The 288,358-nt window shown below is 40.6% G+C and overlaps 3 protein-coding genes, 1 non-coding gene and 2 pseudogenes across 7 annotated transcripts in view; 4 read left to right on the top strand and 2 right to left on the bottom strand.

Annotated features, from left to right (window-relative positions):
• Window positions 1–27,198: 27,198 nt before the first annotated feature.
• LOC125406799 (small Cajal body-specific RNA 24) lies at window positions 27,199–27,326 on the top strand. Its single transcript, XR_007234019.1, has one exon.
• Window positions 27,327–29,595: 2,269 nt separating this feature from the next.
• Zranb3 (zinc finger RANBP2-type containing 3) lies at window positions 29,596–178,037 on the top strand. 2 transcript variants are annotated; one of them, XM_087906571.1, is made up of 21 exons: window positions 29,596–30,373; window positions 39,295–39,476; window positions 79,241–79,259; window positions 94,703–94,881; window positions 97,191–97,422; window positions 103,569–103,654; window positions 116,767–116,938; window positions 118,326–118,442; window positions 135,878–135,997; window positions 139,172–139,291; window positions 143,042–143,221; window positions 145,781–145,933; window positions 153,939–154,329; window positions 157,153–157,350; window positions 159,848–159,939; window positions 161,395–161,496; window positions 162,719–162,861; window positions 168,905–169,015; window positions 169,817–170,201; window positions 173,893–174,024; window positions 175,050–178,037. In XM_087906571.1, exons 2-21 carry the CDS (start codon window positions 39,316–39,318, stop codon window positions 175,146–175,148), a joined length of 3,192 nt encoding a protein of 1,063 aa, XP_087762697.1. In that variant the 5' UTR covers window positions 29,596–30,373; window positions 39,295–39,315; the 3' UTR covers window positions 175,149–178,037. The 2 variants fall into 2 exon arrangements, with proteins under 2 accessions (XP_087762697.1, XP_087762698.1); XM_087906572.1 differs by having other exon boundaries at window positions 29,596–30,253.
• LOC125406664 (COX assembly mitochondrial protein homolog pseudogene) lies at window positions 108,779–109,063 on the bottom strand (annotated as a pseudogene).
• Window positions 178,038–192,748: 14,711 nt separating the features above from the next.
• Rab3gap1 (RAB3 GTPase activating protein catalytic subunit 1) lies at window positions 192,749–254,395 on the bottom strand. Of its 3 annotated transcripts, XM_048443764.3 has the most exons (25): window positions 254,323–254,395; window positions 254,172–254,227; window positions 248,515–248,590; window positions 240,642–240,774; window positions 237,734–237,812; window positions 230,693–230,812; window positions 228,725–228,890; window positions 224,988–225,087; window positions 222,125–222,206; window positions 219,988–220,056; window positions 217,678–217,751; window positions 212,955–213,047; window positions 212,023–212,189; window positions 209,819–209,908; window positions 209,088–209,260; window positions 207,360–207,414; window positions 206,754–207,125; window positions 202,883–203,020; window positions 199,931–200,158; window positions 198,838–198,934; window positions 198,642–198,745; window positions 198,228–198,343; window positions 197,731–197,833; window positions 195,030–195,050; window positions 192,749–194,296 (listed from the first exon to the last, which is right to left on the bottom strand). In XM_048443764.3, exons 1-25 carry the CDS (start codon window positions 254,338–254,340, stop codon window positions 194,060–194,062), a joined length of 2,967 nt encoding a protein of 988 aa, XP_048299721.3. In that variant the 5' UTR covers window positions 254,341–254,395; the 3' UTR covers window positions 192,749–194,059. The 3 variants fall into 3 exon arrangements, with proteins under 3 accessions (XP_048299721.3, XP_048299724.3, XP_048299723.3); XM_048443767.3 differs by lacking the exon at window positions 212,955–213,047; XM_048443766.3 differs by lacking the exon at window positions 195,030–195,050.
• A 14,421-nt stretch (window positions 254,396–268,816) lies between these two features.
• The window catches only part of Map3k19 (mitogen-activated protein kinase kinase kinase 19), a 39,633-nt gene continuing 20,091 nt past the window's right edge, over window positions 268,817–288,358 (top strand). Inside the window, exons 1-7 of the mRNA XM_087906574.1 lie at window positions 268,817–269,079; window positions 271,816–272,011; window positions 274,669–274,857; window positions 279,138–279,292; window positions 280,298–280,413; window positions 282,508–282,620; window positions 286,877–286,967. Of these exons, the coding sequence (XP_087762700.1) occupies window positions 269,015–269,079; window positions 271,816–272,011; window positions 274,669–274,857; window positions 279,138–279,292; window positions 280,298–280,413; window positions 282,508–282,620; window positions 286,877–286,967 (925 nt within the window). The 5' untranslated portion in view covers window positions 268,817–269,014. The remainder of the gene's footprint in view (window positions 269,080–271,815; window positions 272,012–274,668; window positions 274,858–279,137; window positions 279,293–280,297; window positions 280,414–282,507; window positions 282,621–286,876; window positions 286,968–288,358) is intronic.
• On the top strand, window positions 278,577–278,929 carry LOC148122160 (small ribosomal subunit protein uS8 pseudogene; annotated as a pseudogene).

The following is a 288,358-nucleotide window of genomic DNA, read 5'->3' on the forward strand; positions in this document are numbered from 1 at the left end:
AAATTGCTACATCCACATGATATAAAAATATTTTTAAAAAACTGAGATACAGAGAGAAATTGGCATTCCTGTAGAGAAGTACATGACTCTTACCCATCTAAATGTACACATATCTTTGTAAAAAATAAGTATTTTTAAACGCCCTAATTTTGAATTTTATTGCATATATCCACTAATAAAAATGATGGTACTAAGTAAACAAACATAATTTATCTTTTCAATTACATTTCATATGCATTTAACAAATGAGTTCAGAATCACATACCTTCATTGCCCTGGTATTTGCTTCATCATACAGAGTTACTGAAGGTTCACATTCCATAGTGTCTACACACTGTCGCTCTGCATTGCTCCTATACAGAGTCAAAAACACATGTACGAGCGCGAACGAACACACACACACACACACACACACACACACACACACACACACTCAGATTAGTCAGGCACCAGAAGCAGAATAAAGCACTTACTTTAAGACTAAGAGACAATAGAAATCAACAACTGTATGTTGTGATGTCAGTAATTCTCTAGCCAGTCACCATCCAGAGTATCTGGAATGCATCAGAAGCTATATTGAGCTTCTTCATTAGCAAGTCAGAAGCAAAAATATAAAAGCCAAGAATCTCAATGTACAAAGACTGTCAGGATTTTGGAGACTTCTTGCTATTAAAATATCTTTGCACCAGGATACCAATCTCATCGTGATGCAAAAAGGCAAGATGATCATACTTTCTAAAGAATAAAATAAGAATCTGGTATGATTTTTATATAATTTTAGGGTTTAGTTTTCCTCAAGTCAGGATCTCACTATGTAGCTCTCTGGCTGTCCTGGAACTTACTACCAGCCTGGCTTTGAGCTCACACAAATCTGTCTGACTCTGCCTCCTGAGTACTAGAATTAAAGGTGTGTACCACAGTACTCACCTACAATATATATATAAATTTTAAGCAACTCTCTAATTTAATCATTAAGAGCCCCCCCAAACACACACACACACACACACACACACACACACACACACACATACAAACCCTATCTCCGAAAGCTAAAAATTACATGACAAGTTAGCATCTTCAAACTGAAATAAAATGCATTTAGAGCACAATTCATTGTTGTTTAAATTATTTTTGCTAGAATAAAACAATCAGCATATCCAGGCAGGAGCATTACTTCTTCACACCAATAGATGGAGACAGAGACAAAGCTATGGCACAGGATGGCTCAGTCAGTTGTCAGTGTCAACCCTTAGTCCAAGGATGACTTGGACTAAGAAAAGGAAATAAAAAGAAACTTGGTGTTCATTAAGCATGAGAAGACAAAATAAAAGGAAAAAAACCATTTTCATCTCTTTGGTAAAACACTGAATAACCGGGTCATGTCTTTTCATTCTTGTCTGCCTTAGTTTCCTATTCTGTTTCACAAAGACTCCACAAGCATGCAGAAATGTTCTAAGAGAAAAATAAATAAATAAATAAAATTAAAAAAGAAATGCTCTAAGGTTCCTATCTGACAATGTTCACATAATACTTGCACTAACTGAAGAAAAATATGCATACCATTAGCTAGAAATCATAAGACTAAAATGTCTTATATGAAGTGTACAATCCAACAATCTGAGATCAGCTAGCTGGGCTCATTTTAGAAGTGGGACAAACACTAAGAGAAAAGCTACCGACTTTAGAGTGCCTAAATACTATTATACTCCTCTCCAAAGCAAACAAACAAACACCCCCCCCCCATAAAAAAACACAAATAACAAGCTCTGGTTCAGGCTCACAGACTTACATATATATAAATCCACAAACTTTTCTTTGACTATTCAACAAAGATGACCTAAGAATTCATAAAAGAAATGAAGAGAGGGAGAAAAGAAGTCCTCATGAAGTATCTACAGAAATCTTTTTCAGGTCCACAATTGAATTCAGGGTCTTGTGTAGGCTAAACATGCACATACATATTCTACTAAGCTAAACTATCAGGATCTCAGTGTTTCCTCTTTGTTGAATATATAGTTAGCTTGTACCTACATTAAAAATATTTTAGTGTCTGATAACTCATTACCTGAAATTAATTAATAATGCTTGTCTTATTTTTGCTATTAAATAAAAAATGTATAGTACTGTAGCACAAATTCTAATTGGTTTTAATAATAGAAACTTTGAGTCAGATATAGAGGTAAATGCTGAAAGATCAGAGAAGCCAGAGCAGCCAGTCACTAGTTCTTACCTCTACCAAATCCTCAGACCAAAGTGGCGATCCTGTCTCTAGGTATCCTCAGTATGAATGCCCTGAGCTCCTGTCTCCTCCCACCCAGTCATATCCCTTCCTGTTCCCACCTTCCTAGTACTGGGATTTAAGGTATGTGACTACCAAGTAACTGCTCTGGTATGTATGTGTAGGCAAGTAGTAAGCAGTCAGTTACCTACACTGGTGTACATCATGAGAATACTCAGGGACTATGTGCGATTATACCAGACAGTAATCGTGGAACTTAACCATCATTTTACTTTCACAGGATCCCATAGAAAGAACATCGCCCCCATGACAGCTGGAAGTAATTCTAGAAGACAACATACCCTCACCCAACAAAGTTTGCCCTCAGGGTTAGGGACATCATTTAGGGGTCGATTATAATTGGTATAGGGTTGGGGGGGGGATTATGTAGGCTCAGGAATCTCTTTGGGAAAAAAAAGGGGGGGGTGCTGTGGAACAATGGTCTTTCATCCTGTCACTTGCATTATTTTTAATAAAATCCTGATTGACCAAAAGCCAGGCAGGAAGTATTGGTGGGGTGACCAGGCAGGAAGTAGAGGTGGGGCAACAAGAATTCTGGGAAGAGGGAAGTTTCAGTCTGCAGTCGTGACCCAGATGCAGAGGAAGCAAGATGCTACTGCCTTGCAGAATAAGGTAGCGAGAAATATGGCTAACACAGACAAGAATAATGGGCTAATATAAGTTATAGGAGTTAATAAGAAGCCTGAGCTAATAGGCCAATCAGTTTATAATTAATGTGTGATTTCTTTGGGACTGAATGGCTGAAGGACTGGATGGGACAGAAACCTAGGTCAACATCATGCTTTGGAGGTAGAAAGTAAGGCTTACATTATCTATGTGCACAATGTAATCATCTATGTTTGGGAACAAATCATAGTACTGCCCAACAATATTCAAAGTGCTTGGGTGTATAATACTCAGGAGGGAGTACAAGTTAATTATACTGGGTCCTAAGAGAAAAAAGTCTATAAAGAGAAATAACAGGGATTTTTCCAGCTTGTGTGCTGTATAGTCTAGTATCTTGTAGAGTTACTGCAAGATACACACAGTCACCAGCACTACAGGCACTACTCCTGATCCTGTTAAAATTACAAAGACATTCTTTCACGCTTGATTTTTATCAAGGTACAAAGCATTTGGTGTTTTTTCTCCCTCTAGGACAAACATATTTCTATCAGATTATTCAACCAATTATTTTTCCTCCGGCTGCAGTTCTTCCTATTCACCAAACATACTTCTAACTATAATCCAACTTCCAACTAAAATCTAACTTGAAGGAGAGTACACTGGTATGATAGTTAGGTTCTTTTGTTTTTTAAATCAACTTCACACAAGTTAGGGCCACCTGAGAAGAGAGAACCTCTTTAGGGTAAGCTAGCTGGCCTGTGAATTCCTGTGATCCACTACCTCTACCTCTTAAAGCTGGTGTTACAGGTACCAACAACCATGCCCAGCTTTTTGTATGTGTGCTGGGAATGTGAAACCAGGCTGGATTGCTTTCATAGTTAGCACCCTTACCCACTGAGCCATCTTTAAAACTCCACACCAAGCATTAAACAATTGGTGCACACCTTTAATCACAGCACTCAAAAGATAGAGGCAGGAGGATCTTTGTGAGTTCAAGGACAACAGCCTGGTCTACACTGAGAGATCTTGTCTCAAAAGTAATAATAAAATCTTTACCAAATATCCTTACAAGTTTTGGGGATGATGTGCAAAAGCACTAAAAGATGATAGCAAATATCTAACAATCAATTTTGGAATAAGTCTTAGTCTTTGTTAAAGTTCATAAACTGAAAAGTTCTACTGGTAACATTCAAAGCCTGAGTGGCCTACACACCTCATCACAACAAACAGCTATCAGCCAGTTATGGTGAAGATCAGAGGAACTTGGTTTTAACCACCTTAGCATCAGTTTTGTCCTGTTTCTCTTAAAAAAAAATTTCATAATTCCTTTTAGTAATTCCTTCTATGATATGGCTTCCAGACTTTCTGCCTAGCCATTCTGGTGACCAATTCTGCAGGCCAAGTTTGTTAGTTTGTCCTTACACAATTCTACTAATACTTAGTGCTGTCCTAAACAATAACAAACCCAAACAAACTACAATTCAATATTATAAATGTGATCTTATGACTTTATACTGAATTGATAGCTTCGCATGAATTGGGAATCAAGTATTTTTATCACTAGTGTAATTGTTTTTCTAAACTTAAATGCTTGTTGTTTTATTATATTCTAGCTAATAACTAATTTTGAGCCTAGTGTTTTGTAGGAGCAATGATAATACATAATTTTTCCTAGACTGACAGATTAAGGGAGATTTGAAAAGTGTCTTAGGATAGTGAAGCTTCTAGGACATGCAATTTCCACCCAGAAGCATAAGTACAAAACCATAGGTCAAATGGGACCAAGACTTGAGCTACTAGAAAGGATTTTTATAAACGGAGTCTCCAACAACAGGCTATCTTACAGGATGCAGTTTGGACATATGAGAGCCATGAGTTAGCTGAGATCAGCCATGAGCTAGTTAGGTTATGCTCTGAGCTAGTTAGGTTATGCTCTGATGATCAACACCTAACCTTTACCAGATTAACATACAGACTTCCATTTTGCCTATACTACAGATCTGGTATCATTCTAGTGACTCTCTACAAAAGATATTAATGAAGGTCCATGGCCACTTTCTCTATGTTCCTTACACTACGGAGGACTTTTAGATTTTTTTTTTTTTTAAATTTGTGAGTACAACATAAAACAATTACAGGAAGAAGAACATGGCCCAGAAATGGAACATGGTTTACAGGTCTTGAAATATTTACTCTGTGACGTCCACATGGTGACTCAGATGCAGGCTGATTCTACCTTCTGATTCCGGTGTCTTTCTCTTAAGTGCCCCAGTTTCTATGCAGCTTCTATGCTCACAATCAGAACAAGTTACAGGCTTCTGCCAAGCTGCAGTAGGGATGGCTGTGTCTGATTCCATATGCCCATAAAGCAGAAGAGTAATGAGTGTGGCTAAGTACTGCATGTCTCACCATGATTTATATATTTTTTTATCTGTACTCAAATATTGTACAATTATAAAGATCTCAACTATAATGTTCATTTTTGGCAGAAAACTTAAAAACATGGTTTTAAAAATAAAATGGATTCAGAAAGCAATATATCAGATTATTAGTTGGAAGATGCCGCGCTCAGCATTAACGCAGTGGGGAGGCCCTTGGTCCTGCCCCAACTTAATGTGTTGACTTCCCAAGGGAACACCATTGAGATGAATGGATGGGGTTTGGGCTGGGGAAGGTGGGAGGAGGGAGTAGAACTGTGGACGCAACGTTAAAATGACATTTAAAAAATAAATTAAAAAAGACAAAACTTAAAATATTAGCTGGCAGTAAAGCAAAAATAAAAGCTTTGTCTGAGTTAGAACTAAAACAAAGGAATCTAATTATTTTGTATAGTATATTTAAATTCTTTCATTTATAGACGTCCATATTGAGTATGTTACTACTGAATCAAAGGGGTTGAAATTTTAAACATTCTGTAATTTATAACTGAAAGTTCTTCAAGTCTTGAAGAGAAGTATGCCTGTGTGCTGACTTTGTAAATAAAAGTTAAAATAATTTATGTTATCACTACAGAGAAAAACAGCTATTTAAGAAATCCCAACTATCTCATTGAACTGACATAGTAAATTATGGAAGATATGCAAGCTGAATTATACATGATAGTGAAGTATTTCCTACACTTTTCATCTATATCTAATGTGTATACTAAAACAGTATCTTTTCCTTTTAATTTAATGTATCTGTTTTATACCTTGGTCAGAAGATTTCACTTACAAAAACATCAAGCATTAAACAATTAGTTCACAATTCAAGACGGATTAAAACCAAGAATTTAAAAACCACAGGTCAGCATACTGACCCAAATACTAACTTCTTTGCAAACCAGTAAACTATATACATATGACAAGAAGTATTTTGAAACCCAAAAATGTTAACTCACACAGAGAATGTTACTTGTAACAGATAAGAAAGACTAAAAAACAATTTTTAAAAGCCCATATCTCAAAATCAAACTAAAAAAAAAGTCTTGTTTATCCTAAGATTACAGGTATATCTTAGGAAATAACCCAAATGGAAAAAGACATAAAATTCAAAGAAGTTTGATGGACTTCAATATATGGTAACTAGCTTGTTACCGAAAAGCCTAAGATCAGGGTCTCGCAGCACATACTTCAAATATGCCTGAGAATAACAGATTCTACAGCTAAACAGTAATGAGAGACAACCAACCCCTATACAACTATCTGAAAATTACAGTAAATTATGGTGTAGGAGGCAGAGAAATGAAAAGGCCTAAGGAGTTCAGTACTGCTGGTAATTTAGCAATTTAACTTTACAAATCTCCTTTCAGGCAGGTGTAGGAACAAGTCTATAATTCAAGCTTGTCAGCAGGCTGAGGCAGGACGATTACAGGTCTAAGACCCACCTGGGATATACAGCAACTTCAAGGCCAATGTATGGGACTTAGATTTTGTCTCTAAGCTGAAGTGGCCATCCAGCAAACTACAGATCTGCCTGCAGAAAACGGAGAGACTGAAAACCAGAGTCCAGCCTCTGAAGTAGAAGAGAAGAAGCCAAGTCCGACTAACCATCCATCATGTCAGTGTCCCTGCCTCCCTTCTTGTATAATCCAGAGGAATATTTTTATCAACTAATGTGAGTTTTTTAGTAGCTCTAGAAACATTTTTTTTTATTATGTATACAACATTCTGCCTCCATATATGCCTGCAGGCCAGAAGAGGGCACCAGATTTTGTTACAGATGGCTGTGAGCCTCCATGTGGTTGCTGGGAAATGAACTCAGGACCTCTGGAAGAGCAGCCGGTGCTGTTAACCTCTGAGCCATCTCTCCAGCCCCCTAGAAACATTTTTAAAACATGGGAAGTAATCCCACCTCATCCCATTTTTTAAGTGTAAATGGTTTTTTGTTTTTTTTTTTTTTTTAAAAAAAGAGGTTAAATTACTTGCTGGTTGTTTATTTTTGGGTAAAACCAGAAAATAGCAGGATACTGAATCAGGAGAAGCTGTGACTGTTTTGGGGGTCACCATAACATTCTGTAGAGGGGGCTACTCATGTCCTACAACACAAAGCATACTAAACGGTAATTTGACATCTCAGTCGTGCATTTGTGTCTGGAATATTTTCAGTTATATCCGGTTTCGTGTTTCTAGTAGAACTGTTGGCTAAAAACCCAATCCTCAGTCCTTGCCCTGTCAGGATTGTCTCTGATCATGGTGGTCTATTTTCCTAACAAGTGTAATAATGTGCTGTGAAAAATTGAACTTTTGAGTGTGTACTGTGTGTGGCAAAAAATGATGAGTCAGTGGAGTTGAGGATTGTGAGCATTTGTTTGTTATGTGAGGTCTTAGAGAAGACTTGCCAAGTTTGGGGATGGAACATCACTTGGAGTAAGTTTAAAGAGAAACAACACATGGCTCTTGGGTAAGTGAACACAATGTATGATTTCTCAGAGCTTGGGTACATGTTTTAAGAATTAAAATGTCTGTGTACTTTACTCCTCAACCAATAAAATCTTCGTTATGAAAAAGTAAGAAAAAAAAGATTTTGCCTCAAAATGAAACTTTAAGAAAGGTTGGTTGGGGATGTGGTTTAGTGGTATATAAGTGGTACTTATATAGTAGTACACGCAAGACTTGGGGGTCAACCCTAGCACTACATATACAACATATAAAGAAGTGAATTAGTAAAATAAACTGGTATTGCAAGCAAACAACTTTAAAATATTTTTTAAAAATGGTACTGTTTTAAAGGGCTTAGTATACATCAAGTCATGCCCAAACTTTGGTTTGATAAAAATTTCATTCTCTCTTTTGGCAACAATTTTTACATACTGTTATTACCAAGTATTTTAACTGTGTTTTCTATATTTATGATGTGTACACAGAAAATAAATGGACCAAGTACCATACGCCAAAAACTGTCCAATAAAATTCTTTAGTGGTTGAATTGTTGACCCTGTTTCTTTAGCTTCTTTTCTAACAGTGAAAATAAGAACAATGACTAATATCTAAATGCCATATACCAGAGAAATGTCAATCACATTTACATGAATTAAGTCATTAGGTCTTCAAAATATCTGAGATACATAAAACATTAATCTTTATCTAACACGTGCAGAAATTAAGGGCAAGGAAAGTTTAGTAAGCTACCTAGCATATCACAAGCACTAAATTACAGGGGAAGGAGAGAAAGAAGTGCAAGTCAGAACTTTCTACTGAGGTACATATTTAGCCACAAGTGGCTATTAAAAATTTTACTAATATTAAATAGAAATGTAAAGTCAATTCTTTAGTAATGTTAGGTACATTTCAAGTGCTCAGGACCAATGTGCTAATAATGTTGTGTTGGGACATTCTGACATAGAATGTTTCTATTATTTTGGAAAGATACAGATGGACAACACTGCTTTATGATATTAACCACCATGTAGTATACCTTAAGGTGAAAACAAACACATATTTACAAATGAAGAGTATACTTTAACTTCAATATTTACAAATGAAGAGTATACTTTAACTTCAATATTTCCAATGGTTTATCCCTCCCCCTACTCACTGCTATTTACTATCCACAATATGTCTTCTAAAAATCAATCCCTCTCTCTCCTTTTTTACCTCCTTCCACTCTATAGCTTAGGTAGACCTTCATTCTCCTAACTTGGTTAGGGGCATCTGCCACCAACTCAGCTAAAATGTGTACTTCTCTAATACTGTGGATTCCTTATCCCAGTTTCAAAAATTATATATATATATGAGTTGATGTCAAAAATTTATCTTGTACACAGGTTCATGTATTTTGTTCAATGAATCCTCACTATATATATATATATATATATATACTGACCCTTGTTACCTTTGGGTCCTTAGTGCTCAGTTCCTTTTCATCTGAGAATAGATCACTCTTTGCCTGGCACTGAACACAACCTCCGCTTCTAGATAAGGAATGAATGTATGATTTAGAAATGAATCATACTAGAGTTTCTGGCCATAGTTCAGAACTGAACATGTGTCTTAAGTTGGGTTACTCAATGTATCTTATGATATTTGCTGTCATCAGATCATTTCTACTAAGTCAGAGCCATAAAGTCTAGATAGGAGCAGATATTTGTCCAGACAACAAACACGAAGCTGTACTACACCTGCAGAGAAGAGATAAAAGTAAGAGTAAGCCCCTAGCTTACCGTTAAGGGCCTAGCCATAGCTTAAACTTTGGGAGCTAGCATTCAGACGAATTAATAAATTAATCCTTTGTTGAGTTAGGATGTTTTGGATTTCTTTTGCATACAATTAAAAAGAACAAGGGTAGAATCGTCAGCTATAGGAGCTCTGAATCTTATACTATTTGAAAAAGAAAGTATGACTATACCTATATTATTAGCTATATGTGGTAAAGGGGGATAACCACTAAAAAAAAAGGTAAATAACCTACAAATTACACAGAGAGAAAAAGAGACAGAAGTAAGTCAACAGCAAACAACTACTTCCTTCAGGGTTACTTTATTCGCTAATTATCCCTAAAAAACAAGAGAAATCAAGCAATGTTCTGGATCTTTCATTAGAGCCAAGTAGACGTTTGAAAGTCATTTAGGGAAGGGGTTAGCTGTGTGGTCTTAGGCTGAAGTCTGCTTTATGGTTTTCAATAATTAAGCAATGCCCTTTTCTGGAAGAAAGGATAAATACATCGTTAAAACTAGAGTAACATGAATTGGTTTATAGGTAGCTGTAAACATTTAAAAGATATATTACAATTTTAATAAGCTTTAAAAATATAAATTGTTTCAAAATAACAATATTTTATTTTATAAGTTTTCTTTCTAAGTCAGAACCTAAGTCTCTCAATCTCTGTAAATTAGAAATTCACAAATAACCTGAGATACAGCACATGCCTGGGATCTTTACTAATATTTAGCATGTCTTTCAAGATGCAACCATATTGTAGAATAAAACACTATTTTACTAATTTCTGTAGCCATACACTATTCCAATGCACACGTGTAGCCATATTTTATGCATCAGTTAGTAGACACTGAGTTGGTTTTACTTTCCTCAATATCGCCAATAAGGCAATTTCATTATGAACATTTATATACCAGTTCTTGACATATTTTAATTTCTACTTAGGAATATGGAATTCTTTAGTTATAAGGGAACTCCCATTCAATCATTTAAGTGTTTAGTTAAGATACTGGCAGACATCACTATCGTGGATATGCTGATGACAAAGGTCTCTGACTTGTCTACTTGATTTTTAACTGTTTTCCCTTAGCAGGAATGGTCATCGGCATAAAGGAGAAAGTTTATTTCTAAGACAAAAGGGGCAGGGACTAATAAATAAACCCTTCTATTAGTCTATTAAGGTTACAGTAACAAAGTATAACAAACCGCAAAAATGTAATATCCATAGTTCATAAGACCAAAAGTCCAAAAGTAAGATGGTAGGAGGGTTGGTCCTTTTTTAGGGCTCTGAATGATCTGTTTCGGGCCTCTCTGCTTGCTTTACCAACAGCTGTTTTCATATTCATATGATGTTTTACTGAATGAACACTTGTCTCTAAATTTCCATTTTAGAGTTATCAGTTATACTGGACAGGTGACTTAAAATACTCTACTACAACCTCATCTTAACTAATTAATGACTATTTACAAGTAAAATTACATTTGGAGGTAGTGAGACTTGAACTGTCAGCATATCAATTTTAGACAGTTCAGTACACCAGTGTTATAAACATTGTAATTTAAAAATGGTGATGGTAGAAAAATAACAGTCTTCTTCTTCTTCTTCTTTTGGAGACAGGGTTTCTCTGTAGCTTTGGAGCCTGTCCTGGAACTAGCTCTTGTAGACCAGGCTAGCCTCGAAATCACAGAGATCCGCTTACCTCTGCCTCTGAGTGCTGGGATTAAAGGCGTGCGTCACCACTGCCCAGCAATAGTCCTCTTATATACCTTTAAAAATGCCTTTTCACATGCCAAGTCCTTTGGTACTGCCATGAATATATTCAAGGTGTAAGAAAGCATCGTATTTGCACTGTAATAGGTATCATAAATGATGTAGAGATGGTTTAAAATATATGGAAGAATGTGCATAATTTATATACAAACATAAGAGACTTCAGGGCAACTGTAGATTTGGGTATAGAGGGGTACTTTTGTAATCAATCTCCAACACATGCTGAAGGACAAAGGTACACACAAACATAAAAAGGAATCCTGAACTGGGCATTAGTGGTATGTGTCTTTAATACCAAGAACTCGGAGGCAGAGGTAGGCGGATCTCTGTGAGTCTGAGGTCAGCCTGGGTTGGCCTGATCTACAGAGTAAGTTCCAAGACAGCCAAAGCTACACAGAGAAACCAATCTCAAAAACAAACAAAAAAAAATTAAAAAAAAAAAGGGAGGAGGAAAAGGAAATCCTGACTAGACCATGGTGGCACACGTCTTTAATCCCAGCACTTGGGAGGCAGAGGCAGGAGGATCTCTGAGAAACCCTGTCTTGAAAGACCAAAACAAATAAATAGAAACAACGACAACAAAATAAAACTTGCATGGTCATGAATATATCTAAGCTACAAAAATCAAATTCATAAAAGTACAACAGAATGGTGATTACAGAAGGGAAAGAGGCCAAAAGTCAGGTAGATGGGGAGATACTTGTCTAAGGACATAAAATTTCAGCTGCACAAATATGATGATGTTCTACATAACTAAAATACAGCATGATGGTACAGTTAATAAACTATCTGAGTTAATATACTGAACCACAAAAAGTAACTGTGGCTGGGTTGTGGTGGCAAATGCCTTTGATACTAGCACTCAGAGACAGAGGCAGGCAGGTCTCTGTGAGTTCCAGAACTGGCTCCATAGCTACTAAGAAACCCTGTCTCAAAAAAATAAACAAAAAAGGAGTAACTGTGAAGAGATGGATATATGAACTGAACTGTAGCAGTCAATTTGATACATATATCAAGGTATACTTTTCTTCAACTTAAATCTATACAAGTTTATACAAAAATGGCTATATAACGGTTATAATGGTTAAGGTGGTAATTTTCATTACATGTGTTTTATCACATTAAAAAATAAAAACTTGGCAACCACTCACAGTATCAAATGTTCTTTAAGATTTAGGGTTGTGTACATTATATGTATATATACATGTACTCATCTACCCACCCACCCTAACCCATAACTATATTACTAAAGAACAGCTCAGATTAATTCTATTTAACACTGTGTTACAAGATACTAGACTAGTCTATATGAGAAAGGAATGATGTTTATATAACACACACAAAAAAGTTGAAATTTTATTCAAGGCTAGGATTAATACAAAAGACCACAGAGTCCTTCATCTCTTTGGTCTTCTTACTACCACACAAAACATTTTCTTATCAGAAATCTCCAAGGGAAAGATTAAGATGGTACAATGTGAAGGATGGTGGAGCTTCAGAGATGGCTGAGCAGTAGCTAAGTGATTTGCTGCTCTTGCAGAGAACACAAATCCCAGCATCCACATGGTGGTTCACAACCACCTGTGACTCCAGTTCCCAGGCATCTGATACCCAAAGTCGTCTTCTGTGGACTCCATGGCATGCAGAAAAACACCAGACACATTTTTTTTAAAATAAAAAAGAAAGATATTTCTTCCTTTTATCTCCTTGAAGGAATGTTGGCGGAGGCTGTTCATTTGTTCCTGCTGCCCTAACCCAAAATAATCACACAGAAACTATATTATTTGCAATACTGTTTGGCCAATAGCTTAATTATATTTCTAGCTAGCTCTTACATCTTAAATCAACCATCTCTATTAATCTATGCATCACCATGAGGTCATGGCCTACGGGTAAGGTTCCAAAGTCTCTCTCACTGACAGACCTATTCTCTATATGTATCTTTTCCAACCTGGCTATATTCTGTTAAGGCATTGGCTGAAAGCAGCTTCTTTACTAACCAATGGCAATAAAATATATTCACAGCATACAGAGGGGAATCCTATATTAAGGGAAAACAATCTTTCTTCCCACTTAAAATTTGGTTTTATAAAGAAAAAGTAAAAATATATCACTAAGGATGAGAATAGATGGATGGAATCACAAGTACAGTGCTGTGGGCAAGCATTTTCTATTGTCCATCATGCTCTGACATGTATGTGGTCAGGAATTGACAAATTCTAGGGAAAGTTGGGAAGTTTGAGAAACAGAGAATATAGTCACCTGAAATTAGGAACCAACACCCTCCTTCAATAGGTATTTAGACAGTTATTTAAAACACACATGGCCAAATATCACTGGTATCCCAGAAGAAGCACGTTACGGGTACCATGAGAGAGCTATAAATTAAGGTCAAGGCAATGAATTCAATCAACTCTGAAGAGAAAAATGAGGCAAATCTCTTATTTGAAAACATTCTTATTAAGGAAAATTTTATGTATGGCTTAACAAAGCAACATTTGTTTTCATGTTAGTATTCCTTACCCTTAACAATGATCACTCCTCAGTCTTCTAAGATCAAGAGCAGTATCCTTAGTAATTACACTGTACTTCCCCTACACCTGAATCCAAAACTTTAACTGGGCAGAAACATGAGTTTTTCAGGTATCCCTGATGATCTATCTACTGTAGTCACCCTAAGAACCTTTTCAGGAAACTCACTAAAGTTTGATCCCCCAAGAAACACTGGTAACACTGACAGGGATAAACCACTCAACTCACTAAGACACAAACAGAGGTGGAATTCATCTGTCAGTGCTACAATCTTGGGGATCTTAACAGTTTCTTTGTATTCTGCCTAACAAAGGTGTCACTCCAAGGAAACTAATCAAAGCATTAGGTAGCAATAAAGTCCATGATCTTCTAGATCAGAGGTCACAGGCCTCAAGCTAGTAGTACTAGACAGAATCCCTGCCTGGGTACTATTGTTAAGTTTCCAAGTTAAGACAGCTCTAGGTCAGCAGTTAACCTATAGATAAGTATGCAACCATAACATGCTAGCTGCAAAGTGTTGACTCAAAGGTGGGTGCTCTGCTACACCTGCCTCAGAACAGCTTCCGTATACAGATATCTATGGAGCATGCTTTTGATGTGGCCCATTGCAAGTAGCAAAGCTGTAAACCCAGAGACCGTAGCTAAGGTCAGAACTCACTAAACTAGTGTAACCATCTACATCGTCCAAAACAACCCAACTCAACTCAAACCAAAAATAGTTCCAGAGGGACAGAGAAGACAACCAGTAATCCTGCTTGCTCAGAGATGATTAAAGAAGCTCCCCAGCATCCCTATCCAACAGAGTGCAGTCAGTGTGATCTCATGGGACTACAGAGTACAGTTAGCAGAACACTTTAACCTCAGAATACAGAACATAACCTACCAGGCGCCACGAAGATCTTCCTGCCTAGTGATAATACTAGGTGGTGGTGGTTCATGCAGACTCTCAGGCAAAATAGTACAAATCTGCCACTAACAAGGAATACTAGGAAAAACAGAAAGAGATGGCTATTTTCCCAAATGAGTTGCTTGCAAAATAAAGACCCAAAGAAATGAAAATAATCCCTATCAAAATTCTAATGCTGTTCAGGCAAGATGGCACACACCAATAATTCCAGCACTTGTGGGGTCAAGGCAGAAGAATCACGAATTCAAGACCTGCCTAGAGTACATAGTGGGACACTGTCTCATAAGTCCTTAATACATACTCAAAAAAAACCTATGAATGAAAAAATAAAACTAGATGGAGATCTTTTCTGATTTTATCTTCTTCTTCCTTCCTTCATTGGTTTTTTGAGACAGGTTTTTCTGTAGCTTTGGAGCCTGTCCTGGAACTCACTCTGTAGACCAGGTTGGCCTCAAACTCAAGCCTGCCTCTGCCTTCTGAGTGTTGGGATTAAAGGCATGCGCCACTACTGCCCAGTCCTTTTCTGATTTTAAAGCAATATGGGTGGTAATAATCTACTGTCTCTTTTAAATTTTAAAATAAAGATTGAAGAAATAAGGAAATGGCATATTACATTTTTGGAGGTCCAATATCACTGATTTTTCCAGACTTGATTGCCTAGAATGTATTTTGTTTGAAGTTGGAATGTTTTCTAATTTAAGATAAACTTTAACAACAGTATTAATAATATCTCTTTCTTATAAAACTACTAATAAAAAGTCAAGAGGTTGGATAATACTGAGAAAAATAGGGAGGTTATAAACTGAGTAAAAAAAAATAACCTTTTTTTTTCTTTTTTTTCCCCCCAAGACTGGGTTTCTCTGCAACTTTAGAGCCTGTCCTGGAACTAGCTCTGATAGACCAGGCTGGCCTTGAACTCACAGAGATCCACCTGTTTCTGCCTCCAGAGAGCTGGGATTAAAGGCGTGCACCACCACTGTCCGGCTAAAATAACATTTTTAAAAAACGAACTTCCTGATCACCACAACCAGTTATGGAAGGATAATGATTCACAATATAGAGTTAGAGGTGACATCACAAATGTTTAAAGAGAAATGAAGGCTGAGAAACATGATGAAATCTATTACTATCACATTATTCCAAAGTACCCTCATCAGTTTCCCTTGAGGCCAAAGAAAGAAATCAAGATATTTAGGAATAGGAATCCACTATAATCATGCCAACACCTAACTTTTCATTTTGATTATTTCTCATTTGTCCTGAACTGCAGCCACACTTAGAGCACTTACTTTGTGTGCCATATGACTGCTATCTAGATCCCTTTCCAGCCATAGCCCCCTCAAGTCACATCTCTTCTCTAGGCTCTTGGCTCCAAAGCACTGTTGCTTCTACCAGTCTTTTTGTTTCATGATCTACTGTATGTCTCACAACACCCCCAATCCTCCAGTCTAGCCACCATTTGCTTTTTGAGCATTTACTATTTCATGTGGTCAATATGACATGTACTTATTGTTATAATTTATTTAAAAACGTCACAAAGAGAAGTCACACCACGCAAGGAGGCTCACATAGGTTTAATGGAAGAGGAGAGAGAAGGGGCAGACAGGGGGGGACAAGATTGGCAGAAGAGAAAGAGAGAAGGGTGGGGGGTAAGGCCTACCTTTTAAAAGGAAACACAGCAAATGTGCACAGGAGATAATCTTAGTGACTGCAGCTGAGGATATATCCTATTAGGACCCTAAGGGCAGGCGAAGACAGAACCTGCATACTAACACTTATTCACGTTCTCTCATTTAAAGATGTATGCATTAAAAGACAATACGTAGAAAGGGAACGACTCCATAAAAATGGACAAATCTTAAAAATAACATGAAGTAAAATATCATTTAGTGGACAACTCGTGACTTTTTTCTCAGATTAACAGCTGGGTAGTCAGAATCTCTATCACTGTAACAAATACCTAAGAAAAATAGCTTGAAAGAAGATTTATTTGGCTCAGGGTTTCAGATCCCTCAGCCTGAGGTCAGTTGGCTCTATTTTTCGGCCTGTGGTGAAGCAGAGCATGATGGAGGAAGACTCAACAGTTTCAGCATTCCACAAAAGCCCTAAACCTCTTCTGAGTCAGGCAAACTGTTAGCTGTGAGCCTGTATGAAATTACAAAATAAGTTATATACTCCCAAGAAAAATGGAACAGAGTAAACATTTCTATTTCAAAATGGAGGAACGAGGGCACAGAAAGGTGGGATGGAACCAAAGCAAGAACAAATCCCAGGAAGACAAACATACTCAGCAGTACACAATGTCTGGGAGCCTGGGCACACAGAAGTGGGACATAAGCCCCAGAAGTTGTGGCCAGCATTACCCCTATGGCTTTCTAGATGTAGCCAATATGGCATCTTTTGCGGTTCTGCTCATGTCCTATGGTTTTCCTCAGCAACTGTTTGACTTCCTGAGGTCTCTCTCTTATTTATTTTTTGGTTTTGTCCTCAGTTTCCTGCAAGGCCTTCTCAGGGATTGCCTGTAGGAGTCTTTTGACTCTTTGGTACACTGCCTATCCACCAAAACCTTCATTTGAGATGTAGGTGAAGGCCTCCATGACACATTATTTTGTATCCTGTATACCTGTAAAATCAGTATCATTTAGATGATGCTAATGGGGGGCTGGAGAGATGGCTCAAAGGTTAAGAGCATTGCCTGTTCTTCCAAAGGTCCTGAGTTCAATTCCCAGCAACCACATGGTGGCTCACAACCATCTGTAATAGGGTCTGGTGCCCTCTTCTGGCCTGCAGGCATACACACAGATAGAATATTATATATGTAATAAATAAAAGTTAAAAAAATAGATGATGCTAATGTCTGCTGTAAATTCAAGTAGTAGTCAAGCCCCCTTGGACCAGAGTAGACCTTCTTTCTGTCTGTATGGCTGAACACCAATAAATACTTTCATAGGTGGCACTGTGCCAGCAGATAGCCCTGGAACTCTCTCTTCAGAGCAGTCTTTTTATTAAATGAGTTAAAATCTTTACTTCCTTGCTTACCATGAGTGGAGTACGGCCAACTTCCAAGATGCTTTCAATGAAATTTCCTATTGTACCAAAGTCAAATACTTGGCTTCTCCCTGCCATTCTCCCACTCCCACCCCTTGGTTCCTGAAACCCACCCTGTAGACCAGATTGGCCTCAAACTCAGAGATCCATCTGCCTCTGCCTCCTGAGTGCTGGGATTAAAAGTGTGTGCCACCAGTGCACAGCTTACTTGGCTTCTTTTAATGACTTTGATCTCTCTAACAACTAAGTTCTCCTTGTTCACAACTTTAACCACACTTCTTTCTGAGTCAAACTCCCAAGTTTTCCAAATTATTTGGGTCTGCTTTTGCTTCTAAATTCAGACTATAAATAATGCGTAAAAGCAGCCAGCACTAACCATAGAGCAGCCTAAATATTATTAGACCACTCTGAAATTTCCTCACTGAATTTTCCATCATCTTTAAACTTAATTTCATATAAAGATTAAGGGCACAAAGGAAAGGAAATAACATGAACTCCCTCTTGTACAATTTCTAATAGAAGAAGCCTTTATTCTCATCTTAAACCTTAGGAGAAGTCTTCACTCTTGACATTCAAATCCATATCCTGATCCTCTGAACCCTGATCAGAATCACTCACTAAGCTTCGCTTATAGCATCCTAGAGCTTTTTTAGACTCAATGTCCCAAAGACTTATGAACATACTGTAAGTTAATGACAGCAACTTCACCTCTTTGATATTGATTTTCTGTTGTTAGTCAACCATTGTGCTGCTGAGAAAAATATCCAAGAAAACAACTTGAGCAAAGAGATTTAGTTTGGCTCACAGTTTCCTAAATTTTAGTACACCTTTGTGAGGAAAGCATGGCAGAAGACAGTCCATCATAGATGGATGGATGGATGGATGAGAGGAAGGAAAGGAAGGAAGGAAGAATGGGGAAGGAAGAAAAGAGGAAAGGAAGGAAGGGAAAGAAAGAAGGAAGGAAGGAAGGAAGGAAGGAAGGAAGGAAGGAAGGAAGGAAGGAAGGAAAGAAGGAGAGTCATTGTGATGAATATACCTGTCTGTGGGCTGTTTCCTTCTTTCCCTTTTAATTCTATCTGAGTCCCTAGCTTACTAGACAGTGCCACCCTGCTGTGGAAGCTCCTTCTGCTCCTTCAGCCAATAGCCTTTAAGATACCAGCCCACTTGGGCATGGTCTCTTTGGCTTGAAAAAGCAGCAGTAGCTGTGAGCTCCCTCTCTTGCTTCTGACTCCACTTCTGTCTACCAGACTCTTTACCTGGTTGTGCAGAGGGCTGTTGTCTAGGACGGTGATTTGTAAGTTTTTCTTTTAAATAAATAACCCTTTTATTAATCATAATTCCAAACTGGTGTGGGATTGTTTTGTGACTTACTCCTTTACCACCCACATTCACTAATGATCTTCCCCTCTTCATTCTTTCTGGAAATGTCTACACAGACATACTCAGAAGTATGACTTACTAGGCATATCTTAACCAAGATGACAAGCAGAGTTAGCATAGGAGATATTTTATCTCTCTATCTAGATCCTACATGCACAGGAGACAAACTATAATCTACATCTTGACCATGCTATTAATTAGAAGAAATCTTTTTAAGGGCTAGAAAGATGCCTCAGTGCTGTGGGACAATGATCTTTTATCCTGTCACTTGTATTATTTTTAACAAAATGCTGATTGGACAGTAGCCAGGCAGGAAGTATAGGCAGGGTGACAATGACCAGGCAGAAGTAGAGGTGTGGCAACGAGAATTATGGAAAGAGGAAAGTTTCAGTCTGCAGTCATCACCCAGACAGAGAGGAAGCCAGACACAAAGTAAGCAAGATGTGACTGCCTCGCCAAAAAAGGTACCAAGCCACGTGGCTAACACAGACAAGAATTATGGGCTAATATAAGTTATAAGAGTTAATAAGAAGCCTGAGATACTAGGCCAATCAGTTTATAATTAATGTAGACCTCTGTGTGATTTCTTCGGGACTTAACGACTGCAGGAACCAGGCAGGACAGAAACCTTAGTCAACACCTCAGTGCTTCTCTTCCTGGTTTAATTCAGCTCATGACCATCTGGAACTTCAGTTCCAGGGTCCAGGGAATCCAGTAAGTGGTGCACAGACATATATGCAGGTAAAACACTTATGCATATAAAGTAAAATTTTAAAAGTATTTCTTTGCGACTGGAGAGATGAATCAGCAGTTAATTCCAGAGGACCCAGTTCAATTCCTAGCACCCACATGGCTGGCTGTTCCCACCTGTCTATAACTCCAGTTCCAGGGCTTCTGACACCCTCATACAGATATACATGCAGGCAAAACACCAATGAACATAAAATAAAAATAAGCAATATATTAAAAAATATTTTCAAGCCAGGCAGTGGTATATGCCTTTAATCCCAGCACTTGGGAGGCAGAGAGAGGCAGATCTCTGTGAGTTCCAGGATAGCCCTGTCTCGAAAAATCAAAAGCAAAACAAAACAAAACAAAATTTCAACTGGGAGGTTGTGGTTTTTAATCCCAGCACTCAGGAGGTAGAGGCAGGCAGATCTCTGAATTTGAAGTCAGCCTGGTCTACACAGCAAGTTCCAGGACAGTTAGGATTACACAGGGAAACAGTCTTACAAAACAAAAAACAACAATTAAAAAAAATCCAAAGTATACATTTTGAATATAGTTTATTGTATGCTAATTATACCATAGTTGGTAACAGATTTTTCATTAGTCTTGTTGGACCCTAGAATCCAAACACTGAGGAGGAGTCGCCACCCCCCCCAACCCCCCCACCCCCTGCGACTGTCTCTCACCACCACAGCTGATGTAAAAGCATGAGGATTTTATTAATTCTGTCATGACAGGGTCTTCCAGCATTCGGGAGACTAGGAAAGACCCTGAATAGCTGGTACAGGCTATTTTTAAAGGGAAAAACCACAGAACGAAGGGTGGGTGTCTGGGGGTTGTTCTTTAACTATTATGATTGGCTTATTCAAAAGGGCTACTACCAATAATTGGCTGGAGAGTGGTTGCCAGATCAGATGAGGTAAGGGGAAACTTCTGAGGGTCATTTTGCCCCTTTCCCAGGGACTAAGTCAAAACATCAGTAACTGAGTCAACACCTAAGGGTTATCTTGCCCCTATTCAGGGAGATGGAAAGTTCCCAACATCTCAGTACGTGCATGTATAGCTGTTATGTCCTTGGTTCCCAGGGGAGGAGGGGAAGTACTGAGAGTTGTCAGAAATGGCTTCAGAATTGTCTTAAAGTTTTACAGTCTAAAGAATTTTTGGATAAAATATGCTGTGTAAGTAATTATACTGAAGACAGTATAAGTTAGTGTTATGGCCTAAAAAGAACACTCTCAAATTCCTACCTAATGCATAATCACAAACCAGTAACAATTCTGAGATACAGATAACTGTTCTTAAGTATGTGCCATTATTTCTAATCATTCAAATAGGAAAGTGTTAATGGCTCAAAACAAATCTTTCCACATAATCAGTGTATCTACAATTTTTAGTGTATTCATACTAAGTTAAAGTATTCTTTATCAACAATAATTATATAATTATAAGAAGAAAAGAAACATACATCTGAAAACCCAGACAGGTATCAGATAGGTCTATGCAAGTACAACCATCTTAAAAAGGGCTGGGCTTAGCTGGGAGGTGGTGACACATGCCTTAATCTCAGCCTGCTTGAGGCAGAAGCAGGAGGCTTTCTGTGAGTTCAAGGCCAGCCTGGTTCACACAGAGAAAGCCTGACTCAAAGATACAAAAACAAAAACAACAATAACAACAACAACCATAATGTTGGTCATCTGGGCTCACAGATGACCTATGCCTAAATATTATGAAACTCTACTGACTTCCATATTAAAAAAAAACAAAACAGTGATACCACCCTATATTCATTCTCTGATGGTTCAGAATCTGAAATTGCATGTCTACCTATTTCTTGTTCCCTACTAATTCTTATTTCTTGCATATATATGAGAAACATCCTCTACACTCATGAGACTAGATGGAAAACATTGCTGAGCTCAGCTTTGTTCATGCCTTCTTATACGACTCCAATCTAAGACCATTACACTTAGCCAAACATATTCTACTTTCTTTTGCATATAACACATGCCCATTAAAAAAATGTTCTTCCTAACAAGAACTAGCTAATTCTTTGTTTTGGCTTAGAACTAGGCTTTTGATATGTTCACACCCATACCTGTATTTTTACCTGGAATACACATTCAAAATCCTGAGTAAATAGGAAAGAGTCATACAACTAATATCTAAATATCAAAGTCTACAAAAATTAACAGTGGCCAATAAGCATATACAAAGCTATTGGCTATCTTTACCCTGTAGACTAATGTAAATCAAAAAATGAAGATACCACTAAATATCTACTATCACGATTATATGTAAAGTTAAGACAGACACCAAGTAATTGACCAATGCTCAACATGGGTGAACCTTGAAAACACACCAAGTGAAAGATGTCCACATGTTGCACAATGCTACCTACATATGACTAGAACAGACAAATGTGAGAAAGATTTCTGTTTATTGCTGATTGAAGTGGGGTGTATGTGTGGTGGTAGGAGGACCTCTGATGGGTACAGGGTTTCTATCTGGACAATGAAGAGGCTACAGTTGGATTATGCCTATCGTATCATAACCTATGAATGCATGAAAACTGGTGAGCTGTATACTTCAAATTCATAACTCTTAAGGTATGTGGATTATCCCCAAAGCTATCTAAAACAAAGTAGCACAAGAAATTCTACACTGGCTAAATCTAAGATTATTTATATGTTGCATTATTTTAACTTGCTATGTACCTACCCTTGGCTGGCCTGGTACTCAGTATATAGCCTTGGTTGGCCTTAATATTTTCATCAATCTTCCTGTTTCATAAGGAACATACTTTATGAAAAGGGAATCAAGTACTGTGCTTCAATGAGTTTCTTCCAGCTCGAGTATATTTTACTTCACAAAGACTTTCAAACACAAAAATCATTTAGATAACCAAGAAAGTATTCATGGAAGGGATGAGAACACTGGCTACAATAAACTAGTTATTAAAATGTTCTATTTCAGCCAGGTACAATAGCATGACCCTGGAGTTCCAGCTACTTGGATGAGGGGGTGGGGGGAGTTCCAAGGATTGTTTGCACTCAGTAGCTCCAGATCAGCCTGGGTAACAGGGCAACCTCATCTTAAAATATAAACAAATAACAAACAATGCTAGGGACCTAGCTCAGCAGTAGAGTACTTGACACCATATGGATAGCTCTGAGTTTGATCTCCAGCGCTACCAAAAGTAAATAATATCAAAACTCAAAAAGCCTTACTTCTCAAAACTTAAATTTTTTACCCTTTTAATATTTTTATTTGTCAAAGTTTTTTGGAGACAGGGTTTCTCTGTGTTAACAGCCTTGGCTGTCTTGGAACTCTCTATGATGGCCAGGCCTCAAACTCAAAGAGATCCACCTGCCTTTGCCTCCCAAATGCTGGATTAAAGGTGTGCACCACAATAATAGGTGCAAATTCTTAAAAGCCTTTTAAATAGCACAGCTTAGTTCACAACTTTATTTATTTGTTTGTTTGTTTGAGACAGGGTTTCTCTGTAGCTTTGGAGCCTGTCCTGGAACTCACTCTGTAGATCAGGCTGGTCTCGAACTCACAGAGATCTGCCTGCCACTGCCTCCAGAGTGCTGGAATTAAAGGTGTGCACCACCACCGCCCGAGTGTGTTTTAAGTTTTAAATAACTGTGGGTTCACAGGAAATTGAAAACAAACAAAAATAGTATAGTAAAATCTAAAATGTACCATTCATTTAGCTTCCCCTAATACCATAATGAGAATACCTTTTACTAACAAAGCTACTTTTTTAGCGACTTATTTAGTTTAAAACCTTACTCAGTTGAGGCTAGCTTGGCCTACACAGTGAGTGTCAGGCCAGCCAAGGGCTACAAAGGGAAACCCTGTTTCAAAACCACAACCCCAAACCAAAAAACAAAGCAAAACCACACTCAAGACTTATCTGAGAGTGTGGTGCAATTCTATGAAATGTATAGGTTAATTTACCAACAACCACCACAATCGAGATACAGAGCTGTTTCACCACTACACCCTTCCCCATCATCATCCATCACCATCCCAACTTTATCCTTTCAAGTATGTTATATAACGGAACCATATGGCATTCAACCTTCTAAGATTTTTTTTAAGTTATCATATTTTTCCAAGATGCTGCTGTACCAATAACTTGCCCCCTTTATTGCTGCACAGTATTCCATGCATAGAATGCTATAGATATATCAGTTTAACTTAGCCAGTGAACATCATTGGAGTTATTTCCAGAAAACAACCACCCAATTACTTTTTTTAAACAACAATGGAAGTTCCTTTTTCAAGACTAAAAAAAAAAAATGGGGGGAGGCTAACACTCATTTAAGCTATTTCTTGCAGAATATTTTAATTTCACATTAAAACTTTTTATTTAAATTTTTTATATTCTAGATCTTCCCTTAGTATGATAACCAATGCATCAAGAAGAACCCACAGTTGATTAAATTTCTACCTCAAATTGCAAGGTGACACCTGAGTGTAGTTATGGAACCCCTTTCATGTAGAAGACAGGTTAGTAAAGCTACCTGCACAACTAGTCTGCAAAGGCAGCTTCGCTCTGTCACTCGGTAAACTAAAACCAGCAGAAGTCAAATGGTTGAACTTTCCCTGCACCAGACATCAGATAACTGCCTCTTAAGGTCAGGAATACAAACAATTTCTCAATTTAATTTCTTTTGGAAGGAAATTATAGCAAGTTGTGGATGACATAAGTTAAGAAGGCCAAAGAAGCACCCTTTAAAAATGCTAAGTGACCTAGTATTTACAGAGTAAGAGGCTCAAAACATACAATTTGTCTGGAGAAGTGAGCTTACAGTCAAAATTAAGAAAAGAGGTCACAGAGGCTGGAGAGATGGCCCAGTGGGTTAGGAGCACTGGCTGCTCTTTCAGAGAAACTAGATTCAAATCCCAGCACCACATGGCAGCTCACAAAAGTCTATAATTCAAGTTCCAGATGATCTCTTTGAAAGTCTGAGGGCACCAGGCATACAAGAGGTACACAGACAAATGCAGGCAAAATATTCACACACCTAAAGTAATAATAAATAATTTTTTAAAAGGCAGTCACCTGCCAACTAATAAAGTGAAGAACAAAATAAAATGTAAGGAAACATTTAATGTAACATATGTGAAGACTAACCACAGCAAAATACTAAAAACCTGAAAAAAAAATCAAATTGCTGTAAAAACCTGAAAAAAAATCAAATTACTGGGAAAGCCAGACAAGAATTAGCTCTGAACCAGGGCTTAGTATCTTGTCACTTGTCCGTTGGTGACTAATTAAACCACATTTTGGAGATTACACATATTCATATGTAGGTTAACATCAAATACAAGCAAATTTGTTTAATTTTGTTTAATTTGTACCTTATATGAGAACCAAAGTTAATTTGATAGAAATTTCATTTATGTTATTTGATGCATGACATGTATTACTGATAAAAGATTACAGCAAACCTCAAGAATTATATGAAAGACAATTTAATATTTTTTAAGTTTAGTATTATACTAGGAAAAACGAACTCATTTCCTTTTCTTTCATCTGCATGTCAATTTAGTTACCTAAAGCTGTAAGTACATCATTCTTCCTATAGGCAAGAGTGACTATAGAAACATCACTGGTTCTGTGGTTTGTAACAGGAGCAAAATTTTCATTCTCACTCATAACCACACCTCTGTGACATATGACTGCTGGACACTGTACAATAGTTCAATAGTGTTAATAAGAAAGTTTTCTATTCAAGTAGGTACAGTATATTACAGACTCATTGAGTCTTTAGCATGATTTGTGTAACACTTAAAAAAACTTTATCAACCCTTATTAAACTTCCTTACTTCTGAGAATTAAAGCTTAATATTAACCCAAATGACTATAACTGGATTCTTTTCCCCCTTGAGACAGGGTTTCTCTGTATATCCTTGGCTGTCCTGGGACTTGATCTGTAGACCAGGCTGGCCTCAAATTCAGATATTCATTTGTCTCTGCCTCCCAAGGGCTGGGATAAGGGTGTGCACTACCATTGGTCAGTTATAGCTCTATAGTTTAAAACATCAATCGAAAAGAAAATTTCTTTTGTTACTTGGTAAGTCCCCTTAGAGAAGAACCCAAGTACCATTTGGCTGTTGAGATGCTGTCAACCTTGGCTATCACTGCCATCAACACTTCACAGCACAACTGTTTGCTTGCTAATCTAAAGTTGCCTCAACTGCACAAACCCCAAGGACACCTTTATTGTGTGAAAACGGACTCTATTTTCAAAACAGCTGGGGAACAGAAAGAAACATGTTATTTCAAAGAAAAGAAACATTCAAGGACTGCTAAACTAGGGGTTGAAACTAAAGAGCAAGGATTTAGCTTATTAGGAAAGAACGTGCTAGAATGTGTGAGGTTAGATGTTCAATCCCCAGCACTGAGGAAAACAACAAAAAGCCAAAACCGAACCAACAAATATGAAGAGCACAAAGCAACAGTCTGGTATGGTCACATAAATTCAAATAACTTGCTCAATCTTAACTGCGTATCAAAGAGGCACTTGCCTTCCCTGGCAGCACAATGACTGGGACAGCAACTGTAAACTAGATCTTGAAACATATTAACTATTTAGACAACATTGTAACACCTAACTACTACAACACAAAAGAAATTGTTATTATGGGTAATCTATTTGAAATACATTTCAAATACGCAAATTTTAAACAAAAGGAAAAAAAATCTTGTAAAAATTCTCTTAGGTACCCAATGACCAATTTCTCATGTAGTTTCTGCTTAAAAAAAAAAAACTAGCTAGAGGCCAGCAAGATGGCTAAGTGCATAAAGGCACTCCGCTTTCAAATCTGATTGCCTGAGTTCAATCCCAGGGGCCAACATGATACAAGGGCAGAACTGACTTCTGCAGATTGTACCACTGTTTTCTAACCTCCCAAAATGTGCTATGGCAGTTGTGTGCGCCACCAACTAAGTAAATGTAATAAAACAAACAAAAATGGCTATAAGCTATTATTTTAGGTCATTGTGTATATTAACACTCCTACAATACTCAACAGCAGAAGAAATTTTGAGACTGCAGCAATACCCTGTGCACATGAACAACACTAAATATGAAAATAAATGAGAAAACAAAAATTAAATTTAATGTAATAAAATAACTATGTATGAGATACAATCCTAGTAGCTTTACATATTCTCTATCTAGGCCTCTCAACTCCATAGATTAAGCATTATCCTCCCCATTATACAGATGAGGACACCTAACAGAGACTCACAAAAGGATCCTACAACTAGTAAAAGAATGTAGTCTCGTCAATTTCTTCTCAAGGTGAAGATAACTTTTTATAAATGTCCTGGAGAAATATAGTAGCTTTCTGTTCATCCTTTACAAGAAGAAAAGGTGGATCGTTCCACTACTGATGTTTATGAAAAAAAAAAATGTAGTCTCCTGTATTTTCATCAGTTCTTCCCTGCAAAGAATTCATGAGACCTAAAAATATCATTGCATAAATTACCTGTTATTATCAAGTTCTCAGAAATATGCTAGGCAATGTATAAGAACTTCACAGAAGAGCTAAGGGAACTTACCTTCCAAAGCTATGTACCACATTTTAAAAAATAATAACACACAAGCAGATTACTTCTTGATCCAAATTAATGGATCTATTTCACTTCGGTATCTACTTACATTATTTTGAGAATATGGCAGATTCCTAAGGTACTATAGATTTCTCCAACCCTGAAGAAATAGTCTATCAAAAGAGTAGACTTCTCAGTTTACTCTAGAAACTAGTAAATCTTAGAAATGGGGTGGTCTGTAATCATTATATTATAGATTACCAGATTCATTAAGTCATACTTTCCTAAGCCAAAAACAGTGGAACTTGAAAAGATGAGCACACTATCAAAGCCTGATGGAATTATAAGAAAATTCCCTAAAATATAGCTAAAGACGAAAAATTTTAATAATGTTTGTTCAGTTAAATGTGTAGCTACATGAACCTTACTGATGCAAGTATTACAAAAAGGGACTTACAGTTTGATTTGAACAATCTTTTTAATGACACAGTGCTCTTGAAATCAAAGACATTTAAATTTAAGGAGTTTCTTTAGCTGGGTGGTAGTTTCTCTCCTCTATAATCCCAGCACTTGGGAGGCAGAAGGTTGATTTCTATGAGACCAGCCTGGTCTACATAGGGAGTTCTAGGACAGCAAAGGCTACAGAGACCCTGTCTCGAACACCATGCCCCCAAAGGCGAGTGTGTGTGTGTGTGTTGGGGGTGGATTCTTTAAACTCACCCATGCCAACTATAACTTTAGTGTTGGGGTATCCGTGTCTCTGCATATTCATTCATGCTGAAAATTCATTTTTTCTTCTACAGAAATTCAACTTATTTAATTAAACTTTACTGTTTTGGAAGATACCTCTTCACCTCTAGCTAGTTTAGAAGGCTTGCTATCTCAGGGCCCAAATCATAGGTCACAACAGCCAGGCCCAATTTGTTTATCTATAAAAGCAAGTTCCAACAACAGTGACACCCTCTCGCACGTAATCAGCACAACAAAACAAAAACAAACAAACAAAGCAGAAATGAGAAAAAAACTTCCAACACACAGGGTTGGATGGGGGGGAGGGGAGTGAACAACATCATAGCCAGCGTCCTGTAGGACCATCAGCAACCAAGGCTCTGACAGTCATTTAACTTTCTTGCTAATTTCTCCACTATGTTTTTTTTCTCGCAGCACAGGCTCAACGAGCTGTTTCCTTATCGGCGAGGGTGACAAATCCCCGGAGCGGGGCTACTAGCCCTGGGTATCTGCGCCGGGCCCGGGAAAACAGCTCCGAGAACGGCCCCAGCTCCAGCTCGGCCTGGCTGTGGCTGCTTCACCCCTCGGTCCTTCCCGGATCTCCGGGGCTCACGAAAGCAGCAGCTGCATCAGGGACGCTCGGGGAACCTGTCCCCAGTTCCCCCGCTAGGCCTCAAGGGGTTGGCGCTGCACATGGCCCCCGGAGGGCCGGCGGGCACGGCGCGGCGGGAGCAGCGGGCGGGCTCGCCACCGAAACCCACGACCCCTGACGGGGTGGCGGGAGTGACGCTGTCGCTCGCTGGCTGCCTGACTCTCCCGCTCCGTTAGCGCTACCGGTCGGCGGGCGGGCGGGGGAGGGGAGCAAGCGCGTTATTCCCGGGACGGGGCGGGGGAGGGGACGACATCGCTTACCCGCGTTACTGAGGAGAAGGAGAAGGAGGAGGCGGCGTGAGCGCGGCGTGGCGGGGCGACGGCGGGGCCGGCTGGTTGCAAGGAAGAGTCTCACGGAAGGGAATTAACCCCATCACCAGCCCGGACACCGGCTCCAGCGGCAGCCGCGGCGGCAGGATCCCGCCCCTTCCCACCACGCACTAGCCCCGCCTCCCCGTTCGCGTTGATGGGTAGCCGGGTCCCTCATACGCTAGGTGAACACTGAGTGACATAACGCGTATCCAATCGTAGTTTGAAAAACCACTTTGGCTCCACCCCATTATCACTGCGAGGCCGCGGGAGAACTGGGCTAAGTCTATCTCCAGCCCCCAAAAGAGAAAGAACCAATCCTTGGCAAATGATCGTTCTTGAAGGACGCAATAGACAACCAATGATGAAGCTGGGAGGTCAGCCATTTTGCCCACTTGTGAAAGAACCACCTTTTCCCACGAGTAAGGACCGTGAGGTAGTCTAGTTCCGGGAGATTTTAGTCACTGGATATATGGAAGGCAGCTATATTTCTTCAGGGAATGTTTGTAGACCTTCTGAGGAGAAAAGGAGAATTTTGTCCGTCATGTGGGAGATGTGGGGAAGGTGTTAGGGATGTGGCTCCTCCCCTTAGCGGTAACGGGTTCCAAGCGGAACACCTGGTTTCTCCAGTCTTAGTGGTGGAGAGCAGGACTGCGGAGTGCTTTGGCTTGTGGAACTACAGTTCCCAAGATGCTTTGCGACCCCCGTGCAGTTTCCTCCACTTGCTTCCTGTCTCGTCTCATGGGAATTGTAGTTCTTGAGAGGTTACCATGCGCCCTTCTTGTTCAGATGGCTAGGGGTAAAGTTTTGAATAATTTGGACTTTCGAATGAGGTCGCAAGGTTCTCGTCAGGTTTTTTCGCCTCACTGAAGGAGGAGAGAAAATATAAAAGAAGGGTGGACAGTTTTCTCGGAACACCACAACAGGGTTTTAGAGTGCTGGTATTTGAACTCACCCACTGTCAGGTCATCCTAACGTCACTTCCGCCTAGGCGAGTACACTTGCAAAAACCTTGGCGGGAGTTGCGGATTCTCAAATTAGCATACCAGTATTGGCGGTCTGGGAGTGCTGTGTGGGGCAAGAGGTGGGAATATACTTTAGTTGCGTTTTAAGAAAAGAGTGGGTAAGAGTCGGGCATCCTGGCTCATGCCAATCACAGCAAGAAGCCGAAAGATCGACGCGAGTTCACAAGCTGCGCTACAAAGTGAGTGTTAGAATAGCTGGGACTGCAGAATTGACCTTGTCTAAAATAAACACACACACACACACACACACAGAGAGAGAGAGAGAGAGAGAGAGAGAGAGAGAGAGCGAGAGAGAGAGAGAGAGAGAGAGAGAGAGAAAGGTGAGATGACATGAGTATAATTTCCGAGCCCCTAATGTAATTTCTTATCCTGATTTTTCTTTCTGCGGACCCAGTGTTTATCAGTTTCGCTCACTAGTAGATTGCACCTCTTTTGAGTTTGTAGAGGGCCCTTTAATTTGCTTTTATCCACTGAACCTGAAGCAGCGTGGGTTTGTATCCTCAGTTTGACTGGAAGGGCTTCAAAGTCCTGAGCTAATTCCTCCTATTTATACAAACACTCTCCAGAAGTTGCCTTTAAAGGAAGAAAGCTCAGGGTTGTTAGACTAATGGAATGGTCCTGTTGCCATTCTGTTTTTGAATAACTCATTCATAATATTAAGTGGTGATCAGGTGACACTTGTATTACTCAAGTGACCAAAAGACATCATCAAAAAGGCTTCAGAATTCACAGCCTAGTAAACTTAGCAAATGAGGCATGCCAGACTGATCATCTCAGGTGTGATGTCCTTCAGAGTCTCTCCCATCATTTTAATGGAGACTTTGTCTTACAACTTTTCTTGTAAATATTTATTGAACACTTAAACTAGTAGTGAGTGTACCAGACTTAAAGGGTTCAACAATAGTACACAGAAAGATAAGGCTTTTAAAAAAATTTTTTGTTGTTGTTGTTGTTTAAAAAGCGTGAGGAAGAGAAAGATTAAACAAAATTAATGTCTTCTAATATCTCCCTAAGCCCAGCATCTTCATAGTCCTGTTTTGTGTGTTGATTTGGTTTCTTCTTTGCTTTCTACTTTTAAATTTAAAAACTGTGATTGTCTATTTTCATTATTTTTATTGAAGTTTTATCAAGTTTGTGTCCTGGTACTCATAAGAGGTGTTTATACACACGAATGAAACTCTTAACTAGTGCAATCCTAGATACAGAAATATATCTGTAACTTGCAGACAGCCAAAGCCGTCTTACTTCCTGTTTTGTTTTGTTTTGTTTTTCAGGACAGGGTTTCTCTCTGTAACAGCTCTAGCTGTACTTTCTCTTTGTTAAGGGGGGAAAAGTCTTTGTTTTTTAATGTGATACTTTTGCATGTGTGAGTGCATATGTGTGTATTAATGAACTCATTGCTGTCGACAGGGGTTTCATCCCTCTATGTTAGCCACACCACTCACAGCTGTTTAGTCCCAAATAAACACACAGGGGTCTACATTTATTATAAACTGACTGGTCTATTAGATCAGGCTTCTTATTAACTCTTATAACTTATATTAGCCCATAATTCTTGTCTGTGTTAGCTACGTGGCTTGGTACCCTTTTTGGCGAGGCAGTCACATCTTGTGTTCTCTGCCTCAGGGTGATGACTGCAGCCTCAAACTTTCCTCTTCCCAGAATTCTCATTGCCCTACTTCTACTTCATGCCCAACTATTGGACAATCAGCTTTTATTTAAAATACCAGTGACAGGGTGCAGACCGTTGTCCCACAGCACATAACCTCCTGTACAATATGCATATAAAGCAGAAGGCGCTATTGAGCTGCATCGCCCCATTGTGGAGTTGGAATTTCTCATGGTGCTTAGCATTATGATCCCTAACTGCTTAGTTGGGTTTTTTTTCATAAACTCTTCCAGAGTAAATCAATAAGTAGTAATAATGATTGAGTCTTTTATCTGAACCAATAATGGGTTAAGTGGGTTTACATATTTCCTGTGCTGCATCTCTGGTGTATTTTGTTGTTGTTACTTTTGTTTTGGTTTTGAGACAGGGTTTCTCTGTATAATAGTCCTGGCTGTCCTGGAACTCACTTTGTATACCAGTCTGGCTTTGAAATCACAGAGACTTCTGCGTCTGCCTCCAGAGTGCTGGAATTAAAGGCATGCGCCAGCAAAGCTCCACTCTGAGTCTTATTTCTGAGTGCTGAAGACAGACTAAGGGCCTTGCACTTGGTGGGTATGTGCTCTACCACTGTTATATGCTCAGTCTTGGTATTGTTTAATAATTGAAGGAATTGGGACTCAACAAGTGCAGTAAGATTTTAAAGTCTCACCCCTTAGTCAAGACGGCCTGAGGCTGAGATATGAACCCAGGTCTGCCGCTCTAAACCATTGCTTCTCAAATGTTTGTGAGTCGTAGAGTTCTGCCTTCCTGTGTCACTGGAGTGCTCCAATTAAAGGCATTCACCACCATGCTCAGCAGAAAGATACTATTTTTTGTTTTGTTTTATTTTTTTAAAGATTTATTTATTTTACCTATATGAGTGTATGTATGTATGTACACCATGTACGTGTCTGTAAGAAGGCATTGGATCTCCTGAAACTGAAGTTCCAAATGGTTTGTGAGCTGGGAATCCAACCTGGGTCCTCTGCAAAAGTGCTTGTTTTTTTAAACTACTGACCCATCGCTCCAGCATCTCAGCAGGAAGACCTGTTTTAATGAAGTGCCTTATTTAAAGCTCAGTGAGTCAACTGTGACAGTAACACTTTCACTTTTTATGGCTACCTGTATTCCATGGTGTAGTTCAAATATAACCTGTTTCTTGCTAATGGCTATTTACAGTTTCCAGTTAGTAAATTTCTTTTTGTTACCATAGTGAAAGCGTATAGCAAAATCTATCATCTTAAGCATTTTTGTCTGTTTGTTTGATTTTGTTTTTTCAATACAGGGTTTCTCTGTGTAACAGTCCTAGCTGTCTTGGAACCAGCTCTTGTAGTCCAGGCTGGCCTCAAACTCACAGAGATCCTCCTGCCTCTGTCTCGTGAGTGCTGGGATTAAAGGCATGCACCACTACCCCCTGGCAATCTTAAGTATTCTTGTTTTGTTTTTGTTTTTCGAGACAGGGTTTCTCTGTAGCTTTGGAGCCTGTCCTGGAACTAGCTCTTGTAGACCAGGCTGGTCTTAAACTCACAGAGATCTGCCTGCTTCTGCCTCCCGAGTGGAGTGCTGGGCCACCACCGCCCAGCAATCTTAAGTATTAAGTGTGGCCTTTCAGTGTATTAACCATTTGTACCTTGTTATACAATACAACTGTAAAATGTTTCTGTCTTACACAGCTAAAATTCTGTTTTCTGTCTTCCCTGACCCCTTGCTTTCTGTTCTAAGAGCTTGTCTTATACCTCATACAAAGTTAACAGGATACTGCATTGTTGTACATTTTGTGGCTAGCTTATTGAACTTAATGTCTCCAGAGTTCATCATGTAGGATATGGTAGGATCTCCTGAATCTCTGGTACTAACACTATGTAAATGAATTCATCTGTTGGTAGGCATTTAGGTTGCTCTTTACTCTTGGCTTTTGTGGCCAGTGCTGCAACTAACATGGGAATGCAAATTCTTTGTCTGTGTGTGTGTGCGCACAAACTGAACTGTAGACTGTGTGTGGAGCTGTGGTAGTCAGTTCTCTCTTACTGTGTGGGGCTTGAGAGCAAATGTGGGTCATTGGGCTTGGCGGCAGTAATGTTTACCTTCTGAACCGTCTCACCTACCCAACTTTTTAAAAGTCGGTTCAGCTGCAGAGCTTCTGTGGTTCCTAGATTGTTCTCCAGAGGAACTATTTCCATTTTCTTTGCTATAGGACTCTTGGAGAGAACCTGTTTCCCACGTATGTGTGTGATTGTGTATCTGTGGTATGCAGCTGCACTCACTTGTGTGCGTGCTTGTGGAGACTAGACTTTCACTCTGGGGTGTCTCCTCAATCTCTTCTCTACCATACTTTTTGAGACAGTGTCTCTTACCCAACCTGAAGCTTCCCATATCATCCTGGCTGCCTTAGGAACTGCCAGGACCCTGTTGTGTTTGATTACCCCACCCACCTCAGTGCCTGGGTTATAGTTTAATTTTATATGGGTTCTGGAGGTCTGAATTCAGGACCTCAGACTTGTCCAGCAAACATGTTACCCACTGAGCCATTTCCTCAGCCCCCATTTCCTGTCTCTTTACTCTGTCGAGGCTGATTGTAAAGTGATGACTCATTAATACAATTTGTATCAATTTGAATCCCCTTGATGCTGAATATGTTTTATATGTATATTGCCTGTTGATGTCTAGTTTTTTTTTTAAGTAGCCTATTACTGTCCTAGCATCATGATAATTTTAAAGAAATACTTCAGGTTTTTTTTCAGTTTTTCACATATTTGGGGAATCTTTTACTCACATTTAAAATTTTCTTTTTAACCTTTAAATGCAATTTTTCCCCTGAAATGAGTTTAAATTACTTTAGTGTTCAAATCTAACAGCCTTATTTATTTATTTATTTATTTATTTATTTATTTATTTATTTATTTTCCGAGACAAGTTTCTTTGTGTTGCTTTGGCGCCTGACCTGGAACTCGTTCTATAGACCAGGCTGGCTATAGACCACCTGCCTCTACTCCCAAGTACCATCACTGCCCGGTTTCATTCTTTTATAGTGTCTATCTGTGATATCAAAGTAATTTTCTCTCTTCACTGTACAAAAAAAAGTATCGTTAATTTTATTCCCATTTTTTTCTAGTTACTTATATTTTTTTTGGTTTAAAGAACACACTTGGGATTGTTTTGTAAGGTGCTGAGAATTTAACATAGGTCTTCAGCTTTCTGTGTCTAAACTAGCTTTTGGTCTTGTTTTTAGATCATCCTCAAGTAGCCTTAAACTCTCTACGTAGCTGATGTTGACCTTGAACTCCTGATCCTCCTATCTCTACCTCCCCAGTGCTAGGGTTACAGGTATGCACTATTCCCTCCTTAAATATTGTCAGATGAGTGTTGATCTGGAAGCAATGCTGTAGAATGGAGAAGTTCAGACTTTTGCATCAGACCAGTCTAAGTCCTGGACTCGGTGTCATCACCAGTCAGTTCTAAGACTTGTGTAAATTACTTATTAGTCCAGAATCTCAATTTTAACATGCAGGTAACAGTAATTTGTCGGTCAGTGATATGGCACAGTGGATAAAGGCACTTACTGCCGAGGCTGAGGACCAGGAAAGTCCCCAGAATTTACATGGTAGAAAGACAATTGGCTCCCAAATGTTCTCTGATCCCTACACAGATGTTGCAGCGCTCTCAAGGGCACACACACCACGGGATAAATAAATGTTAAAAATAAATGCTTTGTAAGTTGTTTTGAGAATTGCAGAGATTTTATAAAATGTCTCAGCATAGTGCCTCCAAGGAAGAGATTAATTATCCAGTAAGTGGGAGTTGATGTGTTACTGGTATATTGGTGAGCATAGCTACCTTCCAATAAATGGTAGTTGTTTTATCTTTCTTCTGAAAACAGTTGCCTATGGAATGGAAGGTGTCTTTGCTTTTAAAGTAATTGACATTTGATATAGCAGCTTAGGAAGCCTTGTGATAAACAAGTCAGAAAATATTATGTAATTCTATTGCAATTGATATGCTATTATATAATGTTAAATTTTGCCAATTAAACATCCCAATTTATTAGATTTAGGATTTAGTTTACTGATGACCTATAAATATAGTTGTATCAGGGCTGGAGGGTAGTTTAGCTGTTAAGAGTACTGGTTCTAATCTTAATCCCTCCGCAAAATGCACTCATATATTATAATTGAATTTAGTGTATATTTGTATATACTACAGTGACTTCTACTTGTAAGCATGCAGAGCACTGTACTAGTCTCTTAATTCCCCCCCCCCCGCTGCTTCTCTCATGAACTCCAGTTGCACACTAGTTGCACACTAGCACTGTGCATGCCTATGGCCACAATTTATATTTTCTCATCCCTTGACCCTCTCCTACCTCTGGACCCAGTATGGTCCTCCTAACCTTTGTTGTTGTTGTTGGGTTTTGTGTGTGTGTGTGTGTGTGTGTTTCAAGTCAGGGTTTCTCTGTAGCCCTGGCTGTCCTTGAATTCACTCTGTAGACTAGACTGACCTTGACCTCAGAGATCTGTCTCTGCCTCTCCGGTGCTGGGATTAAAGCCTGTCCTTTAAAACTCTAAAGAGACAAATAATAGTGAGTACTTAGTGCCAGGAACTTCTGGGTTTTTAACATTAGTAAACAAAACAGAAAGAAATCTTGAGTTGCTGGGTTCACCTACTTCAGAGGCTGCTGTGTCAGCCTGGATGACTTAGTCAGACCCTGTCTAGAAATAAAAAGTAAAAAACTGGAGATACAGCTCAGCAGTAGAGTGCCTGTTTAGCATGCACAAGGAAGAGAATTAATTAAAAGAATTCTACTAAATCTTTCTTTCCCCAAATTTTCCTAGACAATAACTGTTGTTTTATTTTATGTATTGAGACACACACAAAATTCAAAGCAAACTTAGGCCCTACATTCAATCCTTATTACAAAAAAAGCAGAAAAAGCAAAAATACCAATAAACCCCTGCCCTTATGAAGCTATGTCCAAACTAAGAGAAATAAAATAAACAACAAAAGATGTAAACTGTGTAATACTTTGTAAACTCATAGCGGCTATCGAGGAGAAAAAAGGTGGGCCGGGCCAGAGCTATGAGGAGTTAAGATCTAAGTAGAGTGGTTGAGTTATTTATTGATAAATGATCATTTAGAGGAGTGTGACAGATGCTAGGAAATGGTGGCTCAGATCAGACGCGCAGGTATCGGGCAGATCAGCGAGTGCAAAGTTCTGAGACCGGAAAGAACAAGAACAATTAGCATGGTAAAAGCAGGTAAGGCATGGAGAGGTCATGGCAGGGAGTGGGGAGAACACAACACCTTTAATCCCAGTACTTGGGAGGCAGAGGCAAGTGGATTTCTGCCAGGCTGGTCTACAAGAGCTAGTTCCAGGACAGGTTCCAAAGCAACCCAAAGAAACCCTGTCTTGAAAAACCAAAAAGAAAAAAAAAAAGAAAAGAAAAGAAAAGCCTGTGGTGGGACTGGTGGGACTGAAATCTGACTCAAGGCAAGAACTATTCTGAGAAATAACATGATCAGATGGCCTCTTTCAGAGTACCCCACTATCTGTTGTATCGCAAAAAGTTTTAAGGAAAGATGGACACAGGTAATACCAGCTGAATTTTCCTAGAAATTCTGACTAGAGCCAGTGGTGGCTCAGATCAGACAAGTAGATTTGTAAATGATTAGAAGTGGTGAGATTCTGGATATAATTAGAATGTAGAATCAACAGGAGTTGCTGATAGATTGGTGTGGAGTTTGAGACAGAACTCTGAGTACCTGAATGGATGCAATGAATGAAGCAAAGAGAGTTGGAATTCTACTTTTGGAACCTTACAGATGCCTTTTAGCCAGGTAGACATGTCTAGTCAGATATGTGAATCTGAAGTTAAGAAGAGTTCCCCGTGTATAAATGTGTAAATTGTTGTCTGAGAAATAATATTTAAAATCTTGTGTAAGATAACACTCAAGAATAAAGAAAGCTACTAGGAACTTAGCTCTGGTCCAGGAGTGAAATTTAGATGAGAATAATTAACCAGTGAGGCGGGATGAGAACTGTGAGGAAAGAACTCATCACTCTTTCTCAAGATGTGTCTTCCTTTTCTCCCTAAGCCAGGGTTTTTGTATATGCTATACCTCTTCCAAGAACTCTTTTTGATCCTGTCTGCTTTGGTTACTAAGTTTATTATTCAGGCTTTAATTTTAAACTATATTCATATTAAAATTACATAAAGGATATATATGTATGTGTGTTCTCTTCTAAACCCCCAGAGAAAAACAAACAACCAAACAAACAAACACAAAAAACAAGTCCCTATTCTGTCCCAGCTCAATACAAATACCTTCCTACAGACGGTTTTTCAGAGCATCTGTATTTACTACTAGATAGCCAGAGTCCAGCACAGAGTCTACTCTGTGTGTTTACTGAGACTCGTGTTTCTGAATGCACAGTGCTATGGAGTTCAAGAGGTTGGGTGCTAAGCATTTTAAACTATGACTTTCTTTAGGGAAAATATTCTACCTATTAAAAACAGGTATTTTTACTATGATTTAGCCACAAAGCAGAATGTATAACTCTGGCACATTTCCAATGATGAATAGAGGAAATACCTACAACTTTGTCTCACTTTTGCCTTATTTTGGCAATATGGTCTGAGAATTTTGCTATTCTGGATTTTATCATTCTAAACACATCATTTTCTCCTCACCCTCTTTTTGAGACTAATTCACACCATGTAGCCCTAGCTGAGCTGGTGTGTAGACCAGACTGGCTCCCTGCGTGCCGGCACCACTGTGCACAGTGCGAGTGTTACTTTTTAAGAGAATTATTTAAAAGTGAACTCTACTATATCTTTCATTCTCCAAATGTTCTTAGACAAGAACTGTTGCCTCATTTTATATGTTGGGGCACAGGCAAAGCTCAAAGCAAAACTTTGTGCCGTAGTCGGTTCTTTTTTACATGGGGCCTGGAGATCAAACAGGTCCTCAGGCTCGTGGGGTAAAGAATTTTTAAATCACCTGAGACATGCATTCACTGTTGTTGTCATTGTTTTGCTTTATTTTTCTTTCTTTGTTTATTTTTTTGAGACAGAGTTTCTTTGTAGCTATGGAAACTGTCCTGGAACTTGCTGTGTAGACCAGGCTGGCCTCGAACTCACAGAGCCTGCCTCTGCCTCCCAAATGCCAATTAAAGGCATGTGCGTACCACCTCCGCCTGGCGCATTCTTTTTTTTTTTTTTTTAAAGAATTATCCGAGCTGGAATTTTAGCTCAGTAGTAGAGCATTTGTTTAGCTTTAGCAAGTCCTGGGTTTCGTCCACAGCACCATAACAAACAGAAAATAAAAATAATTTGGAAAGCTTAAATGTTATTAGTTTTGTAAAAATCCAGTTGATATATGACTCTTTTTCAGTGTTACGTGTGGGGTTCTGCAATGTGGTTAATAATGACTTCCCCACCCCTTTGTTTGTTGTAGCTCCTTGTATCCAGGCTCACCATGCTGACGGCTGGTAACAAAAACAAGGCTCCTACACCTCAGATTTCATCTTTAACAAGCGAATCATATACGCAGCTGGATTTTTTACCTGATAAACTTAGAGAAAAGCTGCTTCCATTCCAGAAAGATGGCATCATTTTTGCCCTCAGAAGAGATGGCAGGTAAAGTACTTTGATAAGGCATGCTAAGAATACTTTTTTAAAAAAGCACTAAAAAGCCAACCTCTGTTTAATCCATTCTTTCCAAATATCTCAAATCTTTGTATAGTCAAAGTGATTGTAATGAAATAGACTTTATCCATAAGCTGTAATTGACCTATACTTGAGGAGGAAATACATTGAACAATACTGTGCTTCAATTGCATTTGGTTTATTTATGCTTGCTGTACAGATATAGCAATGTGTACTTGTTGAGGTCAGCTTGCCAGAATCACCATGTGAGTTCTGGGGATCAAACTCAGGTATTCTTGTATCTTTTTAAAATTGTTTTGTTTTTTTGAGCTGGTGTCTCTCTATATAGCCCTGGATGTCCTGGAACTTACTATGTAGAATAAGATGACCTCAAACTTAGAGATCCGCCTGCCTCTGCCTCCCAAGTGCTGGAATTAAAGGCGTGAACATATTAGTTTAGTTCCAGCTAGGCGGTGGTGGCACACACCTTTTAATCCCAGCACTCGGGAGGCAGAGGCAGGTGGATCTCTCTGAGTTCGGGGCCAGCCTGGTCTGCAAGAGCTAGTTCCAGGACAGGCACCAAAGCTACAGAGAAACCTGATCTGAGAAAAAAAAAAAGATACTGGTGTTTTTCCTATTATGTGCATTTGTATTCATGGCTATAAATGGTACCTAAGATTCTTAGACTCTTTTCACCTTATCCCTATCTCTTTCCAGTCTTTCCTAGCTAAGCATCTCCTTTGCAGATTTACTTTGGTAAGGGTTAGATCACTCTATATCCACGATGTCTGTGTTCAGGTTTCAGTTGCAAATGCCATCCAAAATTGGCACTTGATAGCCTTTAGCTTCTTTAGTTAGTTAGCCGTTGTTTCTTTGTGCTTGTCCCTGAAAACTGGGTAGGAAGCGCATGTTTAAGTCTGAGCCACTTACTCTCTGTGGTCTTGGCGTGCTTCTTTAACAGCTCACCCTTTGGCTTTACCAGCTAGAACGTGCCTTTGTATTCCCATTACTGCAGCTGGGACAAATGATTCCCTTGCAGTGCTCAGCCAGGGCCTGCTTCCTTTAGTGAGCTAATCTTAGGAATTTCCAAACACTTGTCCTAAGACTGTTAACCATTCCTAGAAAAATATAAGTCTGCAATACAGTGAGAAAACTAAGAAGTGAGCAGTTTACAAAGCTAAATTCATTCATTTTGAAGGTGTGGTGGCATGTACCTAAAATTCCAGCACCTAGGAGACATGTGAGTCAGCCCTACAGACCCTTTCTCAAAAGAAAAGAAAACCAAATAAAAAGCGGGTCAAACATGCATTTTTAAGGTAGAGATTTTTACCTTTCTTGTAATTAGAATTGTCCTTTTTTTGTTTGAGTAGCTAAAATTTGGATTGTATTATTTAGCAAATGAAAGATGAACAGTGTTGTGTTGGTTTCCTGTGAACTTTTTGTTTATTGGACCTCGAAATATTTTTTTAAATGAATAAGAAAATAGAATCTATTCAACAACAAAAGAGAGCTTTGGGGTGAAGAACTATGCTACCGGTGGCTCACATCCCACAAACACATGAGCATGTATGTGTTTAAAGGAGCTTCGAGTGGCTAGGCCAAAATGTTACTAGTGTAAATATTGTGATTGTATTAATGGGTGAGCGATGAATTCTGGTAAGTGTAGTTTTTATTGGCGGCTATTCTAAGCATTTGAAAATTTTTGTTAAGTGAATAATATTAAGTCATTCCAAATCTTATTTGTGCAATATCTTCTAATTTGAAGTGTTTGTCTCTGGAATTTTGCATTCTCAGAATAATTCATTTTCATCATGCTTTCCTTTTATTTATCCCATTTTGGGTTTTTGAACATAGAAAATTTGTGTTTAGTGTTTGTTGATTCTAGCAGGTTCTCAGGCAGTACCTCATCATTTCCCTCCCATCCTCTCTTTTTCTATAATTCCAGCTAGCCTTTTACTTCAAAATCTTTACTCTATTTTTAGTAATGTTTTTATACTCTCTGTGTGCTAGATAATACCTTTGCTTTGTTCGTTTGTTTGTTTTGTTTTGTTTTGAGACAGGGTCTCTCTACGTAGCCCTGGATTTCCTAGCGCTCACTATGTAGATCAGGCTGGCCTTAAACTCACAGATGTTCACCTGCCTCTTCTCCTGAGCGCTGGGGTTAAAGGCATATACAACCGTGCCTGGCTAATTAATGTCAATTTTTAGTTTTTTTTCAAATTTATTTATTTATTATATATACAATATCCTGTCTACATGCATCTCTGTGGGCCAGAAAGGACACCAGATCTCATTACAGATGGTTGTGAGCCACCATGTGGTTGCTGGGAATTGAACTCAGGGCCTCTGGAAGAGCAGCCAGTGTTAACAAACTTATTTAATTTTTTAAAAGTCGTTTTTCTTATTGATCTATAGTGTACATGTAGAAAGGTATACAGATTATTTACGCAAAGTTTGTGAGATTTTTCAGTGTAGTCATCTCACAGATAAAAAAGAGAGCATGATCCCAGAGTGGTGGCACATTTGTGTAATCCCAGAACTCTGGAGACTCAAGTATAAGAATTGTGAACTCCAGGCCATCCTGGGATGTATATTGTACCATCTTTCAATAAAGACAAAACTAATAGCAAGAACCAGATGGTGGTGGTGCACGCCTTAAATCCCAACACAGAGGCTGGTGAATCTCTGAGTTTGAGGCCAGTTTGGTATATAGAGTGAGTTCTGGGACAGCTCCAGCTATACAGGGAAACACTGTCTCAAAAAAACCAAACCAAACCAACCAACCGACCACCAAACAAACAAAAACAACAATAATAGCAAGAAACTGTCCTCTTGCCTCATGATTCCTACTCCCCCTTCATCTTCAAAGGAACACTGTCCTGACTTCTAACACTGTGGATTGCTATCTCCCCATTCATCTACAATTAGGTGTATTGAGCTTTTTAAATTAAAAAAGTAATGATTTATTTGTTTGTTTCATTTAATTGATGTATATGAGTGTATTGACATCACTGTCGTAAATCAGGTTCCTTTTTCTAGGTGCGTGCTGCCTAACAGAATATTCTGCCAGGATGGAAATGTCCTGCACATAGACCATTCCAATCAATACCCATTTAGCAACCCGTGGCTATTGGATCTAAAAATGTAGCTAATGCAAGTAAAATGTACATTTTAAATTTTGGCTGGCTTGAATTAATTCAAATTTAAATCTGAAGAGTCATGCGTATCATCTGGCTATGATGTGTTATAATGCAGTTGTACATTTATTCTATGTATCTGTTAGGAACCTTCTTTTTTAAATTTATTTTTTAGTGTGTGTGTGTGTGTGTGTGTGTGTGTGTGTGTGTGCAACTGCATATGCCCACGCATGCCTGGAGGTGAGAGGAGACTATTAGATATCCTGCTTTATCATAGTCCTTAGAGACACTGCCTCTCAATGAACCTGGAGCTAGACTGGGAGATAGTAAATCCAGGCAATCCTCCTGTCTCTGTCCCCAATATCTCTGAATTTACTAATGCACAGTCATTCTTGGTCTTTTATGTACTTCTGGGCATTTGAACCCAGGTCCTAATGCTTATAGAGCAAGTTCTCTTATCCATTTAGCTATCTCTTTAGCCCACCAATTTTAATTTTAATTGTTTTATTTTTATTTATGTATATGCTTGCATGTTTGTGTATATAACATGTGTGCAGGTGCCCATGGTGGCCAGAAGAGAGTATCAGATTTCTTGGAGCTGTAGTTAAAAACAGTTGTTAGCTGCTTGGGTGGAGGGAACCAAATTCAGGTCCTTTGCAAGAATGGGAAGTACTCCCAACTGCTGAGCTCTCTCTCTAGACTTTATTTTTAATATTAATATTAATTTCATTTATTTTAATTTTTATTAATCATTACTTTTTTTTTTGGTTTTTCGAGACAGGGTTTCTCTGTGGCTTTGGAGCCTGTCCTGGAACTAGCTCTTGTAGACCAGGCTGGCCTCGAACTCACAAAGATCCGCCTGCCTCTGCCTCCCGAGTGCTGGGGTTAAAGGGGTGTGTCACCACCACCCGGCCCATTTATTTTAATTATTAAGGAAGGCACATGTGCTATTACATGAGTGTAGCGGTCAGAGAGCAACTCTGTGGAATTGGTTCTTTCCTTCCACCTTTGTGTATAGATGGGTTCGAGGGATTGAACTCAGGCCACTAAGTTTGCATGGCAAACACTTTTGCCTGCCCTAGTCCCCAGTTTGGTATCCTTCCACTTCCCAAACAGTTTCCTTTTTACTTTTCATGTAGAGTCTACATATGATCTTTATCTTTTTCAGTTTTGCTTACTTTGTTTAACATGGCAATACCCAGTTTCATCCATTTTCCTACAAATGACATATTTTTGGTGTTTGTGATTTAATAAAATGTGCTTAGTATTACATATTAATAATAATAATATTTTTATAGACCTCACTTATTTTACCATTTCATTTGTTTCTGGGCATTTGGGCTGATTTTGTGGCTTGCTCTTGTGAGTAGTGTTTCAGTAAGTGTGAATGTGTGTATATCTGTCCTGTCTGCTGTCTTTGACTTTTAGTTCTGTACCCAGATGTGGTCGGTCTGGATCATATGGGCTTGGAGTTTTAGTTCTGTAGAATTTTATTTAATTGACTGATTTTGAGAGAAGATCGCACTATGTCTGTCACCCAAGCTGGCCTGGAACTTGCTGTGTAGCCATGACTGAACTCAATCTCACATCCTCCTGCCCTGCCTCTGGTGTGCTAGGATTGCCGATATGCACTGACTGTCTTTTAGTACATTGAGGAGCCTCCATAGTCATTTCCACAGTATCTGCACGAATTATATTCCTACTAACCTCGTGTAGCTCTTCCACGCCCTGCAAGTCCTCGACACCTCGACAGCCTTTGATTGCTTGATGACAGACAGTCTGTCTGTCTGGTGCTTTTCTTTTCATTTCTTTTTTTTTCTTTTCTTTTCTTTCTTTTTTTCTGGCTTTGGAGTAATCTGATTGTGTGTGTGTGTGTGTGTGTGTGTGTGTGTGTGTGTTTCCATCTTTCATTCACAGTCCCACAAAGGAAACTTTAATTCTTGCCTCTTTTCCCACAAGCCCATAATTTCTGTAGTCTACAATGACTAGATCTTCTATATCAACTACCACAGGTAATCCTAGGATTGTTTTAAATTATCTTTCTGTTGTAATTTTTCCTATATTCCCACTCTCCAGAAGTTTTAATTGGTATGGTTTTCTTTGTTCTACTTTTTGACTTTGCATTCACACTAAAGATTCTACAGTTGTTACCTGTATCAGTATCTTTTTAAAGAATCACATTCATATATTTATTTTGTTTGTGTGTTTGCATGTACATGCACCACAATGTACTAACCAGGTCAGAGGACAACTTTTGGGACTTTTGTTCTCTCCTACCACTATGTGGCATCTCCGGGATCAAACTAGGACCATCAGGCTTGGCAGCAAGTGACTTTACTCACCGAGCCGTCTGGCCAGCTCCCAGTGATGTCCTTGTCCCATGCTTTACTCCTCGGACTCTGTTTACATCTATGTTAGACCTTCTGTCAGTATCCTTTATATCCCCTACTCTGTTTTATTTTTAGATTTTGCTTTCTACATATATAAACATATGAATGTAGTTGTGCCCCTATATTTACTTGCTTGTGTACATTTCACATGACGAGGCCTCCATAGACCTAGTCTCTGTGCTAGAGACTAGCATGCGTGTGTGCTTACCTTCTCTCTAGTTTGCTACCTTTTAAATACTCTTGTCCTGAGAAAGAAACTGTTGGTGTTTGTGAAACTAAAACCACTTGGTTTTTGTTGCTCACATGGGAGAACTGTATTATTAAATATTCTCTACACAGAGCAGTTGCCATCACACCAGGCTTTGGGAAGTGTGATGGAGACATTCAGAAAAGGAATGTTTTAGGATTGGCTGGGTTTCTGTGTCCAGCTCAGGGATTAGCTGACTAATGTCAGGGAACAGTTAGTCCTTTCCTTTCTTGCAATTAGAGAATAGGAGCATTGTGAACCTTGCTCTTAATTTCAGCAGTATATTTTTAAATCTAGCATATCCAGTACAAGTCTGCTGTATCTTGTTACATGCCATGTTTTAGTTCTGTCTTTATTTCTGTATATATTTAGAATTTTATTTATATATTGGGGGCTATTTTGTTTTTTTGTTGTTCTATATGTTTTATTTCCTAGTGTTCTAGTTTCCTTTGTGTTGCTATGATGAAGCAGTTTGACTGAAAGCAATTTACAGAAGGAAAAGGTTTATTTGAGTTATATTTCCAGATCACTCACAGTGGGCTGGGCTCTCCTGCATAATTAGTAATCTCTCTTTCTCTCTCTCTCTCTCTCTCTCTTTCTCACACACACACACACACACACACACACACACACACACACACACATATGCACACATGCACAGACCAATCTAATCGGATAATCCTTCGATTATAACCCTTCTTAGGCAACTTAAGGATGTATCAGCTTGACAGTGAAAACTGACTAGGAAACCTAATGTTTTTTCTGGTGTCATAACTTTTCTCAGTAGTTAAGAATCTTAATGTGTAGAAAATTCAATGATTAGTAAGTTCTTTTTTTGTTTTATTTTTTGAACAGGATTTCTCTGTGTAGTCCTGGCTGTCCTGGAACTTGCTTTGTAGACCAGGCTGACCTTGAACTCACAGAGATCAATGCACCTGTGTCCCAGGTGCTGGAATTAAAGACCTGTGCCACCACCACCTGGCTTGGTTACTAAATTCTCAGAATGATGATTAGCAAAACTTAGTTCTTCCCTTCTTTCCCAGGTCAGCTATGTAACGTAAATATCAAATTCATTTTCAGGGAAACTTGGGGCTGTGATTTTGATTTTTGTTTGCTAGCCTTGAACTTTCTATGTGGGTAAGGGCAGGTCTTGTCTTTCTGACCTGCCAACTCTCTCCTAAGTGCTAGTCTGTCATAAGTTCACTACTTTATCTAGCATTTTACAATTCTGAATTTTGATTACCAAATCATGCCAGATGTATTTGGTTTTTTTCAGGTAATGTTCAATTTAATAAAATGCTCAGGCTTTCTGTGTGTACTTATTAAGGTTCTGATAGGTTTTGTAACCACAGAATGTGTCCATTAAACACATTATGCCTGTTCCTAATCAACTCTTCTAAATTTGACAACCCTGTTCTGACTTCTTTCACCACAGTGCTTTTCTTTTTAATTTCATTTTTGTTTAGTGTATACAGTGTTTTGAGAAAAGCCCCCATAGGCTAATATTTTTGAAGACTGTGTTCCCAGTAGGTGGAGTGTTTAGAAATGATTGGAAGGTGTGGCCTTGTTGGAGAAGGTGTGTTACTAGGGGTGGGCTTCGGTGTTCCTGAAGTCCACGCCAGCCCCCGCCCCCGTGCACGTTTTATGCTTATAAATCAGATGTAAGCTCTCAGTTACTGTCCCATGCCTCTGTGCCATCATGCTTCTCAACGTGATGATCACGGCTTAACCCTCTGAAACTGTAAGGAAGACCCCAGTTAAATGCTTTCTTTTATAACATTGGTCCTGGTGTCTCTTCATAGTAATAGAAAAATAAGACAGCTAGCTCCCTAGCTTTTCCTCCATAGTGATCAGTGTTTCTTTCTCACTTCCCGTTTTGGCAGTTCAAGAGCATAGTGTGCCTTAGTGGTAATCCTTATGCCTCTCTTTTTCTTGATTTTCTATTGCCTAACATTTTCTTTATTTCTGTAAATTTCAGCTTATTTATTTCTTTTTTTTAATATTTATTTATTATGTATACAGCATTCCTTCTATGGCCAGAAGAGGACACCAGACCTCATTACAGATGGTTGTGAGCCACCATATGGTTGCTGGGAATTGAACTCAGGACCTTTGGAAGAGCAGGCAAAGCTCTTAGCCTCTGAGCCATCTCTCCAGCCCCCGTGCTTATTTATTTCTTTTGCTTGAAGCAGTGTCTTATGTAGCTCAGGCTGGCCCCAAACTTGTTGTGGATAAATTCTAATCCTTTTGCCTTGTCTTCCAAAATCTTGAGATTATAGGAAGCTGTGATTCGAATGCCTGTAAGCTGCTGTTTGAGTTGGTCACACCCTTTTTCCAAGAAAAAGAAACTAAGACACCCTTCACACTTGAAGGTGGCAGCCTTCTATCTGCTTTCAAAACTTTGCTGAAATGAAGACCAGTGTTAACAAAGTCAGTTACTTGATGATACTGATTATTAGCAATTTGTTTTACCCCCAGTCATTTTTTCCCAATTATGCCCCTAGCCAATGTATCAATTACATCACAAATAAGATCATCCACTTGGTTGAAAAATCAGTGCTGAGTCCTGCACAGATTATTGGCTGAGATCCTCACTTCATGTCAGTCTGTTCTGCACTAAGACTTTTAGCTCGTTTTCTGCTCCAGGTCCTCGCTCTGTAACGTTCTAGACCCGAGAGGATGTACTACCTCAGACCCCCACCTGTCCTTTCCTGTTCGGAGGGTCCACTCCTGCTCTAGGAGTGGTCTCCACTGGACCAGCCGCTGCTGCCAGCTCTCCAGTGCTCCATTTGGTTCTGCCTTGGGAGCTGCACTGATCAGAGCAGGCACCAGGAGACTGGGCTGAATTGCATTTCAGATATTTATGTTTATCTGTTCTGTCTGCTGACATTTCATTTATCAATTTTTCCGATAGTCACCTGAGCTTCTGCTTTATCTCTCTTTGGTTATAGAGGCACATGCTTCTCTATGTGTAAATTCATGACTAAGTTTTTAATTAAATCTTTATCTCTCTCCAGGCAGTGGTGGCACATGGCTTTAATTCCAGCACTTGGGAGGCATAGGCTGACAGATCTCTGTGAGTTTGAAGCCAGCTGGTGTATAGAGTGAATTCTAGGACAGCCAGGGCTACACAGAGAAACCCTGTCTTTAAAATATATATATCCATGCTAACATTTTCTTAAAGTTATTATTTTATTTTAAAATATTTTATTTAAAAAAGAGGAAGAAAAAATAAAAAGAGGAAGAAAAAAATAAAGTAATAGAACATGAAAACAAAAATTAAAAACTTATTATTTTTAATTTTTTCAAGACAGGGTCTCACTGTATTATAGTTCTGGTTGTTCTGGAACTCATTGTATAGACCAGGTCAGACTGACTTTGAACTCAGAGAGATCTGCCTGCCTCTGCCTCTCAAGTGCTATTAAAGGTGGGTGCCATCATACCAGCCTGAATTTTTTTTTTTTTTTTTTGAGAAAGGGTTTCTCTGTAGCTTTGGAGCCTGACCTGGAACTAGCTCTTGTAGAAGAAGCTGGCCTTGAACTCACAGAGATCCACCTGCCTCTGCTGGGATTAAAGGCATGTGCCACCACCGCCTGGCTTCTATTACTTTATTTTATTTTTGGTTAACTTTCCTCCCAACACCATTTAAGGAGAAATATACTTTTCCTGATCCTATAGCTACAAGAGCATCTTGCAGAGGGCACAGCTGTGGTCTATACTGACTCCTCTTCAGTATATTACTTTTCTGAATGTTTAGATCCATTAACTATATTCCTCCTGAGTCGAAAGAAATGGATGCTTCTAGAGCAACTAGGTCAATAAGATTCCTCTTATTTGTGTCATTGAACTTTGCACCTCTTCTTTAGCCAGATTTGGTCTAGGCACATTCTGGCTTCCAGTCCTGCAGTCCTCTGTTATTGTGAAGTCTCTGAACTTGGTAATGGTGGAGACTCTAGCTTTAAGACGTTTTTAAGTTTTTATAATAAATAACACCTATTTTTTCCATTATGTGGGTGTGTGTATGTGTGTCTATGTACATGTGTGCATGAAAGCATACAGTGGCATTTGTGTGTAAGTCAGAGGATAGCTTGTGGGGATTGGTTCTCTCCTTCCGCTGTATACATCTTAAGAATTGTACTTACATCACCAAGCATGGCTGCAAGTACTTTTATATTGAACCAACTTGCAGGCCATATTTAATATTGTTCTAACTTATCTTCCTGTTTTGTCATTTTCAAAGATAATGTGTAACTGCTTCAGATCTTTCCTCCTCTGCTCCACCATGCTCAGTATGAAATGAACTATGGAATTATTGAACAGCTACTTCTGTGTACATATTTAGGCTTATATGTGTGTACTTGTGAGTATATGTGATTGAGAAGCAATGTTTGAAGTTTTTAGCATACAGTTGAACAAAGTTTCGTAGCTATTGTTTACTTACATCTGAGGCAATAGATGAAGCCTGCTTGTCCTGAAAGTTGATACAAGGTTTGATGGCGTATCTTGTGATTGTTGCCTTCATTCTTAGCTGTTGTGTGTAGATATCATCTGACATAAAATATATTTTCATTTTTCTGCAAATACTGGTAGGATAATTTATTTTTATTTCTCTGTTTACATGGAAAAGACTAACTCTTGTTCAAAAATGTAAGTGAACCATTTGTAGTAACTTAGTGTCCTGGAATGGACCACTGATGATAATCTAATTTCTATCATTGTTCTCCTTTTTTCCTAAAACTGAAGTTTTCTGCTATATTTAGCTGTAGTGCTATAATCCTAATTTGTTTGGTGTAAGACATATTCAGTTTTGAAGCATGTGGTGATTTTGTTACAAAAAAAGATTCTTTGTTAAATTATTTTAATATCAAGGCATTAATTTTCCTACTTATCATTTGAATTTAATAATCTAAGGATAATTAGGTAAATATGAGTGGCATTCAAGTATGACTCTTAATTTGTGGAAGAAGTAAGTTTTTAAAAAATGTACTAGTTGATTACATACAGTCTAACCGTGTCATTGATAAGAAGCCAAATCTTGGCACTCTAAACAATTTGTTTTGTAGAGTGAATTCATTATTTTCCCAGGTCCCTAAGCAGAATAGAACTTTATAGAGTATCTGTTGAGAGATTTGGATCCCAGTGTCAGAAAGTATTATTGATGCATATGTCAAAAATTGTGTGTGTGTTATATGCATATATATACACATGTTTGAGGGTGCTGTACCCGCATTGTGGAGTCCAAGCATCAGCACTGGGTGTCTTTCTCATCACTCGCCATCTTGTGTTTTGATACCGTTTCTCATTAAACCGGGAATTCACCATTTCTGCTAAAGTGGATGGCCTGTAGCCTCCTGCTCCCACCTTTCCGGTACTGGGATTATAGACATGCTCTGCTCGACTTGTTTTTTTATATCAGTACTGGGGTTCCAAAATTAGATCGTTATTCTTTTAGAGCAAGCACTTTACTTACTGAAATCTCCTTAATTCCTATAATTCTCCATTTTTGTTTGTTTGTTTGTTTGTTTGTTTGTTTATTGAGACAGGGTTTCTCTCTGTAGCTTTGGTACCTGTCCTGGAATGTGCTCTGTAGACCAGGCTGGCCTCAAACTCACAAAGATCTGCCTACCCCTGCCTCCCAAGTGCTGGAATTAAAGGCATGTACCATCACTGCCCAGCTAATTCTACTTATTAATAAATTAACTTAATAATGTTTTTAAATCTCCATTAGATTTTTTCTTTTACATCTAGTTAGGAAATAGTCTTCTTTAACTCTGTAGCCTATAAATTTAAGGAATAATATTAAATTATATTGAACATAACATAGTTTTTGTTGAAAATACATATAAGAGCAAAATTAGAAAATTACACATTCGCCCAAATGGCTCAAATGTCTATATATAGAGATATAGATGTATTGTTCCAGTAAAGATGTGAAAGTATAGCTATTTTGCACTGTGGTTAGAAAGGGAAATTGTGCCAACTACTTTGGAAAGCAGTTTGACTATTTCTACTGTATATCAGCCAGTATATTCTGCAATCCAGTAGTTCATCTCTGAGTTTATGGGAATATATATGTTTACCAAAAACTTATTCATAATAGCTACCTAAACTGTCCATTAGCAGAAAGTAGGGCAGAACTGTGATATGTTTCATAGTGAAAAACTTACATCAATGAGAATGAATAGTTATATGGATCCTCAACACCACAAAAGTGTGGGAGTGCTGGAGGGTTCGTTGCTGTTTTAAGGTATGGTCTTTCTGTGTAGCCCTAGCTGTCCTGGAGCTCACAGTGAACTGGCCTTGAGCTCATTGAGATCCTATTGCCTCTACCTTCCAAGTTCTATGAAAGACAGATGCCATGATATCTCACGCACACATACACACACACACACACACACATAGATACACATGTACACAGATACACACACATGCGCACACACACACAAACATGCACAGGTGCATGTCTTTATAGAGGAAAAATACTGAGTTTCCTGTCTTCATGTAAAGGTATAGGCAGAAGTCTGCCAGTGCCCTACTCGGGGTCATAATGGGTGAATAGGTGTGTGTAGGTGGTGTGTTTTGGGAACAAAGCAATGGTCGTCCCTGGCATCATGAATACAGCCTCCTTCTTTCGTTTTTTATTTGTAACTTAGAGCAAAAAAGCTCCTGACACATGAATATGTGATACTTTATTGTTCTAGCAAATGTGTGATTAAAACTAAAACTGATTTCTTAAAGATTTATTTGTTTTTACTTTATTGTATGGGTGCTTGCCTGCATGTTTGCATGTATACCACATGCATGCCTGGTGCCTATGGAAGTGGAGGGCTTCAGATCCCCTGCAACTGGAATTGTGAGTGGTTGTGAGCACCACGTAGGTACTAGGAATCAAAGTCCTTTGAAAGAACAAGTGCTTTAACCTGCTGAGCCAGTCCTCTATTCCTAAACCATAGATCTCTTTAAAAAGTTACTAGTATTCTCATCATTTTTGCCCCACTTTCCCTCTCTTGCTTCTGCTGATCTCCTCTTCCCAACCAGCCCCGTCTGCTTTTATGTCTCTCTGTGTGGGTGTTCCAGTGGATTTATTTAGGGTTTCTTAGAGGATCATATATTTCCTAAAGTCCTTGTGGGATAGGGGAAAACTATGTTGGGGTCTATTCTAACAGCTTCAGGCTCATAATATGGTCAAACATGGCAGAATCTGGTGAATTCATATTGTTTACTTAAACTTAGATGAACCCATAGGAACTGTTCTAGATTTGAACATCCTCCAGTAGCTCTTTCAGATATTACTTTCCTGTCAGGTGACTGAGGTTCATGTATAAGAGGGGATGTTTTTGTGTTGTGAGGTCAGTAGCTCTGGGCCACGTTGCTGGGGTAGGCAGCAGTAGAAAGACTGCCGTGGTACCAGAATCTCTGACACTGACCGTGATACTAAGACAAATGTGAAGACAATGTGTGTGATCTTGTAGTTACCAGAATAATCTTCAATTAAAGTAGAAATGATGCAGTATTATTTTAAAAAATTAAAAACAATGTATTGTAGCTCAATTTCTAATTGGTCTTAATAATAAAAACGCAGAGTCAGATACAGGGGTAAATGCTGAAATATCAGAGCAGCCAGCCACTAGTTCTTACCTTTATGAAATCCTCAGACCGAATGAATAATCCTGTCTCTATGAGTCCTCAGACTGAATGCAATGCTCTCTTGTCTCCTCCCATCTTGTACTCCTCTCTCCGCCCAGCCATATCCCTTCTTGCCTCCACCCTCTTAGTGCTGGGATTAAAGGCCTGTGACTCCCAAGATTTGGGATTAAAGCTGTGAGCTATCAAAACTTGGCTCTGTTTTTCTTTTAGACTGGATTAATTTGTGTATCACAGAGATGACCTGCCTCTGCTGGGATTAAAGCTGTGTGCCACCACTGCCTGGCCTGTGTGGCTGACTAGTGTGGCTAGCTCCACACTCTGATCTTCAGGCAAGTTTTTATTCCTTACAGTACTAACAAAATCTCACCACAATGTGTTTCTCATATTATTTTCTCTCTCTTTCTTTTTTCTTTTTCTTCTCTTTTCTTTTTTTTTCTTTTCTCTTTTTCTTTTGAAATAAATATGGCTTCTCTGTGTAGCCCTGGCTGTCCTGGAACTGACTCTGTCGACCACGCTGACTTTGGACACATGGGGTACCATCTGCCTCTGCCACCCAAGTGCTGAGATTAAAGGTATGCACCACTGCCCAGCTCTTTTTTTCTTTAAAAGAAAAAAGAATATTACAATCTTGAAACAAAGGTAATATGTATTACATGAGTTTTATGGAATAGTGCTACTTACTATTTTTTTTCCAGAAGAGAGATCAGATCCCGCTATAGATGGTTGTGAGCCACTATGTGGTTGCTGGGAATTAAACTCAGAACCTCTAGTGCTCTTAACCACTGAGCCATCTCACTAGCCCCAACTTTCAATTTCTTTTTTTTTTTTTAATTTTTATTTTTGGTGGCTGGAGAGACAGCTGTGGGTGCTGGGAACCAAACTCTTACATTTTTGGTTGTGAGCCTAGCCTTTAACAGCTGAACCATCTCTCCAGCCCAACTTTCAATTTCTTAACTCTCAGGATAGTATGTTTTAAGGACTCATAAGCTCACACACATACACATACAAAAACATCTTAGATTTAGACCCACTTCTTTTTTCCCTTGTTACTAACATGTACTTGATTTCCCCGTTTTCTCTCCCTTTCTCCTATTCCTGCTTCCTTGGCTCTTCCAGTCTGCCTTCCATGGGAGAATTGCAACTGTAGATTTTAATGGAGTACGTGTCATGGTTCTTCACTAGGAAGGGGGAATAAAATCTGCTCTTGACAGATTGATCACCCTGAGATAATCCCAGCCTCTACTGCCTTCCGGCAAGTCATAGCTGCTTTGTGTAGGATGAGTAAGATGAGAAGACTTCATGTGCTGCGATGCCATCTGCTGCAGCAGTTTGTTCTTGTTTGATTGTCCGTTTCCCATCCGATGTGGTTGATTCCTGTGATGGTCAGCGTTAATTGTAAGCCTAGAAGACGAGCTTCCAACCTTTTCTTTTCTTTTCTCTGTTGGTTTTTCAAAACAGAGTTTCTCTGTGTAGCCTGGCTGGCCTTGAATGCTGTCCATGGACCAGGATGGCCTTGAACTCACAGAGGTCCGCTTCCTCTGCCTCCCGAGTTCTGGGAGGCGCATGCTACCACCACCTGGCTCCAGGCATACTTTTGAGGGATAATTAGTTTACAGGGTTGCCTGTAAGGGATTGTTGATTGGGTTAATTGAAGTGAGAAGACACCTAATTGTGGAAAGTATCATCCAATGACTTGGGGTCTTGGATTGAAGAAAAAGGAAAAAGTTAGCTGAATATCACCAAATCTCTGCTTCCTGACTGCAGATGCAATGTAGGCAGCTGCATCGTGTTCCTACCTCACGTCCTCTCCAAATGATGGGCATGCCATCTAAGTAAACCCTTCCTCCCGTAAATTGCTTCTGTCGGGGATTTTGTCACAGCAGTAAGAAACCAAGGCAAGATCTTTCTTCCCAATGCCCTGGGTCTCTGCCATCTGTGAGGGATGAAGGCCGTTCTTAAACCTATCTGCAGTTCTCTGACAGTTTTGCTTGTTTTTCATGAAGGGGTTTCCCAGTAGCTATGGAGCCAGTCCTGGAACTCGCTCTGTAGACCAGGCTACCCTCGAACTCTCAGAGATCCACCTACCTTTGCCTCCTGAATGCTGAGATTAAAGGCTGTGCCACCACGGCCTGGCTCTATCTGATGTTTTAAGTACCTTCCTTCATTTATACATGTTCTCTTCTTTCTCCTACTTCTTCCTTCTCCTTCCTTCCTTCTTTCCTTCTTTCTTCTTTTTGGAATATTCTTTCATTCTAATACTAGAAAATTGAAAAGTTTTCCACCATGACAAATAATTAAATGAGAAAGGTCTTATTATAGTCATAATTTCCAAAGTTTTGTCAAGGAATGAAATTCTAGTAATACTATGAGTATAAGAGTTTTAGCATAAACAACAAATTGATCTAGATATTCAATTATTATTTGTGGTAAACACCACACATTTATCTTTGCCCTTCAGAAAAGGAATATAAATACTGTGGAGAAAACCAAGTCCATCCTGCCCTTCTCCCCAGCCTTACTTTTCTGTAACCATATTACGTACCTTTAGTAGGTATATATGGAAACAATTCTCCATTTAATATATAATTGTTAAATTGCTGTCTATTTTCCTGATTTTTCTATGACCAAAAATGACCAATTTTACCTAGATTTTTAAAAAAAAGTTATAGGAATTAGGGAGATGGCTCAGTAAAGAGTTCTTGCTGCTCTTCAGGAGGGCCCAAGTTTATTTCCCAGAGCCCACATCTGCCACAACTGCCTGTTCTTCCTGCTCTAGGGATCTAACCCTGTCCACAGGCACCATATGCACATACACCACATGGACACACATGCATACATAGAATCAAATAGAAAAAAAACTCTAACAACGTTTTTATTTTGTTACAATTTATATATTTTCCAAATGCCTTTTTCTAAATCATCATAGCATTAAAATACACTGGAATGCTTCTTTGAAGCCAAAGAACTTTGTTACTGACACGATAATAATTTGGTTGTTTATACGTTTTGCAAAATATTAAAATGTTCCAAATTACCATATTCTTTAAATAACACAGGGTAAAATGTTATCTCCGAAGTGGTGGCTTGTGAGTAGGAGGGAAATTATACATTACTGTGTTATGTAAAACTGACTCATGAGTGGGTGAAGATCCTGAGGATACCAGGACACCCACACCAGAGAAAGTCAATATGTGCTGTTCTTCTTTATACCATGTTCCGGAAGTCTGCTTAATGGAGCAATATTCATTAAACAAATTTCAGTAATTTCTTCATTACCTTGGTGAATATCTGTTTTTAAAGGTTAAAATCTTTTAAATCTTGAACATTTTTAATAAGACAAAGGGCCTATTCTAAATTTGAAGCAATTTGCTATGCTTCAGGTTTTTTTTAACTTAAAATCCACAGAATAAAGCAAACTAAAATTGAGAGTATTTTAGGCTATCTTTAAAATAAAATATCAGTACAATTAAATAATGTCTTAGCAAGTCACATCCACAGTCTGGTGAACAGACCAAGCTATTTTACTGACAGTGTATTATATAGTGTTCACTTCTCAGAGCCAGGCTTTTGGGGACTTTAATTTTAATAAAGGCACACTTTTGCATGGTAACATTACATAATCTTAATTATATTTCTTCTGTTGCTCAAAATATGTTTAAGTTGAATATTACAAATAAGGTTTTATTTATATGGAGAGTTTTCTAGTGTTTTTCTTTGGTTGGTTTTTGGTTTGGGACTATTGTTATTTTCAAGTGAAAGTTTATTATAGAAAAGAAACATAGCAGGTTCCATCAGAGGCAGAGCCAACTGTAGGGGGAGGGGCACAGCTGATAGGGTAGCTAAACAGCAAAGATGTGCATTTCATTTTGTGGGCAAGAGTTTGAATGGCCCTTTCAGGAAAGATTTTGAGTACTGCTGGTTTTCTTGGTAAGGAGGGGACTCTTATTGTGGATGCTTCATTTACACAGAGCTCAAAACTAACAGAATTACAAAGTGGTCTTAATGAAGCTAAGGACAGTTCTCAGTCACTTAGTATCCATCTTGACAGCACTGGTCTGAACCAGTTTGCCCATGGCTCCCTTCTTTCTCTATCCACTTACCTACCCAAGAAGTATTGTTGCCTGCCTATTGCCTAGGGATACTAAGCCTGCTTGCTTTGTTTGTTCTCACATTGTAGTTACTGCTGTAGCCCCAGCTACTGGCTTTTTATACAGTGCCCCCCCCCAAGGATTTCTTCCTTCTTCACCTTGAGGAGAGCCAATGGATATGTGTTCACTTGTGGATACGTTGAAAGCTTGTGTGGGTCTGTTGCCCCTGCTGTTGGGGGAATACAGCTCCTTGGATGCCTAAGGCCCCACTGACAGGTCTTAGATTGTCACATTTCTCATTGGTATGGGCTAGAAATTGCACATGCTCATTAACTTGAGATGAAATTATTTGCATCCTAAGAGAACACAAACTTGATCAAAAGTTTAAAGTATTGGTAACACTATTATACCTATTAAAAATCCTTACTAGGCATCCAAACCATCTGTAGGGCAGCTTTTGCTGTTACAAACCTTTTGTTTGGATATGGGTAATAGAATGTTTTTGGTGGTTTTTGTTTTAAAGATATTAACTATTTGAGTATATGGTTTGTGTGTGTGTGTGTGTGTGTGTGAGAGAGAGAGAGAGAGAGAGAGAGAGAGAGAGAGAGAGAGAGAGAGAGAGAAAGATTTTAAAATTGGATGTGTTGTTTTTTTCCGCCTCTGGTTTTTCGAGACAGGGTTTCACTGTGTAGCCCTGGCTGTCCTGGAACTCACTCTGTAGACCATGATGGCCTCAGACTCACAGAGATCCGCCTGCCTCTGCCTCCTGAGTGCTGGGATTAAAGGTGTGTGCCACTGCCACCTGGAAAGGATGGATGTGGTTCTTAAACCTGCATTCTCAAATTAGGGTTGAAATACCTTGCTTTCTTCCTGAGATGACTTCAAATAAATGTATGGCTCTCTGGGTATTGGCCACAAAGAGGCTGTTGGGATGTAGAATTGAATGACAGTGCCTTATATTCAAGAAGTTCATTGTCCAGCAGCAGAACATACACAAAAGTACTGTTATGCTGTAAGAGATGCCACAATGGAAGTGTGTTGATAGCGTACAGGGCATTCTAACTACAGTTGGAAGCCAGAAACACATGTGATCTGGAACTAATTCTCAGAGGATTGCTACAAACTGGATTTTTAAGGTCAAATGTGCATTTACTTACTGAATAAGATAGGCTATAGGAAGGGAGCGTTCATGAAATCATTTTAAGCAAAAGGAATATATAGCACATAGGGAGATTTGTTAACGAGAAATGCGTGTGTTATTTTAGAAGGTTTTTCTTATTTTTGTAGAATATCCTTTTGTACATTTATTTATTTACTTACTTTCTTACTTACTTGTTTATTTTTTTAATTTGGATTTTTGAGACGGGGTATCTTTGTAGCTTTGGAGCCTGTCCTGGAACTTGCTCTGTAGACCAGGCTGGCCTCAAACTCACAGAGATCCACCTGCTTCTGCCTCCTGAGTGCTGGGATTAAAGGTGTGTGCCACCACCACGTGGCTTTTCACTTTATTTATTTGTTGTTTGTTTGTTTATTGCTTGTTTAGTGTGTGTGTCCTATAGGGGATGTGTGGAGTTTCAAGATCAGCTCTGTGGAGTTGAGTCTCTTTCCACCCTGTAGGTTCCAAGGATTGAAATCCACATGTCATCAAAGTTAATGGCTAGCACCATTATCCAGAGTCATCACCAGCCCTCAGATGTTAAAAATATTGCAATTTTTTTGTTGTTTACTTTTCAAGAAAGACTTTGTTCAACCTTAACCACATTGCATTTGCACTGATTTCTTTTCTAGCCACGTCTGATCAATGTTAAGCATTAATGATGGCACTAACAAATGATATTAGTGAATAACAGACATAGAATTATGAGATGCGTCATTTTCTTTCCTTCTTCTTCTTCTTCTTCTTCTTCTTCTTCTTCTTCTTCTTCTTCTTCTTCTTCTTCTTCTTCTTCTTCTTCTTCTCCTTCTCCTTCTCCTCCTCCTCCTCCTCCTCCTCCTCCTCCTCCTCTCCCTCCTCCTCCTCCTCCTCCTCCTTCTTCTTCATTTATTTATTTATTTTTCAAGACAGCATTTCTCTGTAGCTTGGGAGCCTGTCCTGGAACTAGCTCTTGTAGACTAGGCTGGCCTCGAACTCACAGAGATCCGCTTGCCTCTGCCTTCCGAGTGTTGGGATTAAAGGCATGCACCACCGCTGCCCGATTTGAGATGCCTAATTTTCTACTAAGTTTATATTGAAGCATTAGTGCTCTCTCTCTCTCTCTCTCTCTCTCTCTCTCTCTGTGTGTGTGTGTGTGTGTGTGTGTGTGTGTGTGTGTGTGTACCTGAGACAGGGTTTCCCTATGTTGCTTAGGCCAGCTTTCAACTTATGTAGTCCGGCTGCCCTTGAGTTTGCAATCATTCTGTCTCAGTTACATTAGTGCTTATATTACTCTTACTGCATATTTTTAAAATATAAGTTAGGCACAGATTCATTTATCAATATATAATCTGTTAAGTTGGTAGCCCCACTTCATGTACTCTGAACTAAGGCACAGAGGTGAGCTGATCCAGCTATGCTTACCAACAGAAATGCTGGAAGGTGCATTCATTTGCTTGCAGAGTCTGAGCTTAAAAAACTTATTGTAGCTCATTGGATCTGAGAATGGGACTCAGAAAAACAAACAATGACGCTAGGGGCTTGGTTGTGAGGAACTGGAGGAAAGCAGCTGGGAGCTGGAGAGGCAAAGTAAGGAGCAGGGGAGAATTCTTTTTATTTACAGTGGTAATGCTTTGCATGTGTGAATGCCAATAAAATCTGTTCAGCGAAGAGAAGGAGAAATGGGCCAAAGAAGAGATAATCAATACCAAACTATTATGAGAATGTAAGAAGAGAGATCTGGAGTTTGGTAGTGCCTGAAGGAATACTACCTAAGATAGAAAGACGTGAGTGCAGTGTAGATAAGAGCTAAGGTTGGCATTGCCACATTAACTGTGGTTAGTTTATCTCTGGGTCAGCTTTTTGAACTATGTTGCTTGTACATAGAGTACTTTAAGTAGTCACTGACAAGGAAATCCTCCCTCATCACAGCTTTCCTTTCCATACCTTCAATTGCATTAATTATATTTTTAAAATATTAAAGGAAAAATCCCAAATGTAAATAATTTGTAAGTATCAAACTATATGACTTTCTGAAATAATATATATGACTATATATTATTTCTGAAATAATATGGTGAAGACTTGCAGCATGCTACCCTAACCCATCTAGGATGTGAAAGATCTTTTGTTAGTGTGTCTACACAATATACACTACCTACCTGTTAGCCATGTTGGTTATCAGATCCATTGTCACAGAATTACCGTGTCTGTGTTTAAGTAACTCCTTTGAGAGAGTATATGAGAGAACACATTCATGTTGTTTTCACTATCTCATATTGTTATAATTGCTTTGTTTTCTATTAGTTGTTAATGTCTTACTGTGTCTATCATGTAAGTTAAGCTTTATTGTAGGTATGTATGTATAGGAGAAACATCATTTATCTAGTATTTAGAACATTTGAGGTTGCAGGCATCCACTGGGTTCCTGGAATGTATCTCTGGAGATGAGAGAGTCTTCTGCACCCGTATGTGCTCACACTAGTGGAAAGTGCTCTTCAAACTCGTTTGGGGATCTTCACAGCTGGATGGAGAGTTGGTTTCTGAGTGTTTTAATGAAGAAAGCTGTGACTACGTAGTATACAGAAAGGGGCTGACACTCTGCTGAAGTGTTTACATGGAAGTAGATAATGAAACCTGCAAAGCTTCAGGCTAGGAAAAATGAAGCAAGAGTGTAAACAACCACAAGAAGAATTGTGTTGAGACATAAAGCCACAGCTCATGTCCATCAAGGAAATGAAGTCCTGACACCCAAATAAATAGTAATGGCATTAACCTAAAAAGAACGTCAACTTGTTCTGTTTTTTCTTTTTTTCTTTCTTCTTCTTCTTCTTCTTCTTCTTCTTCTTCTTCTTCTTCTTCTTCTTCTTCTCTTCTTCTCTTCTTCCTTCTTCTTCTTCTTCTTCTTCTTCTTCTTCTCTTCTCTTCTTCCTTCTTCTTCTTCTCCTTCTCCTTCTCCTTCTCCTTCTCCTTCTCCTTCTCCTTCTCCTTCTCCTTCTCCTTCTCCTTCTTCTTCTTCTTCTTCTTCTTCTTCTTCTTCTTCTCCTTCTTCTCCTTCTTCTCCTTCTTCTCCTTCTTCTCCTTCTTCTCCTTCTTCTCCTTCTCCTTCTCCTTCTCCTTCTCCTTCCTCCTCCTCCTCCTCCTCCTCCTCCTCCTCCTCCTCCTCCTCCTCTTTCTTCTTCTTCTTCTTCTTCTTCTTCTTCTTCTTCTTCTTTTTTAGATACGCTTTCTCTGTAGCTTTTGGAGCCTGTCCTGGAACTAGCTCTTGTAGACCAGGCTGGCCTCGAAATCACAGAGATCCGCCTGCCTCTGCCTCCCGAGTGCTGGGATTAAAGGGGTGCACCATCACCGCCCAGCATTGTAAACTTGTTCTAAGTACTTATATTGGCATTCATTTTTCCAATAACAGGATTATAGAATTCCAAAGCTTTCATAATATTATGGACCTTTCAATAGAAAAGAATATTGGTGCCTATAGTTATTACTTGATCCCCAAACATAGATTTTGGTAGAACTGCAAGTTCTTTTCATTAAAAAAATATTATTTTATTTTTATCTGAGTGTACATAGTTATGTTTATATGTCCATATTCATACAAGTATGCACATATACATGTGGAGACCAGCAATTAATGCAGGATGTCTTCCTTTTGACTCTCCTTCATACTATTTGAGATAGGGTCTATAGTGGTATATTAATTCTATTTTGATAAATAAAGCTTGCCTGAAGATAGTGCAAAGAAGCCAGACTAGTCAGCCATACAGGGTAGGCAGTGGTGGCACACCCTTTAATCTCAGCAGCCACACTAGTTAGCCATAGAGGCGGGGGGGGGAAGTGCCCTAGAGATGTAAGACATAAAATGGGAGGGACAGGTCTCAGCTCAGTCTCAGGATTTGTGGAGGCAGGATCACCCATTTTTGGGCTGAGAAAGAGGTAACAGCTAGTGGCTGGCTGCTTTGCTTTTCTTGTCTTCAGGTTGAACCTCATTATTTGTCTCTGTTTTTGTTTGTTTGTTTGTTTGTTTGTTTTGTGTGTGTGTGTGTGTGCACGCGTGCACGCGCGGCAAGGGTCTCTTGTAACATGAAGGCAGGCTTATTGAGGTATCTGTCCCACCTGGTACCCCACAGCCGGCAAGTCCCAAAGAAAATCGCAGAGTCTACATTAGGTTATAAACTGATTGGTCCATTAGATCAGGCCACTTATTAGCTCTTATAACTTGTGTTATTCCATTATCCTTATCTATGTTAGCCACACGGCTCAGTACCTTTCTCAGCTGGGCAGGTTACATCCTGCCTCTTTGGTGGTCTGCACAGGAGAATTCTTCTGTTCTCATTGCATCACCTCTACTTCCTGTCTGGTTTTCCCGCCTATACTTCCTGCCTGGACAATCAGCATTTATTTAAAATATAATTGACGGATTACAGACAATTCTCCCGCACCAGTCTCTCTCACTGAACCTTGCCAATTCGGCTAGAGTGTCTGACTGTTGAATCCCAGTGATCCTTTGTTTTTGCCTCCCTAGTGCTGAGATTATAGACATGCACAGCTATAGCTATTTTGTTTTGTTTTGTTTCATTTTGTTTCATGAATTCTGGGGCATCAGACTCAGGTCTTCAGGCTTGTGGGGAGAGCACTTGCCTCACTGACCATCCTCATCCCTAACTACATATTCTTAACTCACAGTTCCCTGTTACTTCACCCACACTACACTGCCTCTATTTTAGTAAGTCTCTAAAACTGCTGCTGCAGAGCCTTTGCATATGAATTTAGGATTGCTGTCACGCCTGACGCACATCTAAAGCATTTTTACTCATAATGCTTATTCATTTCTTCATGTCCTGGTTTTCAGTTTCTTCACCTGATTCTTCTTAGTCCTCAGCATTTAACTGATGTCCCTCTTCAAATATCTAATTTAGATGATCAGTTATATTTGCAGGATATCTCTTGTATAACTCTAAGTTATTTTTCATGTCAGTTATTATTTTGGTGCAATAGAATACATATTCTTATATGATTATTTCCTTACTAACGTCTTGATTGTGTTTGCTTAAAATTGCACCAGGGGGCTGATAAGATGGCTCTACAGCTAAAAATGCTGACTATCAAGCCTAACGAACCTGAGTTCAGTCCCTAGGACCCACATGAGGGAAAAGAAAATCTACTCTATGAAGTTGTTCTGTGACCTCTACATGTGTGTTGTGGTACATCTGCCTCCTGTCCTCATGTATGTGTATCATACACAGATTCTTTTTTCAATTTATGTTTTTCTTCATATAGGAATTTCTTTTTAGGATGAGATCATCCAAACTGTAACTTTTATTTTATTTATTCGAGGGAGGGTATACATGTGCCAAAGTGTGCTTGTGGAGGTCAGAGGACAACTTGTAAGTCAGTTCTCTTCTATTATGTAGATGCTGGGCTTAATGACAAACATGTTTACCCACTGAGCCATTTTGCAGGGTTTTTTTTGTTTTGTTTTGTTTTGTTTTGTCAACTTGACACAAGCTGGGAAGAGGGAACCTCAAGTGAGAAAATGTTTCATCACTGGCCTGTATATAGGTCTGTGAGGCATTTTCTTGAATAATAATTGATGTGAGATAGCCTTGCCCATTGTGGGTATTGATGCTCCTCTGCAGTTGGTCCTGAGCAAGCCATGGGGAACAAGCTGGTGAGAAACATTCCTCCACAGCCTCAGCTTCTTACTACCAAATTCTTTCCCTCATTTCCCTTAGCAATGGACTGTGACCTGGAAGTGGACGATGAAATAAATTCTTTCCTCCCCAGATTTCTTTTGACTGTAGTGATTCTTTTTTTTTTCTTTTTTTGGTTTTTTTTTTTTTCGGTTTTTTGTTGTTGTTGTTGTTTGTTTTGTTTTGTTTTGTTTTTTCAAGACAGGGTTCTCTGTGGCTTTGGAGCCTGTCCTGGAACTAGCTCTTGTAGACCAGGCTGGCTTCGAACTCACAGAGATTCGCCTGCCTCTGTCTCCCAAGTGCTGGGGCTAAAGGTGTGCGCCACCACCGCCCGGCTGACTGTAGTGTTTCTAACAGCAGTAAAGCAAACTAGGACAGCCATCGTGCTATGCCTAGGAATGTTTGGATGAGAACCTTTTAAAGGTCCAAGCTTTCAGGTTTATACACAGTTATCATCATTATCATTATTGTTAGGTAATCAAATTGAAGATTTCAGAAAGAGTTTAGCAACAAATACTGTGAGGACATTTAGCATTTCTAGCATTTTTTACTGTCGGTGGAATGGGCAGTTTTCAGAATATGAAGCTAAATATGTATTTGAAGCTGACTGCCCTTGTGTATGACTCAGACTTACAGTCCTGGATGCATGTTTTGTTAACTTGTCGTAAGAACCAGTGGCAGAAATATGTGAACTTGAAGGTGACCCTGGAACCAACGAGTTTTGTATCTAAGGTGTTTTGCCTGGGTGTCCTTCTTTCAAAGATTTGACCATTTTTGCAGTTATAGACTCTCTGCCATACCTTAGGAACTAGTTTCCCATTACAATTCTTAACAAATTCAGTTCCATACTCGTGCTTTTCTGTGAACTAAAATTCTTTCTTCCACTCTGAGTTTTGTTTTTCTTGGAGATAGTATGTGCCCTAGACTGAGACTATTTTTAGTTCTCGATATCTGCTCAAACTCCAAGTGCTTCTAAATAGCAGAGAGAAGCTTTGTATGCCATCGATCTCACATACGTGTTTGTGTGTGTATGCACACAGGGCCAATGGCCCAACACGTCAAGACAGGTTCCCGTTTGACAACTTTGTTTGTCCTCTAAAATATTAATTAAAAGAAAGGCCCTGGTAACTGATAAGTACATATTAGGCTTTCAGTGTTGTGTCGAGTCACCCTTGATACGCGTATGCTCTTTAGAAGGACTGGTCAACATTTCTTGAAACAAATTCATGTAAACTAGGCAGGTGACCCATTCCAATGTCAAGAGTTGATTCAGAGGTAACATATGCCTTGTAACTTAGAGCGAAGCTGCTTTTTGGTTTCATCCAGTTATTGCCAAGTCATATGATCCTTCCATCTTTGCTAGGTTTCTCGGGTTCTTTTTCCTAAGAATTTTCATGACATGTTCTGATTTCTTTTTTATATTTAGATTTTTAAATCTTAATTCCAGAATCACACTAGGATCTAAGCAACCCCCATTGCAAGACATATGACCTTTTGCACACTCTGTTTTCAGGAAAGCAACATGGCTTGTATCTCTAGCTTCATCAGCCACTCTAGTTGCTATAGCCGGGCTCTGAAGTTACTCAAGGGCTTCTGGGCTGTTCAGTAGCAGGTAGGGAGTCAACTCTCAGCATTCTCTCAGCTTTTTGGAGGCATAAAGCCTTTCTTTACAATTAAAAACTGTTTTTGAAAAACCCTGTTTTGGATAAATTCATGTAAACTAACAAAAACTCAATTTTAAGAACTGACCCTATCTGTCAGTTGGAAATGACTGTAGCTCATCCTGGAGACTATGATTCAGCCGTGTGTGTGTGTGTGTGTGTGTGTGTGTGTGTGTGTGTGTGCGCGCGCGCAAGCACGCAGGAGTCCTTTTCACTTTTTGAAATTATGATCATTGCATATGTTTACATCTCATCGCTTCTATTTTTCAAGGCAGGTTCTCTGTAGCTCTGGCTGTCCTTGAACTCACTGTGTGGACCAGGCTGGCCTTGAACTGCACTCACTGCCGCCTTCTGAGTCCTGAGATATTGGCGTGCACCACCACCTCCAGCAATTTGCATCTTCTATAGACCCAACATTTAAATATTCTTTTCATGATTTTGTAGATGAATAAATCTGAAACTTTCCTTTCTAAGATCAAAGTACTTGATTATCTTCAAATTAAATTTAGTTCTCAAACTAATAATTTGTCTGATAATTTTTGTAGAAAAAGGGAGGAAGAGTAGCAATAACTGGCTATGTAAAGTAAAACTTTTTCTTTTTGAAATATTAGATATTGCTTTAAAATAATTTACACGTTTGAAACAGAATGGAAGTAACATAGTGAGCATTTTTTGTTGATTTGTTTTGTTTTTTGAGGCAGGATCTCTATACACATTCCTGGATGTCCTGAAATTTACTATGCAAACCAAGCTAGTCTTGACCTTACAGAGATCCTCCTGCCTCTACCTTGCGTGTGCAATGATTAAAGGCATGTGCCTCCTCATCTGGTGTAATAGTGATCATTCTTAGACCTGTCTCCATTCTCAGCAACTTTCCAACCCAGTAGACCTCTCATTTTCCCCCCATCACTGGTGCTTTTTTCAAAACACATCTCAGGCTTATGTCAGTTTAACATAAAGTGCTTTGACTCCAATAATGTTTGGATTAGTTTCCTCTGGTGAGAGACTTGTTAAGACTGGTTTAGTATAGATTGGACAAAAGGTAGTTAAAGGAAGAGGATTTTAGTATGAAAGCTACTTGAAAATAGGGTGCTTTTACTATGACTGAGTGTATGTATTATTTATATAAAATTGTAGCAGTAGATTATTGCTACAACTTTATTGTTGTAGCAACTTTATTGCTACAACTTATTGCTGTCTAGGGAACAAATTTGTGTGTGTGTGTGTGTGTGCATGCGCACACGAATGTGTGTGTGTGTGTGTGTGTGTGTGTGTGTAAGCCTGTGCACACACGCATGCGCTTGTTTGTTTTTGCAGCACTGGCAACTGAACCCTACGTCCCACATACGCTTAGCAATCACTCTACCACCAAGCTGTATCCTGAACCCTGGGAACAAGTCTTTAAAGGATTTATTTACAGGAAGGAGAAGTTCATAAGGCTCCTAAGCGAGCAGATATGTTGGGAAAACTATCAGTCCTGTTTTGGTTTTATCTTGTCATCAAAATGTTTATTATTGGCACACAATGTTAGATAAATGATAAGATGGAAGATAGATGATAGATACATAGATATAAAGTAGATAATAAATAGAATAGACTGATAAATGATAGATATATAAATAAAAGGTAGATAATTGATAAGTAAATGCTGGAATTGATATATAGTTATAAGATGATAGATAAATAGATAATAGATTCATAGATATGATAGTTGTTCAAATATGTGAAATACATATAAATAAATAAAGCAAAATACTGTTATTCTACTTAAATTCCATTTAAATCACTTTGAGTTTTTTATGTCCTATTCACTTGTTATTCCCATTGAATGTTCTTTGAAATTAGTGCCACTCCATCCCCTTTCTCTAGAATCCAGAAACCTTTTTGTTGAAATTTAATATCTTCCAGGATAAGAATGTTCACTGAATTTTCACTTTGAATGGAGAACCTGCTGAATGGTTCATAGATTTCAAAAGTTTAAATCCTGCTGTTTTGAGGTATGCACTGATGTCTAGGGGTTATTTTGAGTGCAGGAACTAGCTTCTGTGTATTTCAGGTTTCTCTGCCAGAAAAGCAGAAGCTATATTTGAACAGTTTTATGCCTTAAAACTAATTCATCATCCCTAGCACCTAGGAACCTACTATTTCTTAGTGCAGTTACAGTGTTTCCCATTTTAGCCTCATAATTTTAGACTTATTTTTAGTCTTAAATGGTTTATTATCACAAAGATACTGACTTAGGAATTTACTGCCAAACCTATCTTACATGTATACTGTTTAACATTACATTTTGTTTCTAAAGATCTAACCAGTGTTACCAGTCATTCTTATTTGTAGCATAACAAAAGAATAGTCTATGTATGAGTTACCCGGGAGTGATGATGGGAACCATGGAGAAATTTCACTCTTAATGGGAATGTCAGCCTCCATAATCATTTTCAGTCCTCCTCTGAATTACAGCTTTTTGTAGTGACGACTTGTTTTGATGTCTAATGTGGCACCTAATGGCTACTGTGCTTACAGAGCATGACGGGTGGCTAAATTTTTCATTTCACTTAATTTGGATTTAAAATTAATCGTGAATAACTAGTGACTACCCTATTGGGTAGTACAGCTCTATTGAATTATAGTTAATATTGGATTAATTATATCATAAAATATTAATGCAAAATACAATACTAAATTCAATGTGCTTCTGAAAATCTGATTTTTACAAGAAGTATAATTTATTTAAATTCAACACCATACATATATATACATACACACACATATATAAATATATATATATATATATTCAGCAGAATTTAAAGTTATCACTGAAGTGTAGACTTGTTTGTGTGGCTGCGTATGTAATACAATGTGATAGGAATTCTGAGTCAAGTTAAGGGAGGACATTTGAAATCTTCATGTATCCTGACCTTCTCCCCATTCATTACATCATCTCTCTCATACATCCCCCTTTCTGTGAAGGATAGCTTCATTTCGTGAGGAATGCCACATCACTGATGAGGTCTGCATGAGCAAGGAAGGCAGAAAAAGTCGAAAGCCAGGGTTTTAGATTACTCTTTGAGACAAATCAACAGAAGACTTGTCTGTTGGAATTTTTATTTTATTTTTTTCTTTTCTTTTTTTTTTTTTTTTTGTAATTCTTACATCTACTGTCAGGTTAGTGTGAATCAAATCAACACGATTCCTTGAAGTTGTTTTCAAAGTTAGTGCTCCAGAAGGCTTGTCAGCAGTCTAGATCAGCCCTTTACAGTTAATTACATCGTTACAAGGTTTTCTTTTTGAGGAGCTATAGCAAGTGTTGGAAGCAGAGCAGTTCTTTGGCTTTTGTTCAGTGCTCGTTTTTTTAGACCTTTACTTTCTTTTTGAGATTTTAAATGACAAGCACTGTGACAAAATGTATTTTTTTTAATCAAAAAAGCAAATACCATTCTCCGGTGGAACAAAGGATTGTGGTTTCTTCTCTTTGTATCTTCCTTTGACAGAATAATAATAGGGCATTAATAATGAGAGGAAATTACAATGATGTGTATGATATTCATTCTTCTCTGGTCGGAGTGATTTTTTTTTTATTATTCCTCGATTTAAGCCTGAGATTTTACTGGATAATTTGGATACCGTGAATATGAGGAAAATGTATCAAAGCTAGATAAAGAGATTAATTTACTGCTTCAATGATGGTACTGTATCCCGAAGCATTTTAAGTATGTTTTAATTGAGAAAATAATAAGGCAAAAGGAGGGGCTCAGATAGAATGATTCAGAAGTTATTTAACTTAAGTTATTTAACTTCTGAATCCACCATTGCTATATTGGACCTTTCTGAACTATGAAAACCTGGGAGTTATTCACATATAGAAAAAAGGCATAGATGCTTTCATGTCATTTTACGGTTACTCCAGGGAAAAGTAAAAGAAGTATCTTGGGCTAGGTATACAGCTCATGCTCCATACCAGCAGATGCTTTCCTAACATGCATAACACACTCAGTTTGATCCCCATTCTCCAGTAGTGCATAAATTGAGTGTGGTGATCATGACTGAATACAAGCACTCAGGAGGTAGAGGCTGGAGGATTGAAAGTTGGACATCATCCTTGGCTAATTAGTCTTTAGTGAACATCACCAGGAGCTTTCTTGTTCATGTTGTTACTGCGTTTATTTGAGTCTTACGTTTAAGAACTATTTCCAAGGACAACACAGACATTAAGTGGTGCTGAACAGACTTGGAGAGATTGCTCAGTGGTAAAGAATGTGTGCTGCTCTTCCAGAAAACCTGAGTTCTGTTTCCAGTGTCTAGTTTGAGTGCCTCCAAAGGATCTGATGCCCTCTTCTGGGCTCTGCAGGTACCTGCACTTATGTGCAACAACCCATATTCAGTTTCATATATATATATATATATATATATATATATATATATATATATACATAATATGAAATCTATTCTCTTATATGAGTTACTTTACATGACAGAAGCAACTTACAGATGGAAAGCTTATTTTGATTTACAGTTTGAGGGTACAATCTGTCCTGGAAGGGAAATATGGTGACAGGGGCATGAGGCTGGTCACATTGTGTCCAGAGTCAGAAAGCTTAGTGACCCCATTATAGTCTGAGAGGCCCTTGATTTTTACCAACACTGTCAGCCTCATCCTTCTATCTGTCCATGAAGTTGAAGTTATTTGTCTGTCTTTACTAGTGAAGCAGTTATAATACTGTAAGTTGTTTTGGTTTACTTAGGTAAATTCCATAGACTCAGTCAAGCATATCTCAGCTACTTTTTATTTAAAATTGTCTTTACATTTTTGGGGGTGTGGCTGAGCGGGAACATGCTCATTAGAGGACAGCTTGGTGGAGTTGGGTCGCCTTCCACTGTGTGGGACCTGAGAATCTGACTCCGGCTGTCAGGCTCTGTTACAAGGGCCTTTGACCATCGAGCTGTCTCACTGGCCTTAATAGTTTATGTAGTTATATTTTTCTTTTTAACTCTATAACATTCAAATAAATGTTACTGTCTAATTGGGCTATAAAAATTCTCTATGAATTGTTACAGGGATAGTCAACTTTTTTACTTAAAGTTTTATAAATAAGAGTAGCTAATTATGTAAAAGCTAATATGAGCTCAGAAGGATTTTTTAAAGATGTATTTGTTTTATGTGTATGAATGTAGTGCCTATACACACACACACACACACACACACACACACACACACACACACCACATGTGTACCTAGTACCTATAGAAGTCAGAAGAAGGTATGAGATTCCCTGAAACTAGACTTACAGATGATTGTGGTCTACCATATGGGTTCTGAGAGCTAAAACTGGGTCCTCTGCAAGACCCACTGTGGCATGTCTCCTACCCCGTGGTGGGAATTTTTGTATGTCTTCTCAAAACAGGTGAAGTACATCTTCTTCCCCCAGCTGTCTGGTAGGACAGAGACTAGTTCCTTTTCTGTTCTTTATTGGTAAAAGCTACATGGCGTTTTGGTGCTAGTGAGGTCAGACTAATGAAACATAATATTTTCATGATATTACCAAGCATTAAGGACAAATTTAATTTTTTTAAAGCTAATAAACAGAAGAGGCAATTCTTTAAAAAAAATCATTAGCTTTTCAGGACATACACTTTGCCTTACCCTGCATATCTTCATTTATTCAGAAATCATCAGAAGCTTTTACATCTTTCCTGTACTTGACTAATAATGGTAAAAGCTCTAAATGAACAAAGGGCCAAGATGAACAGAAACCCTAAATGCTATTTTAACTTGTTTTTCAAGGTTTTAGCTGGTAGCCATTTGCTTCAGCTCTTCCTCTCCTTTAGGATTGTGTGGGTGCGCCTTCCATGTGCTCCTGAGGTTGACGGATGAGGACGTGTCAGGACCAGTAGGCTAGAGGGATGAGATGAAAGACTTCCATTCCAGTTGTATGTCTCCTGTGATAACACACACTGCCCAAAAGCAACTTAGTGCAGGACGGCTTTATTTGGATTTCAATCACAGGTTACAGTTCCTCATATGGGGCATTCAAGGCAAGTCCTCAAGGAACTAGTCGGGTCACATCCACGGTCAAGAGCAAAACGAAGTGTCTTGTTTGTATTTGCTGCTAGCTTTCTTTACTTTTCTACAGCTTAGGATCCAGTTTAAGGAATGGTGCTGCCCACCATGGTCTGGGTTTTCCTATATCAATTAACAATGAAGACAGTCCTCTACAGACAGATATGTGCACAGGCCAACCTGATCTAGACAGTTCCTCATTAAGGTTCTCTTCCCATATGATTCTAGGTTGTATCAATTTGACAGTTAAAACTAGCCAACAAAGCTTCTAGAATTAATGAACTTTGACCTATCCCACTCTTGTTCCTTTTATATATAAATAATGAAGTCTCATTAGCAATTGAGCCATTTTGAGTTTGATTTTAGTTTTTGGTCAGCAGTATGATTGAAAGAGTGTCTAAAAACTATTTTTTTTTCTCTTTCAGTTATAATAGCTAAGTCTGAAGCTACCATTCTCTGCTACTCCTGTGCAACCATTGCTGATATTCTTGGGCAAGACGACATAGCTTATTGGTTTATGTCAAACAGGACTTAGCTTCACACATATGTATACACTCTTTTGGGGCATGCTTTCTTAACCTAGATACAGATACACATGCAGGCAAAGCACCCATACACATACAAATAAATAAATAAATAAATAAGTAAGTAATTTTATCCAAAAAGGGACTTAGCCAGGTATTCATAATTATAGGCTTGAAAATAAGAGTATTCCTTGAGCTTTTCCAGAAATGCAGCAACTAATTTGATATGCAAGCAAGATAAAAGCTAGAGTTCATAGTTTTCAATATAGAAATTCCTGAGAAAAGAGTAAGAATCTCGACTCAGTTGTTCAAGTAATTCTTTACAACTTTTTAAATCTAAATCATTTCTTTGTCAAATAATCAGTATCCATTCTGTGTCATAATTATTACTTCAGAGTATCTAGGTTAAGAAAGCATGCCCCAGAAGAGTGTATATGTATGTGTGTAAGGACATTAACGTGGTAATCACAAGACAACCTTGGGTGTCCATCCTCACTTACACCTTGTTTGGGACATTGTATCTTATGTTCACCACTGCATGTGCCAGGTTGTCTGACTTGCAAGCTTCTGTGGTGGGGGTGGCCTGTCTCTGCCTCCCATCCCTCCCGAGGAGTAGTGGGACTCCAGTTTAGGGCTACCCTGACCAACATTATGTATGTCTGGAGATCCAGTCATGTCCTCAGGCTTACATGTCAAGCACTTTACCCACTGAGCCATCTCCCAGGCCCCATGCAGGTTTTTAAATGTGTATCTGCATCTATATTGATTTTGTAATTACTAGTTTAGGACTTGCACATAGATGGGTCTTAGACATATGAGAATGCATGCTAGCTTGGCTGTGAGGTAAATAGAAGGGAACGTGACTAGGACCGAGCACCACTGAGGGTGTGAGGAAGCAGAAAAAGGAGCTCCAAGTAGAACCAAGATAAGGAAGTTCATCCACACTTTCCCGAGATTGGTGCTTCTGTCCAAGACCTCAAAGAGGCCAAGCTCAGAAGAGCTGAAGCTGGGGGGACAGGGCATACTTCCATTTCCTAAAGCAATGGGAAACACAGAGCATTTTTATTTCAATCAGAATTTTCTTTATCTTAGTTTTTGTGATGTTGCAATATTGTTTTAGGTATTTTTATATATTTCAGATTTTTTTTATATTTCAGATTTTATACTAAATTAGGGAAGTTGTAGTAGCTGATAAGCTCTTTGTGATATATAGTAACTTATATGCATAGATGATATGTCTAGAAAGCTACACAAGAATTTGGAAGAGTCTTGGGATAAGGACAGAGTCAAGCCACAGCTGCTGTGAGTTAATAGTACAGTGGCCATGTTGTGTCCAGAAGACAGTTTCATGTGAGTTTCCCTCCTTCGGCTCTCACATTCTTTCCACCCCTTTCTAAAATTTCCACTTGACCTTAAAGGGGTGACAATATTACCCCATTTATAAAACCTGTGTTACTGTGTTAAAATTGATAAAATATTTTAAGAACATGCTTGTGCATGAGTGTGGATATGTGCATGCACATATCTACACACACACACGCACACACACACACAAAATTTGGAATTGATTCCTACTATTGGAATGATTTTATATGAGTACCTAGAAGACCAAAAATTGGTCTTCTCTGCAACAATATTGTTTCTCTGCAACAATAGCCTACTTCTGAGGCTCAAGTTTATGTGATAACTGATAAGCATATCTTGTTCTCAGGTAGCAAGCTCAGAGTATTTAGGATTCCCCACAGAGGAAGAGTGCGCGTTTTATGTCTGTACCCTTCATAGAATCTTAGGTAGAAGTACAGTATGCTCTTGTAGAGTCTGTTTTCTTTGTATAGATGTAATTTATTGAAAAGAGATATGGTGATGATAGAAAAGTTATTTCTTGTGTCAAGATATTGAAAAGCTTCAAATTAGATATAAATCACTTAGCTAAATGTATCTTTCAATAGAAAACTGGATAGTATATAAAATGATTCTCAGAAAGTATAATGCTGTTCACTTTTCTGTTTCCTGTCTGTATCTGACTTTGAATTTAAAGATAGCTGAACATGTGCACCATAAGATATGTCTGCTGCGCACACTGGGGTCTGTGCTGATACTGTAAGTGGATGATGAGTGTGAGGAGCCTTAGGCTTTGGAAACAGCTCAGTAAAATGCAAAGTGGCTTTTTAATATCTGCAGTCAAGCTGGATAAATTACAATGCAACCAATTAACAATGAATTTATTTCAATTTCTTTTTAAATAGTGGAAAACCAAGTTGCTTGTGAAATCAATAGAATTGTGGGTCTGTTGGCATACCTGCTGTTTGGCAAACACAGTGGAAAGGCGAAGATGGATGCTAAAAAATGATCCCACACTAGCTCAGAATTGAGTACAGTAAAGGGCTATTTATTTAGGGGTAGATTTACAGTCCTCTGCATGAACGGGGAACAGGAATGCGCTTTACTTTGGCCTTTATAGTAAGAGGCCACACCTAAGTGGGCTAGTATCTTAAAGTCTACAGGCTGAAGGAGTTCCTGCAGCAGATAGGATTGTTTTGTTGTTTTTGTTTTTAAATAGTTTATTTCTTTATTTTATGATCATTGGTGTATGCCTGCATGCTTGTCTGTGTGAGGGTGTCAGAAGCCCTGGAACTGGAGTCACAGACAGATGTGAGCTGCCATATGAGTCCTGGGAATTGAACCCATGTTCTCTGGAAGAGCAGCCAGTGCTCTTAACCACTGAGCCATCTTTCTAGCCCCCACAATGGGTAGTTTTAAGCCAGGAAGGTTGTTTTTTTGTTGTTGTTGTTTTGTTTTGTTTTGCTTTTTTTTTTTTACAACTGGAGTTGTATCTGCCATTTTTCAATAAAGAAACGAGTTGTTTGCATTTCTCTGAGTGACTATAATTATTGGCAGCTTGCCCCCTTTACAAAGTAGACTTCAGTTTCCATCAAACATGATAGGAAGGTTCTAATAAAGTGAAAAATTGTAAGAACTGTTGTGTTGGGAACTCTTGCTTGTCCAGTTAGCTGTATTTAGAATCACCTAAGAGACACACCTCTTCAGGTGTCTGTGAGGGTTTCCAAGAAGACGTCACAGAGGAGGGTAGACCCAGTTGAATTTGGGCAAAACATTCCATGATCCGGGGCCTTAAAATGCAAAGGAGAAGGCAAGCTGCGTGCTATATTCATCTCTCTGCTTGCTGACTGTACTCACTATGAGCATCTACCTCATGCTCCTGCCTCCATGTCTTTCCCACCATCGTGGACTGTCCCCTAAAACTGTGAGCCAAGATAAACTCCTCTTCCCCTATGTGGTTTTAATTGAGTATTTTGTCTCACAGTAGAAAATTACCTATTTCAGCTGTATTTTCCACATCTGATATGGCACTCTGAGGGGTTGTCAGGTTGGTTATCTTAACCCACTGGACTGGGACTGAATGAGTGGGCAAAAGATGAACAAACAGGGAGAATCTTTGTTTCCCACACATGGGTGGCAAGTAGGACAGAAACTGAGAGGCCCCAGACTCTTGGTAACATCAGGCTGCCAATTGTGCTGGTTTGAATAAGAATGGTCCCCATCAGCTCATATATTTAAATGCTTAGTCCAAGGCCCTCTCCCCTACATCCAGGCTTAGGAAGGTATGCATCCAAATAGAATAGGATTCCAAAAAGCCAGTACATGCTGTAGAGACAAATCCCAGTGGCATTATCATTTGGTTCTCAGTCTGCCCCAATTGTCAGCCACATTCAGAGGGTCCAGTTTGACCCCATGCTCATTCAGTCCCAGTCCAGCTGGATTTGGTGAGCTCCCATTAGATCAGGCATACTGTCTCAGTGGGCCGACCAACCCCTCATGGTCCTGACTTCCTTGCTCATAGTCTCCCTCCTTCTGCTCTTCAACTGGACCTTGGGAGCTCAGTCAGTGCTCTGATGTGGGTCTCTGTCTCTATCTCTATCTATTTCCAGATGAAGGTTCTATGATGATACTGAAGACAGTCATCAGTCTGACTACGGGACAAGGCCAGTTCAGGCACCTTCTCCTCCACTGCCCAGGGTCCTAGCTGGGATCATCCCTGTGGACTCCTGGGAACTCCTCCAGGGCTAAGCCTTTTGCCAACCCCAAAATGGCTCCCTCAATTAAGATATCTCCTTCCCTGCTCCCGTATCCGTCCTTCCTCCATCTCAACCATCCCACTCCCCCAAACTCTCCCCAACCCTTCCTTTCTCCCATCTCTCTTCCTCTCCCCTTCCTCCCGCTCCACCCCTACCCCCATGCTCCCAACTTTTGCCCAGCAATCTTGTCTGCTTCCAATTTCCAGGAGAATCTATATATGTTTTTCTTTGGGTTCAGCTTATTACTTAGCTTCTCTAGGATCACAAACTATAGGCACAATGTCCTTTGTTTATGGCTAGAATCCACTAATGAGTGAGTACATACCATATTCATATTTTTGGGTCTGGGTTATCTCACTCAGGATAGTGTTTTCTATTTCCATCCATTTGCATGCAAAATTCAAGATGTCATTGTTTTTTTACCACTGAGTAGTACTCTAATGTGTATATGTACCACACCTTCTTTATCCATTCTTCCATTGAGGGGCATCTAGGTTGTTTCCAGGTTCTGGCTGTTACGAATAGTGCTGCTATGAACATAGTTAAACAAATGCTTTTGTAGTATGGTCGGGCATGTCTTGGGCCTTTGCACTTCTAATCCCTGTTAAAGCACTCCTCCTTTAGACTTCTTCATGACTTTTCCCTTCCTTCATTCCCTATTCTCTATTATGCCTCACTTGTTTTAGGTTTTAAAGAGGATATACTGCCACCTAAATCAAGTATTTTTTTTTCCTTTCCAATCACTGTACTTAAGGGTGAAGCGTTAATCTAATTAATCTTTCTCAATAAAAAATTGGGAGTCAGATATCCAGGTATGAACCTGAAAGATCAGAGAAGCAGGGAGCAGCCACCCGTCCCTTTCTACCTCTTCTGTTCCTCTGACCCAAAAGGGCTGAGGTCCTCGCTCAGCCCCACCCTACTACTTCCCGTCTCCTCTCTGTGTGCAGTCCTCCACACTTCTATGGTTAATTTTGGTCCACTAGTGGCTGGCTCCACCCTCTGACTCCAAGCAAGCTTTATTGGTCAAAACACAATAAAAATATCACACAACATAAGGGAAAGACTGAAGTTCACCATCTCCCCAGCACAGTGATATCTACACAATAGACTCGGAATAAATAATATACTCCTCAAGAGACATGTTTGATTAATTTCAGTTGGATTTTATTTTCTTATTTACTTATAGAGATTAGAGATGGACATCGACTATCTTTCTGTATTGCTTGATACCTTATTTTTGAGACAGGATCTCTTACTCAACTCAGAGTTTACCATTTTGGTTAGCTTGACTGGCCAGTGAGCCCCAAAAATCTACTTGTCTCTACTTTTTTCATGCTGGGATTAGTGAGCGCCAGCATGCCCAGATTTTATGTGTATTTTGTAGACTGGACTCAGATCCTCACACCTGCATGGTGAGCATCTCCCCAACCTTTGGTTTAGATTTTAAAATTCATGAATCTCTCTGGGAAAATGCCGTGTTACTTCTTAGTTTTCTACTTTCTCTAAAAAGTGTAGTAAACCAATTTCTACTAAATTACTTGTATTTTAACTTTCCTTAGCTGGGATTATTTTTGTCCTCATGGTGCACTTGCTGACTGAAACTGGTCACTGGTTATCCTGACCATGTTTGCTGTGCTCTTTTTTCTCTCTATTTCTTCTACTTAGAATCTCAGTTTATGAGCCCAGTGCTCACTTCACACTGGATCAAATTTACTTCTAGAAATCAGTTTTTTAAAAAGAATACAGCAGAGATATAGGCTGGGGAGATAGCTCACTTGTTGGAGTGCTTACTGCACAAGCGTAAGGACCTGAGTTCTGATACCAGACCAGGGGTTGGTTATATGTCTGTAATCCTAGCCCTGGAGAGGTGGCGACAGCTGACTCCCCTGGTGCTCAATAACCAGCTAGCCTACCCAGGTCTATGAGCTCCAGTTTCAGTGAGAAAACCTATCTCAAAATAGGAGGTTGGAGAGACCTTCCATTCTGGCCACATAGAAATCACAAGTGTGCATGCACGTGTGCGTGCATACACACACATACCTTCACTCCTCCACACTAGATAAAGTTAGCAAAATAATAGAAATCAAATTCATCACAACAAAGACCGAACTATAGCACACATACTTAGATGTAGCACATAAAATCAGATCTCAGATTTGTGCCAAAATGTGGTTGCTAAGTCAGTGTAATGGCTAGGGTTGTCAACTAGATACATCTAGAATAACCTGGAAAGAGTCTTTGTGAGTCTAGGTCAGGTTGGCCTGTGGACCTGACTGTGTGCTTTTGTTGTACTTCCTTCGTTATTGTGAGAGGATCCGGCCTGAAAGTAGGCAGCACTGTTTCCTAATTTGGGGTCCTGGACTGTGTCAGGAGGGACTGGGTGTAGAGGAAGCCTGGCCGAGTAGGAAGCATATATACGTTAGTTACTTTCTGCTCTTGCCTGTGACAGAGATGTAGCCGTTTTGAGTTCTTGTCTCCTTGAGTTCTGTGCTGTGATGGCCTGTACTAGAATTGTCAGGGTACTTTATTACAGAAACAAGTAAAACAAAATCCTTCATTTTCTTGTTTAATTCATCAGTTAATTAATTGAGACTTGGTCTCACTATGTAGCTCTGGCTGTCCTGGAGCTCACTATGTAGATTAGGCTGGCCTTGAACTCAGAGGTCCACTTGCCTCTGCCTCCAGAGTTCCGGAATTAAAGGTGTGCACCATCACACTGTTCTTTAATCCAGCATTCTCAGCTGTAGGAACAGCCAGGTTTATGGTTTAAGGATGGAGGCAGAAGACATTCTTCATAATCTCTTGTCATTTTGCTTGGTTTCTCAAGTGTCTTATTTGCATGTCCCTCCACGATGAGAAGTGGCAATAACTTATCTGAAGCGCTGACACTCCACATAGACAGACATAGCCAGAGAGTTGGAATCACCACTGTCCAGTGCTCTCAGGCTGTTGCAGACACCTCTCTGGTGTAAACCTTTAGCTTTTGTAAAGTGTGATGTGGTGAGTTACTTAATCAGAACTCTGAATAGTCATCGCTTTGATGATTAGGAAATTAACTTGTTATTTTATTTTTCTTTCTTCCAGGTGTATGGTGGCAGATGAAGTAAGTACTCTTAAGCCTTCTCTAAAACTAGTATTTACTGTCTTCTGTTTTCTGTATTGACTCTCTGCCTCTGTTTTCTCATGTAACCATATAATACCTGTGTAGTGGGGGAAACACAAAAAGAAGTAATTTTACTTGTTTAATAGCCATTTCCTCTCGAATACTTCTGTGTACAATGCATATAATTTTGTGTATGTGTGTAAACTTTCAAAAACAACCAGTTTTGTCCACATAAAATACAAAGTTAACACTCTGCTGAATCTTCACAAGGTCATCCTTGCAAGAGTTCACAGCTACAGTATGCTTTTGTACCTTGCCTGCCTTAGTAACTTTTCCATTGCCGTGATAAAGTATCAGGACCCAAGGCAACTCAGAGGACATAGGGATTCAAAGGGGTAGATTCCACCAGGACCAGCAAAGACATAGGAACAGGTAGGGGAGGTGTGGTAGGAGCAGAAAGCTCCTCGATTGATTTCATTCTATCTGCACACAGGAAACACAGGAAGTGTGGTCAGGTTATAAAACCCAAAGCCGTCCCTAGTGATGTATTTCCTCTAGCAACACTCCTTCCCAAATAGGACTACCAATCAGTTGTTCATGTATGTGAGCTGCCGGAAGACTTTCTCACTCTAGCCACCAGATTAGCCTTCTCTTTGATGGCATAGAGATTTGAACACACACACACACACTACACAAAATTTCTCGTGGAGTAGGACGAACATTTGGTCAGTTTTATAACCACCCATTAACTTTTAGAGTCTCCAGTGTTCTCAGTGGATATTAGCCAGTTTACAGAATTCATTATGAACTCTTAGTCTGGAAGTCTTTTCCTACCATGAGTTCTTGTTTTGTTATTTTGTTGTTGTTGTTTTTGTTTATTTGTTTTTTGAGACATTGTTTCCCTGTATAACATCCCTGGCTGTTCCTGAACTCACTTTGTAGACCATGCTGGCCTCGAACTCACAGAGATCTGCCTGCCTCTGCTTCCCAAGTGCAGGGATTAAAGGCGTGCGCCACCGCAACCCAGTGCTTTGTTCTTGTTTTATACAGTTACACATCACTTTTCATGATTACTGCTTTGTCTTATTTCAAATATTTGAAATATTTATTTATTTATTTATTTTTGTGTGAATGTTTGTTTGCATGTAGGTCTGAACCAAATTTGTGCCTGGTGCCTGTGTCTGAATGCTTCCAGGTACCATCCATTTCCAGATTACACAGACCAGCACTCTCCTCTTCCGAATGCCATTCAATAATATTGTTTCAAACTTTTGAAAAAAAAAACTTTAATGTGTATGAGTGTTTTTTTCAAAGTTTATTAAATTATGAAAGTTTTCATTTCCGCCCCTCCTCCCAACACCCTCCCACTCCCTCCTCCCCCTCCTCCTCCCTCTTCATCCCTAAGAGCAGTCAGGGCTTCCAGCCCTGTGGGAAGTTCAAGTTCCTCCCCACTCCCTCCAGGTCCCTGAAGGTGAGTATCCGAACAGACTGGATCCCAAAAATCCAGCATATGCAGAGGAAACAAGTCCCAGTGTCATTGCCAGTGGCTTTTGTGTATGAGTGTTTTGCCTGAATATGTGTTTTTGCACCATGTTTGTGCCTGGAGCCCAAAGAAGCTAGAAGAGGACGTTGGGTCTGCTGGACAAAGTGCGTTCTGCAGTTCATTCTGGAAACTCCTGACCTCATTTTTTTACATATATGTGCATATTTTATGTTTACATTTTGAGCTATTAAATTTTTAGCAGTGGACATTGGCCAATGCTTTGGAATCTCTGTTACAGTATAACACTATGGTTTCAGTGTCCTACACAATCCCAAGTCCCACTAAACAAACCTCAGCCTTCAGTGATGTAGCTAATGACTATATAATTTTTCCTGTTCTAAACTGTCATATAAATAGAATCAAATAAATCTTTTTCAGACTGGTTTTACTCTCATAGTGATATGTGTTTAAGAGCTGTGCTAGTTACTTACTGTTGCTACAACGAAACACCAGAAGCAGCTCAGGGAAGGAGTGGTTTCTTTTGGCTCACAGTTTGCGGATACAGTTCTTCATAGTGGGGAAGGCATGGCCGCAGGAGCTTGAGGCTGCTGGTCACATTGCATCTACAGCGGGGGCAGAGAGAGATGAGTACTGGTGTTTGTTCACTTTCTCCTTTTATTCAGTGTGGGACCCCAGACCATAGAATGGTACCTCCCATATTTGGGGTAGATCTTGCCACTTCAATTAACCTAATCTATAAAATCCCCCATTTATAAATTTATAATCAGTAAACATGCTCAGGGGTCGATTTCTTAGTTTGCTCACCACCAGTTCAAGTTGGCGAGTAATATTAACCACCATAAGATTCCTCCACACCTTTTTGTTTGCTGTGTTTTGTCTTTTTGAAACAGGGACTCACTATGTAGCTTGGGCTGACCCAGAACTTGATATTAGACCAAGCTGGTCTTGAACTCACAGAGATCCTCCCTCTGCCTCCAGAGTGTTGAGATTAAAGGCATGTACCAATATATTTGGCTTTTCCACATGTTTTTAGCTTAGCAGTCTTTCTTTGCTTTCTTTTTGTCACTGAGTACTTTTATTTTATAATATGGATATAGCACAATTTTTTCTTTTTTTAAAAAGGCTTCATTTTAACTTTTAAGTGTGTGTGTGTGTGTGTGTGTGTGTGTGTGTATGTGTTTGTGTGAGATGTCTATGTGCACATGAGTGCATTGCCTGTGGAGTCCAGAAGAGGGAGTCAGATCCCCTGGAGCTGGAGTTACAGGAAGTTGTGAGCCACCAGCAAACTGACTTCAAGTCACTTGGAAAAGCACTGCACATTATTAACTACTGACCTCTCTCTCCAGTCCTCTACATTTTTTTTTTCTGTTCACCCCAGTGAAGCAACATCTTGGTTTTTCCAGGGTTTGAATATGGGTGTATCTCATAATATGGGTACAATGGCACACGAGCCACTTCCTTCTAGGTTATCTTGTGGGCATCAGTTTTTTCATGGATTGAGCAGAAATCACGGAGTTTCTATATTACATGGTGTATTGGTTTCCTATTGCTGGTATAATAAAGTATTACTAAATGGATATGTTAAAACCATATAATGTCAACATTCTGGAGGTTAGAAGTCTGAAGTCAGTGTCAGAGTGTTGGGGTTGTAGTTTGATGGTGAGGGTACAACCTGAGGTAGGTATCAGTCTGACTGTTGTTCTCTTGAGAGCTCCCAGAAATAACCTGCTGTAAGGGCTGGCTGGCTGGCTGGCATTGCTTGGCTTGCAGCTGTTATTTCATTTTCTACCTCCATCTTCATAAGGTGTTCGTTCTCTCTGTGTATCTATTTGTCTTCTCTTACACAGACACTAATTATTTAGAATTAAGGACTCACCTCCGGGTGAAGTCATCTTAACTAATTACTGTATATCTGCGACAAATGTATTTCTAAATCGGGTCAAATCCTGTAGTTCTATGATTAGGACTTCACCATATCTTTTGAATGGGACGACCCAGTTCAAATCAGAACCAGTAGTCAAAAATTTTTAGAATGGCCATTTAATATTTTTGACCATAATAATTTTGTAATGATTTTTTCTATGATTTTTGTGTATTTCTGCTTCTTTCAGCACTGTACACACAGTATAATATAAATTTTCTTATTAATTAGGGTTGTCAGCTGTTGACATATGTGAGACGTCTTATTCAATCCCTTTGGCTGCTTTAAGATCCATGTCTGTTTCTTTCCGTTCTGTTTTCTTTCCGGTCCTAAGTGAGTTATTTATGAGTCAAAATACCATGACTCTTTTATCTGTTATTGATATTCATCCTACACCCATTAATGATAAGCAGCATTAGAGTAGCTATATGAAGCCGTCCTGTCTGCTAAGTATTCCTGTCACTGCTGAATTGTTTGAGATCTACATTTCATGGTAGTTGGTTGATTTGTTTTGTTTTCTGATAGGGTCTCACTATGTAGCCCTGGCTATCCTGGAACTCACTCTGTAAACCAGGCTGGCCTCAAACTCACAGAGATCCGCCTACCTCTGCTTCCTAGGTACTGGACTAAAGGAGTGTGCTATAGCTACATTTTAGTTTAATTCATAACATATTGTTAACTCAGAGCTTGACTTAGTTACCTTAACTTTATTTTAGCACTAACTCCTATCATTTATTATTTATTTATTTATTTATTTATTTGGTTTTTTCAAGACAGGGTCTCTCTGTAGCTTTGGAGCCTATCCTGGGACTAGCTCTTGTAGACCAGACTGGCCTCGAACTCACAGAGATCCACCTGTCTCTGCCTCCAGAGTGCTGGGATTAAAGGCGTGTGCCACCACCGCCCAGCCTTATTTCAATATTTTTATAACTTTTAAAATCTTACTAGTTTGTAACATAGTATGAATTTAATTTTTTAAAAACTTTTCTGAGATTAGGTTCTCATGTATTCCAGGCTTGCCTTGAACTTCGTATTTAACTCAGATTCTATTTGAAATCTCTTCCTTCTTCCTTTTCCTTTCCCCCTCGAGTCCTTCCTTCATTCTTTCCTTTTTTTGTTTTTTTGAGACAGACTCACTCTGTAGCTGACATTGTCTCAAAACTCAGTATATGGTTCAGACTGGCTGAAAACCTGAATGCTAAGATTCCTGGCACAAACCCATATTCACCTATTACTTATTTATATGTATTATAATTGCTAATAATTTTCAAATAACATTTATTTCTTAGAAAGATTTTGTTATGTAACATTTTCTTTTGAAGTTCAGATGTAGTTCTTTTGTTCTACTCAACTGGTTCCCTAAAACCAGAGTCATTTTTTTTTTTATTGACACGGATATTTTATAAATCACTACCATGGCTAGCGTCTTTTGCTTCCCAGTCATTTATTTGGAAGTAATTTCACAGTTGAAGAGTTGAAAAGACTTGATGACCTTATAATTTTGATATATCTTGTTTACTTTTATAGATCAAATTTGAATTAATTCAATAATAATTGATAGACTATGCACTTTTGAGCCAATTCTGCACTTAAGAATTGTTTAGGAAATTTGAAACTACTTTATTATTAATCCTACTAAAGAGAGAGGTTATTTAATAACCTATTAGGTAATATTGGGGAAATAGTAGGGTGTTCCTCCCCAAGAAAAATATCAAAAACAAAATAGATTTTAAGATTCTTGGTGACTTGGCATTATAGGAGAAACTGCCTGTAACTGTCTAATACAGATATAATTGTTCTTTTTCTGTGATAAAATGCCCTGACCAAAAGCAATTTAGGGGGAAAAGCTGTTTATTTCAGCCTAGAGTTCCAGATTACAGTGTCATAACAAACTCAGAGTGGGAGGAGCTGGAAGCACCGAGTTGTGCCCTTAGTGAAGGGCAGAGAGCAATAAATACACACATTTCCTTTCCTTGTGTGTGTTCTGCTCCCGTACAGTTCAGGATCGCCTACCCAAGGAATGGTACCCTTTCCCCCAGTGGAACAGTCCATTCCATGTCAGTAAACAATCAGGTTTTCCCAGACTAGAACCCTGTCCAGGTGATTCTAATTTGTGTTAGGTTGACAATTAAAAACTAACCACCAAGGTAACCTATCCCTATTATACATGTTCATAAAGAAAAAAAAACTATATTGTTTGAACCCCCCCAATCTACTTTGATATGGAATGGTTTACTTTGAGACAAAAAAAAACTTTGTAAATATTCTCTAAAATTATGAAATTTAATCTAAACAGGTATTTTAAAAGCATTGACTTTCCCTTTTCCCTAAGTTTTTGTTTGTTTTACCTATGCAGCAAATTTTACTGTTCATAGTATTTCATAGCCTTGTCTTAGAATGATGGAGTTGAGTTTACAGCCTGACTTCTTTGACAGTCTCGTTGCCAGTTCCAGCCTTGGGTTTCCTGACTTCCTTTATACTTTAGTCTTTACAAATACACTAAACTCACTGGGGTTTCGTTCTAGCCAGTTGTGACAGTTTCACAGCTGCTAAGGATATCCTTAAACACTTTGTTTTCTTATTGCTTGCTTCTTTCATCTTTTTGGGTTTAAAAAAATTTATTTTTTTCTTTGAGAATTTCATAGATGCATACAGTGTATTTTGGTGATGCCTATCCACCACATACCTCCTCTGACTCCTCCCACATAACCCAGCCCCATGTGTCCCCTTGAAACAGTGTCTCCCAGGAGGCCTGTTCTTGCCTCCTGAGTGCTGGGGTTACTGGCTTGTACCTCCTTACCCAGTTTATGCAAGCTGGGAATGGAACCCGGGGCCTTCTGCATGCTAGGCAAGCACTCTAACAACTAAGCTACATCTCTAGCCCCTTTTACCTTGTAACTGTGTTTTGTTTTTTGTTTTTTGTTTTTTTGTTTTGTTTTGTTTTGTTTTATGGTTGGTTGGTTGGTTGGTTGGTTGGTTGGTTGGTTGGTTGGTTGGTTGGTTGGTTGAGGCAAGGGGCAGGATCTCATTATGTAGATCAAACTGGCCTTACACTCACAGCTTCTGCCTCCCAGTGCTAAGATTAAAGATTTGTGCTACTACACACAGTTGATTCTTATTTTTCTTTCAATCCTTTTCCTATAGTTGGGAGGGAGGGAGGGAAGAAAGGAAGGAAGGAAGGAAGGAAGGAAGGAAGGAAGGAAGGAAGAAAGGAAGGAAGGAAGGAAGGAAACTGTTCTAATTCTGTATTTGAATGTTTGAATGTCAGGGTATGCACATTTGTGTGCAAGTCCCGGAGGCCAGAAAATATCAGATAACCCACTAAGCCCTCTCTCCAGCCATTTAACACTTTTTCTTTGATCAAGGCCCCCTTTTTCACTTGGGTGGTGGCAGGGTGTGTGACTGTGTGATGTTTTAAAAGATCTTGATTCTGAATGTGCATAACAAATCTTTGACATTTCTTAATCAAAAATTTCAAAACTTACCCAATTGAAATTTCAAGATCGTTTGGGTTCTAAACTGATTGCTGTGTATCAACACATGAGCCGACAGATGAGTCCGAGGACTTTTCACCTACAGGCATCCTAGCAGCCTTGAAGACAGTTTGTCTCTCTAAATGTTTGATTAACTTGCTTTTGATTAATTTGCATTTGATTTCTTGTTTTGAAAGCAAAAATAACTTTCAATTTTATTTATTTCATTCCACCATAATTGCTTGTGTCATTAAATTTAACTGTAAAAATAATATTTTAAAAGACTGATCTGAGTTTCAATATGACATTCTTTATTCCTAATTCTGATGTTATGTTTAATAACATTAATTAATTAATTATAGCGTTGCCACATCAAAAAGAATGTAACACGTTATATTATGATTATCACAGTACTGTGCTTTTGATCTTTTGTAAAATCTCTAGCTGGACTGATCTACAGTTGTTAATAATCAGTTGCAAGTTTTTAGTGTCTGCTCTTTGTTTCCTAGACTTTATTTTGTTTTAATCACTATTGATTCTCAAAATGCAGCCTTTTCACTGTCCATATAAGTCTTCCTTTAGGGTCATTATTATTTTTGGTTAAGATACATACTTTTTCCTCATATGAAGAGATTTATCTTCTTAGTACAAGTTAATAATTTAAGAGAATTTTTATTTTGTTTTGTTTTGTTTTTCTGAGACACGGTTTTCTGTCTATTGTTGGCTGTCCTAGAATTTGCTCTGTAGATCAGGTTGACTTTCAGTTCACAGAGATTCACCTACCTCTGCTTCTCAAGTGTATATACCATAACTGCCTGACAATTTTTGAGCTTTTTAAAATTTTAGGAATGAAAATTAAATTTTGCCAGTTGCCTGTTCATCATTTAAAGAGAATTGTATGGGAGCTGGAGAGGCGGCCTAGCACAATTCTTCTTTTTCCAGAGGACTTGAATTTGGTTCCTAGCATTCATATCCTGGCTCATACCCTCCTGCCACTCTGGTTCTAGGGCAGCAGTTCTCACCCTGTGGGGCACAGCCCCTTTGGGGTCACATGTCAGATATTTACATCATAGTTCATAACAGTATCAAAATTAGTTATGAAGTAACAACAGCATCTCTGTTGTTGTTGCTGTTGTTGTTGTTGAAGACAGGGTTTCTCTATGTAACAGTCCTGGCTGTCCTGGAACTTGCCTTGTAGACCAGGCTGGCCTTGAACTCACAGAGATCCACCTCCCTCCGCCTCCCAAGTGCTGGGATTAAAGATGTGTGTCACTTTTTTTTTTGGCAACAAAATAATTTTATGGTTGGTGTCACCACATGAGGAACTGTATTAACAGATCACAGCATTTAGAAGGCTGAGAAATACTGTTTCAGGGGATTTGATGCTCTCTTGTGGCCTCTGAAGGTACCTTCACACTTGTAGCATGCACACACACAATAAACATTCTTCCTTTTCACTACTAATATGATGCATTATATTAATGGATTTTCTTGTGTTGAATAGTTCTTGAACTAGAACTCTTGGTCCTTGTCTTAGTTAGAATTTTATTGCTATGATGAGACACCATGACCGTGACAACTCTCACAAAGGAAACCATTTAATTGGGGCTGGCTTAACAGTTTCAGAGGTGTGGTCCACTGTTGTCATGGTGGAAAGAATGGCAGTGTGCAGGCAGACATGTGCTGGAGATGGATCTGAGAGTTCTACATCCTGATCCACAAGTAGTAAGAAAAGAACTGTGTGCCCCTGAGCCTGGGCATAAGCATCTGAACCTTCGAAGCCCTCCCCCACACTGACACCCTTCCTCCAACAAGGCCACACCTCCTAATAGAACCAACCCATGATGAGAGGCCTTTCCTATTCAAACCCCCACAGTCAGGAATTTTAAAAAATGTTTTACTGCATCTGTATCCTACTGGTCTACTTAAATGTTTTCCCAATGCTCATAAATTGTTTTACCAATGCCTACATACAGAATTTATCTTTTATGCTACTTTGCTTGTCTTAATATCAATATTACACTGACTTGTAAAATATTTTTGAAAGAATCGGGAAACTTTTCTCTGATCAGTGTCTGAAATAGCATAATGTCCTTTCTTCTTGGCCATTTCTGATAGAACAGTACTTTTGTCCTTCCTCTGAGTAAAGCTCATGCTGTCTTCTAGAGCTGTGTCTTTGTCCTTGCCCATCATTTATTTAGAAGGAATTTCACAATTATAGAGGAGTTGAGAAGAGATGAATAATACTTTCTGTCCGTATGTATGTATGTGTGTGTGTATGTATGTGTGTGTGTGTATGTATGTATGTATGTGTGTGTGTATGTATGTATGTATGTATGTATGTATGTATGTATATATGTGTGCATTCATACCAACCTCAATCTCTTTATCTCTCCTTATCCTATTCTTGTGCTGATAACTTTTATCTCACTTATAAAAGGAATCTAAAAAAAAGCTCCCTAGAAACTTTAGTTAGGAATGCCATCCTGAAAGCCTAGCATCTGACCATTCTGAGAAATAACTTCTCTTAAGACAGTTTTGCTCACAGACGTTTACAAATGGCCTTTCTAGGAGGCTGGAGGGATAGTTCAGCAGTTAAAGCACCGACTACTTGCCCTTCTAGAGGACTCAGGTTGAATTCTTAGCAGCCACATGGTAGCTCACAACTGTCTGTAACTCCAGTTCCAGGGGACCTGACACCCTCACACAGACATACATGCAGGCAAAACACAAATGAATCTAAAAATAGATTATTAAAAGAAAAAAAGAGTAATTAAAATGCAGCCTTCTCTGCTTTGGCACAGCCCAGCAGAGCTCCCCTAAAGCCATTCTTTAGACTGTAGGCCTACTTGAGACTGTTCAGCCACCCAATGTGGTGCTTTTGGAGGGGAGAGAGAGAGATAAATAGGCGTTTTGTTCTTCCCTTCCTGCTAACTCTGCACAGCCCTTGACCTTTTTAATCAGTGAGTTCTCTCTCTAAGAGAAAGCCTGACCCTGCCAAAGGGTAAGCCAGCCATCAGTGAAGTGCTGACAGATTTCCTGAAGTGTGACCTCAATGGCTGAGGAGAAGAGATGGGGCCTGAATGTATCCCCATGGGTCTGCTCCACTGCAGGTCTCCTATGGCACACACCAAGTTCTGAGGACTGTAACTTTCACATATACCACCTGTAACTCCTAGTAGGAAAGAAAATTGTAATTTAATTATTAAAAGGTAAAGTCACAAAGACAGTTCTACTAAAACATATACTCTTTAAAATAATAAATAGTCGGGTGGGTGCATGCCTTTAATACCAGCACTCAGGAGGCAGAGGCAGTTGGATCTCTGAGTTCAAGGCCAGTCTGGTCTACAGAGTGAGTTCTAGGACAGCCAGCGCTACACAGAGAAAACCAGTCTCAAAAAAACAAAAACAAAAAAACAAACAAAAAAACAAACTAATAGAAAATAGATTTTAAATCCTACATTTCCCTATATGGGTTTCCTTAGTTTAAATCTCTTAAGATTTTTAAGCCTGCTTACTTAAAGTGGTTTTCCCAGGGTGCCTCTTCCAGAACAAATAGGACATCCGGTTTAAAAATAACTTCTCTCCCCTGTTTCCACACTAAAAAGGTGCTAGCTGCTTTTAACTCTAAAACTTGAATTTCTTCCAAATTCAGAAGGTTCTCAGCTGGCATTGTCTGTGTTTAAAAATTGCTATATAAAAGCAATCACAGCATAGAAAATTGAAATTAAAATTGCATATTAAGATCATTGTTAATTATTTTTTTTAATTTTAATAGAAAACCTGAAATTATTCCTCCAAACCAAATGATGACTATTTGGAAAACATTGATAAAATATACTGTTAACATTCATATTTTCTATTTAATTCTTATGTAGACATCTGTTCTATGATTGAGTCAACTTTAGTTCTTAATAGTGATTCATTCTTAAGTGAATTAACACTGGAGGATTCCACTTTAACAAATGGAAATTTGGTTAAAACCAGGGACTTTGAGCTCCCTATTGAGTGTAGTTATTTCATATACCAAAATTAAGTGGTGTGTTACTGCTGTTTTAAATTCTCCTCAATATACTGACTTCTAAGTCCATGATTTAAACATTTGTCTCTAACAACAATGAAACATTGTCATAGGCAGTCATCTTCCCGTTAGCAAATGTTTCTCTAGAACAAATTTGCCTGGTCATAGAGATGGAACTTGGCTTTGTAACCCAGGCTGGCTTTGAAATTGCAAGATAGTCCAGGATGTTTTCAAACCCAGAACCTTCCTGCTTCAGCCTGCACCTCTATGCCCGCCATATCAATTTTATCCTTAAAAGATTAAGACAAATATTTTGATCTCCAGCTGGATCTTCCTCAGTATTAAAACCTGTTAGACTTGAGTTCCCTGTTTCCACTCCTCGTGGCTTGAAGCTGAATGGTAACTGGTCATACTGCCTTGCTGGACTTAAAGCTTTTGCACTGCCCATTTAGAACTGCAAACTCCTTCCTCATCTCCAGGTTATCAAGTCCAGGGAATGTACGGTTGCTTGTCTTTCGCTAAAGCATCCATTCACTCTTGCTATCAAATGATACTGTGGCAATGGCGATGAACTTTCTGTGTAGCTTAGGATGCCCTTGAACTCCCGCACCTACAGCCTCTACCTCCTAAATGTATATTACAGGCTTGCTCCACAATGCCCAGTTTATTGGACAGTATTGAACCCGGTGCTTCATCTAGACAAGTACTCTACCCTCTGAGCATTTTTATATATAATTTTTAATAAATTCTTCGAGGATGTCATTCAGTATACTTGATTATATTCAGCCCCCTCCCCCAAGTCCTACCTTATCTATCCTCACCCACCCAACTTCTAGCCTTTTTTCTTGAGTCGGATTTCTGCTGCCCAAATCATTTTGGGTGTGGAGCCTGCCCTGAAGCATCAGCTATCAATCTCCATCCTTCCTCAGCCTGGGTGAACCCACCTGCTCTCCCATGCTGGAGTTTGCACAAATCTTGTAAGTGCTTATAAATGCAACTGCAGTGCTGTGCTCAAAGTGTCACTGTAATCAACTACCACCTCTTCCACCTCTCTCCCCTTCCTCAAGGATCCCTTTGAGCCTTTGGGGGAGAGGTATGATATAGATGTCCCATTTAGTGCCAAGCACTCCTAAGACTTTTAGTCTCTGTCCACTGGTCATTTGTGGATCTCTATGTTAATCGCTATTTAATGCTAAAAGAAGCTTTTCTTTGAACAGTGGGTCCCAGTTTAAAAAAGAAGCAGCTTCTCTGCTCACGGGCTGACAGATGCACCTATCTATGAATATAGTGAAGTCATTAGGAGTTGGTTTAATACTATGTCCTTTTGGAAGAATAATAGTAATAGGCTCTCCCTTGGGGTCTATAGCCTATCTAACTCCAGGTTCCTAGATCCCATAATAGTCCCAAATATGAGTTCCATCTTGTGTTTGGTTGCTTCTGTGACATTTGTGCCATTATTATTTTGCTGACCATATCTTGCCAGGCAAGTCATTGTTGTAGCTCAGAGTGCTCCTCTTTTCCCCTTTGTATCACTGCCTTCTATCTCCTCTCCCTTGAGAGCTCCTCCCCATTGTCCTTTTTAGATTCCTGCCCCTTTTTCCAGATGAAACACATATGTCTAAACATCCAAAGTTGGCATCCGCATATAAGAGAAAACATATGGTGTTTGTCTTTTCTTTCTGGGTTATACAAATGGCATGTTATTTTTCAGTTAAGAAAATGAAGTTGCGGGGGGTGGGGGGTGGCGCACGCCTTTGATCCCAGCACTCAGGAGGCAGAGGCAGGCAGATCTTCGTGAGTTCAAGGCCAGCCTGGTCTACAAGAACTAGTTCCAGGACAACAGGCACGAGTAACTACAGAGAAACCCTGTCTCAAAAATAAAAATAATAATAAACAAAAAGATCTCCTGAGTAAATTGGGAGCATGGGGACCTTGGGGGAGGATTGAAATGGGGAGGGGAGAGGCAGGGAGGGAGCAGAGAAAAATGTAGAGCTCAATAAATATCAATTAAAAAAAAGAAAATCCAAAAAAAGAAAGAAAAATGAAGTTGTAAAATTCACAGGTAAATGAATGAAGCTGGAAACAATTATCCTAGTGAGATGACCAAGGTTCCTGTTAAAGGAAAAACACACAGAGGGCTGGAGAGATGGCTCAGTGGTTAAGAGCATTGGTTGCTCTTCCAGGGGACCTAAGTTCAATTCCTACACCCACATGGCAGCTCATAACTGCCTGTAACTCCAGTAACAGGGGATCTGATACCCTCGCACATGCAGGCAAATGCCAATGCACATAAAATTAAATAAAAACAAAAATAAAATCATATATATAAAGAAAAACACATAAATAAGGTTTCTATAATAGACTTGATAAAGTTCCCATTTTCTCTTTTCTTTAATCTCACTCAGCGTTTGAAACTTATTCTTTTATGCTTCTATCTTTTTTTCTTTTGAATAATCTGTCATGCAAAGCCTATATCTATTAGTCTTTTTCTTCAGACTTCTTTATTATAGTAATTTCCTCTTTGTAAATGCAAGGACCGTTGTGGTGTAATTTACCTACATGGGTAAATAAGGTGAATTAACCATATTTTTTGTATGTATTCCATTTTTTAAAATCTTTTTCTTTCTTTCTTTTTTTCTTTCATTTTTTCTCACAGAGATTTGCTTGCCTCTGCCTCCTGAGTGCTGGAATTAAAGGTGTGCGCCACCACTGCCCAGCTCCATTTTTAAATTTTTAATTATTATGTGTGAGAGTAGAATAGTTAAAAGGAGAAACAAAAATATATGTTACACATTTATTATATTTAATATATACCGAATGTAGTCAAACTACTACCTTACTGTAAGAAGCTTAAATAACAATTCCTGCCTAAAGGCTCTAGGATTACATAGAAATAAAATAAATTAAAATTTTACTTCCAGAGGCAGGCAAATATCTGTGAGTTTGAGGCCAGCCTGGTCTACTGGCTTCATAACTATTGAGAAACCCTGTCTCGAAAAACAAAAAAACAAAAACAAAAAAATTTTCCTTCCAACATATTTAGGAATCCTGAATTCTGCTTTCATACCTGTTCAAGCCCCAGCCAAATCCCTTATGTTGAGAGAACAAACACAAAACTATCTTAAAAAAAAACAGATGCATTGCCCATACCAGTCCTGCTTCTGAAGATATGCCCAGATACAATGAAGTTTCCACTTGGTGGCCATGAAACACCAAGACTGTCTGCAAATGGCCACTGCAGTTACTGGCCAGACTTTTCTAAGCACTAGCTCTGTCCAGGCCTGCTAGCATTAAAAAGTCTCCAAGTGCTGCTTTGCTTCCTCCCTGACCAGTTTATCCTCAACATAGTATGTGTTATATATGTGTGTGTGTGTGCACTTGTGTATACATGAAAGCCAAAGGAAGATGTCTAGTGTCCTGCTGTGTCATTCTCTGTCTTTGAGACAGGTCTCTCACTGATCCTGACTCTTCTCACTTATTTGATTAGGCTAATGGCTGGCAAGCTCTCAGGACCTATCTATCCATCTCTGCCCCTCAGCACTGGGACCACAGACACATGCAGACATGCCTGGGTTTTTTGCATGGGTGCTGGGAATTCAAACTCAGTTCTGCTTACACAGCAAGTGCTTTTGTGCACTGAGCCATCTCTCCAGCCCGTTTGACTGTGTTTATTAAACTACCCATGACTTGTGACAGTGTGTGCCGCCGTGTCACTGCTCTGAAATCTAGGTGCTGTTTCACTGCTGCCTTCCCCTCACTGTCTATGCTTATTGTTTTGCCTTTTCCACAGTAATATTCCGGCAGTATCATAGAAAGCAGTAATTTGCTTCTTTTTTAAACATCAGGGCATGGGTTGCTGGAGGTTGAGCCCAGTGTCTTGATCTGTGCTGAGCCACAGCCACCCTGGCACATTTGACTCCCTTTCATCAGTGAACATTTGACTAGAATGCTCCAGGTGAAAGACATTTGAATTTTCCTTAGTTTCCGATTATTGTGGAGAAGACCTCTTTAAAAGTTCATTTAGGAGCTTCCGTTTCCATGGAAACAGCTGAGACAGGGCTGGTGGAACTAGCATGGAGATGGTCAAAGGAAAAGGAGACACAGACCTGGAGTCTCCTCCGAAGTTTGTACCATTAGCTGTGGCTTAAATAACTCCAACTGTCCATCTTACTGTTTCTTTGGAAAACATGTATGACTCACAGTTATTTTACTTTAAATACCATGGTCTTCTGCTCAGCAGGTAGTACATTTATTGTTCTGTTCTCAAAAAGGAGAAACTACAAATGAAATCAGTATAGTGTTCATATCTAGGGGTCATCTGCCTTTAATTATAATCACAAATGATTTTTAAAATAGTATATCTTTAATGACTCTTCAAGTTCCTAGCAATTTTGAACTTTTTATTAACTATATATTTCAATTCCTATAATAAAATTCTTGACGTAACACTTTTTAGTATTTAGTAATTTCTTTCAGGATCTAGGTTTTATTTGTAACATATAATTTTTAAAATCTTTTATTCAGATGGGGCTGGGGAAGACAATCCAGGCAATCGCAGTTGCTTACTTCTACAAGGAGGAGTGGCCTCTGCTGATAGTTGTCCCTTCGTCTCTGAGGTACCCTTGGACAGAAGAACTAGAAAAATGGATCCCAGAACTAGAGCCACGGGACATCAATATCGTCATGAACAAAACTGACACTGGGTAAGAAGAACGTACTTGTCTTGAAGAAAAAGTGTGGCCAGACGTGGTGATGGCACACACCTTTGATCCCAGCATTTTGGAGGCCAAGGCAGGCGGATCTCTATAAGTTCAAGGCCAGCTGGTCTACAGAGCAAGTTCCAGGGTAGCCAGGGCTACACAGAGAAGCCCTGTGTTAGAAGGAAAAAAAGAAGGACGGGGGTGACACAAGTTACCACTTTGTGGGCTTTAAAAATAACACCTGTACCAGAAATAAGTCTCTGTTAGATCTTAGATCCTTCCTAGTAATAATGTTCTGAACTGTGTCATCTCACACTGTGAATATAAATAGTGTCTGTAGGGGAACTTCAGCTTGCATGGAGAAGGCGGAAGCAGACAGCCTAGATGTAGAATGTTTTACCTCTTTTAACCGTGGAGCCCTAACTCATTAGCATTTATATGTATGAATCCAAGAAAAATTAGACCCAATTTGCATTACTATAATAAAATGTAGGCAATTCTTGTTAATTGGTTACTTCTCTGGAAAAACTGCATAAAATTGAAAAGATACAAATTTAAAGAATGTTAAATGTTTAAGGCTATCTTATCTTAATTTAAATGTCTATATTAACATTTTCTTAAAATCTATTTTTTGACATCTTTTTTGTCATTGGATCATCTGCGTCTCATTATTATTTAGAACACACTCTTGTGGTCCCTAGTGGTACTGGCCTTTGTTTATATACTATCTGGGTGTGGTAGATAGGACCACAACTCTAGGAGTGTATGTTTTTGGAAGATGTTAACCAAGGTCATAAAAATTACCTGGTGTCTTCTAGATCCTTAAAGAAGTAGTTTTGGATCTGTACCAACCTGTGTCAGTATATGTTTGCTGCATAAAGAGATTACTTGTAGTGCCGGCTGTTGCTGAACTGTCACCCAGCCCTGTGTCAGACTAGAGGCCACCAAGATGGCTAAAGTGAACTCTAATACTTTTATCTGGTGAATATTATTCCTCACAGTATACCCTGGTGGCTCGTAATACTAAGCCCATACTTTCCTTCTGCAGGCTCTTCTGCTATCTGAGCACATGGAGGAAATCATAGTTCTCTGTGTTAATTAGATATGTCCAGGCCTTCAAATGCTACTCACAAGTTAGGAGCTCTCACTATTTCTGTGGAGGATAGAAAATGGGTCTAGGTGGTGGGGGATGGCCGTGAGAGTAAACACTTGTAATCCTCAGCCTCAGTGTAAGTGGTGGATGGGCATGGTGGCCTGCCTTCACACTAGAGAGGTGGAGACAAGGAATCTGACCAAGAAACTGGGCTAGCATGTTGCCCTCATACTAGAGAGGTGGAGACAAGGAGTCTGACCGAGAAACTGGGCTAGCATGTTAGCCTGCCAGTAATCCCAGTCCTTGAGTTGTGGAGAAAAGACAAGGAGCCCCAGGGCAAGCTGGCTAGCTAGACTAGCCAAATTGGAGAGCTCTGAGTTCAGCAAGATGCCTTGGATATTGAATAATTGGAGAGTGATGGAGGATGATGCTTCATATCAACCTCTGGCATCCATTGCATTAAGCAAGCACATTCCTTCACACCTACACATGCCTACATGCATACAAGTACACATGCACAGAATAAGAAAGTGGCAGGTGAAGTCCTATATTGTTAGTGATAATAGAGAATGAAAAAGTGGTACATTTTAGTGTTCATGAACTTGTCTCATTACTTCATTCTACACTAGGAGCAAAGTACTATGTGTTTAAAGATGAGTTACACATTTCCTACCCTCCCTGGTCTCATATATAGTAAGAAAATGTGTATAGGAATAAATTTATAATAGAAATTAAAGACACTGCAGATGTGTATCATAGAGAGCAAAGGCTCAGAGGGTCACTTTATTTTAGCTGGGTGGCCCTCTGTGTAAGGGAAGGGTCCTTCTTCCAACTTGTTCCATCACCGCAGCACCACAGTGCCTGAGGTCTGTGTTAGATGAGATGGAAAAGACCAGAAATGTGCAGTGGGAGCTCTGTTAGGTGCTGTTCTGACACTGTACCAACAGTACCCTGGCTGACAAATGAATGTTTGTAAGAAAACATTGTCATAAAGTCTTGTCCTAGTAAAATGTGACTTTCTAGTTATCAAAGTCTTCCAAACACCACTTGACCAGAATTCTAAGTCTTGGAGAAATGTAAAATCTGAACCATGTGAATAGTTGAGGTTCAGCAGTAGGATCGTCTCTTATCCCCGCCCCCAGCCAAGAGTGTTGTTTTGCTTTTGTTAGATTCATTGCTGCGATAGATATTTTTTAAGCAGGCGAATTTTCTTTTCTAGGAGAATATCGACCAGCAGAGTGACCATTCTAGGCTATGGTCTCCTAACCACAGATGCAGAGACTTTGATAGGTGCACTGAACAGCCAGAACTTCAGAGTCGTGATAGTGGATGAATCACACTACATGAAGTCCAGAACTGCTGCCCGCAGCAAGATTCTCCTGCCGCTGGTGCAGAAAGCCAGGCGAGCCGTTCTTCTGACGGGAACCCCGGCTCTGGGAAGGCCTGAGGAGGTACTAAGGTTTCTGTACTTTAAGAGTAAAAGGAAAACTGATTCTGTCTTCTGCTTGGAAAGTTTTAGTTTCAAGTTAGATGCTTCAAATGCCAAAGTAGGAGATTGGGATGTCCCAGGGCACTATTAATGATTAAACACTATTTTTCTTATAACTGGGTTTTACAAACCTATTTATTCATAAGTCTTAGCCTTACTTACAAGTAGGCATAAAATAGTTTCCCTTTATGATAATGTTTCTTTTTCTTTCTTTTTTTTCTCTTTTCTTTTTAAATTGTTGTTGTTTGTTGTTATTTATTAGTTTGTTCTGACCCAAGGTCTAATTATGTGGCTCTGTCTGGCTTGAAATGTGCTGTGTAGTAGGCCACTCATCGTGATCGGCCTATCTGATGCTAGGATACCATGCCCACTTATAAAATCTCTTTATTTAGTGTGTATTTCCAGTGCTGATCACATGTTTCTGGGGCTTTTTTGTTACTTTATCTAGTTTGTGTAAAAAAAAAAAAGTCTTGGAGTTGAAATTTACTTTGTATATGTATATGTGTGTATATGTAGCTCTCCACCTTCTTTTTTTGAGATGGCTTCTCACACTGAGCCTGGAGTGCCATAAGTTCACTGGGCCAGGCAGTCAGTGAGCTCCGGATAGCTGTGTCTACCCACTGCAGACCTTGTCTATAGTTCTTTATCCCCTCTAGCAGCTATGCTTTGGAATGTAGAAACAAGCTAGGGCGCACTGCAGGCCAGGTGAGGCGTCTAGTTAGACTAGGCCATGTTCAGAGTGTCTTCTTCAGTCTCCCTTGGTGCCTTCTGAACATTTTGTCTGAGGAATCTAATTTGTTGGAAAACATTTGTGTTGACCGAGGTTTCTGTCCCACCCAGTCCGGCAGTCGTTAAGTCCCAAAGAATCACACAGAGGTCTACATTAATCATAAACTGATTGATCCATTAGCTCAGGCTTCTTATTAATTAATTCTTATAACTTATATCAATCCATAATTCTTGTTTGTGTTAGCCACATGGCTTGATACCTTTTTTGGCGAGGCAGCTACATCTTGCTTGCTCTGTGTCTGGGTGACGACCGCAGACTGAAACTTCCCTCTTCCCATAATTCTCGTTGCCACACCTGTACTTCCTGCCCATTCGCTGTCACCCCGCCTATACTTCCTGCCTGGCCACTGGCCAATCTGCATTTTATGAAAAATCATACAAGTGGCAGGATGAAAGACCACTGTCCCACAGCACAGTCATGTATAGTATCATTTCCTACTACTTTGTATCTCTGTGATTGGTGGTAGAATTTCCTTATGTATTGCTCATTTTTGAAAGCTTTTGTTTCATTGGGTAATTGACTACCCTTTAGTTTGTCTTAATGACTGTTTGAAGAACCAACTTGGGTTTGCCAATTTTCTCTCTTTTCTACTTTATTTATTTTCATCAAAATGCTTTTAGTGTTTTTCCTTCAGTGCTTGCCTTCTCACTTAGCTTGCTCTTCCCTTGCTAGCTGGGAAATTAGGTTGTTGATTGGAGATCTTTATTTCATGTTAACATAGGTGCATTCAGCAAAAGTCTGTACTGTGGTTGGTTCTTTGTATGTGAAATGCCAGTAGTTGAAACATTTATGAAAGTAGAAAATAGCTTAGTGCTTGCCAGGATCAGGTGGGAAGGGAAGAAGGCTTTGACTACTAATGGAGGTGGCTTTCTTTTTAGGATGGTAGCAGTGCTGTGTAAATAGCAGTGTTTGACATATATCTTTGTGATTGTGCTAAAAGTCACTGAATTTCATACTTGAAGAGTGAACTTTATGGTATATTAAATATCATTAAAGCCATTATGTTAAAGAGCTTATTAACAGTAAAATATTATTGTGTGCAGCCTATCAGAGTTGTAAGATGAAAAAGCTTAATAATACTATTGGCTTACATGTTAAACTTTAAATAATTTTTAAAAGCATATGTCTAGGCTAGGAAGATAGCTCAGCAGGTACAATGCTTAATGCACAAATGTGAGGTCCAGAGTCAATCCCCGGGACCCATACAAAGTCAGGCAGTTGTGGCATCAGCCTGTAATCCCAGTGTGAGAGGAGGAGACAAAGAATACCCCAGAAAGCTGGCTAGCTAGACACGCAGAAATGCAAGTTCCAGATTCAGTGAGAAACTCTGTCTCAACTTATAAGGTTCAGAATAATTGAAGAAGACACTGATGTTAGCTCAAGCTTCCACATGAACATGCACACTACAAACAGAGACAAAAATACCAAAAAAAAAAGGAAAAGCATAATCCTTGAGCCAGTGATTAAACTTAGTAGTGTAGCACTTGCCTACTGTGCATCTGTGTTTAACCCCTAAAAACCACCTGTTCCATTTCTAAAATTATATCATATAAAACTCATCCGATAAGAATGCAGCTAGGAGGTTGGAAGTCTGGTATTACATACCTTTACTCCCAGCATGCAAGAAGCCATAGCAGGAGGATTAAATGTTGAGGCCGGCCTGGCTACATAATAGCTATATAAATACCCCATTTCAAATGAAAAAAAATATATGAATGGATGGATAAATAAAAAGATGACTGATACTCATGTATAACATATATACACAAATATAATTATATGAAATTATTAATTTTATGACTGCACAAAAGATAGAAATAGCCTATTTATTCAGTAACAGGCATCTATTTAAATATTTTGTTGGGGTTGAAAAGATGGCTCAGCAGTTAAGAGCACTTGACTGTTCTTCCATAGGTCCTGAGTTCAAGTCCCAGCAACCACATGATGGCTCACAACCATCTGTAGTGGCATCAGACCCCTTTTTCTGGTATGCATGAAGACTCATACAGATAAAATACATGAATAAATAAATCCTTTAAAAAGTATTTTGTCATATATACACAACAATAGATGGTTATTCAACACTTTAAAAGTTCTTTTATTATTGAACTTGGGTGGAGACCCTCATGCAACATGAAGTTGTTCCAGCCACCAGAAATCCAAGTAGATCACCTGCCCATGGACCACCCCCTGATTCTCTGTACCCCACACCCTATCCCCCAGCCCCCACCCCTCCTTGTTGCTGTGTCATAGCCCAGCCACCAACTCTGGTGGAGACCTCTATGTTCAACCTCAGAGGCCATACTGGCCACCAGAAGTTCAGCCCCAACTCAGGTGGAAACTACCTTCTCAACCACAGGCCACACCAGTCAGAAAACCAGAGAGCATATAAGAGACCCTGAAACCTGCCCCCACAGTGACACACTGCCTCCAACAAGTACCCATCTACTCCAACAAGGCCACCCCTCCTAACAATGCTACTTTCTATGGGCCAAGCATTCAAACACCTGAGTCTATGGGGGCCATATCTATTCAAACCACCACATTCATTTCCTCCCAATTTTTGTCTTTTCCTCAATTTCTTTAAGAGATTTATGCATTTTTTAAGGTCGTCTGCCATCTTCATAAAGTTAGTTTTAAGGTCTTTCCTTGTGTTTCTGCTGTGTTGGAATATTCAGGATAGCTAGGCTCTGGTGGAGACATACTGCTTTGGCTATTGTTGACGCTGTTCTTGTGCTGGCATTTAGGCTCTTCCAGAGGTCCTGAATTCAATCCCCAGCAACCACATGGTGGCTCACAACCACCTGTAATGAGATATGGTACCCTCTTCCATGCAGGCACAATACTGTATACCTAATAAATAAATAAAATCTTAAAAAGCTTAAAAAAAGGAATTTCTTTAAAAAAAATTTCCAAGCAATGGACTTAAGAAACAAACTGGTATAGCCATTCTAACATCAAAAATAAATGAATAAATAAATAAAGTCTTAACCAAAGTTCATTAAAAAAGACAGAGAGCCAAGTGGTGGTGGTGCACACCTTTAATCCCAGCACTCAGGAGGCAGAGGCACATGAATCTCTGTGAGTTCGAAACTACTTGGTCTACAGAGCGAGTTCCAGGATAGAACTCCAAAGCTACACAGGGAAACCCTGTCTCAAAAAACCAGAGAGAGAGAGAGAGAGAGAGAGAGAGAGAGAGAGAGAGAGAGACACGTCATACTCATTAAAGGAAAAACAATCAAAATGATGTTTCAGTTCTTAACATTTATGCCACAAACACAAGAGCACTCACATTTTAAAGGAGATACTACTGAAGCTTAAATCACACATCAACCCTCACACGTTGATAGTAGGGTACATCAATATCACATAATAGCATCTTAACAGAGCACATGAAAGCTCTAGAGCAAAAAGAAGTAAGCACACACAGAAGCGTAGACAGCAGGAAATAATCAAACTGAGAGCTGCAATCAATAAAATAGAAACAAAGAAAAACAACACAAAAAATGAATAAAACTAAGAGTTTGTTCCTTGATAAAATCAACAAGATAGACAAATACTTATCCAAACTAACTAAAAGACAAAGAGAGACTGTCCAAATTAACAAAATCAGAAATGAAGCAGGGGATATAACAACAGACAGCAGAGGCAGGTGGATTTCTGTGAGTTTGAGGCCAGCATTGTCTACAGGAAGTTTTAGGAGCCGGGCGGTGGTGGTGCACGCCTTTAATCCCAGCACTCGGGGAGGCAGAGGCAGGCGGATCTCTGTGAGTTCGAGGACAGCCTGGTCTACAAGAGCTAGTTTCTGGACAGGCTCCAAAAGCTGCAAAGCTGCAGAGAAACCTTGTCTCAAAAAACCAAAAAAAAAAAAAAAGAAAGAAAGTTTTAGGAAAATGGTCTGTTTTTATGATGGTAGGTGTAATGCTAAATTGAAAGCCTGACTAATTTTTTTTCACATAGACGTATAAGACATGATAATAAAAAAAGAATATCTAGGAAATCAATGTCTTTACAACAAATTCATGGAAATATTTAGTTCTTGGTGATATTTAACCCTGATTTATACAGCTGTATCCAGTTTGACTTGTGTGAGGCTTTGTATTCTATGCCTAGTACTTCAAAACAAGTAAATAAATCATTGTTTGAAAGTAAAAGGAGATAATTGAAATGCATGTAAAATAATTTCCTATGCCTGTTTGTATTCTCAAGGATGGGACTTAAGGACTACAAGTCTTGGGCAGTTATAGAGAAGGCTTAAAAGATGATAAGGATTTTAAGGGTATGTGACACTTGGGGCATCAGCGATAGAGCTTTCTTCCCACGCAAACCACCAGCATAAGGAAACACTATATGGAAGCGTTCCTGCTTTTTGTAAACTTTATCTTTCTATTCACAAGATAAACCCTGGAAGATTATATGCTGATCATAACAGTAGCCAAGACAGCCTAAGCATACCTTGTACACTGCTGTTGAATCTCAGCATGTCCTTGGTCCTGACACAGTTTCGCTTTATTGCCTAGAGTGCTCCACTGGTCTTCTCCTTTATGCTGGGAGTGAGTGAAGTCCTAAATGAATGTGTTTTGTTTGTATTGTTTGACATAGGCTTGAGCATGTCAACTGCTTACACCTTTGCTCCATGGGAGTGGCACAGACAGGGAGACTAAGAAGTGCAATGTTGAGAGCAAATGTTGACCGTGCGCAGAAATGTCTACCATATCTCTCTGCTCTTGGAGGCTGTTTCTCCACAGAGAATGCTTACCAAGATTAGCTAAGCCTGTTTCCTTGTTCAGCTGTATAGAATAACCCTGCCTCCTTGTTTGTCTGTGTGTAATGGCTTTACCTCCTTTATTAAGTGTAAGCAATAACCCTGCCCCCTCTTCAGATGTATATAATAAATATGCTAGATTCCAAGATTTAAAAAGTTCCTTATTATTATAGCACTTTGTTTATATACCTCTTTTTTAAAAAGTTACCTGTGACATACTTTTGTAGTAAAATTTTCATTGTACCATAATATGATTGTCTCTATGTAAATACAATTATATATACAGTGGCTGAGAAAAATCTTTTTTAAAGTATATATATATATATATGTGTGTGTGTGTGTATGTATGTATGTATATGTGTATATACGTGTGTGTGTGTATACGTTTGTTATCTCTGAAGAATGGATAGGGTGGGGTAAAGAGAAAGGAAAGGCCTTGAGGGAAAAGTATTTTTGCTTTTATACCTCTTAGTATTTTTATTAATTTCTTTTATTACCATAATAACTTAGTTGGAAATATTGCAATATATTAAGAACATTTGTATTGTTCCAGCTTTTCATGCAGATTGATGCTCTCTTCCCACAAAAATTTGGAACTTGGATCGAGTACTCCAAAAGATACTGCAATGCACACGTCAGGTAGGATAATTATTCTCCATAAGCCTTCATCTGCACATGCTTAAATCTCTAAACATTAAACACTGTTGTCATTCCTCATTCCAGTGGTCTTCAAACTTACTGTAGCTGTGAAAGGATTTCTTTAAGTAAAAACTTGTATAGGTGACCTACTTATATTGTAAAAGAAATAGCTAGGTGTGGTGGCACATGCCTTTGATTCTAGCACTTGGGAAGTAAAGAGTCAAATTGCCAGAGGCCATACTTGCCAGTACATAATGAGTCCTTGTCAAGGATGAAAGAAAATGTGCCTGTTTGTGAGATGTGTATGTACATGGAGGTGTGCTGTCCTGCTATTCATTTGACTGTGTGGGGTGTCAGGCTTAGATGAGGCAGGATTTGGTGCTACAGTGATGTCTTAGTTACTGTTCTCTTGCTGTGAAGAGACTCTGTTACCAAGGCAACATAAAAAGAAAGCACTTAATTAGGGGCATGCTTGCAATTCCATGACCATCATGGTGGGAGTAAGATAGCAGGCAGGAAAGAATGGAGCTGAAGCAATAGCTAAAAGCTTACATCTACATCGATTTGCACATTGGAGGAAGAGAGCTAGACGGGGCCTAGTATGAGCTTTTGAAATCTCCAACTGAGAATCAAACATTCAAATATATGAGCCTATGGGGACCGTTCTCATTCAAGCCACCATAAGTGAAGAGATGTATGGAACCTGGTGTCAGTCTGTCCAGGAGCCTTCCTGCACTGTTTCTTGTTATGTGTTGTGATATTTTTGTTTTAGGAAGTCATCTTAATTCAGAGTTTTAGTTCCTTTTAGATACAATTATGATTCCCATACATGATCCTTCCTAATATTTGTATTGTTCCCATGATAGGTCTGTTTGACATGAGTCTAGGTGTTGATTAAAAAAAAGAAAACCAACAACTGAACAAACAACCTTAATGGTGACTTTTGCACTGGAGATGCCAAGTTTGTTTACATGATATATATTGTCTACATTTCCCATTGGACAACTAGAACAGACTAAACATTTAATTTGCATGTCTGTCCTATTGTGTGTTTCTTTTTTAAATTTTATTTGTTTTCATTTTATGTGCATTGGTATTTTGCCTGCATGTATGTCTGTGTGAAGGAGTCAGATCCCCTGGAACTGGAGTTAGAGACAGCTGTGAGCTGCTCTATGGGACTGGGTCCTCTGGAACAGAAGCCAGTGCTCTTAACTGCTGAGCCCTCCCTCCAGCCCCCTACTGTCTGTTTCTTGATTAGTATCTGTTATATGACAACAGAAGTGTGTACCTCACTTATTAATGCAAAGAGGGAAATATTTTATCTTTGTGAAATGTTGTGTAATGGTGTGGGTTATCTTCTGTTTTCTTCTTACTTGATAAAGTCATTTCAAGGGCACTGTGCTTCTCAAAGGCATTTTCTTTCTTTTTCTTTTTAATTATGTGTACATGTGTATATCTGTAAATGGATATATGCATATGTGAGTGCAGGTACCATGGAGGTCAGAATAAGGAGTCAGACCTCCTGGAGCTGGCATTTCAGCTATCCAGCATGGGTGATGGGAACTAAAGTTAGGTCCTCTGAAAGAGCCATATGTGCTCATAAGGGCTGAGCGACCTCCAGCCCTCTGAAGATGTTTTCTTCTACATCCATTTCAGAAGTCTTTCTACTCCTTTATTTCTTTACCTTGAAAGCACTGTGGTTCCATAATCTTTTATTCAGATCAAGGCATTTCCTGACATTTTAAGTTAGGCTGTGGGATGCTATATTTTCTTCCACAGTGTTTTTATTCTGGAAAGGTGTCATTTTCACACTATAATTTTACAGAATGCAATTATGGATCGTTATTCCATCCTAGACCCATATTTTATATTTGAAATGTCATGCTGCATTCAAAATAAAGTTTTAGTGAAATGCTCGAGCAAGAATGTTACTTTGTCTTTAAAGAACTTATTAAATTCCAGAGAAATGCCCTAAATAAGCATGTTAATGCATATAGAATCTGAAGAAAGAACTTAGGGTATAAGTAACCAAATACCTCATACCCCATATGATTTGAGAGGCATAGGGAAAAGGGATCACTCAACCAGGAAACCCTCACCCAAATGCCACACGTCAGTCACTCTTCTGAATTCTATGTAGAGGCAGCTATAAATACACATAGCATCTGGAGAAGGAAGCACAGCGAATAAATCGATTAACATTGTTCTAGCATGGGAAGGTTTAGAGCCCACTTAGTCCTCATGTGCACTTTTAGGGGTTAAATCACTTACCCTGTGTCTTGCTATTTTCTTTTGTATTTCTCCCACATTGTTCTTGACTTTTTCTCTCAACATGAGAGACTTCAGAAGTGGCAACTTTACTAAACATTCCTGTACTTACAAGAAGAAACGTGTGACTAATGCAGCCAAGCATCCTCTAGCAAGAACTCTCCTTAGTGTGTGCTTTGGAGCCAGGTGTTAAAGCACAAGCCTTTAATACCAGCGCTTGGAAGGCAGAAGCAAGTGGATCTCTGAGTTTGAGACTATTCTGGTCTACATGGTGAATTCTAGGCCAGCCAGGGCTACATAGTGAGACACTGTCTCAAACTAAAACAAAGTTGTGCTTTGGGAAGACATCTATCCTTTCTTATGTTGTGCTTAAAACTTAAATTGTCCTAGGAAGATCTGGGGAAATTGTTCTTGCTTCTTATGCCCATGGTCCAGGGTTCGTTCCTCAGGGTGGGACATCAAGTTCCATGCCAGTTCCACTACTTAGGAGAATTACTTGTCTAAATTTTCTTGAGAGGGAAAATGCAGATTGATAATATATACTCAAGGCGTTGTGTCCATTAATAGTGTGGTCGGGGTTATGTTTACCTCCGTGTATCTCCAGCACTGTGTCATTTGTGTTCTTCCTCTGGCTAAACACAGGACTGTCTATTCCACGTGCAAATTGCTCAGATCTGAAATAATAGTTAATATACTGAATAATCAAGGTATATTTGCGGAATGTCTAAATAAGATGTAGGATAAATTCTGCATTTGTCCTTGGAAAGTCAGATTTGTGTTGAAGCGATGTGAGAACATAGTATCTTTAGTTCAATTCCAACAGACTTCTGACTTTGAATCATCCTATGCTGAGTTGGTGTATGAGGCCATTTCATGCCTCCTACTGCCTCTGATTTTTAATTAATCCATTCATTCAAAAAGTATTTTTGGGGGGGTTGGAGAGATGACTTAGTGGTTAAGAGCCCTCGCTGTTCTTTCAGGGCCCCAAGTTGAACTCCCAGCACTCACATGACAATTAATAACGATCTATAATTTCAGTTGCAGAGGATCCGGCATCCTCCTCTGGCTTCTGCAGGCTCACTTGTTTTGTGCAGACATACATTCAGGCAAAGTTCATATATATAAAATAAAAAGTATTTTTAGGTTACCTGGTATATGCCAAGCTATAATGTTAGCTATCAGATATACTCCAGATCAAAATAATCCAAGCTTGTCAGGTGGTGATGGGGCACGTCTTTTATCCTAGTGCTCGGGAGGCAGACGCAGGCAGATCTCTGAGTTTGAGGCCAGCCTAGTCTACAGAGTGAGTTCCAGGACAGCCAAAGCCATACAGAGAAGCCATGTCTCAAAATACAAAAAATAATCCAAGCTTTCACTGAATTGTCAGTTCAGGCCCTAGCTGTATAATTGCAGTTTTGATGAATGTCATGGTAGGGTGGAGAAAGGAAGGGAAGGGTGCTGTGGCTGAGTGTGCCAGAGCAAACCAGTAAAGACAGCTCAGAAGCATCCTGTGAGCAAATCTATTTCCTTCCTTTTCAGGACATGGGAGTTCTGTATGCTAAAGCCAGAACAAGAGAACTCACTGCTACCTTGAAGAGCTAAAGCAAGTCCAGCCCAGCTGAACAATCATTCTAGAGCTAAACCAAGATCTTTAGACAAAGACAGATAGTTAGGAGTTAGACAAAGATAGAGTTAGGTAGGAGTCAAATTACAATCTTGTTCATCAGAATGGGAATAGGAAGACATTGTGGGTGTCTTCCGTTTTTCTGTTTCTTTTGTGAGGGTTGCTTATTATTGTTGTGGGGGTTTTTTGGTTTTGTTTTTGTTTTTGCAATAGAAATAAATAAGAAAATGTACTATTTAACCATTTTAAGTATAGTTTGATAGCCTTCGATACATTCATATTGTTGTCGCAAACCATCAGAACTTTTAATGCTAACACATTTCATCATCCTAATCTAAATCTCTGTACCTATTCAATAGTGGTCTACATCTCTTAATTTGGCCTCTGCACTGTGAACTTGTAAAGTGTCAGAATTTTGACCCTTTTTTCTACATAAATATTTGTATCCTTTATTCATAGTTGCAATGTCATATTGTTGAGATTATACTTTAGTTTCAGAGATGCCAGAGATATGAGGGAGTTTGCATCATTAAGTGGCATATTATTGGGGCTATAACATACTTTCTGGAGTGATAGGGGCTTAAGGGAGTTTACATTTTCTTATCAAAGAGATGTCTTGTTGCTGTGTTTAAAGAAATGAAGAAGTAGGGGGTTAAAAATTCAAAAGTTGACATGGTCTGAACTTCTGCAGGATGGAAATTGAGACAGTGAAATTAGTAACATAGGTTTGTTAGCAATGCTGAGTTTCCGTCTGAGAGCAGTAACAGATCAGTAGTGCAGCCAGTCTTCTCAGGTGAATCTCCACAGCAATGTGGTATAGGCCTAAGGTACGCCTAGAGTTGGATCTAAACCTGGGAGTTTTGTATCAACTTCTGATAGATGAAGGGGCTGAAGGACAAGGAGGATTACTTATCCTGGTTTGACTCAGAAGCCAGCGTAGAAACAGGAAGGCTATAATAGTCACTTGCCCAGAACATCATGATGAGCAGGGTACCATTCAGCGTAAATGAATGGTAGAAGAATGAGTAGGGACTAGAATTATTATTATTTTTGTTTTGTCTCCTATCCTGTATTTAATAAACCAGAACTCTGAAATAAAGATTTTTATTTCATAAAATATCAGTATTTTCACGATTAGGGCGAAGTAACCATTGTTTCTGTCTGCTACTTGTAGTTGACATTATAAACGGTCTCCATAAATACAAAAGTTTCTGACTCGCTTGAATATTTGCCTACATGCTTATTGGAAGCTTCTGTAGCCTTTTCTCAGCAGGAATCCCTGGTTATCTGAATTCTTTCCTTTCTTTGAGATGGTCCAGTTTGTATTCTTCATCAAAGGCTGGATCATTATATTCAACAGTTATAATGCAGAATTTTCTTTCTGGAACTTTACTAACATATGGAATTTGCCATCCTTGTAACATTTAGTAAAATATTTGACTTGTTCAAAACACCTCTCTCTGTCCTTGTCTCATTATTTTTGGAATTAGAACATCTTTTACAGCATGCCTGAAATGCTGCTCTACAGGGCCAGCATCATTTTAAAAAGTGTTTTATTTTAATTATTTTAAGTTATATAATATATGTGTGTGTATGTGTGTGTGTATATGTGTGTGTATGTATATATATATATATATATTGGGGAAAGGTGGTTGTGCGCATGAATACTCGTGTCTTTGGAGGCCAGAGGCAACAGATTCCCCTGGAACTGTAGTTGTTAGAATTCAGGCATTATGCTGGTCTGCCCTGTCATCTGGCAGGATGTACCCAGGCTGTCCCCTGGCCAGCCCAAAATCCTAATCTGTACACAAGTGCAAAAGTCCCTTAAGATACAAGCTCTGCCCACTCCTGATCTCTCTCTCTTCCCATCCATTCTTCTGAAGAACCAGATCTCTGTCTCTCTCATTCTCCCTCCCTTCCTCTCTGTCTGACCCATTTTTCTTGCTTTCCCATTTCTTTTTTTGTTTGTTTGTTTTGTTTTGTTTTTTCAAGACAGAGTTTCTCTGTGGCTTTGGAGCCTGTCCTGGAACTTGCTCTTGTAGACCAGGGTGGCCTCGAACTCACAGAGATCCGCCTGCCTAGATGGTGCTCAGTCTTAAAAAGCTATTAGAATTTGGGAAAAGGAGACCTTAGGAGAACAAGTTCTTAAATAAAATTTAAAGATCTGTCACATTTTAAAGAATTAGACTTTTTTGACTTTGTGTCACTAAGAGAAAACTAGGCCAGTAGTGAAACTTACTTAGGTTGTAGATTTTGGCTTAATGTGAGAACTTTAAAATTATACATACTTATGTATGTAGAATTGGAGGAGAGGGCTCTGAGAAACAAACCCCTGTCCTCATGACTGTATGGCCAGCACTTTGCTTACTGCGCAGTCCTCCTAGACGGCTTGTAGAATTTCTTCCAGGACTGTTTGGTAGAACTCAAGAGTAAGTTCACCTGGGCCTGGTGTTCTCTGTTTTAGACCTGAATATTAATTAGCAATTCAATTTTTTCAATAATGCAGACTTCCTTGGGTTGTCTCTTCTCAACCTAACACATCTTGTGTGTGTACTGCACAGTAGCCATAAGTAAAGAAGTGGTTATTAGTGAGCAGCGGCATTTCTCAGCTCTATTGTCCTAATGCCCACTTTTCATAGTGAATATTCAATACTCCCTTGTTACACTGGGAGGAATCTCATAGGCATAACCATATATAGCCACATGTAATTTCAAATAAAGAAAGATTCCAACATAATACAGAGAGAAAATAAAAGTTAAGGTAACTAAAACCATGTACTTTAATATGTAAGTAGGTTGAGACTATATTAGAACACAATTTAAAATGAGTATAATAAATAAGTTTGCATTTATGGTTATATTAAATCTAAAACTTCTTCAATTGTGGTATATGCACTGTTATTTTATGTGCCACCAAAGGATAATTTCTGAAGTTAAACTGATTTGCTCGTATGTAAATTCCAGGTATATAAATTTAGAGAAATATAAATCATAAAATGGGTGAAAATTTGGTGGGTTTAGAATTGGATACTGTTATTCTTATGGAAGCTAATATATAACAGCTGTGTCCATATGGTAGCCAGTACGCCACAGCTGTGTTCGGATGGTAGCCAGTACTACGCTGATGTCTCCAAACAGTAGTTAGTAAATCACAGTTATATGTATTACAGCTTAGCCACCAGAGTATTTTGGGGGTCATTGGCCTGGTTTTCCACGTCAACAAAGTATTCTGAGTTTAATTTCCCACCAACAATGTAGGATATCCCTTTTAGCTAACGTTATTTACAATATCTAGAAAAAATGCAGTATATAATAAAGTTGTACAAAAATAGTCTTCCTAGCTCCTATTGCCTGTTCTTAGGCATATTTCAGTTCTGCTCTCTTCACACTTTTGTTTCTGGGCTGCAGCGATACTTGTCTTGACTTTGTCTCCAAAGGTGAACTTTTGTGCTCTCTTTTGTTTATCCACCCTGAGTTTGAAGCAAGAGCATACATCAAAGTTTTCACATTGTGTGAAAGTCTTTTCATTTAGTTTTGGAGATTTGTGTATGTATTGCTTTAATAAAAATATTCTTTTAAAATATAGCTCTGAAATGTTCACAACAGTACCTAAATGTCATAGGCTAGTCCAGAGTAGTCTCTGAAGCTAGGCCTGGGAGGGGCTCCTGTGAGTGGTCTGAGCACTTGACAGGTCACCCTTGGGTACATAGTTACTGATCTTGAGGTCACCCTGGGCTCCATGAAACTCTGTCTTTTAAATGTAAAAAAAAAGAAATCATGGGAAAGGGAGAAGGATGGGGAAGAGAGGAGAGGTATTGGGTTGGGGCGGGTGGAGGGGAGGATCGTGGCTGCAACAAAATGTATATATGGACCCCTGCTGAGACAGAAGAGGGCCTGTGATTTGTACAAAAGTACTTCCTCATTTGCATAAAGGTCTCAGAGATTAGTGCAGACACCTTGACCATACGGTTTTTTCTCTATGCACTGCTGCATACTGCTATTTTTAGCCATCACCTTTGGTTGCTAGAAGCAAGTAGTAAAAATGGTACTTGAATATAATAGTGCTCCATACAGAAGAAATTTTTATGGTTTTATAAGATTTTTAAAATTTTTAGTTATGTGTATATGTGTATCTGTGTATTGGTTTATGCACAAGTGCAGTAACCTCAGAGGCCAGAAAAGGGCTTCAGATCCCCTGAATCTGGAGTTACAGGTAGTTGTGAGCTGCCTACCATGGGTTCTAGCAACCAAACACTGGTTTTAGAAAGTCAGCCTGTACTCTTAATTGCTGAACTATCTCTCCAGCTCCAATTATTTATGTTTGTAGGTATAGGTTAAAAATAAAATAAGGAGGAAAACATTACATAGTAAACAGACTGTTCAGCTCTTTTCCACCCCACAGCATTTATCATTATTGCTAATATCAGATATATACTTTAAGTATCCACATCATGGTATGATGTACAAGCTAAATAATATATCTTTTTTGTTTGTTTTTAATTTATTTTATTTTAAATGAATTATAATGATATCATTTCTGCTTCCAATTCCTCCCATGCCCCTCCCTGCTCCCTCTTAAATTCATGAGTTCTTTTTCTCTAATTATTATTGTTGTACACACACACATACACACACACACACACACACACACACACACACGACTGTACACAGAGACAAGATTTCTCTGTGTAGCACTGGCTGTGCTGGAACTCACTCTGTAGACTAGGCTGGCCTTGAACTCCAAAATCTGCCTGCCCCTGCCTCCAGAGTGCTGGGATTAAAGGTGTACCCCACCACACCAGGCTTTATTTTGTATGGAATTTTCAGGGACCCAGAATAACCTAAACATGAAAAAGAAAAATTGATTAGAAGGCTCGGTTTTACTGATTATTCATGGCAGTATGGTAGTTATACAAGAATAGATGTCTAGGGCTGGCAAGAGGACTCATGTGGTGAAGGCACTTGCTGCCAAGTCTGTTAGCCTGACTTTGAGTCCCAGGCTCCACCTGGTACAAGGAGAGAAGTGACTCTCAGAACTGGTTGTCTGACTTCCACATGTACTGCACCATATATAAAATAAGTACAAGTAAAAAAATATTTAGGAAAGATATTCAGCCTGGTCGTGGTTGTGTGCACCTTTAATCCCAGCACCCGGGAGGCAGAGACAGGCGGATCTCTGTGAGTTCGAGGCCATCCTGGTCTACAAGAGCTAGTTCCAGCACAGTGAGGACTACACAGAGAAACCCAGTCTCGAAAAACAGAGAGAGAGAAAGAGAGAGAGAGAGAGAGAGAGAGAGAGAGAGAGAGAGAGAGAGATCATCAAGAAATTGAACTGGGCATGGTGGGGCATGTTTGTAGTCCTAGTGCTTACCTCGCTGAGGCAGGAGAATCACAAAATTGAAGCCCGCCTGGGTACCTTGAAAAGATTACTCACAGAATGGGAAAATATTTGCCAATTGTGCCCTTGGTAGATGACATGTGTTTAATATGTGTATAGCTCTTAGAACTGAGTACTAAGACCAACTCAACTAAAGTGAGCAAGCAATTTGAATAGACATTTCACAATAATAGATATATAAATGACCAACAAACATTTTAAGATGCTTTCTGTCATCAGAGGAAGTGACTCAAAACTACAAGAGAGATATGTATACCTGGTAAGACCCACAAGACCAGATAGATACACATTGGTATGGAGGAATCGTGTCCAGCACTGGCGGATATGTCACATGGTGTATCCCGGGTTCCTTTCTCTATAGTTAATAGGTATATGCATTGCTTGTGAAAACCTAGTAATTCCTTCAGTAATCAAACATTACTGTTTCAGTCTTCCACCCTAAAATATACCCAAGGGAAATGGAAGTACACAACTTGCTCACTTTCCTGGATGCCTGGAGCAGCTTTATTCATTAGATATAAAACTTGGGACCATAGCAGATGTCCTTCAGTGGGAATGGCTAAAAAGTTGTGATCTATTTGTACAATGGAATTTCATTCAGTCATTAAAAGGGTAGAAGATCCATTAATGCTGCTGTACAAGGGAATTTTAAAAAACAGTATTTAGTGAAGGAAAGCGGCTGTAAATGAGCATTCAGTATATGGTTTCACTCATAAATAAGAATCAACAAACAACTTAATTGGAACAAAATCTAAATAAGTAAGCTGGGTGTGGTAGCCATCCTCTTAATCCCAGCATTCTTGATGCAGAGGCAAGAGGGTCTCTGAGTCAGAGACCAACATAGTCTACAGAATAAGTCCCAGGATAGCCAGTACTCAGTAGACCCTGTCACAATAATAACTGTTATTATTATTATTATTATTATTATTATATCTGCCCAAAATGAGTAAAGTGGTGTTTGATTAGGGCATGGGGTCTTTCTTTTTCTTCCTCCCTGCCTCCCTTTCTTCCTTCTTCCCTACCCCCATCTTTGTTTTCTAAGAAGTGGTCTTATATAGCCTAGGCTGCCCAAACTTATTATGTAGATGAGAATGGCCTTGACCTTCTGATCTTCCTCCCTCTAATGCATGGGTGCTGGTATTACAGGTGTGTACTACCATAACTGATGTATGTGATGCAGGGGCTAGAGCCCAGGGCCTTACATATACCAGGCAAGCATTCAATTGAGCTGCAACCCCAGCCAAGGACATAGAACTCCTTCTTAAGGTGATAAAAATGTTCTAAAATCTGCGGCAGTTAAACTGCTACAGATCTATGCATATATACAGATCTATGCATATATACAGATCTATGCATATATACAGATCTATGCATATATACAGACCTATGCATATATACAGATCTATGCATATATACAGACCTATGCATATATACAGACCTATGCATATATACAGATCTATGCATATATACAGATCTATGCATATATACAGATCTATGCTTATATACAGATCTATGCATATATACAGATCTATGCATATATACAGATCTATGCTTATATACAGATCTATGCATATATACAGATCTATGCATATATACAGATCTATGCATATATACAGATCTATGCTTATATAAAAAGACACTGAATTCTGCATCTGTCGTGTTTTGTATGGAAGTGTGACTTCTGTTTTCAGTGGGGCTGGTTTTAAAAGTAGAATATTTGGGCTGGTGAGGTGACTCAGCAGGTAAGGAACTCACATGATGGAAGGAGAGAACTGACTCCCACACCTTGTTCTCTGACCTTCACACATGCACCATGGTATATGCCCCATCCCAAACAAACAAACAAATGTGATTTTATAAAGGTTATTTATAATCACTTTCAAATATAATGGCGAGTAATCGGCTGTTGTTGGGTGGTGGCTCTTCTAGCCCATTCTGCATTTCCCTTTGCTTCCCAAATATGAGGTTAGGAATTCTTTTGTTTTAAGACCGTGTTTCACCTGCCTGAAACTCCTGACATAGACCCAGCTGGTCTCAAACTCACAGAGGTAAGACTGCCTTTGCTTCCTCAGTGGTGAAATTGATTGCAGGGTGCAACCACTCCCAGCCTCCAGCCTCTTTAAAGAATAGTTTTGTTCTTTGAGAATCTTATATGTTCATACAATGTATTTTAACCATATTCATCCCCGCTTAACTCCCCCTCGCTCCTTCCAGATCCACCCCCACCCTATTTCCCAAGCTTCCGATATTCTTTAGAGTAGGTGCCACCTCTAGCTGCTTGGCATCTCATGAAAAGGTGTAGTGAAGATAGACTGCAGTCAGAAATGGCTTTTGTAATCTCTGTTCCATGCCAATCATACGGTTTACAATAAGCTTGAGATAAAACACCCAGGAAGCAATTGCTCATGCTTCTTTCTGTGATGCATAGTCTCCAGGAAGGGTGGAGAAGCCTCCCGGTGACACTTAACGCTGTACTGTGGCATTCCGATATTAGATTGCTCAAACTTCAAGCTGGGGACGGACTTGCCTGGCATGTGCGAGACCCTGGGTCCAACCATTAGTGTCACAAAGGAAAGGTGCTCAAACGTCTGCGCTTCTGAAACTCGGGTATTGGTTTCTGAAGGAGGCAGACAAGACCTGTATGGCGATCTGTGCCTGTCTGTATACAGTCTTATCCCATGAACCTTCAGATAGTGTGCTTAGGAGTCCATTTTAAGGGCGGTGGTGGTGCCTTTAATCCTAGCACTTGGGAGGCAGAGTCAGGTGGATCCTGTGAGTTCAAGGGCAGCCTGGTCCACAGAGTGAGTTCCAGGTCAGCCAGAGATACATAGAGAAACCCTGTCTCAAAAAACCAAAACAAACAAAAGTCCATTTTAATTCAGACATTTCATTCTAAAAACAAGATTAAAGAGCCCTTCCAATGTCTTCTTTCTATGGTGGCAGTTTGGAATCTTAAGTTTCTTTTGGTAATGATGTGGTTGAAAGGAAAAAAAGGAAAAAAATCTGTGACAGAATCAGGTATTGGCAAGCATTTTCCCAGTGTTTTGTTTTGCTTTGTTTTGTTTTGTTTGTTTGTTTGTTGTTTTTTTTACAAGACAGGGTTTCTCTGTGTAGCTCTGGCTGTCCTGGGTCTTGCTCTGTAGACCAGGTTGCCCTGGAACTCAGAGATCCTCCTGCCTCTGCCTTCCTTAAAGACATGCACCACCACTGCTCAGCATTTTCCCAGCTTAATCTGTACACAAATCTTTAAGTATGACTACACAAACATTAAAGAAAGCAAAATATTTCATTAGCATGAAAATATGTCAGGTTGGTGTAGCTCAGTTGGTAGAGTGCCTGCCTAGTGTACATTCATAGTGATCCTCATGCCTTAGTCCCCTGAGTCCTAGAAGTATAGTTGTGAGAATTATACTACTTAGGTAACTTTGATTTATTTTTAAATTTTGTGTGTGTGTGTGTGTATGTGTGTGTGTGTGTGTGTGGGTAACTTTGATTTATTTTTAAATTTTGTGTGTGTGTGTGTGAAAGAGAGAGAGACAGAGACAGAGACAGAGAGACAGAAACAGAGAGACTCTGAGGCTATCAGATGTGAGCCATCTGATGTCAGTCCGAGACTGAACTTAGGTCTACTGCAAGATCCCTGTGCCATCTTTACCATGGAACCATCTCTTTGGCCCCTTAGACTAGCTTTTTGAAACTGGTTTTCATTTGGAAATGACAGGAAACAGGGCCTTTGTTCCTTATTAAAAGGAAGGACATACTGCGTACATGGGTTTCCTACTCTGGCATTCAGCTTTGCTGTTTGTCTTTTCATCTTAACAGATACTTTGGTAAAAGGCGTCAGTGGGATTGTAGAGGGGCATCAAACCTTGGTGAACTTCACCAGCTGCTAAGTGACATAATGGTCAGAAGATTAAAGAGTGAAGTTTTAAGCCAGCTGCCCCCTAAAGTCAGACAACGTATTCCATTTGACCTTCCGCCAGCAGCTGTCAAGGTGAGAGCTTGTATTTACTTGAAAGCCTTACTTTAAACATTATGAATTAAGCTATTAAAGATTGTATATCATACTTCACAGAAAAGAATGTTTTCTTAAAACAGGTTTGATTAGTAAAATGTCTATTGGTTTTTTATCATTTCAGGAAAAGCACAAGAAGATTTTAATTTTAATTATCAAATATTTAAATTTGTTCCTAGTGATTCAAAACATTTCTACTGAATATAGGAAAAAACCTCTGTAATTTTAAAACTATATAGTACTAAGGATTCATGATATAATTAGTAAGAGATACTGTGTTTCATGTTCTGTGCATACACATACACACACAAAGCTGGGGCTGAGGCTGGGACAATGGCTCCATGGGTGAAATGCTTGCCATGCAAGTGTGAGGACTTGGCTTGGGCATCTCAGAACCCAAGTAAAACTGGTGCCATAGTAGGTGCATCTGTAATTCCAGGGCTGCCGAAATGAGATGGGCGCAGAGACATGAGTCTCCAGAAGCTTTCAGGCCGTAGCAGTGAGCAGACCCTGTCTCAATGAGCAGGGAGGTGAGACCTACACACTAGTTGTCCCTGACCACCCCCCACATTTATGCCATAGAGTGCATGAATACATGCATTCATGTACACACAGATAGAGACACACACATCACACACATGAAAAAAATTTAAGTGTAAATAGCTGTATCGTAGAATAACTTGAATATAGCCCTGTTCTTAAAATCTGAAACCCAGTGGTAACATTGCAGGATGTAATATTTAGCATATATGAAAGCCAAATGTTTGTTTTCCCTGTTCCTCATCTAGATTTAATTTTGGATAGCACTGTACCTATACAGTCTCTGGATATAATTGAGTGAACAAGAAGTTTTTCATTGTTACATCTTAGAAGTTAAATAAGTGTCTTATAAATGTTGGATACTATGGTATTTCTCAAACATGATCTTATTTTCTTTATCTGCTATTTTAACATTAGCAAGATAAATGAAATGAAGAATCAATTTATGATCATATTATAGTTTATGTAATTAATGTTTCTTTCATCCTTATTCTTGTTTAAATAATACATCTTACTACCAATATAAATTGCACCACCCTGTTTTCTTATGTGTTCAGATCTTTCTCACTTCATACACTGTTTTTAAAGAGGAAGTTTCAGTTGTTTGAATTATGGTGTGACATAGCTTGTCACTGCCTTCTCTCATTAACATCGACATGTGGCCGGTCTCTGCATTGTGAGTTTTAAATGATCACATTGATATCTATGGAAATTTTTTTATAACTTTCTATCTGGAGAAGGAGGAAGTAGGACCTGCTGCATGATTGAATGAATTGTTCTGTTTTTGATGCTATATTCTTAAACAATGTTGTTCCTTCCCATGTAGGAACTGAATGTCAGCTTTGAAGAATGGCAAAAACTAATGAGAGCTCCAAATTCAGGTGCTGTGGAGACAGTTATGGGATTGATAACGTGTATGTTTAAACAGACTGCGATTGCCAAGGTACTCCTTATTGGGCCATTATGTATTTGTTTTCATAAAAAGTTTTCAATATGTTTTAACTTACCTAATTGGTTACTTATATGCTACAACATGACTCTCCCAATTTTTAATTATTATGGAAAACCAAACTATTGAAAACAGATAGCAGTATGAGAAATATTACTTTTTAAAGTTTCCCATTCACGCCTTATTTAAGGATGTACAGATGATCCTCTTATTAGCTTTTGGCAATGATTCCTATATGATTCCTGCAAATAATCTTTTTAAAAGGTTGAACCAATCGTCTTTTTGTTTTGTTTTGTTTTGTTTTTGTTTTTCAAGGCAGGTTTTTCTGTGTAAGAATTCTGGCTGTCTGGCTGGAGAGATGGCTCAGAGGTTAAGAGCATTGCCTGCTCTTCCAAAGGTCCTGAGTTCAATTCCCAGCAACCACATGGTGGCTCACAACCATCTGTAATGAGGTCTGGTGCCCTCTTCTGGCCTGCAGATATACATGCAGACAGATTATTGTATAAATAATAAATAATAAACATAAAAAAATCCCTTCTAGCCACTAAAAGTATTTAAAACAAATTCTGGCTGTCCTATAACTCACTCTGTAGACCAGGCTGGCCTTGAACTCACAGAGATCTGCCTACCTCTGCAGGCAGCAAAAAAATGTATAGATCGGAAACCTGCCCGTGGTTGTACACATCTTTAATCCCAGTACTTGGGAGGCAGAGGCAGGTGGATCTCTGTACGTTCAAGGCCAGCCTTAAGTACAGAACGAGTTCCAGTACAGCCAGGGCTACACAGTGAAGCCCCATCTTAGTTTTAAGAAAAAAAAAATGTATAGATAGGGACCATAAAGAGGGCTGGCGGTTGTTCTGGAGGATTTATTTGGGTTCAGTTCCCAGCACCTGCATTGTGGCTCACAACCATCATTTGTAACTCCTGTTCCAGGGGACCCTACTCCCTCTTCTGGCCTCTGTGAGTGCTGCATGCATGTGCTGCACAGATATACATGCAGGCAAGCTCATGCATGTAAAATAAAAACACATAGGTCATTAAAAATATATAGGTCAGTAAGGTTTACCAAATGTCTATAGTAAGGTGCACACCAGTGCAGTCTTGTGGCCATTTCTGCAGCACCAAAAGGTCTCTTGCCGCTCGCCATTTCCATTTCATTCCCCCAGCCGTGGCAGCTGCGTATTCAGTCACTACATTTTCACCATTCCAGAACACAGTAGAAAGCCTTGAGCTCAGTCTTTTCATGTACTATAAAGCTCTTAGTTTAATCCAGGATGTAACATAAGTATTTTTTTTCTGTTGCACCCTGTATCTCCTCCAATGTGTAGAAATACAGCTGAGTGTATTTTATGGTATCTTCACTAGTTAGTAGACTTTTACGGTATTCCAAGTTTTAGGATGTCCCTCAATATTAGGATATGCTATTATAAATAAAAATAATGTCATAATCCATGTAGTTGTGTATTTAGTCTTCATTTTCCTTTGTTTTTCATTATACTATTGTTATGGGGAGTACATGAATGCCAGATGTACAAGTCAGAGAACAGCTTCAGGAGTTGGTTCTCTCCTCTCCTTTCTATGTCAAAGTCTCTGGTTTCTGTGGCTGAACTGCCTATTCTGGGCTTGCTGGCCTGCAGACTTCTCTTCTATCCCCACCTCTCATCCTGCCTTAGGAGTTCTGAGGTTACAGGTGTGTGCCACCATATCCTGTTTACACGGATTCCAGGGACCAACTTGAAGTCACCAAACTTAACAAGCACTTTTACCTACTAAGCCGTCTCTCTGGCCCTAGACATCATTTTTATCTCTTGAGGGTAGAAATCTAGATATAGAATTGTGGTGTCAGAGAAACACATGCTTAACTCCCAAAACACTTTGCCAAAATGTTGCAGACGGTTTAACCCCTTTGCATTTCTGCTAGCATAGCCTGAGAGCTCCAGTTGTCCCACCTTGTGGTCAGCACAGGGCATTGTCATCTTTCATCTTTTGCAACTATGAAGTGCCTTTTTATTTTGTTTTCATTTGTTTGTTCCTAAGTCGATATTATGTTGGACATATTTTTATATTCTTTTTAGTTAGTTTTCTCTTGTGAGTTATCTACCTAAATTAGTCTCCTATTAATATTGGGTTATAAGGGTTCTTTATGTTGAGGAATGACTCTTCATACAAATATAGATATCTTTGCAAATTTTGCCCCCAACCCTGTGTATTCTATTTATTTATTTATTTATTTATTTATTTATTTGGTTTTTTAAAAATTTGTTTGTTGGTTTTTGAGACTGGTTCTTGCTGCATGGCACTAACTAGAACTTACTACACAGACAAAACTGGCCTAAAACTCAGAGATCACCTGCCTCTGCTTCCTGAGTTCTGGAATTAAAGGTGTGCACCACCATGCACTGCAGTTACCGACAGTTATGTCAGCTGCCATGGGATGCTAGGAATTGAATCTGGGTCCTCTGGAAGAATAGCCAGTGCTCTCAACCACTGAGCCATCTCTCCAGCGCCCCCATTTTTATTTTCTTAAATGCTGTCTTAAAGAACAGAAATTTGTAATTTTTAAATATTTCTTTTTTGGTTTTTCAAGACAGAATTTCACTGCAGATCAGGTTGGCCTCAAACTCACAGATATCCACTTGTCTCTGCCTCCCTGAGTGCTGGGATTAAAGGTGGGTGCCACCACCGCCCAGCAAATATTTCAATGTGTCCTTTTTATTCTTCTTTTCTTGATTTTTGAGTCCTGAGAAACTTTGCCTAATACAAATTTACAAAGATACCACATTTTCTTCTAATAATGCTATAGCTTTAGCATGCATATGGAATCTATGAAGATTTTAGAGTTAATTCTGTTTTGTTTGTTTTGTTTTTATTTTTGTTTTTAGACAGGATCTTAATAGGTAGCCCTAGTTGGCCTGAAATCTGGCGTTGAACTCACAGAGATCCTCCTACCTCTTATTCCAAAGTGCTTGGATTAAAGGCGTGAGCCACCACTCCCAGTGTAGAGTTAATTCTTTACATAACATAATGTAAAGATGGAGATTCAAGTTTTTTTTTTAAATTTAAGGTGTGTGTGTGTGTGTGTGTGTGTGTGTGTGTGTGAGAGAGAGAGAGAGAGAGAGAGAGAGAGAGAGAGAGAGAGAGAGAGAACAGGTCTCCATTCCTAAAACAGACCTCCATTATGCTGACAGTGCTCCTTGTGCCATCACAACGCTCCCTTGTCTTGTCACAAGCTTTTCTTGTTCTATCACAATGGCCTGATGCTCAGCCACAATGTTCCGTTGTGCACCTGTGCTCCCGTGTCCCCTCCCAGGGCACTTCTCTCTTACCAGAGTGCTCTGCTGTGCCATCCCAGTGCTCCGCTGTCACATTGCACTGTGTCGTTGTGACAAAACTGCTCTATCATCCTATCACAATGCTCCACGACTCTCTCCTGTGACAGCGCTTTCCTCAGGTGGAACAGCCTTCCCAGGGGTTGCCTACAGCCGTGGAAAAGTGTAGATGACTACATTATAAGTCATAACAAATGTATAAAATTTGCAAAATTACAGTTATGGAGAGGCAACAAAAATACTTTTTATTTATTATGTATGTAGTGTTCTACCTGAATTTTTCTCTGCAGACCAGAAGAGGGACCAGATCTCATTACAGATGGTTGTGAGCCACCATGTGGGTGCTGGGAATTAAACTCAGGACCTCTGGAAGGACAGCCAGTGCTCTTAACCATGACTATAAAATTACAGTGCCTCTCCAGTCCCAGCAAAAATAATTTTATGGCTATAAGATTGCATGAGGACTTGCTGGAGAGATGGTTCAGTGTTTAAGAGCATTGACTACTCTTCCAGAGGACCCTAGTTTAATTCCTAGTACCCACATGGTGCTCACAGCTGTTTGTAATTCCAAGATCTGACACTGTCACATATGCGGGTAGAACACCAATGCACATAAAACTTTTGTAAAAACTACATGAGTACTAAAGGGTTGCAGCATTAGGTAGGTGGAGAACCACAGCTCTAGTTCATCAGAGTGCTCAACTATGCAGTCACAATGCTCAATTGTTTTATCACAGTCCTCCATTGTATTATCAGTGTTCCATTGTGCTATCCCAGTGCTCCACTGTTCCATCACAGTGCTTCATTGTTCCATCACAGTGCTCCATTGTTCTGTCACAGTGCTTCATTGTTCCATCACAGTGCTCCACTGTTCCATCACAGTGCTCCATTGTTCCATCACAGAGTTCCATTGTTCCATCACAGTGCTCCTTTGTTCCATCACAGTGCTCCATTGTTCCATCACAGTCCTCCATTGTTCCATCACAGTGCTCCATTGTTCTGTCACAGTGCTCCATTATTGTGCAACAGTGCTCCATTGTTCCATCACAGTGCTCCATTGTTCCATCACAGTGCTCCATTGTTTCATCACATTGCTCGATTGTTCCATCACAGTGCTCAGTTATTTTAATATAGTGCCCCATTGTTCCATCACAGTGCCCCATTGTTCCATCACAGTGCCCCATTGTTCCATCACAGAGTTCCATTGTTCCATCACAGTGCTCCTTTGTTCCATCACAGTGCTCCTTTGTTCCATCACAGTTCTCCATTGTTCCATCAGTGCTCCATTGTTCCGTCACAGTGCTCCATTGTTCCATCACAGTGCCCCATTGTTCCATCACAGTGCCCCATTGTTCCATCACAGAGTTCCATTGTTCCATCACAGTGCTCCTTTGTTCCATCACAGTGCTCCATTGTTCCATCACAGTGCTCCATTGTTCCATCACAGTGCCCCATTGTTCCATCACAGTGCCCCATTGTTCCATCACAGTGCCCCATTGTTCCATCACAGAGTTCCATTGTTCCATAACAGTGCTCCATTGTTCCATCACAGTGCTCCATTGTTCCATCACAGTGCTCCATTGTTCTGTCACAGTGCTCCATTGTTCCGTCACAGTGCTCCATTGTTCCGTCACAGTGCTCCATTGTTCCATCAGTGCTCCATTGTTCCATCAGAGTGCTCCATTGTTCTGTCACAGTGCTCCATTATTGTACAACAGTGCTCCATTGTTCCATCACAGTGCCCCATTGTTCCATCACAGTGCTCCATTGTTCCGTCACAGTGCTCCATTGTTCCATCACAGTGCTCCATTGTTTCATCACATTGCTCCATTGTTCCATCACAGTGCTCCATTATTTTATCATAGTGCTCCATTGTTTCGTCACAGTGCTCCATTGTTCCGTCACAGTGCTCCATTGTTCTGTCACAGTGCCCCATTATTGTACAACAATGCTCCATTGTTCCATCACAGTGCTCCATTGTTCCATCACAGAGCCCCATTGTTCCATCGCAGTTCTCCATTGTTCCATCACAGTGCTCCATTGTTCTGTCACAGTGCTCCATTATTGTGCAACAGTGCTCCATTGTTCCATCACAGTGCTCCATTGTTCCATCACAGAGCCCCATTGTTCCATCACAGTTCTCCATTGTTCCATCAGTGCTCCATTGTTCCGTCACAGTGCTCCATTGTTCCATCACAGTGCTCCATTATTTTATCATAGTGCTCCATTGTTTCGTCACAGTGCTCCATTGTTCTGTCACAGTGCTCCATTGTTCTGTCACAGTGCTCCATTATTGTACAACAGTGCTCCATTGTTCCATCACAGTGCTCCATTGTTCCGTCACAGTGCTCCATTGTTTCGTCACAGTGCTCCATTGTTCCATCACAGTGCTCCATTGTTCCATCACAGTGCTCCATTGTTCTGTCACAGTGCTCCGTTATTGTACAACAGTGCTCCATTGTTCCATCACAGTGCTCCATTGTTCCATCACAGTGCTCCATTGTTCCGTCACAGTGCTCCATTGTTCCGTCACAGTGCTCCATTGTTCCATCACAGTGCTCCATTGTTCCATCACAGTGCCCCATTGTTCCATCACAGTTCTCCATTGTTTCATCACAGTTCTCCATTGTTCCATCACAGTGCCCCATTGTTCCATCACAGTGCTCCATTGTTCCATCACAGTGCTCCATTGTTCCATCACAGTGCTCCATTGTTCCATCACAGTGCTCCATTGTTCCATCACAGAGCTCCATTGTTCCATCACAGTGCTCCATTGTTCCATCACAGTGCTCCATTGTTCCATCACAGTGCTCCATTGTTCCATCACAGTGCTCCATTGTTCCATCACAGTGCTCCATTATTTTATCGTAGTGCTCCATTGTTTCGTCACAGTGCTCCATTGTTCCGTCACAGTGCTCCATTGTTCCATCACAGTGCTCCATTGTTCTGTCACAGTGCCCCATTATTGTACAACAATGCTCCATTGTTCCATCACAGTGCTCCATTGTTCCATCACAGTGCCCCATTGTTCCATCACAGTGCTCCATTGTTCCATCACAGTGCTCCATTGTTCTGTCACAGTGCCCCATTATTGTGCAACAGTGCTCCATTGTTCCATCACAGTGCTCCATTGTTCCATCACAGTGCTCCATTGTTCCATCACAGTTCTCCATTGTTCCATCAGTGCTCCATTGTTCCGTCACAGTGCTCCATTGTTCCATCACAGTGCCCATTCATCCATCACAGTGCTCCATTGTTCCATCACAGAGTTCCATTGTTCCGTCACAGTGCTCCATTGTTCCATCAGTGCTCCATTGTTCTATCACAGTGCTCCATTGTTCCATCACAGTGCTCCATTGTTTCATCACAGTGCTCCATTGTTCCATCACAGTGCTCCATTATTGTACAACAGTGCTCCATTGTTCCATCATAGTGCTCCATTGTTCCATCACAGAGTTCCATTGTTCCATCACAGTCCTCCATTGTTCTATCACAGTGCTCCATTTTGTTGTTACACTTCATTCTTCAATCACAATGCTCCATTGTTTCATCACAGTGCTCTATTATTGTACAACAGTGCTCCATTGTGCTATCACAGTGCTCCATTGTTCTATCATAATGCTCCATTGTCCTATCACAGTAATGTTTTCTAGCTCCATCCATTTTCCTGCAAAATTCAAGCTGTCATTACGTTTTTCTGCTATGTAGTACTCCATTGTGTAAATGTACCACATTTTCCTTGTCCATTCTTCGGTCAAGGGGCATTTAGGTTGTTTCCAGGTTCTGGCTATGACAAATAAAGCTGCTATGGACATAGTTGAGCACATGTCCTTGTGGCATGATTGAGCATCCTTTGGATATATACTCAAAAGTAGTGTTACTGGGTCTTGAGGAAAGTTGTTTCCTAATTTTCTGAGAAATCACCACACTAACGTCCAAAGGGGTTGTACCAGCTTGCATTCCCACCAGCAATGCAGAATTGCTGTTCCCTTTTCCTCTCTCCAGCATAAGTTGTCATCAGTGTTTTTGATCTTGGCCATTCTTACAGGTGTAAGATGGAATCTCAGAGTTGTTTTGATTTGCTTTTCTCTGATGACTAAGGATGTTGAACATTTCCTTAAGTGTCTTTCAGCCATTTTAGATTCCTCTGTTGAGAATTCTCTGTTTAGGTCTATACTCCACTTTTTTTTAAAATTGGATTATGTGTTCTTTTGGTGTCCAATTTCTTGAGTTCTTTGTCTATTTTGGAAATCATCCCTCTGTCTGATGTGGGGTTAGTGAAGATCTTTTCCCATTCTGTAGGCTGTCATTTTGTCTTGTTGACCATGTCCTTTGCTTTACAGAAGCTTTTGTGTTTCAGGAGGTCCCATTTGTTAATTATTTCTCTCAGTGTCTGTGCTACTGGGTTTATATTTAGGAAGTGGTTCCTTGTGCCAATGCATTCAAGAGTACTTCCCACTTTCTCTTCTGTAAGGTTCAGTGTGGCTGGCTTTATGTTGAAGTCTTTGATCCATTTGGACTCGAGTTTTGTACATGGTGATAGATAAGGGTCTATTTTCATTCTTCTACATGTTGATATCCAGTTATACCAGCACCACTTGTTAAATATGCTTTCTTTTTTCCATTTAATATTTTTTTGCTTCTTTATCAAAGATCAGGTGTTCGAAGATGTGTGGATTGATATCCGGGTCTTCTATTTGGTTCCACTGCTCCTCCTGTCTGTTCTTATGCCAGTACCAGGTTGTTTTCAGTATTGTAGCTCTGTAGTAGAGTTTGGAGTCAAGGATTGTGATGCCTCCAGAAGTTCTTTTATTGCGCAGAATTGTTTTGGCTATCCAAAACAATTTGGGTTTTTTTTCTTTTCCAAATGAAGTTGAGAACTGTTCTTTCAAGGTCCTTGAAGAATATTGCTGGGATTTTGATGGGCATTGCATTGAATCTGTAGATTGCTTTTGTTTAAACTTTTGTTTTTTAAGTTTTATGTTTGAAAGACATTTTTATAGGAATGGAAATGCAAAACATAAAAAAAAGCATTTTCCCGTGCTGTAGTTCTGGGTTGGTCGTAAGTTCTCATTTGATCAGTGGTCACTGTTACCATTGTGCTGACAGTCAGACACATCCCACTCCAGCTCTAACTCCATTTTACTAACAGACAGCGTTTTTCTTGCTGTTAATAACCATGTGCTTGTTTTGTTTGCTTAGCTGTCTTTGTACTTAATGCTAAATACGAAACACTTCTTTAATATAAGAGAAAGAGCTCTCGTTTGTTTGTTTGTTTGTTTGAGACAGGGTTTCTCTGTAACTCGTTTTGTAGACCAGGTTGGCCTCGAACTCACTGAGATCCACCTGCCTCTACCTCCTGAGTGCTGGGATTAAAGGCATGAGCCATCACTGCATGGTAAGAAAGAACTCTTTAGGTGATTTTTGTCTGTATTAAGAAGCTGTAGTTGTCAGTTGTGAGTGATGGTTGTTAGTAGGAAGTTGACATCTAACTTATTAAGACCCTTGAAAGAAAAGAGATTAAAATCAACTGTCTCCAAATTGAGTTGCAGTCTTAAAAATAAAGTGCCAATCCCTGGCACTCAGCTTCTGGAGATTTTAGTCATCCTTCCTCCCTTCCACACCAGAAGCTCTGTTTTCAGCCACCAATGTATTTTGGATGTTTTTCTATTCCTGGATACAGCATGAAAACATTAGTTCCTGTTGTTAAAAAATTGGGATGCTCAATACATTCCCCCCATATGTTATTGAGTTCCAGTAGCTAAAGTCTGCTCTAACTCTGAATAATACAGTGTATCCACCATGTAGGTTAAGTGGGCTTATTATGAGTTAACTAGTTATAGGCCACTTTTGTTTTCTATGACAAAATGTGTTGCTGAGTTCTCCCATACTAGTTTGAAAATTGAATTGAAGTCATAGAGATTATAGATTGATTATTACAGTGTATGCATTAATGTTGAAGCTTCATTTTAAAAACAAAACAAAAAAGTGTAACATTGAATTCTTATTTCACCATGCTGAAGGGGCATGATGAAAATGGTACGGTGTCTACTTCTCAAAGAATCTGAAGCCTTTTGGAGAGACCAGTGAAATAAATATTCACCTACAGAAGGCTTTGCTTACTGTTTCAAGCCCAGATACTGTGGACGCACCCAGGAGAAGGGTGCTGAAAAGATGCCTTGAGGAATATGTAAGTAGATGTAGCTAGTCAAAAAGAAAAGGTGAGGGGCTGGTGGAGTGCAGTTCCAGTAGATGAAACGGTTTGTGCATCCCACAGAGATTGCTGAGAACTGGTATAACCAAGCAACCAAAACTAGTTAGGCAAGCACCCCACCACTGAGCTTTCCAGTTCCAACAAGAAAGACCGTTTTTTCCTGTGTCTATTGTATCTTATAATACTTAGTGTGAATGCAGTTGATACAAGGAGGATTCCTCAGAATTAGAATCAGCATAATAGTCTCTGAGGAGGCGGCAGATATTCAGGGCTGGAGAAATGACTCAGAGGTAAAGCAAGCATACTGCTCTTGCCGAGGACCAGACTTGGTTTGAAGCATCTGCATCACTTGGATCACAGCTACCATAATTCCAGCCCCAGAGGATCCAACACCTTCTTGTGAGCATCTGTAGCAGCATGTATATACATAATTTAAAAAAATCTTTTTAAAGATCTATTTCTTTTATGTGTGTGGGTGTTTTACCCATATGGGCACCATATGCATGCAGTGCCTGTGGAGGACAAAACAGGGGTCAGATCCCCTGGACTGGAGTTACAAAAGCCACCATGTAGGTGCTGGTACCGGAGCCCATGTCCTCTGCAAGAGCATCAAGTGCTGTTAATCCACTGACTTATCTCTCCAGCCCTCGGGTAAATCTTTTTATAAACAAGATGTATGTAGTATATTTGGTTCAGCCAATTATCACTTATTTGGGGGCACATTACAATATTGTCTCATTTTTAGAGAAAACTATTTAAAGAGAAATGCCAGTTTTTTAATGAAGATTACTAAAACCAAGCCATAATTTGAAACTTCCTGTCACTTTGGGGATAGTAACATTCTTCCCTGCCTTATTGGCTGAAGGGAAGTTTCTTTAAACATGTTCCCTTAAGGTACAAAGTATGTTTTCTATTTAATTGCTTTAGCAGCTTAACATGAGTAGAATCCCACTTAAAGATGCAGTGAGGGATAATAAGGTCATTTCAGTTCTCCAGTGCCTCGGAGGAGCCAAGGCTGCAGAGGGCCTGTTCCTCTGCTTTATCTGTGGTTTGGGAAAATGTCAGGCTCTGAACCAGGAGCAGACAGCCTGCCTCCTGTTCATTAGTAGGAAGCAGTCAGCAGCAATCAATAAAGTACAAATAAAACATGAATCTCGTCTTAGAGGAAACAGTTTCCTATAAGGAGTCCCAGATGCTTAAAATCTGAGATTAGGGCTAAGATGCCTCAGTGGTTAAAGTGCTTGCCATGCAGACATAAAGCCTAGAGTTGGGGTCCCCAGAACCCCTGGAAATCTAGGATGTCTGTCATCCCAGCCAGAGGACTAGAGGAGGGTTCTTTTGTGCCTGCATTCCCTACCAGCTATGACTGTTAAAAGAGAGATCACTGTGACACTTGTTGAGCTAAGGAATACTCTGCAAGATGGGACACCTCAACTGTAATAGGGAAGAGAAGTTGCTCAGTTTCAACTACAAGGACAAGTGGGAATTTGTGTAGGTGAAGACGAGAGTGAGTGGATGGCAGTTGATTAAAGGAGACATGATGGCTTGGGGGATTCTTGTAAAAAGTGATCTGACTGAATTTTAAAAAAATAAAATAAAATATTTGTGTATGGGGACGGGTACTCATTTATGAGTACCAGCATGAGAGTGCCATGGTGCACACATACAGGTCAGAGGAAAACCTAAGTATCAGTCCCTGTCTTCTGCCTTGTTTGAGATAGGCTCTCTTGTTCACTGGTGCTTGTGCCAGGCTGGCTGGCCTGTGAGTTTCTGGGGATTCTGTCTCTATCTCCCTTCTCACCATCAGAGCTCTGGGATTACAGATGCATTCTCTTGCATCCAGTTTTACATGAGTCTGGGGGAGTCCTCCTCACTTTTGCTCACTGAGCCAGCTTCCTTCCCAGTCTCCTGACCCAGAAGGATTCTTGCCTTTAGGTTGCCAAGAATTTACACAGCCAATATAGAAGGAGGAGCTAGGTTAGATCACCAACTGACCACTTATCGAGTGTGGAGGATCCTGGTAACAGACATAGTAGGAATCTTCTGGGATTGAGTAGCAGGTCCGACATGGCCAGGAATTTCACAGAAGGCCTTATCTGAGAGCTGGAGAAGCTGACTAAAATTTGGTCTTGCTGTCACCTCTCTTTATCCCTTCCTTTGTCTATTTTCTGTTGTTATTATTTGATTTAAGGCTGACAATTTTAAATAACTTTCATCAGATTGTCAATCAATATAGTGTTTTTTCACTTTTTATTTCACAAAGTATGACATATACCTCTTTACTTTTAAACTATTTGAAAGTTGCTGGGTGGTGGCGGTGCACACCTTTAATCTTAGCACTCAGGAGATGGATCTCTTTAAATTTGAGACCAGTCAGGTATACAGAGCAAATTCCAGGACAACTCCAAAGCTACAGAGAGACTGTCTCAAAAGAAAAAAAAAAAAGAAAGTTGAGGCCAGAGATATGACTCAGAATAGCTTTCTGCTCTTGCAGAAGTTCAGTTCCCCCACCTATACTGGGCATCTCATCGTGAGATGTAACTCCCTCTTCTGGCTTCTGCAAGCACTTGCACATATGTGACATTCATTCACACACACACACACACACACACAAATAACAAAAAACGTTACCAAATGGATGTGACAGTACACACTCCACGGTCAGGGGCAAGCTTATTCTCATGGGCTTCATGGCCAACATGCTCTGTATAGCAAAACCCCATTTCAAACAAACAGTTAAAAATACTGTTTCTTTAAATAAGATATATAGTATATGGTCTCCACTTATTATCAAGGTTTTGACCTAACAGACAGGTATTCATTTCAGTAAAATAAAATAGTTGTAAATTCACGTTTTTTCTAAAACTAGCACAAAGCCTGAGCCAGCATCACCAAGGTATTGATCCTTACCAAGGCCACCACCACACACACCTACCAACATTACAAGCAAATGCTTGTTCAGGTCATTTAAAATCTGGCAGTGCAATGGCGTTGATAGTTAGTTAAAATGAAATATAGTAAAATAATATAAAATGCATGTAGGATACATTTTACAATGCCAACCTGGGTCATGGAGAGATGACTGAGTTAAAAGCGAGTACTGCTCTTCCAGAGAACCAGAGTGCAGTTCCCAGCACCAGCTATGAAGGGTCTGATACCTCCGGCTTCTGTGGGTATCCACACTTATGTGCATGCACATAATTAAAAATAAAATAAATCTTTGCAGAACAAAATAAAATGCAAATCCATGTCATCGCTAATTTCAGAACCTAAAAGAATCCTTAGTGTCCACTTAACTATGTAGGTATTTTATATTCCAAATGTATTCACTCCTAGAAATCAACATCTCAAATGTTGTTTAAGTTCTTGTGTCAGTCTAGCTTAGTTTATCTCTTTTAAGACTAATATTTTTCTTTTTTTGAGACAGGGTTTACTAGGTAGGTAGTCCTGACTAGCCTGGAACTCCATGTAAACCAGGCTAACCTCAAATTCACAGAGATCCACCTACCTCTGCCTCCTCCATGCTGCATCTGAAGTCATACTCTGTAGAAGACTTATGTTAGAGGAGAGCCGCTTGTTTGTCCTGGCTGCCCAGAGCCAAAATAATTACACAAAAACTGTATTAATTAAATCACTGCTTGGCCCATTAGCTCTAGCTTCTTATTGGCTAACTCTTACATATTAACTTAACTCATTTCTAGTAATCTGTGTATGGCCACCTGGCTGTGGCTTACTGGCTAAAGTTTCAGCGTCTGTCTCCGGCAGGGCTACATGGCATCTCTTTCTGACCCTGCCTCCTTTCTCCCAGCATTCAGTCTATTTCTCCCCGCCTAGTTCTGCTCTGCCCCACCCTGCTCTGCTATAGGCTCAAAGCAGTTCTTTATTCATTAATGTTAATCACAGCATACAGAGGGAAATCCCACATCAGACTTAACTTTGGAAAAGCAGCTCTATGCATACATTGAAAGTTTTAAGCATGTCTTTATGTGCATGCACACATATACAACAAATAACTTTGCCCTTATGAATTTTTCATTTACATGTTGTGCAATTAACTCAAAATTCCATCCAATCATCATTTAAAAATTGTTCATCAGTACTGGAGATAGATGGCTTAGCAGTTAAGAGCACTGGTTCTTCTAGAGATCCCAGGTTCAACTCCCAGCACTCACATGGCAGCTCACAACTGTCTGTAACTCTGGTTACAGGGGATCAGACACCCTCACACAGATATACATGCAGGAAAACACCAGTGCACATAAAATAAAAATAAATTATTTAAAAATTATTCTTCAAATTGTATGTATGTATATAATATATCTTGATCATATCCACCCCACTCTTCATTACAACTCCATAATCTCCCCAAGGACATCTCCCTCCTGACTTTAAATATAGTGCACTGAGTCCAGTTAGTGCTGCTCATGGGTGTGCAGCTGCACACCAGTGCATGGGCCACAGTCTCAAACATGGCTGCCTGCCTCCCAACTGTCAGCAGAGCCTCACCTAGGTGTGGGGTCTGAGGTGTCCCTCCCTCATTCATGCTGGAGTTGTAACTGACTTGGTTATACAGGTAGCCACAACTGTTGTGAATTCACATGTACCAGAGCTATGCCGTGTCCGGGGCACAGCTCCTTTATAGCATTGCCCCATCCTCAGGCTCTTCTCATTCTTTTTTCTGAGCCTCGGACTGAGGTGGGAATGGGAGGGCTTGACGTGTGTGTGTAGATATAGATATAGATATAGTTCTCACTTGGGAAGAAGGCATGTGAGACCAGGTTACAACAATTGTTCCATTTGTAAATCTAGATTTGTAATGAATGTTCCCTTGACATATTCCAGCTTGGCATGTACTTACCGAAAGGCTTATTCCAGTAAATATAGCTCTTTAGGCAAACATGCACTTTATTAAAGTGCTTCAGTTGCCATGACAACATATCTAGACTTTATAGCTGCTTGTTTTGAGAGAACTTCTTTTCCACTTTCTGAGGCACTGACATCTAAAGCTTTTGCCAGCCTCCAGACTCACTACGTGATGAATTCCATTGTTCAGAAAACACAGGCATGCAACATACAGCAGAATAAACCTTGTGAGGCTTTGTAGTTAAAACATATAAATTTTAGGTAGGCATTTTTAAATTTTTTAATTTAAAGATTACTAAAGCTGTGTTAACAATGGAAAATAATCACTTCTAAGGGTAAGTCCCTTAGCTTTATTCCCCATTTACTGCCACTTCCAGTTCTTGTGGAAGCTGAGTGCTGGTCTTTGTTTTGTGCTAATTCATTCAGTCTCAGCCTTGCCTTCGTAGCATCTTAGTTTGCGGCACAGCCTCCTTTCAGTTTCAGCCACGTCGCTTTACTTGCCAGTAGCCTTGATAAAATGTCACCTCCCATGTCTCTGCCCCCTCCCCAGATGCAAACCTGTCTCTTATTCCCATCCTTCCATCCCAGTGGTGTAATTTTACTAACTTTTAAAGTTATGCTAATTTTGTTCTGATCAGGATTCACTACATATGTTATTAGACCCATGTTTAAAATATTTTCAGGTGAGCCTTGGGATATATACTGTTAGTTCATGTTTTATGCCATGTAATATTCTAATATGTTATATAATATTTAAATCAGGGCAGCATGTAGTGCCTTGTCATTTTTTATGGTGAAAACATTTAAAATTCCTTCTTTAGCTCTAGCTTTTTGAAATGTGCACTTCGGTATCCGCAGCTGCGTAATAAGCAGCACACAAGAATGTCTTGCTTTGTTTTCATTTATTGAGCTTTCTTTCCTCTGCGACTCATTTTATTTTCTCTCAAGATTGTCACCATCCTTTTTTCTCCTTTCTCATTTCCCTCCTTGTCCTCCTCTTCCCTCTTTTTCTCCCCCCTCTTTTCTTCTTTTTCCCCTCTCCTCCTTCTTCCCCCTCCTCTCCTCTTCTTCCTATTCCCTCCCTTTTCCTCTTTCTCTTCCTCCTCCTCTTCTTCCCTTCCTCCCTCTCTCCCTTCCTTCCTAACGTCTAGATATCAAGCCTAGAAATTTGTAAACACTAGGCAAATATGTGCTTTGTCCCTGAATTATATACCCAGTCTTTCAGTATCTATTAATACAACTTTATTTTAATACTCACAATTTTTATTCACTGTGCCTACTCCCTGATTCACTTGTGTGCGTCTGTAGCACAACACTTGAGACTGGAACATTTATAAACAATGTAAGGTTATTTAGCTCACAATTCTGGAGGCTGGACATGAGTGTAGAAACCTCATAACCTTTTTGACCCTGTCACTCACCACTGTTGCATTGGGGATTACATGCCCAGTGCATCTTTTTTGAGCTTGCCTTCACACCCTACTGCTTACCCTCCATGCAGGATTCCACTCATTCCTGTTTTACCCCCATCTGAATAATATATTCCAGTTTACTGCCAGGATGGGTGCTGTCTGTACCTGTAGCATGGAACATACATATTCAGGATGAGGCCCAAGCTGTGCACAACCCTCTACTTCTACATTTCCTTAGCTTGTCCCCGCTCTAGCTCCCCCTCGCCCTATCCCTCCTGGGCCTTTTACACGGCTGCAGTAGAAACCAGGTACTCCTGTGTATCCCACATTGCCAGCTTAGGATCTCCCAGGATGGAGAATCAGTTACCAGGCATCGTGTACTTCTTAGCTCAGGGATGGCACCGCCCACAGTGAGGGAAAGCGCCACTGTCTTGTCTGCAGGCCAGTCTTATGGAGACAGGTTCTCAACCGAGAGTCTCTCTTCCCAAATGACTCTAGCTTGTATCGAGTTGACATAAAACTCACCAGCACTCTCCTCCATTCTAGAAACAACTAATTTTCCATTTTCCCTGGCCTTCTTCCACTTTTCTAACTGCCTTTCCCTAAATCTACCTCACTATCACAATTTAAGAAGGGGAACCAAGTTTTCTTCAGCCTTAAATTTCAGCCCTAGTCTTCTTAGAAACCTTTATTTTCTTCCTTTTCCCCTTAATCCTGTCCTTTTCATTTGTTTAAACTGCTTTAAGAACCATCTTCTAAATCAGGCGGTGGTGGCGCACGCCTTTAATCCCAGCACTAGGGATACAGAAGCAGGCGGATCTCTGTGAGTTCCAGGTCAGCCTGGTCTACAAAGCGAGTTCCAGATCAGCCCAGGGTTGTTAAACAGAGAAAGCCTGTCTCAAAAGAAAAACAAAGCAACAAACAAAACCAAAAAAAAAGAACCATCTTCTAAACAATGGCACCATTCTTCTACCCATTCTCATGTCTTTTTCATTCTCCTTTCCCTCATTCCACCTGTGGTGTTGTTTGAGTTTGAAGTGCCACCCCAATCTAAACTCTTTCTTGGTACCGGTGGGCTCTGAGGAGGTGCTGATCTCATCAGGGACTGAATTCACTTAGGTTTTTGATTTGGTAGCATCGCTGGGAGTGGTTGTGAGAGCCTAGCTGAAAGGTGAATCAGTGGCAGCACGCCCTGAAAGGTGTGTATCTAGTCCATGATGCCTCCCCCTGCTGTGGAGCTGCGGGGAGATGAGCTGACCCCCACCGCAGGTTGCCTGCCATGATGCTCTGCCTTCCCAGTACTCGGAGCTGACCAGGGACTGAGAGGAAACTTGGCACCAAAATAAATTTCCTATGCTTCAAATGGATTTCTCCGCGGCATTTTGTCCCACCAAACAGCAGTGCGCGTACTTGGGTAGCTTTTCCACACGCCCTGCATGTGGGTTCCAGTTTAGTAGGCTGCCAAGAAAACACCAGCTGGAGGCCATGGAGATGTCTATCTAAAGATACTTCCTGGGGCCGGGAGCTTTCTTATTTTTCCTTTATTAAAAGTGACATGGTGCTTTATTAAAAATTTTGATGATGTTAATAAAACCTGACTTTAATATTTAGGCAGGTGCGGTGAAGGACTATATTAAGATGTTGCTCCAGAATGAGTCACTTAAATTTCTGGTCTTTGCTCACCATTTAACTATGCTCCAAGCTTGCACTGAAGCAGTCATCGAAAACAAGGTATTGTGATATTTTTCTATAAAATAATTTTTAGAATGCATATTTTCACCATGCTGAAAATCACTTTTAGTCCCATGATTTATGTGGATGATGTTTTTGTAATATATTGTTTTATCAATAATTGAATATTTTCTTACAAATTTTAGTAATATTATAAATACCATGGTATATTGTTTCTTCTTTTTATCAGTTTTAAATTTTTCCTTTGTCCAGTTGATCTGAGTTGACGAAGCTGTTCTGTCCTGACTCCATAAGGGAGCCCTTCCCTGTTCCTGGAGCTAGCACACAATGGTGTGATTGCAGACACCTAAATGTCGCTAATGGAAGAGAACACAGTGATGAAAATCGCTGCCCCCAAACTTTCAGACCTTTTAAACTCACAGGCCATATACCATATGGGAAATTGTGGTTACAAATGAGTATGGACCCATTAAAGCACATGGTTCATGTGGGTGGCCCACTCGGTGACCATGCCGTACCCGCAAGGTCAGTGATCTTCCCGGAATCCTCTGAGATCCACTTCAGTTTCCGGTATTCACGTCAGAAATGGTATCTCCCATTGTTCATTTCAAAGCTTCGCCTGCCATCTGCCCTGTGCGTGCTTGGGGCTTGCACAGGTGTGCAGCGGCAGCTGTAAGAAAGGTCCTGGCAACTGGTGTGAATGTACACCTGGAGCAATACAGCCAGGACAGCCAGTGTTTTCAAAGACAGGACTAAAGCCATGCTAGCCATTAACTAGTGGGTTTGTAATACGTTCTGGTGTCTTCCTTCACAGACAGGTTTATGATCGCATAGTGTGATGTCATAACATGAAAGTTCTATTGATTTTCACTCTGAGAAAGACTTCATTAACCTTATAAGTAATTTTTAAATCATTGAAAAATAGATTTCTATTACTTTCCCATTCTGAATTTACTTAATCTTAGATTTCCTAGATTCTGATCCAGACCCGGCAGTCTGCTTCTTTTCCTCGCACCCATTGTGCTGATGTGCTGGCATCTCACGCAGCTTTGCGGACTCAGAAATGTAGCTGTTCACAGAGCAGGGTAGATTTCTCTCCATCTTCCCACACTCTGACCAAGTGTTTTCTTTAGAAAGATCCTGAGAGGATTTTATAATCTATAAGGGATACTGAGTGGTTCATTGGTCAGGGTGTATGCTTTGTGAAGAAACAAAGTTACTAATTTAGGGCGGGAGAGAGGACTCAGTGAGTAGTTTGCTTTGTGAGCATGAGGAACTAAGATGTAGTTGCTATCATAATCCCAGCACTCCTACTGTGAGATGGGAAGCAGAGACAGGAGCACCCTGCTAGCCTTCTGTACACAGTGGAGAAACCAGAGACTTCCCTCAAACAAGGTGGAAAGCCAAGCCCAACCCTTGAGGTTGTTTTCTGACCTCCACCTCCACACTGGGGCAACCATTACCCACACTCACACATATGTCCAGGTACATAGGGTTTGGTTTGGTTTGGTTTGGTTTTTAAGAATCATTGAAATGTTACTTGGACAGTTTGATTTGGAAATTGGGGCTTAACTTTTCTTTTGGCTTTTCAAGACAGGGTCTCCCTGTGTAGTCCTGGATGTCTTAGAACTCACTCTGTCGACCAGGCTGGCCTTGAACATAGAGATCCACTGCCTCTGCCTCTCAATTGCTGGGAATTAAAGATGTGTGCCACACCGCGCTCCAAACTGGCAGCTTAACTTATTTTTGTGAGGCTGGATTTGTTCTTTTTAGCTATTTCTAACACACAGCTCTTTTCACAGCATAAATTGTTCTTGAAGACAAGTCTGTTCAATTCAACACTTAATGAGTCTCCGTTTTTTAAAGGTGTGTGTGGGTGTCATAATTCCTCACTTCAATGGATACAGTCATCTCACATAGTTCTTTCGAGTTTAATAGTGTGAAAAAAGAGGTCATGAATGGTAGATTTAGAGTGTTACTTTCCACAGTTAATGTTTGGTTGTGTTTCAGAAACCCTTGTACCAGTCTCCCCAAACACCTGAATAACATCATCTCTCCTTTCTCTCACATCTACTTTTCATTTATTCTGAAGTAACTTATCCTGTGACCCTAAAGTTACTCTTACCTACTGCCTAACGGTTGCCTGTGAACTTTGATAGAATTTTACTGAAGGAACATTTGCTTCATTAAAAAATATTCATAGAGCTTCTGTTGCATAAAAGCAATTGCCCTTGGCATTGATGGCTCTCTTAGTTACTCTTCTATTACTTTATAAAGACAGCATGGCCAAGGCGATTTATAGAAAAAGAGTTATTGAGCTGACAGTTTCAGGGGCCGAGTCCATGACCTTTATATCAGAGAGCATGGTGACAGGCAGGCACGGACTGGAGACGCAGCCAAAAGCCTACATGTTGAGACAACTACAAGGCAGAGAGAAAGCTAAGCTAACTTGGGAATGGTGTGGGCTTGTGAGACCTCCAAACCCACCCCCCACCGTGACACACCTCCTCCAACATGGCCATGCCTCCCAATGCTTCCCAAACAGTCTCACCAACGGGGGCCAAACATTCAGACATGTGAATCTCTAGGGACTATTCTCTTTCAAACCACCACAGTGAAATTAAGATGCATTAAACATAGCTGGGCTGTGGTGGCACACCACTTTAATCCCAGCACTTGGGAGGTAGAGGCAGGAAGATCTCTGTGAGTTCGAGGCCAGTCTGGTCTACAAGAGCTAGTTCCAGGACAGGCTCCAAAGCTATACAGACCTGGTCTAAAAAAAAAAAAAAAAAAAGTGCATTAAATGCATTAAACAGAAAGCCTATCTTCAAGTAGGTTAAAAAATCAGAAATAGGGGTAGACAAGATGGTTCAGCTTGTCACCAAAGGTACTTGTCACCAAACCCGATAACCTGAGTTCAATCACTGAAACCCATGGTAGAAGGAGAGAACCGGCTCCTGTAAGTTGTCCTCTGACCTCCATATATGTACGTGTGCATGCCCAAACACACACACACACACACACAATAATATGTATAATAACGTTTTTAAGTAAGAAATTGCTATGTTTTGGTAATTCTTACTGTGTGACATTTGCTGATGTACCATTTTAACCAGTTTGTATCTTTATATGACTACTAAAATAAGGTATAAAATATATAGAATAAGAAGGCTGCCTAGGGCTTGTCTAATTTTGCTATTTCCCTTATTCTAGGCTCGTTACATCCGGATAGATGGAAGTGTTCCATCTTCAGAAAGGATTCACCTGGTTAATCAATTTCAGAAGGACCCCGATACTCGTGTGGCTATCCTGAGCATTCAGGCTGCTGGCCAGGTAAGAGACTCAGTCTAAGTCTGATAAGAACGTGTCATGAAAATAACAAAAAGTTCATTAATGCTAATTTTGGTTTATAAAATTATACTTTATATATGGATTCTTGCTCTAGTAAGTTCTACTTCAGACTGCTAGAAAATATAATAGAGGGCAGCCTCTTATTTTTATTCTATGAAAACTTCATACATGTATTGTAGTCATGTCTGCCCCTTACCCCCTTCCCTTTGCTCCTCTCACCCTCATCTAATGCATCTCCCTCTCACTGAGTGTCCAGTTAGTGCTGCTCTTGTGCACATGCGTGCAGAGTCAACCACTGGGTATGGGCCTCCTACCGTTGACCACCTGAACCACAAAGGACAGTAACTCAGGTTGTCCTCTGCCCTCAGTTTATGCACGCACACACTTAATTAATTAGTGTAATTTTATCATGCAGATTCTTTTGCCTTGCACAGTAGTAGTCCCACAAAGTCCTTAGGGCCACATCCCTTCTAGCAGTTTGCTTTTGTTTTGTTTGTTTTTTAAAATGAGGATTCACTTTATTATCCCTTGCTGACCTGGAACTCACTATGTAGACCAGGCTGGCCTTGGGCTCACAGAGATCCTCCAGCCTTTGCCTCTCAGAGTGCTAGGATTAAAAACATACACCACCACATCTGGCTTCTTCCAGAATTTTCCTTTCTACTCCAAGCAAAGATCTCTCCTTTTTTTACTTTAAGACAGGGTTTCTCTGTGTAGTAGCCCTGGTTGTCCTGAAACTCACGTTTTGGATAAGGCTAGCCTCTAACTCACAGAAATCCCTCTGTTTCTGCCTCCCCAGGGCAGGAATTAAAAACGTGCACCATCATGCCCGGCCCCCAAACAAGGACTTCTTATTCAAATCTGTAGTCCATATGGCTTCCTGGAAAGGAAGGAACATTGCCTCTCAATAAACAGCAGTTAGTTCATGGCCCCAGCTAACTACAAGGGCATCTGGGAGGAGCAGTCTTTAGTCCTTGTCTTAGTTACTTTTCTATTGCTGTGACAAAATACCATTACCAAGGCAATTCATTCATTTATTTATTTTTTTAAAAAGCCTTTAATTTGAAGCTTATGCTTCCGGAGGGTTAGATTCCATGACCCTCAAGGCAGGGAGCACAGCCACAGGCAGGCAGGCATGGTGCTGGAGCAGTAGCTGAGAGCTTACATCCTGATCCACAGGCACAAGGCAGAGATTAAACTGGGAATGGCATGGCCTTTTGAAACCTCAAAGCCTGACACACCTCCAACAAGGCCATACCTCCTAACCTTTCCAAACAGGTTCCACCAACTACGGACCAGGTATTCAAATACATGAGCCGACAGGGGTCATTCCTATTCAGGCCATCACAGTCCAGGTTGCCCACTGACAGTCAGGTGTCGTGTTAAAAAGATCTGAGGAAAGTAAATATTACATAAAAGAGTGCAATTGTAGCCTCACTGTGCAAGAGAGAGTTGTTTTGGATCTACGCTGCTAGAATAAACATTTGATGTGAATGTCTAAACCAGATCATTTCATTTAGCATGGGGAGGCTGACTGAGCATCTCAGCATACATCCATGGCATACGCCTGTTATATAGTAAAGATCAGCTTTTACCCAGCTAGGGGAGGTCTATAAAATTCTGTGTGTAGAAAAACTGTAAGGACGAAACAGTTTAGGACCCACGAAGAGTTGTCTCAGTCCTTCCTTATGTTGGATTAAACTTCCTAAAATCTGACATATTTATCGGTTAGAACATTCTAGCCATATAGAATATTACCAAGAACCTAAAATTAGAAATGGGTGATTGTCCCTGTCAGGAGACATGATAAGTAAGATCAAGCCAGACAGGATAGGCCGGGCTTTTACGAGCTTAAAATATGATTAAAAATAAATGGCATTTTGGAATTAAGAATGTACAGGGCACTCATATTTTATTCAAGGTAGTGCTCCTGAAGCGCTCACATAAGTCAGCACTTGTATACTTGAAGACTGATATGCTCAAAAGAACAAAAGGAAGAAGCTTATATCTCATACTGTAGACTGACTACTTCTTAGAATGATAGTGATCTTGCAAGCATGGTCATGTGTGAGTCTCAGGGGTCTGGAATTGTAGCTCCGGAATCATTTACCTTGTTTGTTTGGTGGTTTGTTTCTTTTTTTTCTATGTTTCTCTATTTTGGGGTTTTTGAGACAGGATTTCTCTGTGTTTCGCTCTGTCCAGAAACTCACTAGGTAGAGCAGGCTGCCTCTGCCTGCTGAGTGCTAGGATTAAAGCATATGCCACCATGCTGGGCTTTTGCACCTGGTGTTTTTGAGACATGGTCTTGAGGCTGGGGCTCACCAATTAGTCTAGGCTGACTGGCAGTGAGACCCAGGACTCTGTCCATCTCAACCTCCCAAGTGCTAGAATTACAAGTGCACACTGCCACACTCAGCTTTTTACGTGGGTTCTGAGAAAAGAATTCAGGTTCTCACATCTGCAAGGCAAGTTCTTTCCTGACTGAGTTGTCTCTTCTGGCCTACTTTATGAGTAATCATTAAGTAGGGGAACAAAGTATGATTTTGTTAAAACAAAAATATTTTAACTTAAAGTAAAAATAGCAGTTTAATAGTCTCAAAAAAAAAATCCCTCACAGAAGCTCTAGTCCTTGTGAACAACATGAATTAAACCATATTTCTAAAGTAAGCTAGAGTTTTTGTCGTCTGCCCACACCTTAGGCTGTATACATGCTTCAGAGTTCCCACAGCCCACCGCTGTAGGTGCTGTGCGTCGTGACACATTTCCATGTACTGGATGTAAAATAACAGGATTTCACGTTCACGTAGAAGGCAGTCGCACAGCAGCTGCACAACACACTGAGACCAGAGGCAATGACTTCAGGGTCCTAGAGCTGTCGCAGGGGAGACTTCACAGGAGGAAACTGCATGGCTAGAGACATGTTCCTCTCACTTTCCAGCGCGGTGCATTGAATTAAATGACGAGCATGTCAGTGCTTGATGCCTAGTTGCCATGGATACCATGCGCTACAAATCATATTCTCTTTTATAATGTATTTCGTTAGATTTTCCAGCTTTAAAGTGAATCTGACTCTTCCAAGGGATAAAGTTGGTTTTGTTGGTGTGTTCAGTGCCCACAAACCTGCCTATTGAAATGTCTTTAAATACGTTTCTTGTAGCTCACTTGAGTATTTTGCAATAAGAAGCCTTCATCTGCTGTTCATGGATTAGATCTTCTTAATTTGTCTTACATCGCATGACTCACTTGTGTTAAGTTTCTTAATGTTCTAGTTTCATCTCTGTTGCTGTGATAAAAACACTTTGACCAGAAGCAATTTAGGGGAAGAAAAGATTTACTTCAGCTTACAGGTAATAGTCCGTCATTGAGGAAAGTCAGGAACTCAAGCAGGGCTTGAAGGAGGAACACTGTTCACTGCTCACTCATGCTCAGCTTTCTTACAAAGCCAGGGACCACCTGCCCTGGGGACGGTGCCACCACAGTGGGCTGAGCCCTCCTCTAGTGAGTTACAGTCACGATGATCCCACAGGCCAGGCTGACCTGAGCGGTCACTCGATTGTCTCCTCCCTTCTCTGATGACTACATGCTGTCAAGCTGACAGTTAAAGCTGTGTAGCACTCTTATTTTCTCTCCTTTTAATGTGCTCCGGAAGGCTTTATGTGAGTTTCGTGCTACATGTATATGTCTTATGCTCAGCTTATTTGTGCCTCAGTTACTTTGCTTTGTTTTGCTTAGGGTTTAACGTTTACTGCTGCGAGCCACGTTGTCTTTGCTGAGTTGTATTGGGACCCTGGACATATCAAACAAGCTGAAGACCGCGCTCACCGAATTGGACAGTGCAGTTCTGTGAATGTTCACTATCTTATTGCAAACGGTACTCTGGACAGCCTAATGTGGGCGATGCTGAATCGAAAGGTAGTGCTTGAGTTCTAATGGTCTGTGTACCACATGGGTTAGGAGGCTGGCTTTGAATGTGTCCAGGCACGGGCTACTTACGTATACCAAAATAACAGTAATAGAGACTAAGATCCTAAAGGACTCATTGGTACTTCATTACTTGAAGTACCATACCAAGGCATCAGTTCCCAAGCTTGGCTATTTTTTTTTGTAGTATCAAACAATTTTAATTTTTTTTAGTGTTCACATTTTTTTATTGATTTCTATTGAGCTCTACATTTTCCTCTGCTCCTTTCCATGCCTCTTCCCTCCCTTTCAGCCTCTCCCAAGGTCCCCAAGGTCCCCATGGTCAGGAGATCTTGTCTTTTTCTACTTCCCTTGGCTATTTTTTTCCAAGCCCCTCCCTTTTTATTTTCTCTTTTTAAAGTCTTTTTCTCCCTTCCTTCCTTTCTTTCTTTCTTCCTTCCTTCATTTCTTTCTTTCTTTCCTTCTTTCTTTCTTTCTTTTGTTTTTTGAGACAAGTTTTTCAGTGTAACAGTCCTGGCTGTCCTGGAATTCACTCTGTAGACTAGGCTATCCTCAAACTCAGAGATCCACCTACCTCTTGAGTGCTGGGATTAAAGGCGTGCAACCACCACCATCTAGCTAAGAAGATTTATTTTTAACTCTGTGTATGTATGTATGTATGTATGTATGTATGTATGTGTTAGGGTATGTACACATGAGTGCAGGTGTCCATGAAGGCCAGACAAAAGTCTCAGTTCCCCTGGAGCTGGAGTTACAAAGGCTGTGGGTTCAAGGAGCCAACGTGGGTGCTCTGCTATAGCTTTTAACTTCGGAGCCCTCTCTCTCGCTCCTCTGGGAGCCCTTTGTCTATTGTTTTCTGTTCCTCCTGATTTTCTCATGTGCTAAGGTTGATTCAGGGCCTTGACTGTGCCTCACACATGCTTCAAGTGTTTTAATGGCTGCTCCTGCTTCTGTAGAAGCAAGGCAAGGATTTCTAACTTACCTTGGTAGTCTTTCTTCCCTTGTTTTGTTTTCCAGCCAAGCAGTGCTGTGCTGCAAGTGAAGAGGGCTGACAGGCTACCCTCGCTCAGTTCCATTGGCTGTGAGCGCTTCATTCCCAGCTGACACTGTTTCTACGGATGCAGTCCTGTCTGCTTCTCACTCTTATTAAGTTGGCTGATTAAATTTGTGTCCTTGTCCACGCCAACTGTTATTTCGCATGGCCTCTTGGACATACCTCGATGTTCTTTGCAAAACATTTTTTCTCATTTGATGGGCCAAGAATTTCCCAAAATTGAAATTGTTACCTTTTTGCTTACAGTTCTGTCTGTATTTATCTCTTCTTCTGTTTACCCCATGTAGTCAGAAGGACCATGCTGCTACTTTAGCACGTCCTCGGAAATCTCAGAAAGATGTAGTTTTATTGCTTGCAAGTTCTTCCAGAAATAACTAGAACATTGTCCACGCAGTTAAGTTCTTGGCTTTTGAATAAAGTGACCTTTCCTCCAGTTTCCAATAGCTTGTTTCTCATTTCCATCTGAAGCCCTATGTGAATGGCCTTTGCCATCTGTATTCCATCAACTCTCTGTCCATGGTTATGTGGGTGTTCTTTAAGAAGGGAGATGCTTGCTCTGTTGCTCTCCTTGTTGAGTGGAAATACTTTTAAACTTCCATTTGTGGAATTCCTAGCATGCATACTTAAACTCCCAGCCTTTACCCGTTACCTACTTTGTAAACACTCGCACACCTCCAGGCAGCAGCCACACTTTTGGAGCACCAATTTCTGTATAAGTAATTTGAGCTACTACAATAAACTACCATAGAAATAAACAGAAATGTAGTCTGTCACTAGTCCCATGGAAGTGGACCCCACATTCAAGACTAATTACTTCCCCAAGACTCTGTGTCCTAACATCAGCAAATGGAGAGTAAGAATTTCACTGTAATGAGATAAGGTCGGGGCACAAATGAATCTTCTTCTTCTTCTTCTTCTTCTTCTTCTTCTTCTTCTTCTTCTTCTTCCTCTTCCTCTTCCTCTTCCTCTTCCTCCTCTTCCTCCTCCTCCTCCTCCTCCTCCTTCTCCTCTTACTCTTCTTACTCTTCTTTTTTATTTTTGAGACAGGATTTCTCTGTAGTTTTTGGTGCCTGTCCTGAAACTAGCTCTTGTAGACCAGGCTGGCCTTGAACTCACGGAGATCCACCTGCCTCTGCCTCCCTAGTGCTGGGATTAAAGGCGTGTGCCACCACCGCCCGGCCAAACAACTTCTGAGTATTGACTATAAATATATATATATATAATGACCAGTTGTATTTTGGGAAAATCTTTAATATATAAACATTAAAATAAAATTTTCATGAAGAAAGTGAATATTGTACCATGTTTTTGTTAAATCTCCCCAAACAGTTGCTAATTAAATTATAATTTTGAATAATCTTATTACTAAAGTCACAAGTTCTTAAATGTAAAGTCATAAAGGGTACCTTTGTGACTTCAGTGCGGAGCCGGGGCACTGGTGAGAGTCAGCTGTGGGTGACTGTGGTACGATCTGATCTTCATGTGTCCGCTCACAGGCTCAGGTCACTGGGAGCACACTGAATGGCAGGAAGGAGAAACTCCAGGCTACAGAAGAAGACAAGGAAAAGTGGGGTTTTCTGCAGTTTGCTGAAGCATGGACCCCAAGTGACAGTTGTGAAGAGCTCAGCAAGGACGCTGTGTTCACTCATGTAAGAGAATTTTTTTTCTACTTTCTTATTTATGTGTGCTTTATCTGTGACGCGTGCACGTGGTGGGGGGTGCTTTCATAGCAAGTACTTTGTCTGCTGAGTCATCTCTCCTGCCCCTTTTCTCTACTGGAAAATGTACTTTATCATTGTAAAGAGAAATTCTTAATTAATTTTGCTCTATATGAGAGGCTGTTTTGCTTACAGCTAGAAAATGTCAAGAACCAAAAATTAACTTTGCTACTGGACTAGTTTATATTTTCCAACAGTTTCAAAACTTAATGCTCAGTTCCCTTGGAAAAATAAACTGAATAGAATCTAACCTTCAGAAGATAATACTGGAGAAAATATTTTTATGACCTTGAAGGTGGGGAAGGATAATGGTTTGCCTCAAAATACACAAGTAATAAAAAAAAGTATTGAGATGCTGACTGTAGAAAAACAAAAAGATCCCTTTTTTTTGGTTTTTTTGTTTTGTTTTGTTTTGTTTTGAGACAGAGGGATTCCTCTGTGCAGTTTTGGCTGTCCTAGAACTTAGCTGGCTTCGAACTCAGAGAGATCTTCCTGCTTCTGCCTCTTGAGGGCTATGATTAAATAGGTTCGACTTTGAATTTTATTTGGTCCAGACTTGGAGCTGGCCTTTTCTTTAAGGAGCTTCCTACTTCCTTTTACTATAAGATACTATTTGAAAACCAGGATTTTTTTACTCCTTTGGGATATGATTATTTCAGGGGTTTTTTTCAATGTGAAAAACCACATGAAAACATATATTTGCAAAGAGAGCATATACTGTGCATGTGCCAGCCAAATAACAAGTTGCGGGCATCCGCATTCTGTCCCCCATTGTGGGTCACAGGGACCACACTTGGATTGTAGGGCAGGCCACGGATACTTTTATCCCTGAGCCATCTTGCCAGCCACATTTTATTTACGTATTTATTTTATTTTTTGCTTTTGTTTTGAACCAGAGTAGAGTTGGTTTCTTTTGTTCTTTTGTCTCTGTGCTGGCAAAGAGGAATTGGGTGTACCTAAGAGAGGGTCACTGTTGAACTTTTTCAGCTAGGTGGGACTGGTCTTTTTAGAAATGGGATGGAGAAAGCAGTGGATTCTTTTTCAAAGTACTTTAAATATATTTTTTTCACTTAGATTATTAAATCCTTACTCTGTCACCCTCCTCCTTTGAAAACAGACTCTTTCTGGAGTTTCCAGATGTGAAGGGTCTTCCGTTGCTGTTCCAATCATCCATTTGGTGTCTTTGTGGAGGTCAGCGTGATGCCCCAGACATCATTTGTAAAGCAGGTTTATTAATTTTGTTAGAAATGGGGCCGAGTGACAGGAGACAGGATGGCTCCTTGCAGAGGCCTTTGATCAGAGTCTATTAACCGTGACGTCGCGCTCCCTCACGTCGGCGGCCTGCTCCCTGCTGGATCAGCACCAGCTTTGAAGTGCTTTATTGTTTTTATGAGTTTGTCTGCATTTCCTTTTCCACTCTTCAGCTCTAATAACTGACTTTTACTGCTGTCGTCAAGGCCAGGGGATTTATCTCAAAGGACCCTGCGTTTACCTTGAGGCCACGCAGAGCTGATAGAGGTCCCCAACCTTTCAGAGAAAACACGCATCAGCCGTCATAAGCATCTGCAACTCTTATTCCCAGGACTTCGTACCAAAGGCAATATTTTTCTTTTGTTTTTATTGAACAATGATTAAACAGAGGCTCGGACACAGCAACTGCTAGCCGTGTAACCAAAGAGAGGAATTTCTTCTCTGTCTCCCCAGAAGCAGCTTCGCCTCAAAAGGAACTAAGAGAGGCTTTATTGAGATGAATGTGAGTGGCCATGGCCTGGCAGCATGCATTTGGGCTACTCCAAATAGCAAGGGCCAATGTGGAAATGGTTCCGTGAAGTTTCTATAGTTACAGGATGGAAACAAGTCATAAGTCAAGGCATTCTGACACTCTAGTAGAACAGGAGGCAGGCAGCTTCCAGCAGAGTGGGGCAAGCTCTGCTATCGTTTTCAGATGCTGTCTGCTGACTGGAGCTTTGGGGCTGGCGGAAGCTTGCGAATGTATTTATATGTCCTAGAAAGCCTCACATAAGAAGGCCAGGAAGCCAGGCATGGTGGTATATGCCTATAATCCTTAACTCAGGTGTGTGGTGGTATATGCCTATAGTCCTAGAACTCAGGTGTGTGGTGGTATATGCCTGTAATCCTAGAGCTCAGGCATGGTGGTATATGCCTATAGTCCTAGAGCTCAGGCATGGTGGTATATGCCTATAGTCCTAGAGCTCAGGCATGGTGGTATATGCCTATAGTCCTAGAGCTCAGGCATGGTGGTATATGCCTATAGTCCTAGAGCTCAGGCATGGTGGTATATGCCTATAGTCCTAGAGCTCAGGCATGGTGGTATATGCCTATAGTCCTAGAGCTCAGGCATGGTGGTATATGCCTATAGTCCTAGAACTCAGGACACAGAAGCAGAAAGGTTGCTGCAAGTTCAGGGTTTGCCTTGTCTACTATAGTAAGTTCCAGACTGTGCAGTGTTCAACAGAAGGAGGGGATGGGGTACTAAAGATTGCACAAGAAGGTTTTGGCTCCACTTTTGCAGCTTTTGTCTTCCCACAGTCTGGGAAGTGTTCATCAGCTTCTCACAGTCCGGGAAGTGCTCGTCAGCCCATCAGCCTGTAGGCGCTTTATCACAGGTGTGACTTTCCTCTGGGAACTTGGATCTCATTGGTGATGAAATGTCTGTCGGGTCCGATCCTATCTTCTACTTAGAAATGCTAACTTTTAAGTTCCTTATTTGTTAATCATACAGAGAATCACTTGCTGGGATTAAAAGACAAATAGTCATGAAGAATTGGATATTGTCCATGACCCTACTACAGTGACTTTTCTAAGTGCAAGCATGCCATAAGCTATCCAATAATATAGCTTTACTAGCTATTAAAAATATTTTGCCTTTCTGTGTTACTGCCTTTCTAAGAAAAAGAATGGAAATAATAAAGTCATTCATTTTAAAGTAAACCACAGAGCTGGAGAGATGGCATGTTGGTTAAGAACATTAGCTGCTCTTGCAGAGGACCCAAGTTTCATTCCCCGTACCCAGTACATAGGAGTTCACAACTGTCTGCAACTTAACTTCTAAGAGATCTGGTGCCTCTTCTGGCCTCTGTGGGCACCAGGCATGTATGTGGTGCACAGACATTCATACAGGCAAAACACTCATACACATAATATTAAAATTAATAAATCTTTTTAAAAAACAAGTATCCATGGGGCTGTTGAGATGACTCAGTGGTTAAGAGCACTGGCTGTTCTTCTGGAGGTCCTGAGTTCAATTCCCAGCACCTACATGGTGGCTCACAACCATCTGTAATAGACCCTAATGCCCTCTCTGGCATATAGGTATACAGGCAGAGCACTCATACATAAAATATAAATCAAAGTATCCTGGCAGCATGATATGCTAAACATTAAGCTATCAAGTTGGATGTTGGAATTTGAAGATCCTGGCCTGTTACAGTGAGGCCAACAAACTTATTTCTTTAGCCTCTAAGTGACAGGGAGTTATATTATTGATAAGTGTAAAATTTTTAGAAAGCATGATTGTTTGGGAAGTATTAGTGCCTTGTCCTCAGACGCTTTGGTCTCTGGATCCAAGTGCTCCAGGAATGTCGTGTCACCACCCCAGAGGCAGTGGCTCCTTGGAGAGGGCAGCCAGTCAATAAGGTGACTAAAGTCTCATGCAATAGTCAGCTTTATCCAGAACATTGGATGCTGAATAAAAACCCAGCTTAATAGTAAAGGACAATATAGGAATCATTAGAGAAAAGGATGTTGTAGTTCTTGCCTACAGTCTTAGCCCTCAAGAGGTAGATGCAGGAGGACCAGGAATTCAAGGTCTTTCCGCTCTATATCAAGTTCAAGGCCAGCCTGAACTACATAAGAGTGTCTCAAAAAAAATTACTAGAAGCATTTTAAAAAACAAAACAAGAGCAAACAAACAAACAAAAACACAGCATCTTATGTATCCCAGGCTGCTCAGTCTGATCGTGTAGCCAACGTTGCCCTTGAACTTCTGATCCTTCTGACTTCACAGGTCAGTGCGCCATACCTGGCTTCTTATTAACCTGCCATGTCCTAAACACCTATCTATCTGCTGACGGGTACAGTGCCGTCACTGTCTCCTCTCAGAATATTAGACAGCGTATTTTGTTTTAAGGTGCATGGCATTTGAGTTCTTTTTCTTTAAGGTGTGTGTGTGTGTGTGTGTGTGTGTGTGTGTGTGTGTGTGCGTGCTTGTAAGTGCAGGTGTCACTGGAGGCCAGAGGCATGGGATCCTCTGGAGCTGGTGCTTGTGGGCTGTGTGACGTGAGTGCTAGAAGCCAAACTTGGGTCCTCTGCAGTAGAGCTTGCTCTTGGCCCCTAAGCATCTCTCCAGCGCCCACATTTGGTCCCCTATATCCTTCCAGTACAGTGGTTTCCCAGAGTCCTTACACTGTTCTCTACTCGCCTCATGCACAGTGTCCCTCTTTCAGCCGTGTGGCAGTTCCTACACTTGTGCCCGTTTTTTCTCTCCGAGTGCAGTCTCAGTGGTGTTCTCTTAAATGTGAGCAGACACATTAAATAGCTTCGTTAGGACTGGTGAGTTAACTCAGTGGGTAAAGAACCCTGCTACCAAGCCTCATGACCTGAGTTTAATCCTCGGAACACACATGGTGGAAGGAGAGAACTGTCTCACATTGTCCTCTGACAGCCCACATATACATACATACATGCACCTGCATGTATACATGCACATACAAAATAATAAATGTAATTAAAATACTTTTAGGAATAAACTAATTCAGCATATTTATATTTTAGGCCCTGTGTGTGATTCATTTATTAGAAGAGAGCTTTGGTTTTATATTGGTGATGAAAGGCCATCAGCATTGTGTAAAACTTTTCACTTGAAAATTAGACTGAATTCTTTATTCCAAGAAAGAACCACTGGTAAAACAAACAGTGAACTGAAGAAAGCAGAACAAAACGAAGTTAAAACATCCTTAATAGCCACAGAAAAATAAAAGGAATTATTGTATCTACGAGAAATAAGGGAGAAGTCAGCAAATAGGGATAGAAACCAACTTTTGTATGCCAAAATGAACGATTTAACAAGGAAAAAAAAGATAAGGAGGAAAACACCCAGAAAGAACATGAGAAAATACAGAGAAAGCAGCCAGGTGGTGGTGGTGCACGCCTTTAATCCCAGCACTCGGGAGGCAGAGGCAGGAGGATCTCAGAGACTTTGAGGCCAGCCTGGTCTACAGAGCAAGTTCCAGGACAGCCAGGACTACACAGAGAAACCCTGACTCAACCACCCCCAGGAAAAAAAGGGGGGATATAGAGAAAGCAAAGTAATACAAGAAATTGGCTCAGGATATCAAAGCTCACAGTTGGAGCTACAGTGAATGGAAGGCTAGGTCCTCCCCGTCCACCGCGTGTGAGTTGTCTGGCTTCTCTCCTTCATTCATCCTTGGTGATCTGTTTTTATCTCAGCATTTCTTTCCTTCTCAGACTGCATCCATTCCTGGGCACCAATAGTTTCTAGACGTCCAAATCAATTCCCTTCCATTCATATTCTCATTCATTCATTTATCCATATTCTCTCTCCTTCTTCCCCCTTCTAAAACCTACCCAGGCACCCACTGGTCCTCAAATGTCTCAGAGTGATCGTCTTTCCTTCTCTCTTCTCTTTTGATCTTCCAGTTAACCAGTTTATCTCATATTTCCCATTCATTACTGAAAACAACAGTCTTGGTGTATAGTCATAAACTGATCCCTCCAAGTCTTCAGCATATTTGGTTTTGGTTTCTTGAGACAGGGTTTCTCTGTGTAACCCTGGCTGTCCTGGAACTTGCTCTGTAGACCAGGCTGGCCTTGAACTCACAGAGATCCTCCTGTCTCTGCCTCCTGAGTGCTGGGATTAAAGGCGCCACCACTGCCCGGCATATTTTTTAGTTTGTTTATTTATTTATTTATTTATTTATTATGTATGCAGTATTCTGCCTGCATGTATGCCTGCAGACCAGAAGAGGGCACCAGATCCCATTATTAATGGTTGTGAGCCACCATGTGGTTGATGGGAATTAAACTCAGAACCTTTGAAAAAGCAGTTAGTGCTCTTGATCTCTAAGCCATCTCTCCGGCCCCTGGCATATTTTTTTTTTAATTCTCACATGCAGCGAGAATGTCCTATTAAATCTTAGTGATCAGCCCCTGTGTCCTGAGTACACCATGGCAGTCTTCCCATTCCATGCATGTGGAAGTCAGAGACCACATTCAGGAATTCCTCTTTTGGGGTTTCCTGGGATTGAACTCAGATCATTGAGCTTGTGCAGCAGCACTTTTACCTACTGAACCATTTCCCCAGCCCCCGCCCTGTTTCTCATTCTTTATGTAAAGGAACAACAAGGGTCACTGATTGTCTGGTGAGGGAGTGACAAGAATAAACAGAAGTAATCAAACGCAAAAACTGATTCTGAAGAGAACCTTTACAAAACTCTAGTCAGGGGCAAGGCATGGTGGCGCACACCTTTAATCCCAGCACTCAGGAGGCAGAGGCAGGCAAATCTTTGTGAGTTCAAGCCTGGTCTACAGAGCTAGTTTCAGGAATGCCAGAGCTCTGTTGCTACACAGAGAAATGCTGTCTCGAACAACAAAACAAAACAAATGAGAAAAAAAAAAACCTCTCAGCATGAGATGACACGGAAAATGTGAATGAAAGTAGAATCCCATGGAAGAGGACCAGGGAACAAGGAACCGCTGACTGCCAGGCTGGGAAGATGACTACCAGGAAGCACTGGCCGCCAAGCCTGAGGACACAAGTTCTGTCTCTGTTACCCACATGGTGGAAGAGAGAACTGACCCCTACAAGTTGTCCTCGGACCTCCACACGTGCTGTAGCACCCAGGTGTTCTCATAGATACACACATATATATAGTAAAGAAATACGGGTAATAAAACACTTTAAGACAAACATGACTGCCAAAAAGTCTGTAGAAGAAAGAGAAGCTAAGCAAAGGAAAGCTTAATATTTTAGAGGCAAAAGAACAAAAAGGGAAATGTGAGCCTGATAAGAAGACATAAGGGTTAGATTCAAAATCATGCCAGTCGGATTCCAGACAATAAAGGCAAGATGGAAGATCCAAAAAAAGTCTTGGAAATTTATAAAAAAGTTATTCGAATTAATAAAGTATCTTGAGTGCTGAGCAGAATTTTGAGGCATATAAATATAGATTATATAGACGTAGGTAATTATGGGATTTTAGAATACTAGAGGCAGAAGTTAGTGAAACCCTCTAAAACAAAGAAAAGGTTTTCTCCTTTTCCCTTTCTCCATGTTTCATTTGTATGTGTGTTATATGTATGTTTGTGTGCTTGCAGATATGTGAAATACATGTGAGAATACATATTCATGTGTATATGTGTGCATGTGGAGGTCAGAATGAATATTTTAATGCTATTTGAAAAATGTTTTCTGGTCAGTGTAATGTTTTAGTCATAGTTTATGTGCAGTGTGTTTATAGTTTGGGCATGAAAGCATTTGTCTAGGTTCTTGATTGACTTAAGATATTATTTTATATGCCTGAAATGTTTACATATGCAATTCCTTCTTTTACCTGATGTGCATCTAAGGCAGGTAGTTTAGAAAGTATATTTTTATTTTTTAACTCTAGCTAAGTTCCTAACCTTTCTAAAATGTTTCTGTTTCCTTACCTGAATGCTGATTTCACATTAGGGTTAATAAGTTCAGCCCACATAAGTGCTAAGCAAAAAGACATAGGAAGTACATGGCTGTATTCACTCAGTGAACGACTGTGTTTATTGCTCTGAGTTGTATGTGTTTATGAAGAGTTGCACTATAATTAGATTCATTTCCTGTCAGTCTGATTAATAAAAATGCTAAGTCCTTTCATTTAGGAAGAATTGCTCCCTCATTTGATAACTGTTGGCTGATTTTTAGTTTGAAAAAGAAAAACAACATGATATTCGATCATTCTTCTTACCAAAACCGACAAAGAGACAGTTGGAAACATCCAAGACAGTCAAGGAGGCGACCACAGTGGCCCCGGACCCTAGGAGAGTGACTGCGGATGACAGCACTGATGACAGAAATGGTTTGGAGCCTGGAGCTAAAAGATTGAAGACCCTCAGCACCAAGGACCCCAGCAGTGTGCCAGAGGAAAGACCACACTTGCAAGCCAGAGCCACATCCATGGACGTCCCTAAGGACAAGTCCCCACTGGCCTCCCCAGCCCTTCCTGAGAAGGGGTGGCAGTGTGGCTTCTGCACATTCATCAATGACTTAGTCCTTCCTTACTGTGAGATGTGTGAGAACCCTCGGGGCAGAGCTGGTGAGTACTCGGAAGGTGAAGGTGAGAGGGAGGGCTGGGTCGGTGGGGTGTCTGAAGACCATCCAAGTTTTCAGATACTACTGTTACAAAGTGTTCTATGACTCAGCAGCCTGCAGCCCTTAAAATAGACTAAGAATCTCACTGAGTGAAGACTGTGAACTCATCCCCTGTGGGATGTGAATGGCTCCTGTTCTGTCAAGACTGTGTATCCTGAGTGTCACTGGCTTGGCATTAATCTGGTGCAAGTGGGCATTTCTGATTAATGTCAGCAGGATGTGAGCTCAGTGGGCAGGAGAAGCCTTGTTGCTATGGTAGCAAATGTGCTGCCCATCACAGACCTGCTGTTATAAAACACATAGATATTCTTGTTTCTAAGGAAATTATAGAGGATTTCTATATTTAAATGGAATCTTTTCAGTAACTGCTTTGCCTGCTTAGTATACATTGCACCATTTTTTTTATTTGACAAATCATGAGTTCTTCTCAAGGTTTTACTAAAGGAATCTGCCAATACACACACAAATATAAAATAAATACAATGTAACAGAAAAAAATGTCCTTAGCATTCAGTTTTCAGTTTCAGAGAATGTTTTATGCCAATGAAAAAAAGTTCCAGGTGGACAGCTTTGGACACCAGAAGTGGGTTATTGTATTAAAGGCCTGCACAGTTGTTCACATCAGTTCTCCAGTGTAGATCCCTTCTTCCGACAGTGACCCTACTGAAGACGAAGCTAAGAGAACTCTGGCGGTGCCATGTTCCTACTCCTCTTCTCTCTTAGTTTTGATCTGAAGGAAAATATATCAGTCTCTCACTTCTGAGAACTCTATCAGAATTGACAAGTGGCCATCCAGGCAGTTGTGTGTGTTACGTGGGAGCCTGCTCTCCAGAACTAAACCAGAACCACACACTTTCTCCATGCAGTGCCCTTGCCACGGTTAACATGACCCCAGCCGGTGCAGACAATGAAATACAGCAACGTGTGACTCTGGAATGGTGACAGTGCACAGTGACAGTATAAGGCGATGAGCTTAGGGGGGAAATCAAAATTAAATAAATAACTTTTAAAAACTCATAGTTTATTATGTGTTTGATGGTTCTGATTTTTCCCTTATGATGCAAAGAGCAACAGTGAAAGTTTCTAAACCTTTGATTCATTAAGCAACCTGCCAAGAAACTTAAAAAAGTAAACACATTTTTGAACATGAAACAATCTTCTTAGAGGAAAAAAATAAAAATTTTAAGTAACAATGTTATCTCAACATTACAGTGGTCAGCTTTACATTATTACAATTGACATAGTAATTGCCTACCTTGGTTTGTTCATGCCCCCAAAGTGTTGAAAGACAGAATTAATACTAATTAAACAGAAGAATCCAAAAAATTTGAGGAGCCATATTAGGATGTTGCAGTGTATTGAGGCAGCTGTGGTACTTTGCAGTGGATATGGTATGGATACATGGGATGGTAATATTCAACAACAGTTGAAATTGCCCAATTTTGCATCTCTGATTTGAATGTCAGAGTGGTTATGTCCAAAGCAGCCTACAGACCCATTGGAGCCTCAAGCTTGACAGACCTGGGCTAGAATCCTGGGCTCAGAAATCCCAGTCATTCAGCTGCTTGCTGCACAAACATTAAGACCCAGGTTTGAATCTCAGCCCCCACATAGAAAGCCAGGCACAGCAAACATCCCCATCCTGGGAATGTCCGGACAGGCCAATTTCTGAAACTAACCAACTGTCTAGCCAGGAAAGTCAAATTGTGAGCTCCAGGTTCAGTGAGAGACCAAAATAAGGTGGGAAATGAGTGAAGAAGGCACAACTTTCAGCATGTGGTGTGTGTGCATGCGTGTGTGTGTGTGCACACGCGCGCGCGCATGTGCACAAGCATGTTGCAAAAATTAAAATCTTCAGGATTGCGTTGGAGAGATGGCTCAGCTGGAGAGAGCTTGGCTGCTCTCCCAGAGGACCCACGTTCGATTCCCAGCATCTACATGGCTGCTCACAACAGTCTTTTACTGCAGTCTTAGAGGATCTAACATGGTCTTCTGACCTCCATGGACCCCCGACACACATGGTGCACAGGCATACATGTAGACCAAATACCTATATGCATAAAATGAAAATAAATAATAAAGAAATCCAGTAGTATTCTTGATATCCTTCTCACCTCCCCTCAATTGTTAAACCACAAAGTATATCCCTACTCCAACTCCTCCTGTTGCTACCACATAAAAGCCCTCATCAGCTCTGATCAAGACTCAGTAGCATCCTCCAGTCTTGCCCTTTGGGATCTTTCCATGCAAACAGAGTCACCCTTTAGTAACGGGATCGGCTGGGCTTAGCAGCAGATTGGAGGCAGAGGTCAATGGCTCTCTGTGAGTTACCAGCCAGCCAAGGCTACATGAGACCTTGGGGGAAAACCAACAACAACAACAAAACTGCGATCATCATTACTCCTCTAGTGGTCTCTGTTGCTCTCCAGTTCTGTGTAGAGCATACCCAACAGTGTAAGCCCTGGGCTTGGAGCAGCAGCAGCTCTGAGCTTGGTGGGACTCTCTGAGAGCATGGCTAGACAGTTTTTATTTATTTACACTTTTGTGTATCTGTGCATCTTAGAAGAAAGAGATCCTCGGGAGGCAAGGCCAGTAGTCCTTCCTGATGTTTTGTAAGTCTGCCTGCCTCTTCCTCCCAAGTGCTGAGATTAAAGGTGTGCACCACCAAGCCCAGTTCTTTCTTTCTTTCTTTTTTTAAATAAAATTGAGCTGTGACATTTTAATCTATGCTTATTACACATGACTTACTTTATTTTAATAATTCTAGCTGTCCTCAACCGTATGCAGGATGACAATAAAAATGGAGATGGTGATTCTCAGAAAAACATCTCCAGAAATGATCAGGCTAGTTTGGACTGTGTAGAGGAACGTCCTGAACAACCAGAACCTGAGCAGTTGGCTAATAGCAAGGAAGAAACATGGAAAGGTGAGAGGAAGGACAGACTGACGCCCCAGACAGGGAATGGTAAGTACTGCTTTCGTTTCTAGTGCTCAGATAATAACTATGTGAGGGCCAAGGCTGTGGCTCAGTTGGTAGAGTTCGTAGCTACCACGCATAAGTCGACAACCTTAGCCCCCAGCACTCAGGAGGAAGGGACGGGAATGTTATGAAGTCAAGGTCATCCTTGGTTACATAGTGAATCTGAGGCTAGCCTGGGCTATAATGAGACCCTATTTCAAAACTGAAAAACTAAATAAATAAGTGCCATATACTTTAATATATAATGCTGTTACTAGATTTGTGATTGACACCTTATGCCGCGTACCTTTTATTTCCTTTTATGTTAAAACACATCTTTAAATACCAGAGGACTCTCTGCTGGCATCAACACTACACAGTATCACAACCAACAAATTGCTACTGCCACCAGAATGTTGCCCTGTCTAACCACAGTGAGCTCGTTGACAGGGAGAGAGCTGTTTTTATTTGGATGGTACATCAGGGCACAGTAATCAGACTGACAGAGAGCCAACAGCCCTTTAGCAGATCACTAACCTTTTTCACATGGATGCTTTTAGATGGCTACGCTCAGCTAGCATTTTTAAGAAACAATTTTAAGGAACATAATTTCAAGACTGTCTGAAACAAGCTAGAGAGATGCTTCAGTGGGTAATGTGCCTGCCCTGCAAGCATGGGAGGCAGAGATAGGCAGATCTCTGTGAGTTCAAGACCAGCCTGGTCTACAGAATGAGTTGCAAAATAGGCTCCAAAGCTACAGAGAAACCCTGCCTCAAAAAACAAAACAAAACAAAACAAAACAAAAGATTCATTTGTCACGTATAGTGTTCTGCCTGCATGTATGCTTGCAGGCCAGAAGATCTCATCACAGGTGGCTGTGAGTCACCACATGCGTGCTGGGAATTGAACCAGGGACCTCTGGAAGAGCGGCCAGTGCTCTTAATTGCTGAGCCTTCTCTCCAGTCGTCAAAGAATGATTTCTAATCTTTACACATTAATGCCTGTTTCTTCAAATATGGAGACACACTGATTACAAATGCTCTTCTGCTCAAGGTTGGCAGAAAGAACTTCCCATTAAACCGTGGCACAGCACCTTACAAAGCCCAAACATGCCACCTGTGGCTGTGACTGTTGTTTGTTCTGAGGGATTGGGACCAGCAGTTCTTCTGCCTTTAGCAACTTTGTTTGGTAAATAATAGGTCTACTAGAAAACTGCTATGGTGATGGTATTGCCTAGTGGACTGGCAAGTAAAGTTGAGCTTCTCAACCTGGGAAAGAATGTTCAGAGGTCACTGACCAACCACAACTGAATTGAGAGTGTAAACTCAGCAACTAGAAAGATAGCCAGTGACCAAGAGTGACCTGACTGGTTCCCAGCACCCAAACCAGGAGGTTCACAATCACCTTAACTCTGGTTTAGGATCTGATGCCCACTGGCCCCACTGGTATCTGCATGTACACAGTGCACATAAATTCACACAGATGCACACATCGCATAAATGAAAATTGTAAGTGCATTTTAAAAGTACAAGTTCTGGAGCCCCTTTTCCAATTAAACAGGTTAATGTGCTGAGATTCCTCCTGTTAAAATGTGCTCTTCACGTGTGAGAAATGCACTGGAGACAGTAGTTAGCACAGTTCCTGGGCCACTGGTGTGTTTAGTAGGCATTGACTGCACTCAGTGTTTATTTAACCTGAGCTTTTGGGGTTTGATTTTAATTGTACTTGGGATCCAACGGTCTTCGGGCATGCTAGACACATATTCCGCTACTGAGCTACAGCCTCAGCCCCTTTAGCTCGAATTATCATGTCGACTTTCCTCCACAAGTCTTGTCTCTCCTGAAGAATTCTGGATAATGGGACCAACCCAGGCACATCAGTGGCACTCAGCAGGCTGTCTTGATGCTCATAATCAAAGGGGGACTATTTTGTCCCAGCTGCAGTATGCTCAGCAAAGGCAAGAAATTCTAAAACCCTTCAAGTCTAGTAATGATTTCTGGTGTTATAGAAAGGTCCCTTCTGACACACTCATCTTTCCAAATGATTCTGGATCTATTACTTCTTGTTCAATCATTAGCAAAGAAGGCCCAGTTTCCAAATATGCCAATGCTCTTAGAAGACCTGCCTTGAAAGTTTCATTTCAAGCCTAGACAAGCTTACTGAATGTGTTAGTTTTTAGACATAGCTATTTCATTATTCTAACCTGCACAACAGTAAAATAAGCTGCTTTTTGAAGATCTGTTTATATTTTATTTATCTGTCTGAATATGTGTATGACCATGTGTGTGTGGATACCCAGAGAAGCCAGAAGAGGGCATCAGATCCCCTGAAGCTGGAATTCCAGGTAGTTGTGAGCCACCTGCCTGCGTGCTGACCATCAAACTGCGGTCTCTGAAAGAACAGCAGATGTGTAGCTGCTGAGCCTTCTCTCCAGACCCCAAGTCTGCTATTTTAGACAGAGAGTAGACAGGCTTTTCAGATTCCCTTTTGTTTTCTTCATTAGAGCAAAAGAGTAATCCGGGCACCCTGCCAGTGTGTGAGACTTTTATGTTTTGCGCAAGTAAAAACACAGACCGGATCCACCTCTATACCCAGGTAAGTGTCACGCAGATTCTGTATCTCAGAATATAAAGTCAGACTTCCTTTCTTCACTTTTCAGTGGAGAGCCTAACAGTGAGACAGGCACCCAATTTTCTGCCTGCATATGACTTGTCGTTAAATTCCCATGAAATCTCAAGACAAAGAGATGTCAAAGCAGAGTCATTAAGACTTCAGGGAAAGAGACCTCGATTGCAGTGTTACAGTTTAGCGTGATCTTGAACATTTGGGCTGTCCTCTACTTCCATTTCCTCAGCTGTAAAATGTAGAAAGGGTTTGTTGCAAGGATAGAACAAGCTCATCCCTGTAGATCACTCAGCATTTGAAGCAACATTTGTGGCTGCCTAACACCTTACCCCATCTCCAACTGCCCCACCCCCACTTCTTACACCCCAACCCCAGCCTCTGTGCCGAATGTCAGAGAAAAGGCTTCCTAAAGTGAGCGCTCAGACTGCTGCAGTAGCCTTGGCTAGCAAAGGTCACATGTTTTAGCCTGAAGACCCCTTCCCATGATGAAAATGTGTTGAAAACCCTAAGAGCTCTTGTTGATATGGGTTATATCTATTGATAGTTACTCCATTCTGAAGCAAAATGAAGATAACTTAAAATATTGATGTATTATTAGTTCTAAAATAACAACATTCATATAAATAACATGTGCTTATTGTTTGGGTTTGAGTTTTTTGGGAGGGGGTTCAAGACAAGGTTTCTCGGTGTCACCCCAACTGTCCTGGAACTCACTCTATAGACCAGGCTGGCCTTGAACTCAGCAATTCACCTGTAAGACTGTTAAGGAGACTCAATCATAAGGGAGTAAGAGCTTGGTGGGCAGATAACACCCCTCCCCCCAGTGTTACTCCTCAGTGCAGGCGCGTCTTCCTCTCCAGCCGGGGCGTGGACAGCTGGTCTCATGGAGCAGCAGCGGAGCACAGCTGTGGAGAAGCAGATTTTTAAAATAGGTCTTTAGAATTTCTGTGTCCCTTCCCCTCCTGCCGATAACAGTGTACAGATGTGTCAACCACCTGAGAAGGGATGGTGAGACGTTTATCGGTGCTGCTGTCTGATAGGAGCCATGTCTGTAATACTGTAAAGATCACTTCGGGACTGGAGGTGCTTGTGTTAATGCCAAGGACGAGCTATTCTTCTGCATGAGTTTCCAGTCTTTCATCGTCTCCGTGTGTATTTCCAAGGTTAGGCAGTAGAGAAGTATTGGGGGCAGAAGCACAGCATCCAGGCTGACAGAGAGCTGGGCTGTGTACAGGCAGAGTGAGAGCCTCCCCTCCCACCTCAGCTCTACAGGGGTCTCGTGTTGGATACGCCCTTGTCTACAATGTGCCTCCTGGTGTATTTTTGAGGAGAATGGTCATGCTACATCATAATTAAGTTTTCCTATAAAGTAGTTCCTAGTACCTACAGGCTGAATTGCACTAACAGTGTCTCATCTGTTCTCAGGATGGAAAACCCATGAACTGTAATTTCATTCCTTTGGATATAAAGTTAGACCTTTGGGAAGACTTGCCAGCAAAGTTTCAGCTAAAACAGAATCGCTCACAGGTAAGAAGAGTTCTAAATAATACACTTGCATTTATTCGAAATAAAATTTAGGAATTTTAGACATCATTTTTAGTTTAATGAAACAAACCTTATAGCTGTTGCAGAGTCAGATTGCAGGCTGCGTTTCTGTCCATCCAGGCAGTGTCTATTAATTCCACTGGTGCTAAGAATAAATGTGACATCTGTTTCCTTGGTGAGTGATCACACCTGCGCGGCTGCTGAGGACAGAATCATTCTCACATCTTTTCGCTCTCATTCATCGGATTAGCAGCTGTAACACATCTGTCAGAATCACATCTTGTCTTCTAAGGTTAAATTCTAACAATGGCACATGCCAAGAACCAGGATAATGTCACACTGTGACTCTGGACTCATTGTCAGAGTGACCTCTGTTCTGCAGCTGCAGGTCAGCCGGCTGCCAGCATTGCACGCCACCATTTGTATTTACAAGAAAGTAGCAGAGGTTTTGTTGCCTTGTTTTTGTTTTTACTGCCCTGTTTGTGGAAATGAAGCAATGCCTGGTGGTCAGCTGCACCCCTCTTATAGGAAGAGGTAGCAGTGAACTGTTTTCTTTAGCATCACTTAATATTGATGCTCAGATTCAGATAGATGCTAGAGTAGATAGATTGGATAGATACATTAGATACGTAGATATATGATTGATGGAGATACATAGATGGTAAGATGGATGGGTGGGTAGGTAGGTGGGTGGATGGATGGATAGATGGATAGAGAGATAGACAGACAGATAATAAAACCAAAGCCATTGAACCAGTTATCCATGACTTACTGATAAAGAACAACTGTGATAACTTCAATTTATTGCTGGCTTTTGTCCTTTGGTGTCTGAGGCATCTAACACAGTGTGATCATGGGGAGTTGCACCATCCCCTGCGGCCCCTGCAGGATCTGCCTCCCTGGGGCTAGCTTTTCCAGGGCAGCTGCAGGGGTCTATACTTCTGCCCTGTTTTTGTCTCTGAGCACTTCTCACTGTTGGTGCCTGTGTGTTCAGATCATATGCTGAACTGCCTTAGGGACTCTGGATTGAACTTGCCATAGGCAATTTATAAACACGAAAGTAGTATCAAGTTGGAGAAAAACAAACTATAGGTCTCAGCTTGTTTGAGGGATGCTGTAAGACTCGATTTTCTCATGTAAGTAACGACTTTCAAAGGAAGGCACATGAAGAACGGTTAACTCTTCATCACTTCTGTTCTGCCAGATTTTGAGGCTTGTCCGAGAGTGGAATAGCCTGACAGCCATGAAGCAGAAGATGATCAGGAAAAGTGGGCAGCTGTTCTGCAGCCCAGTCCTGGCCTTGGAAGAGATCACAAAACAGCAGGCCAAAGAGAACAGTGCTAAAAGGTGAGTGTGCCTTTCCTTTGCATCTTGTGGTATATTTCTTTCATTACAAGCCCTGCATTCCTTCATAGCAGTGAATAAGCCAGTTGTGGGGTACACACTTGTAATTACACCCCTTAGGAGGTGGAGGCATGCCTCTCTTAAAACAAAGTTTCTTGAACTCCCCATATAGCTGAGAATGACCTTGAATTCCTGATCCTCATGCCTTGAATCAGGAATTCAAGGTCATTCTCAGCTATATGGGGAGTTCAAGAAACTTTGTTTTAAGAGAGGGAGCGAGGAAGGAAGAATTATACTTAAAATGATAGTTATTTCATAGCAACATAGTTTTTTATATATAGCGAATTCAGTCAGATCTGCTGGGAGACATCAGATTGTCTGGATTTTACTTACCAGGAATCCTGCTCATTAACAGAGGCCAGAGACAGGGTTGGTGTACCTGTGATACAACAGAGAGACTTTTACCCTCAGAGTGCAGAGCACACCCTGGGGCTCTAATCTACCTTGCAGCAGGGGGCTGGTTCCATTGTAACATACCACCGTGTTCCCAGACTGGAAAGTGTCAGCTCCGTGGTTGGAAAATAAAGATTAATTGTGACACATTTTTAGTATCTTCTGCCATCTTCACCAAAAGCCCGTTTCTACTCCCTGTGTGTAACGTTGTAAACATCCGTGTCTCTGTGATCAGAAACCCGGCTTCTCCTAGCAAGGACCAGAGTGCCAGGCGAGGTTGCTAGCTGTCACAGAGTGACAAACCTGCCTGATACACCTTGCTCCATCAGTCTACATTTGCGCTAGTAAATAAGGGGCTGGAAGGATGCAGAGGACCTGAGTTTGGTTTTCAGCACCCACATAACAGCTTACAACCATCTGTAACTCCAGTTCAAGGAGATCTAGTTCCCTCCTCTGGCTTCCACAGTCACTATGTTTCCAAAAGTGGAAAATAACTGCCCTAAGGGTCAGTTTTGTTCCTAAGTGTCGAAACATCTGAGGACATTTTAGGTTATCACACTGCAGAACATACCTAGAGACCAGCTTGGTTAAGGAGTCGGCCGTGTGAACAGGAGGAGGAGAATGAAGAAAGCTGTTCACGGGGTTCATTTAGACACCTTGTGGTTGATCAGAGAGAGGGAAGTCTTTCAGGGAAACCTTTGTAGCCACAGAGGGGAACAGCTCAGCACTGGCGTCCTGTGGGAGCCTCGGTGAGTGGCAGTAGCAGGAGGAAGGGTGTTCCACAGAGCAGGTGTGGAAGACCAAATGGCAGGGCGCCACCTGAGGCTGCCTTAGACTCCAGTCTCTTTCCCATTGTCACCCTACCTGACTACTTTTAGAGAAATTAACCCAAGAGCCTCTTAGAAATCCTCAGCCCAGTAGGCATGAAGGGGGCGGCTTCACCCTTCACTCCCTAGGCACACACAGGGAGTGGTCACTTCTTTAAAATATTAAATGTCAGGTTGGAGACATGGCTCAGTGTATAAATCACCTGTATGAAGAATGAGTTCATATCCCTAGGACCTGTACAAGTCGACCCAGCAGTCAGTGTCTCTCTCTCTCTCTCTCTCTCTCTCTCTCTCTCTCTCACACACACACACACACACACACACACACAAACACAGTAAATGTCTCAAGAAGAGCAATAACAAAAAAGACATAGACATGAAATTTTGGAATTCCCAAACAATTGATTAGATGCCCACAAGATTCTGCCCCAGCAAACACCAAACAGCCCCAGTAGCAGTTATGGGTCTTATACAACCTGAGGTTGCAGCTAGCTTCCAGGTAGCTCAGTCTAGGATGATGGGAAATGACCAGTTCCTGAATGAGTTCCGTTTCTCAGAGACCAGACCTGATTTAGTGGCACCATATTACGCTAGATCCTCTACAACAGGTGAGCACCCTAGAGCCCAGGATTATAGCCATCATTATGAGCCACTTTCCAAAGCACACACTTCTTTTAAAAATGTCTATCTTGGGGGCTGGAGAGATAGCTCAGAGGTTAAGAGCTCTGACTGTTTTTCTAAAAGGTCTTGAGTTCAATTCCCAGCAACCTCATGGTGGCTCCCAACCGTCTATAGTGAGATCTGATGCCCTCTTCTGATGAGTGCACAATCAGACAGAACACTCGTATACATAAAATAAGTAAATCTTAAAAAAAGTGTCTATCTTTTATTGGAATCTTATTCAGAAACTGCTTTTGTGGGTAACAGTCTTCCTTCTCTGTTTGCCAAAATTGAGATTTACCATAATCCTTTTAGGAGCCGTTATATTTCCATGAATGTCTGGAAGCCACAATGAAAAATGAAATATTGGAAACATGACCCTAAGTCTTAAAAGGTGTCAGTTCCCTCCTTTGGGATCAATCTTTTTCTTGTAGTTTTCAAAAACTTATGTTTAAACCTTCTCCATGAAAGCAAGTTATTATTTTCCATTTTTAACTCCAACTAGATGTCTTTGCACCTCTGAAATGACTGGATTAAATATCTGAGCTCTTACCCATTGACAATACCAGAGGCCAGGCTTAACAGCCCCTACTCTGCAAAGCTAAGGAAGTCTGAGCTCATTTAAAACCCTCAGAAATATGTTAGCAAATGCTTTTGTCTGGAAATGAAGTGGTTGGGGGATGGAGGCCAAGAAGAAGGCTTGGAAACTAAAAGATCAAGATAACTCACTGTGAATTAACCTGAGTTTTGCTTTAAGAAACAGACATAAGTACAAAAATAAATAAATAATATTAAGTTATATATACATATATGACATATCATATATGTATGTAAGTGTATACACACACACACATATATGGTTTTTGAGACAGGATTTCTCTGTGTAACAGCACTGACTGTCCTGGAACTAGCTCTTATAGACTTTTTTGTTGCAGAAGAGAACAGTCTGTCACACATAAAGCAATCAAGACTATTGGTGGTTTTTTTGTTTTTTGTTTTGTTTTGTTTGTTTGTTTGGGTTTTTTTTTTTTTGCTTTTTCAAGACAGAGTCTTATTGTATTCTTTGGCTGTTCTGGAACTCACTGCAAAGAACAGATTGACCTCTAACTCACAGAGATCCACCTGCCTCTGCCTCCTGAGTGCTGGGATTTAAGGTGTGTGGCTCTAAGCCCAGCTCACAACAACCAAGACTTTTAACCTAGAGATTCTAGTTCTGGGGATTTAATATATATGTGTGTTTCTGTTTCCATTATGTGTGTGTGTGTGTGTGTGTGTGTGCATATGGAGATGTCAGGAATCATCCTCAATTGCTTTTCCACCTTGTTCATTGAGGCATGTCTCTGAAATCCAGAGCTTACCTATGTGGCAAGCCATTGAGGCAGAACTACAGGCTGCCACACCCATCTGGCATTGGGATGGATTCTTGGGGATCAAAACCCTATTTCTCACACTTGCTCGTCAAGCACGTTAACCACTAAGCCATCTCCCTAATCCCTATATATATACAGTTCATGTGTAAAAAATACAGTGGAGGGCTGGAGAGATGGCTCAGGGGTTAAGAGCACTGACTGCTCTTCAGGAAGACGGAGTTTCAATTCCCAGCACCCACGGGGCAGCTGAGAACAATCTGTAACTCCAGGAGATTGGATGCCCTTTTCTGATTCCCACACACACACGGCACACAAGTGGTACACAAACGTGTGTGCAGGCAAAACAGCTATACACATAAGCCAAAGTATTGTAAGAGACCCATGTCTCCCCTAGAGTCTAGAGCATTTTTCAATGTGGTAGGGTAAATGTATGCTTTCACCTGACAGCCCACTCATCAGAAACTAGGTACACAGGTTATCACATGGTGATAGTGGAGTGGCATGGAACCATTAAAATGAATAGGGAGGCTGGGCATGTAGTTCAGTGGGTAAATAGAACTTGTTTTACAAGCATGAAGGCCAGTGTTAAAATCCCCATCACCCACGTGATAAAACAAAACAAAAAACTGGGCATGAAGAAATTCATGTGGAATTTAAAATCTCTACAATAAGGGTAAACTAGCCAAGAAATTGGGTCATGCTAATTAGAAAAAATTAATTGGGTAATTGCATTTCACCTACTTAATTCCCCCTTTACCTTTAGTTGAATTACTTTCTTTTTTACTTCCCACACCTAGACCAGGTGTTACTGATAGTGCGTGAGAGGATCTGGCTTCCATATCAAGAGGACTTTGTTCTGCTAAGACTGGCAAGTTAGGGCAGCAATCTCGAGTTTATAGGACATCCAGTCGAACTCGGTTAACTAAAAGAATCATTTTACACAAAAGCTGTGTGGTGCTGTGGCTGACAGAGGTGATTTGCTGGGACCTCAAAGATGAGAAGAGGAGGGGCAACCTGGGAAGTTTCTGTGCAGCTCGAGGGGCAGTTTCCTTAAGGCTGTCGGCCACGCGTGTATTTGATCATTTCTTATGCCCACATCCACTCCTTTCTTCCCCCAGATTTGAAAGTTTGTGTAGTCTGGTTTTCTTGCTACAGAAAAATACTCTGATCATGAGTAACTTGGACAGGAAAGGATCTGCTCAGCTTATACTTCTGGGCCACACTCCGATTAGTGAGGAAAAATGGGTTGAGGTTGGGAACTTGAGGAAGGAACTGAGAAGGAACCATGAGGTTTGCTGCTTCCTAGTTAGCTCTCTGGCTCACTCTGCAGCTTTCTTATACAATGTGGGACCATCTATCTGGCCAGGAAATGGTGCCACCCACAGTGGGCTGGGACCTCCAACCCTATTGAACTGTCAAGACAATCCCCTACAGACATGTCCACAGGTAAGCACATCTGGGAAATTCCTCAACCAGGCTTTCCTCTCAGATAATGCTAGACTGTGGCTAGTTGACAATTAAAAAAATATGAATGACTAGTCAAGAGTCTAGTCTTGGAGAAATGAATATTGTGACAACTGATTTGGACAAAGATAGGGGTTTCCCACATAACAAACAGCAGCCAGAAGAACAAGCACATTTTCAAACGTCACGGTCAGCTAGGAAACATAATTACGTCTTTCTTTTGCTCCTTTACTTTCACCAGGAGCACGGTGAATATAAGTTACAGATACTTCTTGAGAGTATAACTCAGTGCAGAACACTTGATTAGCATGCATGAGGCGGGTTCAGTCTTTGGGTTCAATCAACCACCAAGTTGAGAGTGTGTTGGCAATCCATCATGAGCTGGCAAGATGGCTCAGTGGGTAAAGGCATTTGCAACCGAATCTGAGTTCAATCCCTAGAGCCCACATGTTAGAAAGAGAAAACAAACCTGACTTGTAACAGAGAGAAAGAGGCCATTTTTAAAAAGATTTAAGGCGCTATAGAACTGGGTCAACAGTTAATAGTACTTGCTACTTAACCGAGGATCTGGGCTTGGTTTCCAGCACCTACACTGGACAACTCACAACTGCTTATCACTCCATTTCCTGGGGGGATATGATTCTCTCTCCTGGCCTCTGTAGGAACTGTGTGCAGTGTGTGTGTGTGTGTGTGTGTGTGTGTGTGTGTGTACATGCATACACACATCATTTTACAATTGTAAGGATTTTCTAAAAATACAGAAAATAACTGAGGTGCTGTACATTTTTAATCCCAACACTTCAGAAGCAGGGCAAGCAGATCTGTGAGTTCAAGGCCAGCTTGGTCTATCTAGGGAGTTGCAGGCCAGCTCAGACCACTACAAAGTGGGACTCAAAACAGAAAAGAGTATAGAAACTCTTTTTATGTTGTATTACTCTGAGTTAACTGCACATAATAATGGGTTTCGCTGCAATATTTTCATTCACGTATATAATGCAGACAATGCATTTTGTTCAGACTCACCCCCATCACCCTCTTTTGTTCCCTTTCCTCTCCCACTGACTCCTTCCCCTTCCCAACTAGTCTGTGTTCTGTATCCACGCCTTTGTGTGTGTAACCTGTGAGCTTATTCAGGATTGCTTACAGGAGCATGGCTGAAGACTTAGTTACTAGAGCATGGATACCTCACCGGCAACTACACCCTCAGCAATGCCTCTCCCTCCCCAGAAACTCCTATATGAGAAAAACATATTTAACATCTAATTGTTCTAGATATATCACTAAAGAAGATGTTGCCATGGCCTCCATGAATAAAGTGAAGACTGATGGGGGCCACATCCGTCTGATCACCAAGGAGTCCAGGCCACAGGACCCTTCTATAAAGTAAGTACCCATGACACTTCCACCTAATGAAAATACTACTTCAGACTTACTCACCAGTTTCTGTGGTAATAGCCCCCATGCTGAGACCACTGCAGAGGTCACACAGCGGTGTCAGGATTTACTGGCTTTTGAGGCCTTCTAACAGTGCTCCTGAGCCCGTGAGCTCATCACCATCTTAGACATCAGAGATGAGGAATACCCAAAACCCGGAGCCTATGTGACCTGCCCCAGGCCTGGGTAGAGATGCCAGGAGACCAACCTGGCATTGTTCTAGTCATATCAGCCCAGTATAGCTGGGGCCCTACTCAAGTGAGCGTGTGTCCTGTTGTGTTTCACGTCTAATGTTTATCTGATCAACTTGTAGTTTACCTGGAGAAACCTGATATTTAACAAGTGTTCTGTTCTATCACTCTGGCTATGACAGTCCCTTCACCCTGTAAGGCAGAAGAAAACAGAATCCATAGTGCCCTGAGGCTGAGGCGGTATATAGGCCAGCTGAGTGAGGAGTGACCAGCCAATAGGGTTCCAGAGATTTCACATTAGTTTGGATGAGCATTTCCATCTCATGGGCCAGCACCATCTGATGTCTGGAAGTGGTTAGTGGGGAGGCCCCTCAGCGTGTAAAAGAGGCTGCTTGTGTCAAATTAGATTTTGTGGCATGGTTCTTCTCCGTTGGCTGGACTATGGAGTACTACTGACCACAGCCATTTCACCTCCTGACTGAATTCCAGATCGGAGGCTTTTCTCCAAAGCAGTGGCCCAGCTTCACTACTTACTATACCGTGTTTTGTTCAATTGTAGAAAGCTTGGCAGAGCCTGTGTCCCACTTCCAAAGCCCTGCCCGGCTGATCTCGCTCTTGAGCCGTCCCCATCCAAAGGCTACATTCAGGCTGTGGATAAGGAAGGAAGGCCGCTCTGTCTCCGCTGCCAGCATCCCACCTGCCAGCCTGAGCAAGGGTCCAGCGCCTGGGACTCACGGTTCTGCTCCCTGAAATGTCAGGAGGAATTCTGGATCCGATCCAATAACAGTTACCTGAGAGCCCAGGTGTTTGCAGCAGAACATGGCGTGTGTCAGCTCTGTGGGGTGAATGCACAGGAACTCTTTCTGCGAGTGCGAGATGCCCCTAAAAGTCAGAGGAAGAGTCTTCTAGATGCTGCCTGGACAGCACAGCTCCCCCTGGAGCAGGTATGTCCCCGTGGCCTGTCGGGCAGTGGCGCGGTCCAAGGCGAATGCTGACGGACTCTGTCGGTGCTGAACGTGTACAAAGGGAGAGAAAATCGCAAACCCACACCATCACCAGCTTTAGCGCTCACCATGTGGCGCTCCCCTTGCATCTGTCTCTCGCTTCCTTCAGTCAGCTCATCTTCATTATGCACCTCATGGGCCATGACTGCCGCCCGCCTCCCTTCTCTCCCTCCCTTCCTTCTTCCTCCTCCTTCCTTTCTTCTTCCCTCCTTCTGTATCCCTCTTCTCCCTCCATCCTTTCCTTCTTTCCGACTCCCTTCCTGTCTCTCTTACCCTGCCTCTCCCTCATTCTCCTCCCTCCCTCTCCCTCCCTGTCTTCTCTCAGCTCTTCCTGTGTAGAAACATAATCGCAGTACAAATGACTACAGCCAACAAAATTAGAAGTTGTCAATTATAGTAAGTGCATGCTTGCTTTTCAAGATTGTCTCATTTATTTTGTTCAAATTAGGATCAAAATACATCTTTGTTTTGGTTGTGATGCCATTTATGCTTTGTTTAGTCTCTGGAATCCCCTCCCTTTTTTGTACTGTTGATGGAGGAAAGAAACAGAATCATTTCCCTGTAGAGTTCCCTTCACTCTGTGTGTCTCACTGTGTCCACATGATGTCCCGACTTGTTTTCCTATCCCAACAGCTTCCTGGGTAGTGGCTCTATGACCTAGGGTGTGCTTGGATTATGATTCTGTTTGAAGGGTTAAGTGTGGTGCTTGGCTGCAAACACAAACACTGAGCTACTTCCAATATTTTAGTATCTTAACACCAGGCTTAAGGGGGTAACTCCAAAATGCAGCTTATAATGAAAAGGCTGTGTGTGTGGTCCATTGCAAAATACATTTTAGTAAAAGCTTTTGGCTAGTTTCTCTGCCTAGCACGCTCATCAGTATTCACTTAGCTTCCCGGAGCACAATCCAATGTCTGATCTTCTTACAAAAACTATTCTAAAATTCCAACTAAAGAAAATGTCTCATTTTGTGGTATGCTTAGTCAAAAAAGGGTCACCCAAGCAATCCCTGCCCACTAAGATATTGGATGAATTCCTGTCAGCTAAACAAATTATATATTTTTAACCAGATGTGGTAGCACATACCTTTAATCCCAACACTCACTCGGGAAACAGAGGCAGGAGGATCTCTGCAAGTTCAAGGCTAGCCTGGTCTACAGAGTGAGTTCCAGGATAGCCAAGGCTACATAGTGAGACCTTGACTAAAATTAATTAATTAAAAAACAAATTATATATTTTAATTTACCTTACCTGCTACATTATGATATAATTATCTGACATTCATTTCTAAACGATGACTTAATGTATCTGTGGGATCTCAAGAAATACACTATTTCTCTAGCAATATTCCTGAGATATCCCTTGGTCTAACTGCAGGCTCAGCCAAGCTCCACACTGCCTGCCGCCTGGGCAAGCAGACTCACGGTCATCTTGAAAGTGAGCTGTCTAGGAATGTAGCGGTCACTGCTTGTTAGACGTTGTGCCCAGGAGTGCTGGGGAAGAAGCCTCGGCAGGAGGCTCACACTGAACAGGATTCTTTCATGAGGCAAATTCAGCATGATGAGAGCTGGCCCCCAGGGATCTGCTGCGCATTTACCAGAGAAAATAAAGACATCTTCTGGACCATTGAATCTGCCAGTTAAAGATGCTCAGACAGAAAAAATTGACTGCAAAGGGCAGAAGCAAATGGATTCTTTTCTTCTAAGAATATTCTTTAGAATGACATTTGTCGTTACTTCTAAGCCCAATCTGTTCCTTCTAACAGAAGGCTGGAAGCTCAGTGCGGAAGAAAGAAAGTCAGGCGGTGACTAACATTAGCAGGACAAAGTTCCCTGCACCAGCTTGCCGCCTGAGAACTCCTGAGGGGTTGGTGCTACTGGTCAGGTCACTGTCCATCCCAGAGCCCTACATGCTTTCTCTAAAGTGCCTTACAAATGTCCAGCTTGGCCAGCACCATCTACTAAAAAGGCTGTCTTTTTTCCAGGGTTTGTGTTTGACACCTGTCTTAGTTAGGGTTTTATTGCTGTGAAGAAACACCATGACCACAGCTACTCTTATAAAGGAAAACATTTATTTGGGCTGACTTACTTACAGTTCAGAAGTTTAGTTCATTATCCTCATGGGAGGAAACATGGCGGTGTGCAGGCAGACATGGTGCTGGAGAAGAAGCCGAGAGTCCTACATCTATCTTGATCCACAGGCAGGAGAAAGAGTCTGTGAACCATACTAGGCTTAGCCTGGCATATGAGACCTCAAAGCCTGGCCCCAAAGTGACACACTTCCTCCAACAAGGCTACACCTACTCCAAACAAGCCATGTCTCCTAATACTGCCACTCTATAGGCTAAACATTCAGACACATAAGTCTGTAGGTGTCATTCCTAGTCAAACCATCACAGCACCTTCATCAAAAGTTAGGGGTTCAAGCTGGCTGGTGGTGGCGCACACCTATAATCCCAGCACTTAGGAGACAGAGGCAGGCAGGCAATCTTTGAGAGTTCAAGGCCAGCCTGGTCTGCAGAGTAAGATCCAGGACAGCCAGTGCTTTTACACAGAGAAACCCTGACTCGAAAAAAACAAAAAAAAAAATTAGGTGTCTATAATTGTGCGGGTCTGTTTCTGGTCCTCTGTGGTGCTCCGCTGGTCTGCGTGTCTTCTTTGTGCCAGCAGCACACTCTCTTTGTCACTTTGAGGCCAGGAATATGATGCCTCTAGTGTGTTTCTTTCTGCTTTAGGGTGGAAATAATCATGGGTTCCTATGGCCAGCATTCATAAAATTCATTTTAATGACTTTCTTATCTAAGACTAAAAAAATTAAAAAAACATCTTACATGCTAATCTCTGGTGTTTAAACAGTTGCGGTACCCTATGTAAGGTACAGAAGTTTTGTGGAGATTTCGTGCCATGCCAGTCCATGGAACCTGGGAACTTGTCTGGGAAATAACAAAAGTTCTGGCCAGAGCTGCTGCAACTCAGTAGAGAGCTTGTCGAGTGCACATGGAAACCTGGGTTCCATGCCCAGCACTGCGTAAGCCCAGCATGATGCTGCAGGCTCTAACCCCAGCACTTGATGGTGGCAGAGGAGGGTCAAGAGTTCAAGGTCATCCCAGCCTGGGGTACAAAAGATGTTTCCTAGAAGATAAAACCAAACAAAACATTGTGGATAGTAGTGTTAACCTGCTGCTGATATAGGAACAAATGCATTTAGGTCAATAATGAATGGTTATTTAGTTATTAATATTGCTTTTATTAATATTAATATAGCTTTTAATTTCCAGTCTGTTCTTATTTTCTCACTTTTGGCTTCATAAATATATAAAGCAACTTAAAGGGTAAAAAAAACAACCAATTTTCCCCCAATCTGTCAGGAGCCTTGGTATCTTGTATTTGGTTATAAGATTTCCCAAATATGTTAGGTAATATGGGGAAAAACCTCCTTTAGAAACATTTTATTGCTTTTAAATTGCTAACCTTGAGTTTTGTGGGTTTTTTTTTAACTTACAACAATAGCTATAAAAGGCATCCTGATGTGTTTCTCCCTGTGCTTTTGCTGTATAAAGGGACTGCACAGTGCACAGCCACAGTCCCTACAGCAAGTCTGGAGACTTCCTGATTGTATGTTCTTCCTGCAGCTAAATGAAATGCTAAGAAACCCAGGAGAAGGCCACTTCTGGCAGGTGGATCACATCAAGCCAGTGTATGAGGGAGGGGGGCAGTGCTCCCTGGACAACCTGCAGACTCTCTGCACCGTGTGCCACAAGGAGGTCAGTGACAGTCACACATGTGGGCTAGTCCAAGCAGCCCTGGGGGGAACTTGTGCACACAGGTGGGCGAGGCTGGGCAAGCTTGCAGCCCCATCTGGGAGCAGATGTGTGGTGCTTCCTGACACTTGGCTCTGTGGACGTGCACGGTCACAGATGTGGGACGGCTGCTACCCTCTTCATTCATTCTCTGAGGATGCTGCTCAGTGGGTAGTGCACTCACTTAACACTCATGAGGCCCTGGGTTCCACCCCAGAACTGCACAAGCTTGGTGTGTAGTGCACTTGGGAGGCAGAAGCAGGAGGATCAAGAGTGAAGCTGGCCTGGTCTACAGAGCGAGTTCCAGGGTAGCCTGGACTACACAGAGAAACCCTGTCTAGGAACCACCCACAAACAACAAAAAAGCTCAAGGCCAGCCAGTCATGGTGGTGCTGCACTTGAGGGGCAGGTGGATCTCTGATTTTGAGGCCAGCCTGGTCTACATAGTAAGCTCCAGGACAGCTAGAGCTAGACCATGAAAGTCCATCTCAACAACAAGAACAAAAGTTCAAGGCTGATCTCAGCTACATAGTAAGTGTGGTGCTGGCTGCATGGGACTATAGCTAAAGGAATAGAAGACATCACCAACAGGAAGGCCATCTTTCCCATGTTTGTTTGGTTTTTGGATTCTCGCGAAAAATTTTATTTGGACTTAACAGAAGAATCTGGCTCTATCCCGTTTGACTTTTTACAGTGTCTTACATGTTGAGTTGGGGATGAGTTTTCTTAGCTAGGCCCAGAAAATAAGAAGGGGACAGTTTTACCCACTGAACTCTGGGGACTTTAAGAAGTATTATGAGCTCCTACTTAGATAAGGAGATTCATGGTCTCTCTCTTAGTGCCCAAATGTAGGATTCAGTCTTCTTGGGCAGGGAGCCTTTCTCCACCAGAATACACTTTCTCCTGAGACCACTAACCTAGGCTCTCAGGCCACGCGCCGCCACAGCACAGTGTCCCCTAACCTGAACCTTGTATTTGCTGACTTCTAGAGAACTGCCCAGCAAGCCAAGGAAAGGAGTCAGGCGAGACGACGCTCCCTGGCGTTGAAGCACGGGTCAGACATCACTCGTTTCCTGGTGAAGAAGTAGCGGAGGCGTAAGCAGAGCAAATGGCCTGCAGGTTGACGGCTGATGAGATGTCTCTTCGTGTTTGTCCAGTGTTTTAAGAATGAAAAGTTTATAAACATCATCAAGAACTAGAATTTAGGCGTTGTGCTAAGTATTCTCAAAATTAAGCAGCTAGCAGAACCTGAGGAGTGATGGGAAGCGTTTCTGTGATCTGTGGACTTCATGTAGATTGTCAGTTATGTTTCGGCAAGACTTTGTTCAGCTCTGTTTCCCTTATGCACCCGCAATGCTGCATTGTGTATGTAATATGTGATAATATTTTTCCCAATACCTGGCAGTTGCTTCTTGATTAGTATTCATTCTGGATTGTGGGGTATAAATGGAAATTCCAGAAAAATAAGGGACATTTTGGAAGAAAGCCATCATTACTATGGAATTCTGGGCCGACCATGGCCAGCCTGCCTCTTGGAGAAGAGCTTCCAAAACAGGCTTGTGTGTGTTTGGGATATTGCCTTCTTCTGGGCCAGCCATCTTTCTTGAAAAGATACTTTTGTAAATAAGCTAATTATGACAATGGTTTCTGTGTAGAATTTGTATGCTCTGGGCAATCATGGGAACAAAGATAGAACATAGAATATAATGTCACCAAATCCTTACAGTCTAGTTTTCTGTTTGCTTGCGTGTTACTTTTTTGCCTTTTGTGTTGTTTTTATGTGTAAAACTAGGCTAATTGTCAAAAGAATCTCTGTCTCCTGGTCTTCGTTGTCTGGTTTTAAAATCCTGGTAGTGTTTGCATCCAGGCACACCTTGGCTATGTCCCTTGGGAACCTGGCACAGTGTATCATGCCATGTGCCCTGCATGGCAGACAGTACCCTGTCCCTTTAAGCGACGAGTCCCGCCTACTCCCTCTCTCTTCCTTTCTGCCATTTGTCTGAAGAGGCAGTTTTCTGTCTCTCTCTTCTTCTATCTCTTCCCCTCTCTGCATCTCTCTCGGGGGTTTCTCTGTAGCTTTGGAGCCTGTCCTGGAACTAGCTATTGTAGACCAGGCTGACCTCAAACTTACAGAGATCCATCTGCCTGCCTCTGCCTCCCAAGTGCTGGGATAAAAGGCATGTGTCACCACCACCTGGCAATATTTTGTTTTTAATATAATCTTGTACTTTTTAAGATTTTTTAAAAAGTTATGAGTTTCTGTGTCCCTGTGTGGAGGTATGGGTACAGTTTATCTCGCAGACTGGAGTCACAGGGAGCTGTGAGCCATTCAGCAGGAGTGCTAGAAACCAAACTGACGTCTTCCGGAAGAGGAACTGACACGCCTAACCACTGAACCATCTCTCCATTTCTGAATCCTATTTTACAAAGTTTATTTCTGGTACCTCTTTTTAAAAGATGACAAGCCAATCATGGTGGAACACACCTTTAATTCCAGAACTCAGGAGGCAGAGGCAGGTGGATCTTTGTGAGTTTGAGGTCAGCCAGCTCTATATAGTGAGTTTCAGGCCAGGCAGGGCCATGTAGTAAGACCCTGTCTTGAAAATAAAGTGATGATGGGATTGGGAAATGGCTCCATTGATGAGGTGCTGGCCACACAAGCATGATAGCTTGAGTCTGAGCCCCCAAACCTGTATAAAAACCTCGATATGGTGGCACGTCTATGACCCCAGCACCGAGTAGGCAGAAACAGAGGGATCCCTGGAGCCCCCTGAGGAGCAGCAAGAGGGTGAGCTTCAGGGTTAGTCAGAGACCGGCCTCTACATGCGTGTTCTCCATGCATGCACATGCGCACACATACACACACATACACACACACACACACTACTAATGGTGATAAAATTGACTATATAAAAGCATAATCAGAAGATTAAACACTAAAATACAATGGTAACAGTGAAGAAATAAGAGCTAATGATGAGCTAATGATGAACTGGAGGGAAGACCCAGTGGGAAGGGCACTCACTGGGCCTCAGAAGACTCCTGACTCTGCTGGGATCCTGAACACCCATGCAGTCACCAGCTGGGTAATAAAGATCTTCTGTTGCCTTAAACCTTTGTCCAAGCCATCTTCCCTGGTACCCCACATTTTATGGTATGCTCCAGGGAGCAGGGTTCTTGTCCAGAACGAGCATTTGCCATGCAGGTCCCCGGCTGCCTCATCTCCATCTCTCCCTGTCGCAGCTCAGTGTCTTTGCCTCCCGTGGTTTGCTCTGCTTTACCACCAGCTGCATTGACATGAATGGTTAGGAAACAGAAAATAAAGACAGAGAGAGGCTGACCCCAGGGATGTCCTGTCAGTCTGAAGGAAAGCTGCCCTGTGTGTGTGTCAAGGGGAGCACTTGGGGGCTAAGACTAGAAGAGCATGTGGAAGGATGTGTGAGGCCCTGGGTTCAGTCCCCAGTGCTGCAGGGGGGGAGGAAAGAGGATTTGTGTTTAGGGCTGGGAATGTAGGTCTATTGGCAGAAAGCTTGCCTAGAAAGTACTAAAGCAGCAGAACAAACTCCATTTTGAGAAAGAACTTCATTTTAGACAGGACCTAACTAGGGAAGCGAATGCAGCCCAGCAAAGTCATAAACATACTCAAGAAACCATGCCTACCTTGGTCAAAGTGACTCACCAGGGTGTCCAAACAACATCTGTTTGCTTCAAACATCCTTGCAGGTATCTGATTAACTGCTCTTTTGAAATTCTTGTCTGCTGACAGTCGCTGTTTTGAAATTCCCTTATACCCCAAATGAATATCCATACCCAATCCCAAAATGCCAAGGCTTGTGCCACCCTGGCTTTCTCCACCCTGGTTTGTTCTTGCGCCACCTGCTTGTGGTTTTTCCCTTTAAAAGCCCCTACCTGCTGCTTCGTTGTGTTGGATTACAGTCCAAGCTAGCATGAATAAACCCAAGTGTGTTTGCATCAGATACCGGCTCTGTGGTGGTCTTTGGGGGTTCTGTGTGACGTGGGAATAACAGCATAAAGCCCTGGGTTTCATTTCTAGTACCACAGAAACCAGGCCTGGTGGTGCTGGCCTGTAATCCCAACACTGGAGAGCCAGAGGCAGGAGGATCAGGAGCTCAAGGTCATTTTTGACTTTGTGAATTTGGGGTCAGCCTGTGGTACACAATTCTGTCTCAAAAAGAAACTAACAAAGAACAAGTGGAGGACCTGCGAGAACAGGAAAGCGTGGGAGGGAGCACCCTGTGTGCAGAGGTGCAGTCAGGGAAGGAGACAGCTGTGGGTGCATGGTCAAGGCAGATGGAGCCAAACCCTCAAGGACTTAAAACAAACAAACAAACAAACCTGTAAGGGGGGGGGGATGGGCTCAACTCTGAAAGATCCCGAACTCTGAGAAAAGAACAGGAAATATCTGGTCCTAGGGACTAGAAAGGGGACTTGGTAGCTGGGGAGCAAGCCAGCTTGCAGTGTGAACTGTGTGGCCTTCACCTGGCATGGTGGGACTGCTGTGAATCTTCAGGAGAGCTAACTTCCTGAGCCGGGCAGGCTCACACCCAAGCCACACTTGCCCAGTGTCACGCCCTCTACTGCAAGGTCTAAACAACATCAATCCGAGGCTCTGGTGTCTAAAAAACCTCACCTCAACCCTCCTAGGTAGGAAGGAATTCACACACTTACACCAGTGCTCCTGCGTGAGTTCAAGGCCAGCCTTGTCTTCACAATGAGACCGTGGACACCACCCCACCCCCCATACACACACACACACACACACACACACACACACAAAGCTTTCTGAGTTAGTGACAGTCAAGGGGCATTCTCAGAGATCTTTTGACAAATGAATATGGGAAGATTTTTCTGCCCACACATCTTAATGAATCAGACCTCTTCCGGTCCTTGAATAAAACATCTAAAATACGGATGCTTCAGAAATAAGGGTGTGAAGCACTTTAAATTGCAGGTGAAGGAAGCCAGTGCGGAGTAAAGTGGAAAGGGTGCTCTGTGGAAATCAGCTGTCAAAATCGGACTGCCCATACCCGCTCGCTTCTGCGGCAGGATTCTTCCCAGCCTCTCGCTTCCACCTTTTATTCTTTTGAACTGGAAAACTGCAAGCTTCTCGTCGGTGTGCCATTCTGTTTGATTACCCAACCAGCAGGAAAATGTCCCATGCCACCTCTGGGTTTTAGGCTGCTCCTGATGAGGAGGGTGTCTGCCACCCAGCTGTAGCATGTTCTTGTTTAGCAGCTAGAAATGCCGCTGTCTCCTGCTCGTCTCTCCGGGTTGTTTCCCTCCTCACTCTCAAGTCACTGACTAATGTCTTTCCTTGTCAGAAACCAGCCGACCTGCGCAAACATGCCTGAAATGGGGAGTGAGGGTTGAGGAAGGAAATAGACAAGAGACAGAAGATAGAGTCGGGAGGGCATCCTGTGTATGCGGTGTCCTCTCAACTTAATAATTCTCATAGCCCTTATATACCTCAAGCAAAAGGTGGGGGAGCAAAAAAACTTCCTTACCCTCCATACAAGGAACAAAGGAGTGTAACTACTTCCTTAATTCTGAATGCTGCCAGTAACCACACCCTTTGCTAAACAACCCACCATCTGACCTTGAGGAGAAAAACACCTAGTAACCAGTCTTAGATAAACCTTCCCCTTATCAGCCTTAATCAAGAATAGGTTTGAACTCTGACCTTAAGTCAAGATGGACCAGAGTTGAGGCTGTGTGCTCTCGCATTTCCGTTAGTCAGTAGGGATGCTTCCTGGAATCTGGCCCTTGGGACAGGAAAAGCAGCATTGTGGGACTGGGGAAATGGGTAAAAGAGCTTACTGCACAGGTGTGAGGACCTGAGTTTGGATCCCCAGAACCCATACAGAGCTTAATGAGGTAGTGCATATCTATAATCCCAGCTCTCCCAGCAATAGGGAGGTGAAAACTGGAGAAGCCTGCAAGCCAGCCAGCTTGGTCTGCCCAGGAGTAAACCAGTAGAGAGCCTGTGGTAAACACGGTCCAAGGTGAAGAGAACCCTTGGTTGCCCTCTGACCTGTACCTGCAACTATGGCACCTGTGCACCTATGAACACACAAACACATGGTGGGTGGGGAAAGAATGAAGGAATCATTGTGGGTCATGCATGGAAGAGCATGTCTTTAAGCACTCAAGAGGCAGGTGGGTCTCTGTGAGTTCAAGGCCAGCCTGGTCTACACAGTGAGTTCTGAGGCAGCCAAGGACACATAGTGAGACCCTGTCTCAAAAAAATAGGTGGGTATCTAAGTCAATAGATACAATTGTGCATGTATGAGTAGTATATTTTACAGCCTTTCTGCAGTTACATATAACCACATTCCAGTGTTAGATCGCAGAACTTCACAACACCTACATCTGTATAGTAATCAGGTTCATCAGCTTCCTGTAATGGTAATCAAACCTGAAGGACTCAGCTTAGAAACAAAACATGTTCTTGGCCCATCACTGTATTTCCTGGATCATGCTCACTTGGCCCCTTTGTTTTGGGACACAGCACATCATGGTAAACCTAGCAACCCGCAGTAACCATAGTAACAGTGGTAATCATGTGACAGAGCTACACACTCACCTCATCAACCAGGAATCACAAGAAAGAAGTGGTCAAAATTCTACTGATCCCTTTAGAAGGGCACACCTTTGGTGACACTAGGGACAGAAGCTGTAAAACATCTTGCCAGTCTTGGCAATCACTAACGTCTGTTGAGCAAAGATCTCAGCATCAGTTTGGATTTCTCTACAGACCAAGCTAAAGAAAGGCCTACCATGGTACCCAAACCAGTAAGTGATCGGCGTGGATAAGTCACTCCTAGATGCCACATGTTCCCATTGGGCCTCTCATACTTTAGAGACACCTGTGCAGTCCTCCAAACGCCCTACCAGCTTTTCATGTTGCCTTCCCTTATGTGTTCTAGTGGCTTATGCTTTTGCAGGCACTGGGAAATGTTTTCCAAAGGCACATGAGAAAGAATTCTGTGCTGGAGTTCGTTTTGAAAGCTGCCATCAGTAGTCTCAGTAAGATAGATACAGCCTCCTCACGGCTCAAGATTGGGCGCCACATGAGAAGTGAGACACAGGGGTCTGATCTGAAATATTGGAGACCAGCCTGAGGTACCTGAGACGTTGTCACCATAAGGGAGACGTGAGAGGACCCAGAGATGGCTCAGTGGGGCATGTGTGAGGACTGGAGTGCACAAGCCCATATCAAATGCCCGGTGAGCATGACATCCTATCTCTAGTTCAGCCCCAGAAGAGTGAGACCAGAGATCCCTAGAGCAAGCTGGCTGACAAAACCAGACACATCCTCCAGCTCTGAGGTTGAGAGTTGAGAGACCTTTGATGTAGAAAGTCCTTCTGTATATGTGTTGTTTTTATTGGTTAATGAATAAAGAATCTGCATTGGCTTGTGATAGGGCAGAGTAGAGCTAGGTGAGGAAAACTAAAACTAGGTGGGAGAAAGAAGGCAGAGTTAGGAGAAGCCATGTCGCCTGCCAGACACCAGATGGAACCTTGCCGGTAAGCCACTGCCATGTGGTGATACACAGATTAATAGAAAAGGGTTAAATTAAGATGTAAGAGCTAGCCAATAAGAAGCTAGAGCTAATAGGCCAAGCAGTGATTTAATTAATACAGTTTCTGCGTGGTTATTTCGGGGCTGAGCAGCCAGGAACAAACAAGTGGCCTCCTACTACAAAGTGGTGCTTCAACATGTATTAGCTAAATCCAAATAAAACTTGAGAGGGCTTGGAAAGCAATTCTAGACACTAAAAAACAAAGTTTAGATGCATTTTTTTCCCCAGATGGACTCTGCTTGCTGGCAGCATGCTGCAACTCCTTTAAAAGAGGTCTTCCTGATTTAGCGGTAGCAAAGCAAAACAAACAAACAAAAAAAAAACCCTTGCAGTTTCAAAACGAGGGCATCCTGGTTCACCAGCACAAACAGCTCTGACTCTGTTGGGAGATCCAGCTACGGAGCATTTCAGTGTGAGCAGAGTGCTACAACTTGCTTAATGGCAACATAGACCTGCTGTGCGCCTAAAACTGGGGCTCTCAGAGGCAGTGAACCTGTCTTCCCCATGGTGGATGGGGTAGAGCAAGCAGGCAGGGCCATGTTGGCCCTAGCCACGCCCACTTAGCATTTTAAGAAGTGGTCCTGGTCAGAAAATAATTACAGATACACAATAAAGACAGATTCAGATGGAAACTACTTCTAAATAGGTCACAGTGTGTTTAAAAACTGTATGTCGGCTTGGGAGAGAGAAGAAAAAGAGTATAGAGATTTATAAAAAGAGGTAAATGTATTTTTTTTAAAAAAATAAAGTCTTTAAAGAGATAGAGTACAGTCGTAGATTAAAGGAATAAAGATAATAAAATAAATATTAAAAAGTAATAGAGTAGAAAAATAAGTTATGTAAAGGTGGAAAATACACAGGAAGTCTGAATTATGCATATTGTGGATTTTTTTTTAATTTTTTGACTGTGAAGGAGCTAAGTACAGAGAGACATTATATTGTGTGGGCTGCTAAGCTAAACCAACATAAAGGTATCTTGACTTCAAAATTTGGGTCTAAGGATTTGTTGCTTTGGAAAAGAGGTTCTTCTTTTGTTTCCACAGAGGATGAGAACCTGTGGAATCCTTCCAGGCTAATGTGGTTTGATGGACTAAGATCCCCTGAAAGGTTGCTGTGAACACTCCCAAAAATACTTCGCCCAACAAAAAGCAAGAAGCAGTTTAGAGAGAACTATGCCCAAATTCCCCAAATATTATTTATAAATGTTTATTTGCATTTAAAGGAAGATATGCTATAGAGATTTGCATTGGTATGGATCTTGGCTTATTGATACAAATTTAAGGTCAATTTTGTTATACTGTATATATGTATTTCTGCTCTTGATTAAGGTATTATGTTTGTGCAGCTCATTTAAAAATGTATAATTAAGAAATATAAGTTAATAGATAATCATCTATAATAGTCAAGCTTGTAGTCATGATAGTTAGATTTTCTAGCTGTATAAAGACATATTTCAGTTAGATAGGTATTTTTCAAATCTTTCAGAGACCTTCAGAATATGGCATGTAAGAATTTAGGTTTCTCTGGAGCAGGACTGAACAGGCCAGGAGCATCCAACACAGGTGTGGACCCTACCAGGCCCGCAACCTAGTTTTCCTGTTTCCTGCCTGTCTGGAAGGCATGGGTAAGTGTTCTTTGGATTTGGGTTTTTTCTTCCCGGGTTTGAGATCTGGACAAAAGCTGTAGATGTCTGAGTCACACAGAGTGTGAATAGGGAGCAGGAGAAGCAAGCATGATCTGTAGAGAGCTCTTGGGTGCCTTATGGGGGTCAGATAAAAAATAAGTCCCCAGGTCTACAAGGGAAGAGTACTAGACAGGATTCCAGTGTGGGCTGTAGCCAGAGAGCTGTGAGCCTACTCTGCCATTCCACCCAGCTTGTCTTATGGTGCCTGAGAACACTCTATGCTGTGAGGAAGCCTGGCCAGGCAGAAACTGGCTTGTGTCCAGGCTGTCTGGGACCCCACGATTTACTCTCTATGAACCCCAGGCACAGGCTGAGGATTCAGCTGAGTCTATAAGCAGCTTGTCTGGCAAGCATGAAGCCCTGAGTCAATCCTCAGCATGGCATAAAACACCTGGAACACAGCTACAGCCTTACTGGGGGGGGGGGGGAGCAGAAGTTCAAGGTCATCTTTAGCCACTGTAGAGTTCGAAGTCAGCCTAGGCTATTTGTGACCTTGTCCTAAATAAATGATAGGTAGGTAGGTAGATAGACAGACAGACAGACAGATAATTTGAGTTTAAAGGTCTCCAAACCTGCACTTGACTTGTAGAAATAGGTTAACCATGGCGGAAATTATTTGAAATTATAGTGTGGGAAATTTGGGGCAAAGCTGTTAGACTGAATATCACTTGGGCTCAGGTATTTGGAATCAGCTTTCAGGCTCCTCTCTGCAAATAAAACACCACACTTGGAGTCACCCTGTCTTCCAATGGCATGGCCTGGATGACCTCCACCGCCTACTTGGGGAGCTGCTGGTGTCTGCTATTTTGGTGTGCTCCTGGTGAGGCAGTTTCACCACTGGAGAACAGGGTCGTAGTCTGCACCTGGAAGAAGGGCAGCCATCGCAGTGGGAGAGCAGAGGCCATTGCAGTGGGAGAGCAGAGGCTCGTGCTGGTAACACATCTCACCAGTGTCTAGCGCAGCTTCCTGGTTATGCTGCCGTGTCTTGGGTCTAGGTGGGCAGCAGGCATTAGGAGTGTCTTTTTCCTTTCTTCTTCTTTTCTTTCTTTCCTTTTTTTCTTTTTTCTTTTTCAAGACAGGGTGCTCTGTGTAATAGCCCTAGCTGTTTTGGAATCAGGCTGGCTTTGAACTCACAGAGATCACCTTCCTCTGCCTCCTGATTGCTGGGATTAAAGGTGTGCCCCACCACCACCCAGCAGGACTGAATATCCTAAAGGAAAGAGCAAGTGTGTCCTTTGAGCCACACTGTGAAGTGAGTAGTAAGGAAAATGTGCTTAGAAATGCATTTGATCAGCAGCAGGTGAACAGGCCCTGCGGGCTCCACAGAGGAGCATTTACAGGACTGACAGCCCAGTCCCATCGGAAGTACATGCAGAAGGCAGAGCCTAGGGTATTGATGTGTCCTGACTGCATTTGGTCTAAAGCAAGCATGTTCAGCCTTTGAACATTAAGATAAGAATTACCATCTACAGAGTTCACACTTGAAAACTGCACGATTGAGTTATCAACGATAAAAATTGCAAAAATAGGGGCTGGAGAGATGGCTCAGAGGTTAAGAGCATTGCCTACTCTTCCAAGGGTCCTGAGTTCAATTCCCAGCAACCACATGGTGGCTCACAACCATCTGTAGTGGGGGTCTGGTGCCCTCTTCTGGCCTGCAGGCATACACACAGACAGAATATTGTATACAATAAATAAATAAATAAATAAATAAATAAATAAATATTTTTTTTAAAAAATTGCAAAAATACTTTGTGGTGTTTTAAGTTTATGATTTTTATAGTCGGCTGCATTCTTAGTATTGGACCCTAGCGTCCAATCACCGAGGAGGAGGAGTCGCCCCAAGAGACCATTTCTCATATCACAGCTGATGTAAAAGCATGAGGATTTTATTAATTCTGTCATGACAGGGTCTCCCAGCAGTCGGGAGTCTAGAAGACCCTGAATAACTGGTACAGGCTATTTTTAAAGGGAAAACCACAGAAGGAAGGGGTGTTTGGGGGTTGTTCTTTAACTATTATGATTGGCTTATTCAAAAGGGCTACTACCAATAATTGGCTGGAGAGTGGTTGCCAGATCAGATGAGGTAAAGGGAAACTTCTGAGGGTCGTTTTGCTCCTTCCCAGGGACTAAGTCAAAACATCAGTAACTGAGTCAACACCCAAGGGTTATCTTGCCCCTATTCAGGGAGATGGAAAGTTCCCAACATCTCAGTATGTGCATGTATATAGCTGTTATGTCCTTGGTTCCCAGGAGAGGAGGGGAAGTACTGAGAGTTGTCAGAAATGGCTTCAGAATTGTCTTAAAGTTCTACACTTAGGGGTCAGTATAATTCCTGTGAATCCCCAAAATGCTGTCGTGGGGAGGGTTTCAAACCCAATACCTCAGACATGCTAAGTGCAGCCAGCAACACACACATAAATTAGGTGAGCGTGAACGGACAACTTGTGAGTGAGAGGCTCACAATTTGGGGAACTTTCTCTGCAGCCTGAGCTTTTAAAGTTGTTAATGTTTGAGCCCGCACAGGAGCCATTCTTTAAGTTAAACTCATTGTGGCGTAAATGTGGTTCTCAGCAAAGGGTTTTCTCACTGCCCCGTGAGTAGGACAGGCTACCAGGAACTGTCTAAGGGAAACTGCTCACTGCTCTCGCGAAAGGTGGACCTTGGTCTGACTAAAACAGCCATCGAGCCATCGAGTCATGGTCTGAGTCAACTGAGACAGATAATCACCTCATGGTGTTTCGAGGAAGCTAGAGGCAAGCATATGATGACAGAGGGAATCCATGCAGCCCTTTCCCTGGAGGAGGAATGTTCCAGAAGTGTGCAACACACTGTTAAGAAGTCAGAGCTGGCCAGGCGGTAGTGGCACAAGTCTTTAATCCCAGTACTTGGGAGGCAGAGGAAGGCAGATCTCTCTGTGAGTTCAAGGCCAGCCTGGTCTACAAGAGCTAGTTCCAAGACAGGCACCAAAACTACAGAGAAACCCAGTCTAAAAAAAAAAAAAAAAAAAAAAAAAAAAAAAAAAAAAAAAAAAAAAAAAAAAGCTGATGTGTACTGGGTGCCGTGGAGAGGGTCCATCTCTGCACAATGGGTACTTCAAGTCTTCATCTCACTAGTTTTGTTCTGAGTCTCAGCTTTGCTTTTTGTTGTCTTTGTGTGTTTCTGCTTTTTCGTTTTATGTAGAGGTCGGATTATACAGGCCATATTCCTACATTTTCTGGCAGTCAGAATTCTGAGCGACCTGCAAGGCACAATTTGCACCTGCCACACAGAAGGTGGTCGCCTGGCCTTGGATAGTGAGACAAACTGACGCCATCCTAAGCCAGTGGTCAGGATGTTCTAATGCTGTTCTGCTCCTTCTACTGTCATTTTTTAGGTAGCCTGGGGAAGTGGTGTTTCAGTCTACGTGACAAAATGGGCATAGATAGGAAGATGTGACCTAAGTCATTCCCCCTGCTACCTAGGAAACAGAATGCTAATAAACTTCCCTCTCGGTTTATGTTTTGATTTAAAAAAAAAAAAAGCTGTTTGGAAAATAAATGTGTGTGGTTTTCAGGATATAAATTCAAGATTTCATAAAGGATCCCTGTTGGACTAGAAGTCCAAACATCAGGAAGGAGTTGCTCCAGACACCACTTTCATAACCGCAATTGATGCAAAAGCAAGAGGATTTTATTCTGTCATGACAGGGCCCTTCAGGTTCAGGATATGAAGGACATCCGATAGCTGTTACAGTCCATCTTTTAAAGTAAAAAGCCACAGACACAAGGGGGGAACCTGTAGGTTGTTTTCCAACTTATTGGATTGGCTTATTTAAAAGGTCACTAGCAGTGATTGGTCTATTCCAGGGCAGGAGAATAGCTGCGTGGTCAGGTGAGATAAAGGGAGCATCTGTGGCCTTCCTGACCTTGTCCTAGTGACTAAATCAAGCATCAGGAACTGACTCAACATCTGTGGGTTGTCTTTGCCTTAATTCCCAGAATGGAGTTATGTTTGAAGATTATTCACAGGGACACAGGAGGATGAGCAGTTCAGCATGTGTGTGTGTGGGCGACTGTCCCGTTTCCAAGAGAGAGTGAGTGTAAGGTTTTAGAAAAATGTCTTAGGCTTGAGGGGGCTTACAAATGCATTTAGAGTCTTTCATCCCTAATAGAGTCATGTGAGTTGTGTTTTCATTCCCACACCTCTACTCTGGTACGAGAAATGATTTATGTTCGCGCTGGTCCTCAACAGTTTTATTTTGTTTTGGTTTTGGCTTTGGTTTATTAAGACAGGGTTTCTCTGTAGCTTTGGAGCCTGTCCTGGAACTAGCTCTTGTAGACCAGGCTGGCCTCAAACTCACAGGAATCTGCCTACCTCTGCCTCCCGAGCACTGGGATTAAAGGCGTGTGCCACCACTACCCAGCTTATTTCTGTGTTTTGTTTGTTTTTTTTGAGACAGTGTTTTGCAGACTGGCCTCCAACTCACTTCCTGCCATGGCCTCCTGACTGAGGATTATAGGTGTGAGCTATATTGTCTTCACCTCTGTTTCTCTAGTAAACTTGTGGCTGGTTGGAGTTCCCACAGTTCTCTAGTGCAGGGAATTTCCAGATTTGCAGTTTGCTCCAATTTTGCTCAAATAAACTGATTGGAGGAATTTTCTCCTTCAGTGTTGCTAAGCAACTTCATATTGAGGCCTGGTGGATGGCTGGCCTCTGGTGGCATGACACCGCTGATGGGCCGTTTTCCCCAGTGCTAGGCCTTATTTGTTGTGTTATTTATGTGTTGTGTTATTTTTATGTGTGTGGGTGTCTGTGCACACTGCACGTAGTGCCCTTGGGGGCCAGAATAGGGTGTCAGTTACAGACTCATGTGGGTGCTGGGAATCAAAACCCGGTCCCCTATGAGCAGTCAGTGCTCTTACTGCTGAGCCCTGTCTCCAGCCCAGGGCTATGCTTCTAATACCATGTTGATTTTATTTTTGTTGCTTTTTAGATATTACCTTTGCTACATTCCAAGGATGTCGGGGTTTGCGGACTGTGCATTTTGTGTAACGTGTCTGAACTGTCCTGTTTCCCCCACAGAAAGGTTTGTAACAAAGAGGCATTCAGCAAACATTCCAGAGGGCTCACCCAGACATTGCTGCCCTAGTCCAGAGCTTCCTGCTCAGGAGTGCTGGGTGACTAAGGAATTGGTATCATGTCTTTTTTCCTCTGTGAGTGTTTGTAGTTCTTAATGTGGTTGTGTACACACAGGTGTGGAAACCGGAGGTCCATGCTGGCGAAGCCACTCTCCACCCCCCCACCCCCCCATACAGAGTCTCACTGTGTAGCCTTACCAGGCTGGCCTTGAATTTAGAGACTTTTGCCTCTTGAGTGCAGGGAACAAAGATTTACGTGGTGGCACACACCTTTAATCCCAGCATTCAGGAGGCAGAGGCAGGTGGATCTCTTCCTGTTCAAGGATACCTGGTCTACAGAGTGAGTTCCAAGACAGCCAGGACTGTTATGACAAAAGCCATGGTTCACCAGCTCATCTTTAGTTTTTGAGACAGGCTTTCTCACTGAGCCCGGAGCTAGGGTGATTGGCCAGCAAGCTTCTGCTTGTCTCTGTCTCACCAGCACAGCTGTCATACTAGCTTTTTATTGGGTTGTGGAGGATGAATTTGGGTCTTCACGCAGCAGAAACAATCAATGGAGCTCCTCCCAAACCCTGCCCCAATGATCTGCATTGCTTTTAAACACCCAAGTGATACTGACTGCTGGTCTAGGACCCCAGATTTAGCATCACAGCCCTGCCTCTAGGATGTGTACGTGCTTGTTTGATGTCTTAAGTAATACAAAATCATTTCAAGGATTGTACCAATTATGCTCCAGCCACCATGGAAAACCGTCATGCTGGAATGTCATCTGACTTGCACCTGTGCTTGACTCTTGTGTGTGAGGTATGTGAGGTGCCATCTACTCATGCCTGGCTCATGGATTGTTCAGGTTTTTTCTTGGTGACATGAAGAAGGATTTAAAATTTCTGTTGTAGACCTTAATCTACCCCTGTAAGAACAGCCAGTGCTTCTAACCTGCTACTTCTTCTCTGGGGACAAGCTGTGGTACAATACTTGCCCTACATGGGCAAGGCCCTGGATTTCATCTCCAGTACCAAAAAAGAAAAATGAAAGAAAGAAAAAAAAAACATAGGTTCTATAGGCCTTCTTTACTCTGCTGAGTACTTGCTTTGTGGTGCAGAAACTTCTTGATTGCATATAATTCTTAGGATATGCCATATTCTTGGTGTTTTTTGTTTGTTTTAGGTTTTTGAGATAGGGTTTTTCTGTGTATCTCTGACTGTCCTGGAACTCACTCTGTAGACTAGGCTGGTCTGAAACACAGACCTCTGCCTGTCTCTGCCTCCCGAGTGCTGGGATTAAAGACATGTGCCACCACTGCCTGGTGGTGTAGGAGGGTCTTCTGTTTATGTGTTACTTTCATCTGTTAAATAAAGAAACTGCCTTGACTTTTTGATAGGGCAGAATTTAGATAGGTGGAGTAGACCGAACAGAATGCTGGGAGAAAGAAAGCAGAGTCAGGCAGACGCCATGGCTCTCCTCTCTGAGACAGGTGTTGGTTAGACTCATGCCAGTAATCCACAGTCAAGTGGCAATACAAATTATTAGATATGGATTAAATCACTATGTAAGAGTTAGCCAATAAGAGGTTAGAACTAATGGGCCAGGCAGTGTTTAAAAGAAAACAGTGTCTGTGTAATTATTTCGGGTAAAACTAGCCGGGAGCCGGGCGGTGGAACGCTGCCCGTTGCTCTTTTTACTACAGCCTGGTTAGGATAACTTTTTGTGATGTTCAAGTCCTATCTAAGAAATCCTTGCATCTGCCTGTATCTTGAGTGCTCTCACTGGCAGCTTCAGGATCTCACACACAGAAAAAAGGAAGAATAAGATGTTGGAATGGCACTGCCTGGTTTCCTGTGGCTTATGTTGGTGTTGACCTGAATTGGACAAGTGTTTCAAGTCCCCCAGAGCGGCCTCTGCTGGCAACACTTAGCTTTGCAGCCTATGGGCTGAGCAGATTCTCCTACAGTCCAGACTCATACTAGATCACATCTTGGGTGGTTGATTGGTCTGCTGTGAGCAGCCCAATACTGAGATCTGGACAGCATAAGGGCCTGTCTTTGTATTGATCTTGTTAGGAAGCTGCTGCTGTAGACACCAAGCACCCCATGCTTGGGTGTCAGCAGATTCACTGGGTGGCCTGCCTCTGACCAGTTTTGTTAGTCAAGTGACCATGATGTGACATGCTTTGTCTAGTGCCTGCAAGTGAAGAGAGCTGACCCCGCCATGGCTCTGTCCAGGCCCTTCCCGTGTGTCAATCACAAGGATTTAACTTGAGAGGATGGGACAAAAGGCCACTGTCTACAGACCTCCCCTGGAGTTAGAGGAGTAAAGCCCAGCTTCTGAGCATTCTGGTCAACTCAGCTGTAGTCAGAGACAGGCCCAGCCTTCCCCACCACCCTGTTCCTTCACTGGCACAGAGGAGTGGAGAATGTGTGGGAGATTTACACACTAAAATATTTCCATGTCTCATGTAGGCAAGCCACTGCAGGAGAGTGACAGTGGACTATTGAATACAGTTCAGGGGCTGGAGAGATGGCCCAGGGGTTAAAAGCACTGGCTGCTCTTCCAGAGGTCCTCAGTTCAATTCCCAGCAACCATATGGTGGCTCACAACCATCTATAGTGGGATCTGATCCTCTCTTCAGGCATAAAGTTGTACATACAGTACAGGACTCATATACATAGAATAAATTTTTTAAAAAAGAGAAAGAATATGGTTCCTTCCTTATATAATTCTGGCAAAAGTAAAACCCGTTCTGGGACAAAATTAGAGTTCACAAAAGTCAATCAATCAATAGTCCCTGGAAGTCACTGCTTACTTAAACTACCCAGGGGCTGGGGAACATGGAGTTTTGTTCAATGTCCAGTCATTTATTCTTTGAGTCTCTATTGTGGCTGGAAGAAACCATCTGTCTCTTGCCATAAGCAAAAGTTGTCCAGAGTCAGCTACTAAAGGGCAGATCACAGCATAGTGCCCCATGCTCTGTCCCACAGTGGACACAGGTGACTATAGGGCTCAGGATGCTTGGGAAAGAGGATGGGTCACTAACATCCATGATCAGACTGAGAAGTTACTAGATTGGTAACCCACAGCGCTGGGTGTCCAGGGGGCTTTTACAGAAAGACCAAGAGGACAAGAATGTGTGGGAGCAGGAGGAAGAGCACACACCATCCCACAGATCAGGGGCCCAAGGAATGAAAAGAAAAGGAGATGGCCCAAGAGCAGACATTCTCCCTCCCTCCTTCCCTTTCCTTCCCCATCTCAGGCAGCTGTTTCTACTTGTACCACACCCTGCTTGTCATGATGGACTGAGACCTCTACTACCACAAATGAGCCTCATGTTGCTTAAAGCCCAGCACAGGGATAGAGGTGGCAGAGCTGAGCATCTGGGAAGCCACACTTTATAGACACAGGGTGCCTAGTTGGCTCCCGAGTCTGTATGTCTGTCATTCCTCCTACTGGACTGTACTATGGCCTCATGTTGCTTTTTCTTCTTTTCTGGCGCTGGGGACAGAATCTGCACCTCATGTTTGGTAAGCATTACACAACTGAGCTCCAGCCCTTCCTAGTTTACAACTTGTCTTTGCAGATAACTTACCTGACAGGATGCTTTGAAACATTGTTTAAAACACTTGTTTTTATGTTATGTATGTGTGAGTGCCTGCATATATGTGCACGTATGTCTGATGGCGACAGAGGTCAGAAGAGTGTCAGATCCTTGGAACTGCATTAGAGACAGTTGTTAGCCACCATGTGGGTGCCGAGATACAAAACTGGGTCCTCTCCAAGAGCAGCCAGGGCTGCTCTGAGATTCCATGTGCCAGAGGTCAACCTCAGATGCTGGTTCTCAGGAGGTCTTAATCCCGAACCTGACAAAGCCTCCTCAGGCTTTACATCCACGATCATGACTTCTCAGTCTCTGCTGTCACTAGTGATGAGTGGGTGGGCTCGTGGGATCCATGCAGGATCTCTAACCACCCCTCCCTCAGCGTTGACTATGCTAGAGTGACCTTAGCTCAGTCTTCCCCACCTTCAGAAAGGGCAGAGGAAAAGAGTACACCACACACTTCACATTTGCCTACATGTCATTCCTTAGGACAGCGCTGATATCATAGGGATTTTCAAATGTCCGAAGTGAACAGCAGTAAAACCAAAGAAAGAGAATGGATACCCACACTTCAAAAGGCATAAACATTCCAGAGACAGTGTCTTGTAACATTAGGAAGAGCTGAAGCATTGGGAACTAAGTGAAGTGATGGAAGTGCCCCGGGGAGAGAGAAACACAAGTAGCCACATAGACACCAGACTGCTTTATTAGGTAAACGATTCCATTTTAGACCAATCTTCTCACTGTAGAGTTCTGTCCACACCCAGGAAAGCAGACAGACACTGTCCTGTGGGAACCATCTTCTACGTGATCTGACATTCAGGCCTCAGCCAGTATCTATGGTTTCTAAGAAGCAAAGTCCAGCAGCTCAGAGAAAAGCATTGTGAAGCTTGGGGTCAATACCTGGCCCCTATGCACACACAGACATGTCTGCACACACTCTACAGATAAATGTATATAGATTTGTTCTGTTTTGGTTTTTGTTTGTTTTTTTTACAAAAATAGTAACACAGGGTTTGTGCAGTTCTATCAATTTTTAAAAATCGCACAGGCAGAATTTACACTTCATCATAACCATATTTCACTTTGGATTCAAGTGGGAGTTTTAGGTCCCAGAATAATTTACAATCACCAGAGGTCCTGCAGTGACAGACTTAATGCATCCTGAGCCACACAATGGATGGTGCCATCACCCCTGTACTGACCGCTACAGCCCCAATTGCTCTCAGCTACAAGAGCCAAGCAGTCAAGTTCTGCCCACTAGCATTAATACACCATGGCTCACCAATTGCTCGGTGATCTATGTTCCCAGGCTGTGTGATTAGCATGTGCTCATATGATTTTATTAAATACCGTCCCCAGCCAGCAACATAGAGAAGTAAAGTGCAAAAGCAGGGGTACAGCAAAGAGGACAAAGAGATCCTACAAGATAGACAGACGGACAGATGCACACACAGAACCAATTTGCAGCCACATGTCATGTACAGACTGATCAGTAGGAATATATTTGGTTACAGTGACATGGAAAAACAAAACTACAATTCTAGTTTTTCTCCTAGAATATTCAAATGTTTATCAAATAGCATAATAAAGCTGACCATCAGGTGATCGAATAAACAGAATGACACACAGCAGTTTACAAACACAGATTCTGGGACTAAACGCTATCTCCACACTATCCAGAACCTGAGTTAACAGATACTCTGTTTTGCATACGTGATACTAATAAGGACGACCACTAAGTGTTTCCACAGATGACTGTCTCAGGAGAGTGAACAAACTCTGTCCTCCAAAGTGAGAGGCCCATTGATGTGTGGTTTCCTCCACAGAGGCCATGTCTCCCAAGCAGAAGTCTGTGACACCTTAGATCTGTCCCTCTGGCTCAAGCCTGGTGCTGAAGATGGCTCCAGATGCTGGTGTGACTCCTGCTGCTGGCTGGACGAGGTCCTCTTGGTGGCCCTCGGGTGTCCATGGCAGGAGCTGCCTCTCCTCCTCCCCACTAGAAGAAGGAGGTGTCTGAGGAAAAGGCACCTGCAAGTCTGAAGTCCTCCTTGGTGAGCACGCTGTACATGCGCTGTGGCAGGGAATTGGAGTAGGGCGCAGGCCGTGGCACAGTGGCCCTCAGGATAAGCTCCCGGCCTACAGGAGGTGGGAAGTCGGATACCGAGTTCTGTCTTCTCTCCTCTGGGTAGCCAGACCTCTTCAGCTCCTCCTCTGGCAGAGCCACTGCAGCAGCCTTGAATAGAATCAAATGCCAAACTCAAGATCTAGTTGAAAGATAAGCTACTGAAGGGTGGATGAATAAACACGAGAAACACACAATGTCCTACATTGTTTGGAAATGCATTATGTCCACTGTGTTATGATTGCTCAAAAGAACAAAAACAGAAAAGCAGGAAGCTGGAAAGAGCGTGAGCACTAGCGAGGCAGGCAGAGGTGGGAGACTGGGCACTTGTGGCGCCTCAGCAATGGTGGAGCTGCACTGTGTCTGCATTTCTTCAGGCAGTGACTCAAGTCCGCGTCAGATGTTAACAGGTCAGACTTGTTCTCAAGTCTGGAAAAGTGATTTTTTTTTTAAATCTCTACTCTCTCAATAAGTTCTTTTCAGATTCTCTTGCCAAATCAGAACCAGAAACACTGGCTTTGTTTGCTGGGTAGCTACTGTGACAGTGAGCTGACAGATGCCCATGGCAATGGCCACAAAGGAAAAGTGCTCACAGTTGAAGGCATCTGCTTTTACATTCCAGCTGCACCAAGTGCAGTGCAAACAGAGCCTTCATAACTCAATACTGCCCTCCTTTCATGATGCAATTGCTCAGGAAAATTCTTGGGCAATGGAAACATGAAGTCACTGTAAGCTGTGTAGCCAGAGGGGATGCCAAATCCAGCTGGTTAGTTAAGATGACCTTATGAAGTTAGAGGGATGGGGACAGACGAGGAACTATGAGGGACAAAGGCCATTTTGTTACCTCATCAGAAGACTCAGTCAGCTTGAGAAAGGTGAGAAAAGAAACAGTGATGAAAGGGAACGAGTGAGGTGGTTAGAGAGCTGGGCAGACGCAGGGTCACTTCAGAACAGCATGACTCCCCTGAAGGCTACTGAAGGTGCACAAACCAGACAAGGACACTGAACTACTGACATGGCCAGTGCCTCAGGCTCATGCATCTGATGGCCCAACAGGTGATGTGCAGGGTCATTTAATGAGAAAATGACTGAAAGCCCTCACCCTTCATGAAGAAGATGCTGTTTAAAAACTGGCTTGACAGCTAAACCATGGATTTAAGAACTGTTGTCTAGGAACAATTAAGACCGGAGCAGAGTTGGTCAGTTCTGCTGAACTCATTTAAATCATACAGACCCAAACCTATATAGTCGCAGTCAACTTTATAATAGCTCAGAATCTTAATATTTTACATTTGGTTTTTTGGGGGGAAGGGGGTGTGGCGCATGCACAAGCTTACACTACGGTGTGCATGTGTCAGTCAAACAACTACTTTCAGGAATGGGTACTCTCCTTCCACCATGTGGGTTCTGGGGACTGAACTAAGGGCATCAGATCTCACAGCAAGTGTTGACCCACTGAGCCATCTCACTGGCCCTACAGTTTATAATTCTGAAGAAAAGTTGTTAAATTATGTATGCTATAAAATTGAGCTAAGACTTAAATATAATTAAATCTTCATTCTTTAGTAAAATTGGTACGAAGTATCTGCTCCTCATGAAAAGATCAGTTCACTGGAGTCAGACAGCTGGAGCTGAGTTAAAAAGCAACCATGTGCTCGTCATTACATGGGCCTTAAAGCCCTCACTACCAGGCTGGACCCTGGGAAATGAAGGAAGCACACACCAGCCCGAGTGATGACACACACCTCAGTGTGTGCGACACTAGAGCTGGCAGGAGTGAGAGCACAGCTGGCCTTTGTCTCTCCAGTCTCTGTATGGGGACGACCGAAGAGACTACTCCAGTTCAGAATGATTCTCATTACCTCAAACAACAACACTCTCAACACTAAAAATCTAGGTATTTCCGGTTTTAAAGCTTCTTAACATGGCTTTCTTTCTTTCTTTCTTTTTCCTTTTGGCAGGGTTTCTCTGTGTAACAGCCCTTGCTGTCCTTGAACTCGTTTTATAGACCAGGCTGACCTTGAATTCAGAAATCAGCGTGTCTCTGCTTCTGGAGTGCTGGGATTAAAGGCATTCACCACTACTGCCCAGCTTAGCTAGTGATTTTCTTAAAAAAAAAAAAAAAATCACTGAAGATCTGAGTCTTCCCTGCTGAGGACACCTCCTGTCCACCTCTGGAAGTTAAGTGTTTCGCTGGTGGAGACGCACAACATGTGAGCACAGGTGCCACAAAGGAAGAAAGGCAAGCAGTTCTGCCTCCTAGAAGTCATTAATTTATAGCAAATAAAGTAATATGGTCTTTAACATGAAAAATTTAAACTTAGGGAACTACCCCATAAATAATATCTATTTTCAACTACTGATCAGCAATGCATTTGACTTTAATTTTGAGTTTCTCACTTGAGGACTATGCAACAGTTAGCCCGTGTGCTAGGTAGTTTTATGTCAACTTAACAAAGGCTAGAGTCATCAGAGAGGGAACCTCAATTAAGAAAATGCCTCCAGGGGGCTGGAGAGATGGCTCAGAGGTTAAGAGCATTGCCTACTCTTCCAAAGGTCCTGAGTTCAATTCCCAGCAACCACATGGTGGCTCACAACCATCTGTAATGAGGCTGTATACATAATGAGCAAATAAATAAATATTTAAAAAAAAAAGAAAATGCCTCCATAATATCCAGCTGAAGCAAGCCTGTGGTACAATTTCTTAATGACTGATGGGAGAGGGTCTAGCCCACTGTGGTTGCTGCCATTGCTGAGCTGGTTGGTGGTCCTGGGTTCTAAAAGAAAGCAGGCTAGCAAGCCACAAGGAGCAAGCCAGTAAGCAGCACTCCTCTATGGCCTCTGCATCAGCTCCTGCCTCTGCCTTGATTCACTCATTTCCTCCTCAAGTTGCTTTAGGTCAGGGTGTTTTATCACAGCAATAGTTACTCTAGGAAAGCACCAAGAAGATTGTCTCAGAGCTGAGCTTATGTTCTTGTTTCTAGTGTCGTCATGTCCCTGGTCAGTGAAAATTATATTTAGTGTACACCTTAATACTATTACCTGGATCCCTGATATTAATGTGCCCCGATTGAAGAATCATCTGTGGGTACCAGCATGTGTGTGACCAATACTCATTAATTGGTAGTGGAGGGGCTATATAACTTAACCTCTTACCTTCATGAGTGGAGGGAATGAAGATAACTTTTCAAACTGCATTTCCTTCTGTACTGAAACCTGTTTCCACAGTCCTCATAGTCTCAAATTCTTTTCCTTTCAAGTCAGTCTCTACTACAGGCTACTTAGAAACTGAAAGCAATAAACATGGTTTCCCCATACCATACCTCTGGCCCTTGCTAACAAAGTCTCCACCAGCTTCTACAACGCGTATGAGATCCTTCTAATTTCCAAAGTTTAGGTCTGAAATACACTTATCATTTTTCTTAACTCAGTGGATCTCAAAGCCTTAGAAGCCCCAGAGTCTGTTTCTTTCTGTGCTGTCAGTCTGGTGTGGGACTCACAACGCCATCCTGAGCAAAGGGCAGGCAAGAAAGACTGTCACATACCCGCTGAGCATTCACAAACAGTTTGTGGATGATCCGGCCTGCATGTCCTTGCCCAGCCCCAGTGACTGACACTTCAGGGTGCTCCAGCAGGCAGCTGACAAATCTAGAGAAGGAAGATGAGAAGGGTGATGTTCTTGAGGCAGCCTGAGCCTCATCTAGGGTAGATTCCACTGACCACTCCTCCTAAATCCATCCATGAAAGTGAGAAAAATGCTAGAAGAATTAAGTATTTCTCTGTCTCTAGTCAGAGGAGCATAACTTCTTCATTTTGTTCTTTCTTTTCTGGGTTTGCATCAATAGGCCTGGCTAACCTGGGACAACATACTATGTATCCCAGCCTGCCCTTAAATTCAAAGTAAATCTCCTGCGTCAGCTTTGCAAGCACTGGGATTACAGTCATGAGCTACCATGCCATCATATCTCAGAACTTTCACATTTTTCCTAGGAAGACTAGCAGCTTGTCCTAAAGACACACTGACGCATACAGTAAATAGTACCTTTCAAGATCTTCTTTTTCTTCCTCTTGCTCACATTTTTCAGTTCCAAATTTGGCCTTCAGGGAGCGGGCTCGGGCTATTATAGCTTCCACATTAGTAATCTGAAGGATGATTTCCTAGTGGTAGAAAGGGAGGCTCAACCACTGAGGCACAACAGAGATGCAGCCTTTAAAAACCTTTTTAGGAGCCAAGGAAATGGATCAGCACGGAAAGGCACTTGCCACCAAGCCTGACACCCTGAGTCAAGGGTGGAAGGAGGGAACCAATTCCTTCCTCTGTCCTCTGACTTCCATGTACATACACACCATCCTCAGCATCCCATTAATAAATGTAAAATGAAAATTTAAAACACAGCTTAAAAAAGTAATCTGCCAGTTGTGGGGACTCTTGGCAAGACCCTGACACAACACTTACTTCCAACTTCTTGTCTTCAGGATTGGGGAAGTGCAGAACTTTGCTGGAATGGGCTATGATCTGCTTTATAATCTTCTTAACCGAAGGAATGTTTTCCAGACTTTCTATTTATGAAAAGATCAAAGAAACAGTTAAAACGAAGTCAAAACCACATCTTTGGAAATGCACTTAGGAACTAATCAATGGAGACATTTACCTTCTTCCTTTACCTTGAGAACAGCTGCATGAATCACACAAGGCAAGAGGTGCCGAGCTAGGTCTGCAGGCTTCTGCATGGCCAGGTAGTGCAGCACCTGAGGGAGACATAGGGGACACAAAAACACGGTAGGTTATTACCAAGTATCATGTACATACATGGCCGGATGTGTAATACTTTTATGCAGCCGGCAGATCCTCATACAGGTATGTAAGAACTTTGCCCTCTGATGTACTGATAATAACTAAAACACGATAGGGCAGCAAGACCTTATCTCCTAGGACCATCCTGGCCTCTGGACTCTGAAGTATCATTATATAGCATCTAACAATGATGGATTCTTTCCAAGGCTCCACCATCCCTTCTCTTGACTTTCAGGATTCCTGTCCCTACTTCCTGCATCCACAGGCTTACAGCAGTGGGAGCACCACTGGAACCTGGTTCACTTCCCTACTCACTCCTCATCTGAACATTTCTATAATTTCTATCTCTAATGTGCTGGAGGATGGATTTACTTGCTGTTAAATTTACTTATGGGGATGATGTAAGGGGCAATCAGGAACCAGAGAGGACCAGTAGTCTCTAGAAGTGCAAGCATTTTTTGTTTCGTTTTGTTTTTTTTGAGACAGGGATTATCTGTATAACCCTGGCTGTCCTGTAACTCCCTATGTAGATGAGGCTGGCTCGAACTCATAAAGAGCTGCCTGCCTCTGCCTCCTGAGTGTTGGGATTAAAGGCATGTGCCACCACTGCCCAGCCTAAAAGTTTTTTTTATACATATAAAGTTTGATTGTTTCTCCCTTTTCAACTAAAGACTTTGAACAACACTCATGTACTCAGATCGCTGTGTCCCTTAACATTCCCCTAGTAATTTGGTGGAATTTCTTAGGACATGCTCCTTTTTAATACTTCTGATATAAAGTATGAGACAGTATGATACACGAGTCCTATATAAACCACAACTGTCTTTACAACTAGCTCTAAAATATGAAATGTGATAGTAGGTACACAAAAGCTTATTGAATTTCAATGTTTTGCTTGTTAAGTATGTGCAGACTCTCATGACTAAGATTTAGTAATAATTTTCTATTACCTTTTCAGCTTCTCGGGTGTCATCAAACAGTCTCCTCTGGCGTCTCGCTGGAATGGGCTTAGCAGTTTCCCAAGCTTCCACCCACATGTTGCTGGGGATCTTCATGCGGGCACTCAGCTCTCCCTTCAGAACCACATTGCCTTTCTCATCAGTCACCTCCTCTTCAATGTAGTCCCTTGGTGAGTACCACCTCACAAAATCTTCCAGAAAACAACCTGGATTAGCTGCCTAAGCCAAAAAATTCAGCAAGAGAAAGTAAAATAAATAAAAAGATAGCTACATAATCAACAGTTCTGAAAAGTCTATTTTCAAAATCATATTCACACTTCAAGTTTGAACAGCACATTTAAAATGAGAGATGTTAAAATACCAAAAACATTTTTTCCTGTTTTACAGAAGGAGAAATTTTCATGACTTTGTACAAATTTTGTAGTATAGCTTCTCAGTATTTAACAAAGCAGTAAATTAAACTCAAGTGCAGTAAATTAAATAATGCACAGCACAACCAGAATAACACAGTGAGTGATAGAAACCCTCTATTTTTCTCCTCGGTTAGTCAATATCAGCACTGTAATAGATATCAGCTAGGCTTCACGTAAAAACACCAACATCTAAACTTCCATATTGTTAAGGAACTGAAATCTCACTACTATTATTGTTCGGGCTTCTAAAAGCAAACATTAAAGTTCCAATCACTGCACAAGTACATAGAATTGACAATGATTTATTCTGGAATCTTTTCAGCAATTCTGCTTTCAAGTCTAGAAGATAAAGAACCTCAGAGGACTTGTGGTGAGGCACCTTTCAAGTGTCCAGTGTTGTTCGCAAAGTACTAAGGATGGGCATGGTAAGCACTGTTGGTGAGAACAGTCTGTTTCTAATGTGATGGGTAAATTCACGGGACTTAATGGCTAACCTGACCATCCCTCAGCTAAGGAGCCAGAAGGAAGTTCTTCCCTAATTCTAAAATCCAATCTTGTAAAGCTATGCCACAGTTCGTGACAGTGACTAGGGGTTTACGCACAGAGGTCTAGATCCTACCCAGGTAGCATATTCATCTGAGTAAAGATAATGTGGTGGCTATCCTTGAACACTGACTAATACATGAAGTAAGCTTAATAGAAAACAATATTCAATTCCTATGTTACAGCCCTCCTCTGCCCTAAGTTCTTAGTAACATACCAGGCTGCACCAACACCTCAGCCATGGCTTTTCTTTCTTTTACTGCTAAAGGATTTATCACAAGGGATGGCCCGGACTAAGTCCTTATGATGTACGGATGTCTTGTGGCAAACAGCCAGCCCCCACTCTGGAATCTCTAAGCAGCTCTGATGTGAACTGTTCCTATGCAGAAGGGGAAGGTAACTCGTGCATTTATGTAGAGCAACTATTTATTTAAAGCATCTGCCCCACAGCAGTGTTTCTAAGAGCACTTTATACATGTGCCTTTATCTCCTGGTTAAAACAATCTTATTACAGATTTGTAGGTGCCCAGTTCAATCCGAAAGCATTTAATAAGCAGCAGTTCAGTCCATGCACAATGTTAAAAGAACTGCATAGTTCCAGTGTGTAACATCTTCCTGCACACACCTCTGCAGAGACACTAAACTAAGAAGGAAAACAGCAGTGGAGGCTCACATTTCTTCTTGTACTCATGCACACAGCTGACTCCCTTCTTTCTGGTTTTATCCAGAGAGCAATTTGCCTTCTCTTATCCACCATGTCAACTATTTTTAATACTGCCCAGCAGCAAAAAAGTCTCAAGTGTCTATGATATTAAAGCTCTCATGGGGAGAACAAGCAGAGAACAGAAGCCTCTCCTTTATTATCATTTAATCCCTGGCAGGCAGGGAAGAAAGTGGAAAAGGTAGCCATGAAGTGCTTGTGGTAAAAAAGAAAACCCAAGCATTTCAGAGAGAAATCAAACTCAGGCCATCCTGTAGAGGACAGATGTGGACTGAGAAGGGCTATAAACTGGAGAGACAGAGGCCACTGTGATTGAAGAGAAAGAAGTTCAGGCCTGGAAAATGTTTCAGAACTTTATGAGTAGGTAGGGAAGCCTTTGGCCCACTGGGCTCCCCATCTGAGTTATTCTTCACATTCAGGTTGAGTATCCTTTAATCCAAAATACATGAGGCTGGGAGTGTTTTGAACTTTTAGATTTGTGAATTTTTAGAGACACAAAATGAGCTTAGAATCAAGTCTAAACAGAAAATTCATTTACTTTTCATGCAACACACAGACACATCTACCATGACGGTGATTTTATATACAATGATTTAAATAATTTTGTTTAAAATAATTTTAAACTATTTTGCCTATATTCAGGCAAAATAGTCACACACATAAAATTAAAGTTTCAGACACTGGATCATATAGTATCTTATGGTTAAGGACACTCAAATGTCACGGTTCCCTGAATACTATGTGTTGTATACCCAAGCACTTATCCAAGCCCACAATAACCCTGTGCAGATAGCAAAATACTGACTCTTCTGAGAAACTTCCTATAACAAATCAGTCACTTCTCCAACCCTACATTCTTTGAAGACTAGACAGTTATACATGAATCTTCTCTCATAAGCTCAATAGACTAAATACGGTATCTCTCTCTACCTACTCAGTGTATAGCACAAAGGTTTGTTGAGTAAAAAAAATCCACATTAAATCCCAAGAGTTTCCTAAAAGGCTTAAATTGGTTGAGCACACTCAAATGAAAAAATATCCCTAACACAGAGAGAATTTATTCAATTCTCAACTTTGGAAAGCAGGCTGATTTTCTTTTTTCAAACCTAGGAAGTGAGTCCTTTGGGGGCTGAGGTAGCATTTTGTAATACGTAATAAATCCAAACACTTAAAAAAGACACAGCCTTCCTGTCACTTTATAGTGTTTTTCACAGTTTCATCCAGAATAGCTGAAAATAGAGCCAGAGCTCTGAAAGTGTGACCCACCTTGAAAGACTCCATATCGGAAAGCAGGCAGGCGCTCTGCATGCGTGCACGGAGGTGCGCCCCCTCAGCAGAGGTCCCTAACTTAGCTAGGACCTCAGACTGCTCTTCCAGCAGGTCTTCTGTCATGGGCGCCGGCTCCTGGAAAGCACAAAAGGACAAAGGTCACCAGTGGCCCCTTTTAGACAGAGTAGAACCATAAAAATAGAAAAAAAAAGTTATTTCTGCTCATGTAGCCATACATACACATACAAAAGAGCTCAGAGAAATGAAAAAAAACTTAACAATCCCCATTTAAAAAATAACAAATTAAGAATAAATGACTCTCAAGGTCTCCTATCCCTGATGGACAAGACTGCCAAGTTTCCCTTTCAGGAACTCAAAGCTAAGACAGGGACTGTCATTCACCGCACATGTTTCTGCCTATTAATGTTAGAGAAATAAAGTTCTAATGATTATGTCACCACAAACTGCAACAAGAGCTTTTAGTGCAAAAAATGGGCTGCAGCTGATCAAAGTTAGAATGACCAGTACTGATGTGAAGTTACGAAGGTCTGCTTTCTGTGTTCTACAGCTACCACCCATCACTTTGAATTAACAACAATCAAGTGCCAGGTAAGCCTCACTGACACACAGGGTGGACAATGACTGGTGAGGACAATGGCACAGTGGTTCAGATGAACAGTTCCCAAGGCAGTAGGTTTATATTGGAATCCCACTATGTGACCTCACTCCTTTCAGAGGCTCTTTCTGAAAGCTAAGTCCTGGCACACACTTAGTAAACATTAACAGTTATAAGCACATATAAACTTCACTCTCTCACACAAACTAAATATGATTATTTACATATCAGACAGGCTTACAAATTACATGAGCTTCTACTGAAACACCACACTTCAGAGCAGAAGCCTTCACTCCTACTATTTTTATAAGTCACGGGATGGAAGAGAAGGTATAAAAATTATTAATTAATAAACACAAATGAAATACTAGTACAATAATATACATGGATCCAAAATAAAACTATAGTGAAAGGAATTAGCCACATAAACACACTGTAGCAAGGCATGATGGTACATGCCTGTAATCCTAGAACTTGGAAGATAGAGATGCTAAAGGATCTGGGGTTAAGATCATCCTCAGCCTCATAGTGAACTCAACACCAACCTGGGCTACATGAGACCTGACTTGACTTTCTCCCTTTCTCTCCACATCAAAAGCCAAGAAGACTTGTGTCTTAGTTAGGTTTCTGTTGCCATGGCAACACTGACCAAACCCACCTTGAGGAAGAAAGGGTTTACTTTGTCTTATAATTTCTCAAGTCAAAATCCATCACTAAGGTAAGTCAGGGCAAGTATTCTGGAACTTGGAGGCAAAAACTGAAGCTGAGGCCACAGAGTAATGTTGTTTGCAACTAATTGCTCTCCATGGCTTGCTCAGTCTGCTTTCTTATACAAGCCGGGACCACCTGCCTGGAAGTAGGCTGAGCTTCCCAACATCAACCATTCACCAAGAAAATGTCTTATGGTGCCAGTTCCTCCAGTGAGGTTTCCTCTTTCTAGGTGACTCTTGCTAGTGTCACATTGACAGAAATTAATCCGTACAATACTGTATTATTCTGCAAACATATAATACAAATAGTTCCATTTATATTTTATTTATTACTCTATATGGATCCATGACACATCAAGTGAATGGGATCACACACAATAATCACATGCATGTGAGGATAGAAACAAATCAACCACTTAGAGACATAGTTTAATAATAGCTATGAAAACATTTCATGATATATAAACCAGTCATTTCACAGGAAATCATGGCCAATAAACATTGAAGAATGCTTAGGTTCATCAAAAGTCAGGAAAATAGTTAGGCATGGTGGACACCTTTAACCAGCACTCGGGTAATGGAACTCAAGCAGATCTCTATGAGTTTGGGACCAGCCTGATCATCACAGTGATCAGGGCTACATAGCAAAACCTTCCTCAAAAACGAAAAAGGGAAAAGTCAGGGAAATAAAAGATACTGCACCATTATACTACTGATAATGATACTGACTGGAAATGTGATATATATAAGTGAAATAAGATATAAGCAATTTCAGTGCTAGAACCTTACTGTACTTTCTTGCTAAACTGCCCTGACTAAAATCTGTTAGCACATAGTAAGCATTTCATTGTGAGAAACGGAGAGTGAGAATTAATGTTTCCTTATCCTTTAATTTAATTTTACATCCTTTAAGGAGGATGTAAACCAGGTACAATTTTTTCACAATGTATTTATTTATTATGCTCATATGTGTGCACGCCCGCAGGCCAGAAGAGAGCACCATATCACATAACAGATGGTGGCGAGCCACCGTGAGGTTACTGAGAATTGAACTCAGGACCTCTGAGCTCTTAATCCCTGGAGCCATCTCTGAGCAATCTCTCCAGTCCCCAGGTAGAACCTTCTTAAAGGGAACTAGATAACATCTATCTACTTACCTAGCAATCCCATTTTTCTTATGAAATAATAGCAGGGACAGACCATTGAAAAGAGCAAAACCTGCCAGGCAGTGGTGGCGCATGCCTTTAATCCCAGCACTCGGGAGGCAGAAGCAGGAAGATTTCTGTGAGTTCAAGGCCAGCCTGGTCTACAAGAGCTAGTTTCAGGAGAGGTTCCAAAGCTACAGAGAAACCCTGTCTCAAAAAAAACAAACAAACAACAACAACAACAAAAACCAAACCAAAAAAAAAGAAAAAAAAGAAATGTAACTCAAACTAGGAATATTAGTTACTTCTGAGGATTAGAGCTGAACCATTGGGCAGTAGCTTGCTATTCTTTACAATAATAGGTATTCACATATCACTTATGCAAAAGTCAACCAACAAAAATGAACTGTTCTTTTCTAGACACTGAGTCCTGTCCTAATGGTATAAAATGGTTTTAAAACATGTTTGAAGAAATAAAAACAACCCTAATTAAAGAACTATTATTTTTGTTCTTTCCATTCCCTATTTTTGGAATATTTTATGCTCAGTTTAAGAAATAATAATTCCAGCTGGGCGGTAGTGGCACACGCCTTTAATCAGGAGGCAGAGGCAGGCAGATCTCTATAAGTTCGAGGCCAGCCTTGTCTACAAGAGCTAGTTCCAGGACAGGCTACAAAACTATAGAGAAACCCTATCTCGACAAGCAAAATAAAATTAATAATAATAATAATTCCAAGAGGCACAGGGACCTCTGTGGAAGAGAGGCACAGAAAAGTTATAAGGGAAGACCAAAGCAAAACAGCATTTCTAGACATGACAAGGCCACTGCACCACGGATTCACAACAGCTGCAGGTGTCTGCATAGGATCAAGCCAGTCAACATTAAAACATGAAGTGGAGAGAGAGGAGCCAAGGACAGATGATGGCTTTCAGGGAGAAGAGTCAGTTTTCCTTTAAGGGTGTGGCTCCTGGTAGGACAACCATGTTCCAGTGGATGGCCCTACACCCAGGAGCATATCAGCAAAAAAAATCAAGTTGATGAGTTATTTAAAAAAGAAAAAAAGAAAGAAAAAAAAAAGAAAAAAAGAGGACATAAGAAGGGTAGGGAAGGTTCAGATTCTAGAAGTTGGGGGAGAAGGTGAGGAAGAGTATGATCAAAACACAGTACACTGACTTCTCAAATCGAAGAAATGACCTTACACAAGGTGAATAGTATCCACTGAAACTTCAAAACATCACTCAATTTCAGAGTGACAGACCTGAAAGTTACACAGTTCACTTCAATTCCAAACCTAAGCAGACTTTAAAGAATCTCCCATACCAAAAAAAATCATCTCCTACTGGAAAGATACTCCTCAACAAAAGGAAACTGAGCTTGAAAGCCTTGCTGCACACACCTGGGTCACCGGGATGTAGAGAGGCTCTCCATTATGCAGCAGTGTGAGTCTCCCATGCTGGTGCAGGCGTCCTTCTGGCTTTAAGTTGGCCAACTCCTTGGGGCCTCCTTTCTTGCCACTCTCCTGGCCATTTCCTTTAAGGTCTTCAGTATCACTGAGGCATTCAAAAAATTCTTCTTCACTATCGCTCCAAGAATCCCAGGATTTTCCCACTTCTCCCTTTTCCTTCTCTGTATCTCTGAGATGGTCCAGGCCTAGCTGGCCTCCAGCTTTCCCAGCATCCCCTGAATATGCATTAGTTACATTATCTGAAGGGCTTGTCTTTTTCCCCTCATCACGTGCTTTCTTCCTTTCGATACAACAATTTAACATCTGAAGAAAACAGAAATAACATTTATGGCTGAATTGGAGAAAAGCAAAATACATCAATTGCTTGAGTATTTCTTTCTACTCTTTCCCAGGACCTTGCTAAGAATTATAGTGATTATAAGCAACCCAGAAGCAGCACAAAGAAAACAGCCTACATAAGTCATTACATCACTGGAGTGTTAGCTTAAGCTTCAAATGTATGTGTACACGCTGCTGCAGCTCTGGGGAAACTGTTACCTGTAATTTCTGATGTAGTAAACAGCATCTTAGATCTGGTGGTCCACTTGTTAGTCTACCAAATAAAGAAAAACAAAGCTTGGTTTTAGTAAAATTATATCAGATATGCCTATTTATACATGGCCATTTTTTTTAGCTATACTGCTAAGAAGCTAAAACTAGATTTCTATATATAAGAAAGCCAGATTCCAGAAGAATACATATGATTAAAAGTTCAAATTTATTTTTTTCCCCCAGCTCACAATCAATAGCAGAGATAAAAGACATGTGAAACATAAGGGCAAATTCACAACAGTTTCCAAGCTAATTAGAAACCCAAGCCTCCAAAGCCACCACTGGAAGTAACTAGTATACATTACCTTGCACTTCACACAGACTAAATGCACAGACTATCTGTGCATTCAGCTTTCAATTTTTAGGTGGATTCTCATTACACAAACCAAGGTCTCTCTCTGCCTCTATTTTGCCAATGAGATCCTGGACTTCCTCTGGTTCTAAATAACTAGGTTCTTCCACTCAGTGTGCTTCTGCATTTGTGATAACTTCCAGAGCAAAACAATAATAGCCAAGAGAAAATCCAGATAAACAGAGACTGGCAAACTTCCTAACACAAAGCACTTTTGGGTTAGTGGCCATTTTTTCACTATTCACATCATTTTTTCCTGAGCATGGGTAGACAAGCACTAGCCTATAAGTACGGGCATGTATGATCAGTAAACGGTCTATTCAATTAGTGAAGTGTTCAAATAAAAAGATTCTAGATTGGGGCTGGAGAGACGGCTTAGCAGAGCACTGACTGCTCTTCCAGAGGTCCCGGGTTCAATTCCCAGCACCCATATGATGGCTCATAATTGTCTGTAGCTCTAGTTCTAAGGGACCTGACACCTCACACAGATAATACATGCACATAAAATAAAAATAAATAAATTTAAACGACTTAATGAAATTTTAATAAAAAAGATTCTAGATAATGTTTAGTGACTGAATTTATAGTGCCCTTTAAAGGTATTTTCCTTCAAATAATAAAATATATGTACAGATGATTTAAGAAATACAAAGAGAAAAAGTACTTTCACACCCAGGAAACTATTAACAGTTGACTGTAGTATTCCTCTCCAATCTTTTTTCTATACCTGCATATCAGCGTAATTGAAAGCATTCTGTGATGTATTACCATATCTCATAACTAATACAGTTTCTATGACTTAATCTTGTTTGCTTGTTGAGACAGGTTTTTACTGTGTATCTCTGGCTGGTCTGGAATTTGCTGTGCAGAGCACACTGACCTTGAACTCACAGAGATCTGCCTGCCTCTGCCTCTTTGACTCCTGAGAGCTGGGAAAAAGGCATGCCACCATGCCCAACATAGTTTCTATGCTAAGGTTCTTGAGGGCTGCAGATGTAGCCCAGTGGTAGAGCACTTGCCGAGCATGTATGAAGCTCTGAGTCCAATCCCCAATACACCATCTTAAATAAAACAAAACAGATTCTAGAAGAAAACTGTGTAGACATGCAGCACAATTTACCCATTCTTCTGCTGACATTTAGGTTGTCAGGCCTTTTCTCCTATTATAGATGTACTGCAATGAACACTGAGTTAAGCTTGTATTAACATTTCTTACTACCTTTTCAGGAAGAATTCCTAAAAGAAGTTGGGTGTTTCCTAATAAAAAAAAAAATATAAATAAAAAACACACTATCTAAACAATTGGAAATCAAAATTATTACCCTGGAATCAGAAAGTTGTTTTCCCATCTGAAGCGCATTTCAAGAACAAATTCCTGCCAGAGATGTGCCACTCCCTTCAGCCCTCCATGGTAGAAATTGATCATACAAAGACACAAGGCCAGTTTGTATGTTAAACTGTCAGAGGGTGCAGATTTGAACTGATTGTAGAGAGTCTAAATTTAACAAAAGAGAAACAAAGCAAAAACCAGTTAACAGCAAACTTGTATGCATGAACAAAAGGTATGTAAGAATAGTGTCAACGTTAATCAATAAGAATCTGCTACAAAACAAAGTTAGTGATTTGATAATAAGAACTCTAAAGTAAGGTGATATGCATAGTATACTTATGCTATTATCTTCTGTCCCCTAAAAGCTCTTGCTATCAAAAACTGGAATCTACACAAACATTCTAATCAGGTCATTATCTGAGTGGCTGTGAACACCACTCAGTTTTCCAAGATTCTGTTTTTGGAGTGGGAGGGATAAGGTTTGAGACATCTCTGTGAAGGCCTGATTGTCCTGGAAGTCACTCTGTAGATCAGGTTGGTCTCAAACTTACAGAGCTCCCCCTGCCTCAGTCTCCCGAATGCTGGGATTAAAGGTGCCACCACTGCCTGGCTCCAAGATGGTTTATAAAATGAAGAGATACTTAGGTTATCACACTAGACATTCAGCAAACCTCCCAGAAATTAACTGCATTTAAAATATTTTAATGTTGAATACCAACTTACATAGTCTTCACCTTCAGATGGATGGGTGCTATTATCTGTTGAAGTAGTTGCATCTGATGGCTTGTCAGAAGCAGCATCTGGGAATAAGAACTGGGGAAGGGGATAATACATGTTAAACTTGTCCACTTTGCTGCTTTTCTATTTATTTATTTATTTTGGAGAGGCAGAGTCTAACGATATAGCTCTGGCTAACTGGGAACTCACTCTGTAGACCAGGATGGCAAAGAACTCACAGAGATCCTCCTGCTCTGCCTTCCATGTGCTGGGAATAAGTGTGAATAAATGTGTGTGCTACCAACCACACGTGAAAAACACACTGTCTGACTTCCCAGTGGATCTGCTGTTAAAAATTATAGAAATGTTCTTACTATGATGTCCAGCAGATTCTATATTCTTTCAAAAGAAAACTTCTTTTTCTTTCTTTCTTTCTTTCTTTTTTTTTTTTTTTTTTTTTTTGGTTTTTCGAGACAAGGTTTCTCTGTAGCTTTGGAGCCTGTCCTGGAACTAGCTCTTGTAGCCCAGGCTGGCCTCGAACTCACAGAGATACACCTGTCTCTGCCTCCTGAGTGCTGGGATTAAAGGTGTATGCCATCACCGCCCAGCCAAGAAAACTTTTTCAGCAATATACAAATTCCAAAAAAATTTCATTCAAATAACCACTTGATTCTGTGAGATGAATAACACAGAAGCAAAAACTCATCACACTGATTCCATTCTTATCAAATGATAGCATATCTTGTATAATAAAAAAATTGTGAACATCTTTAGAGTCAGAATTTATCAGACAACTTAAAAACACCTCTGCATTCAAAAGAATCTATAGTAAGAACATCCACAGGTTTACATGTATGAAATACTAAAGACATGGCATGAAAGACCTCCTAGAAAATGAGGAGCTTGAGCCAGCAACAGCCAATGTATCTTCTCTAAGTTGTCACAGTGTATGTGTGTTAGTTAGTCAGTGTTGATGACAACTGGGTGTACAATTTGGAGTTTGAAAACATTTAAGGTTACTTTTTTTTTAAAAGATAAGATTTCACTTTAAAGCCTAGACTAGACTTGAATTCATCACCTTCCTGTTTTAGCCTTCCAAGTGCTAGGCTTATGCCACCTTCCAAGTCATAAGGATACATTTTTAAGGAGTCTTCTCTACAGAGAATTACTTTCTTTTATTAGTATCAAACTGTTTTCTGATATTGCCACCCAATAATCTGTCTTCTTTACCACATAAAACATGCTCAGATTTTCTAGTTTTTAAGTGGTATTTAGCAGATGTATAAAACTTAAAGTCACTACTAAGTACTAAGAGCAGGTAGAGGACTTTTACAAACACTAGCTCGTTCTCACAGTACCTGTCTTTACAATGTCCCAGCTACAGATCTGACTAAGAGTCTTGTTCAGAAAAATGACAAGACATATGCTAAGGTCAGCATCGGGTCCACATACAGCATTCCTTTCCCTTCATTACACTATACTTGAAGGGTTTCTCTCAAGACTATATTATAACTACAATTACAATAACAATAGCTATCACTAATAAAGATAGTACCACACATGGTCCTTTAATTTTACAACTGTCTCCAGCTTCTTCTTTTTTTTCCTGGTCTTTCTGAGGCAAGTCTCTCTATTATGCATTTCTGGCTGTCCTAGAACTTGCTATGTAGGCCAGAACTCGGAAAGTTCAATTTCTGTCACAAACTGATCTGTTTCAAGTAGTGTTAGGCTGTAAGACAAAAATGCAATGCATGCGGATTTCCTGTTACCTGCCCATCTCTATCCTGACAACTCTTGGGGAAGCCCTCTACAAACACCACTGTTTAACATGTCCTCAGGCAGCAGAGGCCCTGGGTTTGATCCCTAGCACTGCAAAGCAAAAACCTTAGCTCCCAGTCCTGTGTGTCTTGACTAAGGACCCAGCACACTCTTTAGGAAGCATCCTGACTCCCACTATGCACCTTAGCATACACATTAGCCCATGTGCATACACACGCCCCTCCACCCCACACACTTTCTGCTCTCTTCTCACTGTCTCCTGTCCTGTTTGACTCTGACTCTACTCTTCTTTCTACTAACTAGTGATAGTCTCTGAATGTGAAACTTTTACACTTTATGCTCCCAATCCAGTGCTTGCCATAAAGAAAAAGGTGAATGTATAATGAGCACATGTTTATGCACACACACATAAAAGCAAGGTAGCTACTTACCAAGAGAATGGTATTGAGAACATCATTGTTTAGTGGTGACTCTTCTCCTCTGTGCTTCCGTATTTTCTTCTTTGCTGTATAAACCATATTTGAAACTGATAATTTATGAATTGGAACTGGTGCTGGTTCGGTCAGCTTTGATAGAGCATGAGTTATATCAGCAACTTCTACAAAGTAGAAAGACATGCAAATTATATCACCAAAAGTGGTAGAGAAAGTGATCAGTAAACCAATGACATCTACATGCTTGAGTTCTTCTTTACACAAATATTACATGCTCTCAGAATTATAAAATTTAAGGTTCTGACTCACATGTTCAGCTTTACATGAAAGCGTGGGTGTCAGAGATATCACACAAATTATTTTTCATCAGGGGACTTCAAATATGAATATCTAAAACTCTGCTTTTCAAAACACCTTATTACTATGTTTTAGTGGGAAGAATTGATTTAAATGCATTTGCTGTCTTGTTTTGTTTTGTTTGAGACAAGGTTTCTCTGTAGCCTTGGTTGTCTGGAACTTGCTATGTAGACCAGGCTGGCCTCTAACTCAGAGATCCACCTGCCTCTGCCTCCTCAGTGCTGGGATTAAAGGTGAGCACCATTATTGTCTGGCTAGCATTTGATTTGCTATCTTTTTTTTTTTCCTTTTTCGAGACAGGGTTTCTTTGCAGCTTTGGAGTCTATCCTAGAATTCGCTCTGTAGACCAGGCTGGTCTCAAACTCATGGAGATCCGCCTGCCTCTGCCTCCTGAGTGCTGGGATTAAAGATTGTGTGCTAGTTTAACAAGCTCTGGGTCTGGCCTGGAAAGAAAGGCAGCTGTACAGTCCATCTACTTCTCCAACTAAATCCAGAGTAACAAAAAGTTGCCAGAATACATGCCAAAAAACAAGGGCAAGGTCTTAGAAAGGATGTAAAACCAAGTGGGTCACCTCTTCCTTCTTCCTCAAATGTGGATCGTCCAAGAATCTCATCAGTTGATTCCTTCCGACGGCAAATTTTTAAAAATTCAGTGACAAAATCACCTACAAAGAAAAAAAATTACTCATTTTTGAAATTTAACTCCAAGAAATCAGTCAAACATAGTACATATCTCTTAACAAAAGCTATAAGCTAAGATACAGTTGGAAAGCTGGGTGTGGAGGTGCACACCTGTAGTCCCAGCACTCAGGAGGCAGAGTCAGACGGATCTGGGAATCTGAGGTCAGCCTGGTCTACAGAGTAAGTTCCTGGACAGCCAGGGCTGTTACACAGAGAAACCCTCCCACGAGGGGGGAAAAAGGCACTTAAAAGCTACGGTTAGGGGGGAAAATATCTGTTTTTCTCTGAGGAAGATAAAAACTGCCCTACATCAGAAGTAGACTTATTCCTTTTCGCCATCTGGGGACAGAGCAAAGTCTCTGCTCGGTGGTACGTTTGGGTGCATGCTTTTCCCGGAGTTCACTAGTTGACTCCCACTCTCAGGAGGGTTTTCCTTCTTAATAAGCTGCTTCTATTTCTGTAACAAAAAATTCCTTCTAGAATGAAAGGAAAACAAAATGTACTTCCTAATATTAAGTCCTTTTCACAGGTTTCAATGTTATCAATATCCTTTATCATTAAATCATAAAAGTAACAATACGATTATATATCTTTTTCTTTCCCTGTCATCCTACAATAATTCCAAAACAACAACAAAAAAACATGTTAAAGATAAACTACAAAGATGTTTATAGAGAATCAATAAATCACGTAATGTGAAGCTATTACATTTTGGTTGCATATTAATGATATACTTTGTGTCACTATAAAGACAAAAATGATTTCCTACATTTTCTTTTTTAATTAATTGATTAATTAATTAATTACTTGTTTGATTTCCTACATTTTCAAGGATGCAGAGTTGTTTGGGTTGGCAGGGTGGCTCACTGAGGTTCAGCTCTCAGACCTACATGACAGAAAGAACCAATGCCCTCAAGTTGTCCTCTACCTGCACACAAGCTGTCACACATGAATGTCATATCTCCCCCAAGTAAGTATAATAAAAAACATTTTTAATTAAAAAAATTATATATAGTAGGTTGACTGTGAACTTGCTGTCCTCCTGTACTAAGTCTCCCAAGTACTAAGATTCCAGGAAGCTATACATAGAACCAAGACCTTCTCTTCCACAAAGCTTCTCATTTGGAAGTCCCTCTGTCAACTCCTTTCAACTACAATCATGTACGGCAGTGTGCTCCTGTATCAACAGAAATTGGGAGGTGGAAGCTGAAAGATGGAGGGGGCATTCAAGGTCATCCTTAACATATAGTAAGTTGAAGAACAGCCTGGACTATATCAGACACTGACTCAAAAGTGTTATATTTGCACCAAGAAATTAAAGTTTAACAAGATTTTCAGTACTGAAATATAAATACAAAGTATACATTTACGTTTTAGAATTTACTAACATTTCCTGACTTTTTTCAGAAATGTAGAAAATTCTAATAATTTTGTCATTAAAACTATATGAATAGCCAATGAAAGCACACGCTTTTAATCCCAGTACTTGGGAGGCAGAGCCAGGCGAATCTCCATAAATTCAAGGTCAGTCTGGTTTATGGAGTTCTAGGACAACCAAGGCTACATAAAGAGATCTTGTCTTGGAGGGGGAAAAAAATAAAAACAAAAAAGCCAAAACTACACAAAGTATAGGTTGAGATCATGGGTCATTAACTTAAAATTCGAAGGTTTCTCAAGTTTTCTACAGTTATTACAAAAGGCAGCAGATGAAGAAAAAGGTATTAAGAAGTAGGCTAGTCGGCAAATTTGCCAACATAGCGTTTCATCATCCTAATATGACATGAGGTGTGTAGCAACTTAATTTGTTTCCCTGCTGCTTCCCAAAGCTTAGGAAAGTTCTTCAGACTTGTAGGGGTAAGACGTGGGTCTGTTCAACTTGTAACTGACAATGCTGTCTCTCTAAGGCCCCAGACAAACTCATAAAAGGCTGAACATTTTCTCCACTATCAGGTACTGTAAGTACCAAGTGTTAGTTGACATTTGATGAACAGTACACAACAATTGATTGAAAGCTAAAGTATGAAACTTGAATTAACAAAAATACTTTAAAAACAGAACTAAAAAATACTTTAAAGAAATAGCTATTAAGGTCTTTTCTGTTTGTTTGTTTGTTTGTTTTACTTTGGTTTTTCGAGACAGGTTTTCTCTGTAGCTTTGGAGCCTGTCCTGAAACTCACTCTGTAGACCAGGCTGGCCTCGAACTCACCGAGATCCACCTGTCTCTGCCTCCTGAGTGCTGGGATTAAGGGTGTGTGCACCATTGCCTAGCTGAAGTATTATTTTAATAACATCAGTTGAATGTAACGTGTTAGGTGATACAGAGTAAAGGTAGGCATAACTATACTAAATGTAAGAGACAAACGAGGAAATACGACATCAAGGTTATAGGTTTCAGAAGACCTGCAGAGAGAAACATAAAAAAAAAGGTAATAGAAACACACGTCTTTAATATCAGCACTCAAGAAGCAGAGGCAGGTAAATCTCTGAGTTCAAGGACAGTCTGAGTCTGGTCTACAGTGAAATCAAGCCTAACCAGAGCTACACAGAGATCCTATCTCAAAGGGGAAAAAGATTCCAGACACAGATTCTGAATGGTAATTACTACTTTTCAAGGTACTTTAAATTTATGTTTCACTTAAACTTCAAATAAGCTGCTAGGTTAACCAAAGTGTATTTACATGCCCCTTTCTCCATAAAATTGATTTGCAGATGTGATACAACTTGGCAGGAAAGGTTTAATGCCCAGCTTCTTTTTTTTAATTCTTTGTATCTTTCACATCATGCATCTCAATCCCATTAATTTTCTATGTATCCATCCTCTGCCCTTACAAACTCTCCCACCCCCTAAAATAAAATAAAATTTAAGAGAAAAAAAAGGAAAAATCAATCTCATCATGGAAGCTGTAGTGTGAAGTGAGTGCCACAGTAAAGCCTTTCGTCTGCACATGTTTACTTGCAAGTGTTTACTACAAAGAGTCACTGATCTGGTGTCTAGGCGTCTGGTTTCTGCTACACTCTTCTTGGATATCCTGTTGTTGCCCTGTGTTCTGCAGTTTTCAGTTTTCAGGGACAACCTCTTTATGTATCCCAGCAGATCATAGATGGGATGAATACTGGGGTAGGTAGGCCAACTTATAACATTGGTTTTGGTCTGACTACAGCAGCTGGGTGGCTCAACCTGTCAGCTCTCCCCCATCCTCATCACTAGGGTGAGCTCTCCAGCATTAAAGCCCAACTTCTTAAACTGTTGGTTACATAAATGAATAATTTCTATACGCACGCGCGTGTGCGTGTACACACACATAAAGAGTAAAAGGCTTCTGAATGTGGAATGACCAAAAATTAACTAAAAATCAAATGTAATAAATCCGAGATGTTTCTGGCAGTGCTCACACATGCTGCATTGAAACTTCACTGGAGTCCTGCTTCTCAATACTCAGTATGCACTGCAGATGCTGTGACTCCATATAACACCTCAGCTCAGATCACACTAATGTATGTTATGCACTGCAGCATTTTTACTGAACACAGAAAGTTTGCTGTCTTTGTATAAAAAATGAAATAATTACAGAAAAGACACTATTTTTTATCATTATTCCTCAGCATGTAAGGATAATATTAAGTGTATCTTCAGACCATACTAGTAGAATGTTTACTTTTAAAAACTGCTGACTTGCTGACTTGAGTTTCATAACAAATAGTTAAGTGAATTTTGATTTGAGATTAGAACTGAACTTCCAACAATCTCTGAAATGACCCTAAACATAATCCTGCCATTTTATATTACATGTTGATGCAAATCAGCATTTGAGAATTGACAATTACAGATCTAAAAAATCAACTCTGGGGGCTAGAGAGATGGTTCTGTGGTTGGGAGTGGTGACTGTTCTTCTAGAGGACCCAGGTTATCCTCAGCACCCACATGGCAGCTCACACCTCTCTGTAATTCTACTGCCAGGGAATCTGACATCTGCAAACAGACATGCAGGCAGATAAAAATATCAATGCACATAAAGTAAAAATAATAAGCCATTTTAAAAAAAGCTCCGAAAAACGTTGAAAACGCTAAGATTTAATTAAGTGAAATTAAACACACACATCCATTTCATCAGTATACAAATCTGCTTCACCTCTAATCCTGTTTGATCTGTATACCTATCTTATATATACCGAATATCATGAAAAGATGCCTCAGTGAGAAAGGGTCACAAGTGGGAAGAACTGAAGCAGCCCTGCTCTGGTACACACTGTGCCATTACATCACAGGCCCAGAAGAACATCAAAAGACAAAGAGGACTCAACTGAAGATGCAGACTGTGCCAGAAGAAAAAGTGACATAGTATATAAGAAAAGCAAAACAATACATGAGAATGTGATAGAGAATGTTGAAGTATAGATTCCTTAAGGAGAGAAATCCTGCTATTGCTGTTAATAAAAAGATTCACTGTAATTGGTAAAGACTTTTTCTATAAGTTAATGCTAACTGAGGAGGTCATAAAAATGAAAGACAGTACTTTGAATAGGTGAAATAAAGTATAAAGAATGTTTTCAGGGTTCCCATTTGGAAACTAGGTAGATATGTGATATTCAGAAAGGGAACATGATGTACCTTACCTAGTAAACACTGGGGATTATCGGCTTTTCGAACTCTAACAGACCAATGGGGAGCTTGAATAGGATCCAAATCACTAGAATGGAATAAGACAGTAATTACGACCATTTCTAAGACTCATAAACGTGTCATAACGCAATGGAATGAAAACTAGGTAGTGGCACACACCTGTAATTGTAGCACCTGGGAGGCTGTGGCAGGAGGCTCACTAGTAGGAGGCCAAACAGGGCTACATATTAAAAACTTGTCTAAAAATAAAAAAAGAAAAAAAATCAAATAATTAATTTAATGCATTTTATTTTATATTCGATAGGGAAAAATACATTCTATAAGGGGAAAAACAATTCATTTTTTATGCCCTCCCCTATCTTTTGGAGACAATTCATCCTCCAACTCTTGATTCTTTAGCCTCAGCCTCCTATGTGCTGGGATTACCAGTACACATCACCACACCCAAATACATTTTACTTAATTTAAACTTACTGTTATCCAGATATATATTGCTATTTAAACAAGTTGTTAAAAATATAAACTCTTTAAGACATGAAAACCAAAATAAATAACAAGTGATTACCAAGTTCAAAACAAAATTTAAAAATACAAAAATTATGAGATGAGCACTAATGATCAAGTGAGACAAATACATTCTAAAGAATACAATAAAAAAATAAGAAACAAAAATGAACAATTATCTTTTTTTTTAGATTTATTTTTTCTAGTCCCTACATCATCACCTTGAACAACGTGGTGCTTTGTTTGATTGTTTTTTGTTTTTCTTTTTTGGCTTTGTTTTTTGTTTTGGTTTTTCATTTTTTCAAGACAGGGTTTTCCTGTGTAACAGCCCTAGATGTCCTGCAACTAGCTCTTGTAGACCAGGCTGGTCTCAAACTCGCAGAAATCAGCTTGCCCCTGTCTCCCAAGTGCTGGGATTAAAGGCATGTGCCACCACTGCCTGGTTCGAACAACCTGTTTTTAATTTAATATCACTACTAATGAAAATAGGTACTACAAACCTTTGACAAAATCAAAGGCATCCTGTTTTTCAAGTATACTACAGAGGATCTACTCAATGAAGTACCATGCACAATTTTTTAAAAAAATATTCATCACCAGCAAGATGGCAGGAAAAGGTACTTGTCACCAAACCTGATGTCCTGATATCAATCTCCAGAGTCCATATTTATTCTCTGATTTCCAAACTTGCACAGTGGCATACAACCACCACAAAAGACATAAGATATTAAAAGAATAAAGCAAACTGATATGTAGATTTAAACTTTAAAAACATCTACACTAAGGTTTAGTGGGCCCTTGAAAACTATTATACCTTTATTTTCTTCTTTACACCTAATTGTCTAAGTGAGAACATTATGTTGTTAATTTTACCATCAACAAAAACAATGAGTTTCATTTAAGTGTAAAAAGAGAAAGTGTCTATTTCTCACTGTTTCACACCCAGGATAAAAAGGAACTAAAATGCCTTTTTCACTATATTCCTAGCTTTGCTGAAATGTTCAAGTTGTTTCCACTGTACAGAACAGGACAGAGTTGTTTTTTTTTCTTACTTAGAACACTCAGTGATCAAATATCCAGCAAAGCAGCTAAAGTCTAACAGCCTAAATTTGATTCCTGGAATCCACAGTGGGAAGAAAGAGTTGACTTCTCCAAGTTGTTCTATCTCCATATAGGTACCATCGCATGTCTGTGCCTGTCCACAGTCACAGCATACACACACACAAGTCACATACATCTGGATATTCATTACTTCTTTTTAAATTTATTTTTTATGTGCATTGGTGTTGTGCTTGTGTATGAGGGTGTGAGATCCCCTGGAACTGGAGTTACAGACAGTTGTGAGCTGCCATATAGGTGCTGGGAATTGAACCCAGGTCCTCAAAGAGAAGCTAGTGCTCTTAACTACTGGGCCATTTCTCCAGTCCCCTCCCTACTTCTTAGAAGCATCTCATGAATTTTGTGTGTGTGTGTGCTCATGTGCTGAATGTCAAGCCACACAGCAGGCAAGTACTCTACCACTGAACTATATACTCCAGCCCTACAATAATTACTGAAGCCAAGAAGAGTTCAAAAGAATCACACGGTATATGGTAGAGACCACTAAGCTGCAACAGTAAGATTCAAATAGTTCACTCACCTGAATGAAGGGATACCTCCTCAAAGCAGCATCTTAAAAACTCATCTCTAAATCTACACAAACAGGCCTAAAAACTAATCTCTCAAAAAATAAAACCTTGTACCAAGCACTCAGTGGTTAATTTATTAGAATAAAGGTCTTTTTTTTTTAGCATACTTACGAATAAACATCATTGTCCACAATAATCCCTTCTGTCAGATGAGGCCATGTTGTTGCTAAATGGAGTTCACTAAAATTAAAAATAAAAAATAGAAACATAAAATACAGCCAAAAGGTTTAATTCTGTATGTATATCCTCTGACTCAGTAATTCTATTTCTAGAAATGTGTCCTAACCAACTAAAGATGTATATAAAGTAGTATGTGTATATATATATGTATATATGTATGTGCATATATATATATATATATATAAATAAAATGGTTGTTAGGAGAGAGAGACATTTTCTTCAGTGGTGTAGTCACTGGTGAGTTTCCCATATTCTTGTAAATAATCCTTCATTCAAATTCTTCACACCTATGCTCCTATAAAGACCTCATTGAATCATCAAAAGAAAAAGACAAAAAAAAAGTAATGAAAGTGGAAGGGATACTAATTAGGGAGAGGAGAGGATCATCAGGAATGGGAGGAGACATTATATAAATCTATGAAATCCATTATGTATAATTAATACATGCTAATAAAAATTAAGAGAACATTTAAAAAGTGGTGTTATGTATAACAATCTGAAAACAACTAGTTTAAGAAAGGAAAGCATATCTATATGAAGCTGTCTTATGGATATAAAATGTTACATTACATAGTAAACAAAACATATAAATAAGAGTCACACATGGTGGTGGCACACGCTTATAATCTCAACACTCAGAAAGATCTCTTTGAGTTTCAGGACAGCTAGGGCTGTTACACAGTGAAGCCCTGACTCAAAAAACCAAAACCTAACAAGTAAAATGTCCATCCATTGATGAATGGATAAACAAAAGTGGGATACACAGTAAGCATAAAGCATTATCTACATAATGGCATATTTAGAAAGGATTTCATTTTAAAGTAACTGCTTCATGATGTACCACAGCTGAAACTCTATACCCCTTTTCCATCTCCACACCCAGGTCTACCTTCATGTCCAGCAGCCCCAAACCAGCTTATTAACTAAGTAGCCATGGCAGAGTAAGAGGTTTCTTTCCTTTCCTACTCCTCCCTCTGCCTGCTGCCATCTCAAAATCCACAGATCAAGCCACAAATCCTTGGCAAGGGCCTAGAACCCGCTTTGTTTGTGAGTCACTTTTGCCTGGTGAGTTGCTCCTTCCCTCTCCCCTCTTCCCCACAGGCCTAGGCCCAGAACAGTGGTTCAGGAGTCATCTTGCCTGGTCCAATTAAACTGTGCACCAGCTTTACCCACCTAGCTCTAGTCATGTAGCACTTACACTGATACAATCTAAAGCAGGCCAGATCCTCACATCAGACACACAAGCAAAGAAAGAAGTCCACATGCCCAAGTTACATCACAAAAATGAAAACAACACAAATGGCTAAAGACAGCGGGCTTTCCACGAAGCCCACTATTCCAACAAAAATGTTTGATGAGAATTACATAGATAAACCCCAAGACATAGTATTTAAACGAACAATCATGAACTTTATCACAGAATTCTAGTAGTTTAAAAGACATGGAAAAACACATACCAATAGTACAAATTATAAAAGAACAGTTTCTGAGGTATTAAAAAGTCTTATATTTATACAGTGATGATGGCTGCACAAATCTATATAAAAACCACCAACTATACACTTTGAAGTGCTGAACTTCATGGTAGATAAATTTTCTCAACTTTGAAAAACATGTATAGAGATGATAAGCTGGCAAAGTTTTCAGACAAAAGCTAAAGAGGAAATATTTTGGCATTCTGAAGCATGTACAATCTGCTATCTTCTTGTGTTTTTTTCTTTTAATACAAACTTTTAAAAATGTAAAACTTATTACGGGTCACACAAAAATAGACACCAGCCAGATATGGCCCACAAGTCACAGACTGCCAAACTCTTCATGCTGGGATTGAGCCCAGCGCTCGTGCATCATCTTCAAGCACTACCACTAAGCCACATCACAGCCCACAGTCTGTCAAACCTTAGGAAGAGTGTTCATGTGGGAAGTTCTCGTGTGAAGTTACAAACTAAAGAGAGCGAGTATAGTTATTTCCAGCCTTATTTCAACAGAAGTGTCATAAAATGAACATTGGTATAAACTTAAAAAGCAAAAGAATCTTGTAATTCAAGTGATAGGCTGAAATTCTCACCTGATAGGATCCTCACAGGCACCAAATGGCAACTTGCCAAACTCCAGGCCTCCAACTTCTCCTCCCACAAGGGCATCTATATCTAAACAAGGGGAAAATATACTCCTTTATTTGGCAAAAAGTAGAAATAAACACTACATAGTGAATTCCAGACCAGCTAGAACTATACAGACCTTGCCTTGGTGGTGGTGGTCATGGGGGGATGTCAGGAGAAGAATAGTTAAACTTTTCAGAAGACAATGGCTTTAAGGGACTTATAACAGTGCAGACAGCAAGTTATAAAGAAAATGCTAAGAAATTATACAGACTCCAGCCTACTAGGGATGTTAGTATTTTTATCCACATTAAAAAAAAATCTGGCAACAGAACATCCTCAAGCACCTTACTAGCTAACAGAATTACAATGTAAGAGTCTAGCCCCTGGGGTTCTTAGATCACCTTGGAACCTCTGAGTAATTATGACTAAATTCAAGGACTTACACATGCTAAGTATATACTCTGTCATTGGTATACACCCAAAGGTTCTACTCTTGAAAAGGTTTTAGACTGATTAGTAGAGTAGCCTTGGAATAAAAGGAAAAGATGACAAATGGAAACTTGCCAGTAGAAATGGAATATAAACCATTCAGTCGTATTGCTATCTGGAAACAAAAGCTTAGCTCTTAGTTCCCCTTTGCTGTTGATTAGATGTAGCTCTGTTTTACAGTTCTAAGTTACTTAATAGTATAAAAGCAGTAGGAGTACACATAATCGCCAAAAGCTGATTGTGTATAATAATAATAATAATAATAATTTCAATATTATCTTTAACCAGCAATTATTCTGAATCTCATAGCCAGAGTTAGCAGAAAATAAGCCAGAAAAAAATTATTTTGGTTTTCTTGGCAGGCAGTATACTAGAAAAAATAAAATTATTTTAAGGTAGAAGTTTATTAATCCACAGGAGTGGTGGCTCATACCTAAATCTCAACATTGGGATGCTGAGGCAGGAATTGCCATAAATTCAATGCCAGCCTGGGCTACAAAGTCAGTACTGGGCCAGTCAGAAATTCATAGCAAGATCCTGCCTCAAAAAGGGGATGGGATGATAAGCCTTCTACTAATTTACAAATCTTTATTTTGTTTCTTATTAAATGTGTCTGGAACATAAACAGCCTCATTGATCTAGCCTACAGGAGACTCTGTCTTTAAAAATGGAATGGGGCTGGGATGATAGCTCAGTAAGCAAAGTGTTTGCTGTGTCTACTACAGAAGGACATGAGTTTGATCCCCAAACCTAGCTGTAAAAGCTGGGTACCTGTAACCCCAACTGGAGGGTGAAGACAGACAGATTCTGAAGGCTTGCTGGCCAGACAGTCTAGCCAAAACCATGAGTTCCAGGTTCAGTGAGAGACCATCTCAAAAGGAGAAAAAATGAAAAAGGGCTGCCTGGGAGCGAGTGTCTGGAGTGGACTAGGGGTCCTGTACCCTCAGCAGTAAGGACTACAGAGTGGGTTTCCAAGAAAGCCAAGTCCCTTTAGGGCCCAGACCCCAGAACAACACATGCAGGATACCCTGCAACTGAAAAAAGGAATTTGGAGCTAATTTTGGTCACATATGCATGCCCACACATATAGACACAACGTTGAAGAAATGGTTTTGTTTGTTTGTTTGTTGTTTTAGGTTATTCAAGACCGGGTTTCTCTGTAGCTTTGGAGCCTGTCCTGGAACTAGACCAGGCTGGCCCAAACTCACAGAGATCCACCTGCCTCTGCCTCCTGAGTGCTGAGATTAAAGGCATATGTCACCACTGCCCCGATAAAGAAATGGTTTTTAAAAGGAGTACTATGAACAATTAATTATATCCAAAAAATTAATCAGAAAAAAATCTTCAATTAGGTTCTATGTCTTTCTAGCTGAGTTTTTCTAGAACTTACGTGATGCCTTGTTCATATCTGAGTACTTAGCATAGCCTGGCATACTATAGGCTAATAACTAATGACTCCTGAATTAATAAATGATCAAGCAAGGAACTAATTCTAACGACATTTTACTAAGTCCACATTAAATATTCTACAGTCCTCTTCCATAAGACTATATACAAACTTATTTTTCTTCTTTTCCTAACACTCTATGGCAGTGGTTCTCAACCTTCCTAATACTGTGACCATGTGTTCCTCATATTGTGGTGACCCCCATCCAGAATATTATTTTTGCTGCTACTTTTTAACTGTAATGTGCTAGCTATGAATCAGAATGTAAATAAGTATATGTGTTCTCTGATGGTCTTAGATGACTCCTGTGAAAGGGTCATTTAATCCTCAAGGGGTCTCAACTGCTCTAAAGTTTCTATATTACTGTTTTCAACTTATGAGGGTGGCTTCTCTTAACACTAAAAACAGGTATTTTAATCACTCAGTATTGGTAATGCATACACACAGTGTCCCATCACAGGGCATGCTTTGTAAATAAATACCAGCTTTCACAGATAGATTATCAAATATAAAATAACACTGCCTCTAAAAGACATGAGCACTTTATTTATTTAATCAATCCTTCTCTCTCTCTCTCTCTCTCTCTCTCTCTCTCTCTCTCTCTCTCTCTCTCTCTCTCTCCCTTTCTTGGTTTGGTTTTTCTCTGTGTAACAGCCCTTGCTGTTCTGGAACCCATGGAGATTTGCCTGTCTCTGCCTCCCAAGTGCTGTGATTAAAGGCGTACACCACCACCACCACCCAGTGAGCATTTGTTTTTTAGGAGAAAAAAATTTACATAGACAAAATCAGCAATTACATTTGCAATGAGTACAGGTATTTCTATATGAAATAGCATTAGATAATTTTGATTTCTTAATACATTTTCAATATAGAGTTCCAAATGCCCTCACCTGGAGGCTGCTGAGGCCAAAAGTACTGCTGCCAATCCTGAAGCACATATGTCAATCGAATAGCAATGCTAACTGGAGGCAATGGAGTTAAAGGACAGCCCTAGAAACACATGCAAAGACAACAGCATATAAATGTTTTAGCCGGTGTTCTAAAAACTTCAGCACCAACATTTCAAAGTTATGGAATGCTACCCTTAAGAAACCAGAATTCAAGTTTATACTGTCAGGCAACAGTGTGTAGAGGCAAACAATGTGAAGAAAAAGTAAGACAGAACTAGTAGTGTATAACTCTGAAAATCAAGAATGAAGAGACTAGCTGAGCATGGCACACAACTTTAACTCTAGCTCTGAAGAAGTAGAGGCAGACAGACCTCTGTGAGTTTGAGGTCTGATGGTCTAGTTAGCAAGTTCCAAGCCAGCCAAGGCTGCACAGTGATACCTTGTCTCAAAAATAAATAAAAAAATAAATACACAGACTTTTTTAGACATGGCAGTGATTGCATACACCTTTAAACTCAGTACTCAGGAGGCAGAGGCAGGAGGAGCTCTGTGAGTTTGAGCCAGTCTGGTCTATAAAGTGAGTTCTGGGATAGCCAGAGCTATTGCACAGAGAAACCCTTTCTCAAAAATAAAATTAAAAAAAAAAAGAAAGAAAGAAAAACAGGAAGGGAAAAGATTACAATCCCAACTGACACATCTATGCAACCCCTACACCTAAAGCTCAGGGAGCATCGTGGAAAAGGGGGTGGAAAGGTTGTAAGAATCAGATCTTACCTTTGTATGCATGTAAATAAGGGGTTTTAGGAATAGGTATTGCCCATGAAACTGATAGGGAACTGTGAGCGGGGAACAAGAAGTGTTGAGAAAGGGGGAGGGCAACATGTCTTCTATGACATTAAAGTGGAAAGGTGGTTAATGGGGGTGGGAGAACACAAGGAAGAGGAGAAGAGGGGGGAGAAGCAGCAAAGACAACTTAAAGAACACATCACAATGAAAAACAATTCATTTTAGGCTAATAAACTTTTTATGGAAAGAAAAAAAGGAGGAAGAGACTACAGAAACAGCACTTTCAAATGTCAGATCTTGTTTAAAAACTGGAAAAGTAAACTCCATGACGAGTCTACTATTATTTGGCTGTGTATTTGTAGAGCAAGAGAGCTCTGTAATTTCTGCATACTTTTCCACAAATGTTTTCATCTGATGAAAAAGCCATATAGATTTAAAAAATTAAGCCACTGTGTCCCAGGGCATTCCAGGCCAGCCTGAGCAATACAGTGAGATACCATGTCAAAAACCAAACACAAAAGTCTAAAAACAATTCCAGGGAACAAATTACTTTAAAATAAAATACATACAATGGTCAGAAAAATTAAGTTTTCAAAATAAAACTCAATTTTAAAAATTTTTGTTTGTTTTATGTGTATGGGTTCTTTCCTGCGTGAATCAAATGCCAATGTGCCACGGAGTGCCTGGTGCCTATGAAGGCCAGAAAAAAGGTGCCAGATCACCTAGAAGTGGTGTTACAGTTATGAGCCACAGTGTGGGTGCTGGGAATTGAACCCAGGTCCTCTGAGAGCAGCCAGTACTCTTACTATGGGGGGCCATCTCTCTGGCCCCCAAATAAAACTCTTTAAAAAGAACAGGCAAGCTAAGCAGTGGTGGCATAAGTCTTTAATCCCAGCACTCAGAGGGCCAAGGCAGGCGAATTTTAATTTAAGTTTCCTTAAAATTCCCTTCCCCAGTACTAGGGATGAAACCAAGACTCTCAGGCATGCTAGGCAAGCTTTCCACTATTGAGCCAAATCTCTGGTCCCATGTTTTTCTGATTAAATTCTAAACCAAACAAACAATAACTATTAAAAAGAGAAATTCAAGTATTTTTCTCATATTTTTCCTTTTTAAAATAGTAAAACCTTCAGAAAAGTTGGAAGATGAATACAATCAACACTCACATGACTTACCAAGTTCAGTGGCAATGGAACCCTCCCCACTACACGTGTAATGAGTAACACAGTTGAGAAGTTTAACATCAATACTACTTTCAAATACCAGAACAGATTAAAACTGTCCCAACAATCCAAAATCAGATCTTTACTGGCTATTCTGTTTTGATTAAGTAAAAGTCATTCACTGCACTTAGCAGTCACATCTCATTCGTCTTCTTTAATCTAAAATGCTCAAGCCTTTATTTTAAAGAGTCCAGACCAATTACATTGTAAAAATGTTTAACTTTGAAATAAATGTCTGTTTTTCACATTTTTATTTATGCTAAATATTCTGACAGAAACACTACTCAGACAAGTCTATCTTTCTCAGTGAATCAACCAGGAAACATGCAATATCAGTTGATTGCTTTTTTCTTCTCTATTAATTTTAAATTAAATTATTAAATTTTAGGTTTATGGGTTTTTGCTACATGTATGTCTGTACCATGCCTGGTGCCCTCAGAGGTCAGAAGAGGTCACCTGAGTCCCTGGAACTAGAGTTATGAAAGGCTGTGAGTCACCATGTGGGTGCTGGAATGGAACCCAGGTCCTCTGAAAGGAACTGCCAAGCCATCTTTCCAGCTCTTCAGTTAATTTTTTAACTAATACATAAAATCATAAATTTTAATGACATATTTAAGTTCAGTTTGTTAATCAAGTTTGAATATAATTCATTACATTACTGATTTATAAGAATACTTCTATACACTCAAATTACCAAGTTGCTAATTTTTCATGGATCTCTAAGACTGACAATAAAATCCAATGCCAGCTCATAATCTTTGATTTGAAGATGTCCAACAGGCCTGACAAATCAGTCGTGTACTGATTTGGCACTTACAAAAGATAATGTCAACTTCAGCACTCAGAACACTTTTCCCCAAGAGTAGGCTATGCAAAGCCACTATCTTCATAATAGTGCTTTGCATTTTACTTGGGGGAGGGGGCGGGAAACTTCTGCTGTTGAAGAGATAGTTCAGCAGTTAAGAGCACTTTCAGCTTCTATTGCACAAGACTCATGTTCAGTTCCCAGAACCTATATGGTGGCTCACAACATCTATAACTCCACTGCCCACTCTGGTTTCTTCAGGCACCAGGCACACATGGTACACAGACATACATAGAGGCATAATACTCATACGCACCCCTTCCATTGGAGAGGGGGTGCACACATGTGCCACTATGCACTTATAAAGGTTAGAGGACAATTTGGTGGAATTTGTTTTCTTCTTCTACCATGTGGGCCCTGGGGATCATGTCTGGCAGCAAGTACCTTCATCAGCTGAGTTATCTTGCTGGTCAATCATTTTATAGAATACCATGGATATATTTGGTATACCTAATTAGCCCTACAACTCTCAGCCCCCATACAGACATTAAACCAAAAGATCAATAGGATGAAGACTCAAAAAAAAGTGCTTTTTGAAAGAACAGTAAAGGGCTATTCAGAATCCAACAGATTCAGACTCAAATGCTCAAAGTCAATCTCTCAAACAAGCAGCTACCTGAAGCTTAGTAAACTGGTAGACCATCAAAATCATTCCTATAGAAGAAAAGAATCAATGAATGTTAACCAGCCAGACAAAAAGTAGGCATGTCCTTTAGTAGGTATTTTCTTTAAATGTACATAATATTTAATTAGTAGTTTTCTTATAATTCATTACATTATTGATATTAGAAGACTTCTATATGCTCAAATTACCAAAATGCTACTTTTATCTGGATCCCAAATATAAACCAATACCAACTCACAATCTTTGATTTGAAGATGTCCAGCAGGCCTGACAAATGAGTGTACTGATTTGGCACTTTTCGAAGATGAACCATTTCAAAGTCGGTTCGAACACCAGGACCCTGACATTCTCCCATGTACAACCTTCTCCATCTGTGATGTATTTGGACAAACAATGGTACCTGGCTATAGGACATGAATAAAAAGGAAGAGAAATCAAGCTCAATAAACAGTAAGTAATCCTAACCCTCAAAACTGTTCCTGTTATTTTAATTGCAAATATTTAAAAATACTCAATAAAGAAAACTTCTAGGTAACAGATTCTCATTTATAAATAAGATACACTTAGTTTTTCCTCTTACGCTCATAAACTAATGAAGCCCATTAGGTCTTTAACAAAGAAACTGTTATAAACCAACTTTGTGAAATATTTCTTACTTCACATTTAATGGTAAGTAGCACTGATTCTCACCATTCACAGATTTCTGCATCTACAAATTAACCACCTCAGTGAAACTTTATCGGTAACCCGCAAATCAACACTAGCAGTACTGAGTTATTTTCAGATATGCAGAGCAGCAAGAATCTGTGTATCTACAGTGCATGCTCCCAGATGAACTCAAATGAGGTAATGATGTGCCCTCCTGTTTCAACTTTCAGTCTATAAGCAAGTGTCCTGATCTAGGTGGATCAAGGCAGTGCTCCTACGTGCCAGAAGGCTATAATGTGTCTTACAGATAGAATACATGAGTAAGATACACTTCATTCAAACATGAGTTACATGCTTTCAGGAGTTACCTGTGAGTTCAATCTCAGTGAATCAACAATATATATTAATATATAAGAGCATATTATGGCACTTTAAACAGAAACATACATGAAAACATAAAGTATACAGTTGATTAGAATATGACCAAAAGCTCACAAGTACCTATGCATTTCTTCCTAGGAACAGTGGTTGAGATAATACAACATTCATGGTATTTATTGAAAACAAATAAAAATAGGCTATAAAATGTGTTCCCAAGTTAACACTGGTAAATACTCAAGCTTTGTCAGGTTTTCTTTAAGGGAGAAAGGGGCTAGAAAGGTGGTTCCACTGTTGAAAGCCAGGCTTACAGAACTAAACACTTAAAAAAAATTAAAGGTCCAAATTATTCCTTAGGACACTTGGGGTACTCTAGTACATTAATTTTTCTGCTAGTAAATTTACATTTAGAGTCCCTTTGTCTATCTGATATACAAAGGAAATACAATTAAAAAAACAGAACATGGATAAGCTAACATCATGTTTTAAAATACTTACTTACACCTAAGAATAGAGAGGTGAAGCATGAAGGCACACAACTTTTAATCCCAGTACTGAAGGGAGGAAGAAGCAAGGCAGATCTCTGTGAGTTCAAGGCTGTCCTAGTTAGTATTCCAGATCAGCCAGGCCTACATAGTGGGAATCTGGAGGGGGGATCATAGCAAGGAAGTCAGGTCCACCCACTGAGGCAGTGTGCCTGTTCTAATGGGAGCTCACCAAATCCAGCTGGACCAGGACTGAATGAGACTGTGATCAAACCAGACTCTCTGAATGTGTCTGACAATGGGGGCTGACTGAGAAGCCATTGATAAAGGCACTAGGACTTGTTTCTACTGCATGTACTGGCTTTTTGGGGCCCTAGTCTATTTGGATGCACAGCTTCCTAGGCCTGGAGGTGGGGGGAGGGCCTTGGACTTCCCACAGGGCAGGGTTCCCTGCCCTCTCTTGAATTTATGATCCTCTTGCCCAAGCCTATTGAGTGCTGGGATTAAAGACTTGCTCCTCTATGCACAGCTCTAATTTCATCCTCTCATACCAAATTATAGAATAAGAATAGGCAAGGGTAGGCACTAAATTCTTTATTATAGAAAAAAAGTAACTTTAATAATCACTTACATTCCTCAAGGATATCACTAAAATATTGTAACGTATTTTCAACATCTGTCATAAGTGTACCTACCAGCCAGTGTTTCCCAAAGCAATGGAAATGGAACTAAGAAGGAGGTTGCACTTGGATTCACTGAGAACCGCATCACTTTGTGCAGCAGGGGCAATCACCACAAACTCACGCAGGCCATACCTTCAAGAGAGAATCATCCAGTAAAAGCACCCATGATTTGAAAAATATGAGGGGTTTCGCCACAGAAAATTTAAGACAATTTTGTACTACCAGACTTTTCACTTCTCCCTTTTCCTACCCCACACAGCAACTGGATGCATATACATTTAAATCTCGTTGAAAAAAAAAAACAGGGTGGTACATATGGTCATGACTATGCCACAGTGCACACATGAAGGCCAAAGGTAACTTTCAGAAGTCAGTTCTCTTTGATTGGGTTCCAGGGATAGAATTTAGGTTGCCAAGTTATGCCCCAAGGATCTTTACTGCTGAGTCCTCTTGCCCTGGTCTCCACCTGAATTTCTTTTTCATTTTTCTCCTTGGAGGTTGAGAGTCAAAAACAGGGAATCATGCTTTCTAGGTATTCTACCATTGAGCTAACCCCAGGTCCTGAGTTTTCTTTAAGAAGTACTTGCATTCTGGTATTAGCATAAAAACAGGCAGGAGGACCAATGGAACTGAATCCAAGACCCAGATATTAATCCACACACCTACAAACACCTGACTTTTGACAAAGAAGAAAAAAAATATAAAATAGAAAAAAGAAAGATATTTAACAAATGGTGCTGGCATAACTGGATATCAACATGTAGAAGAATGAAAATAGACCCATATCTATCACCATGAACAAAACTTGAGTCCAAATGGGTCAAAGACCTCAACATAAAGCCAGCCACTCTGAACCTCATAGAGGAGAAAGTGGGAAGTACACTTGAATGCATTGGCACAGGAGACTACTTCCTAAATACAACCCTAATAGCACAGACACTGAGAGAAACAGTTAATAATAATTAGAATCTCCTGAAACTGAGAAGCTTCTGTAAAGCAAAGGATATGATCAACAAGACAAAACTGCAGCCTATAGAACGGGAAAAGATCTTCACCAGCCCCATATCAGACTGAGGACTGATCTCCAATATATACAAAGAACTCAAGAAACTGGTCATTAAAAGAATAAATAATTCAATAAAAAAAATGGAGTACAGACCTAAATAGAGAACTCTCAACAGAGGAATCTAAAATGCTTGAAAGACACTCGAGGAAATGCTCAACATCCTTAGCTATCAGAGAAATGCACATCAAAACAACTCTGAGATTCCATCTTACAGCTGTAAAAATAGTCAAGATCAAAAACACTGGTGACAACTTATGCTGGAGAGGTTGTGAGTAAAGGGAACACTCCTGCATTGCTGGTGGGAATGCAAGCTGGTATAGACCTTTGGATAGCAGTATGGCGATTTCTCAGAAAATTAGTAAACAACCTTCCTCAAGACCCAGTAATACCACTTTTGGGTATATATCCAAAGGATGCTCAATCATACCACAAGGGCATGTGCTCAACTATGTTCATAGCAGCTTTGTTTGTCATAGCCAGAACCTGGAAACAACCTAAATGCTTCTCAGCTGAAGACTGGATAAGGAAAATGTGGGACATTTATACAATGGAGTACTGCATAACAGAAAAAAATAATGACATCTTGAAATTTGCAGCTAAATGGATTTAGAAAACATCATATTGAGTGTTATGGTAACCCAGACTCAGAAAGACAATTATCATATGTACTCACTCATAAGTGGCTTTTAGACATAAAGCAAAGAAAATCAGCTTACAAATCACAATCACAGAGAACCTAGACAACAATGAGGACCCTAAGAGAGACATACATGGATCTAATCTACATGGGAAGTAGAAAAAGACAAGATCTCCTGAGTAAATTGGGAACATGGGGACTATGGAAGAGGGTTGAAGATGAGGGGAGAGGCAGGAAGGGGAGCAGAGAAAAATGTATAGCTCAATAAAAATCAATTAAAAAAAGAATCACTTGCATCTTTTTCAGCCCTCTATTCATTAGAAATGAAGTCATTTGTTGAAATTATAGTAAGAGCTAAATAACAATATTGTCTTAAAAATTCACTTTAGAAGGCCAGCAAAAAGACTCCTGTTGCATAAGTCTGGCAACCTAAACCCAGTCCCCAAAACTCACCTAAAAATAAAAGAAAAAAACTAACTCCACAAAGCACAAAGCATTCCTATGATATCCACAAGTATGCCATGGCACATATCTCTCTCTATCACACACATACACACACTGTCACTCACACACATACTACATACCATACACAAAAATGAAACTTCAGTTTATAATATGAAAGAATAAGTGAAATCTCACCTAAAATAACTGATAGTATTGTGTACAGCAATGTAGAAAATAAGTTAGATAGAAAACCTAAATGGCAGAAAAATAATTGCCAGCCCTGATACACATGTACTGTTTACAATGAGACACAGTTATAAAGTACCTTAAAAAAATCTTGCATGCTTTTATTATAAAATTACTAGGCTATGGCTTCCTCTTGCTATTGTAACTACAACAATGATATTTTCTCATTTAGTTGCCAAGTCAACGTAAAGCCACAAATTTGCCAACTATGTGTCTATGTCTATGTATATGAATGATTGGCCTGCATGTATATCTATATACCACATGCATGCCTGGTACCAAAACAGGCCCGAAGAGGGCGTTGAATCCCCTGGAACTGGAGCTACAGATGGTTATGAGCTGCCTGTAGGTGCTGGGAACCAAACCCAGTTCCTCTGGAAGATCAGTCAGTGCTCTAACAGCTAAGCTACTGCTCCAGTCCCTGCTGCCTAACTTTTAAAAAACAGTAATTCTTTAAAGACAAGCTGGTGATTGTTTCTGCCTAACAACAACTCATCTCCTTGATACTTTTAAGTGTATTAAGAGTATTTAATAATTTTAAAATAATTTATAAAACACATTTCTCATACTCACTTGCCTATTTAATGTTAGTGTCTGCATGTGTAGTTATAAATGCTGATTTATTGAACTTTCTTAAGAAATCCCTTGGAGTACAGTATATAAAAACTCTCCTTAAAGTTTAACTCATACTCTGTTCACTGTTTCGATGCTGTAATGACTCTTATAGTTTGTGGATTTCATGAGCAAAATTTATTTCACTCCTCAGCTCAACTTCACCCTCTGACCAATGAAATCAAGGCTCATCATGTGGAGGCAGCAGCAGATAACTAAAAGAAACCAGGACGTAAATCCATGGGAGAAAACAAGTTTCTTGGCATTCTTCCAGAAATATTATGCCTGTTCCTGACTTCCATGGACTAATCTTGATTGACCAGTTCTGCTCCCAGGTTGTTGGTGTTGAAATAACTTAACGGGCAAATTCTAGAAATTAATCTGTATAGTACATTCATGGAAGTTAAGTTCCTAAATAACAAGAACAAACATCTGCCTTTCTGACACTGATATCTGTTGCTAAATACCTTTGGGTTTTTTTTTTTTTATCTTTGAGACAGAGTTTCTTTGTAGCTTTGGAGCCTGTTCTGGAACTTGCTCTTGTAGAGCAGGCTGGCCTCTCTTGTAGAGAGGCGAAACTCACAGAGATTCGCCTGCCTCTGCCTCCCAAATGCTGGGATTAAAGGTGTGTGCCACCACGGACCGGCAAAACCTTTTATCTGCTTGACTAAAGGGTCTTTTATTTTTCTGCAATGTCTTCTACCTACTATGCATTGTTTTCTGTGTGAAATGCTACACACACACACACAAAACATCACTCAATTTCTAGATATTTTCTTAAGGATTTAGCTTAAATATCAACTGAAAACCTCCATTAAACATATTCCCATCTCTGAAATTTACTATCTTTCTCCTATCATTACGATCTGTAAGCTATCAAAATAATTCACTGGTTTAAATTTCCTTACAAGCTCTACTTGAGATCTGGAACCATTCCTTCACCAAGTCAACAAACACTAGTGTGGGTATTAAGAGAGAGAGAGAAAGAACCTGTGCAAAAATCTATCAACATCAAAAAGGAAACAACTCGATTTTTCTATTATTTTCTCCTTTCTTTTGACAAGATCTTACTGTATATCAATGGCTGGCCTAGACCTCACAAAGATCTGCCTCCTAAGTGACAGAATTAAAGGCACACACTACCCTGGCCAGCTAACCAAATAGAGTTTTAAATGAACAAAGGATTTGGACAGCTATCATCTCCCAAAAGGTGAACATCAGTAGTTAGCAGGAAGCATATGCATCAGAGAGTCATCATGAGACACTACTTCACAATCATTAGTATGCTATCACCAAAAATAAAAAGGATGAAGAAAAACTGAACTCTGGTTTTAACAGTGGCAACAGAATGCAGTGAACCTGCTGTGAAAAGCAGTATGAAAGTCTTAAAAATATTAAAACCCTCTAGGCATGATGGAATACATACACAGCAAGAAGAGTCAAGAGGATCTCTGAGTTTATGTCCAGTCTGGTCTATATAGCAAGTTCTAGGTCAGCTAGGGCTACACAGTGAAAGTCCAGCTCAAGAAAAATAATAAAAATTTTTAATTAAAAAATTAACTACCACTCATCCTAGCAATCCCACTTCTGGGTATAGACCAAAAAGAACATAAGCAGGCACTCCCATTCACTCCATCCTACCAAACAAACAAACAAACAAAAAAACAATCTGAATGCTCATAAACACCTTGAGCCAACACAAAATACAATGGTATATATCACACAATGGAATAGTAGCTCTTAAAACAGAATGAATACACATAAATGAACCTTGAAAACTTAATAAGCCAGTAAGTCACAAAAGGATAAATACTCCACTTTTTTTTAATATTTATTTACTTATTATGTATACAATATTCTTTCTGCGTGTATGCCTGCAGGCCAGAAGAGGGCACCAGACCTCATTACAGATGGTTGTGAGCCACCATGTGGTTGCCGGGAATTGAACTCACCACCTTTGGAAGAGCAGGCAATGCTCTTAACTGCTGAGCCATCTCTCCAGCCCTAAATACTCCACTTTTATGAACCACTAAAAGGATTAAAATTCATACAGATGGGAAATAAATACTGGCTTACTGAAGCTTATTGACGAAATGCCAGTTAACTAATGACTATGGGGGATATTTCATATTCAAACCAAAACAGCCTAAACTTACTCTCATGTGTCCTTCAGGATTAAGGTGAATTACTAGTTCTTCTAAAAAACATTTTCATGATTTGATCTATGTGTATTAGAGGGATAGATCACTCCATAAAATTTTTATGATGTATTTATCACACACTGTGGTCACTGTCTATTTTCCTTACTTTAAACTTTAATTACAATTAGCTTGCTGCCGATTGTGGTGGTTTGAAAACAATGGTCCACAATGGGAGTGGCACTATTAGGAGGTGTGGCTTTGTTAGAGTAGTTGTAACGTTTTTGGAGGAAGTGTGTCACTGTGGAGGCAGACTTTGTGGTCTCACATAAACTCAAGCCACACCCAGTATCTCAGTTCACTTCCTGTTGCCTGCAAGTCAAGATGTAGGACACTTGGCTACTTCTCCAGCACCATGTTTGCCTGCATTCCACATGCTACACAATGATGAAATAGATTAAACCTCTGAAAATTAAACCACTCCAATTAACAGTTTTCCTTGTTAAGAGTTGCTATAGCCATGGTATCTCTTCACAGGAATAGAAACCCTAACTAAGATACTGATATAGGGAACATATTTTAGTAGGACTATGTCTGGCTCATGTAAGTATTCTAAAATAATGTTTTTTTAAAATGAAAAAAAAATACAGGCACATTTAATATGCTTAATTTTCAAAAGCTTGGCTGCTGTTTTTCTAAGTTTTGGGGAAAGATGAAAGAAAAAAATCTTCCAGTAACTACCAGCAATATAGCAAACATTTTGTAAAATGTTCTCTCCTACTCCCACTGTTCAAATACTAGGATTACAGGCATGTACTACCACATATGGTCTATAAGGTCCTACAGATCAAACTGAGAGTCATGCATGATTAAGAAAGCACTCTACTTACTGAGTTATGTTCCCTAGATACTACTATTTATTGTATCCCCCAACATAAAGTTCAGAGACTCTGAATGATTAACTGACAAAGATTAAAGAAACCTTCAAATGTGAAGCGCCTCTTGCACTAAAATGTATCATATTTATAGATACTTAGATATGTGGGTTTTGATTTTACCATGGAACTTTTTGAAGTCAACATTTTACTTAAATTTACAATAATACATACTAAATCTTCTATATTTAAGTTTCTCTCAAATTCAGAGAGATATTCAGAACTGAAAGTAGGTATCGTTCTGGGTTCTGAAGTGCAATGTGCAAAAGACCTCAGAGCAAGTCCAAGATGGCAGCCCTGAGAGATGCCTATCAAGTTGACTCTTGATTAACATCTAGGAATCTGGATTTAGAGAGGGTTCTCATCATTACAAGGTTATAAAGACTTACTCAGTGTATCTAAACTACTTGTGCAAATAATATGGCTTATGTTTTACACCTGTTGTCCTCTTAGGAGTTTGAATTTGGTATATACTCCAGACAGAGGATACTTACTGACCAAGTCCTTTAAAGCTTCAAGGAGTTAGCCTCTAAAAAGCCTTCCTGACAGACAATGGTTCCTATGTTGTCATAATCTGTTGCTGAGGGAACTGAGTATATCCAGTGTAACCTATAGAACCTCATTGGAAAAAGCTCTTTCAAGCCTGAGGTCTGCAGGTTTTTAACTCCCCCATTCTTCCTCTGCTGACTGCACTTTGCCTCAGCTGCTATAATAAGCAGCTGTAAGTACAGCCAGATGCTGGTCCTTTCAGCCCCCTAGTCCATCACTGAACCTAGAGTTAGTCTTGGGGTCACCTTAAAACACACACACTACCTGAGCGTCGTGACAGACACCTTTTATCCCACCACTGTGGAGGCAGAGTTTCAGTCCAGCCTGGTCTACATAGAGTTTGAAGACAACCAGAGCAAACCACACACACACACACACACACACACACACACACACACACACACCTAAATAAAAAAAAATACGTACCATCTCACTAGACAGTGTGCTCTTGGAGGAAAGTCATTATTCATACACAGCAAATCTTGCATTGACTGTGGAATAGCATCTATAGAAACATTTGATAATAAAAAAATGTCTATTTAAATTTTAAAGCAATTTTATACATGCTTTGAGGAAAGCTTATCTTACTGGACTGCAGACTTGCAATTGCTAAAGATTTATATTCCAGTCAAATCCTTATCAACCCTACAGGTAGTCTTTCTATTACCCAAGACATCCTCCCCGTTTTGTTGTTGTTATTTTGTTTTGTTTTTATTTTTTTTCTTTTTTTGATTTTTCGAGATAAGGTTTCTCTACATAGCTGCAGCTGTCCTGGAACTCCTTATATGTAGCCCAGGCTGGCCTTGAACTCACAGAGATTCAACTGCCTCTGCCTCCCATAGGATTAAAGCCATTCACCACTACTGTCCCTAGACATCGTTAAATTTTTTTTATCAAACCTTTCTCTACTCAGCTTCTTATTTCTCTCTCTCTCTCTCTTCCTCTCTTTCTTTCTTTCTTTCTTTCTTTCTTTCTTTCTTTCTTTCTTTCTTTCTTTCCTCCTTCTTCTTTTTCTGAATTTTTTTTTAAGGTTTCTCTGTGTAGCTTTGGAGCCTGTCCTGGCACTCACTCTGTATATCAAGCTGGCCTCAAACTCAGAGATTTGCCTGCCTCTGCCTCTGGAGTGCTAGGATTAAAGGCATGCACCACCACTACCCGGCCAGTTTCTCATTTCTAACCCAAGTATTTTTAGCACTTACATTCTGATCCATAATCAGGCACTGATATAAATTATCATTATATATTTCATAAATATATAACAAATTTAAAACAAAATATTTGCTTAAAAAATACATCCTTTTTAGTTATAATTTCTTAGCAAATTATATATTTTACTGATATTCTAAAATAAATGGAAAAGAATCAACATTTTGAAACTCTGATTAACCAAAAAAATAATAAAGAACTCCAAAATAATGAAAGTTAGTTCTCAATCTTCTGGCTGTTGGTAATATAGTTTTAAATGTACACCTCTAAGTTAACTAAAGTTTTATTTCTAATTCTTTCCATTAGTTACAGTTTTGATCACAACCAAATAAAATGGAAACTTCATAGTACACCAGCATGAGCAACAATGCCTTAACCACCTTCAATTCATTCATCTTCTCCTCCACCAGCTTTCTTTACAACACTCAAAACACTGCTCTGAAGCACCTCACTCTAGCAGCCTATCTCTAAAATAAGGTCTTTCTGAAAATCAACAAAACTTTCCTTATTTTGAACAGTTTCCTTCATTTAGCAATATAAAATGCACACATATTCTTCCTCTTCTTTCTCCCAAAACAGTTACATATCTTTTGTTTGCTACATGACTACCTTACATATATGTCTATTTGACCCATGTTATCACTCTCTAAATCTAAATGTAGAAGTTATATAGCTTTATCTGTAGGAATATATATAGCAGAAAAGGGGATCATGTTATGCCTACCTAGGAAAAGCAGGCACTTCAGGCCCATGCTTACAAATAATAACTTGCTTTGAAAAAAAAAAAAGTAACAAACAGTGTGCCAATTTTTTTTTTTCAGAAAGACTGTGACTCTTCTATCTTATCTATTTCTTTTGCTTTCTGGGGTTTCCTACCAATTATGGTCCAATGACATTTAATAGTAAATTTTAAAAACAACTCATTTTAAATAAGCTTTATTTATAAAATACCACTATAAATGTTTTATCTTATTATTTACTGTTGGCAATCTCTTATAATGATAATTTATAAATTACACTGTCACAGATTTGTGTATTTGTAGAATATAATATATAGATGGTTTGGTACTATGCATGGTTTGAAGCATCCTGGGATGAATCCCCTAAGACAAAGGGGGACTACTGTGTTTGACTAGCAGCTGAAATTCATGCTTACTCAACACTTTGCTCACTATTACATACTAGCACATCTCAGAACAGATTTTAGATTACATGATCTCCTAACAATTATAAGCTTTGTTGACTAAATACCGAGCATAGATCAATTAGAATATGGGCTTAGGTACAATATCTCACTAAGTCTTCACATTAACCCTTGGGTACTTAGTATTTACTTTACAAATAAAATAACACAAGTTTAGAAAGGTAACGAGAAAGTCCAAACAATCAGAATTTTAATGCGCTTCCTACAAGAAGATCTAAAATACTGTACTGTACTATTAGCCAACAAACTCCCTTTACATACACACCTTCACGGGCCAGTTCACTTGCTTCAATCTCCAAATAACCTTACCCGATTTCTCCTGATTAAGAGTTACCCCACCAAAACTCCAAACTTCAGTGGAATTTCATCTGTCCTTGTGAGGCCATTTATCACTTTCTACCTCCTTTTATTTTACAGTTACTTAAACACCTTATCTTCCCCATAGAAAGGTACATTACACATAGGATTTCATTCAAAAAGACTTAGCAGAATACTTAGAACATCAGTTACTCCATAAATATGTGCTGATTCAACCAATTTTAAGGTGACTGTCACTGTAGTTCTTCCTCTACTTTAGATGCAGTACTAGCTCATAATCTACTTAAGCTGTAGTTAAAAAACAAATCCACTGGGTGGTGGTGGCACACACCTTCAATACCAGCACTCTGGAGGCAGAGGCAGGTAGATCTCTGTGAGTTCGAGGCCAGCCTGGTCTATAAGAGCTAGTTCCAGTACAGGCTCCAAAGCAACACAGAGAAATCCTGTCTAGAAAAAAAACAAACAAAACAACAACAACAACAAAAAACATTTCCTATGGATATTACTGAGTTATGAGAACTTAAATTAATAACTAAAAGTTATAGACACTCTTCAAATTCAAGACTAAACAAATATGACCAAAACAAAACAAACAAAAAAACATACCCTCTGATTCTTCATCCTTTCCTTCTTTATCAGTGGACTCTTGTACAAGATAGTGATGAGTGATTGAGAACTTGAAATCGGCAAAGGAAATCTCATCAGATCTCTCTTCCCATGTGCCAGAAGTAAATATACCCTGCATTTAACAGCAGAATGGGAAAAACAGCCAACTTATTTAAGTCACTACAATGTTTACTATGTACAGTGGTTCCCACATTTTTTTAATTTTATATACATTGGTGTTTTGCCTGTAGAGTTACAGACAGTTGTAAGCTTCCATGTGGATGCTGGGAATTGAACCCAGGCCCTCAGGAAGAGCAGCCAGTGCTCTAAACTGCTGAGCCATCTCTCCAGCACATCCCCCTTTAATCCTTTCTACCCATTAATCAGAATTGCAGTCTACAGCTGTTCTCTACATAATAAAGGCAATTTTAAAAGCACAAATGATTTATCACAGTGACTATTTAAAAGGAGGAATCTTGGAGCCATATGGAAAGAGGGAACTGACCAAACTGTCCTCTCCAAGTTCCACCTAAATACCATGGCATGAGCACAGATGAGCACATGTGCACACACAAGCACACACATACAAATAAGTAAATGTGATTTTAAAAAAATACTCAAGTATTAAATAGCAAATGACTTACAAAAACCCTAACTTTCAAATAATTTTATTCCATGTTTGAAAACATAAACAGAAAATCCCATATTGCTTGTTTAAAAAGAACTAGCCAACAAAATATAACCTGTTTAAGCTGTGTGCTTTGTGCAACACACAATGAAGTGAGGTATTAATCATGTATTCTGGGAAGACAATCAACATTTACTGAGAATATACCGAGCAATGAACGTGTTACTAGTTCAGACCTGCGTCAGGACCAGAGAGAGATGGCTCAGCTGTAAAGAGCACTTGCTGACTTGGCACAAGACCTGAGCTCAGTTCCCAACATTAACATAGTGGCTTACACACACACACACACACACACACACGCCTCTAACTCTAGTTTCAGAGGACCCAATATCATCTGGTCTCAGAAGGTCCAGGCACGCATATGTTACATGGATATACATGCAGGCACTCACACGCACAAAACAATCCTTAAAAAAAAAAAATTCACATCCGTATGCCAGTCTAAAAACAAATCCAACAACAACCAAAGCTAAGACATGTTCAAGACCAGCCTGGGTTATTAAGCTCTAAGACAACCTGGATGACAGAGTCAAACACTGTCTCAAAACACATATACACCAAAAAAAAAAAAAAAAAAAAAGAGAACAAAAATAAAATCTTGGCAATAAAAACGTAATTGCCACCAGGCAACGGCAGTGCATGCCTTTAATCCCAGCACTTTGGAGGCAGAGGCAGATGAATCTGTGAGTTCGGAGCCATCCTACAAAGTGAGTTTCAGGACAGCCAGGACTACACAGAGAAACCCTGTCTCGAAAACAAAACAAATGTAACTGCCAAAATCCCCACAAAATTACTATGGTTTTAAATTATTTGTACAAAAAATACTTCTATTGCATTTATTATAACAAAATGTGATCTATATCAAATCAAGAAGGAAAACATAAGACATTGTTTAATAAAAATGACTATTTGTTCATTATTTGAATATTAGTTTCTAGAATCAAGCCCACATATAAACCGCTGTTATGAATATCTAATATATAAGATTTATGCTGCTTACAATAAGTTGTAGAGTAATTTTATTACATAAATATTTGTCAAACGTAGGTGAATAGACAGTTTGGGCTAAGACATTTCTTAAGAATAAAGATCTTTCGAGAGAAAGGGTAAAGGGGAATGGAGGATATAAATGATCTAACTGTGTAAATGGGAAAAAGGAGAGCTCTTAAGGAAGGAAGTAAATAGAGAAGGAAGGATATTAATAAAATAACAATAAGGATGTCTGAAAAAAAATCACAAGGAATCACTATTAATAATTCACACACAGCTGGGCAGTGGTGGCGCAAGCTTTAATCCCAGCACTTGGGAGGCAGAGGCAGGCGAATATCTGTGAGCTCAAAGCCAGGCTGGTCTACAGAGGGAGTTCTAGGACAGGCTCCAAAAGCTACAGAGAAACCTTGTCTCTAGAAAAAAAAAATTTCACTCACACACACACACAAATCTATAATACACATAACTTTATGTATAAATAAACGCATACAATTTTAATGAACCTTTCTCAAAGAGCCAAAGACCACCTAACAAAACCCATATACCAGACAGGAGAAGCCCTCTTAAGCTGTTGGCCAGGGCTGTCCAAGAGACTCCCAAAATATAAGCCTGTTGCTGTTGCCCTTGGTTACTCCACAGAGGCAGAAGGTATATTCCTATTGTTGAAGATACCATGTACTTCAGAAACAGAGCCCAGAGACCCTTTGCACTGCAACTGACCTGAATGCCTCTTCTCTGAGTACTCATGTATTCATGGTATTCATGGTACTAGAAGGCACCATGCAAGCTTCCAAAGGAGGAAGGCAACGAACAGTCCTACCCAGCTATGATGCTTATGAACCACAACAATGACTAGCAAAGTACAATAACCCTACAGGGGCAGTAGTAGTAAATATGCCTTGGTATTAACAACTGCTCTCCAACTGGACTTAAGACCCCTCAGCAAGAGGAAGACCATGTCTGGTACTGGAAATCTAGCTAAGTACTCAGTGTTAGAGAAGGCATGGTTATTGGAGGAGAATCTACAGTCACTAATTTACTAAACAGCATAACCCTTAACAACAATCTATAAACTTATGCCCACCCATAAGTGTAGTCTTCATCCATCACCAAGGAAACATCTCTTTGAAATAATGGGAAATAGTACAACCAGTCAAAATGCAGAGTTATGGAGTCCAGTCCCAGGAGATACATCTATAAAACACTCTCATACTTACGGTTCAGGGAAGACTGCAGAAGAGAAGGCAGAGAGACTGTTAAGAATCAGAGGATCGGGGAGTTTGCTTTAAGATTGTGTTTCCTAATGATATCAGAAGCTACACCCAAAAATATCTCACCAACATTACTGCTCAAATGTGAGCTGAACAAGATGACACCAATGAACATGACAAACTGAACAAACAGGCCCACAAGGCCTCAAGTCTACACAAAGAGCTATAAGCAACTGAGGACAGCAGGAAATGGGAGAAGTGGTCTTTCCCAGAGAAAAGTACACCAACTGGTTGTTCAGTGATAAACAGCCAGCCCTGAAAACATGCATAGAGGTAACATTATACAGACTGAACAGGTTATATTTAGAAATAAGTATGTATGTATATTCATATGTGTATGCACACACACACATTAAAACAATGGATAAAAAAGGTCATGGATTTGAAGGAGAACAAAGAGGGGTATATGGGAGGCTTGGAGGGAGGAAAGAGAAGCGAGAAATGTAATTAAATTATCAAAAAAGAAAGAAATTGTATGGTTTTATTGGTTTTAGTGGCACATGTCTCAGACAAGATAAAGTTTCAAAATTTATATCAACAATTTTCATGCTGAAAAATGTATCACTCATTTATATATCATAATTGGTAGGCAAATCTTTAAAAATATACAATATTGAGAAACATCTAAAAATGTCCACAGAGACCTTTTGTCTATCTTAACTAAACTTGAGCTTTTCATGCATGGGTTCATCATATAACACTCCCCTTAGGAGCTAGGTGTTTAACAGCTAGGTGCTCCAAAAAATAATGTATCATTTTTTATTGCCAAAAATATAATAAGTTGTCCTATATGCTTACATCCTATTTGCAGTCTTCTTTACTTAATTATCATTTTCTAGCCTCTGGTATATGTAATAGAGTGGCAGTAAAAACAGCTAAATCTGACTGAGAACGTAGTGTCATTAACAGATGAGCAACAATACCAGAACTCTGAAGTAAGCAGTGTGACTTTACAGCCCACAAGTATCACTGTTACTAAAATGAGCTTTCCTGTCATTTACATAACAAAAATAAAAAGGTCAACCATTACCAAATATAACAAAAATCTTCTTCAAATTTTATACACTATAGCTACTCCTTAAACAAAAAAATGTAAATTAAAAAAACATAAAATAAAAAGATCTTATTTTAAATAGTCCTATTCCCCTCCCCCCAAAAAATATGAGCAGCTCAACACTGCCTTCATTTTTCATTTCATTTTAGAGACACTGAATTCTCGGGGACTGAGGTCCTCATCTAGATCTTAAAGGAATCCCAAATATATATAGTTTGTGTCTGTCCCAAATGTAACTTACAGAAAAGCTAGAGAAAAACTACAGTTAAATTCACTGTACATTTGCCATATGAACTCCTAAGTATGGAAGTCACTGTCACTCCAATCTGCCAAGTATGAAAAACCCAAACTCATTTCCATGCTGCAGGGGTCATTGGTCTTCTATCAGTATTCTAAAGTTGAAACGATTCTTCTTTAATTTTTCAAAAGGGTAGGAGTTGGTCTATTACCAGATCATGATATATCTAAATTTAACATTTAAAAAAAAAAAGCACTTGTAATTTTTGCCAGATACACAGAATTCTAAAATTTCAAAGTTAAAGGAATTTCAAAGGTCATTTCTTTAATTTTCCCCAACTTCATGTAAGATTATAGGTTCATCTGTTTTATAAAGCCCAAAATACTAAAATTCAAAAAGCTCTTAGAAATCTACTTTAATTCTTCTGAGTAATGTTACATTTATTTAAATTTTATCATAGTAAAATCCCACCAAGTAAAATAGAAAAACAATGTGTATCTGAAAGATGAGACCTAGCTTTAACCCTACTTTTTATCAACTGCTGGCAAAATAATCAAGCAAATTACATGAACTCCAGGCCTCATTGACTAGGGTAATACCTCATCAATGACGTTTATTAAGGATTAAGTAAGTCAAAAAGGCATAGACCCAATCAATAATAGTGTATGGTACGACTGTGGATGCTCAAGAAATGCCATCCCCCGCCCCTTAAATCCATTTCCCAGCACTTCAGGATCTACAAAGGTCAAGTAGCTCAGTTACAAAACCTTCCTTTGAACAAAAATCAATCTACTCAGAGTAGATTTTAAATTTCACTCTGGGGGGGGGGGCGGAAAAACAAAAACAAAAAAGAAAACTAATTTCACTGTGTGTGTGTGTGTGTGTGTGTGTGTGTGTGTGTGTGTGTGTGTGTGTGTGTGTGTATACGCTTGCATGCACAGGAGGGTGTGCCCACAGAGGTCAAACAGAGAAGTCCGGATTGCCTGGAGCTGAAGTTACAGATGATTGTGAGCTGTTTGGTGTGGGTGCCAGAGGAACCAAACTCGGGCCCTCTGGAAAAGCTGTGAGTGCTCTTAACCACAGACTAGCCCATCTCTCCAGCCCTCAAGGAATATCTCAAGGTTCTATAGAGTAGTTCACTGTGATTACAAACTGGAGAGAAGTTCACCTATGAGAGGAGGGCATCTGATGAGATCTGCATGCTCATATCTTTTTCTTTTGGATTCTTGACTTTTTGGACCAAGGACCTGGTTACACTCTATTTTAAAAAGCCACTGATGATTCTATATTATAACTTAAAAGGAAGTATCTGGTTGTATAGCTTATTGGTAGAGGATATACTTAGCATTCCCAGGACTCAATCCCCAGCACCATATAAACAAGAAACAATTATAAATTATTTATTGCATCACACACTGTGGTAATAAACTTCTATGTCAATGTAACTTTCTAATGATGCTTTCCAAAAAATTGAAATATAGCACTATTTCACATTTTTGCAAGCATTTAATGTGTAGTTTTTATTTTTATTTATTTTATATTTTTTAAAGGCAAATATCATTATGTAACCTGTGTTTAGTATACATATTTTTTTCTGAAACAGAAAAAAAAGTGGGTTTGTTGTTGTTGTTGTTTTAAATATGTTGTCCAGGCTGATCTGGAATTTGATGAAGACAAGCAACACTTCAGCCTGAGGATGATCAAGCAAGAGTTGGGGGATAGCCTGAGCTACATAGCAAAACTTGCCTCTGGGAGGGAAGTGTATTTTAAAAATCTAGTAAGCAGTCAAGGAAGCAGACAGGGGTATGACCAAACAAGAAATGGGATTAATTTTGCTGAAACTCGATCATGAGCACATGGGAGTTCATTATACTATCTTAAAATTTTTACTTTTAAAATCTATAGGTAAGGGGGCTGGAGAGATGGCTCAGAGGTTAAGAGCACTGACTGCTCTTCTGGAGGTCGTGGGTTCAATTCCCAGCAACCACATGGTGGCTCACAGCCATCTGTAGTGAGATCTGGTGCCCTCTTCTGGCCTGCAGGCAGATACACAAACAGAATATTGTATACATAATAAATAAATAAATATTAAAAATAAAATAAAATAAAATCTATAGGTAAGTTTTACCCATATGGGATGGGTATGTGTACATGTGAGTGAAGGTACCCACAGAAAACAAAAAAGGATGCCACACATATCCCTGGAGCTGGAGACAGATAGTTATGATAGCCCATCATGAATGAAGAACTCAAACTACAGTGCCTAACTGCTGAACCATCTCTCCAGCCCCCATAATTAAATTTTAAAACAGAAATTTATTTTAAATTTCCTCTCAGTAGATGAGAACTGGTAATCACTTCCTTTACAGGTATGAAAATTTAGTCTTTATCTAAACTTTCTTTTCCCCCTCCCCCCCCCCCCCCCCCCAGACAGAGTTTCTCTGGATAGCTTTGATCGTCCTGGAACTAACTTTGTAGATAGGGATGGCCTGGAATTCACACAGATCCATTTGCCTCTACCTCCCAATTGCTGGGATTAAAGGCTTGTGCCTTTAATAATAATCCCTTCCATTTATACTTTCTTAAATCCTATCAATTGCAGCTCACCTTAAAATCTGCTTTCTTCACCTGTTGATACACTAAGAGAAGGAAATGGGTCCGAGCTAACACCTCTTCACCCTCAACTATATGCCTGAAGTATGAACCTTCTATAAACATACTACTGACTTAAATCCTAACATCCATTATCTTAGTCTTATTTCCTCATTACTTCCTTTCTCTCATGAGAGTTTACCTTGATGGCTCTCAGAATATTTTCTTGAGGAAACATCTAGAGTTTGGTTTATTAGTACAACATCAACACAAACTGAGCAAAGCAACCGCAGCTGATAATTACATCAAGAGTTGTTATACAAAGATGCTTTTCCCATTAATGAATTCTTGGAAGCTCAATTTCTCTCTGATCAATTAAAAACTTTTTTAAAATTTATTTATTTATTATGTATACAATATTCTGCCTCCATGTATGTCTGCAGGCCAGAAGAGGGCACCAGATCTCATTACAGATGGTTGTGAGCCACTATGTGGTTGCTGGGAATTGAACTCAGGACCTCTGGAAGAGCAGCCAGTGCTCTTAACCTCTGAGCCATCTCTCCAGTCCCAATTAAAAACTTTAAAAAAAAATATTTATTGGTCAAAAGAAAACTTAAGATTATAAGAAAAGTAAACTCAGAAGAAATTAATGAGACCACACAAAGAAACTCATCATATGTAAAACTTGATGATTTAAAAAAATGTTTCACAAGCAAGCCTGGTGACAATATTGGCAATGGGGAGGCAGAGGCAGGCAGAACTCTGAGTTCAAGATCAGCCTGGTCTACATACTGAGTTCCAAGATAACCAGAGCTACATAGTAAGATCCTGCCTCAAAAAAGCCAAATCAATCAGTAAGTAAAAAAGTTTCACAAATGTCTTATATACATCATTTTCTACAAAATCAAATCCAAATTATTCCAGATGCTATTTGATACTCATAAAGACTATATATTCAATTGCATCACGTGTAGTAAAGGGCACAAAAATGGGATTTCAAAGTAAATCCCAATCTAGAGATACAAGCAAACAGATCTGACCTTTTCAAGTGGTTGTCCCAGAGAATTTCCAATCAGTTTCCAGTCATTCAAGACTTCTTCAACTTTGGAAATAAATCTAAGAAGGAAGGAAAACACTCTAAATACATAAGTATACATTTTTTTCCTATTACTGTACAGTTTCTTTAGAAAGACATTTCCTTACATCCTAACATTACAGATGATTAGAGAATGCTCATTAAGTTTAATACTGTGAGCCTAACTTAGGGATATAGAATAAAAATAAAAACAATGTTGCTTAGTTCAAGAATTATTAATTGTTGATTCATTTAAATCTATTCACTCAATAAAAGCTTTATTTCCACAAAATATAAACTAAGAATAATCTCTCTCTCTCTCTCTCTCTCTCTCTTTTTTTTTTTTTTTTGGTTTTTTGAGACAGGGCTTCCCTGTGTAACAACAGCTCTGGCTGTTCATTCATATTTTATTCACATATGAAGTCACTTTGGGGGATTTTACACAAATGTCAATTACTAAATTTGAAAATGAATAAACTAAAAATAAGTTTACATTTAAAAAACAAATAAAAACCTACAGTATATCCAATAGGGATCAAAAATGCACATTGGACATACACTGCAGGGGTCTAGGAATACAGCCTAGTGGTACAGTACTTATTGGAAAGTCTGAGTTCCGCCCCAAGCAATCCCTAACTGCACAGAAAAGTACTAAAGCTACACTGCACTTTTTATAAAAGTAAAAGCTGAAAACTACTTTAGTGTGCAATTGCAGTAAAGAATCATAAGTTAATGACACATCCACTTATATGTACCCATTAAAAATTGTTCTGAAGAACATTTGAGGAAATAAAAATATGTTAAGTGAAGAAAGAAAGCTGTAGAAATAACCATTGATATAGTTTGATCTAAAAAGTTTACACATACACAATTAAAAGAAAATATGTCAAAAAGTTAATAGTTATCTTCAGTGGAAGGTTTGAAGGTATTTTTTATTTCACTACAAGGTATTATTGCTATAATAAAAATAATTTAAAATATAATTTTCAGATAAAAGAACTATATTAAAATAATTTACTTAAGAACTCTAATTCTTGCACTTGCTAGGAGACAATTAAACCCTACGAATATTGAGATTTGACTAGAAAAATTCAATAACATTTTTCTTTAACAGTTCTCCATATCTTTGCTGATGAGTCATTTAACTCCTTCTCTTATATTAGTTTCTTTTTTTTTATTGTTTCTATTGAGCTATACTTTTGTCCACTCCCCTCCCTCCCTCCCCTCTTTCATTCTACCCTCTCCCATGACCCCTACACTTAAAATTTACACAGAAGATCCTGCCTTTTTCTCCCTCCATGTATGTCTCTCTTAAGTATAGGTTCTTTCGCACACTTTTGGAAGAATAGGTTTCTTTCCATTTCCCTTCGGATATATTATCTGACCCGTGTCTGTCTCTTTTGCTAGACTACACTTTCAATAAGAGCAGGAACCTTAATTTTTTTCTTTTTCTTTTTCTTTTTCTTTTTTTCTTGTTTACTGCAGTACTGGGGATTGAACCCAGAGCGAGGAGCATGTTGAGCCTTATCTGTTTTTACTAACTACTAAATCCCTAAAGTCTTACACAGTGTCTCACACATGAACATTTGTAAATACTTTTTCAACGGAAAAATAATAATTTTAGGTTTCTACTTAGTCTTCTCAATAAATTATCTGTATGGTACATAACTTTTAGGTTTCAAACCTGGGACAACAGCTAGGGTTGCCTATTTAACATATCAAATCAGACACTGGTAAACAGATTCTCCTGGCATCCCTCTGTCCCTAGCTGTTACTGGGCCCTCCTAGTTGGCAAACTCCAACCCTATCCTGAACTTCCCCAGCCCAGAGACTGAGCTGCCCTTCCCTATATAACCGACCATTTGGGCCTTTTTCATCTGCTCTGTTTGTGGCCTCCTGGCTGCTGCACTTGGTCTCCTCTGACTCCTCTCTCCTCCCCTCCCCGTCTCCTCACTGGCTCAGTTCAATAGGGTCATGAGTACTCTGGGCTCTCCCAGATGTCCCTGCCTCTGTCTATGCTCTCCCACATAGCTACAATAAACTTTCTCCTCCACCATACCTAGGAGCAGTCATGTTCCCCTCCTTTCTCTTCCTTTCTTTTTTTATTCAATAACATACTTATTAGGTCTCAGGAAATTCCTTTTGCAGTTCTGGCAGACAGACAAAAGCCAGCATTCCCTTAGGGACTTAAGAAGATAGCTCCTACTTGCTAAAATGAGTTATCTCCTTATCTCTGGAAAACATACTTATGGCTCTTTCATTAAACTCTGCTTGTTCTACATATTAAAGTCTAAATTAACCTCTAGGCTTCCTCAGTCCCTACTCACAAGTACCTGTTACAGAGCAGAGCCATCTAGGTTAGCATATCCCACTACCCTAACCCTCTCCATCCCCTGAGCTTCTCTTTCCTTCTCCTAGTTTCCCTTTTCATATGCATGCATGCATACATACATACATACATACATATATATATATGTATAACCCAACCACTGTGGCTATACACTTGCTTGGTCTCTGGTTCTCATACGTTCTCTTTGCTCCTCTTCTCTTCCTCTCCACCCCCTCCTCTCATGGCTAGTTCAGTCTGGACTCTTCCAGACGCCCCTCATTGTTCTCTCCCTCATACTTACAATAAGCCTTCTCCTCAACCATACCTAAGAGTGGTAATGTCCTCATTTTCATTCAATATTGAAAAGAACTTTTCATCCAAATATTAAAATCAAGGCTTAAGAAACTTCAAAGTTAGTCCAGGCAGTGGTGGCTCATGCCTTCAGTTTCTGCATTCAGGAGGCAAAGGCAACTGGACCTGAGTTAGAAGCCAGCCTGGTCTACAAAGCAAGTTTCAGGACAGACAGGGTTACACAGAGAAACCCTGTCTCAAAAAAACAAACCAAAAAAAAAAACGTTCAAAGCCTCCACATTTGTCTCATGAATTCTAAAATACTGATTTTATTCTACAAAGAGAAATTTAAAAGACAAAAGTTTAACTTCCTACTTTGTGGCAGTCTTCATAATTGTGCTAACAATTATTTCCACATGAGCAACCAAATAATTTAACATTCCCTTCAGGAAATTCTTTTGAGCCAATTTTTTTTATTCATTTCTTGCATTTGAAGTACTCTTTGATGATATCTTTGGCCTGAGATTCTTCGCCATAGTCCTTAACCATTACACATTTACAACCACTTTATGAGGCTTCCTCTCTCAATCAGTTTTACAGAGGCCTACCCACTGCCCTAGTTTCTTGTCACCAATCTTAATTAGGATGATTTGGTGCTCAGCACAAAGTGCCTTCGCACTTGACATACATAGATTCATCACAACCGCACACAAACATGGGCTTGGCAGCTTCATGAATACCATGCCATGCTAGGCTATTATGGACGAGGGTTGTCTTCACCACCTCTTGTAAGGCAGTACTGGCATCCATTAAACCTCAAGCAGCAATGTCTTCCTCTGCCAAGGAGGTGGATTATGGGTGAGTCATAACCTTGAATGCACCTGAGCCTCTCTGTTCCTACCCAACTCAAAGGCAACAGAGAAAAAGGCTTTTTTTTTTCTTTAAATACATTGGTGTTTTCCCTGTATATATGTTTTCCCTCCACATATGTCTATGTGAGGGTGTTACATCACCTGGAACTGGAGTTAGTAAGTTACGAGCTGCCATGTGGCTGCTGGGAATTGAACCGGGGTCCTCTGAAAGAGCAGCCAGTGTTCTAAACCAATGAGCCATCTCTCAGCTCCCCTCAGGAAATTTTAAGTTATTTAACTAGGGGAAAACTATCATTTTCCACTCCAAAAACTGGCCACTGGGGGTTACTTATCCCTCATCCTCCAAGATCAAATTATATTTTTCTTACTGCCTTCAAAATATCAGGTTTAGAGTTGACATGCCCAAAATGGCACTCTGGCTACTTTGATACTTATCTTCACCCTTTAGGCAAGATATGGAAGTTTCACAGCTGAGGCTTTCCCCCAGACTTACTAAGCTCATCTTACTAAATCTAGTTCATTCTATTCAACTAACTACAGCTTCACTTTATGAATCAAGGTAAATTGTTTACTTCATCTTACCACAATGTAACAACTAAAACAATCCTTGTACCGTCTGGTCAAAATCTCTTACCACTTTCTTAAGCAGCAGTTCTTTCTAATTACGGTCTTCTGACCAGCAGCATCTATATTACCTTTGCCCATGTAAGAAAAGCAGACTTGGGGATCTGACCTAAAACCAACATTAATGGGAAATGCTGAGACTAGAGACCAGCAAATTCTGATGCTCAAACAAAAGTTTGAGACTTTTTAGTCAAATTCCTCCATTTGGCTTTGGAATGGGGTCTTTCTTATTTTTATTATTTCCCAGTGATTGCACCTCACTTACATGTCTATCATCGTCAGTCCCTTCTCTGTCTAACCAAACCTTTAACCATTGTCCTTTTTTTTCCTTGAGGCCAGATCTATTTGATTGATCAGGTTGGTCTTAATGTCCTTAGCTCAAGGGATCCTTCCAACTCAGCCTTCCCAGCAGCCAAGATTATAGGTAAGTACCACCTCACCCAGCTTCCATTTCCCTTTCCGCTTTCAAAGCAGGGTATTTCCTATTTTTCCCTACAAAAATTTCTTCAACAATTTTGTAGTCCACATTACCCTATTTAACTGGTTCTTTGTAGTCAGCATCAATTAACTTACATTTTAACTATTTGGGGGGGGGCTTTTCTTTTTAAGGAATAGATTTCCCCATCCTTGGGTTAGCTCAGGGTACGCAGTACTTGCCCACAAAGTCTTGCTAGTGTGATGTCACTACATGTCAGACATGTGGGAATGGACATACAGGTCAAAGTACTATTTCATCAAGGATCTTCTATAGTTTTCTCCGCTACCATTTGATATGAGAGGCACAAATTTGGAAAGTCTGCAAACACTTCAACAATAAAATGACCTCAATACCTTTGAGGTCAATGAGCAGAAAAAAAAAAATCACAATCTAAGCTATCGAATCAACAAACTTCGCTTTCAACTAACGTAAGTGATAAAAATATTTCACCGGAACTGTCGTTCATCAAGTTTGATAAGCTCAGGAAGTCTGGGCACATAACCAAGTTCCAAATGTAATAGTGTGAATCAAAACATTCCAAAGACGGATGCGTGTAAAAATAAAGAGGCGGAGGAAAGGGCGAAGGAGGGCAGAAAGGGAAGGAATAAAGAATAAGTTTCTAAGTTTGTGAATTCCTCTGGAAGCCAGGATGGAGATGGTTTGGGACGGCAGAGGAACAGCCATCAGTGCGCTAAAGCAAAGCCTCTTCCAATAAACACGGGAAGACAACACAGCCGCGGCTCAGCTGACTGCTTATGGTGACAACTGAGGCAAACCGACAAAAAAAAGCAGATGACACAGGGACGACCTCGGAAATGGTATTCCGTGTCAGGGAAGTGGACTGGAAGGCAACACAACTTTGTTTCAAAGGCGGAGTCGTAAGGTCTGTCTGACCGGCCCCGATGAGTGACGCGGAAGAAGCCTTAGCTGGCCAGGGCACAGGGACGCGAAACGTGGGCGTCTCCCTCGGAACCGGCGTCACCTGTGCGGTGCTGCCGGGGCCAGTGAGGACCAAACGCGCAACTCACCTTTCCCACTCAGAGGCCGTGGTGAAGTCCGTGATCTCAAACACCTCGGACTCGGGCTGCGGGGAAAGAGAAGGGCACAGACATTAAGCCGCGGGTCGCTGACGTGGCCGGCAGAACCCTGTGACAGATGCGCCCAGGGTACAAAACTCACCTCACTGTCCGCCGCCATCTTGCGGAGCGGAGCGTCAGGCCGTGCGCAAAGGCTGCCGGGAAAAATGGACCCAGGAGGCGGGTACTGAGTGCCTGTGGGCGGGACTTCGGTGCGGAGTGGCCTCGGTGCAGGTCCGACTATGGAGGACGTGGTGCATTTTCTCCAGGCAGGAAGCTCTTAGAGTGACTTCCACTCTCCCTCTAGGTTGTTTAATAATTTTTTTTTTTTAAGAAAAAACCCTGTAGTGACTAGAGAGATGGCTCTGAGGTTAAGACTACCCGCTGCTCTTCCAGGGGACCTAGGTTCGATTTCTAGCACCCACATGAGAGTTCCCAACTGTTTGAGACTCCAGTCCCTAGTGATCATATGCCCTCTTCTGACTTGCACTGACACCAGGCATGCCCGTGGTGCATGGACTTACATTCTGCCAAACACACACACATTAAGTTAAATTTAAGAAATATTTTAAAAGTATTAAAAATTGAGAGCATTCTGTAAACTCGAGCAGAACTGTTGAGCCTTTTGTCATGACATTGTTACATGACATAGTCATCTACAAATGTGTTCAGCCACATTCATACATATCCGGGGGCACACACAGTCCTATACGGCAAAGACCCTAGACATGTGAATGTGTGGTCAATTGTACTTAAAACCCTAAAGTATTTGTAGTTTGTTTTCATTCAGACGGTTTTTGTTTTGTTGCTGTGGAGACAGGGCTTCCAAGCCAGCCTCAAACTCATTGTGGTGAGAAGGGTGACTGGAATTTCTGATCCTCTTGCCTCCTCCTCCTAAGTATCCTGATTATAGGCATGTAGCACCAGGCCTGGATTATGCAGTGAAGATGGAACCCAGGACTCTGTGCTAGGCAAATGCTCTACCAATTGAGCAGTATCCTCAGACCGTGCTCAAACTTTATTGACTTGTGGATGCTGACCAAAGTCCTATAAACCCACCATCTCCTTTTCCTATCCCCACCCTGGGGTGGGGGGTGACTATATAATTAAAGTTTTATATAAAAAAAATCATACAAGCTATGTATTTTCTGAGGAGAGCAGTATGTTACTTGATGAATGCTTCCCTTTTTAAACCACTAAAGAACAGAGGTGCCAACCAGCAGTTAAGAGCTCTAGAAGGTGGGTACTTGACTTAGCAGTTAAGAGCATTGAGTGCTCCTGTAGAGGGCCTGGGTTCATTTCCCAGCGTCCACATGATTGCACACAACCCTCCATACCTCTAGTTTTAGAGGATCCAGCACCCTCACCTGACTTCTGTGGGAAACAGGAATGCACACAGGGCACATATATACAAGCAGGCAAAGCACTCAGATACATAAGAATTAAATAATATGTTTTAAAAGACGGGGTCTCTCGAGTATGTAGCTCTGACTGTCCTGGAACTCACTGTGTAAACTTGCCTAGTCTTGAACTCACAGAAATCTGTTTTTCTCTGCCTCGACCAGAGGGCTGGGATTAAAGGCATATGCCACCACACCCATAAATAAATCTTAAAAAGAAAACAAATTCTCAGGGCAGCAAAATAGATCAGCAAGTAATGGCACTTGCTGCCAAGTCTGAAAATCTAAGTTCCATCTCGGAGACACACGTGGCAGAAGGAAAGAACCAACTCCTGCAAATTTTCCTCTGACCTCCACAATTCTGCCAGTCCTCTCCCAGCCCCACTAAATAAATAAATAAATAAATGTTGTTGTTTTTTTTAAAAAAAAAATGACCTCCATATATGTGGTAGGCAGTGCATTCAAACACACACAGACACACACACACACATGAATAATAACTGTGAAGAATTCTGCCATATATAATGAAATATTGCACATGAGCCAGGTGTATATGGTGCTACAGATTAAACTCAGAGACTTGTGTATGCTTTACAAACATTATACTAGGGGCTGGAGAGATGGCTCAGAGGGTAAGAGCACTGGCTGCTCTTCCAGAGGTCCTGAGTTCAATTCCCAGCAACCACATGGTGGCTCACAACCATCTGTAATGAGACCCAGTGCCTTTCTTGCCAGCAGTACAATGTATGCTTAATAAATTAAAAAAAGAAAACAACATTATACTAACAGGACTATATCTCCAACCCCTTGGATTCTGTTTAAGGCTGGCAAAGTAGCCGATGTGTCTCTTTTGGCTGGATATAAAAACAAGGAAGAAAGAAAGAAAGAAAGAAAGAAAGAAGGAAGGAAGGAAGGAAGGAAGGAAGGAAGGAAGGAAGGAAGGAAGGACCAAGATCATAAATTTTGGTGATGGAAATAAAGTTATAGCAAGTTTTCACAGTTAAAAAAGAAAAAGGAGTGAGGGGCTATAGCTCAGTCAGTAGAATTTCCAGCATGCACCAAGTCCTGGGTTCTCGCTTAGAATCGTTGGATGTGGTAGTGCGTGTCTGTAATCCTAGCACTTTCTGCCCGCCAGCCTAGGCAAATGAGTGAGCTCCACCAAAGACTAGAAAGAGAAGAGGAAATGATGGCTGGTGACCTAGGAAACTGTACATGGAAAAGGTTTCTTTTCTTTTCTTCTGACTTGGTGCTTAGCCTGCACCACAGGAGCACAGTGCCCACAGAGTCCAGAGCCAGAAGAGGGCATCAATCCTCCAGGCTGTGAGCTGCCAGGAACTGGACCTAGGTCCTCTACAAGATCATCTAGTACTCTTAACCACCAAGCTATCTCTTCTGGCCCTGGATAGAATCTCTTTTTCACATTTAAGATCCTTAAAGCAAAGTAGGTCCGTGGGTCTTAGGATCAGACCGATCTGACTTTAGCTATTTACTATATAACCTTTTGTAAATTATTTAATTTCCTTAAACCTGTTCGTATCAGTAAAAAGGGCTCTATAATGCCCATTACTATGTAGGATTGTATTGAAGATTGAGTTCACGTATGAACAGCCCAAAGTCCAACCTGAGGTAGGTGAACATTACAGTAGCAATCTTTATAATGAATGCCCCATGAAAACTGCGGAACACTACTTACATACAAGACATTACTCTTTTCCCTCCTTTGATGAGTATTGAAGATGGGTCAGAAAATAAAACAGTCTCAAAAACTTTGCTTCCTGAAGTTAAATTTTAGACAATTATATGAAGCTGCCGAACGAGGTTGCTAAGGCAAGGTTTCTTCCAAGATATTTTTGGCTTCTTGTCATCTCCCTGGGGAAAGTTTTAAAATAAGCTATTTGTTACAGCTGAGTGTGAAGCCAGGATGCTAATGATGTAGGAACCCAAGGGAGACACACTTTTATTAGATTTTCACCCACTGCCTCAAAGAGCAGAAAAGATTCTGTTTCTCCAGGATGAAGGGCTGTTTGCATCTACGTCCTGCGGCAACAGCTTTTCCTTCCAAACTGGTTTCCTCGCTAGGATAATTCAGTTATTTCAAGGTGTTACCAATAATGGCCACAGGGAGCTATTTTGACGCACAGGCAATTTAAGAGATTATACGCTTTGGAAAAATCACCCTCAGCTGGGACCTCAGGAGACGGTGGGGGCATAACAGTTTAATTAGGTCATAAGGAGAAAGAAAACATCATTTGTGTGGGGCTCCACTGTTCTCATCTATCTGTCTTGATGGCTTGCAGGACAAAACAGGAACTCTCCACAGTGCTGTCCCAGAATGCCTACAGCAGAAGCTACAGCTACAGGGGGAGGACGCTATGAGATCAAGAATCTTCAAAGAGAGAGTTTTTCCAAAAGTCAAAACTGTCAGAAAGTGTTTTCTCATTCGCTAAGCGTCTACTGTCAGGACCGTGTAGTTGATCCTGTGGAGGGATTCAGTGAAGAATAATCCCCTCCCACTGTGCTCTCCTCTCCAATTGAGGACAGAGATAAGACACAGAGTAATGAAAATGTGGTTTAGATAGGCTTGACTGATGTTTCAGTTTCCTAAAATTCCTAAATATCAGTGCTAGGAAAACCTTCAAGTGACTTTCAGAGCACACTTGCATCCAGACGCCCACTTTTTCGCTGTTTCATTGTTATATGTGGATGTGTTCAAGGGTGTGTGGGTGTGTGTAATTCAGAGACAACCTCAGGTGTTACTCCTCAGAAATGCTGTCCGTTTTTTTCTTGAGACAAGGTCTCTCATCATTTGGCCTGGAGCTGACCAATTAGGGTAGACCAGCATGGGTGGAGAACATTTCCACCAGAAGATATGGGCTAATAAACAAAACTCAGTGCGTGGCATGGGATAGCTCCCTATGAGGTACTGATTGGTCAGGAAGAACCCAGACTCCCCACAGAACAACACAAGCAATTACAATTGCTCTTTGTGGCCAACTATAGCTAGTTGGCAAGACCCCATTGCTCAAGACACAGCACGCTTTGGTGGCAGGACATAGAGAAATTGAGCTGGAGCTGACCTGAAAACTTCTTCCTTGCTGGCTGCTGGTTTTCATAGTGCCAGAAAGTGCTGTGTAAGTCACCTGGGGAGAAAAGGCATCAGAGGCCTTCCGCAGCGCTGGACTCTGCATGCTACAGCGCTGGCCTGCTGGTCAGATGTGCCCATGGATAAAATAGTGGCGAGAAGGTTTTGAGGATAGCCATCTGCTTTCTGATTGGATTGTAAACCTGTAAATCTAGGCAAGACCGGCTGACCAAGCAGCCACAGGACCCTCCTAGCTCTGCCTCTCCAGCACTGGGATTACAATTGTACAATATCATGTCCAACTTTTTTATATGGCTTCTGGGCTGGACTGAGGTCCTCCTACGCATAAGACAAGTATTATACTTGGGGATACAGGACTGTCCTGTGTCCCCAGCCCTGCTGCTTTTTCTTTTTTTGTTTATTGTTTGGTTCAGCCTGGGTCCCATTCTACAACACAGGTTGACTAGCAGCTCACAGTGTCATCCAAGTTAGCTTCATAACCATGGGTGATCCCTCTGCCTCAGCCTCAAGAGTGCTTGGATTACCAATATGATAAACGAGGTCCAATTTAAAATCATTGTTTATTGAACCAAAGACAAGATTCTCAGGTGTGGAACTCCACAGAATGTGGGACAAGGTAAATCTGAATCCAGTCACTCGTCATTCATTCCGCTATCTCTTCATTCAGTAAACATTCTTTTAAAAACAGCTACTCCTAGCTGGGCAGTAGTGATGCATGCCTTTGATCCCAGCACTCGGGGAAGGGCCGGGCGGACAGAGGCAAATGGATCTCTGAGGTTGCGGCCAGCATGATGTACAGAGTGAGTTCTAGGACAAGTGGGGTTGTTACACAAAGAAATTCTGTCTTGGGGGACAGGGCCAGACAAACAAACAAAAACAAAATGTTGGGAGCCATGCGAGGGGACCAACAGGCAGCACTGGTACTCATAGAATACAGCTGGGCAGGTGGCAAAGCCACACCTGAGTGAGCCTCGGAGTGGAAAAGCCAGACGTGCCCTGAGGACCTCATGCTGTTACTGAGCATAGCTCTGATTGTTGCCTTCCTAGTCATCTCATCCTCCTTCTCTATGGGTTGTATGAAAACTCTTGGGGAGGGGGAGGGTCTAGCCAAACACTGGGCGATGTGACTGGTACTTACAATAATAGTGGATGACTTTTTCCAAGCATTTCTGCTGGAACAGATTAATGATTCAACCACCACCTTTAGAAAGAATTTAGACACATAGAATTGTTAGTAAGGCCAGGTTAAGATGTTTCTGTTAATGGCTTCGAGGTAGAAAACCTTAGGGAACAATTTAAAGTTTAGAAAGGCATATAGTTGAGTGAGGGATTCATTGACGTCAAGAAACAAGAACAAAGCAGCCCAGTTATTATTATTGGCCTTTGTGTCTTTCTTGCTAGGATGCGTTGGTGATCAAAAGTAATTAAGTCCTTGTACCCATTTCTGCCTTCAGCTTCCTGACATAAAAAGCTATTGATGAATGGATATGCACCCTGAGGATTTAAAGTAGAGCTGACTCACTGCTTTTCATATATAAAAGTTTAGATTTGTGAGTCTTGCAAGATTTTTATAAGATTACCATTTAAATAATAAAGGGGTTGATCCTTTCCTTGTAACTGCAAAATGCAACCCACCGGTAAAAGAACTGGCTGAGAACAGACCTTTTTTGTTCACACTCTGTTAATCCATAACAAGTTGCTTGGTCATGAATATATGTGGGTTTTTTGAGACAATTTGTTTTTCACCTGTAATACATAAAATGTTTAATCATGTGAGGGATATGGAAAACATATTCCTTTTTACTTGTATTCATTGTAATCATTCACTTCAAAAATAGAATGTAGTCACTTTGTAATTTTTATACTGCTTGGAAGATTTTGCTGGGGTATATAAGCTTCAAGGGAAAAAATCAAAGTTAGAAGGAAGACATCAAGAGAGGTACAGAAGGGATACTTCTGGATAGAGGTAAGAAAAGAAATAGATAAGAGAGGTGATAGAAAGATCCTAAAGGCAGGGGTGTGTAAGTGTGCCTGTGTGTGTGTGTGTGTGTGTGTGTGTGTGCGCGCGCATGTGTGTCTGTGCTCCCCTTTTTCGCTGGCCCCAAAGAGTTGAGCTGTTGCTCCACTCACTGACGCCAGAGAGTTTAAGTCTTACTCCCTCAAATAGAAAAGTCGAATTGACTGATTAGTTGGCAGACTCCACTGCTCCCCCTCAGTTCTGAGCTGCTGGAGAATGGTCCTCACAGTGGCATTTCCTGGCATCAGGAACAGGGACCTTGAATGGAGCAATCATGAGAGCTGTCCGGAAGAGAGAGGCAGCTCTTTTCAAAGACTGTCCAAGAGAGCGGCAGTTCTCCTGAGGATTGTCCAGGAAGAGGCAATTCTCTAATGGTCGCCATGGATAGAAGTCTTACGTAAGACGCTGCAGCAACTCCCCCCCCCCCACACACACACACAACAAAAACACATCTACTCCTGGGATATAGCCACTTGGTGGAGTGCTTGCCTTCCATGCTCAAAGCCCCGGGTCCTACCTCCAGTACTGCACAGACAGGCCATTGTGGTGCGTACCTGCAAACCCAGCTATGGCAGAAGTAGAAGAATCAGGAGTTTAAAGCCATCCTTTGCTGTCTGAGTTTGAGGCTAGCCTGAGTTACATAGGCTCTCATTTCAAAAAATAAAAAAAAAAATTAAAAAAGAAAGAAACCAATTTTTAAATGTACAAGTCTTTAAAAAAAAAGTATTTATTTTGCCAGGTAGTGATGGTGCACGCCTTTAATCCCAGCACTCAGGAGACAGAAGCAGGCGAATCTCTGTGAATTCAAGGCCAGCCTGGTCTACAGAGCGAGTTCCAAGACAGCTAGGGCTATTACACAGAGAAACCTTGTCTCAAAAAATCAAAAATAAAAGTTTTATTTATTTATTTGTGTGTGTGTGTGTGTGTGTTTATATGCACATATGTGCAGGAGCCTTGAGAGGTCAAAAGAGGGTGTCAGACCCCTGGAATTGGAATAGTGGGAGTTGTCAATCACCAGACATTGATGCTAAATGCTAAGCTCTGGTCCTTTGCAGGAGCAACAAATGCTCTTAATTGCTGAGCCATCATCTCTCCAACCCAAGGTGCATGTCTCCAGGAAGTTTAAATAGAAAGTGACTGAATTCTTTTTGGTGATAGTAAGTCAGAAACTGCTTGCTACAGTCCTTAAGTTTATATGGATTGTATAGGTTTAGACAGCACAACACTTACTGGCGGGTAAATTTACTTGCTCAGGTTTACAAATTTCCTTTAAAAATATTTTCATGGAGCTTAATGTGGTATCGTACACCTTTATACCCAGCACTGAGGAAGCAGAGACAAGTAGGTCTTTGCGAGTTCAAGACTGCCCTGGTCTACAGATCAAGTTTCAGGTCAGCCAGGCTACATAGACTCTTTATGAAAAAAAATGTTATTGTGTGTGTGTGTGTGTGTGTGTGTGAGAGAGAGAGAGAGAGAGAGAGAGAGAGAGGGAGAAAGAGAGAGAGAGAGAAGGAGAAGAAGAAGAAGGAAGAGGAGGAGGAGGAGGAGAGGAAGAAGAGGAGAGGGAATAATGTGGTGCATGTTGGGGGTTTTCAAGGACAGCCTTAGGTGTCAATCCTTGCCTTCCCTGGTTTGAATCAGGGTCTCTGTTGTTGTTTTGCTTTGTGCACAGGCTAGATGGCCTGTGAACGTCTATGGACTCCCCTGTCCCTGCCTCCCAACTCACAACAGAAGCCCTGGATTACAAGAGTACATGTCCAGCTTTTCCATGGGATTTGGGGACTCAGGTCCTCATGATGTAATAAGTGCTTTGCCAAGTGAGCCCTCTCTCTAGCCCCTTAACTCTGAGTTTTTATAAAATTTTTCCAATGAAACTGGTGAGTCAACCATATTTGGGAGCCTAGGTTGTGAGCATTGTTCATCCTTGTTTGGTTCTGTGAAACAGAGCCGAAGTCCTGCCTCTCAATGCCTCTCTGAGAAGCAGCAAATCTCAGCTAGGAAACCAGCAGGCACTTAGAACCACAGGAAAGCTTGGTCTCTTTTCCAGTTCTCTAACCTGCTGGAACCCTTAGACCTTCACGATTTCTCTCTGTCTGCAGAGACGCTGTTTTTCTTGCTCTCTTTCTGTCATCTTCTTCCCAAGTAGGAAAAATAAAAGGATGCTTAGACCCAAGCTCCCAGTAACTCCATGTATATAACTCAGGAGCACTTGACATGTAAGCCTGAGCCTGAAGCCCAGTCCCCAGAACCTGCATGAAGAAGACAGGAATTATGCGATGCACTTATAATCTCAGTGCCTGGGAGGCTGAGACAAGTGGGTACCTGGGGCTTGCTGATCAGTCTGATCTATTCAGTGAGTTCCAGGTTAGGGAGATAGTTGGTCCCAGAAAACAAGCTAGGTAGCATCTGAGGGATGACACAGGAGGCTGGCCTCTGGCCTCCATACACACACACATGCACATACATGTTCACGAATATATTATATAAAATATATTTAAAACAATGTATATCACATAGAATATATCATATATGCAAATATTAATAATTAATCATGTATAGCTAACATATATGTTACATATAATCATTTATATAACATGATATAAAAGATGCATAAACAGACAAAACAACAGCCTCCTTCATGATCTTTCTGCAAAATAAATAAATAGATAAACAAATAATTCCACCTTTTCTCACCACTGTGCTGCAAGGACAAAGAGGTCATACTTAACATGCCAGGGAGGCAGCTCACATTGACAGTAGTGCTGCCTCAGCGGAAACGCCTATTAAAGTGGAAAAACTCTTTAGTCCTTTCTCTGCTGAATAGCTTGAAGCTGCCCAAGCATTCCAAAAGTATTCACAGGGCTCGCTTACAACCAGGACTGGATTCAAAACTGCCATTGTCTTCCTTTCATACCTGTCCTTACAGCATTTCATCAGGCACTGATGTTTTCTGAAATGTCTCCTCTCTCTATAGACAAAATGGAATAAAAACACAGCTTCTGTTAAGAACCTGGGTTTCCATTTGGTAAGCAAAGTGCTAGTGCATGAAAAGCTCACAGTCTTTAAAGTTGCCCTGGTCGTACAATCGGTTCTAGAAACAGCCACCACAAATCTTTTGTATGTGAGACACAAAAGAGGAAGCAAAGGTAGTTAAGGCACATCCCTTGTCTTCCAGAGACTAGAATGTACGAGAAGGATAAGCTAACTAAAATACAGAGCTCACACTGTTGCTCTGTGGTAGAATGCTTGCCCAGCATTTGTAAGTCCAGTAATCCTCAGTACAGAAGGAAAAAGGAAGAAATAAAAGAAGAAGGGAGGGAGGAAAAGGGGGAGAGGGGAAAGGAAGGAAAGAAGAGCTTTAAAATAAAGATGGCTATATTGTCATAAAAGAAATACAAAATTTCTAAGAATAGAGTTTATTAGGAGAATATATTAGAGAAGTTCACTGGGTGTCTTAGGGCTTCTATTTCTGTGATCAAACACCATGAACAAAAGCAAGTTAAGGAAGAAAGAGTTTCTCTCATCTTAAAATTATCAGGTCACACTCCCTCACTGAGGGAAGTCAGGGCAGGAACCTGGAGGCAGGAGCTGATGCAGAGACTGTGAGCAGTGCTGCTTACTGGCCTGCTCCTCAAAGCTTGTTCAACCTGCTTTCTTACAGAACCCAGGACCGCCAAGTTCAAGGATGACACCACCCATGGTTAGCTAGGTCCTCTCATATCAATTATCAATCAAGAAAGTTCACCACCGGCTTGCCCATTGACCAACCTGGTAGGGGCACTTTCTCAACTGAGGTTCTCACTTCCAGTATGACTCTAGCTGTATCAAGTTACATAAAAACTAGCCAGTGCGTGAGGCTAAGAAAACCCTAGAGTCCCGAGGAGTGTAACCCAGTGAAGGCAAGCTTTCAAATATTTTGGCCACCAGAGGGAAATCTTGACCATTGTCTTGTGTCTTGTTCTTGCCCCTGCACCGTGTGTGTGTGTATACAGAGGATCATGTTATCAAGTCACACTTACACAAACAGATCATACCTAGTATCAGGTTTTACTAATCCCATCCAGTGAGTTACTTACAATAAAACCTGACTAAGAAGTCCGCCCCCAGGTCCTCCGAACCCACACGGTGGAAGAAAGAGCCAACTTCTGCAAGTTGTCCCCTTACTCTCACACACAACAACAACAACAAAACAAAGAAATACCAAGTGTGAAAAATAAACATCAGACAGCAAGATAGATCCTGTCACTCTCGTAGGTACTATGACATGCTGTAATACTATATTCAGAATAGAGTCAAACTCCTTCCTATCCCTGTTGGGGCCTCGAGGATTTGGCCTCTGTACACCTTCTTGCATCAGTTCTGATGCCTTTGCCAAGCCTCCTTTCTGAACCTGAGCACTTAATAGTACACACTTCACTACCTCTAAACCAGCGGTGCAGCCTGGAACTCTCCACACAACTCACCGGAAGGACGGCTGCTTCCTCTCTTTGAAGTGAGAGCTGAACTGTCCTCTCTTAGGTGCCGGTGATATGGCTCACCTTTTGCCATGCAAACCTGAGAACCTGACTTTGATCCTGGATCCCATCATGGGATCTCAATGCCCAAGAGACGCAATGCCCAAAAGTTATTCCCTGACCTCCATCTGCTTGCTCATGCACATCCACACACTCATACACACAACCATAATAAATAAATAAATAAATCTCAAAAGCAAAATGAGTAACTCCCCACCCCAAAGCCACCTCTTAGGGAGATCTTCCACGAGCACGGTCTGATAACGTCCCCTTACCTCACAACTCTCAGCCCCCCTCCCTGAAATGATCTTCAATGGCGTTTACAACTGACTCCATGACTGCTTATGGCTTTATATTATCTGTCTTGTTTCTCAGATAACTCCAGTGCTTAGGCTGGTACTTTGCACTTCTACACGAACACAAAGACACTCAAGATTTGGTGCTGAGGGCTGGTAGGATGACTCATCATGTAAAGACCTTTCCTACCAAACCTGAAGACCTAGGTTCAATCCCTGGGACCTACATGGTAGAAAGCAAGAGCTGGCTTCTTCAATTGTCTGACCTTCACATGTGCAATACACACACACATGCACACACACACATGCACAAATAATAGAAATAATTCTGAGTTAATGAATGAGAACCTTGCTTTTTTCAGGTGTGTATATATAATTCAGCTACATATAAAGTTTTAGGCCTACTTAGACTTTGTCCAAAATAAAAGAAAGAAAAAGAGAGAAAGAAAGAAAGAAAGGAAGGAAGAAAAGAAAGAAAGGAAAAATGACCTCACATCCTTCTCTTCTTCAGGAACACTTTGGTTACTCTCATATATAAATTTTATTTAACATAATATCTTTATTGATTCTTTGGGAATTTCACATCATGTTCCCTAATTCCGCTTACCTCCCACCCCCCATATCCTCCCCTCATCCCTGTAGTGCCTCCCCAAAAGAAAATTTTTAAAAATTAAAATAAAACAAACAAGCAAACAAACCAAACCAAACAAAACCTGTTCGCACCTCCATCTTTCTCTCCTCTCCAACACTTTATTCGTTCTGGTGACATTGGGAGCCACAGTGTGTTCATTGCATATATTCATTCAATGAGTCACTGGTCTGGTTCACGGTCTCTGGTTTTAGGTGCACCATCATCACTGGATCCCCACTGAGACTTCTCTGGGTTATCCCAACGCTGTTCCAGTGACTCACTTTTATCTCTCACCTATATGGTACTCATTGTACCACAAACCCTCTTTGTTTTAGCCCAAGCATTCTCCTACCACTTCTGGTCTGTAAATGGCAGCACCATTTACGCATCTGAATAAGTCCCAAATGAAAGTTTTCCTTAATACCTTCCTCTGCCTCCCAATTTCAATGTTCTTAGCATATTCCATTAATTCAACTTCTAAAGTATCACTTTAGAACTAATGCTGTTTCCTGCCACAGTGAGGAATGTCCTGTTGTATAGTTTGTAGTACAGGTCCTTTGGTGACAAGTACTTGCTGCTTTTGTTAATGTAAAAATGATTCTTAGGTTGGACATGTAGCTCATTTGGTAGAGTGTTTGCCATGTGTGAATCTAAGCACAACCCTAAGCACCCCATACTGGTGGAGCATGATCCACACTTGTAATCCCAACACTTGGAAGGCAGAGACAGGAGGATTCAAAGTTCAAGGCCATTTGAGGCTACCTAACAAAATAGAGGCTAGCCTAAACTGTGTGAGACCCTTCCCTGTGTTTACTTTTGTGAGGTCTGGCAATCCACTTGCTGACCTTCTGAATCCTCGCTAAACAGTTGAAATAATGGTGTGTTTCTTGGATAGTTGCTTTGATTGAAGAAAAATTAAAAGAATCACAAAACAAACACAACAAAAACCATTGTAATTAATAAAAGTAGATTTTAAGGCAGTCAATAACATACAAGCATTGGTAAAAAGTGACCAAAACCCTGTACAGCAGAGAACAAACCCTATGTAACCTTTAGAAAGATTAGGATGAATAGATGGGGGAGGAAGGGAAAATCCCATAACACAAACAAAGCTTTGGTCTTTTGTTTTGTTTTGTTTTGTTTCTTACAAACACTTATTTTTGTGTATGTGAGTATCAGTGTTAGCGTGTACCACCTATGTACAGGTGCCTGCTGAAGCCAAAAGAAGGTGTCAGATCCACTGAGGTTGTGAACCACTCACCCAGGGAGTTGGGGACTGAACCTGGGTACTCTGAAAGGGTAACAAGTGCTCTTAACTGCTGAGCCCTCTCTTCAGCCCTAAGCTTCATGTTTTCAAAGGCAAGAAGAATTTATTGACAGCACAGCTATACCTAATTTCAGTGAAAATATATAATATCACATCTTCACAGAAGAGATCCCCACACCCTTCAGTAAATAGTAAGCAAGACTAGCAGCTCCAAAAGCCAACTGACCTTAAGTTCTGGTATGTTCCTTATGAGGATGTTTCTGTTTTCATAGTCTCTCTCAATGCTGGGTTAGTTGTCGTCTATGAGTCGGACAAAAATGCATTCACTTTGCTAAAGCCTTTGTGTTAGAATACTATAAGCTTCTCTGGACAAGAAATGTAGTCCCCAGAAACAGAGGCAGGTGGATCTCTGTGAGTTTGGGACCAGCCTCGTCTACATAACAAGTTCCAGGAAAGTCAGAGCTACAAAGTGAGACCCCATCTCAAACAATGAAGAAGAGGAGGAGAAGGAGGAGGAAGAAGAATAAATGTGTCCTAATGAAAGGATTCCTCAAGTATGGGTCAATGAACACAACCAGTCCAGGGACCATCAATAGGATTGGATTCTTATTACCAATGTCATCAGATTCAGAGCCTACGTCTTGGCAATCCCAAATAAATCAGGCTGGGCTACCCACCTCCACTAGGCCTTTTATAGACAGGTAACAGTGAAAAGCAGAGAAAAGAGATCTATTCAAGTGGTCACGGGAAGAGTAACAAAGAGGTCTAGTGATCCCCACCCAAATCATCACTGAGATCCTGATATGAAATTTAGTCTAAATAAAGGGCGGGAGGTATGTATAACTAAGCAGTCCTGGGGAAAATGTAGTCCTGCCCAGTACTGACCCATCAGTACCACCTGTGAGGTGGTCTCACACGTTATCACTTTCTGGGATACAAGCTCCTCCTTCGGTGGGTCCCAGGCTCCATCCTTTCCCTTTCCCAGCCTAGGGCTTCCAGTTTCTCCGAGTCCATTGCTTCAATAGTCTGATAGTTGAAGAGAAGGATACTACGTCTCTTTAGAATGCCTTCATCCCTGCCTGTACGGCTATATTAACCCTCTGACCGATCTTGGAGTTGAGAACGGACCTTTCAGCACACAGTAGGGACTACAGAGGCACTGCTCTTCTGGAGAACTGCTGAATAAAGCGATAATGGCAGTGGGGTTACCCATGGATGTACACAGGGGCCCAGCTCCTCTAAACACTCCAACAGCCGCTTAGAAGCATCTACACTTGTTTTCCTTCCTCCACGAGACTGTCATGCTTTGAATTCTCCAAGCTAAACACACTGCAACTGGTTGCCTGGGCGACAGCCTGTAAACTAAGCAAGTCTCCCTGCACTGAGCCAAAGGGTTGGTGCACCCGGAACCAGTTTTAAATACTTTTAAAAAAATAAAGTGTTTGGACTGTGCAACACTGGAACGGAATCAGAGAAAAGGTTCTAAATCTATGCTGCTTTTAAGTGGAAACCCAGTTGAAGTGAGGGTTGATAGCTGGTCCGAAAATCAGAGCCATGAAGAAGTAGGATGATTCGGTCTGCTACTCGTCTGGGTGCTCCTTCAATTGTGTCCCTCAGCAAAGCACACACTAGGTAAGCCAAGTTCCCATTTTAGCCCTGTTTTAGATAATCCGAAGGTTGCAACTTTCTGTTTTCCTGCTGGAAGAATGCCCCCAGGGGAGCAACATCAGGTAAAGTGACAGAAGACACTGTGTCTTAAGCTTGAGGAATTTTATCCTTAGAGTTGTAATAAGCTAGTTTCAACATTACAAATAATCTCTTCCAATACTTTATGGAAATGCCTGCAGATCATAGAGAAAACTAGTAATGACAAGAAAGGTTTATTAATAACTTAAATTCCATGCAGACATAATCTCGTACTTTCATCACTAAAGGTTTGTGAACTTTTTGTAACTACTCAGTATTGTATACACATATTTTGGGGCACATTTTATTAACCTGAAATCAAGTTTCAATTACTTTAAGCCTTCTCTATACAATATTCCAAGCCAGGTGTAGAATATAGCAAAAAGTTTTATTGGGAAAATGTCCATGCTCTCATAAGCGACATAACAAACCTCACTGGGCCACAAAACAATGACAACAAAGGACATGATAATAGAAGGGAAAACAGGGGAAGAGGAAGGGGTTCAATAGGTGTGGGAGGGAGACAAGAGGGTAATGCAGGTGAATATAATCAAAAAAATTATAAATGTGTGAAAACATCATTGCGAAACACTGCATTGTGTTTGATTAGTTATAAAAGTTCTGACGTTACAAGCCAATAGTACAGTTAAGAACAAAGATGATTGTTATCCAAGAGAAGATAAAGCTTCTAGTTTAACCTTATAGAACAAAACATTATTGTTTTTAAAAAATGCTGCTCAAAAAATACCTCTAAATAGGAAATCAGAAAAGTTTTCTCCATGAGAAACTTAAAGTTGGAATATTCAGGCTGGAAGCAGTGGAAGAAATGGTGCTCAGCCACAAGAAGCAGTATGAGTCAGTCCGTGTTACTCGAGTGATTGATGTATGGAGACACTGCAGGTGTCCTTGATTCTCCATTGTCTTTCTGTAGTTGTCTTCAAGTGTAACACAGATCACCAAATAGTGATCACATTACCAGTCTTCTAGTGACTGGATGACTTTGAGACTGCAGTTTACCTAAACTCACATTTTATTTATTTTTATATTAGCGAGTAGTTACTAGTTGCGAAATTCTCTCTTAAAGATTACACAAGATCCAGGTGGTACACAATGCCACCCAAGAGTCTGAGGCAGAAGGATGGAGAATTCGGAGCCGGCCTGGGACCTAGGCCAGCCTGAACTGCAAAGCCAGACCCTATCTGAGAAACGAACACACAAACAATAAGATTACATGCAAGAGTTAAAGCACAGACTCTAAAACATTCATTGCTAGGTAACAACCTCGAGAAGAATAGTTGGGTGCTTGAGGTTTTAGTTCTCCTTTGTGGATACCCTGACGACACACGTACCGATTCCTTGCCTGGTTGTTATCTGAGTACATGGTTTCCAGCTTCACTGAAGGACAGACTGTAATTACTCTGTTTATGAAAGCAGGTCCTAGGTTTGAAGTGATATTGCACTTTGAGAAACAACTTATGAAGATGAATCCAAGTTGCAAAATGATTTGTTAGGGTGTGTATGTGTACTGGCTCGAAATGTTTCTGTGGTCCAATTTTGAACATATTGTCTGTTCTTGCTATCTTTAGTGAAGCTCCAAGCGTGACATTTATTAAATGCTAACGCTGAGTGTGATGACTAAGTTACCGCTGTCAACCAAATGCCTTCTTAGAAGAATCCCAAGAAAACGCCCAGCGTTGGTGGTGGTGTTACTTGCTGAGGTCATTCTGGAGATCGTTCTGGCATGTTTTAGTGAGACTGACTATCTTTGACACATTGGGTACAAGCAGACTTTTGGGCTATGTATTACAAGGCTCCGGTAGGAAGATTATCACAGTGTTGTTTGCAGGGCAGTCCACTGGAGGCAGTTTAGACGTCCGTCACGAGAAAAGACATAATAAAATACTGTAGATGTGTAATAAACAGCAGGAGGTTACATACAGATACATGGCTGTACCTAAAAGCAAAGTGTTAAAAATAACTGGCAAGTTATACAGTACTCTATTTATTATTTACTTTCTTTTTCTTAAGAAAGGATATCTCTGTGTAGCCCTGGCTGTTCTGGAACTATCTCTGTAGACCAGGCTGGCCTCAAACTTATAGATCTACCTGCCTCTGCCTCTCAAGGTCTGGGATTAAAGACATGTGCCACCATCACTTGGCACATTATATTTTTATGTAAATTTATTATTTTATTTTTAAAGATTTACTGGGCAGTAGTATAACATAGTTTTAATCCCAGCACTTGGGAGGCAGAGGCAGGTGGATCTCTATGAGTTTGAGGCCAACCTTGTCTACAGAGCTAGCTCTAGGACAACCAGGGCTACACAAAGAAACCCTGTCTCAAAAACAAACAAACAAACAAACAAAAGGGGTTATTTATTTATGTATTTTATGTATATGGGTGTTTTATATGCATAAATGTCTTCACACCCGAAGAGGGCACCAGATTTGACGGCACTACAGTGAGTGACAGTTGTGAGCTGTCATGTGGGTGCCGGGAATTTAACTCAAGACCTCCAGTAGCGCAGCCAGTGTGCTTAACCACTGAGCCATCACTGCAGCCCCATTCCTGTCTTTCCTTATAAAAGAAGGACCCAAGTGACAATAAAAGCAGAAGAAGTGACTTGGAACCACCCACTGTTTCACTGGCCTTCATGTGATTAAGTCATCTTTCTCTTTAAGGCAATTTTACGGAACCAGCAAGATGAACAAAAACAAACTGATCCATGATTTCCTGGAAGTGGTTTCCAGGGGTGACGTGGAAGGCATCTGTGGCCATATTCCTGAAGTCCATTCAGTCCTTGGGAACCTTGACTTTCAGCACCCACAGACTGGAAATACGCCTCTCATTACAGCAGCAGAAGAAAACCTATCAGAGGTACAGTGGGGAGGGAGAAAAGAGAGCTTGTCAGGAAGCAAGGAGGGTTTGCCTTTGCTTTTCTGAATGATGGTAGCTTCCTGTTCCTCCACCAACAAACTTCTGTTCCCAGGTCTTGCAAAGTCCTAGCTCAGGGGCGCAGATTACTGTGACAGTACTGTCTAACTGAGCTTGTCTTCTGGTAGGTCAGGGGACTGGCGCCCTTTATCATCCTTTTAAAGATTTTTGGAAAGGATATCGACATAAAAACAAAAACTCACACAGATATCCCCGGAGGCCTGTCTCCCAGGTAATTCTAGATTCTGTCGAATTGATGATTAACACTACTATTTCTTTAATCCCTGCATATGGGAGGCAAAAGCAGGCAGATCTCTGAGTTCAAGGCCAGCCTGGTCTATATAGTGAGTTCCAGGACAGCTAGGGCTGTACAGAGCATACCTACCTTAAAAAACAAACAAAAGATAATTAACACTACCCTTCACACCAGAGCTGGCCTTGAGCCTGCTATATAGCCAAAGATGACCTCGAACTTCTGAGCCTCCTTTCTCCACCTCCCTAGCGCTGGGATTATAAGTGTGGCTCACCACTCCCAGTCTTTGCAGTATTAGGACAAATTCTTGGGCTTTCTGTATGCTGGGCAAGCATTCTGTCATCTGATCTGCATGTTCTGTCTTTGTAAGAACTGTCTTCGAAAGTTCTCCAGACTTTGAAAGACAGCTCAGTGGTCTTCTTCACTGCGGCCACTCCAGTCTCCTTTGTCCATCTCCATCTTTACAGCCACTAGCTTGACATCTGGGTGGTTGCCTGGGTCGCTTTTTAGGGCTTGGACCAAGGGCCAAGCTGGGCACCTTCATACTTGTTGAAAAAATAATCACTTCAGCATTTGAATATAATTTACTCACTCTCCAGAAATATATAAAAAAAAAATATTTGCAACTTTCAGGACTTTATAAGCCAACCTGAGCGGGAATGGAGTGCACTTGCCTAGCAAGCAAAGACCCTGAGCTCAATACTTTCTGCTCTACAGACAACTCATAAAAATGTAGATAAATGCTAAATAGTGGGAGGGCGGGGTAAGGTAAGGAGATATATGACAGTTAGATGGATGATGTATTGATTGAGTTGAGTAGATGATAGGCATACAGGTGAATAGAGACAGGCATGTAGATTAAATAATAGATGATAGATCACATGATTTTCATTTTCTAAATTATAAACTACTATAAGACTTCAATGTTGGAACGTTGCGCTATGGCTGTGGCTCAACTGGTAAAATGTTTGTTCAGCATGCATGAAGATCTGCTCTGAGCCCCAGAACCACATAAACCAGGTGTCACGGCAACACTTATAATTCCAGCACTTAGGGTGTAGAGGCAAGAGAATCAGAAGTTCCGGACCTTAAGGCTAGCCTGGACCGCATATGATCCTGATCCTGTTTAAAAAAAAAAAAAAAGATTTCTATATGTGTCCTTAGAAGAAAATATTTATAAATCTCTCATCTAAAAATACAGTTCTCAGAAATCACCCATACCACAGAGTCACTTTTGTTGGTTGATGGTGGTGGCTTGGGGGTTTGGAGGGAGTAGTAGAGGGACAGGGTGTCACTGTGGAGCCCTGATAGGCCTCAGATAGAGATCTATCTGCCTCTGCCTCCCAGTGTCGGGATTAAAGGTGTGCGCCACCACACCAGCCATCACACAGACTTGGTTTCAATATTTAAAAGGTAAATAAGAGCTCCCTGCATTCAGATCTTTTTCTGTGGTGGTGCTCGGGACCACCTCACAGATGCTAGGCGTGAGCTCCTACCACTGAGCCTGCAGTCCTCCATTTTTCCCCATTCTTATCTGCCTTTCTTTTATCGGGAATGAGAGCCATATCTAAGTTAGTATTCTATTCAGCCCTAACAGTGCAGCTGTCACTCAAAAACATGAAGCATTCTGGGGATGGAGTTGGAGAGATGGCTCAGCAGTTAAGAACACTTGCTGCTCAGTCATGAAGACCAAAGTTGGCATCTCAGCATCCACATTGGGCAGCTCACAAATAACCAAGAGATCTGATTTCTCTCTCTCTCTCTCTCTCTCTCTCTCTCTCTCTCTCTCTCTCACACACACACACACACACACACACACACACAGACACACACAGACTCAGACACATACATAGAGACACAGACACACACTCATACATACACACTCACAACGTTAAATAACTTTGTAAGCCAGTCATGGTGACACTTGTCTTGAATCCCAGCCATCAGGAAGCAGAGGCAAGCAGATCGCTTGAGCCTGAGGCCACGCTGATATATGTAGAAAGTTTCAGACCAATGAGGGTGACATAGTGAGACTCTCCTCAAAAGAGAAAACAAAACAAAAAATAAGCTAAAAATTGGATGGAGAGGGCAATATGCTCAACATATATAAATATGAACATTTTTTTCATTTTGTTTTCCGAGACAGGGTTTCTATGTAGCTTTGGAACCTGTGCTGGCACTCACTCTGTAGACTGGTCTAGCCTCAAACTCACAAAGATCTGCCTGTCTCTGCCTCCCACGTGCTAGGATTAAAGGTGTGAGCCCCCACCACCAGGCTAATTATGAACATTTTTAAATTAAAGTAAAAGCACATCTTTAGGATCTTAAGAATATTACTGTTTTACAGGTTGTTGAGATTCTTCTGGAGAGGGGAGCGGATATCACCCTCTGCAATTATAGCAATCAAACTGCAGTCCACGTGGCTAATAGTGACATCCGGAGACAGCTCTTGGCAAGCAAGAGAATTCAAGCTCCCCAAATGCAGCTCCTAAGAAGTTCGTGGCAAGGTGATCTGGAACAGCTTCAACGCTTGCTGGTTAGTGACAGTGATGTTTACTTGGGGCAGGGGTGGACAGAGGTGCACCAGACAGATTATGCCTTCACATGCCCAATTCAGGACTCTTCCTTAAAATGTATTTGTATTTACATTTAAATTTTTATTTTTGCTTTTAGTTATGCGTATGTATAAGTGCATGTGCGCATGCATGTGCATGCCGTGTGTGTGTTTGTGTACAGGCATATGAGTGCTCACAGAGGCCCAAGAGGATGTCAATCCCCTGGAGCAGGAGTTACAGGCAGTTGTGAGCTGGCTGCTGTAGGTTTAGGTAGCTGAACTCTGGTCCTCACGAAGAGAGTAGCAAGCACTTTTAACTGCTGAGCTAGTTCTTCAGCACCCAAACCTTCCCAAAGAAGAAATTTATTTTCTCCCCCCGCCCCCCTCTCTCTCTCCCTCTCCATCATTTGATTTTTCAAGACAGGGTTTCCCAGTAGCTATGGAGCCAGTCTTGGAACTCACTCTGTGGACCAGATTGGCTCGAACTCACAGAGATCCACCTGCCTCCTGAGTGCAGGGATTAAAGGCGTGCGCCACCACTGCCCGGCAAGAACATTCCTTTCAAATGCAATCCCAGAAAGTCTCAGGCAGGAGAGATGAGAAAGACAGAGGACCAGACAGGCTACAAGTAGAAAGGGAGATTCTAGACGAACACAGCAACCTATTTCCACCACCACCCCAGCAAGAAGTCAGGCAACACCCCAGGGAAATGATGAACCCAGGAAGACCCAGAGGACCGCTGTCAGCTTGCTCAGAGCAGCTCCCTGGACATCACTGCCATTTGCACAGTTGCTGTTTAGATCCCTTCGGGCCAGCGGCAATTATTATCTTTGTCCTGAAAGGGGAATCAGAGAGCTTACACACCGCATAATATTTAGCTGTGGCTAAAAAATTTTAGGAGGATATATTTGTGTGCGTGTATGTGTGCATGTGTGTATGTATGTTCATGTGCGCACACGTCTGCATACACATGTGAAGGCCAGAGATCAGCCATAGGGATCGTTCTTGTAGTGCCATCCACCTTGTTTTTATTCTTTTAGACAGGCTCATTTGCCTGGCACCAAGTAGGATAGGCTAGCTGGCCAGGGTTCCTCTTGTCTTCACCTCATCAACCCCGGAGTTGCAAGAGCATGCCACCATGCCGTTGTGTGACAATATTCCTGGGGAGGTGGGAACAAGCATCTACTCACCTTAGATAGGGAACTGAAAACAGACCGAAGTAGAGACACCATAACCTGGTGAACTCGGGGGTTTTTCTGGGGTTCATGCTATAGGAGCATGAGCGTCTCAAAGGCAGCTGGGACACCAAAGCCCACCCCAGCACAGGTGCCCAGCCCAAGAAATCTGGAGATCTGGAGCTCCCTGTACAACCTGAGAGAGAACGGAGTTAGCTCCGCTGGTTTGAACCTCTCCGAGGTGACTGTCTGCTGTCTGTCTCTTCCAGGCAGTTCAGCTCGACTCTGCCTCTTTCTGGGCTGCAGAACTGAAACTGGCTCTCAGGAGGCCTTAGGTGAAGAAATCTGGTCATTTTTAGGACCTTTCTAAAGCTATCCTGTCTTAATGAACTTCCCTGAAAGATGGAATATTTGGCCTTCATTCAGAACATCCTGTAGTTTTACGTTCCTTTAACCGCCTGTGTTTTAGTGAGCTCCCCTCCGCGATGCATGGCTTTAATCTCAGAGGAAACTACTATACAACACGTGTTTGGATTTTTTTGTGCACTCTGGGGGATCAGGTTTTGCTTCTCATATTTCCACGGCAAGTACTTTGCCGACTGAGATGCTGCTTCCGCCTGAAAATACATTTTTAAAAGATTTTATTTTTGTTTTTAGTTGTGAGTGTCTGTGTGTGCATGAGTGCAATGCCCCTGGAACCCAGCGGGGAACTGGATCCTTTGGACCTGGAATTTTAAGTGATTATGGGAAAACCAGTATGGGTGCTGGGAACATAACTCAGGTCCCCTACAAGAGTGGTACAGGCGTTTAACCCCAAAGTCATCTCTCTAGTTCCAAGAATATATATATTAAATGTTATCTTTGGCAGTAGCTGATACTCTTATTTAGATGCTTCACTCAAAAACACCTTGCAAAACTGTTTGCATAACCAATCTAATTATTAGCAATTTCTCACTTATGGCATTGACCTTCAGTGCAACTTTACAAGACACATGCGACCTTCCAACTGAAAGAAAAATCAGTATTGCTGCTAGAAAAGTTTTTTCTAATCCCTTACGGTAAAGACACAAACAGATCAAGAAATTAAAGATATCCAAACCAGGCTGAGTGCAAGGACAATTGTAAAAAAAGAAAAAAAAAATCAAAGGACATTTTCCAAGCTTCTGTTGTACTCGGAGATTGTCTAAAATGCCGTACTTCCAAAGCTGAGGCTTAGAAAAGTTTCCAAAAGACAATCTATTTTTCTTAATGGTAGTTATGTCATGTGTAACCCAATCTTTGTTTTTATAACTGCATTATTTTTCCCCCTGAAGATTTAATGACCATACTTTAAGTACCTCTTTATCGCCTGGAGCGTGAACCCAAGCTAAATCAAGAGATGTTACATGATGTGCTGTTGCAATATGACTCTGAGCTCAGAACTCTCATTTTGGCTCTAGATAATAATAAACATTGATCTAAGAGATAGTTTCTTCTCAGAGACTGAGAAAAAATTAACTAATTCCCACAGCACCCTGCTGAGGTAATATCATTATCTCCATTTGGCCCCTGGAGAAGCTGAGGTAAAGACTATATTGCCATGGCAGAAAGCGAAACAGAGGTGAAAATTAGCAAGTTACTTTGGTCTATAAAACGAATAGTTTGTATATTTAAGCCTTCCCACAGATTTTCAATTCTGATGGTCTGAATTAAATCCCCCCCTCTCCTTTTTCTTTTTTTTCAAGACAGTCTCTCAGTTGTCAAGTAGGCTAGTCTTGTTCACTGTTAAGACCCAGGATGCACCTCTCACAGCTTCCCTAGCACTAGTATCATGGGTGCATACTGCCACCCCTAGTTTTTCTATGTGTCATTGAAGTCAAGTCCTCACCCAGGTCAGCAAACACTACCCGACTGAGTCATAACCACAGCCCTATCAAGGTGATTTGTTTAATCAACCATTTAACAGGGTACTTCTGATATAACCTACAAAATAATTATAGTCAGCTTTGGTAACCAACACTGAAACCCAGGGCTGTGGTCTTTTTTGCTTTATCAGTTCCTCAGGACAGGTTCTGAGAAACAGTATACTGAAGAGGCTAGGGATGTGGTTCAATCAGTAAAGTGCTTGCCTATCACGAATGATGCCTTGGGTTCAACCTCCAGTACCACATAAACCAGATGTGGTGGGACAGACCTGTGACTCCAGAGCTGGAGACAGGATTATCAAAAGTTCAAGGTGACCCTTAACTATACAGAAAGTACAAGGCCAGTTTGACCTACATGAGACCTTGAAAAATCAAACCAAACCAAACAGCTGGAGAGATGGCTCAGGTGTTAAGAGCACTGGCTGCTCTTCCAGAGGACCCAGGTTCAATTGCCAGCAACTCCATGGCAGCTCACAACTGTCTGTAACTCCATCCAGTTCCAGGGGACCCAGCACCAATGGCAAAATACTAATGCACATAAAATTAAAAAAGTGCATAAATAAATAAGTTAAAGCAAAACAAACTCTTTCTGGGATCATTCTGTGCCATCTTCAGGGTGTAAATGAATGTTCTGGCCGATGCTCTCAAGAGCATCAGCAACAGGGCTTTCCTGTTTCAAAATCATCATCCCGTTCCTAAGCGTGACAGAGAAGCATGGATGGCTACACAGGCAAATTGGAAATCACCAGTGATCACAGAGCTGGGAAAACCATTGTGAATCTCACAGGCAGGTTAAACGAGTGTGACGACATCAGCCCCAGGACTGATGTGCAGATCAAAGAGCTGAGAACTAACAGAATAATCTGCTCCCATCCCATCAGTTCATCTCATTGCACTGACATCCTCCGCTGGCATCATGGACCATGAAGTAACAAGATGAAAACACACACAGGAGGGAAAATCCTGGCATTCTAAATAAAACATAAATAAAATGCCTCTGTATCGGGGTGGGGGGTAGAGTATATTAAAGTTAGGATTGAGGTATAGCTCAGTACAATCCCCACTCCAGGAAGAAAAAAAAAAGTTAAAGTGAGAAATTGACCAAGCAATGAAAAATGCAAAGATTGATTTCAGTCGGCATACAGTAAAAGCACAGCAGACACCAAAACTCTTGTTGTTAAAGGCATCTGAAGAGTTCCTGGATATAAACTTCCCAAACCTGCACGGCCTGACCCCTCTGATGCTGGCTGTGAGAGATGTGGACCTGTTTGAGAGTCTGGATGTCTTAACAGTCTACAAACCTGCCGAAGTTCTAGCCGAGCTCCTCAGGCATCACGCGTGAGTATGGGTGGTCCATCAGCCCCAGCCGAAAGGCAGCTAATCCATTGCAATTTGTCACAGCTACGTGTAAACTTTTATATATATATATATATATATATATATATATATATATGTATATATATAACTTTTTATATCATTTTAAAAGGGACTTCATTGTAATTTTGAGGGATGGATTAATACTTACATTGGCCATTGTTGATTTCTAGCTCTTTATTGGTTTAGATGATTGTTCTTTGGCACTGGAGAGGTAGCTCAGGTGGTTGAGTCCTGGGTTCAATCTCCAGGACATCAGCCAGATGTGGTGGTATGTATCTGTTATCTCACTCCAGGTGAAGTAAAGGCAGGATCACAAGTTCAAGGTCTGAGTTTGAGGCCAGTATAGAATTACAAGCATGAGCTACCTACCATGCCTGGTTTATCCAGCATTAGGGATAGAACACAGGGTTTTGTGCATATTAAGTGTGGGAGTTTAAATGTAATTGACCCCCATAAGATCATAGGGAGTGGCACTATTAGGAGGTGTGGCCTTATTGAAATAAGTGTGGCCTGGTTGGAGGAAGTGTGTCACTGTGGGGGCGGGCTTTGAGGTTTCCTATGCTCAAGCTAAGTCTAGTTTAGTTTACTTCCTGTTACCTATGGTTCAAGATGTAAAACTCAGCTCCTTCTCCATGTCTGCCTGCATGCTGTGACAATAGTGGACTAACCTCTGAAGCTGTAAGCCAGCCCTAGTTAGTTGTTTTCTTTTATAAGAGGTGTTGTGATCATAGTGTCTCTTCACAGCAATAGAAACCTTAGCTAAGACAATAGGCAAGCACTCTACCAACTGAGATATAACACTAGCCCTCTTGTTTAAAATTTTGAGAAATGGTCACTCTCTAGCTCATGTATTTTGAAATCACTATTATATCCCTAACTTAAGCTTTCTGCTTATTTGATGTCAGTGTTCTTACGTCTCATCAGATTTCACCTAATAATCTTTGTTGTTTCCTCTATTCTCCCCAGAGACCCTAAGCTTTGTGATTCCAGCGGCAAGTCAGCCATACACTATGTCTCACAAATTGAAAGCTGGAGGAAGCAGCAACTACTGGACATCCTGATGGATTCTATGCCCAAACCAGGTCAATATTTCTCTTCAGATGCACATTCCCCAATTTGAAAGTCTGTCTTCACACAAATTGATCTTCACACAAATCCTGTGTGAAGTCTGTCTTCCTGTCTTACATCTGTTCAATAGCTCCCTTTGTTAGTTTGAGGCAGGATTTCACCTATATATCCCTAACTGTCCTGGAACTCAATACTTTGACCAGGCTGACCTTGAACTCACAGAGATCTGCTTGCCTCTGTCTCCCGTGTTCTGTGATCAAAGGTGTGGGCCGTTACACTTCACTTCATTTAAATAAATCAAATCAGTGACTCCTTATTGGTCAGTGACTCTCTGAAGCACAGGGCTAATGCTCTAAAGAACGCAAAGAAGTCTTACTCCACGTGTGTGTGTGTGTGTGTGTGTGTGTGTGTGTGTGTGTGTGATGTCTGTGTATAGGCCAGAGATCAACATCCAGTGTTTTCCTAAGAATGCTGTACATCTTGCTTTTTCTTTTTATGTTGTTAATTTATGTGTATGAAGGTGTGTCTTCTTGTCCCTCTATGTGTACCATATGTATGCCGTGTTCATGGGGGCCAGAAGAGCATGTCAGATCCCCTGGGATAGGAGTTACAAGTGACCGTGAGCCGCCATGGATGCTAGAAAACAAAACTTGCTGCAATAGCAGCAAGTGCTCTTAACCAATGAGCCATCTCTTAACCCCTGCACTTTGTGTTTTGAAACCAGTATCTCTCACTTTTTCCTAGAACTTGCTTATTCAGCCAGGCTGCCTGGCTAATTAGCCCCAGAGACCCACTGGTCTCCACTTCCCCAGCACCAGAATTACAAATTCACACCACCATGCCTGGCTTCTTTTTCTGTTTTGAAATGTATTTATTTTAATTTTATGTGTATGGATGTTTTGCCTGACTCTATGTCTGTTTACCACGTATGTGCCTAGCACCAGTAGAGGCAAAAAGAGGGCACCGGGTCTCCTGGAACCGGAGTTACAGACAGTTGTTAGCTACCATGTAGGTGCTAGGAATCAAGCCCAGGTCCTCTGGAAGAACAGTCAGTGTTCTTAACCACTGAGCCATCTCTCTATCCCTTCTTTTAAACTCAGGTTTTGAGCTGAACTCGGCTCCTTATGTTTGCAGGAAACCACTGTGTCAACTGAGCCGTCTCCCAAGGCCTAGTTTGGGGTGTTTAAATGACTGAATGGTCTCCACAAATCCCCGCATTACATTTCACTTGAATTTCTCTTGCTATCATGCTGTGGAGAGCTCATCCTCAATCCACAGACTCTTCCAGAGCAATTCAAGAGAGCAGAAAGGCCAGTTCTTAGCCAGCACAGCCTTCAGAATTGTTGATAAATCTGTTTGGAAGAGAGTAGAGAGTATTTCTCCGACCTATCCACCATGTGAAGTTCATTCAAGGGTTCATCTTTAGTGAAAGGTGAAGGATAAGCATCCTTTCTCTTTCTGAAGACATCTGTGAATGGCCTTGTTGGCCAAAAAGTTCTCCCGCATGCCCCAGCACCTCACAGAGGGTATGGCTGGGAGAATGACATCATCAAGAATGAGTTACTATAATTATGTTGAGCCAAAATCTGAGTCTTTTTTCTTGCATGCATGTGTGTGAAGTATGTATGCAGTGTGTGTGTGTGTGTGTGTGCGCACGCGCGCGTGCGTGCGCGCGCGCTCATTCACACACAAGCCAGAGGTTGACATCAGATCTCTTCCTCCATTACATTCCACTTTATTTCCTGAGGCAGGCTTTCTCACTAAACCCGAACGCACCCAGCTTCTTCTAGTCTAGATAGGCACCTTGCCCTGGGGAAAGTCTTCACCTCCTGAGTGTTCAAACCACAGGCAGTCACTACATCTGTCTGGCTTTTATGTGGATTCTAGGGATCTGAACTCTGGTCCTCGTGTTTGCATAGCAAGTGCCTCATCTCCTGGGCCATCTGTCTCCCCAGGCTGGCTCTTGCCTTTTTCTTCCTGCGAAAATCCTTACCTAAAGTCTCATCAGAATGCCTGGCTATCCTTTCAGGAAAGCCTGACCAGATGGAGCAGATCCTGCCAGGAGACTGTGGGATCTCACCAAAGCACATGCTGTTTCTTTTTGACAGAAAGACACGCGGAGTCGCTGCTTGACATTTGTCATGAGACAAGCTCTTCTCCAACGGACGGGACAGCTTCCAAAACGGAAAACCTCGTCTTGCAGAGCGTCAGCAGCAGTGAGGTAAGAGGACCCACGCATAGTAACAGGCAAAAGAAGAATATTAAAAAGAAAAAAATAGGGGGTAGGGAGGTGGGTCAGCAGTTAAGAATGTGCACTGCCTTTGCAAAGGACCCAGGTTCAGTTCCCAGCACCTACCTGGCAACTCACAATCACCTGTAACTCGGTTTCAAGGAATGCAGTGCCCTCTTCTGACCTCCACAGACACCAGGTATGCAGTCAGTACACATACTCAAGGAAGCAAAGCAATAGTGTAAATAAGAGAAAATGAATAAATCTTAAAGAGAAATGGTAAAACTTTAAAAAGCAACAACAAAAGTGGAATGCCTGACCCACCTAGTACTTCATTTGTACTGCTTCAACGTTTTGTAATAATCAGATATAAATATCATATAATTTATATAAATATCAACAGCACATGTGTTTTGAGGCAGTCTTGTTCCACTGTTAGAACTTACTATGTAGTGTAAGCTGGCCTTGAACTCTTGATTCCTCCTATTCTAGTTTCCCAGGATCCTGTGGTAGTAACACCATGTCCCCAGTTATCAGTTACAGTATTAATATATTTTTAAAATGTAAATCAAGGGCTGGGGAGATGGCTCATTGGCTGCTCTTCCAGAGGACCTGGGCTTGATTTTGGCACCCATACCGGCATTCACATCCATCTGTAATGTAACTTCAGTACCAGGAGGTCTGATGCCCTCTTTAGGCCTCACCTAGTACTGCACAAATGTGGTACACAGATATACGGGTAGGCAGAACACCCATGGACATAATTTTTAAATGTAAATTAGGTAGTTAACATGGTGTGTGTGTGTGTGTGTGTGTTAATTCCTACTGTTACAACAAAATACCATAGACTGGCTTATAAACAACAGAAACTTATTTCTCAGTTCTAGAGACTGAAGAGTTAGAATAGCTGTCATGTGACTTTTCCTAGGGATATGTCCACAAAATGTCTGGTTATCTGCTAGGGCATAGATGACAGACCAAAGGAAAGATTACACTTACAGCTGTCTTGGTGAGCTAATGAATTCACTGAGATTATTCGTGGTCATGGGTGAGGGGCTCTATACAGACGCATTGTGACTCAAAGGCAACATGGGTGAATCCAGGAAAGCTGCATCCTTCAAACGCACGATCTACAGGTAGCTTAACTAGAGAGTCTCTCTCTCTCTCTCTCCCAGTAATAATTTTTTTACTGCTTATGTAACCTTGGGATGGGCCTGAGTCTTGCAAGTTTTATGAGCTTCCTGAATCTTAGGAACTCCCTCCTCTGTGCCAGAGGGACTGTTTCAATTCAGAGGCCATTGCTACACCACACATATACACTGGAAGTCCTTGGTTCCTTCCCCATTCTGACTCTCTCGTGTCTTGAATCAGGTTATTAAGCCCACTGCGAGGCCTCCGCGTTCATAAACTAATTACCTCCCAGGTTCTGCTTCCCACTATCCTGCTTCGAGAGTTAGGACTCCAACATAAAGTGTCTGTTAAGAGACAGGCATTCTATCTGTCTGTAATGTAACATGAGGGGGCCTATTTGTTTGGGGGTTTCTTTCCCGCCCTGCCCTCAAGCTGTTTAGTCCCAGAGAAAAATTACACAAAAAAATCTCTATAAGTTATAATACTGATTGGCCCATTATTCTGATCTATTTTAGCCATGTGGCTCAGTACCTTTTTCAGTGGGGCAGCTCACATCCTGCTGCTTCAGTGATCTGGGCAGGAGTGGGAGGAATCAGCTTCCTCCTTCCCAGAATTCTCCTGCTCTCCTTGCATCATTTTCACTTCCTGTCTGGGTTTCCCACCTACAACTCCTGCCTGGCCAATCAGCGTTTATTTAAAACATGATTAACAGAATACAGACAATTCTCCCACACCACTGTAATCTGTCATGTATGTGGGTAACACTGAAAGTTCTTGCAGCTTTGCCTGTACTAAATTCCATGTCATATGGTTCCATTTATTTTAAATAGTTTTTAGTTCTTTCATTAATATTTTCCTTTCAGTGTAGAAGTCTTTTTATTTTAGCATATTTTTAGCTTCTAGTGGTTATTTAAATTTTTGAATTAAATGTATTTATGGGGAGTGAAACTCACATACAAGCTAACAGTGCACATGGAAGTCAGAAGACAACTTTTTGGGAGTCAGCTATTTCTTCATACCATGTGAGTCCCAGGATCAAATCCAGGTCACCATTCTTGGCAGATGTCCCTACTGAGACATCTCCTTGACATTCCAACAGGGTTTTGAAGAAATCTGTTCACAGTCTAGTTTCCTAAGCTCTATGTTCTCCCCACCCTTCTTTCTCTCAGGTTTTAGAATCTTCTGACAGTTGTAGTGCTTTGCAAGTTCACAAAACTTGAGTGGTAGGACTTAGTTATAGGACTGGGACTAAGAAATGCCTTTTACATTTAGAAACTTATTTTTGAGACAGGTTCCATGCACCCCAACTGGCTTTAAACTCCCTAGACCTTGAATGAATGGAATGACCTTGAAGTAGGAAACCTCTACCTCTACTTCCCAAGTGCTCAGATTACAAGCATGTGCCAGCATGCCCAGTTTTATATAGTGCTAGGGACATTGATCTATACCCCCAAGCTGAATGTAGAAATTTAAAAGCACAAAATCAATTGCAATAACTTCCAGGGCAGGGGCTTATCATCAACAATGATTCTGAGGGCTGGCAAGATGCTTCAGAAGGTAAAGATGCTTACCACTGGGGCTGGCGATCTGGAGAGATGGTTCAGAGGTTGGGAGCACTGGCTGCTCTTCCAGAGGACTCAGGTTCAGTTCCCAGCATCCACATGGAAGCTTACAACTGTCTGTAACTACAGTTCCAGTGGATATGACTCTCTAAAACAGACATACATGCAGATAAAACACCAATACATATAAAATAACATTAAATAAAAATTTTAAAGAAGAAAGGAAGGAAGGAAGGAAGGAAGGAAGGAAGGAAGGAAGGAAGGAAGGAAGGAAGGAAGAAAGGAAGAAGAAAGGTGTTTTCCACCAAGCCAGACTACCTGAGTTCAGTCCCTGGGACCCATGTGGTGCAAGTAGAAAACGGAAGACCACAGGATGTCTTCCGGTCTCCACTTGTACCCTGTGCCACAGACATGTGGACTCACAAGTACACACACAGAAATAAGTTCAATAAAAAAATACATCTTAAAACACAATGACTTCTATCATACTAAGAAGACATTTCCCTTTAAAGAGCTCTAAGTACTTTTTTTTATGAATCAAGTTGACTTCCAAACATAAGGCTTATTTTCTAGAAAGCCAATGGAAGTTTGAGGAGCTACACCCCTGGATCAATCAGATCAGAAGGCAGTCCTGGTGAAAACTGTGATTCATTTTGCTGCCTGCTTCCGCCCAGGGTTCTAGCTGCAGCTTCCACAGGGGCAGGGATTTCTTCTGCAACGCCCCAGGGAAGAGCTGTGAAAACGACAGACTTTGTTCCTCTGGGGTTGCTTCCCTTGACTGTGGCTGAAGGATTCTTTCCACTTATCCTTGCAAGTCGAATTCACAGTAGCTTAGCAACTGAGATGCTAAACCCATAAAGTAGAAAGTACCAAGGGTCTCTGTCCATGTGTTTCAGCTTTGATCTTCAGTTTTCCTTATGCAGCTAATCACACCTGCTCCAGGGGCTGAATCTTCCTCGCTGTTTTTGTCCTAAATACTTCATCTAATTAAGAAAGAATCTATGGTGTCAAACTTTAGCCTTCAAAAGACAGCATTCACCCTGCAAAAAAAAAATAGTAATGTTGAATCACTGTTTTGTTTAAATAAAACAAAAATGAAAATAGTGTGTATGTATGTATACACATGCATATGTATGTGTGCATGGATGTGGAGGCCAGAGGTCAGCTTTGATTGTGGTTCCTCAGGAACTTGTCCATCGGGAGGGTTTTTGTTTGTTTGTTTGATCTTTGGTTTTTTGTTTGCTTCATTGGTTGTTGTTTTGTTTTTTTTTTGTTTTGTTTTTTGTTTGTTTGTTTGTTTTTTGAAGACAGAGTTCCTTGTGTAACAGCCCTCACTGTCCTGGAACTCACTCTGTAGACCAGGCTGGCCTAGAACTCACAGAGATCCACCTGCCTGTGCTGGGATTAAAGGTGTGCACCACCACTACCTGGCTAACAGCAGGCTTTTAAATGTAGATTCTGGGCCCTGAGCTCAGGTCCTCATGCTTGTGTGGTGAGTGTTTTGCTGAGCATCTCCCCACAGCCTCACTGAGCTTTCTCTCTGTGATGGTTCAGGACTTTGACTTTGAGGATGACTGCAGCCTGTCTATACTGGTTGGGGAAGGAGGAGCTCCCAGGAGTGAAGACTGGCCATGCCGGACAGAAGGTATTTGTCATAAGAGCCTGCTGCTCAGCCCCAAAATAATCACACAGAAACCATATTATTTGCAGTACTGTTTGACCAATAACTTAAGCATATTTCTGGCTAACTCATATCTTAAATTAACCCATCTCCATTAATCTGTATCGCCACAAGACTGTGACTTACTGGGTAAAGTTCCAGTGTCTGTCTCTGGTGGGGGTACATTGTTGTAGGAGCGCTGGGGCCTCTTTGTTCCATCCTGCTCGGCTAGCTTACTCCCGAAATAATCACATAGAAACTGTATTCATTTAAACACTGCCTGGCCCATTATCTCTAGCCTATTATTAGCTAATGCTCACATCTTGATTTAATCCATTTCTATTAATCTGTGTAACACCATGAGGTCATGGCTTACTGGGAAAGATTCTGACCAGTGTCAGTCTCAGGCAGGAGCTTCATGGCATCTCTCTCTATCTGCTGCTTTCTTCCTCCCAGAATACAGTTCTGTCTTCTCTGCCTATCTATCTAAGTTCTGCCCTATGAGGCCAAGCAGTTTCTTTATTGATTAACCAATGACAGCAACACAAATACAGAAGGACCTCCTACATCAATACATGGCTTCTCTTTGACCCTGCCTTCTTTCTCCCAGCATTCAGTTTAGTAGTGCCTCCCTGTCCCGTGTCATGTCCCCATCCCATTTCCCCCCAGTTCTGTTCTACCTTGTGCAGGCATAAGGACAGTTTCTTTTCTAACCAATGTGGTATTCACAGCATACAGAGGGAAATCGCACACCAGGTATTCACTTCCATCTATGAGTTATACTTAAAGATTGCACTGATTCTTGGGGTTCTCTCAGAATTTCAGAAGTGTTTGGTGCAACTTCAAAAACACAGATAATCTGGGCAGTGGTGGCACATGTTTTAATCTCAGCACACAGGAGGCAGAGGAAGGTAGATTTTTGTGAGTTCAAGGTCATCTTCATCTACAAGAGCTCGTTCCAGGACAGCTAGGGCTGTTACACAGAGAAATCCTGTCTCGAAAAAGAAAAAGAAAAAGGAAGAGAAAGAGAAAGAGAAAGAAAGAAAGAAAGAAAGAAAGAAAGAAAGAAAGAAAGAAAGAAAAGAAAAGAAAAGAAAGGAAAAAAAAAAGAAAAGAAAAGATCAAAACCAAACCAAAACAAAACAAAATCCACAGACAGAAGAAGATAAAAACTGGTTCTGGAGACACAGCTCACTCAGTAAAGTGCTTGCTTTGCAGGGCCCTGAGTTTGGTCTTCAGAGCCCACATCAAAAGTGTTGGCTGTGGTGGTGTGTGTTTATAACTCCAGTGACCTAGCCTACATGGTGAGCTTCCGGTCAGTGAGAGACCCAAAAAAGAACAAACCACACAAACAAACAGCCAAGATGGAGTGTCTG

This window comes from Myodes glareolus, chromosome 5 (genome assembly GCF_982192425.1).
Source record: "Myodes glareolus chromosome 5, mMyoGla1.1, whole genome shotgun sequence".
In the NCBI taxonomy this organism is placed as follows: Eukaryota; Metazoa; Chordata; class Mammalia; order Rodentia; family Cricetidae; genus Myodes; species Myodes glareolus.

What these genes read in the sequence shown, in the direction of transcription:
- Zranb3 (XM_087906571.1), top strand. Translation starts at nt 39,316, where the DNA reads ATGCTGACGGCTGGTAACAAAAACAAGGCTCCTACACCTCAGATTTCA. An exon ending in TTCCGCCAGCAGCTGTCAAG is followed by an intron (nt 116,939 to 118,325) that starts GTGAGAGCTTGT and finishes CTTCCCATGTAG; the next exon opens with GAACTGAATGTCAGCTTTGA. An exon ending in AAAGAGAACAGTGCTAAAAG is followed by an intron (nt 162,862 to 168,904) that starts GTGAGTGTGCCT and finishes TAATTGTTCTAG; the next exon opens with ATATATCACTAAAGAAGATG.
- Rab3gap1 (XM_048443764.3), bottom strand. An exon ending in ACATCTTCAAATCAAAGATT is followed by an intron (nt 225,088 to 228,724) that starts GTGAGTTGGTAT and finishes ATGTGTTTCTAG; the next exon opens with GGCTGTCCTTTAACTCCATT. An exon ending in CCGATATGGAGTCTTTCAAG is followed by an intron (nt 200,159 to 202,882) that starts GTGGGTCACACT and finishes TTTTTGGCTTAG; the next exon opens with GCAGCTAATCCAGGTTGTTT.